We start from the raw sequence: 249227 nt of genomic DNA, 5'->3' as shown, positions 1-249227 counted from the left end.
GCAGAACTTCAATGTGCAACTAGACGAAACTGAAGTGGGACAAATATATATATATATTTAAAGCTGCTCAAGGCCAGTGGCCTTTGCCACCAGGACGTCATGACAGTGTGAATACCTGACAGGAAATGACACAGTTTTGCACAGATTTAAAGGCGGGGCCCTAAACTTTTGATCAGCCTATTTCAGTTTAATTGTTGCTTCCTTTAGTTCTTGTTGCATATTCAAGCTCTAGACTTGGAACCTTGTTACGATCAAACCATGCACAATGTGATTATGTTTATTGTTTTCCTTTCTCTTAAACTTTGGATTGGGACTGCACTAGTTGGACATCCCTATCATACACTGGGCTGGTCCCATAGTTCATGAAGTCGATCATTTTGTTAATGTGAGCAAATGCTTTCAATTTGAGTGTTTTGCATCAGCCAAGTATTAATAATGAATATAATGATTAAAGAAAAAATAACCATGATTAATCCCAGTTCAAAAGTGTGATTAATCTGATATAAAAACTGACACCGCTGGAAAAATATCTCAAATGGCCTGTTTAAAAGTAATCCAGTGTATCTAATACTTAATCCTCCTCTGTTGTTTCTCTTCTGTGGACATTCTGTATTTCTATATTTATTTTACAACACTTTTTGTTGTCTATGGCAACACGCTCCAGTCTCATCAGAAACGTGCCCCGCCTGCGTGGTCGATGGTCGTCATGGATACGGGGGTAAACTTTGCAGCTGGAGTCAAACATTACTGATATTAATACAGGAGTGAGTCAGACATTTCCTCTGTGAGCAGGAAGTGGATGCAGTGACTCAAATCTGCCGCAGACACTGCAAAGGAACGACTGCAGGGTGAAAATCAACCTGAAACGTGCACGCTTTACCTGAAACATGCACACTTTACTTGATAGCTAACTTTGAGGGGCATGTCAACCTACGGTGGCATGACAAAAAATACTTCTTTCTGCGTAGTTTTCATTTAGAGTATTTAATATATGCAATTTGGATAAACTCTATGAAATGCAACTAATTCTTTACAAAAAAGTAAGACTAATGCCATTAAACAAAAAGTAAAACTAATGTCATTTAATGTATCAATTGCACAAAGATATCAAAGTGATTAATGCTATTTCCAGTTGGATCATATCAGGAGGTGGCATTCATCATTGTAAAGAGTCTCTAGATTAATACTGAGGTGCTGGACACAGAATAGATTAAATTCTAGTTAAGATTATAGTAAAGCCTCGTCCGACAAGAACCACTGGAGAGTGAGTGGCTGAAGAAGCGGCGAGAATGAAGCAGAAGATTCCCATCACAGCCAGCGCCAATCGATCACATGAAAATGAACTGGCACTGATTAATCAACAGAAGACCTGCAGTTGTCATGTAGAGGGACTGGTTTGACTAGTTTTCTCCTTTTGAATTTGAATGTTTAGCCATTCCACTTTACATGACAGCGTGATGAGTGACTCGCCCACTAGCTCTCACTCTGCACACGTTTAGCATCTCTATGAGGATGTGATCAGACAGAAGTCCGAGGAGGAGGCGTGGATTTAGAGTGATCACCTTTGTTCAGATGACCATCAGGCAGCTGTTCATCAGAAAGTCAAATCCCAATGGGCCATTTCAGTGTCGTCCAGTCATTTCAAAGTGCATTTGTAACAATTAACAAACAACTAAATATCCTGTTCCAGATGGTCTTATCTTTTATGTAATAACACCTCCTGAAATCCTGGGGTCCGCGTGCAAATGTTTATGCCCGTGTGTTTACAATGTGCCATGTGGACTGAGTTTGAACATTACCTGAGATGTTCAATCTATTTGATTGGATTTTTTTAAGCGTCAAAATATGCTTTAGCCTGAGCTTTATGCAAACGACCTTTTGACAGAAATGGGATTTTCCCGTAAAGGCCTGAATGACAAACTTTAACTCCACGTGTTATTGTGCTTTTAAAGTTCAGCCATTTCAGGAGCTGAGACAGATTGTGATTGTGTGATTGTGCAATGTTAGAGAATTCACACTAAATTATACTGACGGTATATATATGTACATATACACATATATAAATCATTTTATGTCATTAACCATGCTATTAATTACTATTAATTAATAGTAATTAGCCTAAGACTGCAATCCGGTGTGGGTTGGTCTTTAACATGTGCTGTCCCGACCAAATAAACCAATAAACCAAACAAACTATCTATTGCTGTGTTACTTCTGTTGACTAAAAATATGTTGTCATCATTTTGGTGCTATTTCAACTCAGGTAAAAGTAGTATCAAATATCAAATAAAGGATGAGTAAAAAAAAAAAGAAATACAAATGAAAAGCAAGGACTAAAAAGATGTGAACGGAGCCTCATGTCATTTAAAGTTACTCCCAAAGTGTCGACTAAAACTACATTCAAACTCAACACAATTATTCTACACAATATTGACTGAACCTAAATTACTTTCTTGTTAAAAAACGAGTTAAAAAAGGTGGTCAAATTTAACATTGATACGCCGTTAATTCACCTGTTTTTTAAATTGATTTGACTCATTTTAATCTTTATATGTTGTTATCTAGTTTTCAACATGGTGGATTTTGAAAGCGTTTTCGGACAAAACACAACTCTGCAGAGAGATTATGTTGAAACGATCCCAGACTTGGGTAAACTCTGCTTTAGACTTTGCACGAACATTGAAAATAAAAAAAACTCCCATGAATCATTAAAATGAAAACTGTTGAGCTAATATGGCATGTATTTGTTAGTGCTACTGACAGATATTTGTAATGTAAGGTTTTACTACTGTGTGCGCTGCAGATTCACTAAATCTGGTTCAAGCATCTTTTCATAAGATTAATGTATTTTGTACATTGTCCCTGACAAATAAATGAATAAACTTGACACTTGAAAACTATAACAAATAATTTTAGCCATGAAACTGGAGGGTTTGGTAACATTACTTTAGCCTCACATTAACATCACTCTGCCCAGCTCCGATTGTGCAACAGCATTAGCATGTTTGCATTTTCTGAATAGCCGCTTGGCGTGCGCTCCTTCCCCCCTCATTCAAACTAGACTAAGGTGTGTAACTTTGTAGTCCCGCCCTTCACTCTCCCATTCATGCTATATAAGCCTCTCTCTTCGCAGCCAGAACTGCCACAAAAGCCAAACATCATGGCTGACAAGAAGACTGCTTTGAACTGGACCGTCTCAGAAGTGAAAGCTCTTCTGGAAGTCACCCTCAACTACAGGCGAGAGAAGGCCACGCAAAACCTCGACTGGAAGTCTTACCCCAGCACCTACGAAGACATCTGGAAGGCCTTCCGCAAAGTCTACCCCGTAAAGAAGGCCATGGAGGGGGATCTGGCTTTCCAGCAGGACGAGGACACGATCACCAAGGCCCGTGTGATCTTCAAGCTGAAGGACATGCAGAGGAGATACAACAAGGCCAAGGAGTCGTACGGAGGCGGGCGCTACATGGAGGACCTGTACGGCCTTTGTGAGATGATCTGGGAGGAGAACTCCTTGCTCTGTCTGGAAAGCAAAGCTCTACTGGAGGACTCAGCGGACAGCTTCACCGACTGGGCGTCTGAGGGCAGTTACTGGAGCTCTTCAGAGACAGAGTCAGCGGACGACCTGGAGGATTCAGCACCGCCCAGCAAAGTCAGGAGGAGACTGGAAGAAGACTTTAATGAGGTATGTGGCCAACAAAATGTTTCACTTATTGTCTTTGAGCGGGTTAACTTTTATTCCATAACTTCCCAGAATCTCTAAAGACAAAGACAGAATCAAAGTAATATAGTCTTTACAATCTAAACATACAGTATATAATATACTGTATGTTTAGATGTTTATAATAAACATCTAAACACAAAAGCCGAGGACATTTAATCAAACTAGGGCTGCTCGATTATTGAAAAAATAATAATCACGATTATTTTTTGTCATAATTAAAATCACGATTATTCAAACGATTATTTGTTGCCTTTAAAAAAATCCATCAAAAAAGTGACAAAAATCCATCAAAAAAGTGACAAAAATTCATCAAAAAAGTGACAAAAATCCATCAAAAAAGTGACAAAAATCCATCAAAAAAGTGACAAAAATCCAGCAAAAAAAAGACAAAAATCCAGCAAAAAAATGACAAAAATTCAGCAAAAAAGTGACAAAAATCCATCAAAAAAGTGACAAAAATCCTTCAAAAAAGTGACAAAAATCCTTCAAAAAAGTGACAAAAATCCAGCAAAAAAGTGACAAAAATCCATCAAAAAAGTGACAAAAATCCATCAAAAAAGTGACAAAAATCCATCAAAAAAGTGACAAAAATCCTTCAAAAAAGTGACAAAAATCCAGCAAAAAAACACAAAAATCCATCAAAAAAAGACAAAAATCCAGCAAAAAAGTGACAAAAATCCATCAAAAAAAAAGACAAAAATCCAGCAAAAAAAAGACAAAAATCCATTAAAAAAAAGACAAAAATCCATAAAAAAAAAAGACAAAAATCCCTTAAAAAAAAGACAAAAATCCATCAAAAAAGTGACAAAAATCCATCAAAAAAAGACAAAAATCCAGCAGAAGACAAAAATCCCAAAATTAAAACAAAAAAAAAAAAAGTGAAAAAAAAAGAAAAAACAAATATTTGAAGAAAAAAAAATATATTTGAGAAAATAAATTATTATCGATTTTTTGCGATTATGCTAATTTTGTAATCGTTTACTGTTGTAATCGAAATCGTAATCGAATTTCGATTAATTGCACAGCCCTAAATCAAACCACACCCATCAAGAATAAAGTAGCACGAAAATCTGATGAAAGTTTTTTCTTCTTTTTCTTGATTTCAGGTTAAGAGCACGGACAGCGAGCAGAAGGAAGAGTCTTCCCGTGAGGTTTGTATCCAAGTGCGATCGATATGAGCCTCAGCGTCTTTCTTTAAAAGCAAAAATAGATTTGAAGAATCCTGAGGTGTGTGTCCGATTCATTTGCTCCAAACAATGACTCTATTATGGTCCAATACAGTTACAGATATTAAAAATGACTAACTTAAACTTAGAAGTTCCATGGACTTTGTTATATTCAAGGCTGAGTGAGTTTGCATGAAAGAAAGGTGTCAATCTCAGCCAGATGGAAGATGATGATATTTGTTAAGCCCCTACTGGCTCATACACAAGTTAATCTACTTTTTTCTTCTTTGTTTTAGAATGCCCGCTTGCATGAGTTGAGGCTGGAGGAGATCAGAAAGAGCCATGAAGCAAACATGGAGAAGCTGGAGGAACATCTGAACCGGATCTGTCCTGCACTGTCAGGTCGTGGGTCGTCCTACGCACCAAACCCAAGCTCCTCCCCCGCGTCTTCCTCCCCAACCACAGCTGAAGGAACATGCAGCATCTAAAGACAAGCCTCTGCTGGAGGATGGACCGCTGTGAACTTTTTGACAAAGCCTACACAATAGGTGGAGAGAAACCACCAGGAAATCAAGAAGCTAATGGGGGATTACATGGAGTCCTCCAGACAGTTATTTATGAGATGCAGGGCCTCTTCAAACGGATCCAATTTCCATAGTTCCTCATCATTTGGGCCTCCATTAAGCTTCAACTTCCTGCTCCTTGGTCATCCTTTGCAAACTTCCATCAGAACATTTCTCCTCCAAGTGCACTCCTCCATCTGCACCTGGCCTCAAGGAACAGGCATCAAGACGAGCCTCTGAAAAAGGATGGACCACTGTCATCTTGCTTGAGGGAGCATTTTGAAACTTTGTTCACACTCTTGTTTTTATGCCAGCACTGTTGTGAATCTGTTCATCACTTTGAATAAAAGAGAAAAAGCAATGTGCCTTTCAATATTGTTAAAAAGTTGCTACTTATGGGCTACACCTTGTTTTAAAGAGACTAGATACAAGTTGGCCATTTTGTACCCACTACTGCCACCTCAGGCCACATGTGTAACTGCAGCTTCTATATTAAGCTCGTGTGTGACGGCACTTCGGACCCGAACAACACCTTTTTTCAGTGACAGTGCAGGATTTCAGAGGCAGTTGTGGTGAACAGGTCTGAGCTCATTCTACACCTGAGGACATGGAGGAACATGTAGGGGGGGGAAAACATTTTTAAACTTCCTATAGTCCCTTTAAGTTGAATGTTAGTGTTAGCGTGACTTTCACAGTGTTACACGTGGCATAAGACACAGCTCTCCACGAGTCTGTTTTGTGATCACCCGCTTCCACGAGCACGCCATGTTTATGTTCACCTGTTGCTCATCAGAAATCAGTCACATGATCGGTGTTTCCATGACAATCAACTCGTAAACAATAAATATGTAGCAGAACATAGCACAGATAGCAAATCATGACATAATGAGAGCCACTCTTAACACCCGCACTTGCTCAAATATAACTTCACATAACTTGGCTTCCGCACCAAACAAAGATTTCAAATGTCTATAGTTTTGGTTGAGTTGCTTAGTTAGTTACTTGTATGTTTCAAATACAGGTACTCTTGCCTGGTCGCAGCTAAAGCCATATACTGTATATACTATCTATACTGTACTGTATATACTGTACTGTATATACTGTACTGTATATACTGTACTGCGGCTGTCGTTGAGTTTTCCATGAGACTATCAGACCATTTTTGTTTAAACTGAAACTTTTACGATCACTACTCTCAGCTGCCCCATGTTCAGCATTGTTTTGGTGCCTTTCAAATACCTTAAATCGTGCTTTACAGTCGTCCAGTGTTCAGCAGTCGGTTTGGTGCAACACTGAGGCAGTTTGTTCAGTACGAAGCTTGAGACTGGAAAAGAAACGGAGGCTTCATTTCTTTAAAGGATCAATCTAAACCAAAATAAGACAAGCAATGTGTATTTTTATTATCAAAGCGATACAAAATCAGGAAAATATCACTGAACTTTTGCACATAAGTCTTTTAGTGTCTTTGTTTTAGGCAGCGTTAAGAAAACATGATCAACTCTCAGTCAATTGTGATTTTACGATATATCATGGACTTGGATGATGGAAGTCGTTTTGTTGTTGTTTTTATCAAGTAAGTTTCATTTACACTGCCCATTCAAAAGAAATAAAATAAGACGGCCCACAGCCATGAACAACACTCACACAGCAGAATAAGAATTCATCTATAAACAATGGTAAAATACAAGCTGCTGCGGAATTTCTGACATGGCGTTGCTTTTTCCACCCCTGCATGTTGTCATGTTGATCTGAGTATCTAACGTCAGTGATAATCCTATTGTCTTGCTACAGGTTTTGTTTTAATCATGCGTGTGCAACAGGCCATAAAGGCACTGACCAAGAGGTGTGAAAACCTGCAATGCAAATGTGTCTGTTTGGAACAGAAGGATGTGTTTGGCCAGAATGCAAACGAGCTGACACAAAATACAACCAGGAGTAAAACTGTTTAATGTGACTGTTTTGCTGAGAAATGCCAGGTGCATTATGGGAAATGCTTTGGTGTTTAAATTACTTGAATTGAAAAACTAATTATGTCTGAACAAAATGTGCAGAAATAAGAAACTCTCAGGAAGCGGACCTTCATTTACCTGAATAAAGACCAGATGGAGGCTGTATTCCTCTGTATTCCTTTTCTGGTTTATTTCAAACGCCGACACATTTGCACTGTCCTGATCTGAAGCCAGTACATCCTGGCCCTCAGATCTCGATCATCTCCTTGCTTAAAGAGGGGATCTAGCGAGCGTTCACAACTTCTTTCATTGACCAGAATTTGAATTTCTATTTACAATAATAAGAGAATGTTAAACCAAACCCCAAACCTGCCTTATTAACCTATTAGTTATTGTCCTTTAAACCTAGTAAAATGTTAATGAACATTATCAGTGCTTTTGGTTGCCACAATGAGAAAATATGCTGATGCTAGTTCTTCTGTGCTGGCAGAGAGGACTCTGAACTTTGTGTCAGACTTTGTGTCGTGTGAATAAGCCCAGTAATGACAGAGGTAGATAAAGCGTCATACTGGGGGGCGTGGCCTAGCAAGTGGTGAGGACGTCTGTTATGGACATCTTTTTCTAGATGTCAGTGGAAATGAGGTCCTTATGAATGTTTTGACACACTCTTAGCTGTTAGCATGTAGCATGAACATATGAAGTGAGCACACATACGTAGGCCTGGTTACTTAACTGTACTTTAATGTCCCTCCTTCAAACAGGGCCGTGTTGTGCCGGTCGTGTCCTGCCTTTGAGACACAGTATTTGACAGAATGTTTTCTGTGGGGTAGTGCTAGCATTGGTTTTGCGTTACTACAAAGCTGTATAACTTTCTAGCAGGGTAGATCACCATGGAAACACGCCCTTAAAAACCTGCTCTGGACATGGTTTAGTTCCAGCTTTCCTGCGGCACGACAAACTTGTCATTCGCCCTCGGAGCAGTACACCGATTCACCATTAGGATTGTTGCACAATTCTGGTATGTTGAAGCACTTCATTTCAAATGGCCTCTAACACATCTAGCATAGGAAGTTCCGATTTAGATCATTCAATAAGGAGAATTACAGAAGCATTCGAACTGGACTTTAAATACCCGCAATATGAACTACAGAACACTGAGAATGACATCGACCCTGAAAACAACTTTTTCACCAGAACTGTTAATGACTGTCAGTATTACACAGAGGATCTTCACAATCGTAAATTCCAAAACATTAATGCATTCTTTATTATCCACTTCAATAGTCGTAGCCTTCTAGCAAATTTTGATCACATTAAGAACTATTTAAATCAATTTTCTAAGCCATTCAACGTAATTTTAATATCAGAAACGTGGATTCAAATTGACAGAGAAAATGAGTTTTCAATTGAAGGGTATGAGTTTATAAGTATGAATAGAAGAAACAAGCATGGTGGGGGTGTAGCTATGTTTGTAGACTCTAATTATAGTTTCAAAGTGATTGAAAATAAGACTATGGTGGTGGATGATGTTCTTGAATGTCTTACTGTTGAAATTACAAGGGAAAAAGAGAAAAATATTATTGTAAGTTGTATTTATAGAGCTCCTAGCTCTGATATAGATGTCTTTTCTAATTGGATGGAGGAGCACTTTTCAAGCACAAATCAAAAAGTCATGTTTGTAGGGGGAGATCTTAACATCGATCTGTTAAATCCAAACAATCATAAAAAGACGGACGAATTTATTAATACTTTATTCAGTATAGGTTTGTTTCCTCTAATAACTAAACCGAGTAGAATTACATCCCACAGTGCCACTTTCATTGATAACGTTCTTTCTAATGAAATAGAAAATAATACTATCAGCGGTTTAATGATAAATGATATCAGTGATCACCTGCCGGTTTTTGTATTGTACAAAAATAATCACCAAAAAAATGAACCAGGAAACATGCATTGGTTCAGAAGGGTAAAAACAAAGAAAACTATTGATGCCCTTAAAAAGGAGCTATCAAAGCAGGAATGGAGTCATATATACAGAGAGAATGACACTAATAAAGCTTACGAGGAGTTTGCGCGAATATTTCAAAAAGTGTATGATAAAAACTGCCCAATGAGGAAATACTGTAAAAACAGGAAGTGTAAGGATAATCCATGGATGTCTAAGGGTTTGCTAAATGCATGCAAGAAAAAAAATTCTCTTTACAAAAACTTTATAAAAAACAGAACAAAAGAAGCTGAGGATAAATATAAGAAATATAAAAATAAATTGATAAGTATTGTTAGAAAATGTAAACAAGAGTATTATAATAAGTTATTAGATAACAATAAGAATAATATGAAAGGCTTATGGAATATCTTAAATTGTATAATTACAAACAAACCAAGAATGATTAATTATCCACAACATTTCAAAGATGAGGATAGAACTATAAATAATATGAATGAAGTAGTCGATACATTTAATAAATTCTTCGTCAATGTTGGACCGAACCTTGCTGCAAAAATTGCAAACGTTGAGAAGTACAACTGTGAACTGATAGACAGAAATCCTATGTCCCTGTTCCTAAATCCTGTGAAGGAAAATGAAATATTGGATATTGTTAGAGGGTGTAAAAATAAAACTTCAACAGATTACTATGATATGGATATGAAGACCTTAAAATCTGTCATTGAAAGTATCTCTAAGCCGTTAACACACATCTGTAACTTATCGTTACAAACTGGACAATTTCCTGACAGTATGAAAGTAGCAAAAGTGATTCCTCTGTTCAAAGCTGGAGATAAACATCTCTTTACAAACTACAGGCCTGTTTCCCTTTTACCGCAATTCTCAAAAATCTTAGAGAAGGTTTTTAATTCTAGACTCGACAGCTTTATTGAAAGAAATAACTTGCTCTCTGAGAATCAGTTTGGTTTTAGGAATAATCATTCAACTTCGCACGCACTCTTTGATACAATTGATGAAATAACTAATGCTATAGATAACAAGAAATATGCAATAGGGTTATTTATTGACCTAAGTAAAGCATTTGATACAATAAACTATGATATATTAATTGATAAACTAGAACATTATGGGATTAGGGGGGTAGCTCTACAGTGGGTCACCAGTTACTTGAAAAATAGAAAACAGTGTGTGAAAATAGGTGAATACCAGTCGAGTTGTCGAGAAATTGTGTGTGGTTTACCTCAAGGTTCCATTCTGGGCCCAAAACTGTTTAACATGTACATAAACGAAATTTGTAAAACATCTCAAATTCTTAGATTTATCTTGTTTGCAGACGATACAAATATTTTTGCTTCAGGAGACGACTTAAAGCAACTGTGTCAGATTGTTAACTTGGAACTCAAGAGTGTCAATAAGTGGTTCAAACAAAACAAATTGTCACTAAATCTGAGTAAAAGCAAAATGATGATATTTGGCAACTGTGATTCTAATGCTCAGGAGGCAATTCAGATAGAGGGTGTTGTTATAGAGCGGGTGCACGAAATCAAATTTCTTGGAGTCATTATAGATGACAGAATCACTTGGAAATCACACATTAAATATATATCTACTAAAATATCAAGAAGCATTGCAGTAATAGCAAAAGCAAAGCACATTTTAAACGTCAAAGCTCTACATACCCTATACTCTTCACTGATTTTGCCCTATTTATACTATTGTACTGTGGTTTGGGGTAGTACCTATAAAAACACAGTTAAACCAATAGTATTGCTGCAAAAAAGAGCTGTCAGATTAATTCATAAAGTTGGGTTTTTAGACCACACAAATCCACTATTTTTCAAATCAAAGATCATGAAGTTCTGCGACATTGTCGAGTTCCAAACGGTACAGATGTTATACAAAGCAAGATATAAACTGTTACCAAACCAAATACAAAGAAGGTTCCAAGAACGTACTGGTCGTTATGAATTACGGGATGAATTAAACTTTAGGACTCAGAGTCATAGCTCCACTTTGAAAAGTTTCAGCCTGACAGTTAATGGTGTACAATTGTGGAATAAATTGGAGATGGAGATGAAACGATGTCCAAACCTCAACCTGTTCAAATACAAATACAAACAAAAGATTTTTGAAAAGTACAGAGAAGAAGAAACATGTTGACACTAGGGGGAGCAGTAGGATCAATTTGCTGCTCTGAACGGTTGTCATTCTATTGTTTATAATTGCAAATAGAGAAGTAGGGCAGGCGAGCTACAAATCTGCTGAGAGGCCCCTCCCAACGGGCTCATGAACCTCGTCTTTTAATGCACCTCACAGTACAGGAACATCTTCTTAAAAAAAAAAAAAAAAAAAACAGATGTTAGGGCAGCTGGGTGGGGGTTTGTTGATGGGGAGCTAACGCCCTCTTCAACTAGCCCGCTCGACACCCTGGCTTTTTAACGCACTACACTATGCAGGGCTTAAATACTTACTACATATTACATAATTCATTGGTATTGATTGATGACATTGATAACCATTCGACTGACAATCGTTCGCCGTTTGTAACTTGCTTTGTACCAAACATTGTATATGTAACGAGACTGTTGTTGTAGTTGTGCTGCGCTTCTCTTCTGCTAAATTCTGTTTATTACATGAACATTCCCTTAAGTGCTTTGTAAGGGTGGTCCGCTTTGAAATGTAACATGTTCCTTGCTAAGGAGGCAAGTCCAATTATGATGTTGCTTAATGTATCATTGTATTATAATGTGTTAAATCACAGACGGGTACATTGTGTTCATGTGTGTGCATGCTGTGTTCCAAGGCTCTAGTACCTTGTAATATGTTCTTTGGTACTATTGTTGTGATATACACTTTTATTGTAATGATTTCGGGGTGGGCGTCTATAAGCTTTTGCTTCGGCCCACTCCTTTTGAGCAGAATTTTAACTGCTCAAATGAACAAATAAACTAAAATAAACTAAACTAAAACTAAACTAAAAGATAAGAAGACGACTCTTTGACCAACCAAACTGTATGTGGGGAGCGAGGAGCAGATGGAGGAGGAGGAAGTACTTTGTTTGAGAGCACACATGGATGTTATAAAGTAGCAACACTGCGTTGTAACCTTTTCTACACATGTGGCTGACGCAGAACGAGATGAAAAAGGTAAATCTCGTTACATTTAAGTTAATTGTAACAAATGGGAATGTTCTCCTTCTGTTTCACATGAACGCGCTCACAAAGCCTGAGAGAAACCCAGGGTTAACTAAACCAGCTGTGCTTCATAGTAACATTTATCCAGAAGCTCCAGGGTTAGCTCAACCTGCTTCGTAGTAGAGCACTTGTCTCTTTGAGCCAGGAAGACTCACGTATGTGTGGCCAAAGAGATGCAAAAGCCAGGCACAAGTACAGCCGAGTTCATTAAAGCAACTGGGAAAGCTGCAGGAGGGCATTGTCTCAAAAGAATCACCTGATCGTAATTACTCTTAAGGATATTTACAAAATAAACTGGAAAATACTTGTCCCAGCATCACCTGCAGAGCCTGGTTGGGCCCGAACGCTCTCATTGTAATTAAACACATGGAGGAGTTCTGAGAGACGGGCTGTGGCGCCTTGAGAGCATCTTATTCTGAAACCCCCCAGCGCTTAAACTGTGACTCAAAACTGCCTTCCCAGGAGCTAGAAAAAATCACATCACCTCTATACACTATACACATCCTAAAATCCTAATTTGGGACTGATATGCAAACACAGCTTTACATGGGGATTTTCAAACATTGTTCATTTTCCCATACTCCACCTGCTTTTTAAGTGGCTCTAATATGAGATAAACAGCTGAGTATGTGAGTTTCACTGACAGCTGTTAACAGGGGAGTGATTCATGAAGTACCATTGTCCACGGAGAACAGATGTGAGGCGACTTTCCTACCCCATGGAACACATAACTCCATATCTAGTCTGGTGAAACCAACCTATACATAGAAAAAAAAACTGATAATAGACTCAAAAGGAGTCGATAAAACCTGCACAAAGCCTAATATAAAAGACAGTTTTGCTGGACGCCGCGGCTGCTCCAATCTGACCACAATCGGCCAAGGCAGGTCGACGATTGGCTCAAGGGAAGAGCCAGACCACGCCCCCACCAAATGAATTTCCAGGGTTTGGGCAATCCTGTTCTAGCCCAAAGAGACGAGAGCTTTGACTTTGTCTTCGTTCATCAGGAAAATTCCAGACGATGAGTTCTGGAGATGTCAGCGCAGTGCGGCCTCTGTGATGCTAAGCTGCTGCTAGTGCTACAAAACAAACTGTGTAGCTCGGAGGCTCCAGATAAACCTTTCAGCGGAAGAAAAACGCTTCTGTTCATGATGTAAAAAACAAAAACAAAGCTCCACATCAAAGATTAGAGCTCCAAAAGCGGCCCAGTTCTTCCCTGTCAAATAGCGATGGTGGGGTGGTGGTACTTATAGAAACATCCAGAGTTTGTGAGTGGCCAGGGCAGAAGATCCACACCACTTTGGACTGCAACTAAATATTCCACTTTAACCTCTTAAACTGTTAGCGTGTCTTTAGTTTTTGGAAAGTAGGTCAAGACTAACTAGTGGATTCCATAAAAGGGAACAGCTGCAGAACTGCTTTGTATAAAATGTAATCCAGAACGGAGGCGCCTCTTTCAGCCTTCCTTTTAAACAGGCGAGTAGCAAACAGTCTGACTCCACTGTCAACTCCACTGGGCCTTTTTAACTTTGACTGAAAATCTAAACAGTTTCTGAATGAAAGCAGTGTTCCCTGAAAGGCCAACTTAGAGCAGTCCAAACACATCACTTCAGTTACTCCTTATGAACCACAGACTGGCACCAGCTCTACACAATGCACAACTGATTTATCATAAAAGCATGTTTCTGATACTGCTGATGTGCAAAAAATACATCAAGCAGAAGAATGAGGGAACGTTTTATTATTTAAAAGAAATTTTGATATAACGGGCAACTTTTGGGCAACAAATTGTGTACAATTTCAACTGCAGATGAATGAACCGAATACAGAAAGTATTTTCTTCTGTAATGAAGCTAAACCCCACTCCAGGTATGTTTTTGATGAGGATGTAACTTTATCACATGGTCAACAGCACAAAAGGTCGACGGTGATATTCATTTGGTGACATTTACATTTCTGTACTTTTATTGAACACAAACAAAGAGGTACTATAGCAGCCTCTCATTCATTTCCTTGTGTTCTTCCTTAGGCATTATAGGTTCTCACAGGCCAAACTAAAACCTTTATTTATCGTGAATTTAACAACATCCGTCCCGATGTGGCCGGGTCGACTCTCGCTCGTCCGTTATTTTGTTACCGCGACCCGACCAAAAGCAGCGCACCATAACCCCTGTCCCTCGACAGTGCAGGAGGAGAACAGCAGCTACAGGCCACAGATACAGATGCATCTCGTCATAGAAGGGGGCGTGGCTTCGCCGAGGGGGAAAATAGAATCTTTAGAGAAACACAATTTTTCCCTCTTTTTTGCCATTTTCTGGTGGAATATCAACTTATTTATCACATAAATAAAGTCAAGTGTAAATCGGGCTCATATGGATATTTTCTCACAGCAGATTGTTCAGTAGAAGTGAAAAAAACGGCAGTCGTAGCTTGCGCTAGCTAACCGTTAGCATTAGCCTGATGCTAACATGTAGCATGAAGTTAGCATTCTCCGTTATTCATGTGTTTATGGGCTGTTAAACCACTTTGCTCCTCCCCATGTCTTTGTATCATTATTTAGTAGAAAACTATATTTCCTAATTCAACATTTGTTACAGTCGTTTTTGAATAATTTTCAATTTTTTTCAAAATTGTTTTCCCCCTTAACTGTTTTCAAAAATGACCATATATGGGCGATTCCAGAGATGCCGTGTATCCATGGGTGTTTCCCAACCCCACGTACTTCCCACCTAAGTCTGGAGTGGCAGGATATCAAAGTACTCCCACTCGGTGCTAAAAGTGTATTTATTTATTTATTTGATAGGGACATGTGTGAACAATAAACACGTACCACACTACAACATTTATAGCCAAGGCTAATTTGCAATGTCCGTCCCTAAGTTATGCTATTGTCTGCGTTTAGAAACACATGATCAGGCCCATAAAGTCAGCGGCACGTTGTGCAGAGAAAACCTGATCCATGTTCATGTTTATTGCAAAATGTTGCCAAAGGAAGAGTTGCCGGTGTGTTTGTTATGTTGTTGTAAAAACCAAAGTGAAGCTGTACGAATACATGGTCATCTGATTCATTTGGTTCATTTGTTTAGGAACTCTTTCGTAATTATAGTGAATTCATTCAACATTCCTTTGGGCTAATAATGTTCTATTATTATTCTCCAAAGTCATTATTTCATTTTATTTCTGTTTTAGGTGAGGGTATAATCATAAGGATAATACAGGTTCAAACAAACACATAATATAAAATAGTGGGTTTTGGTTCAGCGCAGTCCTGCAGGCCAGTTTTCCACAAGAACTTTACTCATCTCTCACTTCCAAACTTTCCCACTGGAGAGCCAAAACTGGAGCAACAATCGAGCGTTCTCCGAGCAGCAGTCTACCCACAAGCACGTCAGGAATCTGGGGAGGGCAACTGGGGTAAAAAGAGAAAAAAGCCCCCCTGCACTGGGCTGGGCTTGTGCAACAGCCGGGCTGAACCACAACATGCCAAGAAGAAGAGGAAAAGTCTTTGGTTAAACCATTGACCAAAGACTTTTCAAATATACCGTCAATGGATTAAACATCAGATTATTTGCATTGGGAAAGGTCAACAGATATTTGATATTAGCATATGAGGAAGCTAACAAAGTCTGGGACTAAAATAATGTCCAAACACCATTGTTTCACTCATGTCTAAACCAGAAAAAGACCTCATCTAAATGCTGTAGCTCAGACCTTTACAAACTGAAATGCATGTGATCTTTTTTTAAACAACTACATGATCCATAGTTTAATGATTGGCATTTGTTTTCATGTGCATTGTTTCTCTTTTTGTTAAGTAACTCCGTTCTGAAAATGAGGCAATCTTGTGTCCATGAACCACAACTACTATATGTGCTATTGTTTGCTCCAAGTGCTGCTCTCGACTATCCTGACTGTATTCTTGACCATTATACACTGTAGGTTCCACGTGGCTCTGCTAGTTCAGCTGACCTGAAGTTGAATTAACTAGATAGATGACCTTAATAAATCCTTTCCGTAGTCCCTCTGGGGATAATGCAAGTGTTAATGGGATGATTGGAGGGTCTTTCATCTCTCCCTGGTGTCTCTAGCCAGAAAACCACAATTGCAACTTGACTGCCTACGGACCGGAGCACCAGTACACAGAAAATAGAATCACGAAGAAGAAGCTAACAGGCTAACGGGCAAGGCTAACTTCTGACTAGCTTCACTTTACACAGTATTTACAGCCTATTTTGAATGAAAAAATATATATTTCCATTGTGTACTTGGATGTACAATATCCCTCTCACGGACAATTAATACGTTAAAAATTGCATCTTGCTACGACACCTGCAGTTGCGCTTATGGCCTCTAGGGGCATGAGTCACTTAGACTTGCTTTAAAGGCCTGTCTCACCAGAGAGAGTTGCAGAGATGTTGCGGAGACGGGCGTGACTGGCCTATTGCACCAGACTGGAGACTAGTTGGAGACTCAAATTGCTGCTGGTCATGGAGATGTCACGGAGACGTCCCCTGGAGATGAGGCGAGTCTCCAGGTATAGTCCCAGGTATAGTCTCAGTAAAAAATGAACAGATTTGATGCAGAGACATGTCCATTTTCCCCAAGACTACCTGGAGACTCACCTTATCCAGGGGACGTCTCGGAGACATTGTCGTGACCAGCAGCAACTCGAGTCTCCAACTAGTCTCCAGGCCGATGACTCACCCTCTTAAGTTCTTGCCAAGCTTAAAGTGCAAATGACACATTAGACTACATTTTCACAGATACGTAGTTAACACAATTGCATTCAAGATTCAAACACTTCCGCATTGGCCATGGAGACCGGAAGTGACGTAGAACAAAACTGAAAATTGTTAAGTGTCGCTGAAAGCCATGTAAGTCAATGGGATAATTTGACCAAATAAAGTTTAAACTGTGTCTCTCCCACAAACATACAGTGAACCACAAGTATATCATCATGAACCTGGGACTAAATGTGACAGACTGAGGCACAACGATAAGAACAAATGTTGATGCATCCGCACAGTAAAGTGAAGATTACTGTGCGGATTTCGAACTACTCCTGGTATTATTACGCCTTACAATATAGTTCCCCCTTTTATCCGCTTAGAAAATCCACATTGTTTAATTGTGTGTAATTATACTTTGTAGTGTAACACTTCACGTAACCATATTTAAATAGGGAAAACGCGGAAGAGCTTGGTAGCTTCTATCTTGACCTGTTTTGGAGCTATAGAGGAGAGAGGGAGAGGCTAAATGCTAACGCCGTCTGCGCTGTGTTTACGTGACTGAAGATCAGACAGGTCCTAAAGAACTCGTCACAGCTCAGGTAAGAACATATCTCAGTATGGAAAAACACTGGCCTGTTCCTTTAAAGCTTGGGTGGAGATGGATCATCCAAATGAACAATGCTGGTTACAAAGTGGCATAAGGAAAACAAAGTCAATGTTTGAATGTGGTCATCACAAAGTGATGGGCAGAGCAAGGTGGCCAATGAATGTGGCTCAGCTACACCAGCTCTGTTTGGAGGAAGGAGGAGGTTTTGGAGAATGGACCAAAACGCCTACTGACTATTGTGAGAAGCTTGTGGAAGGAAATCCAAAACGTTTGACCCAAGTTACACAGTTTAAAGATAATTCTACCAAATATTAATGAAATATATGTAAACTTTTGATTTTGTAAAATGTAACAAAAGCATTTCTAAAAAAATGTATCTGTCAATTTTCTGGAATTTAGCAAATTCTAAATATTTTTTTTTATTCTACTTGACCAAAAAAAAAGAATGGTTATTTCTGGTTCCAGACAGTAAGACAATAATGTAAATGTGTCTTTTTCTAAAGTGTATGTAAACACTTGGTTCCCACCGCAGCTGAAAAAGGTGCTTCTTCTGAACTGTTGGTGATATAATGGCGTGGTCTGTGTGGGGCTCGCTGTGGCCATGACATGTGTTGTTAGTGTCACTGTTATGACAGAGAAATGAAAAGGGAGGTAGGTACTGTGTTTTTTGTGTGTATTGTACTCTGGGGGTCATTTCCTAAGCCTGGAGCTGAATTGCGAGTAGTACTTACATTAGCGAGTGTGTCGCTCCTGATTTACTGTTAGAATCTGTGCGTTTTATAGCTGCTGCAAATGTGACATGCAAATGACTTAACTGCACGAGCACAGTCTGTGCCAAACTGCTGTGGCTCTGACTCCTGAGCACCTTTGAGGGAACTCGCAGGAACAGCTTGTGCAGCTCGGATAAATGCTGTATGACACTGGTTAACTTAGTCTAAGTAGTTATCTGGTTAAACCCACATCCTCCAGAGACTTCCTGAACATCGTCTGTATGCAGAAGATATAAGATAATGCTCATGTACCAACATGGGGGTTTGGAGATGAAATATCAGAGAATATCAGAAGTCATTTTAAATCACATTCTAGTTAATACACAAAACCGTTCAACCGTATGAATATGTCAGTATATGTCTTTCACATGTGGATCCCACGCCCCTGCCAGCTGTTTACGGGGGATTCCTGGTGACTCAGTCTCTCCAGTGCTGCCCAGAGCTCTCTCACTCCTCATGTAGCTTTTACAGCCCCAGACTTCCCCACAGTCTGTTTGCACAACTCACAACTCACACAAAATCACCACAACAGCTGCCTTTAGCCCTGTGCACAACGGTGTCCAGATATGACCGCTTCATAAAGCTACTTTTGGATTGTACCAACACTTCAGCTCTGCCTGGAAGAGGAACCAAGGTGCACAAATGAAGACTAATAAGAGATGCACCAAATACGGAACAGGTCATTCAATGTTGCTTTTCTCTTTAATGCAAAGCTAAACTCCAAAACTGACTCAAGGCTGCTACAGCTAGTTCTCCTCTGAGATGATCACAGTCTTATGTCATCCCCCCAGCCCGAGGACCCTGAGGGTTTCCATTTCTATTCAAAATGCTGGAGTGGGGAGCATGTGACACCTTTTTGCCCTGGGCCCCAAGGCTTCCAATCATTTGCTTCACAAGAAGAATTACTTATGGGATGTTTTGTTTTGTTATTTTGATAATAACATTGTTGATCAACACACATTATGTATATTATATTTAAATCCTGCATGGCAAATAGTACATTCACTGCAGCAAATGGTCAAAAGGTAAAGCCAATATATTGAACTCACATGACTTTCATCATTTTAGCGTTTAGCATCTTTCACACTGAGCTTGTCGTCCGTGTTTTCACTCTTGTTTGAGAGTGAACTGATGCTTGTTAACTGTACTGTTACAGTGTCATCTCCCCAGAGAGCCACTCATAAAGCCTCTCTTATCTACAATAGTACTTCCAGAGGTAGTGGTGCTGATGACTAATGCAGTCATTTCTTATTTCATTAATGGGAAAACCAAGCAGTTTACTGAAGTGAATGAACAGCACATGTTATCCAGTCTTCAGTAAAATGCATATCATTGTGCTGTAAAACTTTCAACCAAACTAGCTTTTTATCAAGCAGGGCTAATAATGTAAAAGGGTGGTGTGTAGGTCCACTAGTGTGCTCGAGCAGAGTCTGTAGGTCGGACCACGCCCTGTGCTGAGGCTGCCCCTGCCCCCCCCCCAGTCTGAGCAGAGACAGAATGACTCACCAAAGTCTCCTCTATTGGGCCTCATGCCAGTCCCTTCACTACATGCCCTGCAACAGCCACAGTGCCAGTGATACTAGCACTGAGAACCAGCCGGGATCGCTCCAGCTTCAATTGTTTGGAAAAAAACAAACCATTAAAAATGTAGTTTTGAGAAACGTTGTGTTTGTAAGTGTGATTTATTTTGACCTTTAATTCAAATCTTGAATTGAAACCTTCTGTGCCAGCGTAACGAAAGCTGAAACCCACTAAACTGAAGACTTTTCCTCGGGTGGTTTTTCACTTCACGTTTTGTCATATTTTTGTTGTTTTTTGTTGTGTTTTTGTCGCTCTTTTGACGCTTTTCTTTGGTGCGTTTTCATCCTCATTTATCTCGTTTTCGTCGAAATGGAGAAAAAGTGCTCTGTTAAGGCAGGGCTTAAGTCGGAATAATTCATTTGATTCATTCATGCTTTTAGAAACAGACCATGTGAAAAATGGTGAAATGGTAAAATGGCCTCCGTCCCTCACATGCCCCCTCACATGCCCCCTCCATGCCCCCCCTTTAGAAGCGTGTCAGAACTGTTTTGGGAAATGGGGTGTGATCCTCTGCCTTCTCTCCCTCTCTCCATAGATATGTTTCAATCACAGCAGAGCTCATGAGGATGATGAAACTTAAAAACAGTAGGCCTAATTATGTTTATTACAAAAAGTGTTGGCAACTTATTACATGTTTAAAAGACCAAGTTCATAACAACAAACACGGTCTTCATTTTGCTAATATGATAAACACATGTTATAGGCCGTGTGCCCTGTTTAGAGGCTCATCCCGAATGCGTCTGTTGCCAAGGTGATGTTTGCTCAGCTTCTTGTGCGTCCCATAATAACAGGCTTAACATGGCACTTCCTGACTGGCTGTGTACTTCTTTAAACAGACTACAGCTTCCTCAGCTGAGAGAGGAAGTTCTGACTAACCACAGCGTGAGGGCAAACACTGTGTCGTTTCTAAGGCAACCAATGACTCATAATCACTATATAGACTTATCGTTCAATAAATAACCGTTACGTTAGTTTCATTGGTCCTCAATAACATCGTTTACACTGAGCTCATTTGCATCCATTGTCCCACACGTGCGCTCTAAACATACACTCATCCATCCGGGCCTATTGTGCATGTTTTTAGTGGTGGGGAAACCGGAGTAACCGATGTATAACCTGAGAATGTTCCGCAATGTGGCTTTAAAGGGGGGTGTTCTGCAAATTGGACTTTTCCAAGCTTTCCATCATGTTTTTCTGTCACTCCCTCATTAAAAACATGGCTGAAGTGTTGCCTTGGCACATTCACGTATTTCTGAGTAATCTGTAAAAACTCTGATGGCGGCCATTTTAGGGATAGGTTTGCCTGAGTCCTCCTAGGAACGCCCCCACCTCCTGGAGACGCCTCCGAGCTTTGGTCACCAGCCGAGTAACCAACCACTGCTCCTCAGCAGAACCCCCTCCCCGCTGATGCCACAGACAGCGTGTGGAGGGGGCGTGTCTAAAGGCTCAGAGGTTCTTAAAGAGACAGAGGCCTATTTTGTCACTTTTTTGTCATATTTTTTTTGTCATTTTTTTTTAATCATATTTTTGTCACATTTAAGTCATTTTTTGTCATTTTTTGTCATTTTTTTGTCATTTTTTTTTGTCATATTTTTGTCACATTTTTGTCACATTTTTGTGACATTTTTGTCATTTTTTTGTCATTTTTTTGTTATTTTTTGTCATTTTTTTGTCACATTTTTGTCACATTTTTGTGACATTTTTGTCATTTTTTTGTCATTTTTTTGTTATTTTTTGTCATTTTTTTGTCACATTTTTGTCATATTTTTGTCACATTTTTGTCATTTTTTTGTCATTTTTTTGTCATTTTTTTGTCATTTTTTTGTCACATTTTTGTCACTTTTTTGTCATTTTTTTGTCATTTTTTTGTCATTTTTTTGACACATTTTTGTCATTTTTTTGTCATTTTTTTGACACATTTTTGTCATTTTTTTGTCATTTTTTTGACACATTTTTGTCATTTTTTTGTCATTTTTTTGTCATTTTTTTGTCATTTTTTGGTCATTTTTTGTCATTTTTTTGTCATTTTTTGGGTCACATTTTTGCCATATTTTCGTCAATATTTTCTCACTTTTTTGTCACATTTCCATAATTTTTTTCCATTTTCAAGACATTCACTACAGCCATTTTGAGAGAGACATTTTATACAAGGCAGTTATTCTAATTGACTGCATTTACAGACCGACAGAAGGTTTGCCATCATTGTAGTGTGATATACACTGGTGCTATGGGACTGACAAAAGCAGAACACCCCCTCTTTAAAACATGAAATCACACTGTAACATGCAGCAGGTGAGCTTAAAGTAGATCTTTCTCTCTTAATAATCTCATGATCACATTTACTGCCTGCTTACATGCTTTGTACTGCAGTAATAACCGCCTGTGACACTGTGACTATTCTTAGAAACTCATGATTTCCCTGTTGCTCCTCTTTCTCTCCTTATCCGCCTCAACACTTGTACCTCGCATTCTCCAGAGCAGCATCAGCGCAAACTGCCTGCGCTGTGTGTGAAGGAGAATCCATGAAATCACAATAAAGACACACATAAGAGCTCAGGCTTTGCTTTGGAGACACTGCGTTTTCCTAGTGTGTCCATATATGGTGAAGACGGGACTTTCTGCGCATCACAATCAAAAGTAGAGCGTTTTTCTGGAGTGGTTTTGCCCCTGCGCGTCATGCCCAGACTCCAGCCATGGCCCCTGCATTCCGCTAACTCTGTAATAACTGACCCACATTTCAATCCGTGCTAAGCTAGCGGAGCCCGCACGCGCACACCCTACCTGGACTGGAGGCCGGTCTGGTCTGGTCGGGTTCGGAGTTTGGAGACGGTCTGGCAGAGGCTGGTCAGCGGCGGGGACTCGGAGCTGCAGCCGGAGCAGAGAAGCGTCGAGTCGGTGGAGCAGTGTGGAGAAGAGGCGCAGTTTAAAGCCCAGGAAGACACTCCCCGTTACGACACTCCCCCCGGACACAGCAGACACAGCCCCTCCAGAGCTGACGGAGCACACATGGATCTGCAGTGAGTGACTGGGGAGAGGCTCTGCAGAGAGGCCGGGGCAGAGCGCACTGGGGCAGAGCGCACTGGGCCTGGGGAGGTGCGCACTCTGGTGGCGCAGAGTGAGAGAGCGGATTCTTAAAGTGCAGGACCGGCCCTGGGCATAGGTGACCTGGGCGGCTGCCATAGAGATCCATCTGCTGGAGGGGTGACACATGGTCATTTTCTTTTTTAATGCTGCTCCCGCCATCTACAACATCGACAGCTTTTGAAAAACATGATAAAACAGTCACTTCTCTCTCAATTATAATAATGATGATTAAACCAGGCTTTTCACATCCAAAGTGTGTCTAAGAGGACTCGTATGGCAAAAAAATGAAATCTATGAAAATTATGCCTTTTGGCTCAAGATATTTCAGAAAAGGCTTGAATAATACATGAAAACTACTACTTTTAATGTATATATTTTTTCTTTACATCTGTCTTTATGTGTTTTGTTTTTGCAACTGGTTTCGATAATGTCTATTTTTTTCAATAAAGTTCTATTTTCATACTAATTATCCACCTGTGTTTCCAAGTCCATTAAAGGAATGGTGAGCCTTACAGTTGTTTCAAGTCGGCATAGCATCTCTAGATCATTTAGAGCAGGGGTCACCAACGTGGTGCCCGCGGGCACCCAGGGGCCCTTTGGGACTTTTTCTAAAGTGTAAAACACTTCATTTTCTTGAATCTGATTCTTAAAATTACAGTTATTTCGGTTCTTGTGACACACTATGAGTTTAAGATAAAGCTATTTTAACATAATATTGAGGTCAATATCCTATAAGTGAACATTTAAGTCTTTAGGATTTATTTTTTACTGGTAGCCCTCGGACAACTGGATGCTCTTAAAGTAGCCCTCAGCTGAAATAAGGTTGGTGACCCCTGATCTAGAGTATAAATAATCCATGGTGTACATTTTAGACCACATAGTTTCATTTTTTAACACAAAGTACGGCCAAAGCACATTGTACTGCAGGAGTGTTTGTCCCTTTTACACAATTATTTTGCCCAATTTGTTGAATATCCAAATGTTACTCCATCCCTCGACTTAATCTAATGTGTTTTGAAATGATAAATGGTAAATGACTTGTCCCACTTTCACTGTATAGTGTCGTTCACATGAAAACAAGGGGGACTTTTTATTTTATATCTTAAAGGAATTGACAACATGTTCACTATAGTTGATTATAAATGTTTCAATCCGCTCAGCCTGAGGGGAACAGTCGTCTTTGGGTGTTGCCTAACCCGGAAACAAACCAAAATATAGTTAGATATTTGTTCATTTGAAAGAGGACGATGTCATTTCATAAAACACATATACAGCTGTATCTGTAGTCCCCCGGCCATCATGTAAAAAAGCATTTATTTATGGCATAAGATAAAAGTCCTAATGAAGACATACGTATACAGGGGGAGGATAATGTATGTGAACGCGTTTCCTCACATTTCTGCCTAAATTGGTCATAAAATGTGTAAATCGTGTCTGCTTAAACTAATGCCACCCAAACATTTACATGTCGTCATATTTGTTATTGGCCATGACACGTATAACATTCAATAACATTCCCAGGACAGTGAGGAATAACTGAACCCAGGAATCTCACTGAACTGAACTGTTTTTTAGAGGGAATGGTCCAAGATTCATCCTGGTCGTGGTGAGCGTCTGATCTGCAACTACAGGAAATGTCTGGAGGAAGTTATTTAATACAAGAGTTCACTTACTTATTCCACACTGTTGTGAATGTCTCTGCAGAACATCACCAGGATTCTTCACAGTTTTGGTGCTGGTGTGCTCTTCCATTTCTCTTCCACTCTTGACATCGTGTGTTCCTCCCAAACTATTCCACTGGACAAATATTCTATGGACGGCTGTTTTGCTGCTGTAAATAGTTTCTTAGTTTATGCCACAATTATTTTGGTTAAGTTATTCATTTTCATAATAATCGTTTTGGTATGTGTCATATTTTCTTCTATATTACGACGCTGCACACCGTGGTGCATTATGGGGAGTGCAGTTCACAGAATGGACCGTTTTTGGACCTTTCTATAATCACCTGTATGTCTTGTAATGTCTGTTTTTACTCACTTAAGAGATTGTAATGGCACATTTTGGTCTGCGTGGATTTTATTATTGGCATTGTTTCGGATCACTATTTTTGGAAATAAAAAGGGGAACAAAAAGGGGGGGAAATAGTTGTATCCATAATGACCATCATCACATTTGGTGGAAAAAGGGGGAATCTTGCAAGCCTGAGAACTCCATCCTAACTTTGGAATACGGGGGTGGCAGCATCATGCTGTTGTTTTGCTGCATTAGGGACTGGTGCGCTTCACAAAATAGATGTACATCATGAAGAAACAACACTGTGTGGAAATATTGGAGCAACATCTCAAGAGATCAGACAGGAAGTTCAAGCTCTTCCAAATGGACAATTCCCCAAGCAAACTGTCGTGTCGTAGCAAGTTATGATTTTTTTAACGTATTAATTGTCTTGGAGAGTAAATACTACGCCGAAAGGAAAGGCAAAGGGACAGAGGGATATTGTACATCCAATTATACAATGGGAAAAAAAAAAATCACTCAAACTTGGGTTTACATACTGTTTAAAGTGGCGCTAGCCCACAGTTAGCTTTGCCCGTTAGCCTGTTAGCTTCTTCTTCGTGATTCCATTAGTGTGTATTGGTGGCTCCGGTCCGGTGGCAGTCAAGTTGCAAACATGGTTTTCTGTCCTGAGACACCAGGGGGCGATGAAAGACCCTCCAATCATCCCATAACACTTGTATTTCCCCCACAGGGACTACGGAAAGGATTTATTAAGGTAAACACGTTACTTAGTGCTGCTTTGAGGAAAACAAAGTCAATGTTTTGATGTGGTCATCACAAAGTCCTGATCTCAATCCAGTTCAAATGTCTGGACAGAGATGAGAATCTGAAAAGCTGAAAGTGTGCATGCAGGACAGCCTCATGTGTCTCAGTTACACCAGTTCTGTTTAGAATGATGGACCAAAATTCCTCCCAACTATTGAGAAGCTTGTGGAAGGGTTTTCAAAACGTAGTTTTAAAGCACTGCTACCAAATATTATTGAAATGTTTCTTTTGGTTTTGTAAAAAGTAATAAAAAATTGTACAGAAAAATCTATCTCTCACTCTTCTGGAATTTGACAAATAGAAATAATGTTTAAATTTCTGATTGATCTAAAAAATAATAATGCAAATGTGTGTTTTTTTGTAAACATATGGTTCCCATTGTAGATACAGTGCAGTTGTCGGGCTCTCCCTGTAAAGTAAGGTATATATCAGTATATTAAGGTATATATCCGCTTGTAAGGAGCAGTGGGCCACGCCCGGGAACCCATCTCCACATGTGAAGCCAGGCTGACGGTCACAACCTCCTGGCTTAAGGATTCCTCTATTGTACATGTTTTAGTGGTACAGAAACCAGAGCACACAGAAAGGCCTCGTCTGATAGAGAGATAGATAGATAGATAGATAGATAGATAGATAGATAGATAGATAGATAGATAGATAGATAGATAGATAGATAGATAGATAGATAGATAGATAGATAGATAGATATGGAGTCAATATTTATTGACTAGGTTCGGGAGCAGGACTACGCCTCAACCTATCACACTTTGCACACCAACCACTCTTGCTTTCACCTAACCACGCCTCTAATTACTCACGAGCCAATATATGCCAAGCAAAGCCTCGTCATCTCAGTTTGTTTGAAACTGACGACTGTCAGACGCGGTCCGAGGGCGCAACACACCAGGAAACAATATACGCGTAAAATGCGAAAGCATTCCACTCACCATCCGTGTAGGCAATTCCTACTGCATCCTCCGTGCAACAATGGCGCCTTGAGCGGCGCCGCTCCAGGCCCGTTCTCCTTCCGGCTCCACGAGCCCTCTCTTCTCGCCAACACGCACCGGCAGCCCGCTCTTCCAGCTACTCAACGTCCGCACCGCTACGGTCTTCGTCCAGGCCGCCCTGCACCCTCGTCACGCCGTCTACAGGAGCTGCTCTTCCCACTACCCGGCCTCGCGCGCAGCGCGTGTACATCGTGTTCGAGAGTTTTTTCCCTTCGCGGATTCACCGGTCTCCTTCCTGCTCGTGGTCAGGCCACCGCACGCCAGCAAGGCTTCATCCGGAATTCACCCGCTACAGTCTAGGTCGGTTATTCCAGCGCTTCTTCGCCCCCCGCCCCCCGCTAAACCCCCCAACCCCCCCACCACCACCTGCAAATGCGCATATTTACAACCAATTTTCCTGCTCAAGCATTCAGCCTCTGTTTACACTGATATGCTATGGATGTTCATTCCATTTCGGCATTTCGGTGCAAAATCAATTATGCTTTGCTAACTCTGGTATCTCTGCTCCTGCTAGCTCATGTTGTAACACCTGTAAGGTCATGATACCTCAGCTCTTGCTAGCTTATGTTATCAGCTCGTGTTAGCTCATGGTTACCTCAGCTCATGCTAGTTCTGCTTCTGTTAGCTCATGCTATGTCAGCACCCGTTCGCTCATGCTATGTCAGCACCCGTTCGCTCATGCTATGTCAGCACCCGTTCGCTCATGCTATGTCAGCACCCGTTCGCTCATGCTATCTCAGTACCCGTTAGCTCATGCTATCACAGCTTCTGTTAGCTCATGCTATCTCAGCTCCCGCTTACTCAGCTCTGCTATCTCAGGCTGTACCGGCTGTGCTAACTCATGTTATCTTGGCTTCTGCTAACTCAGCCCCGCTGTCTCACATTAGCAGTTATCTGCTAACTTGGTCATTCCTGCCATCACATGCAGAGATTACGACTCCGGACGGGAGTCGTCACACCGCGCACGTCTCCATGTGCTTCTTCACACCCTCTCTCCACCTGAGCAGCAGCGCGCTCAGGAGTCGACGCGCTCGCGTCTCTCCTCGCGTTGCCCCGCCTCTTCCTTCCCAACCCTCTCCCCACAGCCCCTCTCTCCACCTGAGCAGCAGCGCGCTCGGCAGTCGACGCGCTCGCGTCTCTCCTCGCGTTGCCCCACCTCCTCCCTTCCCCGACCCTCACCCCACAGCCCCTCTCTCCGCTGGAGCAGCAGCGCGCTCAGGAGTCGACGCGCTCGCGTCTCTCCTCGCCCCCCCTCCTCCTTCCCAACCCTCTTCTGCCGGCGCAGCAGCGCGCTCAGGAGTCGACGCGCTCGCGTCTCTCCTCGCCCCACCTCCTCCTTCCCAACCCTCTTCTGCCGGCGCAGCAGCGCGCTCAGGAGTCAACACGCTCACGTCTCTCCTCGCGTTGCCTCGCCTCCCCCTTCCAAACCCTCTCCCCACGGCCCCCCTCTCTGCCGCAGCACATCCAGTAAGTGTCTCTCCAGGATGTGACATCGTAGACTAGACGGCCGCGGGCACTGCTTTCAAAAGCATCGGATCTTCTTCACCTGGTTAGCTTTGGTCGAGTGGAGCGCTCCCCCAAGCCCTCAGCAGCACGTGTTCGGCCTTCACTCACCCATCCATCCAGTTAGTCCCCGCCCTTCCCAGTTGGCCCCCGTCCATCCAGGTAGCCCCCGCCCTCCCAAGTCAGGCCCCGCTGCCTCCCCCTCCGTCCATCCAGTTAGTCCTCGCCCTCCCCAGTCAGCTCCCCCCCCCCACACTTCCTCCACCCCCTCGCTCCCTCAACCCTCTCGGTAGCTAGCACATCCTAGCTTCCCTCATCCCCTTCGCTTCCTACGTCAGTGTGCATAGGATTCGTCGCGCAGCTCGCTTCTTTCCTAGCACTTTCTGGTCTTCTTCTTCCCCCTCCCCACAGCCTCCCCCAGGCCGGAGCCACACCACGGCGTGGAGTCAACGCGCAGTCTTTCTGGCCAATCTCAGTGCCACTCTCCGCTGCCTGGAGCCAGTGCCCACGGACCGTCGCTTCACCGCCCGATGCCAGTGCCTGCGGCCTGCTGATTCACCGCCTGGCGCCAGTGCCCGTGGTCCACCGATCCGCTGTCTGGTGCCAGTGCCCGTGGTCCACTGATCCGCTGTCTGGTGCCAGTGCCCGTGGTCCACCGATCCGCTGTCTGGTGCCAGTGCCCGTGGTCCACCGATCCGCCGTCTGGTGCCAGTGCCCGTGGTCCACTGATCTGCCGTCAGGCGCCAGTGCCCGTGGTCCACCGATCCGCCGTCTGATGCCGGCTTCCGGACCATCTGGCCTTCCGAGATGATCGACCTCAAATGTATCTGCTCGTCTTCTGCTGCGTACGAGATTTTCCCCATTGTCATACCCGCTCTTCTTTGGGGGTTGAGTGGTTAGGCAGATGCATCCTATTCATTCCGACAACTCTGCAGCCGCTGACATAGGACATTCTCGCTGCCCCGTCATTTTGCAATTCCTGCTAGGCTCGCCTCCGTCTCCGTCATTGATATGTTTAAGCGCAGATGTTTGGCGCTAAACTCCGACATTCACCCTACGCCAGTTCCTCCATTGTAAGCCATAGTTACCCTTAGATCTTTCCCTCTCTCATCTGACTGTTGTCCACAAGGGCCATTCCCTAGCGCTGGCTTTAGTCTCGCTGTCTTCGTACCTCATTGGATGGAACAGCTTCGAGTCACGTCTTTATATTCATCGCATTCCTCCCGGCGCTGATCGCCCCGCAATGTCTCACTCTCACAACCCTATGCTGCTCAAGGATGACTGAGATTGAACCTCGCACTCTACCAACGTGTTCTCCACTCATCTTCTTGCCTGCTGCATAAGCATTCTGTTCCAGGTACATCACCCCCGCAGTCTACCATTCTTCGGAACGCATGTTCCTTTGGGCTTTCGGGTTCTGCGATATTCCGGCTAGGCGCAGTAATTCAGCGTCTATGACTTGTCCAATCGTCCGAGGTTATCAGACCCTACTATTCATGCTTCTGACTCGCTAATTCCACTTGAGTGCTGGAGCTCAGGAGTTAAACTGATCTGCCTGGGCCTTCTTTCCCTATCCGTCTAACCATTCCGCCTTGATTCTTCCATCAGCCCTACAAACATCCGCTTAAGTGCATTTTGCTACTTTTGTATCAATCTCATCTTTGCACAATCCTCCGTTCCCTACCAAAGCCCGGGAGGATGGCATCAAGAATCCGTAAGCATTTCCGCAAGATTCTACGCCCATCTGGTATATCCTACCCACTGACCTGTCAACTCGTTTGGTATCGGGGTGGCTTCCGCTGCACCCAGAGCAGGCTTTCTTACCATATCATTTAGACCCTTAGTCGTCGGTCCTCTAGGACATTTCTCTCTCATCCACCATCACGCTGCGATCTACGTCAAGCACATTCATTCTGTGTTCTTAATTCCTTCATTTTGGGGGTCCCGAATAGCTGGGTTCATCCGAGACGGAGCCCCCACCCACAGTCTCGCCCAGTTTCACTCTACACTATAACCTTGTGAATAAAATCTTAATTGCACTTGGTTGTGGCGTGGTCCTTGCTAGTGAAATGGAGTCAATATTTATTGACTAGGTTCGGGAGCAGGACTACGCCTCAACCTATCACACTTTGCACACCAACCACTCTTGCTTTCACCTAACCACGCCTCTAATTACTCACGAGCCAATATATGCCAAGCAAAGCCTCGTCATCTCAGTTTGTTTGAAACTGTCGACCCCACCCTCCCTCCCTTCATGTCTGATCCATTTCAGCAATGATTCTCCTGCTTAGAAGGGGGGTCCCGAATAGCTGGGTTCATCCGAGACGGAGCCCCCACCCACAGTCTCGCCCAGTTTCACTCTACACTATAACCTTGTGAATAAAATCTTAATTGCACTTGGTTGTGGCGTGGTCCTTGCTAGTGAAAGATAGATAGATAGATAGATAGATGATACTTTATTGATCTCACAGATGGAGATTCGATGAGAGAGCATCCGGCAGCAGCACCCGTTCAGTGCGCACCACGCTGGGGTTCAAGGCTGTGGCCCAGCGGTGAAGCACGAGCACTAACCCAGGATGCCATCGAGCACTGACGTCCGGTGCAGTGGGTGAGAGGTGTTTCTCCTTCACCTCCTGCTTGCACCATCTGGCCTCTGTCAGGAGTTCTACACTATTTCAGAGCCCACATTATTTCACATACGGGAAAAGAAGCTGCTTATCATCGGGCTGCTGTGTGGTCAGAACCTGCTCTGATGCCCACTGAACGTTTTCTATTCCCATATTCTGCAGACCACAAGAGTAGCAGAGCACCACAGTCTGCTCCACACCTGGAGCTTTCACATCTCCACTAATGGACCACACTTTGAATGACAGTGTTCAGAGTTGTTGTTGCTTCTCATGGTTAATGGATTTGTAAGAAGATGTTTTTCTTCGCCAGTGTCCAGGCCCGAGCACATGAGCCCCGACCCCAGGCCTGGCTCCAGGGGGGGGCCCCGACCCCAGGCCTGGCTCCAGGGTGGGGCCCTGGCTGTCCACGCTTGTGTTCACGTTCTAGAATGTGATGAAATCAAAATCTCAGATGGACGGCAGGGGCCAAAGCAATTCTGGTAGAGAAACGAATGTTATACTTATAAGATAACAAATGTTATACTTATTATAATAATGAAAATAATAATACTTATTATAATAATAATAATAAAAATAATAATAATAATAATAATAATATATTATATTACACCTTTACGAGGAAATAATTTCACTTTAGTTCATACAACAGTCCCGATCAAAAGTTTAAGACCAAGTAGAACTTCAATATGGAAGAAGAAATAAATGTTTTATTGAAAACAATTAAAGGGATATATTTAATGATTTTGTTTTCAGTGCATGTCACAAAAACATCCTGGGGTTGTGTTTGAAGCCATTGGCGCATGAAGGACTCCTCTGAGTAGGTCAGGGTTCCTCTGAGTGGGTCAGGGTTCCTCTGAGTGGGTCAGGGTTCCTCCATGCTGAAGTTACTGAAGTTACCAGGACATGCTCACCATGTCTTGCAAAGGTCCTCCTTCTATTGTAAGTGCGAGACGTGAAGTGCAGCCACTAAAGATTTCCCCTTATTTTTCTGGGAAGGGCTTAGGACCAGACACAGGTAAACGACGGTAACATTTTGTAAGCCACTATTGCATTTTCTAACCAACAAAGAGTGTTGAGGTTATAACCAAATATCTGCAAAAAGCATAACATGACTTTAAATGTGTGCCACATCTTCTATCTGCCTGACAGAAGATCTATGCCGTCATTGTGCTGTTCGATGGCAGCAGGTGTGTCATTGCTGTGGGTATTTTGCCACTTTCAACATTTGACAAAGAAAAGGTGAGGCTATGATTTATGATGTGATCCATCAAACTTACCCAAATGCATGGCCATCTGCTGTGTGTCATTCAGACTGAAGTGCTTCATTCATGAACCTAACACTATATACACTATACATGACACATACACTATATCGTCTGACAGGAAGGCCCCGGCACAAAAACATGCATTCATTGTAAAGTGATTTTGTAGATTTCAGAGATTATTCATAGTTCATCAGTGAAAGCTGATGAAAAACCCACAAAATAATGGCTCATCCAACACCGTGGAGGAAATTCACTAAGTCAACTCATTCATTAAGTGCTTTACAGCAACTTCCCATTCTTCCAAATACACACACACACACACACACACACACACACACACACACACACACACACACACACACACACACACACACACACACACACACACACACACACACACACACACATATAAATAGATATCAGCCAAAGGCTAAGCTAAAAATGTGGCTCTTGAGCTGCTCTTAAAAACATGAACGTTCTGCAGTCCTGAGCTCCTCCGTTCCAGAGGAGCGAAGGGGCCGTGAAGGTTCATAAGGTAAAAGCAGTTCTGAAAGATAAGAAGGACCAAGACCATTAAGACATTTAAAAACCATTAAAAGAAGTTTAAAATCGATCCTGAAACACACGGGGCCAATGCAGCGATTCTAAAACCGGTGTAATGTGGTCCCGCCTCCTGGTCTTCGTCAGGTGTAATGTGGCCCCGCCTCCTGGTCTTCGTCAGGTGTAATGTGGTCCCGCCTCCTGGTCTTCGTCAGGTGTAATGTGGTCCCGCCTCCTGGTCTTCGTCAGGTGTAATGTGGTCCCGCCTCCTGGTCTTCGTCAGGTGTAATGTGGTCCCGGCCTCCTGGTCTTCGTCAGGTGTAATGTGGTCCCGCCTCCTGCTCTTCGTCAGGTGTAATGTGGTCCCGCCTCCTGGTCTTCGTCAGGTGTAATGTGGTCCCGGCCTCCTGGTCTTCGTCAGGTGTAATGTGGTCCCGCCTCCTGGTCTTCGTCAGGTGTCATGTGGTCCCGCCTCCTGGTCTTCGTCAGGAGCTGCTGTAAACCTGAGATCCTCTTTTTGGCAAGAGCAGAAAGCAGGGCATTACAGTAGTGGAGACGACTGGTGATAAAAGCATGCACTAGTGTCTCCGTGTTGGCCCGAGAGAGAATGGGGCGACTCATGTTCTTTAGATCTTTGTGATATTCTTAATGTGTGGAATAAACGCCAGCTCAGAGTCAAAGATCACGCCCAGGTTCTTCACCTGTGAGGAAAGTTTTCTGCCATCCAGGATTTGATTCTAAAATGCAGTTAAAAAGTGCATCTATTGGCCTGGTGTCATCAGGAGACATGGAGATGTATAACTGTGTATCATCAGCAGAACTGTGAACGTGACCCCGTGTCTCCTCATGACATCACCGAGAGGAGCATATACAGGTTAAAAAGCACTGGGCCTAAGATCAAACCCTGGGGCACACCACATGTGATTTTATGGACCTTAGAGGAGCAGGTATCCAGTGGGCCCCACCCACACTCTTTGAAAATAAACTAGTCCTGGGGCTTTAGGGACTGCTCTTATGTCATAACACATCACATCTTGAAAACACCAGAGCAGAGGAAAGACAAACTGGAGGGTGTTTACTGATCTGTGCTGTCTTTGCAAGACTTCTACACTCAAAGATGTTACTGTTTAACAAAAGACCAGGTTCTTCTTCACCTCAGGCAGGAGATACAGAACACGCTGCCTCACACAAAGCTTCTTTGCATCTGTAATAAGGTTGTTGAACAGCATTAACATGGACAGACATTATGTGACATTTACCATTGTGTCTATTAGTCGCACTTGTTTGTACCTTTGCATTATATAAGTATGTAATTATGTTGTGTATTCATTGATTCATCTTGGTTTTCTAACAAACCAGAAGGTTTGGAACAGCATTGTTCAATGTTCATAAAAATGACTTGAAATTGAATCTTGAATTTCAGTTGCTCGTCTTTTCAACAACATTCTACTCTGTTTGTGCAGATGTTTACATGATTTGATCAGAGAAGCTGAAGTTGAAGTTTAGTGTTGAAATAAACAGATGATGAATAGAAGAGCATCCACCACACGGGACGTCTACAGTGTGATGTGACACGTACCTTCATGAACCCCATGTGTGTGTGAACATGCACTCTTCCAAAAAAACAAATATATAAAAAGTATCCCAGGAGGCCTCATTCTTAGAATAATAAAATAATAATTAAAAACAATTCTGAAACTTCAACATAAGTATGACTACAGTGGGAGGAAACGCTTTGGAATTTCTCACATTTATGCCTAAATTGGTCATAAATTCAATATAATATATAAACTGATCTTTATCAAAATCATAAGAATGAATAAACCGTGTCTGCTTAAACTAATACCACCCAAACATTTACATTTTATCTGATTTTTATTGACCATAACATGTAAACATTCACAACACAGCGTGGAAAAAGTAAGTGAATGCCCAGAAATCTCACTGAACTGCAGCAGGTTTGTGAGAGGAATGGAAGAGTCAGATATTTAATACAAGGGATTCCACGCTGTGAATGTCTCATGTTCTTCTGCAAAAGATCTTCATAAACTTGTGAATAAATTCTTATAGCATAGTGTAAAGATGTTGATGTGCTGTTCCATGTTTTCTCTTCACATGACGTCATGTGTTCCTCCCAACACTTCAGCTTTGGTTTAAGAGCACTTGATGCTCCACAGCTCCTGGACAAATGTTCAGTGGACTGTTGGACTCAGAGTTGAATGTTTGGGAGGAACACACAACGTCATGTGAGGAGGAAGAACAGAACAGCACATCATCATCGTTACACTGTGCTCACTGTGAAGCATGGTGCAGGAGGTGCAGGAGGTGCAGGAGGTGCAGGAGGTGCAGGAGGTGCAGGAGGTGCAGGAGGTGCAGGAGGTGCAGGAGGTGCAGGAGGTGCAGGGGAAGCCTGGTGTGGGGCTGCTTTGTTGCCTCAGGGCCTGGACAACATCCTATCATCAATAGAAGAATTTACTCACACGTTTATAAAGATATTTTACAGAAAAACCTGAGACATTCACAACAGCGTGGAATCCCTTGTATTAAGTAGCTGGCGTACTCTTCATTTGCAGCAATAACTGCTTTCCTTGCAGATTAGGCGCTCACAATGATCAGGATGAATCTTGGTCCATTCCTCTTTACAAATCTGCTGCAGATTTCTGGGCATTCCTTTGCTTTTTCCACGCTATCGTGTGAATGTTTACATGTTATGGCCAATAAAAATCAGATCAAATGTAAATGTTTGGGTGGTATTAGTTTAAGCAGACACTGCACACATTTAGTAACCAATTTAGGCAGAAATGTGAGAAATTCCAAAGCGTTCACAGACTTTTTCGTCTGTACTTCTTGAACGTACTTTATATAATCAGTTGCACATGAGAAAATCATCTGGATCCATAACCAGTGGACACTGCAGCGTGTGTCTTGGTGAGCCGTGCTGCAGCTGACAGGAAGTCCAGTAACCTTTAACATCTCACATCGCTCAGACACATTTCCACTTACACACTGAGTGCACTTCAACAGATGATGAGGTTTCAATGCCAGGAACAGGCTTCGCTGTGTATAAGCCTGAATTGGAAATTATTAATTGCCCAAAACACAGGCCATTGGAAGGTGTTCTTCAAAACATACATTAGATGGCATTTGAAGACCATATTTTGCTTGGAGAAAAAAGAAAAAGTAATAGCAGTAGGACGGACACTTCATCTATCAGGCCACATGTGTGAGTTTGTGATTGAGGTCAGACATATTGGATGTGAATGAACAGGCCTTTGAGTTCACACAGATAACCTCTCCCTGGGTGACAGAGCCTCTCACACTATAGTGTCAAGAGCAGGGCTGTGCAATTAATCGAAATTCGATTACGATTTTGTTACAACAGTAAACGATTACAAAATTAGCATAATCGCAAAAAATCGATTATATATATATAATTTTTTTTTTCTTTTTTTTTTTTTTTAAATTTTTGGATTTTTGTCACTTTTTTGCTGGATTTTTTTCTTTTTTCCTGCTGGATTTTTGTCTTTTTTTGCTGGATTTTTGTCTTTTTTTCTGCTGGATTTTTTGTCTTTTTTTGCTGGATTTTTGTCACTTTTTTAATGGATTTTTGTCATTTTTTTGCTGGATTTTTGTCACTTTTTTAATGGATTTTTGTCATTTTTTTGCTGGATTTTTGTCACTTTTTTAATGGATTTTTGTCACTTTTTTTGCTGGATTTTTGTCACTTTTTGCTGGATTTTTGTCATTTTTTTGATGGATTTTTGTCTTTTTTTTTGATGGATTTTTGTCACTTTTTTGATGGATTTTTGTCATTTTTTTGATGGATTTTTGTCACTTTTTGATGGATTTTTGTCATTTTTTTGATGGATTTTTGTCACTTTTTTGATGGATTTTTGTCACTTTTTTGATGGATTTTTGTCACTTTTTTGATGTTGATGTTTGTTTTAAAGGCAACAAATAATCGTTTGAATAATCGTGATTTCAATTATGACAAAAATAATCGTGATTATTATTTTTTCAATAATCGAGCAGCCCTAGTCAAGAGTTTCCCATCATCAAGGTCACACGCCAAGACATAATGGAGGGACAGAGTCTTGCAGTTGGCCTGAGGATGTGTTGGTGGAGGAGCTGTCTGGGGTGAGGGAAGTCTATAGGCCCTGCTCGTTGACCCAGTGCCCTGGTCCCGGATAAGCTGTAGCTATAGTGGGAATACTTCACATTTGTCACGAGCTTGTGTGTGGTCTTGATGTTTGTCCACAAGTGCCTGAAGCTTCTGAGATGTCAACAAAGCCAAGTGGACAGTAGCCTATTTGAAGACCACGACACATACACACCACATAGTTCCTGATGATGTTGTTACAGTCTCTCTGGGCAGCACAAATACCTATGGATAGAATATGGATAGAATGTGGCTGAAGTGTATTTTTGTTCCTATTTTGTTACATCAGGCCGGGCTGAGGTCCTATTTTTGGCCCGTATCCCTCCATCCCCGGAGCTGCAGTGAGACAGTGGAGTCTGATGCTATTTTCGTCCTGTCTCCTCTCGTGCACGCGCATATCAGAGCATCTGCCCAGCTGTGCGCGCGCATAACAAAACCCCTCCGCCTCAGGTGCGCGCACGGAGCCCGAGGGCGCGCGGGGGAGAGGTGGCTTATGGGATGCGAACTGCTCCAAGTCGCCGGCGGCAACAGCTCCACACACAACCGCAGCGAGCGAGGGACCTCAGCGGGGACAGACGCACAGCAGCGGGGGCAGACGACCGGCGCCGCGGTGTTCCTCCCACCCCCGGCACAGGATTTTAGCGCAGGCAGCGGGGAGATTGGAGAATCGGCGGAAGGCAGGCAGCAGGAAGGGAGGAAAAGTTGCGATCCCACGAAGCAGCGCGTGGGAGTGGGGACGCGGATCGTGACTGACTGAGGCAAGCCCCACTGTCTGTCTCGTCATGGCAGGTAAGTCAGTGAGAAGGTGTCTGTTAGCAGCGCCCGCAGCTCCTGACCGCTCTGTGTGTGTTTGTGCGGCCGTAAGAGGAGCTAACGCCAGCTAGCATCTAAAGTTAGCCCATGCTAACGTTAGCCGAGTGTCAGCGCCCATTGGCCTGTCCATGGGTGTTGTGCCATGCTAAGCACCCAATCACACTGGCTTCACTGGCGGCTACATGACAGCAGTGGTGCATTCTTACAGCCTGGTATTGTGCATTTGTACATCTGCTCTGGATTAGCATGCGTTAATGATGATGCACGTCTGTTCAAATGTATTGTACAAATGTGAAGCAAAAATAATACTATTACATTTAAATAGTCATTGACAAGTTATGTAACTTACTGTGGTGGCTGAACACTTGCTTGTCTAAATGTACTAATGCAATATAAACACGGAATAATTGTATGATACCGTTTAAGCACTTAATTGACCACACAGGAAATGCTTTTTCTCGGATGTGGGAACCGTTCTGTATGGGACGCAGAGATCGCCGCAACACCGGCTAATGCTAATGCTAGCGGTTAATGGCAAACGGTTGCTGTTTATTACAATCACCGCCCCGGCTAACATCTCTCTGCTAATATAGCGTTCTTCTACTGTAACACACAACTCTTAAGACGACACTTTGGTTCATGTACGCGTCAGAAATGGGCATAATCTTCCATTCATTCATTCATTCATTCAGATTTGTATGAGACTGACCGCTTCACGTCACAGTCCGCTGCACATGTTTCTTGAACATGCCATGACTGACTTGACAAGCAGCTGCTAATGTTCGCTCAACTGCAGGCTGGACCACTTCTTAGCTGCTTTTTAAGATCACCAGTGAATCAGCAGCATCCGTTCCAGAAATTAGAAGCTGAGTTGAGCCTGCCAATGAGCTCTTCAATGTGTCGCTTTAGAAGGTAAATCAGTGTTCAGATATCACAAATATCAGTTCTATTTGTTAGTTTCAGAATGGGAGACTCTGCTGGACGGTGGTGGCTCAGTGGTTGAGCTCTGACCCCTGTCATTGTGTCTTCAAGCAAGACACTTGACACACCTTGCCTGTGTGAATCTGGTGTAGTTGTTGCTGGCGGCTGGAGGATTGACTGCAGATGAATAGTACAATGTTCAGGGCTGTGCAATTAATCGAAATTCGATTACGATTTCGATTACAACAGTAAACGATTACAGAATTAGCATAATCGCAAAAAATCGCTTATTATTAAATTTATTTTTTTCCAATTTTTTTTTTCTAATTTTTAATTTTTGACTTTTTTTGCTGGATTTTTGTCTTTTTTTTAATGGATTTTTGTCTTTTTTTTGATGGATTTTTGTCACTTTTTAGCTGGATTTTTGTCACTTTTTAGCTGGATTTTTGTCACTTTTTAGCTGGATTTTTGTCATTTTTTAGCTGGATTTTTGTCACTTTTTTGCTGGATTTTTGTCATTTTTTTGATGGATTTTTGTCATTTTTTCTGCTGGATTTTTGTCACTTTTTTGATGGATTTTTGTCTTTTTTTTGATGGATTTTTGTCTTTTTTTTGATGGATTTTTGTCATTTTTTTTGATGGATTTTTTTTAAAGGCAACAAATAATCGTTTGAATAATCGTGATTTCAATTATGACAAAAATAATCGTGATTATTATTTTTTCAATAATCGAGCAGCCCTATGTTCAGGGATGTTTTATTATTTTCAGTAAGTGTAGGTGTGTGCATTGTTCTGAGCCTCTACAGCTGCTGCTTTCTTTAGCTAAACCCTGAACTATTAGTCATTCATTCATTCATTCATTCATTCAGCAGATCATGGCTGGGCCGTGTTCAGCTCTTTGCCTTGCTGCTCCGCTCAGAAGCGTGATTCATAAAACTGTGCTCGATGACTCAGTTTTGTCCTTGATGTTTCTGCAGCTGTGCCACTCAGCCCTGGACACTCCATCCGCCACAGTCTCCATACTGTATGTGAACGAGCCAAAGTCATGTTCAAAAATGTGCGTGTAGATGTCTTAGTTTTGCAGTGATGTAACGTTTCAACAGATCTGGGTTGTGGAAAAGGGGCGAGTCACACAAATGCGTTTCCAGTCTTCCCGATACCTAAAGCTGATTCATTAGGATCATTGTGTCGTGATGCCGGTTTCAGTGATGACTAAAATTTGTGGACCTCAAGCAGGTTAAGTTGGTGTTGCGTATTTTCTTCACCATCACACATTTGTAACTACCATTTAATCTTGGATTTATTTTTTTTATCCATTGAATTTCCCGGCTCAGACGTTCTCAATTTGGGCAGAGCTAATTAGAGCTTGTTTAATTCAGAAAAGGAGCATCGGGCAAATGATAGACATGTTATCGTCATGGCTCTTCATAATCGTCAGGTTCGCAGCCATACGAGCGGTCACTGTTATTGTTTACTTCCGCAATTTTGGCCGGATGTTTTGGTGAATGGTCGGCAACAGCTGACGCATCCAGGCCATATCAAATATGAAAACGTAAAATGCCTACCACGGCCAACGGATGTGACGACATCGAAATACAAGCTCAGAAACCACAGCTGAAACAACTAATCGATTAGTCATCAAGTATTTTAGGAATCGATTCATCGTTTTCTAGGAAACACAGTCTTAAATAGGTTTTTTATTTTTGAAGTAAACCCACTTTGTGTTTAAACGTTCACTGTTTTTCCACACTCAGAGGTTCTTACCTAAGCTTAGACGAGTTGATATGTACCTGTCGAGTCTTTGTGCCCGTGGAAGTGCTTGGTCGCTTCTAGCTTCACCCTGTTTGGAGCTATAGGAATATACTGTGAGAGGCCAATGCCAAAAACATCTTTGGTCTTTTTGCAGGACTGAGGGCCCACAGTTCTTCCATCCTGCGATATGTTCTTACCTAAGCTTAGACGAGTTGATTCGTACCGGTCTGGTCTTTGTGTGACTGTTAGCGTTGGAGCAGCGCGAAGTACACGTCACGCTAGGACCGGGTCTACAGTGAAGACCCCGCCCTTGGGCCCTGTTTGGCACGTGCTTGGTCAGAGCTGGGGAGGGGGAGTCTGTAACCCTGCCATGATCTCCTGCTCGAGCGTGGTCATTGTGGCAAACGGGGAGGAGTGAGCAGGAGGCGTCTTATTTATGCAGTCTATGGTTTGGACGAGTCAATGGAAGATTTTTGTTCAATTAAATTGGGGGAAAGCATTTGTTTTTATTTGAGCCCAGGTTTATCAATATTAGGGGAAGAAAATCGTTACCAATTTTTTTTTTTGCATATCGTCCAGCCCTAAAGGGGCATTTTCTCTTGGTGTACATTTTTTTGTACTGAATGTAGTTAGAGTTTGTAGAGGCTGATTTGCTTAATGCCCAAGTATGCACTTGTTGATGGGCCGCGGTGTAGGACCTGTTGGCGGCGTGTTTGCTCTTGTCTACGTTTACGGCAGATTGATGCTGCTCACTGATAACCGCTGCAGATGTGGGAACATTAATTGTATGCATAGTCCAAACAGCAGCAAGTCTTCTCAGGCATTTCTGCTTCCATGTTTGTACCGGTTTTGAGTTCAGTGAGTGATCATGGGATCATTCAGTAATGAACGAAAATACTTTTTAAACATAGGTCTAAAATTTAAGGATTAATATAAGGAGACGAAATATTTAGCAGTTTTCGGAGGATATTCCAGAACCTAAATAATTCACTCTGTGCCTAACGTTAGAATCAAGCTAACGGTAGCACCACAACCAGCGCAGTGATTTACTTAGTCTACTATTGGAGGCCATTTAATTCCACTTTAAGTTTTGCATATATGCGCTGAAATGCAGGCTGTTTGGCAAACCTACTCAATACCATTATCAAAATGATATTAAAAATATGTCGACCATTTGTGCTTTGTTGTTTCGTTAAAATAATGTGTTTGTGCCGTTATAGTTTGAGATATTGAGCTGTTTTGTGTTGCAAATCTTTCCGTTTGTGCTTGCTCTGTTTTTAAACTATTACAAATGTCAGTGGCGCGGCAACACACACTGCATGCAAAAAAGAATCGTCAATATCTAAAAAATGACAACGGCACAAACGATTGCCGTTATTTGTGTGTGAACGTGCGCTTAACGGTGAGCCAGCTTCACTCAGGTGTCTGGCCAGACTCGCCCTGAATATCTTTTAGTTTGGGCATGGGTCATACCAATGAAGACCACAGTACATGTAGTCTGTCTTTACAAGACGAGCAGGGAGGGGAACATGTTTGCTTTCTAAAGGCAGCAGCAGCTTGTGCCTCTGTAGAACTTTGCCTGAAGTCTTTCCCGTGCTCTTCAGGGGGGTGTTTGTCGTGCACTGGTACCACTCACACGGCGGCAGAGAGAGCAGCACAGTGGAGATCCAGCGTCACAGGGATAAACCCATCATATGTAGGGAAGGATCGCGCGGCATCAGTGCGACTCCAATACCGATAGGGGACAGTTAAGACTGGAGCTTATCTGTTCAAGTGGACCGGCAGATGTGGCCCTGGGGCCGTTATGATGCATGGTTTCAGGAACTCATCCCTATTCTTCCTGTAAAGTAGCAAGTGTTGCTGGACTTCAACTGGAAATGACTCTGCGGGTTGTGGGGCTACCGCTAGCTTGATTCTAACATTATGCACAGTCCATTTTGCTTTCACTGTTTGCTTATTGCCGTCATTCAAACGCCTGCTGTAAGAATTGCAATCCTAGGCTCGGTGCTTCTGCTGTTGAAAGCTTGCGCTAAATAAATCATGGTTTGTGATTTAAGTTTTTATGGCTCAATCTAAAAGCTGCAAAAACTGAAACCCAAGCTCTGACAGGTGTGGATTTCACTCTGTCAGCCCCATTGCCCGACACGACTGAGCCTGAGGCGTCCACGTGTGCCCTGATTTCTGATCCTGATTCTGTGCTTGGTGTTTGCAGGACCTGGAGGCGACATGCAGTGGTGCTTCTCTCAGGTGAAAGGGGCCATTGATGATGATGTTGCAGAGGGTAAGTGCAGCTCCACTTCTGCCCATGTAATAAATACAAAAAGTCATATTTGATCTAACATGATGTTTGTTTTAATTGTTATTTTTGCTGAAAATGTGGATATACAGTGGTGTGCAAAAGTTTGGCCACCCCTTTAACATTTCCACATTTTGCCACACTATGGACCATAAACATAAATATATTTAACTGAAATTTTATGTGAAAGACACACAATCGTGAAGTGAAATGAAATTTATACATGATTTAGATTTTTTTTTATAAATAAAAAACTGAAAAGTGTGGTGTGCAAAAGTATAGGCCCCCTTTCCTTTTAGTGAAACAATTGCCTTCAGAAGTTGCCTGATGATTTGTGAATGATCACATGTTGACCTACCTGTGTGTGAGCTAATGTCAGTTCAGATACAGCTGCTCTGTGATGGTCTCAGCTCTGTTATTAGTTACTATTGGGGCGCAGAAGCATCACTAAAAGGAAAGGGTGCCTATACTTTTGCACATCCCACTTTTCAGTTTTTTATTTATTTAAAAAAAAAAATCAAAATCATGTATAAATTTCACTTCACGATCGTGTGTCACTTAATGTGTGTCTTTCACATAGAATTTCAGTTAAATATATTAATGTTTAGGGTCCATAGTGTGGCAAAATGTCAAAGTTAAAGGGGGGCCCAAACTTTGGCACACCACTGTAGATCTTGAAGCATGTGTTCTTGGGCCGCATATGTGCAAAGTCAGAATTTTTGCTTTAACCTTGACTTATTCTTTATTCTTTATTCTTTATTCGGATCCCCATTAGCGCCCACAAGTGGTTGCTTGTCTTCCTGGGGTCCTGACACAATATAAAATTACAAAACAGTTCAAATAGAATCCATGAAGGTTACACATTACATATAATCATACAACCTTATAGGACACGTATAACACACGGTGACTATGCTCACATGTACTGACCTCATTGACCTTTTACTTTCAGCTTAAAGTGTGGTTTACTCTTAGTATTTCTGATGTTAAAAGGAAACGCGTTCCAGGCGTTTGCTCCTCTGGACAGAACAGTTCTTTTCATTTAGTTACTTTTGGGTCTGGGAACAACCACAGAGTTTGTCGTCACTTGAGGAGTCACAGATCTGTGACCAAACCCGCTGAAGAAGTGTGGGCTGTTTGTCCATCACATCATTGTGCATGACCATGAGGAGCCCGGCCTGTAGTTTGGTCTCCTGAGCATCTCACAGACATTATTGTGGAAAGGACAGTGAAGCACAACTGGAGCTGCTCTGTTCTCTGATCTGAAGTCTCTGAAGATGCTTTTGTGGAGCATTGGACCACACTATAGGGCAGTGATGTAGGTGAGACAATACTTTCAGAGCAAGAGTTGGGCAGTTTTAAGCAGAACATTTCTTTGCCATAGCTTTACCTTTGCCCATCATACCAACAATATGATTAATCTGATCTGACCAAGACAATGACTGATCCAGTCTGACACCCATAGCTTTACTGTTGAGACCTGCTCCACTAGTGCTCCCCCTAGTGACCGATGAAGAGCATTGGCGTCTGATGGAACACACTTTTTGTTAAATACATTTAGTTTTAGACGTGTTTAGTATATTTGTTTTGAGCCACTTCAGTGCCAGGTTGAGCTCATGCTGTAAGTTCTGTTCAGCTCAGATATTGTGGGTGACAAGGAAAACAGAGTCATCAGCGTACATTATAATACTGGCCTTATTAACTGTAAATGGAAAGTCATTTATGAATATAGAAAATAACAGTGGGCCCATACAGCTCCCTTGAGGTACGCCGCATGATGTCATTGTGGAATCTGACAAACTACCATTAAAAAACACCTGGTTCAGTTATTTTGAAGTCACAATTTGATGATAAAACAGAGTGCCTATTTTTTTTTCTTTCAATGCAATGGAATGAACTGTGTTGAAATGTTTAAAGGAACAGGCCACCCTTTTTCCGTACTGAGATATGTTCTCACCTGAGCTTAGATGAGTCGATGTCTGGTCTTTGTCACACAGAAAGACCTAAGATGTTGTTGGTTTGAGCAAAGCATTGGAACCGTACGTCAACTTCATTTCTGATCCCTCTTATCGATGGCCTCGCTCTGTAGCGCCAGATGAAGCAGAACTCGATCTGAAGGGTTTGGGCTGAGACAGAGTCCTGTTGTTTAGGTGTTACAAAGCAGCATCAGTCTGTTCCAAGTTACTGATGAACTGGCCGTGCTTTTGACCGACTACGAACAAGAAGTTTGTCTGAATCTCTGGAGGCCAGCTGCAGCAGCACCGTAACCTCCGCTCAACAGGATCAAACTAACGTAGTAACTTTGAGCGCTATATTTCAGACGTATGTACAAACTAAAACTAACAATGTGTCTTTTTGATAATAGTTAATTCAAATGCACATTCATTCCTTGCTTTTCCTCAACACACAGACAAGTCAGGCATGGCTAAAGAATCGAATCGATAGGTAAAATTATTGATGGCATTGATATCCATAAAATCGTATCAATTCCCATCCCTAGCTGTCATTAGCCTCTCGTCCTCCCCTCTATGGATCCAAACGGGGGTGAAGTAAGAAGCGACCAAATGTTTAAATACGGTTACATGAGCAGCTACATCGAAGTATAGTCTCACACAAAATGAAACATGAGGATAAAAAGGGGAACTATATTGCAAGGCGCACTAACACCTTCGGAGCACTTCGACGTCTGGGCAGTAATATTGAAGTGCTCCTACAGTGATACTACACCTTGCAACATAGTGCCCCTTTTTATCCACTTAGAAAGTCCACATGTTTAATTCTGTGTGACTATCTGTATTTAAATATGGGAACGTAGAAGAGCTTGGTGGCTTCTAACTTCATGCCTGTTTGGGTCCATAGAGGAAAGGAAAGGCTAAATGCTAACTACAGCTTTGGTCTTTTTGCCTGACTGAGTGCCCACGTAAAGACCAGACATGTACGCATTAACTCATCTAAGCTCAGGTAAGAACATATCTCAGGATGGAAAAAAACGGTGGCCTGTTCCTTTAAGTTAAAGTGGGGGTTCACAATCTTACACTTTGTTGGTTAGAAAATGCAGTCGCCGTGAAACTAAGAATAGCCACTGGAGAATAGGGTTGGGCGATGTCCCCTTAATTGGCCGTTGACGATGTTTACAGTGAACAATCGTGATGGACGATGATATTGCCCATTTCTCATTATAAGTATTTTTTAAAGACATTTACACAGCCTATATATATGCTGCATATTACTATGTATGTTAGGAACATGTGAGATTGCAGATAAATGGATCTAAACTAAACATGATCTGAACACAGTCATGGAACACGACTTTTGCAAAAGAAATGTGTTAAAACTCGTGTGTAAAGTCTGAGAGGAGAACGACTTAAGAGCGTCAACTCCTCAATACCAAGGCTCTTATCACACCAATACGAATGTAAATCAGAGCTTGTTATTTGCATTTGCTCAATTTTAACGTAATGTTTAAGAAACAGTGGGTGAACGGGACCATATGTACACGTTTGCGTAGCTACGTTTTTTGAAGCCGCGCCACCCGGTCCGTGAGCTCGTAACCTCGTACCTCCTGCACCGCCTCTTTCTCTCCTCTCTTGGTCCTTCGTGAGAATAATCTAAACCCATGCGTGCTCAGCGAGCTCCGATGTGAGAGCCATCTCGTCATTTTAAAACGGTTTAAGTTTCCGTACGCAGCAAAGCAAAGCAAAACCACGCGCTGTTAAACTCCGAGCTGCAGAGAGAGAGAGAGAGAGAGAGAGCTCCGCGCGTCAGAAACAGAGCAGTGCTGTGTCTTTACGTTAATAATTACAGCTAACACATCGTGGCTTCTGGCAGGTACTGACACTAGCGTGCATATTAGTTATATTCGTGATTGAATTTACAGTGCAATCCCTGCAAAGTTTGAAGGTTTACAAGGCCTACAGAAGATCTGTGCCTGTTTCTGACAGGAGGGGGCGTGGCATCACAATGGTGGCTCTCCATCGTGATGTTGCCCGTCCATCACGATGGAGAGCCACCATCGTGATGGACGATGATATCATCCATCGGCACAACCCTACTGGAGAAGATTCAAAGGTTACTGAAAGAAACGCAGCTTGATACACAACTCTACTGTAGGTTTGTTTTGGATGAGAGAACAACATTGAAACATGGTAAAAAGAAAGTTGTTTTTGTATAATTCCCCCCGCCCTTTTAAATATCACACTTATATAGTCATTGCATTATTTAACCCTCGTGTGGCCTTCGCGGGTCATTTTGACCCGCTGTCATGTTCCGGACATTTGGATGCAGGGTAACACAAGGGGGCGCCCTTCCAACCTTCTCAGTGTAAATGTGAGTTGACTTTCTTCAGAGTGAGACTTTAGGTCAGACATGAGTGACAGTAACATGAGGCTAAATACAGTGAGCTCTTTGTTTGCAGTAAAAAGGCTGAGGCCTCATTGCTCTTCAGTCACAGACTGAGAAGTGAAGAAGGAAGTCATGGAGCTTCTGCTTTAGACAGAACTTTAGTCTTCTGCAGCATGTAAGAGTCATATCATTTTCTGAAAGTCAAATATGGAGTAAAAACATAATAAATGGAAAATTATTATTACAATTACAAAAAGAAAAATAATTAAATCCTGTATCTAATATAAAAAATAGTTTTTTATTTTATTTACTCTCATTCTAAAGAAGAAAACCCAAACAAACCCTAGCCATTTGTATCTGCTGTAAAGTCATGTTTGTCCCAGTTCCTCTGAGTCGTGGTGGGTCATGGTGGACCATGACAGATGTGGACAGGACTGTGGTAGATCTACTTTTACTTTGGAGAAAATAGTTACTATAGAAACTGTTGAACCTCATGAGCTTCTTCTGTAACATCTGTCCACATCAGTCCTGCTGCACCACGACTCAGAGGAACTGGGTCAAACATGACTTTACAGCAGATACAAATGACCTGGCTTGTTTTTGTTTTTTTTGAATGAGGGTAAATAAATAAAAATATTAGATCGATTGATTAGAACTGATTAGATATCAAATATTTTTCTTTTTGTAATTGTAATAATAATTTTCCATTTATTATGTTTTTACTCCATATTTGACTTTCCGAAAATGATATGACTCTTGCATGATACATGACATGCTGCAGAAGACTGAAGTTCTGTCTAAAGCAGAAGCTCCGTGACTTCTTTCTTCACTTCTCAGTCTGTGACTGAAGAGCAATGAGGCCTCAGCCTTTTTACTGCAAACAAAGAGCTCACTGTATTTAGCCTCATGTTACTGTCACTCATGTCTGACCTAAAGTCTCACTCTGAAGAAAGTCAACTCACATTTACACTGAGAAGGTTGGAAGGGCGCCCCCTTGTGTCACCTTGCATCCAAATGCCCGGAACATGACAGCGGGTCAAAATGACCCGCGAAGGCCACACGAGGGTTAAGGCAGAAATCAAATATAGCTGTAGCTTTTCCACTAATTGAAAGCACTTTATATGATGACCAGCCCTCAAAAAGTGTGCAAAGTGAGGCTGACATTATTAAAGGATCTATATCATGCTATTTTAGCCATTCCAAAGTTAAGTATAGGCATTTATATGATATATTGTACCTCTACCACTATGGAGCACTCATTTTTGTGATAAATATAAGTGTTTTCTGGAGGTATTTTTCGAACCCGGAAGACACAACGCTTCGATACAGTTAACTCCGCCCCCTCTCCCCGCGCATACAACTTTACCGTAATATAAATAAACAACAATAAGTGAAATTGCTTCACGATGCAGTTATACGGAGTTGACATCTGCAACACAGCTTCATAAATGGCTAACACACATGCTAATATGCTAACACACAAGCTAATATGCTAACACACAAGCTAACCCGCGTTTGGATTGACTCACCGCTCTGGTCCATCGCTGTTTACATTGTGGGACTCGCGTTGGTTATAAAAGTTAATCCACTTTGATTCTGGCGAAGGTTCACCAAACATCCATCAGAGACAGTCACAGAAAAACAATATTTTGGTGATAGTCGCTGAATCCAGGAGAAAAAAACAGCTGAGTGGCCTCTTCCTGAAAAAGGTTGAATAAACTCCGTAGCCAAACGCGCTTCTTTTTCTCCGTGACATTATCGTTAGTTAAGAATAAAGAACAGGTGTGTCCAGAGTAGGTAACGAGCTCCAACTTCAGCTGCAGCGCAAACATGACTGATCTGTTCAGACGCTCAGGGGATGTGTTTGTTTTGGCCACAGCTGACCTGGAAGCACCTCGGGCACATCCTTTTTTATTTTTTTATTTTTATTTTTTTATTTTTTTTTCTCTTTGTTTCTCTCTTACGACAGAAATAATGAAAACGCTGTTTTACAAATTAAAATCCGTCCGTAAGCATAGAATTAAGACATTACATTACAGACGTGAAGCACTTCCGTTCCGCTGTTACGACACAACTGAACACTCAGTCGTTCACCAGGAGAGGGCGGAGCAGCTGCTCAGAGAGCAGGATTCAGGAGGATTACTGAGAGCTGCGTGAATGAAGCCACAAACCACTCTGGGGGTGTTTTTGATAAGGAAATAGCATAACAACATGGCTAAAAGCTCCAAAAAGTCGATTTTGCATGATATAGGACCTTTAAGAGTTGGATCCTGTCCACACTGCAACTAGCTGAAAACACATTCTGAACTGTACTTTCACATTACATGTAAATTATTCCAAATTGAGGCCATGGAATCTTTTACGAGTTCATTACCAAAGTGCCCACTGCCTTATCTGACCTCGACTGGACTGTGCCAATGCGCCACTCTGCCGCCTGTATCAGATGTCCTGCAATAACACAACGCTACACACACATACTATAAGGCATGTTGGACTATGCACAGTATGTGATGTCAAAACAATGATCTTATTTTTTAAAATGCAGATACTTGCGTGTGCTGGCCCTGTTAGTCAAAGCTTGCATGACATGGCTAATGAAAGTGAACTGTGCGTGAAAGCGGAGCCACTTGTGATAAAGCGTTTTCTGCACCCGGAGCCTCTTGTGATCACGTCTCTGAAGGTGAGAACAGACCGGCTCCATGTGCAACACTTTTAAAAGATGCATTTAAGATTGACCTCCTTCCACTGTGCAGTCCACTCAATGATTGGTCCAAATGAAACCAACATTAGGAATGATCCATGAAACTAATTGTTTTATGCACCAAGTCATGCAGATGGTCATAAGTGGCCAGTAGGGTTGTTCCCATGGACGATGCCACGCCCTCTTCTGTTAGAAACGCACACTTATCTTCTGTAGGCCTAGTAAACCTCTAAACTTTGTAAGGATTGCACTGTAAATGAAATCCTGAATATAACTAATATGCATGCTAGTTTAAGTAGCCTGACATTGACATGACGAGTTAGCTGTAATTCAAATACAGACACAGCGCTGCTCTACAGGTGAAACTCAGACAAACATGATAGACTTATTGCATGCAAAATGAAATAGGTCAAGCCTTTATTTGTTGCAATTTTGATGATTTGGCTCACAGTTTGTAAAAAAAAATGTCAGAAGATTAGAATATTACATGAAATGACAGAGAAATCCTGTTTCTATGGCAACATACTGCGCACAAGTCAACGGGCGTCATCCACAAGTTTTCCAAAAGTAGCTGGAGACCGGCCACATGGAGCTGAAGCGAGTGGGCAACTGCCTGCTTTTGCCATTTTCTCTCTGATTAGCATAAGTAACTTCTGATCTCTGACTTTCCGGACGAGTATTAACCCACCGCCAGGGTTGCCAGGTCTTGGCAGCCAAACCCGCCCCAAAATCTCTGAAAAGTTGCCCACGATCCGCAGACCTACGGCGCGGCTGGAGTTTCCAACGTTTTGAACCTGTTCACAGAGCCATGTGCTCCTGCGACTGTTTTCCCTCTTACTAAAGAAGCAGCTCTGAGCCTTGGCTTTGAGATTGTCATTTGAAATTACAACAACATGAACAAGTGACTTAAGTTTACTCAGGCGGAATCCGAATCAAGCAAGTTGATAAGGGATCTTTTTTTTCACCAACGGCAAGGTTCAAAAGGACGCTCAATTTCTTCTTCTTCTTCTTATCACAACATTAGATCACGCAGCACAAAGCCACAATGCTCTTCGGAATCACTCACAGTTTTGCACATCTTTTCAGTTCCCCCCCTAAAGTAATACAACATTGTGTCGTAAAATTGTGCTGAAGTTTAATATTTGTCACAATTTTCCAAACTTAGTTATGCTTTTAGCTTTGCCTGGTTTTGATTCCTTTTTCTTCTTCTAGTTTTGACACATGAAAAAAACAAGTTGCTTACATTTTATATTCCTAATAAAATGGTTTACAAAGTATTTTGTGCAATATTCAAGATAGAAGATGCAATATTTTGTTAAAATTGATTCAGTTCCATCACAATAATTCAATGGGGCTGTACAATTAAAGGAGGAGTACAGGAGGTTCAGTTAGACCTTTTCTTTTTGTCAGACACTTTGGCCGGCTGGGTCGTAAAAGTGTTGGCCATTCACAAGAGTGACCGGCCCTTAAAAATATACATAATGAACGATGGTTTATTATCAGTAACGATGTTCATTTAGACCAGGGGGTGCCCAAAGAGGGGCCCGCGGACCAAATTTAGCCTGCCGACACAATTCTGTTGGTCCGCCAGAGAGTGACGTACTCTCTCCCATTCATTCTCAAAGGTAAATATGGATGCAGTACACTTTTTGACCACCAGCGTCAAATTGGGGGCGCTGTTTCACTCTTTTCACAGAGTTAAGGAAACACTGTTGTGGAGTCTTGGTATTTATTAATCACAGAGCGTTGGAGCGTCAACTTTCACAGTTTTCCAACTTTTATTGCAAAGGTTGTTACATCAATAACAGTATATGTTAAAAATTGACTTATAAAAGAATTGATGCTGAACTGACACTTTCAAAATAATCGAATGTGTCTAATTTTCTTTGAGTGAACGAAGGAGGTAAAGTTACTGTAGGTTCTGTAGATACAGGTGTTTTTTTTTTTGCACTAAATACAATTGATTTTGTTTTACTAAAATTAGGCTTTTGCCATAGTTACCATTTCTTTCAATATAGCATGTTATTTGCTTAGACAGAATCCAATGCAATCTATGCAAAGGCTATCGAAAAAATAAAAAGTTAATAAAATAAAGTAACTTTATAATTTGCAGTTAAATATGTTTTTTGTGCTTGACATCGCCTCGGCTCACAGGCACTTTTTCATTTTGGCCCTCGGAGACAAAAAGTTTGGGCACCCCTGATTTAGACAGAGCTACACGAGTGCTGTTGTGGGTTCAAAAACACGGCGCTTTGTAAAATGGCCTAGGGCGTAAATCGAAACTTTTTTGATAGAAATATTGAACCTTTTTTAATAATCAGGGCTGTCTCAAAAACACGTTGTTAGTCAGTGAATTAGGTCAAATGTATTTAATATATTTTTCTATATTCTCTCCATATTTTCTACTGTTGGCCAATTTGGCAAATGTAAATAATTTTTACCGGCCATTTGCTTTTCAAACCGTCCAAAAGCCGGCTAACGGAAACCCTGGAGGAGTATTTGTTGATCTGTGGCCTGAAGTAGTACTGCCGTAAGTGAAAGCAGGGCTGCGTTACATTAGCTAACTGCTGTGTCTGCAGGGCTTTTCCTCACAAGCGTCTCAGAAAGGCCTGGCCTACTGTCCTACTTCACCACACACTGACTTCAGCTCAGTCCAAGTCTCTTCAAGTGTATTTTTAGCCTGCAGAGTGTGGACTCGTGCCGTCTGCGCACCGACCCGCTGTGCCCGTTTTCCCGCCTTACAGTAAGATCCAGTACATTAAAGGCTGCCCGTTCAGCCTGTTCAATCTTCATGTTCCTGGACGTGTTTAAAACGTGCACTGAGCCCCAAGTCTCGCTTAGCAAATATAAGTTACAAATGTACAAATGCTTGTGTGAAAAGTGGAAGCTGTTTGGGGTTGGATGGTTATTTTGAAATGTCTCACCGTTACAATCAATACCACCTTTATACAACTATAAAGAACACAATTTTAAAGGCACACTGCGGAAAATTCCAGGTTTATGTTGCTACAAATGTTATGTTTGGTTACCCTTATGCAAACCAAAGCAGGAGCATATGTATGACAATAACCTGGTGATGCCTTGCTCCCCGTAAAGTAACAAGTTGGGTCAGAGTTGGAGTGCATCTCAGTAAAGATGCATCAAATAAAATAAAAAGTGAAATAAAAATGATCATAAACTATTGCATGTATTATTAACTGTTGACTGTTATGCGATATGGCTTTAGAGATAGAGCAGAGCCAATATACAGTCTGGGGGGATTTTATTTTATTTTTTTCACCCTCTTGAGACGTTTTTAGCGGGCTATAAGTAGTACAATATAGTGTACACATTTGGGCTGTTACTTTGTTCCTCTCACTGTCTCTGTATCATTTATTTGGTAAAGTAAAAATCCTTGTCACAGTTAACTTTGCACGTTAGCCTGTTAGCTTCTTCTTCCTGATTCCGTTAGTGTGTATTGGGGCCTCCGACCCGGTGCAGGAAAGCCCCCCCCAATCAGAGTGACAATGGAAAGATTTTAAGGTAAACAAGTTACTTAGTACTGCTTTAACTGACCTCAATATTCTGTAGTGTCTCTCCATCTGAACAGTTTTGGTCAAACATCTGCGGCTGACCCCTTCTTGGGCCCTCGGGCATTGCTTCCCTCATAACTGTTAGTGACTTTGTCCTTCTGCTCCGCTGGACGTCAAAGGGTTAATTGTGAGCGTGCATGAGCCTGGTGTGCACATCCAGCTGCTGTGGACAAGTCTCTAAGAGGGGGCAGAGAGGGGGAAAGTAGGTTACCCAGCGCTGTCCGTCTGTTGGACATTCTTCTGCAGACACGTCCAGGTCCAGCAGATTGGGATTAACTCATGAGAGCCCATTGTCTCTGGTAATCTGCGGTGAATGGCTCTGACGGCGTATGGTTGTGTGTTTACAGCGGACATCATATCCACGGTGGAGTTTAACCACACGGGCGAGCTGCTAGCCACCGGGGACAAGGGCGGACGAGTGGTCATCTTCCAGCAAGAAACCGAGGTAACTGCAGCGGGCGACGCACTGCCAGGGAACGCTCTGGGTATGCTGCAAAAAGTGTATGAAGGTTTACTTGTCCCCTACCTCTGTAAAGAATGGAGTCTTTGGAAGTTTACAGTATAGACATGGAATGGAAATTGCACTACAATAACTAATAAGATGGCAAATGTGGTGATAGCATAGAACCACGACACAGACCCAATATATTTGTGTTATGACTAATTATTGTCCTAACAGCAAAGCTCCAAAAAGTAAATTGAGCCAATATGATTAGTATTTTCTGTTTGATAATGGGGAAATTGGACTGCAAAAATTCATCTTAATGAGCAATTTTACTGATAATGTAGACCACAAGCATTTGTCCTGACATTCAGACTAAACTGAATCAGAATACTTCATTCATCCACATGGGGACTTCTTCAGTTGCTGCAGCTTTAATAAATATTAACCATCAAAAATTAAGCAATAATATGTCGGTGGAGTAAATTGTGAACAAAAAAGGAGAGCGGACGGTACCATGAGGAGCCCCAGTGCTGCTGAGTATTGTTTCAGGCACACAGTTCTACTGTGGTCTCCGTAACAGATAGTCCACTATTCAGGACACAAGTGGGTGCTCTGCTTTCACCTGGGTCAGCTCTTCACCAGCAGGACCGGCCGGATGGTGTTGAAAGCACATGTTAAGTCAAATAACTAGAGGTCGACCACCATCTGCCGGCTGATATCCGGGGATTTTACAATATCAGCTATCAGCCAATCTAGTGCCGACAAAACTCGATATCTCCGAGACCAACTGTTTTTTGCATCGGAAAGAGCCAAGTCAGGGCTTTAAAATGAGTCCCACCACAACGCCGCTGGCCTCAGGCGAACAGAGAACAGAGAAAAAATTGGATAGCTCGGCCTACAAGTTGAATATAAGTTTGACTAAACCTCAGTAAATATGGACATGCGACGTGTCATTTTAAACTAGAAAACCTGGAGAATGTAGTCGCATAATTAGTTTTAACCTCCACAATTGTATTTTTATTGCTTATGCACTAGCAGGTAGTGCTAACGGCAGGATGCTAATGCTAGCGGGAAATTATCAAAGCTGGGAAACTATGACTGGGTCACCGAAAGTAATAAAGTATTTATGCTTTTACAGCAGAGCTGCCCAACCAGTCTGCGGTCTGCTGGTAGCCCATGCACCCCGCCGGGTCAAGTGCTTTTAGTAAATGTTGTCATTTGAGAATGTAATTAATTAATGTAGGCTACCAATATTTAATTTTCCCATGGGTGTTTGGATTTTCCTCATATTCAATTATATTTTTTATCAGTGAGTTCCACAGTTTAATAGGACACATGTAACAGATCCGTGATCTGCATAAAACAAGACCAGCCAAAATCAGCTTAAGGCTAAATTCAAAAGGACTTCACCTAAAAACACAACTGTTCCATCTAATCGCTCTAGTTGTAGCTGAAGCTGCAGCTCCTGTCTCTGCACCGTTTCTCCAAATAAACAAGACCGTGGCCTCGGTCTGCCGCACGTTAAAGCACAAAACACGGCCTGGGTCCGTAAAAAAACACTGACTGACTGTAAAATATCATCAAACAAAACATAATGGATTAACCAAACAGATTTTCTTAAAGACGCTTGTTTAACGATCGCCGATTAGCACTAAAAGGCGATCGTCCTACCAGGGCGGGGGGAGCTGATGGTGGGGGAGACACTGCACAGTGCATCAATTCAATCAGTCAAGCGCTATGTCCTGTCTGTGTGTTTTGGCAGAATAAAAACCCGCCGCAGTTCCGGAGCGAGTACAATGTTTACAGCACTTTCCAGAGCCACGAGCCCGAGTTCGACTACTTGAAGAGTTTAGAGATCGAAGAGAAGATCAACAAAATCCGCTGGCTCCCACAGAAGAACGCTGCGCAGTTCCTCCTGTCCACTAATGGTACACTCAAGGATGTTTCAAACGTTAAAATATATATATATATACATATATGTGTGTGTGTGTGTATACGATGTCTCCTTGCACTCCGCTCCTCTTTTGAATGTTCTAAATGAAGTCTGTGTTCTATTTGCAGATAAGACTATTAAATTGTGGAAGATCAGTGAGCGGGACAGGCGACCAGAGGGCTATAACCTGAAGGAGGAGGATGGTCGGTACAAAGACCCCAACTCCCTCACATCACTCAGGGTAAGGGCTGCAGCAGATGGCATTACACAACAGCTACAGGCCCACAGATCAATTGGCTTATATTTAGACTGAACACTTCACTCCTATTGATAGGAATTGCACAATGTGTTGCAGAGGAATGTTGTATGGGAGCTTATTTGTGGTTAAAACAAGTTTGCACAGGTGCTGGGTGTCTTTGTCTTTGATGCATCATCTGTGTGTGCTACACACAAGCCAAGTTTAATTGAAAACATCTTATTCCGATACATTGGTGCTAGGGTATCGCGATGGAGAGCCACCATCGTGATGCCACGCCCCTTCCTGTCAGAAACACGCACTGCTGTTTGAGGAAGTGAACAGAAAAAGACGCAGCAGATGTGGCAATGTAAAAGTTTTGGAAGCTAACGGAGCAAGTACATCAATAACTGAATCAAGGAAGAGAGACCGTTTTTGGACAATGGACTTTTGTGGAGCAGAGGCAGAAAAGAAAAGACAGAGATAAACACACGACTAGTCGACTCTGTAAAAATGAGGTTGACTCTTACGCAGAAGTCGACTAGTCTGTTCATGCCGTATTTGATGGCAGCTTCAAAATGATTAAATCCATTAAACTTTAGAGTTTTTGGAGAGTTTCTGCTTGGATTTGTTTGCAGGATGTTAGAATAACCTCCCAGAGCTGCTGTTTGGATGAAAACTGCCTCCCCCCCTCATACATGTTTTTCTTGTTGAGGCTCCAAAGGTTCTCAATTGGGTTGAGGTCAGGGGAGGAGGGGGTCCACATCATGAGTTTCTCTCCTTTTATGCCCATAGTAGCCAGTGATGCAGAGGTTTTCTTTACAGCAGGACATGGGGCGTTGTCATGATGAAGATGATTTTGTTCGGGAAAGCACAGCTCTTCTTCAGAGATCCTAAAGGTGCCGACCAGCTCTCTCCTCATGATTCTGGCCTAAAACATGACTCCGCCCCCTCCTTACTGACGTCACAGCCTTGCTGGGACATTGTGACCATTCACCTCCATCCACTACTCCATTGATTTGACCATCCAGGGCTACACGGCCTCATCAGTGAACAAGACTGTTTCTGAGCCACTGCAGCCGTTTCTGTTCATCAGCTTCAATTAACAGTTTAGGGGAGGCCGGATAGAAGGTTTATGCACAACTGCAGCCTCTGGAGGGTCCTACAACTTGATGTTCGGGAGACTCCAGAGGCACCAGCAGCTTCAAATACCTGTTTGCTGCTTTGTAGCAGCTGTTCTCTTAATCTGATATATTTGTCTGGCAGAAACCGTCCTCATTGTGCCTTTATCAGCACAAACCGGAGTGTGCTCTGAATCAGCCACAAATCTCTTACCAGTACCATGATTACGCTTAATCTTTCATGAAATATCGAAGGTTTTTTATACCTAGACCAAGGCCATCCATCCATCCATCCATTTTCTTCCGCTTTATCCGGGGCCGGGTCGCGGGGGCAGCAGTCTCAGCAGAGATGCCCAGACTTCCCGATCCACACACACCTCCTCCAGCTGTTCTGGGGGGACCCAGAACAGCTGGAGGAGGTGTTCTGGGGGGACCCGGAGGCGACACCAGGCCAGCTCGGAGACATAGTCCCACCACCGTGTTCTGGGTCTTCCACGAGGCCTTGTCCCACTAGGACATGCCTGGAACACCTCCCGTGGGAGGCGACCAAGGCATTCATCTATTTCATGCTTATCATCAGCAGAGAGACCCTTTTTCTTTCCCATGTTGCTTGAAAATGATGGTCTGCTTAATAATGCGGAACGTCCTTTTTCAGTAGTTTTTTCCTTAACTGGGCTTACCTGAAAACTACTTATCCCAGGTCTCTGAGATTAATGTTAGTGATTCAAGGAGCCCTGAGACACGATACCATCCATGAGTTTCTTTGAAAACCCTTTTTACCTTTTTGACACTGAGATGCAATTTGCATAATAATTTGGAATGCGGTGTATTAATATTAATGGTGAAAATACCGTTAATTGTGATTTAGGGCTGTGAGGTCTATCCAGAGACGTTTTATCCTACACGCAAACTACGCATGGTGCGAAGGGCCCCACATCTGTCGAACTACGGTGTTGTTTCACTGCTTAATCAACACGTTGTTCCTGGGACAGGCTCTCTGACACAGCGCGCTCTCACTCTCCGCCTACTTGGCCACATATAAAACCCAATGGAGCAGGAGAGACCGACCGCCTTCCCCTTGTCACTTCCAAAGCGCAAGTGCGTCTCCGCTCGTGTCCCGCTCGGCCGTCTGTCTCCCGGGGCTTGTTTCACCTCTTCACATTCACCTGTTCTCATCTTGACTCTGTGGACTCGGGGCTGCATCATCCACACACTCATTTAAACTCTCTTCTTGTTGTTGCTAGCGGAGCACCAGGACAGTAGTTTGCCGAATAGACGAGAGTAAAGCCGTGTCCGTGGTTTAAACCTCACGGTTCTCATGGGCACAGTTACTTACAGTAACTCTGGTTCTCTGAATGTGCACAATCTATAACAAACAGGGCGACTCACAGGCTAATTCTCTGTGGCAAGACAACCGTCAGGTGCAGGTTTCAGTTGGTTTTAAATCAGCGGTTCCCAATCTGTGGGTCAGGGACCAGAGGTGAGAGAATGGGACCATTTGCTATTTACATTTTCAAAAGTGGGGGAAATGGACGAGTAGTTGTCCTAAATCCCAGTCTCACAGTGGCTTAGTGGTTAGTGGTTCTCACACAGAGGGGAGGGGCCTGAATTGAGCTCATTATGTTCCACTTCTGCCCTGCATTACTGCGCAGTGGAACTGTGTTTGACTGTAAATGGATTAGCTCTTTGTCGAATAGCCATGGGATGCTACTGTAGGGCAATACTGTTGGGTGTGGAGTTTTGCTTAGGCACTGGCTCTGGATATATATGGATATTTAAGATATACAAGTATGTTTGTAAATGAGATATGGAAACATATCAGTATAGTTCAAGTTTGCGCTGTAATGCTTGCTTCAGGGCAGTGGCAGCATCGTGACCTCCCAGAGCATCTCTGAAGCCGGATGCCGTCGACAGGCTGGTGTTTCTTGCACAAAGTTTTGATGGTCTTTTTCTTGTACAACTGGTTGAGACTGTTCAGATAAGTTAAAAGAAACCGGTGATCTTAAGCTGATGTTTAAAAATGTTTATCTTAAACTGAGCACTTTATTTTGTTTTCTCTTTATATATAAATGCTGCCCTCAGAAAGAGATTGACCTTTATTTTATCGGCTATTTTTATTTAAGACATTTTTATATTTAAATGTTTTTATACCGTGTTTTTGTTTACGTTTTTATAGTGAGTTTTCAATAAAAATACTCGTATATATCGTCCATATCGCCCAGCCCTACGATGATTCACCGTAAACATCGTCAAGATCGTGAAGAAATATAAATTATTAACGTTTGAAAAGTTTATTTTGTTTTCAAGTGTCAGTTTAGTGTATCATTCTTGATGATTTGGCCCCACAGCCCCTGAGAGTGAAGTCTTGTGACGAGGCAGGACGTAGAACAACGCGAGCTCCTCCAGGGGAGACTGTTCTGTGAACTTTAGATCATCTACTTTTGGACAGGATTGTTTCTCTGTAAAAGCTGCAGGATGTGGAACTCGTTGCCATTAACTACACCTTGAAACAGTTCAAACTTAACCTGAAGAAGTTTGAAAGACGGTCAGATTATTAGCACGGGGGTAGTGTTCAAAATATAAGGTACAAGTAAAAAAAAAAAAAACTACATAATTGTAATTGCATGTGTGAATACTGTAAATGTTGCATCTGAGTGTTGATGTGATCCCTTTGCCAGTGCTTTATATGTGTTTTATATTGTGAACGGACTCTCATTGTCCACTGTGTAAACCTGCTGTCACTTTGCCTCTGCTCAGGGACCACAGATGTAAATGAGCTTGTAGCATCTCTGGTCTGTGCAATGTCCCTGTCAAATAGATAAATAAATACATTTAAAAAACTCACTTCTGTGTTAAATTAAACAAGGTTAGAATTAAATGTATATTAAATGTATGGATTCAGGTAATACAGTACATTAATGCAAATAGAGTACTCAATGTCTTTTGTTTTCTTTTCAAAATAACCTGCCCGCATGGCTGTCGGAGTGAAGCAGCTTTTCTGTTTTTTGGGAACGTGTTGCCTGGTTGTTGCTGCGTTTCTCTGGCTTTTGAACGGTGTGGAACAGTGAGATGTAGGCCGAAGTACTCTTGTCTTTGGGTTCAAGTAGCTAAAGCGGTCGCGCTCCTCTTGCTAACAGCAGCTTGATTGGCTCTGACACACAGACTGGGCGGCTTGTTTCATTTCGTTATGACAGTTCTCTCTCATGTTGGACATACCTGCAGTGTGCGTTAATGTTATTCTCTCCGTTCATTTAACTCCAAGTGTTTTCACACGAGTCCCTCTTGCTCTGCCATAAAGTTGACAGAAAGTGTAGGCGTTGGCAAAGCTCTGTAGTGCAGTGTTTTGTTTACACCCCGCCTCTCTCCTAGAGCAGTGCTGGTCTGGATACTTGTGCGATGTGGCCGATGTGTTACGCACAGGCAGGCAGAGGCTTCTCCGCTCTCTTAGCGCTGTGATGTCGGACATTCTTCTGTATTTACAGAGAATGTCCTTGTCATTGTATTTTACTTACCGAGTGATAAGCCGATATAGCAATTATTGCGTCAGGAAGATAATGTCAATAAACAATACATTTTCAGGTTCAATATTTATCATTGTATGTTCACAATTTTGGTTTAATTTTGTACCCAAAGTGTTTTGTTTTCATTGTGATAATATTGTGTATCGCGATATTTTCCCACCCCCGATATATCGATCTTTGGATTTTGTTATCATGACAGGCCTACCTGTTGCTTTACTTTTTGGAAGAATAGTATACTTACATTGACGTTTAGTGCCCATATTTTAATGAATCATTTCAAATCTAAATTGAAGTTTGACTCACTCTAGTTTGAGTAATCCTGAGCTGGGACATCCCATGTTCGAGTCTGTACAGCTTTACTGGACTCTTTTGATATTTAGGTGCTCAAATTGCGTTCCCTGTGGCTCTGACCAACTTTCTACTCTGGTCACATGTCTGACTTCTTGTTTTCAGTGTACAAGTATTTTCATGTGCTCTTTTTTGTGTAACTGTGAAACGGCGTGTTGTCTGTCCTGTAGGTCCCTGTGCTGATCCCCATGGACCTGATGGTGGAGGCCAGCCCTCGCAGAGTGTTTGCCAACGCTCACACCTACCACATCAACTCCATCTCTGTCAACAGCGACAACGAGACCTACCTGTCTGCAGACGACCTGCGCGTCAACCTGTGGCACTTGGAGATCACCGACCGCAGCTTCAGTATCCTAACACACTCAGAGGGCTCAGCGTACTAGATGATACAACTGTTTATAGTTCATCAATCTGATCTCAGCTTATTCTTTGGGAAAGTCAGTCCATCTGACTCTTATTTATAGAAGTTGGGTAAATAAAGTTCTTTGATAATGTGGCTGAAAGATCTTCCTCATCAAAACCCTTTTATGTTCACCCTTTATAACTAATCTCTTGCCCCCACAGCCCGCCTTACGGTTCAGCTTTACCTTAATCTTAAAGGTATAGGCCAGTTTTTTCTTGTTGCATTTTTGTCGCTTTTTCGTCACTTTTCAGTTGCTCTTTTGTGGCTTTTGTCCACTTTTTCATCTATTTAATTATTATTTTTTGTCGCTCTTTTGTTGCTATTTTGACACATTTTTCAAGAAGCTCTCAGATTTGGGCAAAGCCAAACTGGAGAGAATCTGTTCAGTTTTGGCGTTGGTGAAGAGGTTAAGAGTGAGCGGTTTAGACGAGCGACTATAGAGAAAAACACGCTGTAAACAAAGCTCTCTCAGCCCCCCCAGGGCACAGGGATTACATGTCTACCTTGAGCACGTTTTCAAACCTTTCTAAGCTATGTGGAGGTGTTGTCATTTATAGCTGAGTTCATAATATTTGGACTGCAACAGCAATTCTTTCTCATCAGTGTGGCATGATGCAGAAAGTCTCTCCCAGAAATTACAATAATGGAGAATTCCGCTCTGTCTGAGAAAAAGATAAATGAATTTAAGTGTGGGAGACCCCAGTAGTTTCAACACTGACTGTAATGTTTGCATGCTGTGTATCTGTTGAAGCTGCTCCGTGCTGCTTGTTCTCTAACTCCTCCCCTCAGACATCGTTGACATCAAACCTGCCAACATGGAGGAGCTGACGGAGGTGATCACGGCCGCCGAGTTCCACCCGCATCAGTGCAACACGTTTGTGTACAGCAGCAGCAAAGGCACCATCCGCCTGTGCGACATGAGGGCGTCTGCGCTCTGCGACAAGCACTCCAAATGTAACATGCACTATTAACACTATGCCTGTCTATGATCTAATCTCCAGCAAAAGCTTCAAATATCTCTGTTTCCCCCCACATGTGCTTCCAAAGAAACTACTTTCCACTGTGTTTTGCAGTGTTCGAAGAGCCAGAGGACCCCAGTAACCGCTCGTTCTTCTCTGAGATCATCTCGTCCATCTCAGACGTGAAGTTCAGTCATAACGGTCGCTACATGATGACCCGGGACTACCTGTCGGTCAAGATCTGGGACCTGAACATGGAGAACAGGCCTGTGGAGACGTACCAGGTCTGTAGCAGAACATACGCACAGGATGCAGCTGTTTGTGCATCACGATAGCACAACTTATCGCAGTTACGTCCAGTGTTTTAGTGGTTACAACTTAACTGACTTATTTGGGTCATATTTTGTTGTGAAAATAACTCTATAATTTGTCTGTATTGATATTTATTTGGTATAGGATATGCTAACCCAGTAGTATTGGGATGATGTGAATCTTATTTGTCTAGTTCAGGCTCCTTCACTTCCAGGCTGGCTAAAGAAGCACACTTAAGCACGCTTAGTTAATGTCTCCTTTTGTGTGGCTGGTGTGATCAGCTATTTCTATGTTGCATCGTCAAAACGGACAATTCTCTCTGAAGTCGACTGCTTTCTCTTTTGGCTAAAATAAGTCCTGTGTAAAAACAAACTAAAGCAGTGTCGAGGCTTAATAACTATTTTACAATAGCTTTTTAAATGCTTTGTCTGAGGAAGTTTATGTTGAAAGATGGCAGTTTATTTGCCCTGTTTAATTAAAAACTACCAGATGCAGGCACATATTATATGGTCCATTTTATTTCTATAACAGAATCGATAAAGAACCGGATCAATAAGAGAAATTATGAATGACGTTGGTAAAAACCTGTCCCATCCGTAGTCCCAGGGCTGGTGACTGACATTAGTGCTGTCTGTGAGTGACCTGTGCGGCCACTAGAGGGCGTCCTTCACACTTGGTTCATGCTGCGTGTTAGTGCTGAGTACATGTATGTGAGTGCCCTGTGTGGCCACTAGAGGGCATCCTTCACACTTGGTTCAGCAGCTTCCATGGCGTGTTAGTGCTGAGTACATGTATGTGAGTGTGTGGCCACTAGAGGGCGTCCTTCACACTTGGTTCAGCAGCTTCCATGGCGTGTTAGTGCTGAGTACATGTATGTGAGTGTGTGGCCACTAGAGGGCGTCCTTCACACTTGGTTCAGCAGCTTCCATGGCGTGTTAGTGCTGAGTACATGTATGTGAGTGTGTGGCCACTAGAGGGCATCCTTCACACTTGGTTCAGCAGCTTCCATGGCGTGTTAGTGCTGAGTACATGTATGTGAGTGCCCTGTGTGGCCACTAGAGGGCGTCCTTCACACTTGGTTCAGCAGCTTCCATGGCGTGTTAGTGCTGAGTACATGTATGTGAGTGTGTGGCCACTAGAGGGCGTCCTTCACACTTGGTTCAGCAGCTTCCATGGCGTGTTAGTGCTGAGTACATGTATGTGAGTGTGTGGCCACTAGAGGGCGTCCTTCACACTTGGTTCAGCAGCTTCCATGGCGTGTTAGTGCTGAGTACATGTATGTGAGTGTGTGGCCACTAGAGGGCGTCCTTCACACTTGGTTCAGCAGCTTCCATGGCGTGTTAGTGCTGAGTACATGTATGTGAGTGTGTGGCCACTAGAGGGCGTCCTTCACACTTGGTTCAGCAGCTTCCATGGCGTGTTAGTGCTGAGTACATGTATGTGAGTGTGTGGCCACTAGAGGCCGTCCTTCACACTTGGTTCAGCAGCTTCCATGGCGTGTTAGTGCTGAGTACATGTATGTGAGTGTGTGGCCACTAGAGGGCGTCCTTCACACTTGGTTCAGCAGCTTCCATGGCGTGTTAGTGCTGAGTACATGTATGTGAGTGTGTGGCCACTAGAGGGCGTCCTTCACACTTGGTTCAGCAGCTTCCATGGCGTGTTAGTGCTGAGTACATGTATGTGAGTGTGTGGCCACTAGAGGCCGTCCTTCACACTTGGTTCAGCAGCTTCCATGGCGTGTTAGTGCTGAGTACATGTATGTGAGTGTGTGGCCACTAGAGGGCATCCTTCACACTTGGTTCAGCAGCTTCCATGGCGTGTTAGTGCTGAGTACATGTATGTGAGTGACCTGTGTGGCCACTAGAGGGCGTCCTTCACACTTGGTTCAGCAGCTTCCATGGCGTGTTAGTGCTGAGTACATGTATGTGAGTGTGTGGCCACTAGAGGGCGTCCTTCACACTTGGTTCAGCAGCTTCCATGGCGTGTTAGTGCTGAGTACATGTATGTGAGTGTGTGGCCACTAGAGGCCGTCCTTCACACTTGGTGTTAGTGGTGAGTACATGTATGTGAGTGACCTGTGTGGCCACTAGAGGGCGTCCTTCACACTCGGTGTTAGTGGTGAGTACATGTATGTGAGTGACCTGTGTGGCCACTAGAGGGCGTCCTTCACACTCGGTGTTAGTGCTGAGTACATGTAGTTAACAGTGTGTATAAATGTGTGCTCTCAGGTTCACGAGTATCTGAGGAGCAAACTCTGCTCACTCTACGAGAACGACTGCATCTTCGACAAGTTCGAGTGCTGCTGGAACGGCGACGACAGGTGAGGGCGCCTCCAACAGCTGTCAAACATCTGCACGTATTATTATGCTATTATTATGCTGTTGGTCAGTTATCTTTGTTCCTCCTACGTAAGTCTGTGTAATTGATTCAATATATTTTATGAAGATGAAAAAACAACACCATCTCTTGAGGCACAGTAGCGCCTCCGCTTCACAGCTAGAAGGTCCTGGGTTCGTTTCCCGCCAGGACGGGGCCTTTCTGTGTGGAGTTTGCATGTTCTCCCCGTGTCTGCGTAGGTTTACTCCGGGTACTCCGGTTTCCCCTACCACTAAAAACATGTGCAATAGGTGAATCCTCCAGCCGGGTGATTCTGACCATCAGCCTGGCTCCACATCATGGAGACGGGTCCCTGCTCCTGCTCCTTACGGGTCGCCCCAGCGGCATCGAAGGATGGGTTAAATGCAGAGACACATTTCCCTACGGGGACAATAAAGTAAACAAACAAAAACCTTTCCAACAAGTGTCTTCACTGGGTGAGGTCAGCTGAGTTGCTGAAGCGTCCTCAACATGTGAATTTAGGAGCTACAGATCTGTTCCCTTTCAAATTTAAACTAAATTGCAAGAACTTAGTTTTTTCCTGGAATAGTGTGAAAGACAAAGATGTATTTAACTGCAGAGAAAGATCAGGTCCATGCACTCGTGTTGTGCAGAAGTAGAAAGGCTTTATTAATGGGCCAGAAACATTAAAAAGCACACGTGTCGGCTTCATCAGGGTGTGTGCGGAGACAGAGGAGCATTTACTTGTATTTATTACATTTTTCTAGGTTATTTGACAGGATACATTAATGAACATGTCTGTAAATGTGTCAGCATTGGCATTATCCACCAGGGACAACAGTTGAAAACTAGCTCTGCAGCTAATGACGATTATGACACTGGATTTTAAAAACAAGAAATGAGGCTAAAATGGAGCTAAATTTGGTCAATCTTGACTAAAACTAAATACATGTCTTCAGGTTGCAAAAAAAGACACATTATTGTCAGTGGAAAACCTCAGTAAATTTGCTTCATATTGTCTTTTTGTGATGTGGATTTATATAATATATAAATATATTGCATTAACAAGTTGGTGATGCTTTGTGCAGCTCTAGGCCAAAATATACTTCTTTATATTGTTAAAATATCTCCCCCAGCCTTTTCTCTTACCATCTTATTGCTCCAATGAAATGGTGAATATCAAGGTTTTTTCTGATTGTAGAGAAGAGGAGCAGGTCCCTGGACCAGCAGTACGTACTTAGAACCCGGCGCTCTTCGGGATGTCAGAACTATAACAATCACTTGTATTGCACTTTACAAGCCTGTGTTACCGAGTTTCTCAAAGCTCCACTATAGTCATGCCCCATCAAACAGTCTCTCCTTTCCATGTCTTCTGAAGCCTGTGAACACCTCTCACACATGTTCTCCCATGTTCTGTTGTCAGTGTGGTGATGACCGGCTCGTACAACAACTTCTTCCGGATGTTCGAGCGCGGCCACCGGCGGGACGTCACCCTGGAGGCGTCCCGGGAGAACAGCAAGCCCCTGCAGGTGCTCAAGCCCCGCAAGGTGTGTGCGGGCGGCAAGCGCAAGAAGGACGAGATCAGCGTGGACAGTTTAGACTTCAACAAGAAGATCCTCCACACCGCCTGGCACCCCCAAGACAACATCATCGCCGTGGCAACCACCAACAACCTTTACATATTCCAGGACAAGGTCATTTAATGGCAGAGCCCAGTTTGAGCGGCTCCTTAGGTGCGGCGGGGGCCGAGGCGGGATCTCTGGGGGACCTCGCCCGGGCCGCTCGGTCTCCGCGGGATAAGAAACGCCATGTCTGTTGCCAGCGGCGACCAAGACTTTGCCACTTTGAACCTTGTGTGGACAGAGGCGGCCGTCGCCCCGGTGCAGCAGACGTGCAGCGGGGGGGGCTCTCCCGCCGCCTTGTTTAAAGTGTCCGTGTGGGTTCTTTCCAAGTTGTGTCGTGTGTTGTTGAAACCGGCTGGGCTAAATGGATAAAGACACAGCTTTCCTTTCACATTTATCGATCTCAGTTTCATTTCTCATTCAATATTTGGCTTTTACTGATATGGTTCACTCCATTGAAGACTGAAAGTTTCCATTTTATTCCTCCAAATCGAAAGGTGTCGAGACCTGACGACAGTGGATCACTTTTCAAAATCTCAATGCGTTTACAAGTCAGAGGAAACCCAATCAGCTAATAGCCTCTGTTTGAGAACTATTTTTAACACCATTGTCTTCTGTGTTTTGTCTAAAGCACTTAAAGCCCCAGCAGAAGAACCTTGGTGTGATGGAACTCAAACAGGACCTCAGTATGACCTCACATTTGTACATTGAAGAGGGTTTTTGATAATGATCTCCTGTGTGCTGATCTAAAATGTGAAAACAGTGCTTCTCAAACAGTGGGTTGATGCACTTTTTGGATTTTATTTATTTTAATCAGAGAGCTTTTCACGTATGCTTCAGCCTCATGATTTACTCCCAGTATCGGCTTCATTTTGCCCAATCCAGGACTATTTGAATCTTTTCCGACCTGCGTTAATCCTTGGTCTGGTCGAGTAAGGCAGGTTAAAGTCAAGACTAAATATTTCTTCTCAAACTTTTCACGCCAGCTCGAAATATTCCTCCTTCCAACCACCGCCAGACCTAGATCAAGATCAAATCAGGACTAAACCGGGTCTAAAGACGACCTAAACCGGGAAGAACACCTCGGTTAAATGCACGACTAAAGCATAAATGTGATGATATAGAATTAAAATGGCGTCCAGAACCACAGATGTCCTGAGTTTGAGAATCAATGTGTGAAGAGTTGACTAAAACAAAAGCCAAAATCAGATCAGACTCTTAGACTTTCATGCAATAACCGCAGCTCGTGCTTTCTAAGTGCACACGGCGCAGCTTGGAAAAACCCCCATTGTTACGCTTTCTATGTGCCAATTTGTGTTCTCTTCCGTTGCCAGCCCACGTTTCCCCTCTTCATCAACAAGAAACACTTATTTTTCTAACACCCAGCCGCGTGGTGGTCGTGTTGTTCCCCCTCGTGCCATTGTAGTGTTTTGTTTCTCTTTTTGTTTGTAGGACTTTTCTTCATTCAGCCGTTCATCCCGTCACAGTCGTTTTGGTTAAAGGATGAAAAACACACTCCTCTCCTCCACCGCTCTGACGTCGTGCCTCAGGTTTACCCAGTTTATTAATAAAACACGTTCAAGAAATATTTATGTGTGAATAAATATTATCATTGTCATATTTATATTTGGAGTCGCCAAATCTGTGGCGAATAAGAGCCGTTCGTGTCGTTTTGAACGTAATAAGCCGTTCACGCAGGCTTTGAAACATCTTTAAGCTGCACCTGTTCACGAATTCAATTAATTAAGTAATGAATTCCTGAATATTTAATTGGAGAACAGTTTTATGTTAATAGTAGTTGTGCCTGACCTGAAGCATGAGGCAAACGATTAAACCTGGAGGAGAAATAAACGACAGGATAACACACGTTGTTAAAGGCCCAGTGCTGAATTTTGAATTGTGTCTTGGCCTCTCATGACTAAAATTGGAAGTTTGATATTTTGAAGCAGGAAAATACGGCAATAAACCTATTGTGGGCCACTTGATGCCACTGAAACTAACTTTAAAAATACATTGAAATCTCAGTAATCCCCTGTTCTAAAGGTTTGTAATAACATATGCTTTATAAAACATATACAATGATATTGTTCAAGCATTAACAGAAATAAGAGAAAGGAAATTGTAAATATATTTTTTATAAATCGATAATCATTGTCACAGGCTTATTGTGTACAAGGTCTGTGACAATAATCGATTTATTGTCCAATACGTGACAGAATAATATGTTTCAAATCCATGCTTGCATTTCTAGCGTCTCAGTTCTTCACAGGGATGTGTTTGGATCAATAATATTAAACCTTGTAGTTGAAACACTGACTTTTTCACAAATGTCTGCTGTTACAGATGGGCAGCACGGTGGCACAGTGGTTAGCGCTCGTGCTTCACAGCTGGAAGGTCCCGGGTTCGAGTCCCACTTGAACAGGGCCTTTCTGAGGGGAGTTTGCATGTTCTCCCCGCGTCTGCGTAGGTTTCCCCTCCCACAAAAATACAATAGGTTCACCTCTGGGGCCGGGACCTCCTGTAAAAGAGATTCTCAATCTCAGAGGGACTTCCCAGGTTCAATAAAGGTAAAACTTTGTCTTTTTAATAATATAGTTTACTGAATGAGAAAAAAAGTCTGGTACAGAGCCTTTAACATCCCAGTGTATTCCCTCATTGAAAGACAATAGTGTGTATTTGCAGCGTTTGATTCAAAGAGAACTGGCACTCACATACTTCCATGATTGTATCAATACTGTCACACAGTGTTGGTACTTTGCATTTGTGCCATCTGGTGGTTTGAAAAGTGCATTACAGCAGCTGACCTGAGATTAAAGGAATAGGCCACCGTTTTTACATACTGAGACATGTTCTTACCTCACCTTAGCCGAGTTAATATATCCCCGTCTGGTCTTTGTCCGTGCGCTCACACATACGCAGCCTCTCCCACATGTCACATAGCTACAAAAAAGCTCACGATAGACGGAAGTGAACGGGGGAGTCTTTAGGAGTTACTGCGCGGACACTGTGCTCCTCTATCATTACGCCTCAAAATATAGTTCCCCTTTTTATCTGCTTATAAAATCGACATGCTGCATTTCTGTGTAAATATACTTCGCTTGAAAACACTTCACGTAACTTTATTTAAATAGGGAACACGTGGAAGAGCTTGGTAGCTTCTGTCGTGAGCTTTTTTGGAGCTATGTGACATGTGGGAGAGGCTGCGTATGTGTGAGCGCACGGACAAAGACCAGACGGGGATATATTAACTCGACTAAGGCTAGGTAAGAACATATCTCAGTATGTAAAAACGGTGGCCTATTCCTTTAACGGTCATGAATGAGCCTATTTAACCAGCTGGTGATGAAGGGAGGGTTGCGTAAGATTGCACTCTGAATTGTGAGAAAAGATGATCAAACATCAGCGATATCAAAAAGTCACACACGCTGACACTGAGGCGATCTATGCCTTGTTTACCCCATTTCTACCTCATACTCCGTGGAAAGGCTGCATTACACAGGATGGGGAATAAACATTTGATCATATATAGATGTCAGACTTGCAACAGAAGCCAAACGAGTGGAAGTTTTTAGACTGAACTACAAAGTGACGCTGCTGTTTTGGCCTGTTGTGTTCTCGGCTTATTACATTTAAAACTGACCAAAAAATAAATCCATTATATTTTTGCTCAATATCATATTGGTGACCATTATCCCGGCGGTTTTTACTGTTACATTAAATAAGACGGGACTTTTTTTTTCTTGTCTTGTCGAGAACTGTTTTCATTTAACACTGGACACGAACCACTCCTTCTAACTAACGAACGTCTATGTTGAAATCAAAATATGAACAAAAAAACGACACTATTGCAGGACTCGACTGCCACTGATGTGATGTGATGGTACAATACACGGCTGCAGGCGGAGAGTTTGCAGCCGTGTGGCGACTCCGTGGTGGAGCCTCTAATGTACGAGTTTGAGTCTATGACGGTGAAGATAATAAAGGAAGTACTTTTTGGATGTGTGTGGTTGACTGATGGGAGTGGGACCGTTATTTAGGGCTGCTCGATTATTGAAAAAATAATGATCACGATTATTTTTGTCATAATTGAAATCACGATTATTCAAACGATTATTTGTTGCCTTTAAAAAAATCCATCAAAAAAGTGACAAAAATCCAGCAAAAAAGTGACAAAAATCCAGCAAAAAAGTGACAAAAATCCAGCTAAAAAGTGACAGAAATCCATTAAAAAAGTGACAAAAATCCATCAAAAAAGTGACAAAAATCCATTAAAAAAATGACAAAAATCCATCAAAAAAGTGACAGAAATCCATCAAAAAAGTGACAAAAATCCATCAAAAAAGTGACAGAAATCCATCAAAAAAGTGACAAAAATCCATCAAAAAAGTGACAGAAATCCATCAAAAAAGTGACAAAAATCCATCAAAAAAGTGACAGAAATCCATTAAAAAAGTGACAAAAATCCATCAAAAAAGTGACAGAAATCCATTAAAAAAATGACAAAAATCCATCAAAAAAGTGACAAAAATCCATCAAAAAAGTGACAAAAATCCATCAAAAAAGTGACAAAAATCCATCAAAAAAGTGACAAAAATCCATCAAAAAAAGTGACAGAAATCCATCAAAAAAAGTGACAGAAATCCATCAAAAAAAGTGACAGAAATCCATCAAAAAAGTGACAGAAATCCATCAAAAAAGTGACAAAAATCCATCAAAAAAGTGACAAAAATCCATCAAAAAAGTGACAAAAATCCATCAAAAAAGTGACAGAAATCCATTAAAAAAGTGACAAAAATCCATCAAAAAAAGTGACAGAAATCCATCAAAAAAGTGACAAAAATCCATCAAAAAATGACAAAAATCCATCAAAAAAGTGACAAAAATCCATCAAAAAAGTGACAAAAATCCATCAGAAAAAAGACAAAAATCCATCAAAAAAGTGACAAAAATCCAGCAAAAAAGTGACAAAAATCCAGCAAAAAAGTGACAAAAATCCAGCTAAAAAGTGACAGAAATCCATTAAAAAAGTGACAAAAATCCATTAAAAAAGTGACAAAAATCCATCAAAAAAGTGACAGAAATCCATTAAAAAAATGACAAAAATCCATCAAAAAAGTGACAAAAATCCAGCTAAAAAGTGACAGAAATCCATTAAAAAAGTGACAAAAATCCATCAAAAAAGTGACAAAAATCCATTAAAAAAATGACAAAAATCCATCAAAAAAGTGACAGAAATCCATCAAAAAAGTGACAAAAATCCATCAAAAAAGTGACAAAAATCCATCAAAAAAGTGACAAAAATCCATCAAAAAAGTGACAAAAATCCAGCAAAAAAGTGACAAAAATCCATCAAAAAAAGACAAAAATCCAGCAAAAAAAAAGACAAAAATCCATCAGAAAAGTGACAAAAATCCAAAAATTAAAAATTTGGAGAAAAAAAAATTGAAAAAAAAAAATATATATATAATAGATTTTTTGCGATTATGCTAATTTTGTAATCGTTTACTGTTGTAATCGAAATCGTAATCGAATTTCGATTAATTGCACAGCCCTACCGTTATTTATATTATTATTTACACATCTTTGAACTTTTCACCATGCTTTTAACGGTTTCTCATTTTCACACTTGTGCATCTTTGAGTGATCTAATGTGCTCTCTCAAAGCCCATCCTCCACTGCCCCCTCTCCGCCTCGTGCTCATGCGCTCCCGTCTTGTGCCACACTGGAGCGTGTGCGTACGTGAGCTCGTGCACGTCGTCTTCATACGAACGTGTCAGAAATAACCGCTTGGCCCACTAATCAGCATGTACAGTATGTCGCAGCGGGAGGGGGGCACATCGCTCTGTTGTTATGTAATCCGGTCGCTCCTGCCTGGCTTTTGCGTCGTGACGTCACCGTCAGACCACGCAGCGCTGGGGAAGGTGTAACGCAGATATAAAACTAGATGGGACGTTGCCACAGTAACCTCTCCCGACTCTGGCGGCCATGTTTTGATTGTACATTTTAGAAGAACAGCTCTTATTCTGGTGGTTTTCTGTTTTCTTTGATGTTAAATTTACTTTTGTGCGTCCGGATAAAACATCCACGTTTGACGATACAAATGTGAAAATGTCTTGATAGAATCATGATGAATGTTAACGTCAGCATAGATACAGACGGCATCTTCATAGAAGGGGGCGTGGCTTCGCCGAGGGGGAAAAGAATCTTTAGAGAAACACATTTTTTCACTCATTTAAGCCATTTTCTGATGGAATATGAATTATTTATCACAAAAATAAAGTCCGGTGTAAATCGGGCCCATATGGATATTTTCTCACAGCAGATTGTTCAGAAGTGAAAAAACCGCAGTTGTAGCCTGCGCTAGCTAACCGTTAGCATTAGCCCGATGCTAACATGTAGCATCAAGTTAGCATTCTCTGGTTTTTATGTATTTATGGGCTGTTGAACCACTTTGCTCCTCCCCATATTGTTATTTCTTTCTTTAGTAGAAAACTATATTTATAATTCAGCATTTGTTAAAGTAGTTTTTGAATAATTAGAGAAAGTTTAGATTTTTCTCCGTTAACTGTTATCCAACATGACCATATATGGGCGACTCCAGAGATGCCGTCTGTAGCTATTGTCATGTCTTTCCTCACAGCAAGAAGTTCCTGGATTTCAATCCCAGGATTGTGGGTCTTTTTGTGTGGAGTTTGCGTCTCTGCATAGGTTTCGCCTGTCACCCCAAAACATGCACAATAGGTGATTTTGACCATGGCTTGACATTAGGAGATGGGTGCCAATGGCATTGAAGGATGGGCCAAAAGCAGAGGACGGTTATATACTGATAAATAAGGTGCCTTACCCTAACCTTAATTACTTTAGTGTTTGGCTAACATGGCAATTGCAAGATGGCCGCCGCATTTGCCAGGGCAACGGCTGCCATGTCTGTCTCTGTTTTCTTATAGAGGTGTGGAAGGCGTGTGGCTGCTCTGCTTTACGGCCGAAGCGAGCGCACCCAGCGAGCAGAGCAGACGGTGGAGCCTCTGCCTGAAGAGCTTCACCCCCCCGGGAAACACGGCGATAGCGCACGCCTGAATGTGTCCAGATAAGGGCCACTGACTCGAACCTGTTATATATGCAACCCGCCCCCCCCGCGCGCCAGCCACGACTATGTCCGCCGCTGCTAACGCTGCCTCCACCGACAACAACGGGGAGCTGAACGGTAAGCCACGTTTTAACACATGCTCCGCTCTGAAACCGTGTCAGTCGATGTGCAAACCATCGAGAAGAGTCACAGTCCTCATTACGGGGTCTTTATTGTGTTTTCTCAGCGCCATCTTTCCGTAAACATCTGCTTTTGCGGTGGAAACTACATTTGGGGAGAACGCTATGTTCTGGGTGGTTATTGACATTGTCTGAGCCAATGGGATCGCTACAAGCAGCGTCGTTGTTTAATGGACAAGCGAGTAAGCCAATCAGCAGCTTGGATAAGATGAAGGGGCGGGTCTAAGTTTTGTCAACAAGGCGAGATGAAGAACTAGCAAAAATGGAGGAAAAACTACATTTGATCCTTTCGCGTTTTCTAAAACAGTTTACTTCACTTTGAGCTTGTGTCTAATACTTAATGAACCTTTGTTAAACGACTTTTAATAAGTGGTCATCTGATATACAACACGAAAGTTTAGCAATGTTTACACGCTCCGTGGTTAGGAAACGCATACATATAGCTGTGTGTGTAATTTTAAAACTATTTTAAAACAATTTGAACTGGTGTTAATGTGAACAAACCCATGTTAAGAGCGGCATTAGTTTTTTCTTTAATCAGAAACGCATTCATCTTTTTTATATAGTGTGACAAAACATACATGAATTTAAAAGTATGAAATGAATGTAAACTCTTTGAACTCTATTGTACTAGAATGACATTTAGGGGGATTTCTCTTTCCTTTGAAGCATAATGCTGAGTTAGACTCCGACTCTAGGCTGTGGGTGACCAAATAAAGCATTTGCAAGAGGATTTATTAAGTACCCTTAAGTTTGGTTACCTTAAATCAAAACCAAACTACAAAGTTATGGGTCAGGTCAGAGAAGGGACGAGCCGCTCCCTGTACAGACTCGTGGTTTTTCAGGTGTTTTTGCCAATAAAAACACCCATAATTAAATAAATGTTTTATATTTGTTGTAAATGTTACTGTGACTCTTACACGGTCAGATAGTTGTGATGTAAATGCTCTCGTCCTCTCATGCCCTGGCTCTGTCCGCCCCACTCAGGCTAAACAAAGCTTGTTTATGGCATCTGAGGGCACACTGGCTTAAGTTTTACCTCACCGTGGGGGTTATGAGGCTGAAGGGGGTTTAAGGCCCAGGTCACAAGGGGACAGATGTTCTGGACATGCGGGAGGTGGGACAGTATGACAGTGAGCTGGCTACAGGAGGGTGGGTCTACAAGAGATGACTTTTCATGGCGTTTTCCTATGGATGGTCTTCAATGAAGGAATAAGAAGGCCTCCTGCATTCATTATTGTTAACTTCATATGTTTAATGTATGAAGAAGATATTCTATTGCTCTTTTGTGTCGCCTCCTTCAGGCAAATGGAAGCACATGCTTTACATTGTAAGCACCAGAATAAGAAACCCCAATTTGAAGCAATCGAATAGTGAAGAGATCTGTGGTTGATGAAAATGAATGTGGGTAAAATTAGCCTTACATTGTACTTTTGCAGAGATTACAAAAGTAACCACACAAATAGTTGCAAACTTACATATGGTTTTGGTAAACATTAGGTGAGTGAGTCGTGAGTACCTTCATTATTAATAGCTCTGTCATGTCCTGACCTCGTAAACAAAGCTGCATTTACTACAGTCTGGAAAAGCTTTTGTTATGCAACAGTTTTGTTTATCAGTGAGTAGAATATTTTTAAGGTTAAGGGGCTAGACGCAAGTTGGCCATTTTATACCCACTACTGCCCCCTCAGGTCATACGTGTAACTGCAGCTTCTATATTAAGCTCGTGCATGACGGCTTTTCGGACCCGAAGTAACACCGTTTTTAGTGCAGGATTTTAGAGGCAGTTGTGGTGAACAGGTCTGAGCTCATTCTACACATTAGGACATGGTGGAACATGCAGGGAGGAAAATACTTAATTGTAACATTTTTAAACTCTGTATAGTCCCTTTAAGGTTAAGGTGCTTTATGGGCTATATACCCAGTGCCCCCATGTGGTTTCCGGCAGGACAGTTAGATCAGGGCTGTTCTTCTAGCCTGACACGAGTCAGACTGATCCTCCATGTTCAGAGATACATGAGGACACAGTCTGTAGTTGTGCCGTTTGAATCTCGCCGACTCCGGCAAAACCAGGCAGAGCCAATCATAGCGCGGGAGGCGGGACTTAATGGAGCGTCACCTTCCGCGCTCGGATTTCCCATAAACCAGTGCTCCTCCTGTAACCAACAGTGAAGATGGCGGCCGCGACACAACGATCTTTTACCAGTGCCCTTTCTTCTGATTTAAATGAGCCGGACATGTCGTTAAAGCCACAGAAGCTGCTCTGAGGACTTTCACCGGAACATTTACTCGACGGCACGTGTGGACCACAAACAATCATGGCGGAGGACGTGAGCGCAAAGCGGAAGTCGCTTTGTGTTTGATTGGCTCGCTCTCGTTCAAACTGCGATCGTTAGCTCCGCCTCCAGTCTCGATTTGGAAACCGCGTCCTCTTACCACAATTCCAGACTGTCTTTATATGTTTTTATAAATACATAAATAAAGTCAGTCTGGCTTTATGCAAGGCCACTGTTCTTCTTCTCCTATCATTTACATTGACGATTACCAGGGTCCCACACAAATGAAGAGCTCAGGATGTGGTACAGGATGGTGAGTTACTGATGGACAGTCATTGCAACGTGTTACAGACATCATATTGGATTTGCATCCTGCCCCGGAGGAAACGCCAGTGGTTGTCAGAGATTTTTATCTTGTGAGCTAAAGGCAAGCGTTTACTTACAGGGTGATCCTTTTTTGCACAGGCTCATTCAAACATTTGCACTAGTTTTTTATTTTGTGTAAGTGAAGACAAAAACAGCCACCATTACGAACATGGAGGTTTATCCAGTGAAGTCGTTCCATGTTTTTAACCTGCTCCAGTCACATCCTAACGTTTACTTGTCCTTTACTAAATCTGGAACTATCTCTTCATGCGTGTGGAATCATGAATGTAAAAGATAATGTAGAGGAAGGGCAGTGCCGATCTTATTGTCCAGGCGGAAACCACCATGCATATAGCTCATTTGTTTAACAACAACTGTATAACGAAATGTGTCTTCTGCATTTGACCCATCCTCTGATGCTGGGACGGCCCGTGAGGAGCTGTGGGCGACCGCAGTGCAGCGCCCGGGGACCATCTCCAGATGTGATGCTTGGCTGATGGTCAGAATCACCTGGCTGGAGAATTCACCTATTGTACATGTTTTTATTGGTGGGGGAAACCTATGTGCAGACACGGGGAGAACATGTAAACTCAACACAGAAAGGCCAGGTGAACCCGAACCCGAGACCTTCTAGCTGTGAACTACGCGCCAACCACTGTGCCACCGTACTGCCCATAGTAAAGACACTATCATGACATTACTAGGGCTGGTTAAATGATACCAGTATGGGATGGAGAAAAAACAGTTTAGGCACTACTGGTATTGAAAAAACAGCATCGAAACTAAAGCAGGTACTAAAAAAGTCTGACATCTTTAGAGACTAAGTTTTGATGCCTGTTGGTCCAGAGACGGCATTAAAGGACTTGGTTGGTCAAATAAATGGTACAAATGTAAAAGAAATCTTTCATGGAATAAATTAACATTATTAAATTTAAAAAATGGGACCGAGGCACACGAATCAAAGTGGAGAGTTTATGAATGCCTTACGCCAACGCCAGGGCACATGTCCCGATGAAAACTCGTTAAAGCTGAAACAAGTGCCTCGGTCCCAGTTTTTTTATTTGATATATTTTTGACCCACGCTGGAACCTTGATGAGCACCGGTCTGTGTTGACTCATTGAGATCCCGGTGAGCGCTTCCTCAATCTTTTTTTTAATGCAAAGGACTCGTTGACTGCCAGTGACGTATATAGACGTCAATTAGGTTTTTCAATGGGAACAGCTGCAGCAAAGCCTTGAGCGTGTCTGGTGTTAAAATGTTAGTTGTGCTGTCTCATGCGGCCACCTAGTGACTCAATAAAAGAACTACAAGTCTTTTATTGAGGTGGCAGCATTGCTTTTTCGCTTTCTCAGCTTTTTGGTTGATTTCACTTATTTTCTACAGACGATTGCTAAAGAATAGAAAGAGGTACAAACAAACTTTCTTTATTAGATGAAAGAAGAGAGTGAAATCTTTCTTTTGGTGGGTTTCGTGTTGACATAGACCTACATTTTCTGTGGGGCTTGTAAAAACAGTAAAAATCCTGAAAAACCTCTCTGATTTGAAAATGGCTGGCAGTCAATGAGTTAACATTATTGTCCTGTTTTATATTACAAATATTTTAGTATGGGATAGGAAAAAGTAAAGAAAAAAGTATAGTTGAGGTATTGGTATAAAAAAAAAAGATAACCCAATCCTAGACCCATAAGAAGACAAACCGTAAACCAAAAATGAGCAGATCGCTAAGACTGCATTGATTTGGCGGCACAGTTTTTAGCGTTCTGCTTCACAGAAAGAAGGTCAGTTTGTTGGTATGAAAATTCTATCTTGATCTAAAACGGCTAAAACTAAATATCCAGTTGTTTCACTACCTGATTATTCAAGCAAACTAATTCCAAACTTGCAAAGCCCCCGCCCCCCCTAACCTTCCGCTTCTCAGCTGTTTCAACAAAGAGGAGAAAAAGAAGAAATGAGAGAGAAAAAGAGCAGGTGCCCCGTGTGGCTGTCGTGAAGCTTTGGCCAGTGTTTTTCACCCTCACTGAGACTCACTTTTGATCCTGGTCAGCTATGTCACACCCGTGCCACACAAACATGAGTCAGCAGCACAATCCCAAAATAACCCAACAAGAAACATCATTACATTTTTTGTTTTTGTTTTAGTGATAAAAACAATAAATGTGTGTGATTTTTATCCAGAATGCGACAGGCTTCACCAATTATCTGTTCGATTAAAATGCACCAGGTGATTATTGAGACTTTTATTAAAATTGGATTCATTGCCCAGCCGTATTTCTGACTCAAACCAGAGCCGTGGGAAGATGTTTTAGTTAGGGGGCGCTGAGGGACAAAATGTACCCCCAAAATACTTTTCCTGTGCATAAATCCTATTTATTAACCTCTTAACTCCCGCCTGAACCGAGAGCATTTTCTCCAGTTCAGCTTTACCCAAATCCTGTAGGCCAGTGTAACGCCTCATTTGAAAGACCTACAAAACTAAATGGATCTTTTTCCTCACGTTAGATTTTTTTTCATCACTTTTTTTGTTGGGCATCTCATTTTTGTCAAATTTTCGTGACTTTTTTGTCTCTTTTTCGTCAATTTTTTCTCAATTTTTTCTCAAATTTTTCTCACTTTTTTGTCTTATTTTGTACATTTTTTGTCACTTTTTTCGTCAAATTTTTCTCACTTTTTTGTCACTTCTTCGGCCATTTTTTCCTCAATTTTTCGTCAAATTTTTCTCTTTTTGTCAATTTTTTTTTACATTTTTTTTACATTTTTTTTACATTTTTTATCACTTTTTTGTCAATTTTTTCTCACTTTTTCGTCACTTTTTCGTCAAATTTTTCTCATTTTTTTGTCAAATTTTTCTCACTTTTTTGTCGAATTTTTGTACATTTTTGTAATTTTTTGTCACTTTTTCGTCAAATTTTTCTCACTTTTTTGTCACTTTTTCGGCCATTTTTTCCTCAATTTTCCGTCAATTTTTTCTCTTTTTGTCAAATTTTTGTACATTTTTTGTCACTTTTTCGTCAATGTTTTCTCACTTTTTTCACATTTCCATCTTTGTTTTCGTCTCAGTTTTGTTGCTATTTTCACACCTTTTTTCCTGAAGCTTTTGGACTGGGGTAGTAAATCTGGAGAAAATGTGCTCGGTTCAGGTGGGAGTTAAGGGGTTCATATTGCCTGCAGTTCACACACTATCCACCAGGGGGTGCTGCAGCGCCCTCAGCACCTTGGGTTCCCACGGCCTTGACTCAAACAAACGATTTCATCAGTGGATCAGCTCCATGTCCGCCTAAGCCAACATACTGTTCTTCTCTTTAGCATGTAGATCATGAAGGCAGCCGTGCAAATGTATAACGTCACATGAATAAAGCAGAACTCACCCATCGTCAATGACACTGCAGTCATAAATCCTGCCCTATGCTTTGTTTTACTGCAGGGCATTTGTCTGAGGAGTTATTTTAGGCCCAGCACACACTCTCTGCTATCAGACCCAGTGTTGGAGCTTGTTACGTTCTCCTTTCATCTCTTTTCCTGGACCCTCTGGCCATCAACATTCTAACACAAGTCCTGGGATGTTCGGCAACAGCCCCTCCCCCATCGATCCTCTCTGCAGTCGGTCTGGGTTATCGTGAGGCTGATGTCCTGTCTGCACCCTCTTTAAACCCCCTCCGACAGCTAGGGCTGCTCGATTATATTAATTTTTGAATGATTAGAGAAATATTACATTTTTTCAAAATTGTTTTCCCCCTTAACTGTTTTCAAACATGACCATATATGGGCGATTTCCAGAGATGCCGTCTGTATCTATACAGTATTAACGCTAGTGGCAACTAATTACCGCTAATTACTAACAACAAATTGTATTAATCAGATCACTTTATAAACAGAATGTCGCAAACTCACTAAGGTCTTCCACCAACGTGCACATATATTTGCACATTTATCGCTAACGTGCATTTTAGTCATGATGTTTCTCATGGGTTCATTATCAACCCAGAGCAGTGCGTTAGAACAAATATTTGCCGTATTTGAGGAACAATCTGGAAGAGTGGGACAAGTAGCTGGTAAAGTAGGTATCGCTAGCTGAATTTTTGGAATTGTTTTGTCCTTTATAGTATTTTGTAAAGTCAAACATTTGTGGGAAGAACACTGTGTCTCTAATTATAAAGCATTTGTACCAATTTCATGAACTCACAGGCCAGTTCTCCAGTGTTTCTGTGAAAGTGACCATGACGAGTGACCCTGCAAGTTGTGAAATGTGGAGGACGGGGGAGGAGGGCCCCAAATTTCTAATTTGTCTAATTTTGTGATTCTTGTTACCGTCATTCCTGTTACCATTCTGAGGAAGAAAAATAGGAAAAATCCATTCCAAAAATAAGAAAGAGAGACTGACTTGGCCCCTATACATTTTGGTATATGTAAACATGTATGCTTTTGTTTTTTAAAGTTGGAAAGGCATTGATTTGGTGGAATGACATCACTCTCATATTGTTAAAAAGTGAGTCATATTTATGTTGATTATCTTTGGCTGAAAAAGGTTGGTGACCGCTGCTCTAGAATGAATATTACTGCACATTTGATAACAAGTAGCGATGTTCTAATTGCAGTACGATTAAAGTACTGCAATTAGAACAAACGTTTCAATTACTTTTGTTTCATAGAATACCCTGAGCAATCATTGAAACAGATTTCCGTTTGACCTTTTCTCTTGTACAGCACTTTGGGTAGGGCTGTGCAATTAATCGAAATTCCATTACGATTTCGATTACAACAGTAAGCGATTACAAAATTAGCATAATCGCCAAAAATCTATTAAATTTTTTTTTTTAATTTTTCTAATTTTTAATTTTTGTCACTTTTTTGCTGGATTTTTGTCCTTTTTTTGCTGGATTTTTGTCCTTTTTCTGCTGGATTTTTTTTTCTTTTTTTGTATTGAGTTTTGTCTTTTTTTCTGCTGGATTTTTGTCTTTTTTGGTGGATTTTTGTCACTTTTTTGATGGATTTTTGTCATTTTTTTGATGGATTTTTGTCACTTTTTTGATGGATTTTTGTCACTTTTTTGATGGATTTTTGTCATTTTTTTGATGGATTTTTGTCACTTTTTTGATGGATTTTTGTCACTTTTTTGATGGATTTTTGTCACTTTTTTGATGGTTTTTTTTTAAAGGCAACAAATAATCGTTTGAATAATCGTGATTTCAATTATGACAAAAATAATCGTGATTATTATTTTTTCAATAATCGCGCAGCCCTAACTTTGGGATTTACTTTATCTGTGAAAAGCGCTTTATGAATAAACTTGACTTGATTTGATTGCGGTTCAATTGCACAGCCTCAAACAAAGGAATATCATGTATAATATAACTCACTCACATTTAGAAGTGTTTTTGATGCAGTGAAGTCCTGGTGTGTTTTGGTAACTGTGAATCCAAACACACGGCCAGTAAACAAAAGTGGACAAAAATAGTCTTTGTTTTCCAGGAAGGCCACTGGGACCAAACCTGAAAAGCTGCTGGGACGACCCCGCGCTGTTGCTGACTAAATCATTTCTCGGTGTTCCATTGGCAGCGGACGGGGCTGGGTCGGGTCAGGCCGGGTTTGGCTGGGGGGATGTGGTTGTTTTTGGTCAGGGGGGGTGTGTGTGTGTACGTGTGTTTGTGAGTGTAGGGTTGAGCCGTGCTGAGAACGTGGTGTTGAAAGATCAGTGAATGCCTGAGTGGTTATGAAGCTCCTCTCTGACGCGTGACGCCTGCTCAGGGACATGACGGGAGAGGGAGGGGGGCAAAGTCTGAACTCCTCCTCTGTCTTAAACAAACTGACTGTACTGTTGAACTCTGGAAAAGGAAACGAGTCCTGGCTCCCAGTGGCTTCTGCGTGTGCTTTTGGGCAGGCAGGTTTAAAGTGTTTCTGCAGACCTGATCTGAGCCGCCTCCGTGCAGGATTGAGCACACGCTTACTGACTGTAGATTTGATCTTATCAGGTCTAGCTGTTCAACTAGGATGTGGTCTTTCACGTGTCGTTAGAAAACATTTCAACTGTGGTCTTGCCAAAAGGGGGGCAGAGTGGCACTCCCTCAAAGTCTGTACGACCTGTGTCTCTAAAAACACACGACTGAGGGGCTAAAGGCTCATTCATACTTCATAAGACGCAGTAACTTTGTTCTTACACCGAGAGCTGCAAGAATAAAATGAAGTCATTTTTGCCAGTGACTAAACAGTACACAAATCCAATCCAAATTAAAGCAGCACTAAGTAACGTGTTTACCTTAATAAATCCTTTCTGTAGTCCCTGTGGGGGTGATACAAGTGTTTATGGGATGATTGGAGGGTCTTTCATCTCCCCCTGGTGGCTAACATGCTAACGGGCAAAGCTAACTGCGGGCTAACGTCACTTTAAATAGTATTTACAGCCAAGTTTGAGTGAAAACAAATATTTCCGTTGTATAATTGAATGCACAGTAACCCCCTCTCCCTTCGCCTTTCCTGTCAGCGTAGGATTTACTCTCCAAGACAATTAATAAATTTAAAAATCGTAACTTGCTACTACACCTGCAGTTGCACTAATGGCCTCTAGGGGGAAGAGTTACTTAGTACTGCTTTAAAGAGATACAGCATGTTTATATTGAGCGAAAATGAGCTGCAGCAGAACGATCACAATGCTGTTGGCTACTCGCTAAGTTGCTATAAACACACGAGGAAATCTACACTGAGCTGTGGTAAAGGTGAAAAGAGACCCTTTAGAAGCAGTAGTAAGTAACCATCTCAATACTATTGTTCAATAGAAATACATAAATGAATAAAGCTCAGGCATTGAGGAGCTTTTGGACACGGGCTGTTCTGTTTATGATGGACAGTGCAATAAAAGTTAAACATTAGATTGAATGAAAAAAAAAAGACAATTTTGATAGAACTTCCTTTACAAGTGTAGCTACTTTACTTAAGGAAATGTAAACAAGTAAATGATCTAATTACTCACCAATCTGCTGTGATAAAGTAAGTATGTTGAAGAAAATGCCTTATACTCGTATCAGTATTCGGTATCAGCAAGTACTTAAATCAAAGTACTCGTACTCGTATCGGTTTTAGAAAAGGTGATATTGGCCTTGCTTGTTTTAACTGGGGTCAAAGATATAGAGCTTCCTTCTCCTAAAAACTCCTATAAACAAATGAAAAGCATGTTTCCTGTGTGATGTCTTTACAGAGGAGGCGGAGCTTAGGAAGAACTGCTTATGTTACGTTGACTTGTTTACATCATGCCATGTAGCACTAGCCATGTGCCCTCTGAGGCTTTGCATCTTTGTGTAGGCCTCAGTATACAGTTTAGAGACCAGTCCTATGCAAGTAAAGAGAGCTGAAGCCATGTTATACATCACTGTTCACAGGTGTTTGTGACAAGGCAAAGGAAGACTCACTTTATCTGCTGAGCACAATTCTTACACATGGCAATTCCAAGTGCTTCACAGTGGGGCTGGGCAATTAATCCAAATGTATCTGAAAGTGCAATCCCTTCTTGGGTCAATCTCAATAATGGTTATGGAACTGTATTATCGTCATGGAGATGTATTGTTTTGTCATATCGTCCAGTCCGCCCTACTTCACAGCTGCTTAAAATGACAGGATTTGAACACTGAGACACATTGACATCTTCAGGAAGACTGTCCCAGATTGTAGCTGCATGAAACTGAAACCCAGACTTCCTCTTCAGTCCTGACTGTGATCATATGGATCTAACATTACATGTCTGAGACGTTCTCTGGTGCGAGTCCATGGAGCGACTTGTGCACAAGCACAGTTTGAAAGTCTATTCTCTGGGGTTATATATGACTTGCAAAAGTTGGAGCACTGGCCTATAAACCTGGATAATGCATCAGTTGTAAGCTGTAGTCTTTCATTTAGTATTGATTAAATGCTTTCCATTCCCTCCGGCACAAAGCTGTTTACTGCAGCACAGCTTTATTAAACTCTGATCAGCTGACTCCTTTATAATAAACTCTGATCAGCTGACTCCTTTATAATAAACTCTGATCAGCTGACTCCTTTATAATAAACTCTGATCAGCTGACTCCTTTATAATAAACTCTGATCAGCTGACTCCTTTATAATAAACCATGTTTTGGCTTGGGGGAGGGAAAATGGCTTGATGAACTTCCTTTTATATTCATTTGTTTTTGACTTTCCTGCCCCTCCCTCTGAATGCTGCTTAGGCTCTTGGGTGGAGTTGGAAATGCACAGAGGCACGTCTGGAACCTCTGACCCCCCCCCCTCCTCCGGGACGCCCCTCCTGCCCTTGCCCCAGGTGGAAGAGGAGGAGGAGGCCATGGCAGGAGGCTTGGAGCACGTCCCGTCGTCCTCGTCCATCCACAACGGAGACATGGAGAAGATCCTCCTGGACGCGCAGCACGAGTCCAGCCGCAGCAACTCCTCGTGTGACAGGTACCACCATACTGTCAATGGGTACCACACAGAGCTTTCATGTACCACACAGAGCTTTCATGTACCACACAGAGCTTTCATGTACCACACAGAGCTTTCATGTACCACACAGAGCTTTCATGTACCACACAGAGCTTTCATGTACCACACGGAGCTTTCATGTATCACACAGAGCTTTCATGTACCACACGGGAGCTTTCATGTATCACACAGAGCTTTCATGTACCACACAGAGCTTTCATGTACCACACGGAGCTTTCATGTATCACACAGAGCTTTCATGTACCACACGGAGCTTTCATGTACCACACAGAGCTTTCATGTACCACACGGGGCTTTCATGTATCACACGGAGCTTTCATGTACCACACAGAGCTTTCATGTCCCACACAGAGCTTTCATGTATCACACAGAGCTTTCATGTACCACACAGAGCTTTCATGTCCCACACAGAGCTTTCATGTACCACACAGAGCTTTCATGTATCACACGGAGCTTTCATGTACCACACGGAGCTTTCATGTACCACACGGGGCTTTCATGTATCACACAGAGCTTTCATGTACCACACGGAGCTTTCATGTACCACACAGAGCTTTCATGTATCACACAGAGCTTTCATGTACCACACAGAGCTTTCATGTACCACACAGAGCTTTCATGTACCACACGGAGCTTTCATGTATCACACGGAGCTTTCATGTATCACACGGAGCTTTCATGTATCACACAGAGCTTTCATGTACCACACAGAGCTTTCATGTACCACACAGAGCTTTCATGTACCACACGGAGCTTTCATGTATCACACGGAGCTTTCATGTATCACACGGAGCTTTCATGTATCACACAGAGCTTTCATGTATCACACAGAGCTTTCATGTACCACACAGAGCTTTCATGTACCACACAGAGCTTTCATGTACCACACGGAGCTTTCATGTACCACACAGAGCTTTCATGTACCACACAGAGCTTTCATGTACCACACAGAGCTTTCATGTATCACACAGAGCTTTCATGTACCACACGGAGCTTTCATGTACCACACAGAGCTTTCATGTATCACACAGAGCTTTCATGTACCACACAGAGCTTTCATGTATCACACGGAGCTTTCATGTACCACACAGAGCTTTCATGTACCACACAGAGCTTTCATGTATCACACAGAGCTTTCATGTACCACACAGAGCTTTCATGTACCACACGGAGCTTTCATGTACCACACGGAGCTTTCATGTACCACACAGAGCTTTCATGTATCACACAGAGCTTTCATGTACCACACACAGAGCTTTCATGTACCACACAGAGCTTTCATGCACCACACAGAGCTTTCATGTACCACACAGGAGCTTTCATGTACCACACAGGAGCTTTCATGTATAACACAGAGCTTTCATGTACCACACGGGAGCTTTCATGTATCACACAGGAGCTTTCATGTACCACACACAGCTTTCATGTACCACACAGGAGCTTTCATGTATCACACGGGGGCTTTCATGTATAACACGGAGCTTTCATGTACCACACAGAGCTTTCATGTATCACACACAGAGCTTTCATGTACCACACGGAGCTTTCATGTACCACACAGAGCTTTCATGTATCACACACAGAGCTTTCATGTACCACACAGAGCTTTCATGTACCACACAGGAGCTTTCATGTATCACACGGGGGCTTTCATGTACTACACAGGGCTTTCATGTAACACACAGGAGCTTTCATGTACCACACGGGGCTTTCATGTACCACACGGAGCTTTCATGTAACACACAGGAGCTTTCATGTACCACACGGAGCTTTCATGTAACACACGGAGCTTTCATGTACCACACAGAGCTTTCATGTACCACACAGAGCTTTCATGTAACACACAGAGCTTTCATGTACTACACAGGGCTTTCATGTACCACACAGGAGCTTTCATGTATCACACGGGGGCTTTCATGTACTACACAGGGCTTTCATGTAACACACAGAGCTTTCATGTAACACACAGAGCTTTCATGTACCACACGGAGCTTTCATGTAACACACAGAGCTTTCATGTAACACACAGAGCTTTCATGTACCACACAGAGCTTTCATGTACCACACAGAGCTTTCATGTACCACACGGGAGCTTTCATGTATCACACAGAGCTTTCATGTATCACACAGAGCTTTCATGTACCACACAGAGCTTTCATGTAACACACAGAGCTTTCATGTACCACACAGAGCTTTCATGTACCACACGGAGCTTTCATGTACCACACAGAGCTTTCATGTACCACACAGAGCTTTCATGTATCACACGGAGCTTTCATGTATCACACAGAGCTTTCATGTATCACACAGAGCTTTCATGTACCACACAGAGCTTTCATGTACCACACAGAGCTTTCATGTACCACACGGAGCTTTCATGTACCACACAGAGCTTTCATGTACCACACAGAGCTTTCATGTACCACACAGAGCTTTCATGTAACACACAGAGCTTTCATGTACCACACAGAGCTTTCATGTACCACACGGAGCTTTCATGTACCACACAGAGCTTTCATGTATCACACGGAGCTTTCATGTATCACACAGAGCTTTCATGTATCACACAGAGCTTTCATGTACCACACGGAGCTTTCATGTATAACACAGAGCTTTCATGTACCACACGGAGCTTTCATGTCCCACACAGAGCTTTCATGTACCACACAGAGCTTTCATGTACCACACGGAGCTTTCATGTACCACACGGAGCTTTCATGTACCACACAGAGCTTTCATGTACCACACGGGAGCTTTCATGTACCACACAGAGCTTTCATGTACCACACAGGAGCTTTCATGTACCACACAGAGCTTTCATGTACCACACAGAGCTTTCATGTACCACACGGAGCTTTCATGTACCACACGGGGCTTTCATGTATCACACGGAGCTTTCATGTATAACACAGAGCTTTCATGTACCACACAGGAGCTTTCATGTATCACACGGGGGCTTTCATGTACCACACGGGGCTTTCATGTACCACACGGAGCTTTCATGTATCACACAGGAGCTTTCATGTATCACACGGGGGCTTTCATGTACCACACGGAGCTTTCATGTACCACACGGGGCTTTCATGTATCACACGGAGCTTTCATGTACCACACAGAGCTTTCATGTACCACACAGAGCTTTCATGTACCACACGGAGCTTTCATGTACCACACGGAGCTTTCATGTACCACACAGAGCTTTCATGTACCACACAGAGCTTTCATGTACCACACAGAGCTTTCATGTACCACACGGAGCTTTCATGTACCACACGGAGCTTTCATGTACCACACAGAGCTTTCATGTACCACACAGAGCTTTCATGTACCACACGGAGCTTTCATGTACCACACGGAGCTTTCATGTACCACACGGAGCTTTCATGTACCACACAGAGCTTTCATGTACCACACAGAGCTTTCATGTACCACACAGAGCTTTCATGTACCACACAGAGCTTTCATGTACCACACAGAGCTTTCATGTACCACACGGGAGCTTTCATGTATCACACAGGAGCTTTCATGTACCACACGGGGCTTTCATGTATCACACAGAGCTTTCATGTACCACACAGAGCTTTCATGTACCACACAGAGCTTTCATGTACCACACAGAGCTTTCATGTACCACACAGAGCTTTCATGTACCACACGGGGCTTTCATGTACCACACAGAGCTTTCATGTACCACACAGAGCTTTCATGTATCACACAGGAGCTTTCATGTACCACACGGGGCTTTCATGTATCACACAGAGCTTTCATGTACCACACGGGGCTTTCATGTACCACACAGAGCTTTCATGTATCACACAGAGCTTTCATGTACCACACGGAGCTTTCATGTACCACACAGAGCTTTCATGTACCACACAGAGCTTTCATGTACCACACGGGAGCTTTCATGTACCACACAGGAGCTTTCATGTACCACACAGAGCTTTCATGTACCACACAGAGCTTTCATGTACCACACGGGAGCTTTCATGTATCACACAGGAGCTTTCATGTACCACACAGAGCTTTCATGTACCACACGGAGCTTTCATGTATCACACAGAGCTTTCATGTACCACACGGAGCTTTCATGTACCACACAGAGCTTTCATGTACCACACAGAGCTTTCATGTACCACACAGAGCTTTCATGTACCACACAGAGCTTTCATGTCCCACACAGAGCTTTCATGTACCACACAGAGCTTTCATGTATCACACGGAGCTTTCATGTACCACACGGAGCTTTCATGTACCACACAGAGCTTTCATGTATCACACAGAGCTTTCATGTACCACACAGAGCTTTCATGTATCACACAGAGCTTTCATGTACCACACGGAGCTTTCATGTACCACACGGAGCTTTCATGTATCACACGGAGCTTTCATGTATCACACAGAGCTTTCATGTATCACACAGAGCTTTCATGTACCACACGGAGCTTTCATGTATAACACAGAGCTTTCATGTACCACACAGAGCTTTCATGTACCACACAGAGCTTTCATGTACCACACGGAGCTTTCATGTACCACACAGAGCTTTCATGTACCACACAGAGCTTTCATGTACCACACAGAGCTTTCATGTACCACACAGAGCTTTCATGTACCACACAGAGCTTTCATGTCCCACACAGAGCTTTCATGTATCACACGGAGCTTTCATGTACCACACGGAGCTTTCATGTACCACACAGAGCTTTCATGTATCACACAGAGCTTTCATGTACCACACGGAGCTTTCATGTACCACACAGAGCTTTCATGTATCACACAGAGCTTTCATGTACCACACAGAGCTTTCATGTATCACACAGAGCTTTCATGTCCCACACAGAGCTTTCATGTACCACACAGAGCTTTCATGTATCACACGGAGCTTTCATGTACCACACGGAGCTTTCATGTACCACACAGAGCTTTCATGTACCACACAGAGCTTTCATGTACCACACGGAGCTTTCATGTACCACACAGAGCTTTCATGTACCACACAGAGCTTTCATGTACCACACGGAGCTTTCATGTACCACACGGAGCTTTCATGTACCACACAGAGCTTTCATGTACCACACAGAGCTTTCATGCACCACACAGAGCTTTCATGTACCACACAGGAGCTTTCATGTACCACACAGGAGCTTTCATGTATAACACAGAGCTTTCATGTACCACACGGAGCTTTCATGTACCACACGGGAGCTTTCATGTATCACACAGGAGCTTTCATGTACCACACACAGCTTTCATGTACCACACAGGAGCTTTCATGTATCACACGGGGGCTTTCATGTATAACACGGAGCTTTCATGTACCACACACAGCTTTCATGTACCACACAGGAGCTTTCATGTATCACACGGGGGCTTTCATGTATAACACGGAGCTTTCATGTACCACACAGAGCTTTCATGTATCACACACAGAGCTTTCATGTACCACACAGAGCTTTCATGTATCACACACAGAGCTTTCATGTACCACACAGAGCTTTCATGTACCACACAGGAGCTTTCATGTATCACACGGGGGCTTTCATGTACTACACAGGGCTTTCATGTAACACACAGGAGCTTTCATGTACCACACGGGGCTTTCATGTACCACACGGAGCTTTCATGTAACACACGGAGCTTTCATGTACCACACAGAGCTTTCATGTACCACACAGAGCTTTCATGTAACACACAGAGCTTTCATGTACTACACAGGGCTTTCATGTACCACACAGGAGCTTTCATGTATCACACGGGGGCTTTCATGTACTACACAGGGCTTTCATGTAACACACAGAGCTTTCATGTAACACACAGAGCTTTCATGTACCACACGGAGCTTTCATGTAACACACAGAGCTTTCATGTAACACACAGAGCTTTCATGTACCACACAGAGCTTTCATGTACCACACAGAGCTTTCATGTACCACACGGGAGCTTTCATGTATCACACAGAGCTTTCATGTATCACACAGAGCTTTCATGTACCACACAGAGCTTTCATGTAACACACAGAGCTTTCATGTACCACACAGAGCTTTCATGTACCACACGGAGCTTTCATGTACCACACAGAGCTTTCATGTACCACACAGAGCTTTCATGTATCACACGGAGCTTTCATGTATCACACAGAGCTTTCATGTATCACACAGAGCTTTCATGTACCACACGGAGCTTTCATGTATAACACAGAGCTTTCATGTACCACACGGAGCTTTCATGTACCACACGGAGCTTTCATGTACCACACGGAGCTTTCATGTACCACACAGAGCTTTCATGTACCACACGGGAGCTTTCATGTACCACACAGAGCTTTCATGTACCACACAGGAGCTTTCATGTACCACACAGAGCTTTCATGTACCACACGGGAGCTTTCATGTACCACACAGAGCTTTCATGTACCACACAGGAGCTTTCATGTACCACACAGAGCTTTCATGTACCACACGGAGCTTTCATGTACCACACGGGGCTTTCATGTATCACACGGAGCTTTCATGTATAACACAGAGCTTTCATGTACCACACAGGAGCTTTCATGTATCACACGGGGGCTTTCATGTACCACACGGGGCTTTCATGTACCACACGGAGCTTTCATGTACCACACGGGGCTTTCATGTATCACACGGAGCTTTCATGTACTACACAGGGCTTTCATGTAACACACAGAGCTTTCATGTAACACACAGAGCTTTCATGTACCACACGGGGCTTTCATGTACCACACAGAGCTTTCATGTACCACACGGGGCTTTCATGTATCACACGGAGCTTTCATGTACCACACAGAGCTTTCATGTACCACACGGAGCTTTCATGTACCACACAGAGCTTTCATGTACCACACAGAGCTTTCATGTACCACACGGAGCTTTCATGTACCACACGGGGCTTTCATGTATCACACGGAGCTTTCATGTACCACACAGGAGCTTTCATGTACCACACAGGAGCTTTCATGTACCACACAGAGCTTTCATGTACCACACAGGAGCTTTCATGTACCACACAGGAGCTTTCATGTACCACACAGAGCTTTCATGTACCACACGGAGCTTTCATGTACCACACGGGGCTTTCATGTATCACACGGAGCTTTCATGTACCACACAGAGCTTTCATGTATAACACAGAGCTTTCATGTACCACACGGAGCTTTCATGTACCACACAGGAGCTTTCATGTACCACACGGAGCTTTCATGTACCACACGGGGCTTTCATGTATCACACGGAGCTTTCATGTACCACACAGAGCTTTCATGTATCACACAGAGCTTTCATGTACCACACAGGAGCTTTCATGTACCACACAGGAGCTTTCATGTACCACACGGAGCTTTCATGTACCACACAGAGCTTTCATGTATAACACAGAGCTTTCATGTACCACACAGGAGCTTTCATGTATCACACGGGGGCTTTCATGTACCACACGGAGCTTTCATGTATCACACAGAGCTTTCATGTAACACACAGAGCTTTCATGTACCACACGGGAGCTTTCATGTACCACACAGAGCTTTCATGTACCACACAGAGCTTTCATGTACCACACGGGGCTTTCATGTATCACACGGAGCTTTCATGTACCACACAGAGCTTTCATGTACCACACGGAGCTTTCATGTACCACACAGAGCTTTCATGTACCACACAGAGCTTTCATGTACCACACGGAGCTTTCATGTACCACACGGGGCTTTCATGTATCACACGGAGCTTTCATGTACCACACAGGAGCTTTCATGTACCACACAGGAGCTTTCATGTACCACACAGAGCTTTCATGTACCACACAGGAGCTTTCATGTACCACACAGGAGCTTTCATGTACCACACAGAGCTTTCATGTACCACACGGAGCTTTCATGTACCACACGGGGCTTTCATGTATCACACGGAGCTTTCATGTACCACACAGAGCTTTCATGTATAACACAGAGCTTTCATGTACCACACGGAGCTTTCATGTACCACACAGGAGCTTTCATGTACCACACGGAGCTTTCATGTACCACACGGGGCTTTCATGTATCACACGGAGCTTTCATGTACCACACAGAGCTTTCATGTATCACACAGAGCTTTCATGTACCACACAGGAGCTTTCATGTACCACACAGGAGCTTTCATGTACCACACGGAGCTTTCATGTACCACACAGAGCTTTCATGTATAACACAGAGCTTTCATGTACCACACAGGAGCTTTCATGTATCACACGGGGGCTTTCATGTACCACACGGAGCTTTCATGTATCACACAGAGCTTTCATGTAACACACAGAGCTTTCATGTACCACACGGGAGCTTTCATGTACCACACAGGAGCTTTCATGTACCACACGGAGCTTTCATGTACCACACGGAGCTTTCATGTACCACACGGGAGCTTTCATGTACCACACAGGAGCTTTCATGTACCACACAGAGCTTTCATGTACCACACGGAGCTTTCATGTACCACACGGAGCTTTCATGTACCACACAGAGCTTTCATGTACCACACGGAGCTTTCATGTACCACACGGAGCTTTCATGTACCACACGGAGCTTTCATGTACCACACGGAGCTTTCATGTACCACACGGAGCTTTCATGTACCACACGGAGCTTTCATGTATCACACAGAGCTTTCATGTACCACACGGAGCTTTCATGTACCACACGGAGCTTTCATGTACCACACAGAGCTTTCATGTACCACACAGAGCTTTCATGTATCACACAGAGCTTTCATGTACCACACAGAGCTTTCATGTACCACACAGGAGCTTTCATGTATCACACAGAGCTTTCATGTACCACACAGAGCTTTCATGTACCACACGGAGCTTTCATGTACCACACGGAGCTTTCATGTACCACACGGAGCTTTCATGTACCACACAGAGCTTTCATGTACCACACAGAGCTTTCATGTACCACACAGAGCTTTCATGTACCACACAGAGCTTTCATGTACCACACGGAGCTTTCATGTACCACACAGGAGCTTTCATGTATCACACAGAGCTTTCATGTACCACACGGGAGCTTTCATGTAACACACAGAGCTTTCATGTACCACACGGGAGCTTTCATGTATCACACAGAGCTTTCATGTATAACACAGAGCTTTCATGTATAACACAGAGCTTTCATGTACCACACGGGAGCTTTCATGTACCACACAGAGCTTTCATGTATAACACAGAGCTTTCATGTCCCACACAGAGCTTTCATGTACCACACGGGGCTTTCATGTACCACACAGGAGCTTTCATGTACCACACAGAGCTTTCATGTCCCACACGGAGCTTTCATGTACCACACGGGGCTTTCATGCACCACACAGAGCTTTCATGTCCCACACAGAGCTTTCATGTACCACACGGGGCTTTCATGTACCACACAGAGCTTTCATGTCCCACACAGAGCTTTCATGTACCACACGGGGCTTTCATGTACCACACAGGAGCTTTCATGTACCACACAGAGCTTTCATGTACCACACAGGGCTTTCATGTATCACACAGAGCTTTCATGTACCACACAGAGCTTTCATGTACCACACGGAGCTTTCATGTACCACACGGAGCTTTCATGTACCACACAGAGCTTTCATGTACCACACAGAGCTTTCATGACTCGATTCAATCACATATTTTGACATAAACGTCCTCAAAGCATTTTTATAAAGGCTTATTTAAAATGGATATTAAATTAAAACAGGATTTAGAGCTGTTTCAGTGGCAGACACATGTGCGCAATAGCACATGTTTCTGCACGTGCGCTTTGTTTTGGTCCTTAATAACGTAGCAGCTGCACGTGTAAGCATGTATAGAGAGGACAGAGTCAGACGGGCTTATTACAACGTGTAGCGCGGATCCTAAAACAGTGCGGACGTTTGGGAATTTGCGAGTGGTGCGTGTATCTGCAGGCGTGTATCTGCAGCGGCTCCGCGCCTGCAGGTTTACAGTATAAAGAGGTTGCGGCGCAAAGCTGCATCAATAAGAGGCGCTATACTCTTGATATACTCGTTGCTGCTCCAGTGGGACAAAAGAGCCACAACAAGGGAAATGTCTGTGGAAATGTATTGGCCAAAACTTTACAAGAAAGTAAAGGAGTGCTGAGCCTCATGAGTAATGACGTGATGATACGTCCATTTTAAAAGAGTGGTTCTGAGTCGTTTTGCTCCCTCATCAAAAGTACACCTGGAGTACTTTTTTCCTTCAATCTTGCAGCTTTGATTAACAAAATTTCTCAACGCTTTGAACCTTGCGGCCTATACAACGATGCAGCTAGCCTAACGTTGGGTAACATTACTTTTAAATGTAACTTGTTGTAACATGTTAGCTCGTTTCTCCTCAGGAAAAGTAGCTTGTTACGTTACTACACTACTTTATTATGAAGTGTTACCCATCTGTTACCAATACTAAGCATATATAGCCTTCACTTGTAGATCACTTTTTCCGATGCTCCATTCCACAAACGGAGTCGCCAAAAAAGCTTGCTCACCCCCAGCCCGATACCAGTAAATGTATTCAATAATAGAACAGTTATTTTGCTTCTGGGTTTTATTACAAATAACAGCTAAAGGCAACAACACTGTAATGATCATGAACTGTCTACGTATAAAAGCGTATCTATATATATATATGTATCACTGTATTTAAAAAGTTTGGCCTTCAGCAAAAAGAACGTGCGTAAAGATACTCTTATAAGCATACGCATTACAAAGTGCATTGAATTAGTAATAATAAACATACAACATACTCAACTTGATTTGGATTTAGGGATGCACCGATACCAGTATTGGGTATCGGGCCGATACCACATGCCTGTACTCATACTTGTACTCATTAATGAGGTGTAGAATTGTTTAGTGTAAATACAAACACATAGAGCTGACTTTATTACAGACTGCGCTCTCTAAACCAGAGTCTGAGCTGGATTTAACCAGAGCTTAATGTTGTTAGAGCTGCAGCGTCTGCAGTGTTTACAACATACAGGCCAACGATGCTAATGCTGCAACAGTTTTGGTGATTCTTACGCCGTTTTAAGCCCAGGGGTTTATTCATCTGAAAAACTAACCCAGCGACTAAAAAGTCCTCAGAAAATCCAACTTAAAGACATACAGCATGTTTATATTGAGCCAAAATGAGCTGCAGCAGAACAATGAAAAGTAAGTAAGTAACTTAGCTACTCGCTAAGTTACTACAAACACGAGAAAATCCACAAGGAGCTGTAGCTGTAACCATCTCAACACTATTGTTCAATAAAAATACATAAATGAATAAAGCACAGGCATTGAGGAGCTTTTGGACGTGGGCTGTTCTGTCCATGATGGACAGTGCAATAAAATTAAAAATGATATTGAATGAAAAAAAAGAAAAATGGCATCTGAACAATTTGATATAACTTCTCTTAAATGTGTCGCCTACTTTACTCAAGGAAATATAAACGAGTAAATTTACTAATTGCTAACCAATCTGCTGTAAAAAACGTAAGTATGTTGAAGAAAATGCCTTGTACTCGTATCGGTATTCGGTATCGGCAAGTACTTAAATCAAAGTACTCGTATCGGTTTTAGAAAAAGTGGTATCGGCACACCCCGATTTCGATTAACTGTACTATGTGTCGTCGTTTGGGAGGCGAGGGCGAGCTTCATGGTGGTTTTCCTCTTCAGCTTCGCTGTATTGTCCTTTTCTCCAGTAAGTTCAAAATAATGTAAGTACTTCCATCATGTGATGGCGCTCTCTGTGAAACTCTGCCATGTTGCTGACGTTTGGGAGGACACAGAGCGCATGTGCGAGTGAGACCAGGGAGAGATCAGGACCAAACTAGCGATTACTTGCAAATGCAAAACTACCTCGTTACTTTACTCCTTTCTCTGAAAACTAATCTGAGTACACTAACGTGTTACAAAGTTGTGCGTTGCCCCCAACACTGGCGGTTAATCGATAGACTTTCACGCTCCGACTGAATAACATCAGCATCTGGGTCCAAAAATACTGTGCGGTTTGTAATGAAAGAACTCCGACGTGAGAAAGACTCAATAACAGCTCCAAATCCAAACCTAAAGGTGTGGCATGGAGACGACAGAGGAGAGCTGGCCTTGTTTCTTTGGGGTCATCGATGTTTGCTGCACAGGATGCTCTCCCGCGCCTGTAGTGTGGCCCTGAACTCGGACACCCTCCCTGGAGGAGCCGCTCTGAGGCAGCGCTTCAGACCGGACACATACGGGTTTAAAGAATCTGATCAAAATATGAACTTTAAGTTCTTAAGTCACTTTTATAAAAGTAAAAGGGCCAATGTTCTCTTGGAGTATTTGACGGCACACGGAGGGAAAGGTCCTGTATTTCCATTGCGCTGATGGCGTGTTTAACTGCACTTTGTAGCAGCGTAGACACATGTGGCTTATGCTGCGTCGACACCGCACACTTTTCCAGCGTCAAAAACGTGCCTAAAGCCCGTAGTTGGGCGCTTGTGCTTACTGAAGTCAGGCGCTTGTGCTTACTGAAGTCAGACGCTTGTGCTTACTGAAGTCAGACGCTTGTGCTTACTGAAGTCAGGCGCTTGTGCTTACTGAAGTCAGACGCTTGTGCTTACTGAAGTCAGGCGCTTGTGCTTACTGAAGTCAGACGCTTGTGCTTACTGAAGTCAGACACTTGTGCTTACTGAAGTCAGACGCTTGTGCTTACTGAAGTCAGACGCTTGTGCTTACTGAAGTCAGACGCTTGTGCTTACTGAAGTCAGACGCTTGTGCTTACTGAAGTCAGACGCTTGTGCTTACTGAAGTCAGACGCTTGTGCTTACTGAAGTCAGGCGCTTGTGCTTACTGAAGTCAGACGCTTGTGCTTACTGAAGTCAGGCGCTTGTGCTTACTGAAGTCAGACGCTTGTGCTTACTGAAGTCAGGCGCTTGTGCTTACTGAAGTCAGACGCTTGTGCTTACTGAAGTCAGGCGCTTGTGCTTACTGAAGTCAGACGCTTGTGCTTACTGAGGTCAGACGCTTGTGCTTACTGAAGTCAGACGCTTGTGCTTACTGAAGTCAGACGCTTGTGCTTACTGAAGTCAGACGCTTGTGCTTACTGAAGTCAGACGCTTGTGCTTACTGAGGTCAGACGCTTGTGCTTACTGAAGTCAGACGCTTGTGCTTACTGAAGTCAGACGCTTGTGCTTACTGAAGTCAGACACTTGTGCTTACTGAAGTCAGACGCTTGTGCTTACTGAAGTCAGACGCTTGTGCTTACTGAAGTCAGACGCTTGTGCTTACTGAAGTCAGACGCTTGTGCTTACTGAAGTCAGACGCTTGTGCTTACTGAAGTCAGACGCTTGTGCTTACTGAAGTCAGACGCTTGTGCTTACTGAAGTCAGACGCTTGTGCTTACTGAAGTCAGACACTTGTGCTTACTGAAGTCAGACGCTTGTGCTTACTGAAGTCAGACGCTTGTGCTTACTGAAGTCAGACGCTTGTGCTTACTGAAGTCAGACGCTTGTGCTTACTGAAGTCAGACGCTTGTGCTTACTGAAGTCAGACGCTTGTGCTTACTGAAGTCAGACGCTTGTGCTTACTGAAGTCAGACGCTTGTGCTTACTGAAGTCAGACGCTTGTGCTTACTGAAGTCAGACGCTTGTGCTTACTGAAGTCAGACGCTTGTGCTTACTGAAGTCAGACGCTTGTGCTTACTGAAGTCAGACGCTTGTGCTTACTGAAGTCAGACGCTTGTGCTTACTGAGGTCAGACACTTGTGCTTACTGAAGTCAGACACTTGTGCTTACTGAAGTCAGACGCTTGTGCTTACTGAAGTCAGACGCTTGTGCTTACTGAAGTCAGACGCTTGTACTTACTGAAGTCAGACGCTTGTGCTTACTGAAGTCAGGCGCTTGTGCTTACTGAAGTCAGACGCTTGTGCTTACTGAGGTCAGACGCTTGTGCTTACTGAAGTCAGACGCTTGTGCTTACTGAAGTCAGACGCTTGTGCTTACTGAAGTCAGACGCTTGTGCTTACTGAAGTCAGACGCTTGTGCTTACTGAAGTCAGGCGCTTGTGCTTACTGAAGTCAGACGCTTGTGCTTACTGAAGTCAGACGCTTGTGCTTACTGAGGTCAGACGCTTGTGCTTACTGAGGTCAGACGCTTGTGCTTACTGAAGTCAGACGCTTGTGCTTACTGAAGTCAGACGCTTGTGCTTACTGAGGTCAGACGCTTGTGCTTACTGAAGTCAGACACTTGTGCTTACTGAAGTCAGACGCTTGTGCTTACTGAAGTCAGACGCTTGTGCTTACTGAAGTCAGACGCTTGTGCTTACTGAAGTCAGACGCTTGTGCTTACTGAAGTCAGACGCTTGTGCTTACTGAAGTCAGACGCTTGTGCTTACTGAGGTCAGACGCTTGTGCTTACTGAAGTCAGACGCTTGTGCTTACTGAAGTCAGACGCTTGTGCTTACTGAAGTCAGGCGCTTGTGCTTACTGAAGTCAGGCGCTTGTGCTTACTGAAGTCAGACGCTTGTGCTTACTGAAGTCAGACGCTTGTGCTTACTGAAGTCAGACGCTTGTGCTTACTGAAGTCAGACGCTTGTGCTTACTGAAGTCAGACGCTTGTACTTACTGAAGTCAGACGCTTGTGCTTACTGAAGTCAGACGCTTGTGCTTACTGAAGTCAGACGCTTGTGCTTACTGAAGTCAGACGCTTGTGCTTACTGAAGTCAGACGCTTGTGCTTACTGAAGTCAGACGCTTGTGCTTACTGAAGTCAGACGCTTGTGCTTACTGAAGTCAGACGCTTGTGCTTACTGAAGTCAGACACTTGTGCTTACTGAAGTCAGACGCTTGTGCTTACTGAAGTCAGACGCTTGTGCTTACTGAAGTCAGACGCTTGTGCTTACTGAAGTCAGACGCTTGTGCTTACTGAAGTCAGACACTTGTGCTTACTGAAGTCAGACACTTGTGCTTACTGAAGTCAGACGCTTGTGCTTACTGAAGTCAGACGCTTGTGCTTACTGAAGTCAGACGCTTGTGCTTACTGAAGTCAGACGCTTGTGCTTACTGAAGTCAGACGCTTGTGCTTACTGAAGTCAGACGCTTGTGCTTACTGAAGTCAGGCGCTTGTGCTTACTGAAGTCAGACGCTTGTGCTTACTGAAGTCAGACGCTTGTGCTTACTGAAGTCAGACACTTGTGCTTACTGAAGTCAGACGCTTGTGCTTACTGAAGTCAGACGCTTGTGCTTACTGAAGTCAGACGCTTGTGCTTACTGAAGTCAGACACTTGTGCTTACTGAAGTCAGACGCTTGTGCTTACTGAAGTCAGACGCTTGTGCTTACTGAAGTCAGACGCTTGTGCTTACTGAAGTCAGACACTTGTGCTTACTGAAGTCAGACGCTTGTGCTTACTGAAGTCAGACGCTTGTGCTTACTGAAGTCAGACGCTTGTGCTTACTGAAGTCAGACGCTTGTGCTTACTGAAGTCAGACACTTGTGCTTACTGAGGTCAGACGCTTGTGCTTACTGAAGTCAGACGCTTGTGCTTACTGAAGTCAGACGCTTGTGCTTACTGAAGTCAGGCGCTTGTGCTTACTGAAGTCAGACGCTTGTGCTTACTGAAGTCAGACGCTTGTGCTTACTGAAGTCAGGCGCTTGTGCTTACTGAAGTCAGACGCTTGTGCTTACTGAAGTCAGACGCTTGTGCTTACTGAAGTCAGACGCTTGTGCTTACTGAAGTCAGACGCTTGTGCTTACTGAAGTCAGACGCTTGTGCTTACTGAAGTCAGACGCTTGTGCTTACTGAAGTCAGACGCTTGTGCTTACTGAAGTCAGACGCTTGTGCTTACTGAAGTCAGACGCTTGTGCTTACTGAAGTCAGACGCTTGTGCTTACTGAAGTCAGACACTTGTGCTTACTGAAGTCAGACGCTTGTGCTTACTGAAGTCAGACGCTTGTGCTTACTGAAGTCAGACGCTTGTGCTTACTGAAGTCAGGCGCTTGTGCTTACTGAAGTCAGACGCTTGTGCTTACTGAAGTCAGACGCTTGTGCTTACTGAAGTCAGACGCTTGTGCTTACTGAAGTCAGACGCTTGTGCTTACTGAAGTCAGGCGCTTGTGCTTACTGAAGTCAGACGCTTGTGCTTACTGAAGTCAGACGCTTGTGCTTACTGAGGTCAGACGCTTGTGCTTACTGAAGTCAGACGCTTGTGCTTACTGAAGTCAGACGCTTGTGCTTACTAAGGTCAGACGCTTGTGCTTACTGAAGTCAGGCGCTTGTGCTTACTGAAGTCAGGCGCTTGTGCTTACTGAAGTCAGGCGCTTGTGCTTACTGAAGTCAGACGCTTGTGCTTACTGAAGTCAGACGCTTGTGCTTACTGAAGTCAGACGCTTGTGCTTACTGAAGTCAGACGCTTGTGCTTACTGAAGTCAGACGCTTGTGCTTACTGAAGTCAGACGCTTGTGCTTACTGAAGTCAGACGCTTGTGCTTACTGAAGTCAGACGCTTGTGCTTACTGAAGTCAGACGCTTGTGCTTACTGAAGTCAGACACTTGTGCTTACTGAAGTCAGACGCTTGTGCTTACTGAAGTCAGGCGCTTGTGCTTACTGAAGTCAGACGCTTGTGCTTACTGAAGTCAGACGCTTGTGCTTACTGAAGTCAGACGCTTGTGCTTACTGAAGTCAGACGCTTGTGCTTACTGAGGTCAGACGCTTGTGCTTACTGAAGTCAGACGCTTGTGCTTACTGAAGTCAGACGCTTGTGCTTACTGAAGTCAGACGCTTGTGCTTACTGAAGTCAGACGCTTGTGCTTACTGAAGTCAGACGCTTGTGCTTACTGAGGTCAGACGCTTGTACTTACTGAAGTCAGGCGCTTGTGCTTACTGAAGTCAGACGCTTGTGCTTACTGAAGTCAGACGCTTGTGCTTACTGAAGTCAGACACTTGTGCTTACTGAAGTCAGACGCTTGTGCTTACTGAAGTCAGACGCTTGTGCTTACTGAAGTCAGGCGCTTGTGCTTACTGAAGTCAGACGCTTGTGCTTACTGAGGTCAGACGCTTGTACTTACTGAAGTCAGGCGCTTGTGCTTACTGAAGTCAGACGCTTGTGCTTACTGAAGTCAGACGCTTGTGCTTACTGAAGTCAGGCGCTTGTGCTTACTGAAGTCAGACGCTTGTGCTTACTGAAGTCAGACGCTTGTGCTTACTGAGGTCAGACACTTGTGCTTACTGAAGTCAGACGCTTGTGCTTACTGAAGTCAGACGCTTGTGCTTACTGAAGTCAGACGCTTGTGCTTACTGAAGTCAGGCGCTTGTGCTTACTGAAGTCAGACGCTTGTGCTTACTGAAGTCAGACGCTTGTGCTTACTGAGGTCAGACACTTGTGCTTACTGAAGTCAGACACTTGTGCTTACTGAAGTCAGACACTTGTGCTTACTGAAGTCAGACGCTTGTGCTTACTGAAGTCAGACGCTTGTGCTTACTGAAGTCAGACGCTTGTGCTTACTGAAGTCAGACGCTTGTGCTTACTGAAGTCAGACGCTTGTACTTACTGAAGTCAGACGCTTGTGCTTACTGAAGTCAGACGCTTGTGCTTACTGAAGTCAGACGCTTGTCACAAATGTCACCAAGTATAAGACGCTCTGACCGCACGTCAGCTCAGTGTGTTCGTAGCATCTTGGAAGTCGCCCTGGTCTGAAAAACACCTGCTGTTTGGGACAAACTCGTGTCCCTCTTTGCTACTACCATGTCCTATGGATCTTTAACTATATCCCCATGGTCTACACCTGTATCCAGAAGAAGAAGAAGAGAAGAAGAAGAAGATCTTTATTTATATAGCGCCTTTCACAGACATAGTCACAAAGCGCTTTACATGAGACAATTGTACGTTCACTCCATACTCGGTGGTGGTAAACTATGTTTGTAGCTTCAGTTTCCCCTGGGGGAGACTGTCAGAGGCGCTTTTGCGACTACACACGTCTGCGCCAACGGACCCTCTGACACCACCATACATTCACTCACACACATCATTCATCCTGGTCTATTGTGCATGTTTTTAGTGGTAGGGGAAACCGGAGTACCCGGGCCTTCTAGCTGTGAAGCGAGAGCACTAACCGCTGCGCTACCGTGCCGCCCAGTATCCAGCCCATACGAGTGAATTTGGGACAGGTTTGGTGCCAATAGGAAGTGGCTAGGCTAGGTTAGCATGTTACAACCGCCAACACCTCATTATTGATTAAAAGTCTGCAATAACCACAAAGGCATGAAGCCCGGCTCAGTGTGTGATCATCAGAAAGGCTGCTCTATGTAGTTACGGCTTTATTGACGTTGTTAGTTTTAATACTTGTTTTCATGCTGCGGGACCTCGTGATGCTTCCCGAGGCACGTCCTTCATAAAAACCTGACGCTTTGGAGGCGTCGGCTGCGTACGGTATACACATATATATATACATATATATATGTGTATAATTTTTTTCTTTATACATTTTGTTGGTGCTGCTTATAATTTATTCAGGTGAGCTCCATAGTCAGACAATTATCTCTACTGGTTGTTTCTTCTCTTTCAGCTCAAATACATGATACAAATTTAAAATAAATAGTAGATTAACATTATTCGTCTGTTTTAATGGTTCTTAATGACAAATGTTTTAGTATAGGTATTGGAAAAAGTCATCATTCAGGTATCAGTATCGAAAACCAAACATGGTTAAAGGGACTATACGGAGTTTAAAAATGTTTAAATGAAGTATTTTCCCATGTGTCCCAGTGTGTAGAATGAGCCCAGACATGTTCACCACAACTGCCTCTAAAATCCTGCACTGTCACTCAAAACATTAATTCGGGTCTGAAGTGCCGTCATGCACGAGCTTAATATAGAAGGTGCAGTTACACATATGACCTGAGGTGGCAGTGGTGAGTATGACATGGCTACTTTGCATCTAGCCCCTTTAAATTACCGGTATTGTGATATGGATGTTGTGTCACGGTCACCTAATACTGTGATAATGACAATCACGTTGAAGTTTAAGCTTTCTGAAAACAGATGGTGAGGATTGCTTTGACCTGGAGACTTGTGGACATGGCCACTGCATACTTTGGCTTAATCTTGTTTTGAAGTAAAGTCATTAACATACCTCACATTCATACGTTCAGCACAGTGAGCGGGATCAGAGGCGCCAATCGCTTTAGCAAACAGCAGACAAAAGGAGAGGAGTCAGTCAGTAAGTCACAAGTTCAAAAATGCGATTGGAATGGAGCACATTATGAAACGGGGGGGGCAAAAAAAGTGACCAGGACATCCCTAGATCTAAGGTAAATCTCGCTTGAAATAAGAAATTAAAACTGCCAATGGGACAACAGCAATTTTCTAGCCCCATTGACAAAACAACCTGAAATAAAGACAAAATGTATTGAATCGGGTCAGAAACATCTCAGAACAAGTTAATCTAGATCAAATGCCCATCTAAATCTTAACCTGTAGGGATGCACCGATCCGATACTGGTATTGAATATCGGAGCCAATACTGGAAAAAGATGATATTGGACATTGGCTACAAATATCCGATACTGAAACAATACCACTTTTTGCTGTAAAAACACAACTACCACCAACTAAACCTTAGTGACTATGGACTTGCTGTAGGTTTTGAAGGGCAGATCCTGGAGAATTTAATCACTGAGTTAGTTTTAGCCTCCGCAAGTGTATTTTTGATCGCCACACAAAATGCAGCGGCTAGCAACAGCATGCTAAAGCTAGCGGCAGAATGCTAACGAGAAAAATGAAGGCTGGGTCAGAAACTAACATGGAAATGCCTAAAGAAGCCAATGAAATATAATAACCACTGCTGAAGTGGCCCAGTGTTTGTATTTGAGGCTGAGTAACAATATGTCCGATGAGTTGTAATGATGAGGTCACGTTATGTGAGTTGTTCATATCGGGGTCAACCCTGTGTTCCATCAAAGTGAAAGAATAAACAATAGACATGTCCCTGTCATGCAGCCAAGGATATAAAAGAGTCCAGTCATCCTTGTTAAATGTTTTTCCATGAGTTTATTAATAGATATAACTGATCTTGTAACATCATGACAAGAAAAGATGACTTTATTGATTAAAATGGAGAAAAGAGCATTTACTTAAAACGCACAGTTTTTTTTGGCCGCTTTGGTGGAGTTTTATGTTCACTGTTCTCGTTACTGGAGCTATGGACAGTTTTGATGAACATGAAGCAACAGTGTCATACCCATCGACGAGGAGACATCTCACTATGCCACGACTCGGCTGGCTAATATATTCACTCTTTCATCAACAAACAAAGTCTCTTTTTAAGAAAGTCTCTTGGCATTTGTTCATTTCGGATATCGGCAGATTCTCAAACCCCCAGAGTCAAAAAAGCTGGATCAGTGCATCTCAAAACAGCTCAAATGTTCAATATTTTTGCTCAATTTGAGACATTTAAAGTACTCTTGATATTTGTTTTGGAGTGATCATAGACATGGAAGTATTGAAATGCTCAGCTATTATTTATCTCTGGTTCGGTGTGTCTTTAGTGTTTTAGTAAATACATTTTATTAAAATTGCACTTTGCATTTCCAGGAAATCTCAAAGTGCAACAGCAGGTGACTAAAATCAGATCAAACAAATGAACATTAGCACAATACAACAAACACACAGGAGGGGGGCAAAAGAAGAACAATGATCTAATAGGCCTTGTTTTCTCATATCTGCAGCCTTATGTTTTGTTTGATTCTTTAAAAGCCAAATGTGTCTCATTGAAAACTTTACATGTCAATTTGCTGACACCAACTCCTCTGTTCGGGTCGTTGGCAATTACACAAGTTAGTAATTTGGCACAATACATCGCACAGTTACCAAAGATCACCAGTGCATTACTTTGTGCAGAAGCGGAGCGGGAAACCTCGCATCACATCCTCTGTCTTCCAGTTCCAGAGCTCTCACCGGACGTCTCGGGTTCATTGACAGAGCTGCAGGTGATTGTCGTAAATGTCTAACGGAGTGTTCTTGTGTCTGCAGCCCCCCGCGGCCCCACAGCCCCCAAGACGACGGACAGATTATCTTCGATGTGGACGCCCGGAGAGACAGCCTGGTAAGAGCTGCTGCTGCTGCCATGGCAACACGACTCGCACGTGTCACACAAAACAGAAGACTGCAAAAGACACGGCTTGTCCTTCAGTGGGATGTCCTAACAGAATATGAGTGTCTTCTTCCTGGCTGGACATCCACTCCTGCGTTTTGTATCTGTTCAAAAGCAGGACCGTCTGGACCATTTGCTGAGAGCCAATCAGATATCCAAAAGTTTAATATTGATCCAATCACAGAGCACGCTGTCACGACAAGAACCGAACTAACCACTTTGTATTGTACTTTTGCTGTCTATTGAAAGTATTTTAGTCCCGCTCCAAACGTACATTGATTGGAACAGCTGTCACGAGTTCGTGTTGAATTCTCCTGCTAGGGCTGCTCGATTATTGAAAAAATAATAATCACGATTATTTTTGTCATAATTGAAATCACGATTATTCAAACGATTATTTGTTGCCTTTAAAAAAATCCATCTAAAAAGTGACAAAAATCCATCAAAAAAAAAGACAAAAATCCAGCAAAAAAGTGACAAAAATCCAGCAAAAAAGTGACAAAAATCCATCAAAAAAGTGACAAAAATCCATCAAAAAAAAGACAAAAATCCAGCAAAAAAGTGACAAAAATCCATCAAAAAAAAGACAAAAATCCAGCAAAAAAGTGACAAAAATCCATCAAAAAAGTGACAAAAATCCATCAAAAAAATGACAAAAATCCAGCAAAAAAGTGACAAAAATCCAGCAAAAAAATGACAAAAATCCATCAAAAAAATGACAAAAATCCATCAAAAAAAAGACAAAAATCCAGCAAAAAAGTGACAAAAATCCATCAAAAAAGTGACAAAAATCCATCAAAAAAATGACAAAAATCCAGCAAAAAAGTGACAAAAATCCAGCAAAAAAGTGACAAAAATCCAGCAGAAAAAAGACAGAAATCAAAAAATTAAAAATTAGAAAAAAAAAATGTGAAAAAAATAAATAAATAAATAAAATAATTATATCGATTTTTTGCGATGATGCTAATTTTGTAATTGTTTACTGTTGTAATCGAAATCGTAATCGAATTTCGATTAATTGCACAGCCCTATCTCCTACGTTTAAAATCTGAACGGAGTTGCTTATGAGTCTTTTTATCCTTACGCAAAAACGATGTAGACATTCACATTTGTCTCCGCACTACTGGCTGATGCCATTCCTTGTTTACAAAATACTTTTCTCTGATTGGTTAATACGCTTGTCACTCACGCCCTTCGGGAATTCAAACCAGTCTTTGTAAAGAATGGAGGGCACACTTCCACACAGCCTTCCTCAGTGTTTCTCCTTTTTTAGTTTGTGTTCGACACAGTATTTGGGCCTTCCCCAACATGCCACCTTTATCTGTTGTGCTTCTTGCGTGGAATGTCATCCCTGTAACTTCTGTCTTGTGTCCATAGTCGGAGGAAGACAGCCTGGAGAAGGAGCGGGACATGGACATCCTGATGAAGGACGCAGACTGGGTGGCTGACTGGTCCAGTCGACCCGAAAACATTCCCCCCAAGTCAGTACCCTGACACCTCCGTAAACTCTGTAGTGTACACGCTGTTACTGAGGCAGCCATGTTTCCTTTTGAAGCTAATGAAGCACTAGCTCAGGTTCAGATTATTTATCATCCAAGAACATCAATAGGCTGTGCCAGAAATGAAATGATGAAAATAGGGACATTTTTCTAACTTGTTTCTTTTACAAAGGGAGATAAAAAAGGTCCAACGATTAGAGTTTGTTTTGTTCCTTTTCAGTGAAAGAGCCATAAAGAACATCGGATGCTTTGAACTAAATCATATGGTATTGTATTATTTGTTGTAATGGCGTGCATGTGTTTCCGTGCAGGGAGTTCCACTTCCGTCACCCCCGCCGCTCGGTCACGCTGAGCATGAGGAAGACTGGGGCCATGAAGAAAGGAGGCATCTTCTCTGCTGAGTTCCTCAAAGTGTTCATCCCATCTCTGCTGCTCTCACACATCCTCGCCCTGGGCCTGGGGTAAGGCGGAGTCACTGCAATCTTCAGTGGTGGTCAAAGACCGGAGGGTCGATGGTTCCAATCCCGTAGGTGCACATTGTTGTTGTGTCCTTGGGCAAGACACTTCACCTACCTGCCTAAAGCAGGTAGAAAGGCACTTTATCAATGTGACCATTTTACATGTTAAAACAGAAATAATAATAGAAATCCCATCCATCTTTACAAATCCACAAAGTAAGACCGAAGAAACAAATGACAACATTAAGCCATGGAAAACAATAGTGATAATGAGATGACAGGCTAATCACAAAGTGAACATGTGACATATTTTCGTTTGCTTTCTACACACTATATACTTGAAAAATAAAGAAAAGCCAAGACATAAAAGTGTGTCCAGACTTTGGGCCTGTACTGTACAATAGAGCAGAAAGAATCTGGTGGCCTCGCTTGTGTCCGTCTACCCCAAGGGCAGATGTGTAGTAGCATCACCATCACCGAGTGTGGAATAAATACTGATTACAGTGTGGTTTGAGAAACTTGGTCATACAGCACAAGTAAAGCACAAGCCATTATTGTTATTATTACCCAGCGGTGTGTCAGAACTGTCACCAGTTACAACAATGTCATAAATTACAGACAGTGTCAGTTTAAGTCACACTTGTCTGTCCATGAACACCAGATGGCGCCTCCCAGCATGAGTTCTTGAAGAAGGTGAATTGTCATGAGTTAGTTGGAGCTTTTTTAGAAATGTAGGGGGTTAGAAAGTGATATACTTAACTTTAAAATGTAGTGGAGTAAATGTACTAGCAAAACTTCTCTTAAGTAATGTGCTTAAGTAAAGACTTGACTGACCACCGCTGCCATTTTGTGACATTATTGCAATATTTAACTAAACCATTTTTACTCAATACAGTCTGTCCAACTTGAATAAAAGCAGAAAGGAATAAATCATAAGCAGAAATGAATTGCAGATAGCCCTGACTGTACCTGAACACGCCCACAGTCTGAGAGCCTCTGTTCTAAAACACGACTTCTCCCTCTCTCTCTCTTAGGGTGTACATTGGAAAGAGGTTGACCACGCCCCCCACCAGCTCCTTTTGAACGCTTCTGAAGACAAGTGCCTGTGAAGTGGCCATAGCGGAGTCGTCGAGAGAAGCCATGGAGACGAGCGCCCCCCCTGCCCTGCCTGCCCCTCGCACCCCCTCCCCAAACCGCCCTCTGTCTCTCCTGCACCTCCCTGAGATATGAAATGTCCTCAGGTCTGCCTCCCCCCTCCTGTCTGCCCTCTCTCCCCCCTTTTCACCCTTTTTCTTGACTGGCTGTTTGACTGTCTCTTTCACGCATTTGTAAATCTCTAAACGATACTTACATTTTGCTTCTTTTTTTCTCTCCGGGAGGGGGTTGTAAACGTTTTTAAGCGGGTGGGTTTTCAAGGGAGCGTCCTTAACCAAACTCTTTGCCCTTTTGGATGTGAAAACAAAGAAACAAGGAGTGTTTGACCACAGATTGTGCCAGCGACATCAGTAAAGCCCCCACTTCGTAACTCAAACGGAAAAAAAAACACCTCGGGCTACTTGAACTGATCATGCCTTTTTTTTGTAGCCGTTTTATCTTTAGATTATATCAACTTTTTTTAAACTTATTTTGCAACAGAAATACGCTGTAATCCGTTACCGTAGTGGCCATCCCAGAACCAGAAGTGTTTCATGATTTGCACTGAGGGGAGACGACAATAAGACAGTATTTTTACTTTATTTTTAAGTACTTGGTCCTCACAATTATAGTAGCTTGATTTGATTTGATCTGTCCGGCTCCGTTAGATGTCCGTTACATATCTTTTTGCTAGACTTCTTTGCTTTTTCTTTTTAAAGGCCGAATTTATTTTCATTTTTTCAGTTCAGTTTAAGCTACAGACTATATGAAAATGGACAAAGCCGCTATTGTTGCTTTTAGCATTAGCAGCCTCTCCTTTAGCTATTAGCTTTAGCATATTTATTTCTTTTGGATACACTTATTTATAACTAAAAAAATGATGGCACATAACAACTACAACTACACATGCTTAGAAGTGTATTGTTATTCAGCATCACGGAGTCCATTTTGTCCATTTATATATAAAGCATTGTGGTTTGAACTGTTTCTCATTTGTTTTAAGAGGAATCAAGCTACATTTGTTTTGTTTTTGTTTCTTTTTGCTGACACTCCTTGAATCTTTTGCCAAACCAGTCGTTCACCAGTAAAGCACACGTACGTCTCTAAGGCTGGACCCACAGAAAAACACCCAGACTTTCTTGACCTGCCCTGCATCTAGCAATATATATAAATTCTAAAACGCAAACATTTGTTCAGACAATGATGTGTTTGAGCCAGAGAATAAGCTAACTGACATTGAAGGGCAATATTTGACACGTTAGCTACTGATAATGTTGACCACGTGCGCTAATAACCTGTATTTATTTAACCAGGGAAGTCCCAGTGAGATGGTAAATGTAGATTTGTATTATTTTTACATTTTGATAAGGTAATGATAGTTTTGTTGCGTTGGGAAACACGTGTGTTTTTCTGACGGTTCAGCCTCAGAGACCCTGAGCGGCGGTAGCCTTGTTCTGCTCTTGTTTCTGTGTTTTTCATGGGTAATATTGCACAAAATGAAACGGGAAGATGGTGTTTTTGTTGATTTTGAGGAAAGCCAGGCCGGATGTACATGTGAACGGAGCGCTCCCCTCAGAATGCAATAATGAAACAGTTGAGTCATTGTACGAATATATTTGCTTTGAATTCTTTTTCCCACTACATTGGAGAAAACATTTTTGTCATTAAAGTTGACCTTAATGAAACTTCTTGTGTGGAGATGTTTTTTCCCCCTCACCTCGTACAAAAATGACAGATTTCTTCTATTTTAGCAACTCGACTAAATGAAGCAGCAGTGAGCAGCCAATGGGCCACATGCACACGAGCGTCACGTGACTCACGAGTGGATCCTCAGGAGGTGCTGCTCTTCCTGTCCCGTTATCTCCTTATAAGTTAGCAGCGGTGTCTTGTCCAAAACAAATAATAGCTGAAGATTACTTGGCAGGAAGTGAGTGACGGAAAGTCACAGCATCATGTTAAAAACATTGTGTCAGGAGCAAATAATTAACTGGAGGAAACTTCTGTGCTCAGTGTTTTTGTCTTGAGGCTATTGGCTAACTCTAAACTCTAAGTAAAAAAAGTAACGAGCCAAGCTTAAAATGATGGGCCTGTCTGTAGCATAAATTCTTTTTAGTTGTTTCATTTTGATGTTGTTTTTCACCCACAAATAGGCATCGCTTGCCATCCTAGGCAGTACTCTCAGGTGGGAGGGGAGCAATATGGAACTTTGCCACTATGTATTGCTGTGTCCGAATATCCACTACACTGCGTTCCAATATTATGCAAATGACGTAGATTCAAGATTTTCTAAATTGTCAACTCAAATGAGAGGCAGCATAATATAAGTCTTTAACTGGTCGAGGATCATTTAAATGTGGTTGAAAAAATCTCCCAGTGATAACAGTATTTTTTTCAAAAATAAATTTAGTAAAAACCTCAAAATCCACTGATCGTTTCAATACATTTTAAAGCTTGTAATTTACTGAAAATGGTCTTTTGTTGAATTTGCAGCATTAGGAGGTCATATTTACTGAAATCAAAAGCTATTTCAATCAAAAACATCTTAACAGGTCAAGTTATATTTTACCATAGCAGCCCTTCAGCAGCTTCAAAATTCTTAAATCCATTAAACTTGTGAGTTTTTGGACAGTTTCTGCTTGGATTTCTTTGCAGGATGTCAGAATAACCTAAAAGAACTGCTGTTTGGATGAAAACTGCCTCCCTCCCCAAGTTTTTTTGTTGAGGCTCCAAAGGTTCTCAATAGGGTTGAAGTCAGGGGAGGATGGGGTCCACATCATGAGTTTCTCTCCTTTTATGCCCAGAGCAGCCAGTGATACAGAGGTTTTCTTTACAGCAGGACATGGTGCGTTGTCATGATGAAGAGGATTTTGTTCGGGAAAGCACGGCTCTTCTTTTTGTAGCATAGAAGACAGTGGTCAGTCAAAGGTCATTTTCACACCTTCAGGGATCCTAAAAGGGCCTAAAGGGGCCGACCAGCTCTCTCACCAGGATTCTGGCCCAAAACCTTACCTTAGCCCGGGCCTTAAGGAGAGTGGAGTTAACAATCATGCTTATCAAATGAGAGTGTATATTATTAGCAGGTTTGGATCAGAAAACTGCAGATGAAAAGTTACAAGTTGTTGCTATTATAAGCTCTGAACATCCCAGCATTTTCTATTTAACATGGCCAGACCAAACAATACATATTGTAGTTGGCGGGGGGTAATCTGAAATCAAGGGGCTAATTTGAAATCGATTTAAAGTTACCCCCCGGAAATCTGCGATCAATATCAAGTTCCAGAGGGTGGGGTGAAGGGGGGGTAGTTTCATTGGAGCAGCTGTCCCTGTCCTCCCTCAACTCACTCAACTCAACACCGGAGCTCGACTGGGGCAAGTGAGGTAAATGAATGAATAAAGCATATATGTAGGAAGTTAAGATGTAATTCACACAATGTATTTAGAATCTGGCACCAAAATACAGAGTCAGGACTAAACACGGTGAGGCTGCGTTTCAGTTTCATGCAGCTAAAATCTGGAACCGTCTTCATGAGGATGTGCACATGACAACTGACAGTACTTCATCTGCCTTTGACTGTAATGAATGAATGTTGATGTTTTATGGAATGATTGTATTTGTTTTCTTGTATTTCTGCATCTGTAAAGCACTTTGACTTGCCTTCTATATGAATTGTGCTCTACAAATAAACTTGCCTTGCCTTACTTTCCCCATCTCCTCCACTATCACTATCACACTATTCTGAAGTAATTCTACATCTTGCACTTGCTCTTAAAGGCCCCTAGAGGTCAGTACTCTCCTGTATTACTCGCTCTGCAGTTTGACTCTTTCATTCTTGCCACACCTTGGAAATAATGGCTTTAAGTCTTGGCAGAGCAGATTGTTTTGTTGATGTAAAACCTACAGATTAACCCTGAAAATCTAAACAAACGTATGAACCGGTGCCGTGTTTCTAATATATATATAATCTACAATCATGAAAATCTAAAGTCATTTTCTTTCACCTTTCATTTGGCCGTGCGTTACACCAGACAAAGGCTGATTCTGCCGCTCGTGCTCAGTGCTGCAGAAACCAGAGAACAGGAAGTGGATCTGCAGCATCTATTCCAGTTATATTTAAAACCTCCCCTCCCATCATGCATCTGTGCTTGTCTTAGACCATCCAGGGTTGTAGACAGTGCTTCATTAAAAACGCATTCCCCGCCTTTCAGTTGTTCAGGGTGAAGGATCCGGGAAATATTTGATCTGATATAACAGTGTTTAATGAGATTGTTCCGGCAGATGTTTTGGCCTGTTCCTGAATCACATCACATCAGACCAAACGTGTTCCTGAAAATACTCATTACAAATGAAGCACTGGTTGTAGAGAATATTTAGTTTTTGTTTAAAGGTTTGTATTGGCTCCAAGGCTAATAGTCCCATTGAGTTACCGATTTGAAATAAATATGCAGGAGTTCATGAACTTATTGTCAATGAATTTGACGATGAATGGAGATGTTAATGATTTGAGGAAACTGTTGGCCTTCGATGTCCTCCTGGATAAAAGACGCATCATGTCTGTGTAGAGACGCCTCTGAGGAAGACGGAGGTCACATTTCAAACAAAATCAATCAAAACTTTATTTATAAAGCGCTTTTCATACACAAGTGCCTCACAAAGTGCTTTACATTTAAACATAGATTAAAAACATCCTCCCAGTGCAGGTAATGGTCTCAGACACACACACACATACTCGTTTTCTTCCAAAATGAGGACCTATGACATGAACATTGAATCAAAATCAAATACATAAGGCATAAACACTTATAAAAAATATATGCTTTTGTTTCTAATATCATCATTGTGTTCTTTGTTGTCCATTACTCAATGTCGGTTATAAATTTGAATTAATTGTAAAAAGATTTGACTCATTTATCGTTTCTTGACTCCTTTTGCAGAGGCTTTTGGCTTTGGTATAAAACAAGTGTATCTTTTTCTTGTGGAAACATAGAAGCTCTGATTGAAGGACCCATTTATTAACCGAGGGCTGGCCATAGTTAATAATATCCACGGCATAGAACATCTGACCATTTCCTTATATTGATAAGGAACATATGTTGATATTTTCCTTATCAAGGATGATATTGATATGGAAATATTTGGATTTTATTTTATTATTTCATACTAAAAACAAATCCTTTCCTCCAGTGTCCTTTAACATCTCATTTAAACTGTAAAACTCTGACAGAGAATAATGCTCTTTACCTAATGACTGTAAAGATGACTGGGATTGACCTGTATAAGATTGCGATAGCGATAACATTTAGATTATAGATTAGATTTAGAGCTGCCCAGCCTTAGGTAATCCCTTATTTGGGAAAATGGGATGTAATGTAGTTTTATTACTTATCTATTTTTTTAGTGCTTTTTCCCTTGTAGAATGATTAAATCAGGTTTCTCTGACCTTTTTCACCAGGCGACTTTCATATAACAAAACTATCAAGGAACCTTTTTTTTTTCAAAGACACTTGTGTAGCCAATGCCATGCGTTCACTCTGGAGAGGCTGTAGCCAAGATCATATACAAACATGATTGAAGAAAATGTATTGAATTCTCTCCTTGTGACTGATTTTAACAAACAATTGTTTTGCAGATTGTGTAGTAATGAAAATGCCTCTAAAATATGAGCTCTCAAATGCGTGTTGAGATGTAGAAAGTCTGGAGAGCTCCTGGTTGGAGATCACTGGTCTAAATAAAAACAGTCTTTTTATTTTTAGACTGAAACATCCTTTGGAGAGCGGCTTGACAAAAGCTGGAGGCTCCTGGTGTCTGCTACAGGTTGGAGATGCCTGTCCCGTGAAGGCCATTGTGCCGCTCACATGTCCCAGAGTATATGCCTAATAAAAGCTTGTGTCAGTCTTCCCACAGCTGGACGGGGCTTTGTCATGTTGATGAGGGTCTCTCCTCGTTCCGCCCACTCCGTCCTTGTACACATCGGCACACCTGTTCACAGCCAATCAGCTCTGGGTGTCGAGGCTTGGCCCCGCCCACTGCAGCTGACAGCATTGTCATGGTTACAGGGTGGTGGCTGCTCCATCACTGAGAGGCAGACCACGGCTGCAGCTGCTAGTAATGCGTTTAGGTACAAGCAAGAGGAAAACGAAGGAAACTGTTAATCTCAGAGGCTGTGAACACAACATGAAGACCAAAGCCAGACCTGTCCTTCAGTCAGCTAGACCTGAACCAGATAGAGACTCAGCAGTTATCTCACTGAGACAGGACTGAAGAGGCTGTGAATCTGCCTCTGAGACAACTCGAATAGGTTGGCCCTTCCAGATCATTGTTAGTTTACAGGGCTGTTTACTGCCCTACAGAACAGCTGTACACGCCGGTTCCTATCGTACTGACACTGGGGGCTCCACTAAACCCTCTGGAGGAGGTGGTTTCAGCCGTTCTCAGCAGCTCTGCCTCATGTCAACTCAAAGACTCAAGATGAAAGAAAACAGCACCGCCCATCGGCTCACTCGCAATGCAAAAGAGGTGGTTTTCAGGGACAGCCCTATTGCCCTTCAGCAAAACATGTCGTCATGAAACGTAAACACCTGTTTTATTGGAGGTGGAGCCTCAACATCTGATGTTTCATTTACACATTTTCACAGCTTGTTTCCAACACACAGGCTAGCTCTGAGACGTAGTCCCACCAGCGTGCCCTGGGCCTTCCACGAGGCCTTGTCCCACTAGGACATGCCTGGAACACCTCCCGCGGGAGGCGACCAGGAGAGCCAGAGCAGCTGGTCCTGATTCGTTGAAGCCATCAGAACAACATCATCCGCAAACTTCAGAGATGAGATCCTGAGGCTCCCAAACCGGACACCCTCCGGCCCCTGGCTGCGCCTAGAAATTCTGTCCATAAAGTAATGAACAGAACCGGTGACAAAGGGCAGCCCTGAGGAGACCAACACGCACCGGGAACAGGTCTGACTTACTGCCGGCAATGCGAACCAAACATATATATATATATATATATATATATATATATATATATATATATATATATATATATATATATATATATGTTTACACATATATATGTTTACACATATAAAACCAGCTTGGGATGAATCATTTGTGTAATGGCTTTGAAAATGTTTTAAAAGAAAAAGTGAATTAAGACACATTAGTGAGCATTTACTCTTTACAGGTTTGAATATAAAAACAACATTCAAGGATCTCCAGGCACTTTGAATAAAAAAATATTGATTCCTAAGTCAAAAATATTTCAGTCTTTTTTTAATAATCAGGCAAGGCAAGGCAACTTTATTTATACCGCGCATTTCGTACACAAGGCAACTCAATGCGCCTGTCAGTGTTATTGTGTCCTGAGCTGGTCCGGCCTACAGTCAGTGGACATTACTGACCCCAGCCCTTCCTTCCTCTGCTCCTCACTGTTTACTGCACAGAGAAGGCTGCCAACTTTCCCTGGTAGTATCACGCTCCCATACACTCATGTCTAAGCAACCATTTATTTCAAATGCTCATATCCCGAGCATTTGAAAGAAATGCTCGGGATATGAGTCGGAGATTTAAAGAGAGAGGATATTCCACACTGTGTCTCCGGCCTATAACAAAGCTCAAAGCTCTAATAGAGAAGACTTACTGATTCAAAAAACAAAACAAAAAGAGAACTCAAACCAAGTGTTTTTGTGACAGAATACAGTACAGAAGCTAATAAAATAAACAGATAATCAAACTAAATTGGAGCACTTTAAGAAGTGACAGCACACTGAGAGACGCTCTCCCAGAGACCCCCAGCATTAGCTTCAGGAAAGCCCCCACTCTTGGTCATCAGCTGGTTCACAGTCGTCTTTCACCAATAAAACATGGCTCAGCACTAAAGCTGGTGCTATCGATGTGCTAACTGTTCTTTTTGTGAAAATATACAAAGAACGAACATCTTCACGGACACAACATCAGGTCAGACTCACAACATTAAAACCATCATCAACTGCAGCGCCACCTCTGTTATAGACTTGAATGTCCCTGCGGTCGATTTTATGTTGGCAGAACAAAACGCAAACTGAAAAACAGACTAGCAGAACACAAACAAGCAATAAGAACTAGCAACCCCCTGTATGGCCATGCATTAAAGATGTTCACCATGGGAATCGCAAAAGCCTTAAAATGTGTGGCTTAGAACAAATACAAGAGACTATCAGACCCTCAAAGCTGTGGAGTACCCTGGCCTCATGGAGAATTAGATTTGTCAGTATTTGTGTCAAATGTATGAATTATTTGCATTTCTCTCTATGGTTTTGTAAAGAACAGTGTATTGTACATATTTTAATGTTTTGTATTCTACAAACCAGGTGACTATGAACACACCCACCTTGGACCAGCCCACTTGGGACATGTGACCAATGCTGTATAGCTGTACAGAGGCAGCATCTCGAGCTTGTCCTGAGGAAGGCCTAGAGCCGAAACAACATTATCCAGCCATGCTTAAATAAAGGCTTTTTATCATCTCTACTTTTGGAGTGCCTCAGTTTGTTTGATGTTTTGCTGAAACTGATCCCTGCACTGAAGAGCCAAGTTTATACAACATCCGAGTAGCACTCCAGCCTCACAATGTTTTCAACTGTTTGCAAAGGAAACCTTGGGATCATCTTAACTGGAGCGGCTCCATTCATTGAACGTACGAACATCAGCCTTTCACCATAAAAACTGATTGCTTTTCATACTGTAAAGAAGAAGGTGAGAGCATCATAGTCCCTGACACACTATTGATGAAAGTCTCACACAACCACATGATGCTAGAGCTTTTTTTTTTGGACCTAAAAAGAGTGTCCGAGAAGAATGCTAAGCTGCAGTTGCACATGGCAACCTCATCAGACTCCTGGAGAGAGAAAATGATGCCTCGAGGACTGAGAATAAGTAAATTCCCATCATTTGGAGCAGATGATATTGAATTCACAAAAAAATGGGAAGCTATTCTGAATAAATGTTCTGTAGACCTCATAAGAAGCAGCAAACCCTAATCCAGAATGAGATGACAACATTAAAGGACGAGCTCTCGGTCCAGTATAAAGAGCACAAACGACCTTTTGAGAAGGAAATAAAAGAAGGATTGGACAAACTGCAACGAGACTTAAAACAAGTTCAAAAGAGACCAGCTGGACTATAAAGAGAATAAGGTCTACAGATGGAGGACCAATATCGACAAGAAAAACCATCAAAGAGAAAGAAAAAGAAGTGTCTCATTTCAATTGCCGAACAGCCAAGATGACTTTTCTGGAGTTGAAGATCAGACCCTTTTTTAGACTCAAGACCAAAAAAGGACAACAGGACTCGAAGGCGCCAAGAGTACCAGAGTAAAACTAAGCAGTTCAAACCTAAGTCCACATTCACACCAAATGTATTTTATAAAAAAGTGACTCCTGACATAGATGCCCTCTTCACATCAAGAAGAAAACCCGCCTATAACTTATCGCAAGAAGAGAAGGAGGCATTAGATGGATCGTCTACTGATGAAAGAATATTATCAAACGAGCAGATGAAGGATGCAGTGGTTTGGGGGAGAGACCAGTATGTTACAGAAGTATTACATCCCTCTACACTCAAACCCACTAGAGGAACTTAAATCTGAGCTCACAACCCTACTCACACATGCTAAAGATGACTTTCTACAATGTAAAACCCCACGTATTCCAACGTTCTACATGCTTCCACAGGTCCAGAAGAACTCGAAAAACCCACCAGGGAGACCCATAATTAGTGGAAATGAATCCCTCACTGAGCTTCTATCTAAAAATATTGACTTCCACATCAAACCACTTGTCAGTTCCCTACCAACCTTCATCCAAGGAAGGAAGGGCGGGGGTTCGAATCCACTGTTTTTGTCTCCTTGGGCAAGACACGTTCACCCACCTTGCCCCAGTGTCTGCGTACATCGGTGTATGAATGAGAGTGTGCATGGGTGGTTCCTTAATGTAAAGCGCTTCATAAGGTCAGACCATTTTTTACCATGTTCCTGGTTTGACATTTGTTGTGCTGTTTATTAATGATCCATAGGCACAAGAAGTGACATACATCGAAGAAGAACCAGAATGCACTGGTTTATATGCGCTTTACATTGCATTATTCAGTCACTCCATACTTGGTGGTGCTACGCTATGCAGCATTATGTTTTAAAGATTTGAACACTCATCAGCCCAGCAAAATAAAGGCTTTTTAAATGTAAATAGAGAATTATAATGTGGAGGAATGCCTTGGTTTTTCATGCTAATGATATGTTTTCCCCATAAAACTGAACATTCAACAAATAACAGCCAACTTTTCATGGCATTTATGAATAAACATGCACTGTATGTTGTAAACCATGTAAGCCTGACCCACCTGCGCCCGAGGTTTGCTGTGTATTTGAGGTACCCGACCCGACCGAATCCACAGGTATGGGGTTGACCTGCGCGTCACTACTGTGCCATTGGTATAAAACTCTGGTTAATACTTACCATGGGCATGATCTTCTCTGTGAGACACAACTCAAACAGAAACCTCCTTCAGCTGTAGGATTTATTTCACTGTCCAACATTCTCTCACTCGTCCCCATAGAAACAGAGGCAGCCACGTCGGGACCGTCCAGCCTCCTCCAGACAATGGCTCTGGTCTGACCGTTAACAGCCCACAGCCTGCCACGTGGTCGTCATGGAAACAGGACTCGGCCGCTCCAATCCTTCCCATGGTGCTTTGTGCTCGGGTCGTTTTTCTGTTCAATGCGACTTAAACGGATTCAAACTGCCAGTCACTGCGCAACACTGTGCAAGTATTTACAAACTTCAGAAAGTATTTGGTTTTCCAAGTACAACAAGTACCAAGAGTAAACTCCAGAACTACTCTTGGACTAAGTGACATATAAGAAAGAAATAATAATAATCTGATTTAAAATCCGCTCTTTAAATGTATTTGGCAGAATAAGCCTCCAAGAATGAAACTTACAACCCTTACGTGTCCAAAAGAACTTAGAAAACTATTATTTTGCAGCTCAGCTGAGGTCAGTGAGTTTGAGGCATGAGTTTGCCAAGACAAAGAATCAATATGGTGCAGTTTAGAACCCAGATAAAGAAGGAAAAAAAGACTAAATGAATGAGTTAAAAGCACCCTGTCTTTATGGTCAAATATTTGAAAGGTTCTGAATCTCCCTCTTCCATATACGAGTTTCCTCCTGCTCATGGTTTTAAATATAAGGTCTGAAAAAGTCCTTCTAATGCTGGTTCAAATGGTTCTGACATCCTTTCAGCAGCGCCAACAAAAATATGATCCTCCAACCCAAGACTTGTACAAATATCTACAATTGTGGGAATGTGAAGCCTGTAAAGGTGGGCCGTCCTACTCAAAACCAGGACCAGAGGTGGGCCGTCCTACTCAAAACCAGGACCAGAGGTGGGCCGTCTTCCTCAAAACCAGGACCAGAGGTGGGCCGTCCTACTCAAAACCAGGACCAGAGGTGGGCCGTCCTACTCAAAACCAGGACCAGAGGTGGGCCGTCCTACTCAAAACCAGGACCAGAGGTGGGCCGTCCTACTCAAAACCAGGACCAGAGGTGGGCCGTCCTACTCAAAACCAGGACCAGAGGTGGGCCGTCCTACTCAAAACCAGGACCAGAGGTGGGCCGTCCTACTCAAACCAGGACCAGAGGTGGGCCGTCCTACTCAAAACCAGGACCAGAGGTGGGCCGTCCTACTCAAACCAGGACCAGAGGTGGGCCGTCCTACTCAAACCAGGACCAGAGGTGGGCCGTCCTACTCAAAACCAGGACCAGAGGTGGGCCGTCTTACTCAAACCAGGACCAGAGGTGGGCCGTCCTACTCAAAACCAGGACCAGAGGTGGGCCGTCCTACTCAAAACCAGGACCAGAGGTGGGCCGTCCTACTCAAAACCAGGACCAGAGGTGGGCCGTCCTACTCAAACCAGGACCAGAGGTGGGCCATCCTACTCAAAACCAGGACCAGAGGTGGGCCGTCCTACTCAAAACCAGGACCAGAGGTGGGCCGTCCTACTCAAACCAGGACCAGAGGTGGGCCATCCTACTCAAAACCAGGACCAGAGGTGGGCCGTCTTACTCAAAACCAGGACCAGAGGTGGGCCGTCTTACTCAAACCAGGACCAGAGGTGGGCCGTCCTACTCAAAACCAGGACCAGAGGTGGGCCGTCCTACTCAAAACCAGGACCAGAGGTGGGCCGTCCTACTCAAAACCAGGACCAGAGGTGGGCCGTCCTACTCAAAACCAGGACCAGAGGTGGGCCGTCCTACTCAAACCAGGACCAGAGGTGGGCCGTCCTACTCAAAACCAGGACCAGAGGTGGGCCGTCCTACTCAAAACCAGGACCAGAGGTGGGCCGTCCTACTCAAAACCAGGACCAGAGGTGGGCCATCCTACTCAAAACCAGGACCAGAGGTGGGCCGTCCTACTCAAAACCAGGACCAGAGGTGGGCCGTGATCATGGAACTAATGTCCATTTACCTGGACTCACAAATACATTTACAAGAGCAACTTCATACCACATCTTATATTAGTTTTAGGGTTAAGGTCTTTTTTTTTTTTTTTTTACAGAAGGATGTTTATTTTTAATTTGAATTATTCAGGTCTGACCCTAAATAAAACATGGTGTAACCGTTATTTACTGATCGTCTGCCTGGCGCAACAACAGCATTGATGAAGACGGAGCTGGCATCTTGTGTACAAATCATTCATTCATTCAGTTCTTTTTATTTGAGCAGCTGAGTTTTCAGCAGATGACATGACGGGAAAAAACAAATAACAGGTATGATGTCCAAAAGGAGTCCAAACTGACGAGTATAAAGAGGCCGAGGGGAAAAGTCTGGTGCCGTCTCCGACTCGCGGGTCGTCATGTACATGGGTGAGTAGATGAAAACCAACTGCTTTCTCATTCATTCGGAATGTATTTAACGTTGGATTGTTTAGTGTTGGACGTCGGCGTCAACGTGTGGCTCTGACCCGTCTGTTCGGCTCCATTTCTGCTTGTAAAATATATGTGTATATATATATGTATATATATATATATCAGCTTCAGTCTCCGGTAAGTGGTAATCTCATTCATTCAATCTTATCTTTCTGGCTGATGATGAGGCCTTAGGTTCTGTGTGTCCGTTGAGCCACACCGGACAGGAGGAGTGTGTTGTGCACGACCTTTGACCTCTGCCGTGCTACAGGGAGCTACAAGTGACTCTGCACTGTGGGCTCAAAATGATGTCTAATTAGGAACTACATTTGAATGATGGTACATAGAACTGGGTCTTTCTGGTCATCGTGTCCATCGACTGGAGCCTCTCCATTGGGGAGGGGTTCGCTTTAGCATGGTGTCCATCGACTGGAGCCTCTCCATTGGGGAGGGGTTCGCTTTAGCATGGCGTCCATCGACTGGAGCCTCTCCATTGGGGAGGGGGTTCACTTTAGCATGGCGTCCATCGACTGGAGCCTCTCCATTGGGGAGGGGTTCGCTTTAGCATGGCGTCCATCGACTGGAGCCTCTCCATGGGGAGGGGTTCGCTTTAGCATGGCGTCCATCGACTGGAGCCTCTCCATTGGGAGGGGTTCGCTTTAGCATCGCGTCCATCGACTGGAGCCTCTCCATTGGGGAGGGGTTCGCTTTAGCATGGCGTCCATCGACTGGAGCCTCTCCATTGGGGAGGGGTTCGCTTTAGCATCGCGTCCATCGACTGGAGCCTCTCCATTGGGGAGGGGTTCGCTTTAGCATCGCGTCCATCGACTGGAGCCTCTCCATTGGGGAGGGGTTCGCTTTAGCATCGCGTCCATCGACTGGAGCCTCTCCATTGGGAGGGGTTCGCTTTAGCATCGCGTCCATCGACTGGAGCCTCTCCATTGGGGAGGGGTTCGCTTTAGCATCGCGTCCATCGACTGGAGCCTCTCCATTGGGGAGGGGTTCGCTTTAGCATGGCGTCCATCGACTGGAGCCTCTCCATTGGGAGGGGTTCGCTTTAGCATGGCGTCCATCGACTGGAGCCTCTCCATTGGGGAGCGGTTCGCTTTAGCATCACGTCCATCGACTGGAGCCTCTCCATTGGGGAGGGGTTCGCTTTAGCATGGCGTCCATCGACTGGAGCCTCTCCATTGGGGAGGGGTTCGCTTTAGCATGGCGTCCATCGACTGGAGCCTCTCCATTGGGGAGGGGTTCGCTTTAGCATCGTGTCCATCGACTGGAGCCTCTCCATTGGGGAGGGGTTCGCTTTAGCATCGCGTCCATCGACTGGAGCCTCTCCATTGGGGAGGGGTTCGCTTTAGCATGGCGTCCATCGACTGGAGCCTCTCCATTGGGGAGGGGGTTCACTTTAGCATGGCGTCCATCGACTGGAGCCTCTCCATTGGGGAGGGGTTCGCTTTAGCATGGCGTCCATCGACTGGAGCCTCTCCATGGGGAGGGGTTCGCTTTAGCATGGCGTCCATCGACTGGAGCCTCTCCATTGGGAGGGGTTCGCTTTAGCATCGCGTCCATCGACTGGAGCCTCTCCATTGGGGAGGGGTTCGCTTTAGCATGGCGTCCATCGACTGGAGCCTCTCCATTGGGGAGGGGTTCGCTTTAGCATCACGTCCATCGACTGGAGCCTCTCCATTGGGGAGGGGTTCGCTTTAGCATGGCGTCCATCGACTGGAGCCTCTCCATTGGGAGGGGTTCGCTTTAGCATGGCGTCCATCGACTGGAGCCTCTCCATTGGGGAGGGGTTCGCTTTAGCATGGCGTCCATCGACTGGAGCCTCTCCATTGGGAGGGGTTCGCTTTAGCATCGCGTCCCTCGACTGGAGCCTCTCCATTGGGGAGGGGTTCGCTTTAGCATGGCGTCCCTCGACTGGAGCCTCTCCATTGGGGAGGGGTTCGCTTTAGCATCGCGTCCATCGACTGGAGCCTCTCCATTGGGAGGGGTTCGCTTTAGCATCACGTCCATCGACTGGAGCCTCTCCATTGGGGAGGGGTTCGCTTTAGCATGGCGTCCCTCGACTGGAGCCTCTCCATTGGGGAGGGGTTCGCTTTAGCATCGCGTCCCTCGACTGGAGCCTCTCCATTGGGGAGGGGTTCGCTTTAGCATGGCGTCCATCGACTGGAGCCTCTCCATTGGGGAGGGGTTCGCTTAAGCATCGTGTCCATCGACTGGAGCCTCTCCATTGGGGAGGGGGTTCGCTTAAGCATCGTGTCCCTCGACTGGAGCCTCTCCATTGGGGAGGGGGTTCGCTTTAGCATCGTGTCCATCGACTGGAGCCTCTCCATTGGGGAGGGGTTCGCTTTAGCCCTGCGTTGCTATTGGACTTAAACGTGTGGAGTCATGAGTGCCAAAAGCACAACCGTTTGAACAAGGTAACCAAGCTCCTGGTGCTCCCAAAGTACTGCACAAAATGAATTACAACACTGGTGTATTTGTACTTTTGATTTAGTTTTTAGCGAATGGTGTGACTGTGTGTGAGTGTGTTTAAAACAACTTAGAATTATTCAATCATTGTAGTATTTGTCTAGAGTCTGCATGTAGAAACACAAGCGGTAATTAACAATTGGTAATTAACAGCAAATTGATTTCTCTAAAGAAATATATTGTCCCTTTCATCTGCAGTGCACGTCAAACGCAGCTCAAATCTGCAGTGTGTGGATCGCGGTCAGCACAAACGCTCATCATGTGGCTCCTGAAAAACTCAACTCTGCACTTCTCCTTTTGGTACATGAAGTTGTGATGTACATTTGAAGTAAATCCACTGTAATACACTGGTGCACTCTTGTCTGTGGTGCTTGATAAACCGTGGGTCAGTTGGTCATGACTCAGCAGATTCTAAATGTGTCCTGCTGCTCAGAAACTGCTCGTTTCCCACATCAGATCAATACGAGGACCGAAGACATCGCTATGGCTAAACATGAGCTACACAAGAACATGGAGAATCCCATTCTCCAGTGTATAGCATTGTATAACTGACTCCTCTGACCATTTCCCATCCCCTCTGGGTTTCAGAATTGTCAAAGGCTTTTTGAAACTGTAGTAGTTTTAAAACTAGTGACCACAGCGTGTTTATATTAAAAAAAAACAAAAACAAAAAAACAATACTGAATCCTGGAATATACCAGTATAATCAGTCCTGTGTGTTTTATGGGTGTGAGTGACCACAGAGCTGCTGAGCTCCATCGTAAAGTAGAAATATTATCACAAAAAAGGTCAATTATAATTGTATTACATGTTAATGTAATGCTTTTACATATGACACGTTAGACACAATTTTTGCTAAAACATAGTTAACGCAATATATTTTTAGGATTTTGCCAAACATAGTACCCGGCTTTCCTTAGTTTGGCCATTTTTATGATGCTCATAGTTCCACTTCCTTATTGGACACAAACAGGAAGTGACATAGATGAAGATAAACCATTTTAAAGTGTTGCCGTGCCGACCGTGTTAAGTGAAATGAGTGAGTCAAACTGCTATAGATACAGACGCATCTCGTCATAGAAGAGGGCGTGGCTTCGCCGAGGGGGAAAATAGAATCTTTAGAGAAACACAATTTTCCCTCTTTTTAGCCATTTTCTGGTGGAATATCAACTTATTTATCACATATAAATAAAGTCAAGTGTAAATCAGGCCCATATGGATATTTTCTCACAGCAGATTGTTCAGTAGAAGTGAAAAAACGGCAGTTGTAGCTAGTGCTAGCTAACCGTTAGCATTAGCCCGATGCTAACATGTAGCATCAAGTTAGCATTCTCCGTTATTCATGTATTTATGGGCTGTTGAACCACTTTGCTCCGCCCCATGTCTTTGTATCTTTATTTAGTAGAAACTATTTTCATATTTTAGCATTTGTTACAGTAGTTTTTGAATAATTAGAGAAAATATACATTTAAAAAAATAAAAAAAATCCCCCTTAACTGTTTTCAAACATGACCATATATGGGCGATTCCAGAGATGCCGTCTGTATCTATGGAATTGTACCTTCCTCTATGTCACTTCCTGTTAGCAGCTTAAAAATTCAAATAAAAATAACTTTTCTGCTCAACATTTCCTTGTTAAAACTGCTGCTTCACTGAAATAAAGTCATTATGCAAATGAGGAACTTGTAACTGATGTTCTCTTTCTAAATAAGTGATGTTTTCATATGCACTGGTGAAGTGCTGGGTCGTCTCATGATGGGAAGGTTGGGGTTCGACTCCCGCCTCCTGAAGGTGCACACTGTCATTGTGTCATTGAGCAAGACACTTGACCCACCTGACCAAACAACAGTCTGACCTCAACACGACTGTCACTAATTGCATTGATATTTAGTTGAATATGTATTAGTTACACCATTGTTCCATAGCCTTGTATGTGTGATCTATATGAGCTGCTCTTTCTGATCACAAAGTAACGCTTCTTGGGAGGATCCTGCAGATGTGGCCATGGGGACATCACTGGGAGCACATCTGCACCTCATCTGCACCACACAGTGAGCAGTGGTGCTGAAGGACAGCGCCCCAGTGCCTCGCGCCCCAGAGCCTCGCGCCGCCTTCACTCCTGCCAAACTCCAAACTAAACGCCTGGACACGACCCGCTGCGCCCTGGTATCACCACATGATCTCATCACTTATTGCTTTGTGCCAAACTCCGTGCCATCTGACGCGCTCCAGCCCCCCTCCCTCCCTCCCTCCCTCCAGGTCCGGCTCTGATACGATTCACGGAAGAAAACCTGGAATAGAAGCGACACCAGTGCATAGAGACGGGCTACAGGTAATTTATCTCCTTTTCCAATCCGACATCCTCCCATACAGTCTGGTCTGGAACCGCATCTAAGACTGTGACTCGACACATCATCTGTGATCGACTCAAATGTTAAAACCCACTGCGGACTTTCTGGTTCTCCTCTCTGCAGTCGGATCTCGCGGACTTCCCCGTATCCAAACCAAACAAAGGCGGTGTCTGTCCATCCTCTGTCCGCGGAGAGACGCACGAGGCTCCATCTCCCAGCTCGCTCCACTCCCTGCGTCTGCGCCCACACTTCGCCTCCCACCCCCGCCTAGAAGAGGACATGTCTCGCTCCGGGGAAGTGGCCTCCTTGAGCCCCCCGATGACCAGACAGGGCCAGTTCTGCGGCGTGTTCTGCCCCGTGGACGGAGCCGAGGGCGCGGGACTGGGCTTGGACGCGTGCCGGGGCCGGGGGCGCAGCAGCGGCGGCGGGACCGACGACCGGCTCACGGAGACCTCCCAGCCCACGAGGAAGGTGCAGATCCGGGAGAGCAGAGGCAAGGAGGCGCTGCAGAACCTGGACCACAGGGTGAGCTTTATGCATGGATCATAGTGAGGTGCGTGCGCGTGAGGGCTGGGCAGGTGTCGGGGATGTACGAGTTGGAGAGAAGTTGCACTGCCTACATTTCCCATGATGCAGCGTGATGTAACAGGGTAGAGTGGCGGAGGCAGAGGGAGTGGCTGCCTGGGCTCATACTTGTCATAAAAAATCGCTGGTACTGTTTGGTATCCATGGTTACGGTCCAGGGTTTTTGGTGTGACTGCTGAAGTGTGATGTTTGTGCAGTCTATACAAGGCTATCGGACTTATGGTGGACACTCAGGATCATCTGCAGTTTCACACATGTTTTACTTCACTCATGTTGATAATGAGGCTACAGGACAAATGTTTAGGCCGTAAGATGCTTTTCATGGTTTACATCAACTACAAAACAGTTTAGGTTTGTATGAAAAGGGATTTATAAATAGTCTTTGCTTTGATTTTTACACGTTTGTGAACTTTTTCCCCGACAATGGCGACTAAAACATGGTTGATCCTGATAACGGGCCTGTGCATGAGCAGCACAGCCTTCATTCACTATGGGTCTGGTTCAGTGTCTCTCAACTGGCGGATCAGCAGTGGCTTGGGCCAATCATGTCGCAGTATTGGAATGAGTGGGCGGGTGTAACAATGCAACTTAAAACACGAGGTGCTACTACATTATAGAATTACAAGCGCACACGACATTTTTCAAATTACAATCATTTTAATTGTGTTTTTTAAGACTTCGCTGTGATTGGCTAAAACGAGGGATGCTGTGCCCACTTCTCATCAGAGTTGAGCGATGTCAGCTTAATGTTAATGACGATGTTTACAGTGAATCATCATGATGGATAATATCGTCTATCGCATTTCTAAAGACATTTACATGGCCTGTATTTAGGCTGCATGTCATATACGTTTGGAAAATGTGAGATTGCAAGATAAATGGATCTAAACTAAACATGAGCTGAACAGAGTCATGGACTTTTGCAACAGAAATGTGTTAAAGCTCCGGTGTAAAAGAGGAGGACGACTTATTCAGACTTGTCATCTGCTCCTCAAGATCAAGGCTCTTACTCTTATACAAGTGTAAATTGGAGCTTATTATTAGCACTTTTCTCAATTTGTACGTAATGTTTAAGAGACAGTGGGTGAAAGGGACGATATTTAGCAGTTTGATCGTTTGTGAAGCTGCTCCACGTGTCGCCTGATCCATGTGGCCTCGTACCTCCTGCACCGCCTCTTTCTATCCTCACTCCTCCCCCTCAGTCCTTCATGAGAACATCCAAATCCACGCGCTCTCAGCTAGCTCTGATGTGAGAGCCATCGCGGCACTAAGCTGTTTAGTTGCCGACCGAAAAGCAAAGCAGAACCATGCGGTGTTAAACAGTGAAGCTGCTGGTAGAGAGAGCGCCCCGTGTGGTCAGAAGCAGCGCTGCGGAACACGTCTCTGGCTACTTGAACTAGCGTGAATATTAGTTCTATTCATGATTTAATACAGTGCAATCCCTGCAAAGTCTTTAGGTTTACAAGGCCAACAGGAGATCAGTGTGTGTTTTTGACAGAAGGGGGCGTGGCATCACGATGGTTGCTGGTATCAATGGTATCGTCCATCGGAAAAAACCCTAATTGATGCCTCATTTCAATCAGTCTAGACCAGCTGTGTCTGAAAGGTAGCCTACCACCACCATCACCAAGTCTGGATTGAATAAACTGTAACTAGTGTTGCACTGGGCGTGGCCAAAGAAAGTGGGACCAAAGTGTTTGAATAGTTAATGAGTGGTAAATATTAGATGAAAGCTCTGGCCTAGTGAACTACACTCAGTCAAGGAACACAAACCATTCTGCCTCTGAGTGGAGCAAGTGAAAAGAAATGTTTCCTGCAGATTTTGGGGAATCCTATGGTCGCCCACTGTCGCCTGTTCTTTGTTCAACTCTACTTTTTCATGATGGAGCTTCCCATTAGCCCTCTAACAAATCACACCTCAATGAAAGATCAATACGGGCCTCAGTGTGGGACATGCACTGGCACAGATGGAGTGTGCCTTCATCTTACTGCAGCGATGCGTTTAATGCTCCACGTGTGTGGTAAAGCCTAGCGCTGGGTGGAGCCGGGCTGGGAGAATGACTTGCATCTTGAGAATGGGCTGTCAGTCAGACTGTGGGAAGGACAAAAGAGCTGAGTGGAGGGGATTGGAAAGCTATTGCTGAGATCATGATTCAAGTTGAACATTTATGACTGATTTCAGTTGTTAGGTAGAGTGCAGCAAAAACAGGCAGTTTACACAAGTAAGTGTCCAGGGGTTGCATTATTGGGTCTGACCTGGATTGGTGGAAGTGCAGCCTGGATGTTAACACTGAGTGGTTAGTTGGATCCTGTTAAGGATGGTGTAATGGTGGTGTGAGCTTCAGTCTCATGTTTCATATTGATCTACAGAATCAGCAACACAATCCACTCTGTCTCTTCAACCACACCCCTCAAATCTCTCTCACATTCTCTGCTACGCCCCAGCGCCGCCGCCTTTAAATCAGACCCCATCATCTCGTCAAGGATTTAGACAAACATTCTGATGCCGATTAGAAACAATTTATTAATTATTGTATATTTTGTCAGGACTGCACATGGGAATGAACACACATGATCTAAACACGCCATGGGCCACCACTCGCAATCTCAAGCATGCTCTCATTCGTCCTGGTCTATTGCACATGTTTTTAGTTGTCGGGAAGCCTGGGGGAAACCTTCGCAGACATGAGGAGAACATACAAACTCCACGCAGAAAGGCCCCGCCCTGTTTGGGAATTGAACCCCCGAACCTTCTTGAGAAGTACGAGAGCTAGCTTCTGCACCACCGCACTACACTATTGTTCAGGTGTCGTGAAGTATATGATCACTGAACTGAAACCATAACAGCGGCTTGTCATTCTGACCTCCATATGTTTGTCTTAACATCATCCTACTTTGATCCTTTTACTGTTTCTATTCTTATTTTCAGTCAAATTGCTAGAATGAACGAGCTTCAGATTAAAAAAAGGGCTCAGCATATTTGAACAAGCTTGTTTTAATCTTTACTCACAGTCTGTGGCATTGGAAAAGTATCAGCAGTTTTTTTTGTTTAGCCACAGGCTGGTTATACATCCCGCTCTTTATCTTCTCTCACAAACTCATTACATACACAAGACTAAAACGAACTAGTACATCGGCCCCCCTTTAACTTTTCCACATTTTGCCACACTATGGACCCTAAACAATTTTTTTTTTATAAATATAAAACTGAAAAGTGAGATATGCATAAGTACCGGCCCCCCTTTCCTTCTAGTGCAACCAGTTGCCTTCAGACGTTGCCTGATGATTTCTGAATGATCACATGTTGACCCAATGATTGAATCGAGTCTACCTGTGTGTGATCTAGTTTCAAGTTTCAAGTTTCAAGTTTAATGGTTTTGTAAAGCCCAATATCACAACAGAAGTCGCCTCAAAGGGCTGCAACAAACATCAAGGCAATAAAACACAGCAATAAATATGACAATTAAAAGTTCAGGTGAATCCAGGCAAATATAATGTCCAAAGGCAGCGACGAGCGGCGTGGGCGTCCCCCGTCCTTAGACTCTCCAGTACGGCAAGGAAAAACTCAAAAACCCGGCAGGAGAAAAGAGAAACCTTGGGGAGAACCACAGAAGGAGAGATCCACTCCCATGGACGGACAGGCTATAGAGACCCAGGGCCGAAGGATCCCTCAGCAGACGGGCCAAGATCACAGACCGTCCAGTCCTCAGATTCCAGAATGCCAGTTCCTCCGTTCACCCAGGTTCCTCCATTTGATCTAGACAGGCATCTGTCTAGATCCAAAGTCAGTTCAAGTTTATACTTGTCAATAACGTCATCCTGGACCTGTGTGTTCGTGGACTTCATGATGCTTCTGCTCCACAATAGTTAACAGACCTGAGACCATCACAGAGCAGCTGTATCTGAACTGACATTAGATCACACACAGGTAGACTCGATTTAGTCACATGTGATCATTCAGAAATCATCAGGGAACGTCTGAAGGCAATTGGTTTCACTAAATCATGTATAAATTTCATTTCACTTCACAATCGTGTGTCAAACTTGACACATTTTTAACAAAATAAAAAAAAAAGAAACAAAAGTTAAATGGTATGATAAGAGGCAGATGATGTTATTTTTGGCTCTTGGCTGCAATGGATTCCATTTTTGGCTGCCAACAAATAATCATTGGGCAACAGGCTATTTGGAATATTTTGTTGCATTTGGCCACTTTCAACCTGCTACTTCAACCAGCCTTGTTTTCTCTAATCTAGGCCATACCGAGACAAATCCATAGTAAAACAAGAGACAATAGTAAAACAATAGTTAGGAGGGTTGCATACCATTCCTTTTTTCTCAGATAGATCCATCTAAGCCAAGGCTAGTCTGATCTCTTTAGTCATGCTGTTTTCTGTGAATGAGGCGCTCTCTGGGAGTTGTAGCAGGGCGAGGTTCTGCACTCAGTATGATGAATCTGCAAACCGGAGTCCAGCACAGTCAGGACAGCAGATATAAGACCAGTAACTGTGCCGTCTCTGCTCATGCTTTCTTCATGTTTGATATAACTTCCTTGTTATGATTTATAGAATAAAATGATTGTATTATTTATTTCGATTGTAGTTATACAATGTATATACAGTATATATATATATGTATATATCTTTAGGTATTCCCAGGCAAAGCGAGAGACTAGTCCCTCATGTGCGTAGTTCCTGTGGGGAATTCACATGTTCTAGCTGTGTGTGAGTTTCCTCTGAGTGCTCCAGTTTCCCATCACTGAAACAAACATGCAGACTTCCTTCTCGTGCCAGGTAAAGCCTGGCTCAATGTACAGTAGGTGGGCCCCCATGCACTGCCCTGCAGTCGCTCACTGCTCCTCACAGATTGCCTTGGCATCGACGGATGCATCAAATGCAGTGGACACATTTCCCAAAGGGGACAACAATGCACAGCTTAAACTAACTCTTACTGGTTCCCTAGAAAGAAGAATCTCCCCCGTTTACCTGAGCTCCTCACCAGTGCTTCATTTGTAAATGAGTAGTTTCAAGAACAGGCCAAAACAATTACCGGGACACTCTCATTAAACACCATCATATCATCTCCTCAAAAAGAGTTCCTGGATCCTTCACCCTGAAAAACTGAAAGATGAGGGAATGCACGGCCGAAACCAGACGCCGTCGGAACCGCTGAGTCCAGATATGCAATGTGTGTAACTGCCCAGCTTTCGGCCTTAATAACTTACGTGTGACCATAGAAAACGTTTGCAAATTGAGAGCAGTTAAATGAGCGTGATTAAGGAGAGAGCTTCTTCCCACAGACTATTTGCTTCAGGAACACCCTGTAATATTTTTGTACAAACAATATTTTTTCATTTCAGATTTCCTATGTTGAACCCTAAGTTTCTGTGCTTTGTTTTTTGCAACATGAAATAAAGACCCCTGTGTGTGCATTTGGGCTAAAACAGCTGATGAAACTGTTCCTGTCCCTCCACGTCCCCCACATTACACAAACACTTTTACTACTATTTCAGTGGGTCACCCTACTTCACTTTCAACAGGCACAATGATACAAATTTAAAATAAATGGAATAAATGAACACTATTGTTCATCATACTAACCGTGACAATCCAATACAAAGCCATAAACCGCTTGTAGCAAAGAGAGTCTGACCGCGGTCCTGAATGTGCAGTGAGCTCCGGTCTGCAGCTTCGTGTGAACCCCCCGCGCATGCGCTGTTCGCCTGTTATCTGAGCGCGCCCCAGCCGGAGCCCCTCCTCCTGCGCCCCCCCCGCCTCCTGCCTCTCCTCTCCCGTTGTGTCTCTGACTCCTTGTCGGCTCTTTGCTGCATCGGACCCGGGGAGGCTGCCTGCCGCCACTGCCGCTTCACAACCCGCCCCAGAGCTCACACATCCTCAGACTGACCTGTTCCCCGGGACCGGTTTCATCTGTTTTTAAAGGATATCCCCGTGACCGGCTGATAATCCCCGCTCCATCCGCCGACATGTCTGGATACCAGGGCAAGAAGAACATACCGCGCATTACCGTGAGTTACAGTAACGGTCACCGGTGTATTACACGGTTATCTCTTCCTTTGCGGTCCGTTTTCAGCACGTGTGTTTGGAATAATCGTGTATCGGTTGTAAAATCACACAAAACGTTGGTCTTAAATTGAGCACGCGCGCGACTGTTGACGTCGTTTTTCACGCCGTTCGTAAAATCTACCGCGAAACCACGACCTGTTTCTTTTTCTTTCTGCACATTTGACTTGACCACGTCCAGCTCGGGGTCCCGTGGCGGCAGGCCGGTGTGAGGCCGGTGTGAGGCCGGTGTGAGGCCGGTGTGAGGCCGGTGTGAGGCTGCTTCCTCCGGGGGTGTTGCCTGTCACTTGTCGGCTCCTCAAACCCAGTGGAAACATGGATGCTAATCTGTCGGCTAGCTGTAATTTAGCATTATTATTTAGCAGCTATTTCTTTGTTCATTGTGCATTAGGTGCTCCATTAGCCACACTAGCTACCAGCTTTACTATTAAGACATGTACTATTGTTCTGTTATTCTCATGCATTGTCTCATCACTGGAGCTAAATCTGCTGCTCTTTGTTAACATATTGTATCTATTGCACCTTTTGCTACACACATAATAACCTCTGTTTTTTTTGTGTTGTATCTTCAGTAAGCGGTTTTAATCCAGGATGTTTGTTCATCCAGGGAGAGGCAGAGGCAGAGATGAAATGGAAAGTGCAGCTGAAACAGGGAGGGGAGCTGGAAAAGGGAGGGGACTCTCTCTGGATCTGCTGCTGCTGTTCCTCTAAGCTGAGGGGAGTGAATGAGGCCGCCTGGCTGCATGGATGGGATGGATGGGATGTGTGCATGCCGCAGAAGGAATAAGGAGGTCACTGCCTTGAAGTCTGCGGATAAGTGGGTTTGCGTGGATTAAATTGGAGCGAATCGGGCTGACAAACTGAAAAGAGAGATCAGTGATCGTGTCATCGGTAGATTCAGAGGCAGTGAAAGACAAAGCCCAGCGCAACATCTGCATGGTTTAATGGAGATGTGGGGGAGAAATTATTAATATTATTGTTGTTATTATTTTGATTATTTCCTCTGAATACATTTACTCGCTTACTGTGTTTAAACTAGACTTTTTGAAGATTGCTTTTTGGTGAGAACTTATACCACATTTGGAAGAAGAATACGTCACGTTCTACATTTCTAATAGGGCTGCTCGATTATTGAAAAAATAATCATCACGTTTATTTTTGTCATAATTGAAATCACGATTATTCAAACGATTATTTGTTGCCTTTAAAAAAATCCATCAAAAAAAGACAAAAATCCATCAGAAAAGTGACAAAAATCCATAAAAAAATGACAAAAATCCATAAAAAAATGACAAAAATCCATCAAAAAAAAGACAAAAATCCAGCAAAAAAAAGACAAAAATCCATCAAAAAAAGACAAAAATCCAGCAAAAAAAAAGACAAAAATCCATAAAAAAATGACAAAAATCCATCAAAAAAGTGACAAAAATCCAGCAAAAAATGACAAAAATCCATAAAAAAAAAGACAAAAATCCAGCAAAAAATGACAAAAATCCATTAAAAAAAATGACAAAAATCCATAAAAAAAATGACAAAAATCCAGCAAAAAAAGACAAAAAATCCAGCAGAAAAATGACAAAAATCCATCAAAAAAGACAAAAATCCCAAAATTAAAAATTTGAATTTTTTTTTTGAAAAAAATAAAAATTATAATCGATTTTTTGCGATTATGCTAATTTTGTAATCGTTTACTGTTGTAATCGAAATCGTAATCGAATTTCGATTAATTGCACAGCCCTAATTTCTAAAAAGGCTCCAAATGGTGAATCATGAGAGTGAGTACATGTTGTATCATGTTGTATCGTTGTGGCATGAATGATCCACCCCTGAAACTGTGGACGTTACTGTTGTGCAGCCTTCATGCTAACTGCAGCCGGTGCCCTGTAGATGGTGAGGAATAGGCGGGGCTTTGGAGGTGCGGTTGTGGGAGCACGTCATCCTCATTTTCCAGCCTTTGACATAACCGGAGATGAACTGTCTGTCAGTCCTGGTTAATCAGAGCTCGGTGAACGTCTCTTTAGGTTTATAGATGTGTAATACAGTATATCGCTCCCTGTGACCGTCTTTCTGGCTTTGTCCATCAATGAGATTCTTTCATTTAAAGAGTCAAAAGAGCCTCATTAAGTGGCAAATCAGATGAATCTAAGTGGACAGTTTGGGCTAGTGTTGATGGAAGAAAGGTCTATGAATCGGTCTGCCAGTAAAGTATCTTTTCTGCAGGGGGTTCATTATAGGGCTGCTCGATTATTGAAAAAATAATAATCACGATTATTTTTGTCATAATTGAAATCACGATTATACAAACGATTATTTGTTGCCTTTAAAAAAATCCATCAAAAAAGTGACAAAAATCCAACAAAAAAGTGACAAAAATCCATCAAAAAAGTGACAAAAATCCATCAAAAAAGTGACAAAAATCCATCAAAAAAGTGACAAAAATCCATCAAAAAAAGACAAAAATCCAGCAAAAAAAGACAAAAATCCAGCAAAAAAGTGACAAAAATCCATCAAAAAAAGACAAAAAATCCAGCAGAAAAAAAGACAAAAATCCAGCTAAAAAGTGACAAAAATCCAGCAGAAAAAAGACAAAAAATCCAGCTAAAAAAGTGACAAAAATCCAAAATAAAAAAAATAAAATAAAAAAATATATATATATAATCGATTTTTGGCGATTATGCTAATTTTGTAATCGTTTACTGTTGTAATCGAAATCGTAATCGAATTTCGATTAATTGCACAGCCCTAGTTCATTATGTATAAAGCTTGGTAACTCTGTAGTTTACACCTCTCCAAACAACCATGCATGCGATCCTGTTCTTATGTCAGTCTTACACCGCCGTCTGCTCCGGGGATCGGAATCTTTATTTTAAAACAAACACAAAATTGCAAACCTAATTACATTCGCTATCAGATATTCTCCAAAGCCGCGCTGCCCTAATTGGTTGAGTGTGAGAGTTGTGCTTGTTGAAAGCAGTTGGAGCGCAGCAGTTGGCCCCGAGTTGAGAGGATTAGAGGGAGTAGTAGTCCACACAGCGATTATGTCACACCTAAAAGGATCGACGTCCTATTCCTGACCTGTGATGCACTCTGCAGGAAGGGACCACGGATCTGTTTACTACGCTTGTTCATGCACAAAGGCACTCGTTAAAATAGCATTGGATTGAGCTGGATTGCACTCGTTTGATTGAAAGGGGATTGAAGGAACCTCAGGGTAGCTCAACATTCAAGACACCACACATGGCTCCTGGTAATGATGACCTCACGCTACATCGATGCTGCGAGGATTGTACCATCTCTGGCATCACTTCACAACATTAAATACACAAGAAACCACAGTCCTGTTTCTAAAAGGAATGAATTAATGGTATGTATAATTATAAAAGATTTCACTAAAGTAATGTGTGTGACAGCCAGGTGTGGTGCTGCCCTCTACTGTCCTGACACATTTCATGACATCACATTAATACTATGTTGACTTATTGTTCAATAAATAACAGAAAAACATTTTAGGTCAGTATTTATTGGCCTTTCTCCCGTTTTTCTAAAGTAATAAAACATCACACAACAGTTGTTTTTTTCATGATATAAATGTTTATTTTAGGATATTTTTAAGATTAAACAAAGCTTTAATTTTGAAGCTTTTGAGTTAGTTGTAGGGCTGCTCGATTATAGAAAAAATAATAATCACGATTATTTTTGTCATAATTGAAATCACGATTATTCAAACGATTATTTGTTGACTTTAAAAAAAACATAAAAAAAGTGACAAAAATCTATAAAAAAAGACAAAAATCCAGCAAAAAAGTGACAAAAATTAAAAAAAGACAAAAATCCAGCAAAAAAAGACAAAAATCCATCAAAAAAGTGACAAAAATCCATTAAAAAAAAGACAAAAATCCAGCAAAAAAAAGACAAAAATCCAGCAAAAAAAAGACAAAAATCCATCAAAAAGTGACAAAAATTAAAAATAAAAAAAAACATAAAAAAAAAAAATAATAAAAAAAAACATAAAAAAATAAAAATAAAAAATAATCGATTTTTTGCGATGATGCTAATTTTGTAATCGTTTACTGTTGTAATCGAAATCGTAATCGAATTCCGATTAATAGCACAGCCCTAGTTAGTTGTGACATTAAAAGTCTTCAATGATATTGTTTATTGCAGCAGTATATTGGGTATACTGTTTTGAGTAATCCTCCTTGCATTGGTCGTTTCTTCTTCTACTACTGAATGGCTCCAATCTGTTCCCTCTGGTTTGTATTGTGTCAAAGGTTAAGAACAAAAACGACCCTTTAAAGCCCATAATTACTCCATGATCACCCGAGATAGAAGCTTTGTATTGGGTTGTTAGTGTGGTTAAGAAAAGGGATAGTTTAAAGAGATGCTCTGATTATAGGGAACGGGTTTGAACCAATCCTTCTGCACGTTTGTACGTTATTGTGATGTAAGGTGTTAACATCCACATTTGAACACATGATTGTTATGGAGAAAGTCCTCCCGTTAGTTTCTCTCAGTATCACCCTGATCCCTCACTGTAATCACAGTCAGCCTCCGGGCCCAGCCGTGCTCTTGAACCAGAGCATTCATATTTAATGGGAGCAGCCTCTCGGTCCATCTGCCGTGAGCTGGACATGAGCGAGCGCCACGCCCTGAGATTCCTGGCAGGACAAACCAGAATGTATAATCATCACTGTAATGGGGCGACCAATTAGTTTATATGAGTCAGGAAGCAGGAAGACATTGGATTATGTCACAGGAATTTACATTTAGAATCTCATTCATCATTTATCTGCTCAGAGCGATTTAGTTCAATAACAGTCGGTATAAAATGGCAATAATGCAAGTAACTTATGCTTTTCTACCGACAACAATTGTGCTCCGGTTTCAGTAGTTTTGGTTTGCATCTTTAACACTATAAAACTAAACGAATACAGAACACAGATAGACAGGAGAATGGATGTGTGACACCAGAGAGGATTAAAATAGTCCTACGGTTTATTCTTAGTCCGCCCTGGATAACAATGAGTCCAGTCCTCTGCTCATGTGTTCTACTGTCGGAGGGTCATTCCCAACACCGTTCAAATGATATTTTAGGAATTGAGTGATATCCTACTTTGTGTTATTGTATAGACACAGACGGCATCTCTGGAATCGCCCATATATGGTCATTTTTGAAAACAGTTAAGGGGGAAAACAATTTTGAAAAAATCTAAACTTTGTCTAATTATTCAAAAACTACTTTAACAAATGCTGAATTATGAACATAGTTTCTACTAAATAAAGACATGGGGAGGAGCAAAGTGGTTCAACAGCCCATAAATACATGAATAACGGAGAATGCTAACTTGATGCTACATGTTAGCATCGTGCTAATGCTAACGGTTAGCTAGCACTAGCTATAGGGCTGAAACAACTAATCGATTACTAAAAGAGTTGTCAACTCTTCCAGTAATCGATTAATCGTTTTCTAGTAAACACAGACTAAAATTGAGCAAAAAAGACATGAAAATTATGTATTTTGGATGAAAACCTACTTTGTTTTTAAAGTGAGGGTCTGCAGTGTTTTGTACATCATAAATTTCATGAATATCTGTCTTTGTCTCGTCCAATCAAAGCAGAATTAGCACAAAGAGCCTCCTACAAACGTTTACTTTAAGTTGACTCCATCCACGTGTCCTCAAGCGGCGCCACTTCAGCTCTATGTGATAAAAAAATTGAAAAAAATACAATTTCCATGCACCTTTCACAGCCAGGCGATGAATCGATTAATCGTAAAAATAATCGGTTGATTAATCGATTACCAAAATAATCGTCAGTTGCAGCCCTAACTTGCTACAACTGCGGTTTTTTCACTTCTACTGAACAATCTGCTGTGAGAAAATATCCATATGGGCCCGATTTACACTGGACTTTATTTATGTGATAAATAAGTTGATATTCCACCAGAAAATGGCTAAAAAGAGGGAAAATTGTGTTTCTGTAAAGATTCTATTTTCCCCCTCAGCGAAGCCACGCCCCCTTCTATGACGAGATGCCGTCTGTATCTATGGACTCTGAGAGTCACAACAAAAACGAAATGTGTCTAAAATCCCCTATTATTGTTCTAGTAAAAGCACTCGTAGTATTTTGGTTGGATACGCTGAACGGTTTAACACGGGATAACGTTCAAGTGTGCAGTAGGGGTGGGCCGTATCGTTATCGCAATATCATATCATACTCAGCTCCATCAGAGCAGCATACACACACTGACTGTTGCTGCTTAAAAAACAAAATGAAATGAAGGATGTCAACTGCTTGAGTAGATCATGATTGCAAGGAAATCAGTATGCCGTAAAAAAAAAGAAAAAATGAATACAATATCACTGAATTTATCTTCCCAATAGGCCTAAGGCTGAGATTTTGAAGTAATTTGTCCATTGTGAATTATATCGTGGAATATATTGTTATCGTGATATTTCTTTTTTATATCGTGATATAGATGAATGGCCCTGGTTTGTAGCTCTCCTGCGTCTGACTGCTGCATGATTTAATTCCAGTTTTATTGCTTGCAGCAGTGTGGTTTCACCCACAGTACGGCTTTTGTTTTGGATTCAATTCATCTGAAGTTCAGCAGTTCAAACTAACACTAGCTTGTAGGTCTTGTAAGGGCATTTTAAGAAGTTCTCCTGTGCGTCACAATGCAAGGTGATCAGGAGCAGTTTCTAGAAATCGAAATCGTCCCGTGACCAAGCAAACCTGACTCCTCCTGTGTTAAGGTTAAGGTTTCTCTTTATGTAATTATGATCATATGTTTTTTATTACATCTGCCTTGCTGTGCAGCACGTAGTGATTTTTATCTGTGAAAAGTGCTTCAGACATAAACTTGATGTACCTTCCGTCATTGCAGCTGGGGCTGAATGTCAGGTGAAGCGAGGACCACAGTGCTGCGCCTGCATGATTCTGTTCATCTGTGAGCCTGATGCAGCAATAAAACCAAAGCATGAAACCGTAAGGTGACTGAGCTTCTGGAAAAGTGCAATAATGAGGCTTGTGATGATAGGGTTCCATACTATTCATCAACTTTATCTTCATCGTGAGTTTCTCCTTCACTAAACCTTTGGCTCTGTGGTCTGATGTGTCTCTCCATCCTCGTCTGGAATCCTGTTGTTTTTCCTCATCTCTCGGGACTGTTTAAGATGAAACAAACACAGATGTTTAGACAATGTTGATTCATTGATGTATCATATATCAATACAGCCTTGATGTAGACGGCTGACGTTCTCCATTTGTCCTTGGTTAATCTTGAAGTGTTGGTCGTCTACGTCAAGGCATGTCCAGTCTTGTGGTTATTTGTTAATGAATATCTAGAACAGTTCTAGTCTCCTCTACACTTTATTCCAGCCTTTTATATCTTAAGCACTTTGATGTCACTTACAAAACTTCACATTATATCATGTAATATGTGTAATGTAGGTGATTTAACCTGTCTGACTCACCTCTGCTTCTGCTTAATCACTGATGTCAGCCCGTGTTTAACTCTAACCCGCGTGGGATGGACATGCACCAATTTGGAGTGACCCAATGAGGACTGTCCACTTCCTGTTTGCGTGCTATTCCCATGGCGCAGGGGTCAGTGTCATGTGTGGGCTCTGCTCTAGTTAAATCAGACGGACTATCCGGTCTAGAACACAACTTCAGTTACACAAGGCCGTGTGCAGTGGATAGGGAACTGGACACACCATGGCCCCTTTCAGCAGGAGCCACAGCACAAAGGCAGCACCGGAAAGAGATCATTTCTCCTGACAGGTTGCCCAACTGAAGGAGCGACAGTGATGCTGGTGTAAAACCACATGAAATATGCTGCCGTTCATCACTTGTGTCTCCTAAGCTGTCCTTGCGCGAGTTCACCTTTGCGTCATTACGTCACACGACCATGTGACCTAACGTGACAAGCATCATACCTGGTAGTTACCGGTAAGAGCGACAGGAACATTCTTGTTTACAGCATTGCTCCAGGGGCCAACCAGTGGGTCATCACGAGGACGTTTTTAGCATGATTAATCTGCGGAACTGGCCTGGTTGAATGGCAAAAAGACTGAAGTTTTTGCCTGGATCTGAACAGAGAGAACTGATCTTGACCCAACTGAACTCCGATTCTCCCTTTACCCTCACAACTCGTCCATCGCAGTCCTCTCCATTCATTCATTCACTCACGGGGCTGTGGAACTTGTGTCATTGCGGGCAAAAACACACTCGTTCTCTACACGGATATGCATGGAATTTATTCTAAGAGGATATTGTGAATTGAATTATATACGCATTTGAATGGCCATTCGATTTAAACATGTTAAATGTTTGCGTGTTTTTTCTACCACTTAAAACTAACAACCAGTGTTCCAGTCTCCTTTACCCTCCACCTAGAGCCGAGCTGATGTCTCTTGATACTAGCCCAGATCTTGCACTTCGAGTCCAGTACTACACTGGACTTGGGTTTACTCTCAAATCTTTAGCCCAGTTTAGCAAAGTAAAACTACAACTGAGTGGAGAGTGAATGTCTAAGGTGAATGAATTAGGTGTTTTTAGGGGCTGGGCATGAAATCAAATTCATTTGAATAAATGAATTGAAAATAGTAGGCCTATTATTGGAGCACATTAAATGGTAAAAATCATAGCATATGACTGATCCACGCACAAGTAGGGCTTCAAGAAAACTAAATGGGAACGTCTGATATGAATGAGTATCTCTATAAAGATTTGTAAGATGATTCTCTTAGATCAGTCCTTGCTGCTCTTTGAGGTTTACTTTGGACTAATTGTGTCTGAAGGGTAATGGTTTCTCTCTGACCCTTGCAGAAGTGTTGGCGTGCGACTGTGGTAATGCGATAAAGACACTCTTGTCAGGAGGGCAGTTGTCGGATGAGTATGAGGCCAACTTTTGGACTGGGGCTTGGCCAGACCCCTCCGTAACCTCCAGATGACAACTGCCAAGCATTTCCAAAGCCGCCCCGCCAGCACTGTGGCTAATGTAACGTGTGTGTGAGCCCATCATACTTTTGAAAATAGGTCATTACAAAAGGCCGCACAGGAAATGGCTGGCTGTGGTATGTCAGGGTTTTGTTATTGCCTGGAGTTGTCAGCGGACCTGGACTGAAAAACTACTTTTCATGACGCGCTGTGTAGCTGCAAACCCATAAAAGGCCGGGATGGATCTCATCCACCTTCTTTCTTTTTGTACACGGAGGCTTCAAAAAGGTATTGAGCGGTAACAGAGAAACAAAGCCTTTACAAAATATCCACCTAGAGACGCCTAAGCAGACTGGAGTTGGTGGGAATAGTTATATTTATAAAGCACATTTATGGGAAGGGGGTTAGGTGAATCAAGACACTCACAGACCTAGGCTACAAAGCGCTTCACAAGGGACATTGTTCATTCATTCACCCTCCATTCTGATGGTGGCGAACTCAGCGTAGTCAGAGCTCTCCCGAGGGCAGACTGACGGAAGCATGTTTTTCAATCTGAGTCAGGGATCGCCGGTAACTGGGGAACCACCAGTAGCTCTCCTGCTCTTTCTACATTTCTCCATGCACTTGATAGTCATATTTTATTTGTTCTGAACAGTCAAACAGAATCGGCAAACCAGTTAGGTAAATAAGGTAAAGTAAAAGTACAGAATTTGAATCATTTCTTTAATTATTTTTTTTAATATCTTAAAGCTCGCCAAATCCTCCGAAGTTGAAAAGTAAAACAAGCATAACTCGCTCTCTGACGTTTTTGCAAAAGTAACTCACTGGATAAGAAAGATTGGAGACCCCTGATCTGCGCCTTTGGCCTCTCCATTGGCCGGCTGGGTGGGGCTAAAGAGAAGTGGAGAGAGACATTACAAACATAGTACTAGGATGGCACTAGCACTGTAGCTATAGGGGTAACAGAGGGTAATACACACCAGATGGAACACAGAGGCTGAATCAGGTTCTATGAATGTTATCCTGAACCAGCAGTGCATGTCTGTGTGGTGTGTGTCTGTGTGGTGTGTGTCTGAGTGTGTCTGATGGTCTCGCTGGGCCCTGGTGACAGCCGCGGACTCCGTTTTGGCCTAAAGCAGTCTCAACAGAGCAGCCTTTGTTTGTGGGGGACGCCTGGGCCTTGTGACCAGACCTGCCACTCCCTCCCTCCCACTCTTTGGGACCCGGGTCTGTCCCGACTGAGAGGAAGGGGCACTGGGGAAGAGAGGGACACCCACTCCCCCTTCCTGGCTAACTGTGAATGATTGATTACACACAGTCTGAGCTCTGATTGGAGCCTGGTGCTGTCTGTCTGAGGGGATGTGAGGTGAAGGAGGAGGGTGCTGGCATTGTTCTCTAATTGAATTCAAGAAAGGCTTGCACTGGCGTCTAATGTTTCAGCTGCTCTGCTTATCTATCCCAAACATGGCTATAGTGGTGGAAAATCTGAAGCATTTCCTATGGCACATATTTTCCCATTATAGATTTATTTGCTGTAGACCTTTTGTTTTGTATGTGTGCGCCACAATATTCCATGTACCAGAATCTATTTGTTTTTGAAACGTCCCCAAATCCAATTGCAATCACGACCTTTGAGAGACGTGTGTGTTTTTGTGTCTTCCAGAGCGATCGTCTTCTGATCAAAGGGGCCAAGATTGTGAATGATGACCAGTCGTTCTGCGCTGATGTCTACATGGAGGATGGACTCATCAAGTGAGTGCTTTAGTAGAATCACTCTGACTGCCTTTTTTTTAAAGTGTTTGAATCCATAAATGAATGAAATAAAACCTGTCTCACTCAATGAAAATGGACCGACTGATCCACTGGTGTCAGCGGCGTCACTTTTTTTTATATACACATTTCTATGTATTTAAATACACACAGTGTTTGGGAGAGTACTTTGTAATTGTATTTAGTTACAGAAGACTTAGGGCTGTTCAATTAATCGAAATTCCATTTACGATTTCGATTATTACACTAGACGATCACAAAAATAGCATAATCGAGGAAAAAACGATTATTAAGGATTAGGCCTGAAACAACTTATCGATTAATCGACAACTAATCGATTACTAAAATAGTTGTCAACTATTTCAGTAATCGAATAATCGTTTTCTAGTAATCACAGAATAAAATTGAGCAAAAAAGACATGACAATTATGTATTATGGATGAAAACCTACTTTGTTTTCAAAGTGAGGGTCTGCAGTGTTTTGTACATTGTAAATTTCATAAATATCTGTCTTTGTCTCATCCAATCACAAAGCAGCATCAGCACTAAGAGCCCCCGACAAACGTTTACTTTAAGTTTACTCCATCAACATGTCCTCAAGTGGCGCCACTTTAGCTCTATGTGATAAAAAAAATACAATTTCCATGCACCTTTCATAGCCAAGCGATTAATTGATTAATCGCAAAAATAATCGGTATATTAATCGATTACCGAAATAATCGTAAGGATGCCCTCCTGCTCGTCCATCCAAAGCGCAAAAAGTCCGTCTGATCAGCTGAAACACCAGCGTAGTGACAGAACTGTGAATAATATCGTACTAATATTTTTTATACCTAACTCTTGATAACGCCACTAGGGATGGCCGATATATCGGCGCCGCCGATATTATCGGCCGATATTTGTCCTTTTTTTCACATATCGGTATCGGTCCGATATGGGAAAATATCGGCCGATATTTTTTTTTCCTTTGAATTATTTACTACACCGTAATGTCATAGCGCACCTGAATGCAGCAGCAGTGTAGACGGGGCAACAATTTATTCAAATTATCTCAAATAAACAGTGGCTCTTAAAAAATAAAGAACCTCCAGCATAAATTCACACGTCTCCAAAAGAAAGTCTGTTTTTACTAAGTTTAAACAAAGTGGAGCGGACACTTGGACACCACAGAGATACAGAGCCACAAGTTACTGATGTAACAAAGTGGACTAAAACTGCCTCATTGACATTATTCTGAGTCAGGATTAACAGGAATCATTTTCTGATGGATTATTTGTCGCTACATCTGAGGTGAGTTTTGCAAAAGTTTCTCCGTCCTGACGCCAGATTTATAACTTTGTTTTGTTAACCGTTCCTGCGTTTGTCCCCTAACCTTAGTTGGGAGACACAGGGGAGATCCGTTTTCTCCAGGGCCGGGTAGTTCTCCCGGGGTTAACTCCCTAAACTTCACGCTGTTAATTTGATGTGGGCAACTGAGCATTCAAAGACACAGGCCGTCTTGCCGAAGAGTTTGGGTGCTTTTATTATGCTGCCTGGCTAAAATACACTGTACCATACCATCATGCCTAGCTACCTGCACCGGTCGCCGTCTCTGTCCGCACATCATCATCTCACTCGCACAGACAGTCATACGTGGAGGGGGGGGCGCGCCTCGGTCACGAGCGCGCACTCACTCACTCACTCACTCCGTTCACACACACTGAGCTGTCCTAAACTAAACACATATAAATGACACATCCCACAACACTACCCCCACCATGGACTGGCAATTAACACTAATTCCATTCCATACCTGTAGTTAGCACACAATCTCTATATTTGTAGGCCTAAAAAAATGTGAAGAGATAGCTGTGTCCAAAAATACTACAAAAAATTAGGTAGGTTATACTGTGTCTAAACAGTGCTAATTGTTTAAAGCTCATTTAGCGGTGACATTAGAGTAAAAACAGAAAAAACTGCAATAGTCTCTATTTAAACATAAGAGTACATTACATTATTATAAATTCTATTCTTTGGCGACCGGAGATAATACTGTCTGACTAATCTTAATCAAACATACATTCAAATACAATATAGCGCAAATATGTAAAAGCATGGTCTCTTCGGCTTTTTCTTTTCTCTTTTTTTTTTTTTTTGTGAAAGGTGCTTTTTGTAGCAAAAATATTGAACAACTACACTAGAGTCCAAAAATGTAAACTGTAAAGTCTCTAGTGCAAATACGAACTGTCATAAGTGACTCACTCAGTGACCCAGTCCCCATACCGGACCGGTCCTCGGCGCTTACGTTGGGGCCGAGGTTCACGTGGAGACTGAATGTGTGGTTCTCCCACCGCACCCCCACCATGGTCAAGTATCACATGGGAAGGAGTGGATGGAAGAGACCCGATCGTGGTAGCATCGGTAGCAGGTGGAGTGGGCGGCCGGGAGTCGTTGGGGCCGTCACTTGAGGCAGTAGAGTAGAGGCTGTGCAGGCCAAGGTCCTCCTGGTCTGCTGGGTGCCCGTCCACCGCTGGTGGCAGGATCTCACAAGGTGTCCAGTTCTGGGATTGGTCCAGGACCCAGGCGTTGTCCAGGGGCTCACGGCTGCGGTAGTGTTTGAGTTGATCATGGTGGACGACTTTGACTTTAGCTCTGGGGCTCTTTTGGATCCGGTAGACAAGATCGTCCAAATGTCCCATAACAAAGTAAGGTCCTTCGTAGGCGGGGAGGAACTTTTTGACTTTGTTTTTGACATACCGTGTTCCTTTGATGAGATACCACACCGCATCGCCGACTTTGTACTGTGTGTGGCAAGCGTTTTTGTCGTATTGTCTTTTTGCACGTGTGACTGACTCACCAAGGGCTTCTCGGGTGATGCTGTGAGCCAGTTCCAGCCGCTCACGCATTTGTTGCACATACTCGGGGGCTGAAGGTGCGTGGTCAGAGTCCGGGGGCAAACCAGCTACAAGGTCCACTGGCTCACTTATCTCACGGCTGAACATCATGAAGTTGGGGGTGAAACCAGTAGCGCTGTGCTTGGTCGATCTGTAGGCCATAACTGCATATGGGATCATCAAGTCCCAATCCCAGTGACAGCGTTCGGCAGTCGAGGCCAGGATCTTTTGGAGTGTGGCATTGAAACGTTCAACTTGACCGTCGGACTGAGGTCTGAATGGTGTTGTGTGGGTTTTGTCGATGCCAAACAGACGGCACATTTCTTGGAATACCTCTGATTCAAAATTGCGTCCTTGGTCGCTGTGCAGAGAGTGAGGCATTCCAAAGCGACACACCCATTCCGTTGCAACAACGTTTGCCACTGTCACAGCCTTTTCATCAGGGATTGCAAATGCTTCAGTCCATTTTGTAAAATACTCCTGTATTACGAGTATGTAGCTGTTTTTGCGTTCTGTCTCGTTGAGTGGGCCCATAATATCCAGTGCTATGCGCTCCATGGGGGCTCCAACTCTGACAGTTCCCATGGGCGCTTGTGGAGTCTTGTGAGGTCTGGCTCTGCATGCACAGTTTGTACAAGTCCGGCACCAGAGGGCCACATCTTCTCTCATGTGGTACCAGTAGTATCTGGTTTGAATTCTGGCCACAGTCCTTTCAACACCAAAATGTCCACCTACTGGCCCCTCATGCATTTGGCGCATAACATCGGGTTGCATTTTGCGTGGGAGAACAATTTGAGGATAGAACTGTGTGTCGTCTAAACAATAAAAGCGACGGACCAGTACTCCATCTCTGAAATACAGTCTTTTCCATTGACTCCAATACGTTTTAGTGGTTGGGCTGCATGGGGAGACTGCGGTCCAAGGGGGGCGCTCACTGCTGGCCTCTAACCAAGCTCTGATTGGTGCAATGTCTGTATCAGCAGCTTGAGCCTGGCGCAGCTCCTCCACAGTCCAGCCAGGGAACAGTACGGTTTCGTTTGTGTTTGTCACATAGATAGTCTCTGTTAGTTTTAATTTGTCTGTGTTGGTAACATTTACAGCGCTTACCCCCACCGGACTCACAGCTGTATTCGAAGGGCATGTCTCTACCCCCACCGGACTCAGCAACAGGGGGCTGGTGTCAGAGTCCAAATCACACTGAATTGCTTGGTGACTTGTGGTTCTCGGCTGTGAGGCAGGGTCCTGCAGATTACAAGGGCAGGATTGGCGGCAGGGCCTGCGGGAGAGACTGTCAGCATTAGTGTGTAAGCGACCTGGGCGATGAAGGATTTCAAACTCGTACTCCGCTAGCTTCTCAAGCCAGCGGGCTAACTGACCTTCCGGCTCTTTCATTTGCGTGAGCCAACGCAGGCTGCTGTGGTCAGTACGAACCCTGAAAGGCCGCCCAAGTAGATACTGTCTGAAATGAGATGTGAAATCGACAATGGCTAGCAGCTCTCGTCTCGTAGTGCAGTAGTTCTGTTCAGCTTTGGCTAGTTTACGGCTGCCGTATGCCAACACACGTTCTGTCCCACCCTGCATTTGTGACAGAACAGCGCCGATACCTGTGTCGCTGGCGTCGGTGTCCAGGATCATTTCACCATGGTCCAGTGGATAGCCTAAGACAGGGGCTGTGGTGAGGCGGTGCTTGAGCGTGTCGAAGGCGGCTTGGTGTTCAGCGTGCCAATGGAAGTGTGCATTTTTCTTTGTCAGGTTGTGTAGCGGTTCAGCGATGGAGGCAAAGTCTTTCACAAACCTGCGATAGTAGGAGGCGAGGCCAATGAAACGTCTGACTTCTTGGACTGATGTGGGAGTGGGCCAAGCTTGGACTTTGTTAACTTTATTAGGGTCAGTAGCCACACCGTGCTCGGACACAATGTGACCTAGATAGGCAACTTGGCGGCGGAACAGGCAGCATTTGGCTGGTTTCAGTTTGAGGTTAGCCTGTTTGAGTCTCTGGAACACTTGGCTCAGCCGCTGCAGCATCTCGGGCACGTCCTTGGCCAGCACGATGATGTCGTCCAGGTAGACGAGGCAGGTCTCCCACTGCATGCCGGCGAGGACACGGTCCATAAGGCGTTGGAACGTCGCCGGCGCGTTGCATAAGCCGAACGGCATAACGTTCCATTCAAATAGTCCGTTACGGGTGCAAAAGGCAGCTGCACGGCGGGCTCTTGGCGTTAGCTCGACTTGCCAATAGCCTGAAGCGAGATCCAGGGTGCTGAACCATTTGGCGGTGGAGAGAGTGTCCAGTGTGTCTTGGATGCGGGGCAGCGGATACGCGTCGGTGATGGTGCGGCTGTTGAGTGCACGGTAGTCTATACAAAGGCGGTAGGTCCCGTCCTTTTTACGCACCATAACGATCGGTGAGGCCCAACTGCTGTGGCTGCGGCTGGCGACGCCGCTTTGGAGGCCCTCACAGATCTGCTGGTCCGCGCTTTGCTGCTTTTCCCCAGCCATACGACGAGGATGCTGCTTCACCGGAGGTCCAGGCCGGGTTATGATGTCGTGCTGCACAAGACTGGTCCGGCCCAGATCACCAGGTCCCCTGGAAAAGACACTTTCATAGGCACACAACAGGTTAGACAGTTCAAGTTTTTCATTGTCATTAAAGTCAGTGGAACTCTGGGCATAGAGCTCCTGGAGGTGCTCAGGGACTGCAGGGGGGCTGGTGTGAAAGTCTGCCGCTGTGGGGACACTGGACGAGGGCAGAGCTTCAGCTGGCTGGAGGAGGCCTGCAATGGCACCTTCTTTAATGGTGACAGCTTTGTTCCCAGGATTAAATAGGCGTAATGGGACGATGTTGGTGGGCTGAGCGTGGACTAGGGCTCTGGCAATGAGTACTTTGTGCTTTTCAACAAAGCCTTTTGTGGGGCTAAGCATCATGTCCCCCTGAGCTTCTTTGCTAAAATGAACATTGCCCTTGACTAGATACTCATGTCCCGGTTCAACTACTACAGTTCTGGCTACTCTCACAGCGTGTGACTTAGGAACAGTCTCTGGGTGAAAGTAGGGCACTTCTTCTCCAAACAGAACTATGCGGTGCTTACCGAAATCAAGACGGGCCTCAGCTTGAGTGAGGAAAGGGTGGCCAAGCAGTACTTCATTGCCCTCTATGTCTGCTACAAGGAAGTCCACTTCTACTTGACGTTTGTTGATACTGACAGGTACTTTGGCCTCACCAAGAACTGGCACGTCTCCTGGTCCCACCCCAAGCAAGGTCTCTACGATGGATGACTGAAGCGGAGGTCTCATGTCTTGGTGAATGGCGTTGTATTGGTGAAGGGGCAGCACGCTCCTCCGTGCTCCACTGTCCAGGACTGCGCACACCTCCAGCTCAAATATGCGCATGTGAATGTTCATTTCACGATTCTGGCCTTTAAGGTGGAGCACAGTGGTCTGCGGGCTTTCTTTGCCGGTGCTTGGAGAGAAAGTCTTTGCATTTCTTTGAGGGGACGAGCACTGGCTCTGTTTGTGACCCCAACCATGACAGTTATGGCAGCGAATGTCACCCTTTTTAAAGTTCTTGTGTTGCTTTGGTGTTCTTCCAGTAAGTGGGACAAAGCAATTGGGTGATGGGCTAGCGGCAGGTGTAGTGGTAGCTACAGTCTCATCTTTGTCTCTTTCCCTGACAACAGCAGCCCGGGGCCTGCGTTCAGTAAGGGTGCTTGCTCCCGGTCGCATGATGCTGGTGACATAGGAAGCAGCCCTCTTGGTGGTGTCATGACGGTGGGCTATCTCGTAAGCTTTGGCTAGTGTAGCTGGACGTTTTTCTAACAGTCTTTGGACTAGCTCTGCATCGCCCAGGCCGTTTGTGAAAACTTCAACAGCTATAGCGTCTTGCTCCGTCTCTGACCAATCACCATAAGCTACAGCTACTTTCCCATAAATGTCATCTCTGAACACATGGAGCGCCTCACCAGATTTACGCACTCTTTGCCTCAGCTCCACTGCTACAGCTGCTGCATGATCTGAAGAAGGGCCATAAGCAGTCTCGAGTTCCTCCAGCAGGCGGCGGTAATCCCACCTGGATGAACGAGGGTTTCGGTGGACAATGGCGCCTGCAGCTCCGGTGAGGCAGAATTTCAGCTGAATGGACATTGTCTTGGCTGACCAGTGATTTGCCTCTGCGCAGCTCTCGAACCTGTGTAGAAACTCTCTCCAAGGTGTACTGCCGTCGTACTGACCGGGGCGTAGTGTGGGGACTCTCTCTTTGGGGTTGTAGTCCTCATCACTGTCCGAGGTAGAGCGGGGCGCACAGCGGCTCTTACGTGTTAGAGATGAGGGACAGGGCTGGTGCACTGGGAAATGTCCATGTTTAACAGTCAAGTCCGGATCAGTAAAGTCATAGAGCATGGGAAGCGTTCTGGCTTCAGGTTTGGATGCAGCTGGTGTGCTATGTACAAAACTTCCCATGTGAGCAGTTGCAAAGGGGTTTGTGACTTCATAATGCCCCTTTAATGGCATGTCTGGAGTGGAATATGGGAAAATGTTCATGTCTGGCCTTCCCACGGAGTCGTGGCTTTGACTATTGTCCCCGAAAAAGGGATTTGTGGGCGCAAAACGAGGGGGGCTGTCGAACGGCGCGAACAAATCTTCTCCATTAGCAAGTGTGTTAGCGCAGCTTTCATCACACACAAATGGGTTATAATGTTCGCATTTTCTCTCAGCCTTACGTTCATGAGCTTTCACAGTGCCTTGTCTGATGTCCTCAATATTGGTCAGCGACATGAACGGGTTTGAGTAGTTGGTTTCTTGTCCGTACACATCGGCGGGATAGCGAGCGGCCGCCATGTTGTATTAGCTTAGCTCCGCCGCTATTACAGTTGTTATTACTTTTTTTTTTATTGTCCTTTTATTTTCGATGCTCACCAGTCTTTAACAACGTGAGGGTCCCTTCGTGGTCGCCAGTGTTAACCGTTCCTGCGTTTGTCCCCTAACCTTAGTTGGGAGACACAGGGGAGATCCGTTTTCTCCAGGGCCGGGTAGTTCTCCCGGGGTTAACTCCCTAAACTTCACGCTGTTAATTTGATGTGGGCAACTGAGCATTCAAAGACACAGGCCGTCTTGCCGAAGAGTTTGGGTGCTTTTATTATGCTGCCTGGCTAAAATACACTGTACCATACCATCATGCCTAGCTACCTGCACCGGTCGCCGTCTCTGTCCGCACATCATCATCTCACTCGCACAGACAGTCATACGTGGAGGGGGGGGCGCGCCTCGGTCACGAGCGCGCACTCACTCACTCACTCACTCCGTTCACACACACTGAGCTGTCCTAAACTAAACACATATAAATGACACATCCCACAACAGTTTGTTAGCGCTAGCATAGCTTCTAACAGGCTAAAGGCTACGACACGTAAACATGACCTTTCTGTCATCATGTAGATCTAACTACAGTGATGATAATGTCTGTATTCACGTTTACTCTGCCCACCTTTGTCATGTTAATGACCCTGAAAACGAGGCATTATGTCATATCGCATTTTCGCGCATATTTAATTAGACGCATTTGCGATCGTTCGCGCATTTATCATTGAAAACAAAGCAGATCAAAGCTCATGCTAATCTTGTAAATCTACTGTTTGCTTTTTGCCAGCTCTAAACCAACTCTAAATATTCAGTCTGGCCTCATAAGTTCATATAAGGTGCTGTTAAAGTGACATTATGATATTTCCAACTCCAAAGCTTCATACAGAGCTGTGTGTCCTTTATCAAATGTGTTTAAAGTTAAAACATGTAGCTTAAATAACATGGTAGGCTACATATTTTAATAAAAAATACAATAAATAGTAGCCTCGCATACTCCCAGTGTCAGTGTTTACCATTAATAGAGGACATGGGTGAAAGTATAATAATAAGTAGGTCTGAGTAAATATTTAGCCAAAAACAAAATTACATTTCACTCCAACATTACATTTGGTCTTTTTAATATTTTTCTAATAAAAAGGATTGTTTCATCCTGGTGTGAGATGTGTCCCAGGCATAAGACATTCCAATAATGGAACAATTTACAAACTTTACCACATTTGAGTAAGCCTTTTTATTGATTTTTAACGTTGAAATAAATATCGGCAAATATCGGATATCGGCCACACCAGTGAGGCAAATATCGGATATCGGTATCGGCAGAAAATTTTCATATCGGACCATCCCTAAACGCCACTGTTCAGAGCTCACCTTGTGCTGAAGGAGAACAGCTGTTCAGAAGCCTCCACATCCTTTGCTCAGACACTGGTTTTGTTTAGTAGAAAAGTCTAAAACTCTACTTCAGGAGCAGATCAACGGAGCTCAAACAAACTCTTATTATTTCACACTGCTGAGATGATTATTTCTAGAGGCTCAGGCTTTGGTCCGACATAAAAACATTAGCGCTGTGTGACGATGTCATCAGGTCTCTGTTGGACAGGTGTGAGGGCCGGCCAGCAGGGGGCAGGTGTCTCTTACACCTTGATTTTCCTCCTTAGTATCTGACAGTGATTGGATGCACAAACCCACCACATTATTTGTATGTCTGAGAGTCCTTTCTATTGGCCAACATCACACTCATGCTTTCGAACATCGTCACCACTTTTGGACATTAGTTTATATGTGCTGACAGAGGAGACAATGAACTTTGAGACACTTTTGTTCCATGTAGATTCTCCCAGTGATGACTGAGATGTTAACCAAAAACTAAGACAAAGAAATCTGCAATTCGCCAAAGTTACCGGCATAGAATATTCAGTTGGCCTCCACCTCAATGTTAAACTATGGGCTCTTTGGAAAGTTGTGATGTCACGTGAACGCAACCTCTGCCCAACACTGAATACACAATAAGCAACGATCCTGTTTCCAAAAGGAATAACTCAACCACATCAGTCTTATTTATAGCATTGTAAGTCATTTATGTATTTATTTATATTTCATCACCTATTTCATTCAAAGTCATTTAACAGTATTTGTTCATCAAAGTGCTTGGAATTGTAGCGCTGCCCTCTACTGTCCTGACTGTATTATTGACAGTTATTGGCCTGGACTGCTGCCTCATTCATTCAATTAACTTCCAAAAACTTTATTCATCTCCACGGGACAACTCAAAAAACATGACGTCATACTTTTAGGCACAGCAGGTGAATAGGGGAAACAAATGAATTTATAGATATCAGTTTGAAACCTTTGCTATAGATTACTGAAATAAATATGAGGAAAGAATGCTTCAATGTTTCAATACAGGATTCATTACTGCTTCACAACAAAAAACATCCAAAAGACACTGCTTTAAAAGTAAGATGTTAAGGGAGGAAGCTGCGTAAAAAGTTGAAGCGTTCACCTGTATCAAAAGTATCGACTTCGCCGTAGATATATTGCATTCGATATCTCAACACGTGCCTCATTTGTCAGTAACAACATTCTTCTTCTATCCTCTCAGACAAATCGGGGAGAACCTGATAGTGCCCGGCGGAGTGAAGACCATCGACGCGCACGGCCGGACGCTGATGCCCGGCGGAATCGACGTGCACACGCGCTTCCAGATGCCAGACCGCGGCATGACCTCCGCCGACGACTTCTACCACGGCACCAAGGCGGCGCTGGCAGGAGGCACCACCATGATCAGTGAGTACCAGTGTGTTTACTGTCACCTGGCCAAAGAAAGATGGCGCCCAGAGCTTTCAATTCGGTTATTTGGTACGATATCGACCCCTGCAGAATGGAAAAACTACATAATAAAGCAGACTTTTAGTGTTTACAGAGCTGTGCAATTAATCAAATGACAATTATTACTCTTAAATAATCAAGAAAAACACTATGACAGTTTTCTGCAGCCCTCTTAGTTTTAGTCTTTTGGATGAAGATGCTTTTAGTTTTCGTCAGTATCGTTATAAGTAATAAATAATTTCGATAAGTATTGGAAATTGGGATTAATAATAATAAGCTTTTAACAGACAAATGACACCACACTGGCGCTGGCAGAAGTGTCATTTTGCTTTCGCAACAATAAAAAAAAACAACAACTTTAGTTTGACAAAAAAAATCCTTTCAATAACCATGATTGCAAACAAAAAAATCATTCATTCTTACATTTCCTTTTAACGGAGCAGCACTAATTGTCTATTGATTTAGTCCTGGAGGCGGATTCCTGAATTCTACTTGAAAAAAACGAGGCTTAAATCAGCGTGTCTCACCTCAGTCAGGGTTTCTGCAGCACCGAGTTCAAGAGCATTAAGATTCATTAAATGAGTTGTGCCAAAATCAAGGCCTTAAATGTCAGTAAAAGCATTAAATTAGATTCAGACTGGCATATTAACTGGAAAATTAAGTGTAAGTTCATCGAAAATACCAAAATGATGGTCTAAGAAGTAAGCAGTTGTAAGCAGTAAATTGACCACATATTTTTGCTATAAAGTCGCCTCTTTTTTCCAATTCTCTTTCTTCTGTTTGATGTTGGCAAATCTTAAGAAATGAAATATGCATGGATTTTATTTCTTTGTTTCTTTGCATTAAAATATAGTATTTGTTCTAAGGTCGATTTCTATAATCCTGTGTCTGAATGAAAATGTGTCAGTATTGAACTGTGACAGCAGAGGGGGCTTCATTAGGGACTTTATCCAGGACATTCATGTTCAGTAGGTACTTCAGAGGAAGCTCCTTTGAAAAACAAAAACAACAAAACGGTGAGTCTGTATCTCTTACGGTTCCAAAATTAAAAGCAAAAGTCGACAGCATAAAATATATCTGCCTTTATCGGCGTTAGATCGGCCGATAGCGAAATACACAAATATCACCCCAATATATGAGTCAACCTCTAGTATAATTTGGGCATTAGAATTCAAAAGCATTGATTGATTTGACTTACTTGTGGCTGTTTAAACCCTGAAGTCTTGTTCTGCTGCTCAGGCTGAGACAGGAGTGAGTCCAGAGGGGCCGACACCAGTCACACGCTGCCAGGCTATACGGAGCAGCTTCCATGTACAATGTCAGTGAATTAAAAGCACATGTTGTGTTCAAATGATGTCAGTGACACAAAGGTTAGGTAATGTTTGAGTCAGCAGAGCCAGAGTGAGGCCTCTCCCTGCAGAGCGCTGGCTGTGTGAGGGCTGAGTCAGCACCTCCTTCCTCACTCGCTTCACTGCTCTCAGGCCTGAATGCTCAGACCAGGACACACACCTCACGCTGAGGCTGTGACCTACAAGTTTAACACCATTTGTGTAGCAAGTGATAATAACCTAATTACATTTCTTTTTTCAGACAGATTTTTGTTCGCGATTTTAATATTTTTAACACAGCCTATGTTTTATTTTTGATCAGTTAGCTGCATAGTCTTCTAACACTGCTGTAAAACATCATGGTACTCAGTCATTACAGTTCAACTTCAGGCAGCAACAAGATACAGATCTGCAAGAGGCAGCGACGAAGCATTTCATGGAGTAAAAAAAAACATCCTTAGTTTGAATCTTCAAATCCGCCCCGTCATAAAGATGTAACAATTAGACGTGCCTTAATGACACAAGCGTAGGGCCATAATTCTGTGATCTAATCCGTAGGTTGCAAGACACTCGTTATTTGTTATTAGCGGTAAAAATAGTGAGCGGTTTGTGCTGCGCGAGACACATGGAGTTTGTTTATCGTGCACTCTGGAGCACAAGAGCATTATTCTCCTGCAGTGACTTTTGACTGACCATGGCCAGCACCATGTTGGCGAACATGCTCATCATTCAAGCAGAGGCGCCAGCCAGGGGGGAAAGACAAAACAAATGAATGACTTAAAATGCTGTACATTTAGTCGACTTTGCATTTATAATATTTATTACAATTATGTTTAATCAATGTCCTCTGCTTCATGGAGCTTCTCCCACATGAACAAAGCTCAGACCTTTTCCTTTGGCAGAGAATTTAAATGATCTGAGGCTGTTTCAAACTGTCATTTTAAGTTTCTAAATGACTTATATTAATGTAAAGAATAATTAATAGTGTAGTTGAAAGAAATATGAAGCACAACAAAAACGCAAGTTACTTTATCGGAAAATATTTCATATTTAAATGGACTATACATAGTTTAAAAATGTAAAAAATAAGTATTTTTTCTCCCCCTACATGTTCCCCAGACCAATTCATGACAACTGCCTCAAAAAAACTGCCTGCACTGTCACTCAAAAGTCTGAAGTGCCGTCATGCACAAGCTTAATCTAGAACCTGCAGTTACGGGTAAGACCTGAGGTGGCAGCAGTGAGTATAAAAATGACCAACTTGCATCTACAAGAAAAACAAATACAAATAACTTCCCCATTATTTGGTTCTGGATACATTAGTGGTTACATGTTTATGAATGTAGTTTGTAAAGTCCTGTACTTGGTTCATTGCAAACCAAATGTCCCCTGATGGTGGATGTGGTCTTGTTTGTGCCTCTCCACAGTCGACCACGTGGTCCCGGAGCCGGGGGCCTCGCTGCTCTCCTCCTTTGAGCAGTGGAGGGAGTGGGCTGACAGCAAGTCCTGCTGCGACTACTCCCTGCACATGGACATCACCGAGTGGCACCGCGGCCTGCAGGACGAGATGGAGACTCTGGTCAAGGATCACGGTACGGGACAGAACAGGGACTGGACCTTTGACCAAAACAAACTGCTCTTGTTGGTCAGTGTGAACTTTCAGAAGCGATTTTAGTTACTGCTTAAAGGCGATAAAGGCGATTGGAGCTCAGGCTGCAGAGTGGAGCTGGTCCAAATGTCGTCAGTTTTGACATTTGACGACAGAAGTGGGTGTGGTTTATCAGGCTAACTGGCACAATGGAACTATGGGAAAGTATTGTTATTTTGTGGTGAAAAAGCAAAACTACAACAAAAACCTGAGTAAATGAGTCACAAACTTGAGAGTACTTGGATAAATCACTACATAGATGAATAATCTTTGTCAACATCTGAATGGTCCTCACTTTCTTCCAGGCGTGAACTCCTTCCTGGTGTACCTGGTTTATAAGGACCTCTTCCAGCTCACAGACTCTCAGGTGAGGCCTTGCTTGTTCTGACAGACTGTTTGATATGTTTTTACACTTTGGAAACCTTCTTTGTGTAGGTGTACGAGGTGTTCAGTGTGATCCGGGATCTGGGAGCCGTCGCCCAGGTCCATGCAGAAAACGGGGACATTGTTGCAGAGGTACAACTTTTCCTCAGTTTTCTGTTCCAAACCAAGGGGTGGGACGCACTCATTTCCCATTGACTTAACATAGTAAGACTTGTGTTTGAAATGTATCCTCCTCTGTTTGATGGACTGTTTGCAAGTCTTATAAAATGAAAAATGCAAAGATATTTTTACATTTGTGGCATTGAAAATATACTATTTGGGCATTGACGACAATGATGAAAAATGCAAAGGTGCATTTAACTTATTTGCTTGACCAAATCTGCAAAAAATTCTCCCCTGAAAATCCATCGTGCAAACAATTTCACATGATTTCACTGAGCTAATGCTAAGCTACTGTAACAGCAGTGTGGCTCTTGGCAGGTTCATCCTCTGCGATGTGCTTTAATTCAAACTCGAAAAACGAGATGGGGTTATTCCTCTTCAATAAATACATGTCAAACTAAACAGGCATGACTGGAACACATTCATTTGGTTTATTTGAGTCACACTTTATAATATAGTTCCTATTAAACAAGTCACATAAGATGAAGCAAATACAGACTTTCCAAAGACTAATAAGCAGATACAAAATACACGTATACATCATGTGATTTTAGGAGCAGCGAAGGATCCTGTCCCAGGGCATCACTGGACCAGAGGGGCACGTCCTGAGCAGACCTGAGGAGGTGAGAAGCTTTACAACAACTTTGAGACGACAGTTTGTCCATTAGAGCAATGTTTCCCAAACAGAGGCACAGGGACCCCAGAATGACCTCGGATTTAACCTGTTACCTGCCAGCTTAGGGGTCGGGGTAGCAATTATGCATATCCAAATCTCACAGTTTATTGACAGGAGAGCTTACAACCAGTGTGATACCTAATTTGAAAGCCAAGACCTTCTAGTTTCTAAAAATATGTGCAAGATCTGTGTGAGTGAAACATCTAAACCCTAATCATAACCCCCACCCCTGATTCTAAATCTAACCCCAGCTCCCTGATCGGGGGGGCGGAAAGTAACAGGTTATAATCGATGAAACTGGGTGGAATTTCTAAATCACTTTCAATAAAGTTCATTTTGATGTAGTTTTTTTAGTTTTGAGAGTTTGAGAGTATTTTGGCTTTCGTTTTGAACACACTACACACTGAATAATAAAAAAATGAGTTTAATTGATCACTTTGTAAAAATACTGGCTGGATACCTGAGGTCGGGGTCCTCGGAGTGAGACAAAAGAGGTTGGGAACCACTTTAGAAACCACAAGCCTGCCGGTCAGCCTTCCATATGTTTTGGATGATGCCAAAATCACACTGAAAACAGAGCATGTACCTATTTGTTCTGACAGGCAGCTTCAGTAACCAAAGCATTGTGGGTTCCCAGGTGGAGGCGGAGGCCGTGAACCGCTCGGTGACTGTGGCCAATCAGACCAACTGCCCTCTGTACGTGACCAAAGTGATGAGCAAGAGCGCCGCAGACGTCATCGCCCAGGCCAGGAAAAGAGGTCAGATTCAGATGTGTTTCTCCGCGGTTTCCCATCGGGCCCATCTGAGTTCACACCCACGACTTAGTAAAAAGGCTCTGGCATGTCCTGCACCTCCATATTCGAAAGTTCATTTCACTGGGAAGAGAAGGAGACACACACTTAGATTTTGTATCTAAGAAGTCTGTGCCAGAAACTGAGGCTTTAAACATTAAACAGAGAGTGATTCTTAGTTCATCAAATGGCCCGCTGTAATCATCCCATTTGATTAAACCCTCATATTCTGTGTCTGCCTGGGCCCCCCCTCGCTGTCCGTATGGGCGTGTGTCACATCCGCTTTGTTTCACTCTTTACGTGCACAGTAGATGCGCCATTGAATATATATAGTAGTACACATTGTCTGAAAGTTTGAGTCCTATAAGCAGTCAACAGGAAGTAGGTCTATGTCTAAAGTGCAGCATATAGAAAAAAGAAGAAAAAAATATCCCAAGATTAATTTGATCTCGGCCTCTCCTTACTAGACTGTCACAGGAACACAAACTTTATAGCTACAGTTCTTCAGCTTCTCAGTCAAGGCGTCATAGTCATTTGTTCCATTCCATCTTCAGACTGCTTTAACAGCCCTGGTCTTGTTCTCAGGCACCGTGGTGTACGGGGAGCCCATCAGCGCCAGCCTGGGCACAGACGGGTCTCACTACTGGAGCAAGAACTGGGCCAAAGCCGCGGCCTTCGTCACCTCTCCGCCGCTGAGCCCGGACCCCACCACGCCGGACTATCTCAACTCTCTGCTCTCCTGGTACGGATATGTTAGGCCCAACACAAACCCCCTCTGTCTGAACGCATACTGATGCTTTCTGTTGTCCTGCAGCGGAGATCTGCAGGTGACCGGCTCTGCACACTGTCCCTTCAACACGGCCCAGCGCGCCGTGGGCAAAGACGACTTCACCCTGATCCCCGAAGGAGTCAATGGCACAGAGGAGCGACTGGCCCTGATCTGGGACAAGTGTGTGGTACGCACTACGCACCCATTTACCAGAACTGTGGGATTCCACTTTATCCACATGTTCGCTCAGACCACCACGAATGCCCTTCACAATCAACACCTACGGTCCACCTCGGTCCTCCTCAATTAAAGGGACAATACGGAGTTGCTGCTGCTACTACTACATCATCAAGTAAATTAACATCAACAATTAAAAATTGGGACCAAAAAAAGCCAAATTGGTATTAACTTTTTAGCCATGAGGGGGCAGTAAACACACGGTTTTAGACTACGTATAAGCAAAATACACTAGTTTACGCAAAAAAAAAAAAAAGCAGAACTGGGAACAGCCAACAATACTCTTTAATGACGAGGGTGTGTATTTGCACCCCTTTTATGTACTTCTATACACCCCTTATACTCTTTCCTGTGTGGCACAATCTGAAGTGTGGAGTTTGATGTGGTTGGACTCTGACACTGCAGAAAGTGGATTTCTGGAACAGAGCAGCAGACTGAGCAACAGAGGCCCTCACTTACAGGATGTGAATCGTTCTCATCAACTAAAACCAAAGACGATTTGGTGGAGTGAACGGGGCGAGAGTGGAGCATTATGTGTAGTGTGGTGGAAAACCACATGGGCATCTATCGAAGTTTGTTGTGGGCCTATGTCTGCACAATATACAAGTTGTTTTTTTAAACTTTATATTTAGTATACTAGTGTCAAATTGCAAAATGTTTGTATTAACTACATAATATACACTTAGTTTGTACTACATTCTGCAGCAAACCCACCAAGTGCCTTGGCTGTACTTTATGTGAAGCGTCTTTCCTCAGGTGACTGGTAAAATGGACGAGAACCAGTTTGTGGCTGTGACCAGCACCAACGCTGCCAAGATCTTTAACCTGTATCCTCGAAAAGGCCGCGTCGCTGTGGGCTCCGACGCCGACCTGGTGCTGTGGGACCCCGACCTCACACACATCATCTCCGCCAAGAGCCACAACTCGGTGAGAGGCTTTACACTCTGTGTCTGTGATAGTGGACTGTGCTTCAATAGAGGAGACCAGGGCTGAAAGATACATCGTTATATCAATATCGAGATATTCAACATATGAATATTGTAAAAGCTCAAAGATATAAACAAAATAGATTTTCATCAAGAAAACTGCACTCTTTTGTATTATGATTTTTGGTTTTCACCGAACCTGTAGTTATATTGCATCCATATGGAGATATCTGTCATAAATATGGAGATATGACATTTTGTCCATATGGTTCAGCCCTGTGCATGACAGTGCTCATTCATTACATCAGTGGCATGGGGAGAGGATTAGGTAAGTTAAGACAAGATAAAAGAATGATGTTTCTGTGCTTTCCCTTGGTCAAATGAAGGCTGCTTGTTGTAGCCGTGAGCTAGCGTAAGTTGCCATGGCTACAGGTTGTAGTTTGTCCAAGTTTCACCAACTTTCCTTTCAGTGCGAGCCCTGGTTCAAGCTGAATGGGCCACGGCACAACCACAGAATTTCAATATGATGCCCTTTAATTCCACAGAGCTTTTCTCAACCCAAAATATGTCCAAATCATAAGAACTTGCCTTTGACACCTGAGGGGCAGCGGTTTAGAGGGTTAGCAGAGTGGAGCATTATCCCTACTACAAACCTGAATAACTTTCTAGCTGGGTAGATCTCCATGGAAACGTGCCCCTGACGTAAGAAATCAGGATAAACAACACATTGTGTGACTTACAAGTGGGAAATGGACAGTCTGTCCCTGGGCAGCTGTGGCTACAATAGTAGCTTACTACCACAGAGTGTGGAGTGAATGAATATTGACGACAATGCAGAGACTTGTGACACAGGCTTGTAAAGTGCAATAAAGTGTAAAGTCGTTTCTTTGAGGCCACAGTCCTGAGGCTCTTTATTGTTCATTTATTGTCGTCAATGCGTGACTTCAGGTTCATAAAGGTAAGTGTTTTTGACTTAAAGCTAAGGTCAATTTCATGCATAATCAATTTGAAAAATAATATGATCTGAACTAATCTGCTTATTAAACAATTGTTCCGTCCTTAATTAGATTGAGTGTATATATAGTATATATTGTTTTGTGTGTGAAGTTCACATGTTCTTCTGTGTCTGCGTAGGTTTCCTCCGGGTCCTCAAGGCTACAGTCTGGTGTGGCCTGTTCATTAACATGCACTGTCCTAATAAACCCATAAACTAAGAGTAGAAATCTGCATTTGACAGTTACCATGGTTACTGCTCCATCTCAGTATTAAACTATAGGCTCTTTAGAACGTTGTGATGTGACCTATTGTATTGTGTAGCTAGTTTACTAAGCATGTTCCTGAAACTTGATACTTCATCTACTGTGGTGATGTCGCTCAGAAATGGGATACAGAACAAAAGCGTGTATAATGTGTATACTTGTTTATTCACAGTATATCAGGGGTGTCCAAACCATTTTCCATCAAAGGCACATTTTAATGGTGGTCAGTGCAATGAAACAGCAGTCCCTTCATCTGATGTCCATCTCTGTGTCGACAACAAACAAACGGCCTCTGATGCTAAATGTACTGGCCTTTATAGTGTTTTCATATTCGGAAGAAAGTGAGTTCCCGACAGAGCCATGTTCTTCTGATTTGGTCTGTACCTGTCCGTCATTTTACAGCTGCTGTGAGTGAGTTAAAAAACTGCTACTGTTTAAATTGAATCAATTGTCTTAAACTTTTTCACAACTCCTCAGACACTTTGATGCGGTGAACCCTGAAGTGAGTGATTCGCTGTGTGTTCCCTCACTGCAAATAACAGCTTCCTGTAAAAGCAGTGACGCCGTGATCAGCGCGAGAAGGTCCGTTTGCCAGTTCATACTTGCATCATGTGACTCTGGTCTTGTTCTCCTGTGCAGACCGTGGAGTACAACATCTTTGAGGGCACAGAGGTGCGTGGGGGGCCCCTGGTGGTCATCAGTCAGGGGAAGATTGTCCTGGAGGAGGGGACCCTTCATGTGACGGAGGGCACCGGGCGATACATCCCACGGAAACCCTTCCCTGACTACGTTTACAAGAGGATAAAGGCCCGCAGCAGGGTACGCTCCCACACTCGTCTGTAGACCCACAGTTCACTTTGATCATGGGGTGTATGTTGTTAGCAGGGTACGCTCCCACACTCGTCTGTAGACCCACAGTTCACTTTGATCATGGGGTGTATGTTGTTAGCAGGGTACGCTCACACTGGTCTGTAGACACAGGTCACTTTGATCATGGGGTGTATGTTGTTAGCAGGGTACGCTCTCACACTGGTCACTTTGATCATGGGGTGTGTGTTGTTAGCAGGGTACGCTCTCACACTGGTCACTTTGATCATGGGGTGTGTGTTGTTAGCAGGGTACGCTCTCACACTGGTCACTTTGATCATGGGGTGTGTGTTGTTAGCAGGGTACGCTCTCACACTGGTCACTTTGATCATGGGGTGTGTGTTGTTAGCAGGGTACGCTCTCACACTGGTCACTTTGATCATGGGGTGTGTGTTGTTAGCAGGGTACGCTCTCACACTGGTCACTTTGATCATGGGGTGTATGTTGTTAGCAGGGTACGCTCTCACACTGGTCACTTTGATCATGGGGTGTATGTTGTTAGCAGGGTACGCTCTCACACTGGTCACTTTGATCATGGGGTGTGTGTTGTTAGCAGGGTACGCTCTCACACTGGTCACTTTGATCATGGGGTGTATGTTGTTAGCAGGGTACGCTCTCACACTGGTCACTTTGATCATGGGGTGTGTGTTGTTAGCAGGGTACGCTCACACTGGTCACTTTGATCATGGGGTGTATGTTGTTAGCAGGGTACGCGCTCACACTGGTCTGTAGACACACAGGTCACTTTGATCATGGGGTGTGTGTTGTTAGCAGGGTACGCTCACACTGGTCACTTTGATCATGGGGTGTGTGTTGTTAGCAGGGTACGCGCTCACACTGGTCACTTTGATCATGGGGTGTGTGTTGTTAGCAGGGTACGCGCTCACACTGGTCACTTTGATCATGGGGTGTATGTTGTTAGCAGGGTACGCGCTCACACTGGTCTGTAGACACACAGGTCACTTTGATCATGGGGTGTATGTTGTTAGCAGGGTACGCTCACACAGGTCACTTTGATCATGGGGTGTGTGTTGTTAGCAGGGTACGCTCACACTGGTCACTTTGATCATGGGGTGTGTGTTGTTAGCAGGGTACGCTCTCACTGGTCTGTAGACACACAGGTCACTTTGATCATGGGGTGTGTGTTGTTAGCAGGGTACGCGCTCACACTGGTCACTTTGATCATGGGGTGTGTGTTGTTAGCAGGGTACGCTCACACACTGGTCTGTAGACTCACAGGTCACTTTGATCATGGGGTGTATGTTGTTAGCAGGGTACGCGCTCACACTGGTCACTTTGATCATGGGGTGTGTGTTGTTAGCAGGGTACGCTCACACTGGTCACTTTGATCATGGGGTGTGTGTTGTTAGCAGGGTACGCTCACACTGGTCTGTAGACACACAGGTCACTTTGATCATGGGGGGTATGTTGTTAGCAGGGTACGCTCTCACTGGTCTGTAGACACACAGGTCACTTTGATCATGGGGTGTGTGTTGTTAGCAGGGTACGCGCTCACACTGGTCACTTTGATCATGGGGTGTGTGTTGTTAGCAGGGTACGCTCACACTGGTCACTTTGATCATGGGGTGTGTGTTGTTAGCAGGGTACGCTCACACACTGGTCTGTAGACACACAGGTCACTTTGATCATGGGGTGTGTGTTGTTAGCAGGGTACGCGCTCACACTGGTCACTTTGATCATGGGGTGTGTGTTGTTAGCAGGGTACGCTCACACTGGTCACTTTGATCATGGGGTGTGTGTTGTTAGCAGGGTACGCTCACACTGGTCACTTTGATCATGGGGTGTATGTTGTTAGCAGGGTACGCTCTCACTGGTCACTTTGATCATGGGGTGTATGTTGTTAGCAGGGTACGCTCTCACACAGGTCACTTTGATCATGGGGTGTATGTTGTTAGCAGGGTACGCTCACACACTGGTCTGTAGACTCACAGGTCACTTTGATCATGGGGTGTATGTTGTTAGCAGGGTACGCTCACACACTGGTCTGTAGACTCACAGGTCACTTTGATCATGGGGTGTATGTTGTTAGCAGGGTACGCTCTCACACAGGTCACTTTGATCATGGGGTGTATGTTGTTGCTCTCTGCAGCTGGCGGAGCTCAGGGGTGTGCCCAGAGGACTATACGACGGCCCAGTGTGTGACGTCACAGTGACTCCAAAGGTCATGACCCCTGTGTCCTCCACCAAGACGTCACCGGCCAAACAGGCCAACCAGGCCAACCAGCCGTCCCGCAACCTGCACCAGTCTGGCTTCAGTCTGTCGGGTGAGTCCCAGAGCACGAGAGGCATCAAGACTGAAGGTTTCACACATCCAAGTGCCCATCGTACATATATATATATACTTCAAAAACACACACGCATTGTCTTTAATCAGTTTTATTTGAAAAAAATGTCTGCTACATTCATTATTTTCTTATATACTTTTTTTTAAATATAATATTTAGCTTAGAAGCAGCATATCTTCATTTCCAAGGTAAGGTGAACAGTGAAACTGAACAGAAGTGGATCCACCATGTAAACAAAGGCTACAAAGTTTAGTTTAAAGAAAAGCACTTGATGTCTAGATTTATTGAACTCAACTTTCCAAGTCTTATGTTCGCGTGAGCAACTTGAGCCTTTCAACCACTTGAACTCTGACCTGTGATGTTGCCACAGGCGCCCAGGTGGACGACAACATCCCGCGCCGCAACACGTCCCGCGTGGTGGCGCCACCAGGGGGCAGGGCCAACATCACTACGCTGGGTTAGACCCCGCCCTTCAGTGCCGAGGTGGGAACGCAGCTCTGGTGATGGCGGAGATTCACGGGACTAACCTGTGGAGGGGATTGGAACCGGCCACCCACGGGTCAGCCTCTCACTTGAATCCTGCGCCGTCTTTACGTGTTCCCGCTCTCCACAGACCAACCTCCATCTAAAAGGACGGAAAAAAACAAAAGGAAAAAAAAATCGTTTCACTCTGACAAAGAGAACGTGTTTTATTTGAGCACTTTTGATTTTTTTATACAGTTTTCCATGTATTTGTTCTGACAGCAGGATCAGAATGTTTAGAAAAGACATCACCATTTGTTTCTTTCAATGTTTTATTTTGGGAGTAGCATTTGTACATAAAGAGCAATTTTATACATTTCTTTCCTGGGTAAAGCAAAAACCAAGTACCTCCTCACGTATTTAACTCAAATGTACTTTTTCTTTACTTACTGGACAGTCTTATGTGATAAACTGAGCAACAAAGCAATCATTTGGTTTCTTTATTGTACAAAACAGTGTACAAGCTTCAACTTACAATCCCCAATTTAATGACAACTACATTCAGGGGAGGAAATGTACACAATGATTGGTCTGCTTATGCTTTTGGAAGGTCAACGGGTGAACAACGTCTTGCAAGAGTGACTAAAAAAGAAAAGTAACATACTTCACCTGGTTTGGAAACTAAAGAATGGCAAATGATTTATCTGGAATTAAGATGATTCTTTTTATCAAGCCGTGAAAACTCGTGTACTATAGTTCATGAAGTAGTTAACACGTTGATATTCCATTTGCCTTTTGGTTTTTACCATTTTTATAATTAAATATCCTCCAACCAAATTGTGAAGAGAGAGAAAACAAGATGGCACTTGTGACTGAAAATGATCAACAGTGAAAGACATGTCCGCTACTTTTGTAAAAATGTAACTTCTTGCCTTACACCACTGTAGACTCTCACACTTCTGCTCTAGTTCTGTAGGTGCCAAACTCACATTTCTCTTCATTTTTTTCTGTCAGTTCCAGAATGTTTCAACTCAAGGGGATCCTGTTCCTTTCTGCTCTTTACGTGCCTGAACCTGCAGAAGTTGTACTTATAGTTTGTTAGTTGTTTTCTTATTCTAATTATTGAGGTGGACTGAAGGGTGTACAATAAAAAAAAAAAAAGTTGTGAAATAGCCAGGATTAACCGATTCAAAGGTGCCAGATTTTGCGTTTGGAACGGGTTCTGTCGCTGGAGCCTCGTTATACTGAGATGTACTTTTTACCTTGTTGTCGACCTGCTTTAGTGTGTATTAGGCGCCTCTGAAGGCTGAGCACTATTCATATTTTCGCTTTAGAGTACTGTAGACAGGAGCTGATGCGTCTCAGTAGTGGGCAGTGTAGATGTGTTGGGAAAGGGATGGGTACATGACATAGTACATGACAGAGGTGGCAGCCAAAGTATTTCACTTTACTTTGAAAGGATTTTTAAGTACAAAGTAGTGGCCCAAATGTTTACTGAACTTAAGTTTGAGTGAATAAAAACTGAGTCATTTTCAAGAGCAAACATGAATCTCTGGTCACTTATACTGCATTTATTTACACACAGTGGAAACCAAGTAAAAGTAATGATATTTCAATTATTTATAATCAAATAATAAGTAAAAAGTACTGCAAAAAGCTACTCCAAGGTACAGCTAGTTACAAAAGTTACAAAGTGTATAACTTGAGTAAATACGACGGAGTACTGCCTGCCTCTGGCCAAAAATATTAGTATTACACAAAGTCAACTTACTATTAACTTACTATTAACTTACTACCTGTCCAGTTATGTAACTGCCCCACACAAAACAGTCCCAAAGACTATGATTCTCCTGCTGCACAGGTCTATAGGAGGAACCATTTTAGCTCTGACGCAATGGAGTTTCAGCCAAGCAGCAAGTCAGACGTCCATATTCATCAGTTTTTATTTACTTTTAGTGATGTATTTTGAAGATGACGATAGAATTGACCATCAAGGCCAAGATTTCAAGAGTCCACAGGCGAAAAATGGGGACCTTGAACATTTGAATTGCATGAGACCAATTTAGAAAATTCTGCAAATAGACAAATTAATGAAATGTATGGTTTTCAACACATTTACCAACAACATAATGCGTTGAAAGTACCACTCATTTAATTAAAAATGTGACCAATGCTGTTCCTCCACGTTCTACACTGCTCCCATGCTTTGAATGCTTTTCTACGCTGTAATGCTAATGATACACGAGTGAAATCTATGTACGCTACTGACTGCAGACTGAAAGGAGCTTTATCTATACTCTGTGTGATGGTCTTGTCCTGATGGCTTTGGGGTTTTCCGGGGGGTATGTTTGCTCACTATGGTATAAATGTCAGAACAGTTGAATGACAATGTAAAGAAGAAACACAGACTACAAATAATAAAAAAAAGGAAAAAAAAATTAACCACATTCTTTGAGTCCATCATCATTTATCGCACTGTCTGGTTGAACTAAGAGCATAACCATTAGTATGTGAAATGAGATAATAAACATATGTGGTGAGTTACAAAAACACAGCAGCAAGTTCAATTCCATGCTTTTTAATGCAAACAAATGCTAAAAAATTTGCCTTATTTAAGATTTGCAAACATTCCATCAAACCGGAATGAAGGGGAACTTTTGAGCAAAAGGTGATACAATTTTAGCCAGAACAGTTGTGTTTTGGACCAACATTGTTGCATTTTTTTTTTTTTACTGAACCTGATCCTGGGGTAAAGTAACCACAGCAGATTCAAACAGATAAAAAAGTTTACAACCAGATTCAATTGAGCAAATGTAGGTTTATTTTGTACTCATGGCTCAAAATGGTTGAGATATTTCCCTTCAACTCTTCCATCCGGTCATGAATCGACTGTTACATATAAAATCTGTGAAAGCTTGTATTACAGATTTAGGTAATTTTAATAAAATGTTCATTCAAAGCTAGAAGTGTAAATCTACATAAGTCAAAAGAAATAAAGAGGCATTTACCATTCTTTTTTTTAATCACTTTTCTTTAGTAGTTTATGGCATGGCACTTGGTAGGACCACTTACATAATACTTACTTTTCTTGATCCGCCCAGCATCAAATGAATGAACTGTCCTCTCAACCGACTTCACCCTGACAAGATCTTGATCATAGGTGAACACCATTCCATTCCGGCTCGTTGGTAACACTGTTTCGGGCTTTTTTCCTTCTCCATTTAGCATTAGAAGTATAGGAGTTTCTGCCTCATTTTGGACAAAACAGCTAATTGTAGATCATATGCAGACACATGATTAATATCCCTTTTAATTGTTCTTGAAAATACTTTAGTCTCTTTTTCCTCTTGATTCAAAGCACAAATGATTTTATATTCTAAACAATTCCAAGCTTGTGAGACAAATAAAGCCCCATGAATGGCTGAGTTTGGCCTTGAAGCCCTAATTTAAACACCCCATGACCCAGACAAAAGCATTGTTTTCTATTAATAAACACACTGAAACTGTATTTCATTTTCTTTATTAAAAGTAATGAATGACTTACAGCCACTGCGAAACAAGACAATTTGGAAAAGCGCCAAATCCGGTTATAAATTTACCTTAATTGACTTCCAAACATAAATCATTAATGAATAAAAAAATAAAAACAGTGAATAAAGTGAATTGTTTGCTATCAGTTAATTACCACATTAGCTAAAAGTGACAAAAGTAGCAACGGCACAATCCAAAGATGTTCTGCTTTAACGCATGGTTCTGTCCGGACAAGAGGAAGCTACATACGTATCCTTAAGCATCAATGAGCCTTAATGTGCTAGAATGGACTGGCTGCAGGTGAACTGTCTGATCTTTACACAGCGCTGAGAACAACTTCATAACATCATTTTACATAAACTGAATCTTAATCTTGCTAATATTAGTTCAAAATGATAATGATCTGAGCTTCTTTCACACACCGCCTTATATTCTACTATAAGCAAGACCCTAGACTGACTCAGAGCAGCTCAGAACATCTCCAGCAACTTCATTCTAGCATCTCGATAAAGAACAGAAAAGCCTACTGGTTCTTGTTCACTTCCTGTTCCCACTTCTCGAGGAGGTCCTGCAGGTTGAGGTTGAACACGTCGATGCCTTTGGGACTCAGGTGAACGCCGTCAGATCGGTACAGCCCCGTGTTCGCGCCACACCGGATGTTATCATGTGCGAGCGACACGCCGCCGAGCTCTATGAGCACACTGTGGATACGCCGGTTCACCGTGGTGCGCACCAGGTCCACCTCGTGGCTGTCATTCGAGTGTCTCCAAGCGCGACGCGGTAATATGTGGGACCAGACCAGGAGGCAGCGCGGAAAGATGCTCCTGACTGAAGCTAAATCTCTGCGCACGGCGGTTAGGAGGTCGGTGGGACTGTCATTCAGGTCATTGCCCCCGAGGTGAATGATGAGCATGTCCGGATTGGGCCACAGGACCTTGAGCTGGTGCAGCTGTGGGAGCAGCTGGGACCAGGTCATCCCCTGGGTGCCCCTCCACCAGAGGTTGACACGGCTGGGGTCCATGCCCAGCTGCATACCCACTTCTGGAGACTTAGCCCGGGACTCAGCCCAGTAAATCAGTGAGTGCCCGACAATCCACACGTTCCTCTGCTCCACATTCCCAGGTTTAGCTGAATGAACACACAGAAGAAACAAAAGGTAAACAAATGCACTATATTCACACACTGCACATTCATACAGAAACATGTCCAATATTACAGTCATTTTAGTATTGAATACTATCCAAATGTACATTTACAAATCATTTGATACTATGGTGATATCCGCTATAACCTGTGCACTCACCAAACTCACCAAACTGTGCTCAAGTTAAACAAGTATGGCAAAAAAACCTGCTTTAGTATTAGCTTTACATCAAATAGATCCTTAAGTGCAGATGCTAAAATCATGAGACACATTAGAGAAAACATACCCTCTGTCAGGACCAGCACTTAGTTTTCAACAGCGGCACGACAGGCGACGCGACGCAACAGTTTGATTCGACCATTCTCGACAAATAAAGGCAATGTCTAAACGATCCGAGCGTCTCGTTACAAACGTATTGACATACTCGACAAACGAGCACTAACTAAACTAGCTTATTACAGGTTCGTGTGTGAAAATAGCCTAACTGAAACACAGCGGCTTCTCCGTTAATACAATGACGTCAGTCACAGTATTTCAGTTATTACCTTTTCACAAAGCTACACTGCTATCGATCTCTCGTTTTCAATCCGTTAAAGGCGGAAGCAGAATAGAAATGATTAACTGCAGCCCAAAAGGGTTTCTAGCTTTCCCAAACCCCCAGTTCTTCAAGTTAAATAACTGTGCACGCGTGTAGTGTGTGGCCGGGTTAGCAATGGGGGAAAACACTGACATTGCTTTACTCTTCCAAGAAAGTACCACAGCCTTAAGTTGGAGCAGATAAGCAAACAAACATTTTACAGGATTTTTAACATCACCTACCTTTTCCAGCAACTGGACTTTTTTTTTACATTTCACAAAGTACAAACATTTAGGCCAAACAATAAGAAATCGGCTCTTTTTAGATTACTTAAGAACACACCTGAACCTTTCAATGTTAAAAATGTATTCAATATTCTGATACAATACTAGTAAATGTACAGTTTATATAAGCCGAAAGTAAGACTCAATCCAAACAATAACAAAAAGCAACTGCACTGCACAAATACAACTATCAGTGACAGTTTAGCCCTTTCCTTCTGCATGGGCTGCTAAATAAAGCTGAGCTCATCACAGGTAAGGCTGCTGGAGGAAATGCTCTGAACTAACCTGCAGAATAAGTCCACTTCAAAGTTTCTGGATATGTGAGCGCAGAGCGATAAAATCAGGAACATCGTGTTTAAAACCAAACTGACAGTTGCTCCAAAAAGTATTTCCTGTAAACCTTATAAATGATAACTCTGATTATAACAACGGCAAATACACAATAGTATACATAGTATAATAAACTATAATGAGAATCCTGCTTTAGCTTTATGTGTGGTTTCAGCTTCACTTTTTAATTGGGGTTGCCCAAAGATGTCATAATAGACCCCCCTCCCCCCCGTAAGGTGACCAGATGCCCTGAGAAATACAGGACAGTCCCAAAATCCAAGCATTTGTTCTGAATTCTGTCCCAAAAATGTGTCCGTCCCCCCCCCCCCCCCATCTCTCCTTCTGCCTACGATGTCCAGATGAAGCACTGACACGGCGTCACAAGCGCCCATTGGATGATGTCATGTCTGAATCTCACATCTGATCACCCACGGGTGCCATTGCAATACAGCATTTAATCACATGACGCCAGATACACGGCAGCAATTTGATCGTTAGCAAGATGGTGGGGCTGGACGGCCAAGCTACTCACACATTTAATTTAGGTAATTCATGTATTAAGTTTGTATTAGCATGACTTTACAATGAATGACTTTGATTAACTAGCTGTACTAAGGCAAAATCCTATCGGGAGAACTAAAACAAGGTGAAAATGAAAAGAGTTACGAGTGAGATGCACTTCTTTTCCTGCTGTGACGAGATTGATGATTTTGCTTTTTCTGACTGAATGAGATTTGTGAAGCACAGACGGGCACAAGAGAAAAGCTCTCATGAGCTTGAGGTGTTATTATAACAGCAGCAAATCATTTCAAACCCAACACTGAAGCTAGCTACAGTAACGGCTGTCTATTTGCAGAGGTTTAAACATAGAGACAGTAGATACTAGCTTGGTTTAATGTAAGCAACTGCATTACAATGTGAATGTAATGAGGCATCTTAGATGAAGAGAAAGCACAGCTAACTGTCTGGTTTCTTCACCCTTTTAACTGAACAATATTCTGTGACTACTGTCTAGACTCAGTCAGTACAGCTGCTATTCTAAACTCAACAGTTTAGTAGCTCGTGCATGCACAGCATTTGTAGCGTTGCAACATGGACATTCTAAGCAGGATCTGAAGGATAAAGTTCTGGCTAAAGCTGCTAAACACTCATGTACCTGGACTACACATGTTCAACATTTTATTCCTACCTAAAGTAGGACTGGGTACTGAATGTTCTGAAGCAGGGCTCTAGACTAACATGATGCACAAATACACATTTAGATGCAGTAACATTGAGAATAAGTAGGTAGTTTACTCAAGACATTGCTGTAAAAAGCCTTGAATGATGAAAACACATTCGAAGCAACAGGACATGCTTTGAATTCTAGTTGACTCGCACAAGTGTGGCCATGTAAAAATGTAAGTCGCGAACTTAAAAATATAACTCATAAAAATATTCACCAAGATGATGCAAGATGGTACTTTTAGGCGTTGCAGTGTTTTTCGTGCTACACTGCAAAGCCTGGGCCTTACTCCAACCTGTCAAACCCTGTGACCCTGTGCTAACTGGCCTTCATTTATACTCAACTAAAACAAGACAACTAATCTTCAACACAGAAATAATATCAAGTAGACCTACAATTATTTGAGGTTAGAGGAATCTAGCATGAAAGGATTTAGAAAACATATCAATACCCAGCCCTACAAACACACTTGTGTAGAATAAAAAAGTTAAAGATTTACTGTGATGGAGAGATTCAACCGGCCTCTTGTGATCTTTACTCAACCAAATGTGTCGCTGAGACTTGCATTTTGTAAGCAGCGATTGAGAAAAGACAAAAAAAGAAAGAAACCTGGCTAACTTTTTACATAATTAGTCTGCCGAAAATACTGTACACTAGAAATGATCAACCCCAGATTCAGGTTTTAAGCAAATGAAGGTTAAAAAACAATGGTCGTTTTTCATCACAACACAAAGCAGTCCTAAACCCTAGCTACTGCTTTCTCAGTTAACGCTGACTGAACTTTCCTACCAAACTTAAAACTAATAGTAACATTTTACTCAAGTTTCAGGCTTACACCGAACCTAACAATATACAGTATGATATTACACCTGACTATATATAAACCTGGCTATATATGATGTTAAACCTGACTATATATAAACCTGACTATATATGATGTTGAACCTGACTATATATGAGCGAGCTTAGAGAATCAGAAGAGGAGTCCTTACAGAGCTGTGAGTCCTCGAGGGCCTGTGAAACAGAGAGTGCGTTAGACTAGAATGAAGTAAACATGAGTGCTTTATACCTGGGACCACCACAGAGCCATCTTTGTTTCTGTTTTCCGGCGCTTTTCGAGCCTCCATGAACTTAATCTTCTCCAACTCCCTCTTCTCCAGGATCCGCTGATTATACAGATCCAACTGGAGAAACACCACACATTTTTTAAATTACACAAAAAACAATATTATTTAACCCCTACAACAATACTTTAACACATCTTTATCATTTCCACTTTGTTGGTTAGAAATGACAGTATTGGTCTAGAACAGCTAACACAAACATACTCAGTAGCTTCACTTCCTCACTATAACATCATGAATAACAAAAGCAAGTCTAGAATTGTAAACATGACATTGTAGATAGTCTGACCTACAACCAACATTTTAGGGGATTTTTGCAAAGTTGCTTCATAGCAGTCTTTGTGTTAAGTGTTGTTATTGATTTAGTCATTTCCATTAAAAAAAAGCTCATTATTCCATGGCAGGTGGTGAGTTACTGGTGGACAGTCACTAGCATAATGTTAAAAACATCACATCAGGAGCAAAGAACTCACCGGACTAATTAAAACTTCTAATAGCACCAAGACTATGAACGAGCCTGCTCAAAAGATAATCGGTCTTTTGTATAAATACTTTTTAGTTGTTTAATTTTTGTGGTGAAACTAGCCACTAGCCCGAGTTAAAAAGTTAAGTCAAAGTCAAAAAACACAGACGTTTCCTGTAGTCAAGAATTTCCATCCAACGTAATGTTTTTAACACATAGCAAGTGACTTCGGATCAGTATCTCACTGTCAGTCATGTTTTCTTCTATTCATTGATTTGAGCAAGTCATCGCTAATCCTTCATTGGAAAAAAGCGAGAGAGGAAAGACCAGGGCGTCCGGGATCGCACTCGTAACGTCAGTCACGTGTCATTGGCATGAACACAGCTTATTACCCCATTGAGGTTTCTTACCAACTAGTGGAGAGTTCCTCGTCTGAACTGTTTTACACCATGCTGAACCGAAGAAGTTCAGAAGCCACTGTAGTGATGGGCAAAGACTGGAGCTCAGGAGCTTGTTTATCTCTACCAGAAGCAGTGTGCCAATTGCTTGTTTCACCAACAGCTTGTCACGTAAAAACAGCTTCACTCTGCGAGTCGTGGTTCAGTGCCTCAAAGCGCTTCATTGTCTCAGAGTTTAACTGGCTCAGATGGTTTCAGTGGGATGAACTGAAGCTCCGATTCTTTTGGGAGACTTTTGGGAAGTGTCACACGGCTTCACTCGCCCATCACTATTGTCATCTGTTGTTGGTATTTTAAGGGTTAGGGTCACATTCACACCTGAGACTGTTTGGGGAACAAAATTACAACATTGTTTCATTTTTCCAACCTTTTTTGTCTATCGGACAATTGTTTTAGATGGAGAACACCTCTGCACGCCTGTGGTGGGGCTGTATCAAAACGCTCCACAGATGTGATGAAAAACTCACAATGGAGAAATTCACTCGTTACATTCGACACTCAAGAAAAACACTCAGATTGGTCGACTAAACTCCACTTCCTTTTCCGTCTTGTGTTTACAAAATGTAGTGTTATCACATTGAGGCCGTGTTGGCACTTTTTCATACCTGGCAGACACACACAGTAGCTGACGAGGCAGCGGACCACGGAGGTATTTCCCTTCACGAGACAAGTGCGAAGGCGACGTGCTTGGTGTAGAGACGTCGTAAACTACATACAACCACCGTCCAAGGAAACAGACGTGGATCTAATCAGGGCTCGACACGGTTCTGCTCTCTGGGCTCGACACTGTTCTGCTCTCTGGCCCCTGTTGCAGCTCATTTCAGAGGTTTCTACACATGCGCTCTTTTACATTTAAATAGAATTTGTATAGAAAATAGAAGAGCTCTCTTCTGTCGTAGCGCTACTCATTTGCCGCTCTCTGGCTGAGGTGCATTCACAAATCAAATGATCCGATTCAGGGTTAACTTAACTGGACCGAGGGTTCTCTTCTTTGGCCTGGATCAGAGTCCGTTAGCGCATTCACGTACTATCCGACCAAACAGGCTTGGATTCAAAACTCTTCTACTGAATCAATATTCATTCATTCGTTGTTGACAAAGCTTCATGGCTGCGAGACTACCACGTACAGATGACAGCTTAAGAACATTTGTATATGATTAAAACAAACAAACGAACAAAAACTAGTATTGAAAGACTTGGGCCTCCTCATCAGCCTTCCACCCACCTTCTCCTTCTGCATGTTCTTGATGTCTTCCTCGCTCTGGATGGAGGAGCTCTGGGGGCTGGACTCGGTGGGTAAATTGAACTGCACAGATTTGGCTGGCTTGGCGGGCGGCTGAGCCAAGGTCCGCACCGTCTCGATGACCTGCAGGCAGCGGGCCACAGTGGTGGAGATGGCTGGGTCGCTGGAGGTCGGTGCCTGAGGGTGGTAGTGGTGGGTTGTAGTAACTCAGAGACTGATGTACCATTTACTTGGGGAACATTGTCAAACTTATTTAATAAAAATATGAACCTGTAGAGCTTTGCAACCACATTTACAATATGGAAAATCAAACTCAATGTCTGCTCTGGAAAGACATGTGATATTTGAAACCACAACAAAGCCGGCTTTCGTTTATAAAACATTTATATACCTAAATATTGAGCCTTTTACTGCTTTGAAATGTCCTCACAGTTTTACAGGCTTCTATTTGATCTATGTGGTTCTTCTTTGATTATAAGGTCATTCCGTGACTTCCGACACATGACACATGATTCGGATTTCCCAAATCAATTCGATTCCATTCGATTCTCTTCACAAGGGCATTTGGATTAACAGGCTGCTAAAAATGGCATTTTTTGAATTTCAGAATCTTTTTACCAAAATGTCAAGGGCTCAACAAAAGAAGTGTGTTAAGTGATCGTCTTCATATTCTAGATTTTATTTGATCTTATTTATTTACGTGGATATAACATTGCTGCAGTAGAAGCAGGATGTCTGTCTCATGAAGGGCCCTTGAGTTACAACTTCACAGAGATGGGTCCAACTTGGAAAATCTCAAAAATGGCCCCAGGATTTGACCACGTAATCCACTACGGAGGTGCTTCAAATGTTTTTTATAGATAGACGGCAAATCAGTCAGTCTTTAGCCAGAAATGCTTTTTCTAGCTCAAATGACTGCATGGGTAAAAGATATTTTGAATGCTTATAATGATTTATTTTTTTAAAGGAGGGTCAGAAATAGTGCATTTATAACCATATATCTACTGTTAAAATAAAAAAGACCAGGTTTATAACAATGAAAAAATATTTATATGTACATATTTATGAAAATACATGCGCGCTAGCTTCATTATACTATCTAAGAGGAATATCAATACTTGAGATTACACATTTTTTAACAGTTTAGTTTTTTTTCTCTTCCTTCTGTAGCCTGTACTGTCTTTTTTCCCTCTGGCCCCCAGAAAACAATCTCATGTTTCATGAAGTTTACAAATCCTTTTCTTCATCATTTCTTTGGATTATGTTGTACCAGTGAGCATCACAAACAGCATGTTTTCCAGGCTGGTACTGATCATGGTCAGCGTCAGCTTCTGCTTGAGGAAGTGCATGCACACTAGTACTCTCCAAGTACTCTCCAAGTACTCTCCAAGTACTCTCCAAGTACTCTCCAAGTACTCTCCAAGCCAAAGGAAAGGTGATTCTGTTGAATATTGTCCTTGGTGAGATATGAGTAATGTACTCCTTCGATATTTGCACTTGCCCATTTGTCCCAATAGGACATGCCTGGAACACCTCCCGCAAAAATGTGTAATCTCAATAAATATGTATGCATTGAATATTCCTCTTAGATAGTATAGTGAAGCTAGCGTAAACACAAACAAACACAAGTGTATACACATGCTAAACTGTGTACAGAAATGTGCATTTTTCTGTCATTATAATCCTAGTCTTTTTTTTTATTTTAACAATAGATATATGGTTATAAATGCACAATTTCTGAACCTCATTTTTTGCAAAAAAAACAAGCATTCAAAATATTTTTAACCATGCAAGTCATTTGAGCTACATAAAAAAAAATGTTGGCTACAGACTGACTGAAATACCTTCTGTCTGGGGACAATAAGTAAGTGACTACGTAGTCAAATCCTGCATAGACCAGAGGGCCAAATATGAGACTTTCCAAGTAGGGCCCATCTCTGAGTAGTTATAACTCAAAGACTCTTTATCAGATGGACATCCTGCTTCGACTGCAGCAGTGTTCTATCCCTATAGAATATGAAGATGATCACTTAATACACTACTTTTGTAGATTCCCTGACATTTTGGGAAATTTTTAGCAGCCTGTAAATCCAAACGTTTTACAATCAAGCACACTTTTGATGATTGTTCCTGCAAACCCGATAGCTGAGCTACAGCACTTTAAAAGTACACACAAATGCTAAAAGGTGGGGTAAAGGTTTGAGTTTGTATATATCTTAGGGGGGATGGTAGGGTGTGCCAGGCGTATCGCTTTAAATGCTGTAATTTAGCACCTGTGATACCTTTCAATATGAAAAGTGTGTTAGAAATAAAGTTAGATTTGATTTGAAAAGGTGGTTACAACACATGGTGTATAAATTGTTTAAAATATATATATATATATATATATATATATATATATATATATATATATATATATATATATATATATTTGGAGTTAGAGCAAATAACATTGCGTAGGTGTTTGAAACAAAACAAAAAAAGCATCTGAGAGGGTGACCTGGGAAGATCCTGAGAACTTGGTTGATTTGGGATGGAATGACCCTATAGTTTCTTCTGGCTTGATCACATCACATATACATAAAGTAGGGCAGCAAAATGAGATGCAACAGTTCTGAATGTTTTCAAAACTTAAAAAAATAAATACAAAAATACAAAATCAGAACCACAAGGCTAAAATGGAAACAGGAAAACTGTGCCTCGAACTGAGATCCGTTTGTCAGATGGTGATGTCAGAAGTGATTTTGCGATATTATATATTGTAGCTTCATGTGATATTAGAATTGCATCAAATATTGCAACGACAAATCAATTATAATTTGGCGATATCGTGTGCAGCCCGACACCAAACTGGATGTGACTTTAAAGCAGAAGGTGAAATTAAAAAACAGATGAAGTTGGTTTCTGTTGTTGTGATCTGCCCTGAAGAACTGCTTGTTATGTTTTTACATACCTTTCCAGCTGCTTGAGCAATGAGTGTACTGAGGAGAGGGGGTTGACCTGGGAGCCGCCTGGGAGGGGGCCCAGGCGGCGGCCCCGGCGGGGTGTGGGATGAAGCACGTTTGGGTGGGGGTCCTGGGGGTGGTCCCGGGGGAGTTTTAGAGGCACTGTCCATAGGCAGGCCCTGGTTGTTGCGTGGTAGCATTGAAGGAGGAATCTGGACTTCCCAGCTGTCCGGGACTGGAGGCCGCTGGTACTGTGCAGGTGGGGGACCCGGGGGTGGTTTGGGAGGTGGAGTGCCCCCACCGATGGAGCGACTGGTCAGACTCTGCATTTGCTGAGCTTTCTTCAGGGCCTCCAACTCCTGTTGGTCCAGGAAGCTCTCGTATTCATTGACAGGCTTTTGGGCGAGTGGTTCTAGACTTGCAGATCGAGCCGGTGATGGGGAGTGAAGACGGTCAACAGAGCCGGTTCTGCTGCCGGAGCCTTCTCGCTGGATGTCCCGCTCCAAAGAGGCTGACTTAGGGGTAGTTATTCCAGCTTGGTTTCTGAGTTTGGCCATGTCATCAGTGGTGAATTTTAGCCCAATGGTTTGTAGAAGACTCTGAATCTTGTCGTATGGCTCGGCCTTCTTTACCTCTTCAGGTGGTTTTGGACTGGGTGGTTTGGGGCTTGGTGGTCTGAGGATTTTTGGTTGAAAAGTAGTGCTGGTGGGTTGTTCTTGGGGTAAGCCGACGATCCGAGAGAAGCCGCTCGTGCCCTCTTGCAGCGCTCGTTCATGTGGAAGCAGATCATCTTTGGGGGGGCTCCTGGGTCTCTCTGGAGCAGCCTTCTTCTTGTTAAGCATGTCAAGGAAACGATCTAAGGGGGGCTTTTCAACTGGAGGCGACTGTTCCTTTGGGGGAGACTCTTCTGGAGATGGGGGTCTAAACGGAGGCCCTGATGATGTAGGATTGTATTGAGGTGGGTTATCTCGTTCCATGGACGGAGCGCGGTAAGGATCGTCAGCATAAGTCCGGGGCGGTGAGTATTTGGGATCCTGGTAGCGTGGTGGCGGTTGGTCGTAAACATCGTAGCGGTCAGTGTATGGTTGGGAAGGCCCAGCGTAGGGAGGCTCAGGGTGTGGTCTGGTTTCATATTCATAAGGACGGCGGTCGTAGTATGGATCCCGATACCTCTCAGCATAAGGATCTGCATAGGGCCTCTCTCTGTATGGGTCGTAGTCCCGTTTGTAGTATGGGTCATCGTAAGGTCTTGGTGGAGGGTATTCAGGATGCGCGGGTTTGAACTCTTTCATAGGCACAGCGATTCTGCCGTGGTTGTAGTCGATGCAGGTCCTCTGTCCAGGCTCCATGACTCTGGGCTCCACCATGGCCTTCTTGTACGCAATCATTTCATTGAGCTCCTCCAGTTCACGCTTTTTTCGAGCTAATTCATCATCCACACGATTCGGTCTGGGACTGAACTCCCGCAGCCGTTTCTCCTGCTCCCTGCGTCTGTCGTCCTCCCTCCGCCGGACTTCTTGCTTGTACTTGTCCTCCTCGCGGTTGTGAGTGCTCCGTTTGGGGCGCTCTTTGCTTCTCTCTCTGCTGCGGCTCCGGCTGCGACTCTTGCTGGAGCTGGAGCTTCTGGAGCGTTTCCTGGACCTGTCCCTACTCCTGCTCCGCGAGTGCTTTTTTGGTGGCGGCTCCTGGCTGGGCCGCTTTCGGTCTTTGCAGAGTCTGATCACTCGCCCGTACCGATCTCTTTCCAGACTCTTGGAACGTGACCTGGAGCGACGCCGGTGGCTATCTTTACGGCTCTTACTGTCCTGTGCTCTTAAGTTCTTTACTACAGCTTTGAGCTTTTCTGATTCAGCCTTTTGCCTCCTAAAAAAAACACAAAAGACAAACTATGAACAAAGTCTGAGGTGGATTATGAGGCAATCAAGCTAAGAATACACTTATGAACTTACTCTTCTTTTGATGGCATCGCCAGTTTGATGGTCATGGTTTGCTAAAATAGAAAATCAAAGTTGAAAAATTGCACGGCCATTTTAACATTGATACGTTAGCGGAGAGAGAGTTGGGCGATAAGAGTTATTACAATGTGTATAAAACAGAAAATACCTGCCAATTAGATTTCACCATGTTAATCAATAGGAGCAGGAAAAAAACAAAAAGTATATGCAAAAGCCAGCAACGTAAAACACATTAAAAAAAGGCGCAATTTCAAAACAATGCTTCTCAGTTCCCCTGAGGCCTAGAAAGTTGTGGGAGAGCTCATTTTAAAGCTCTCTGACTGAGCTCCAATGCAAAACAGTCTGTCGCTTTCGGTTCAGGATATATAAGTTGATATTTGAGTATTTTACAATTTTTACAAAAATCCAGCAAAAAAGTGACAAAAATCCAGCAAAAAAGTGACAAAAAAGTGACAAAATTCCATCAAAAAGTGACAAAAATAGTGACAAAAATCCATCAAAAAAAGACAAAAATCCATCAAAAAAGTGACAAAAAAGTGACAAAAATCCAGCAGAAAAAAGATTTAAAAAGATTAAAGATTAAAAAAAATTAAAAATCTGAAAAAAAAATGTGAAAAAAATGTGAAGAAAAAATGTAAAAAAAAAATTGAAACAAAACAATTATAATCGATTTTTTGCGATTATGCTAATTTTGTAATCGTTTACTGTTGTAATCGAAATCGTAATCGAATTCTGATTAATTGCACAGCCCTAATACGGGTATAATTTGGGAATGATAAAAAACATGAAAAAGCGGACATCATATCACCCATCTCTAGCTCCAGCTGACAAACAACTGAATCGTTCATTGAGCCTAACCTTGCTCTTGCCAGCATTGACTCCGGCCAGTTTCTTCCCAGGTAGAAACATGCTTTCGGTGAAACGTTTAATCCGGATTGCCTGATGTTCCCCTTCAAATGTTTCATGCTAGAAAGAGAACATGTGCAGTATTTACCATTTCATCTTCAGAAGCCAGACTTGAGGAAATGAATGCTGGGTTTGAACAGGACAGAAACCTTACCGGGACAATGCTGAACTCCACCTTCTCATTGAGCTCCAGTCTCTTCTTCTCGATGACCTCAGACATGTGGAAGTAAAGCTGTGGGTTTCGGCTGCATTTAATCAACCCGTATTCGTCAAAGAACTCGATGACAATGCCCTGGGTCGAACACATCAACATCACATCAGATTTCTACGGCTTCATTGATATCATGATAGATTTCTTCTTAGTTAATTATTTTTCCGAAATCGCACACTGGCACAAAATGTAATTTGCAAATAGTACAGATACTTGCGTTTAAAGAGCAAAGAGTAAAACGCAACTTACATTATGTCGCTCCTCTGTGGACTCTTCAAATGAGTCACTGAGGATCTCGACGTAGGTGGCTCGTTCCTTCTTGGTTTCTCGGTGTGTTGCTATGTTAAAGCGAACCTTGGCAAAAACACAAACATTGCAATAAACAAATAACCTTGATACAATAAACAATATATATTGTTATTAGGGCCAACATTTGGGTATGTTCAATCAGTGTTTCCCACAGATTTCAAGGAGACTTTGGTGGGAGAGAGCATCCCACTAGGGGTCCGGGATTTTTTTTAATTTAGATTTGTTTTTTTTTGGCTATTATGCTTCTGTTAAAAGAATAATTTCTGGTTAATTTACATAGGGTAGAGCTTTTTTTTAAATATAATGTTATGGATCAGTTTTCTTTCAGGGGGGGGCAGGCCCTTGATTCTTCTCTCAGCTCCGCCCCTGCAGCACTCAGACTCTGACCCTCAGCCTGAGGCTGCAGAGAGAAAACACTGAGCAACAGCTCTCACCTCGTGTAGGGAAAGAGCGAGAGAGAGCGAGGGGAGAGAACTAAAGTTTATACAGGGCTCCTGCATTTAATTTCACTGCAATCCAAAAAAATACAAAAAATCATGCAAAGGTCTGGAGCATAATAAAATAAATTAATATGCTTTGACAACAACGGAACAATTGATTATAGTTTTGTTTTTACTCTAAAATTACATTTTGGGTTTCTAAATAACAGAATATGTGCTACACAATGTGCCAATGCAGTGCTGTGTTTCTCCTCTTTGCTCAGCTCAACAATGAGCCGTGTTTAGTCCAAGTTGAATCCAAGTTGAATCCTGGTTTTGTCCTGGTTTTGTCCTGGTTTGGTCCTGGTTTTGTCCTGGTTTGGTCCTGGTTTTGTCCTGGTTTAGTGCAGGTCTTGCTCCTGCTCTTTTTTTAAAAACGATGAGAAACAGTCACACTGTTTGCGCGTAACGATCGCGCGTGCCTATTTAATTAGATAATTAGCGTCTTCTCAGTTTTAAATCTTTAGCCATATTTCAATCATTCTGCAAACGTTTCTAAAAGTTTAAACCGTGTTACGGAGCTCAGAGGCTGCAGTTTCTCTTTCTGTTCAGCTGGGTTAGCGCGTAGCATGAGGGGGAGAGAGAGGGGGAGACTGCAGGACTGAGGGAGTCACGTCGGGTCCAAAGTTTGGATCCAAGTTTCGGGTTTGGACAGGTTGGCGTGTGGGTCCGGATCCAGACCGAAGTCCGCCATTTCGTGACCTATGGTTTAGTTCATTATAGCTACAGCTGCATTAGCAGCGCAGTAAAGAGGTTTACAATGCAAATTAGCCATGTGGTCTAGCCAAAACAAAACTAAGCTAACCTTCATTTTTTGTGAAATAGTTGAATGGCTTGGTCTAGGTATGAAAACCTTCGATATTTCATGAAAGATTAAGTGTAATCAACAAACTGATAAGAGATTTGTGGCTGATTCAGACACACTCGGGTTTGTGCAGATAAAGTCATGTGGACCCCCTCCTCCCCTGACCTCAACCCTATTGAGAATCTTTGGAGCATCAACAAGCAAAACATCTATGAGGGAGGGAGGCAGTTTTCATCCAAACAGCAGCTCTTTGAGGTTATTCTGACATCCTGCAAAGAAATCCAAGCAGAAACTGTCCACAAACTCACAAGTTTAATGGATTTAAGAATTTTGAAGCTGCTATCACACAAGGGCTCCTATGGTAAAATATAACTTCACCTGTTACGATTTTTTTGATTGAAATAGCTTTTGATTTCAGTAAATATGACCTCCTAACGCTGCAAATAAATGGCCATTTTCAGTTAATTACAAGCTTTAAAATGTAAAAAACTTAAAAATGATTTTGCAACTCATCAATTCAATACTTTATTTATTTAAAAAACAATGTTATCACTGGGAGGATTTTTCAACCACATTTAAATGGAACCGCCACCTTAACGTGGTGGAGGGTTTGAGAGCCCGAATGATTCTGGAGCTCTGTTGTCGGGGCTTCGTGCCCCTGGTAGGGTCTCCCAGGGCAGACAGGTCCTAGGTGACGGGTCAGACAAAGAGCGGTTCAGAAGCTCCTTATGAGAGACCAACAGGTCCTTCTGTGGACCCACCACCTGCAGGAGGAGCCATGAGGGGCTGGTGCAGTGTGACATGGGCAGCTCCAACAACTGCCCCCACGACCCGGAAACGGACAAGTGGAAGAAGATGGATGGATGGATTTAAATGAGCCTCTAACAGTTAAAGACTTGAAAATTATACTGACTCTGTTTTCAGTTGACATCAGAGAAAAATGTCATTTACATAATAATTTGGAACGCAGTGTAAAATGAGTTTCCTAGGCCTAAGGGGAGCGGAGAAACCCCTTGGTCACCACTTTGTTCACCTATTTTACATACTGGCTGTTCAATTGGACATTATATTTGTTTTTGATTGTTTTTGTTTTGTTTGGTTTATGTTTCACTGACTGAACTGCTCTAGTTGGTAAATCTGTAATATAGGTACAACAACCTGCTGTTGGGCTACACAAAAAACATTTTATTTTGAAATAACACTTAAAGAGATTACCTTGTCTCCAAACAACATGGTGGCCCGTGTGAGTAGGTCTTTACGACGGAAGTATAGTTTCTTCTGTTCTCCCTCCACAGTCATCACCAGCAGCCCAGAGTCCGGGTCCAGTTTCACATCCTCTTTCTTTCCCTCAGTCTCCTTTTTGATTTCCTCCTCTGTTTTCACGCCATCTTTTGTCTCCTCTTTGACAGGGGCCCCCAGAGGCTCCTCTTCTTCTTTCTCCACCTTGATTTTTACCTGTAGAATGCACATCACATTTTCTTCAAATAGAATTTTCACTTTATCTCAGACTTCTTGGTAAAATAGTTGATGCTGGAGCTGCTGCAAGCTGTAGCTCTTAACAGTAAAAAAAAAAAAGTATTAAAGAGGGGGTACTATAAAATGGTAAGAGTTTCTGTATAGTAACTGCTAGGAGTTTATAAAGGTTAAAGTTTCACCTCGGGGAGCTGCAATGTTCCATTTTGCCCTGGCTCTGTCTCAGGATCCTCTGGTTCCTTCTTGATCTCCTTTGGAAGGTGTTTGCCGATGGCTTTTAGAACAGTACCATCGAAGCGGTCTTTACTGAGGTCCTCGTCGGGGTCAGTTCCACGGGTCATGAAGCCAAACGGAGTCAACTTCAAGAACGACAAGAGAAGTGTAAGCAACGGTATGAACATTTATTTCACTAGAGATTGATTGATTAAAGATGAAAATAATCAAGGGTGAAGCTGCGCAATATTAGGTGATACAATGCACATATTCAAGGAAGCTTTAACTCTCTTTAACTTGTTTTTTTGGCTTGAGTTAAAATTAGGCAGAACAACTTTAACTGTTGGAGTAATATTTGACCAGTAGTTAGAGCAAAGAAAGTCGATTTTTCATAATATAAACCCCTTACCCGCCACTTAAACCAAGTGCATTTTCTGCATTTCTCCAGTTCAGCTTTACCAAAATCTAAAAGCCTCTTGAATGGAGAATTTACAGCCTACAGTATAGGCCAGTGTAAGTTCTCATTTGAAAGCTAAGATCTACAAAACTGATCTTTTTCCTTTCATTTTTGCCGCGTTGTCGTCACTTTTTTGAAGTTCTTTTTCATTGCATTTCTGCCACTTTTTTGTGGCTTTTTATTACGTTTTCTTCACAATTTTGTCCCTTTTTCATCTAGCTATTTTGATGCGTTTTTCAAGAAGCATTTATATTTGGGTTATGCCAAAACTGGGGAAAATGCACTTGGTTCGGGTGGAGGTTCGACGTTAACAGGAGAAATAAGTCTTTCTTGTAAAGAGTGATGGGCTTTGACCAGAGTAATGTTTTGTACCTTGTCTCGAGCTGCAGCCAGCGCCGCAGACACCTCTTCCTTTTTCTTCCTCTCGGCTTCTAAGCGACTCTCCTCTTCTTCCCGCCTCTTTTTCGCCAGTGCTTCCATCTTAACCCTGCGCTGCTCCTCTTGCTCTTCACGCCGCTTCTGCTCTTGCAAGAGCTGCTCCGAAATTCGACAAGTTCTGCGCAGACGAACAGCGCGTTTCTTCGACTTTACCTGTGAATATTATTACTTTATGAGGGATTTCACAACCAGAATCAGAGAACGGGAGGCAGATAGAGTCATATTCTTCAATGAGATTATACAGAATGTCCCTGACCTGTGCCAATGTAAACTCCATCTCTTTGTTGAGGTCACTGGAGCTGAACTCTGTGTCGCTGAAGTTCTCTCTCTTATCAAAGGGGATTTCTCCATGTTCCTCGGACTTTAGAACACCCTCTATTGCGCTCAGTTTTATGAGGACACCCTAAAACACACAATTAAAACACAACGATCAAAAGGCAGCCAATGACAACATGGGCTTATTATCATATAGGGCTGCAACTAACGATTATTTTGGTAATCGATTAATCGACCGATTATTTTTACGATTAATCGATTAATCGCTTGGCTGAAAGGTGCAGGGAAATTGTATTTTTTTCAATTTTTTTATTACATAAAGCTAAAGTGGCGCCGCTTGAGGACATGTGGATGGACTAAACTTAAAGTAAACATTCGTAGGAGGCTCTTTATGCTAATTCTGCTTTGATTGGACGAGGCAAAGACAGATATTTATGAAATTTACGATGTACAAAACACTGCAGACCCGAACTTTAAAAAACAAAGTAGATTTTCATCCAAAATTCATAATTGTCATGTCTTTTTTGCTCAATTTTAGTCCGTGTTCACTGGAAAACGATTAATCGATTACTGGAATAGTTGACAACTATTTTAGTAATCGATTAGTTGTCGATTAATCGATTAGTTGTTTCAGCCCTATTATCATACAATCCAACATCTGTACAGCCACATCATGAACCCCTGGATGAGGAGAGTGTCAATACCATCTCTCTCTTCTCCCCGGTGTAATTGAAGGTGAATGGGATTTTGGGCTTGATGTTAGCAGCTCTTTTCTTCTTCGTCATTTTGTCGATGAGCAGGTTGATCAGCACTTGGTCGTTTTTCAGCAGGGTCACTCCTGTGTCTCGGTGGTCAAACGTTACATTCGTCCTCGCTGGACCAATGTTTGCATGAATCTGGCCAGGATATCCAGGCAGAGTAGCCTGCAAAACAGAGCACACAAGTAAATATAATATCAACCAATCTTTGTGAAATAAGATCTCTATAAGGCCAAATTCAATCATTTCTGTTTCTGTCTGTGAACTATAGAAGGCTACATATTCTAATCTGACTTTTTGTTCTTTTAGTCATGTTATGTTGTTTTTCCCTCATGAAATGGACTTAAGTGTGCTAATGGTGTTTATTTCCATGGAAACGTGAACAAGAAATGCAAACACTGTCCTATTTATTGCAAAGCACTGTTGCTTTCGGCCCTTGTGGCGCGCAGCCGCTGGTACAGTATTTCTGTTGGCGGGGCACCAGTTGAGAGGAGACTGAAGGCAGCCTGCCAGGCTTCCTCCAGGTGTTACGATTTCCCCTATCTCCAAAAACATGGTGGACAGGTTGGCCCACAATGGTGGCGCGGCTCAGTCGGAGCGGCTGACTCAGCAGCTAATGGAGTTGTTATACGGCTTTTTTCTCCGCTTTTTATATTGTTTAAGCTAATGTTAGTCTATGGCAAATATTTGCTAGCCCCCGCTAACATGACAGACTGTGTGCCAAACTACTCCTGGTATTATTACTCTTACAATATAGTTCCCCCTTTTATCTGCTTAGAAAATCCACATTGTTTAATTTTGTGTAATTATACTTTGTAGTGGAACACTTCACGTAACCATATTTAAATAGGGAAAACGTGGAAGAGCTTGGTAGCTTCTATCTTGACCTGTTTTGGAGCTATAGAGGAGAGAGGGAGAGGCTAAATGCTAACGCCGTCTGCGCTGTGTTTACGTGACTGAAGATCAGACAGGTCCTAAAGAACTCGTCACAGCTCAGGTAAGAACATATCTCAGTATGTAAAAACACTGGCCTGTTCCTTTAAACACCCCATACATGAACACCAGGAACTCACGGTCCACCACAAAATCTTAGTGAATATTAGTGCTGTCCAACAATTGAAACATTTAATCGTGATTCATCTCATGAATGTCATAGTTAACTAGCGATTAATCGCACATTAATCACACATTTGTATCTATTCCAGATGTCGCTAGAATCATGATTTTAATACTCCTATCGGGTTCCTCAACTATACAGAAAACTTGAGGGGGTGCAGGTCAGTTTATAGAGTGCTCTTATTTCATTTTATTTTTCCTTACATTGTTGTCTTGCAATAAAGTGCATTCTTATCCATACGTGTGATGAACATAATGCAGCAGCACGAAGAAAGGCTAAAATAATGAAGCGACAGCTTCTTAGTAACCTGAGAGCAGCAGGTTGATAGCCTGCTCCCCTAGCAGTGTTTCCCCAGCCCTACCATTATTTTCGGCACTTCGGAAATACGTAAATCCAAGCCAAATTAAAGGCAGCAGTTGTGGTTTTAGGTGAAAACATTAGCATTTTTTATTCACTTAAGAGAGCTCTGCTGGGGTTTTGTTTTATTAAATTAAAGCCTATGTATCATATAGAAATTCAAATTATAAATTGTTGGAATAAATAACACTTCTAAAAACACTTATTTTCCCTGGCAGCGTGCACGGACCACGTGCGTGTGGACAGAGAGGGTAAAGGATTAATGCATAATGTAACATTTCAGGTTCTGTACACCAGAAGATACTGTCTTCTATTTGAATTATATTAAAAAAGGATACAAATATTATTACATTTAGATACAGATTTTAAAGTTTTACTGACTTAAAAAAATATAGCCTAAACTGCAGAATATGCCACCTTATACCATACAAAATAAAACGGCATCAGTTTTTTCTTTTGGCTACACTAGGCTACTAAAAGCTTCCAAATGGTTTGGCATATTGAATAGTTGCAAGTCTCTTTGGACAGGTTCGGTTTAGTAAACTTGCCAACGTTAACACCTCTGATAAGCAGAAACCACGTCAGAACTGCTCAAGACCACATGGTCCACATGAAGAGGTCAGCCCTCTCCTCGCTGACCGCAATCACAGTACGAGGAGCGCGCACGGAGCCACAGGCACCTGCTCGGTCCATTCAGCTGTACAGTAATGATTGCTATCCCTTAGCTTTGTAGGTTAGCTTGTAGATGCTCTCACGTTTCACGCAGCTACAATCGCAAAACTTAGATTAGTTTGGTGTTCTGTCTCATAAGGTCTCATCCCCTCAGTGGTCTGTCTGTTAGAGCAGGGTTAGCGAGTAGACAGACAGCGCTGCCCAGGTGAAGTGAGCGAGCGCGGGCAGCGGGGCTCACTCAGCCTGGAGCTGGAGGCTCCTATGGCTGCAGCCACGGGGAAATGGCATATTTGGCATAACAGCACCAGTGAACTTTTATAAGCCTCAGCTAGAGAGTAGTTTATTTACACCTTACACGCCGTTAAAATTGATTTGTGTTAATAACGCAATATTTTGGACAGCACTAGAAAATATATGATTTTTGGAAAGGATCCAAAGAATGAGGACAGGAAGTACTGGTGCCCGTAACGTAAGGTTAGCAAAACTAACGTAGCAACACACAATAGCTCTGCCATCTTTGTTTGTTCGTCTCATCTGTAAAGCGTCTTTGTGTCCCCAAAAAGCGCTATCTAAGACTTATGTATGTTATTAACATCGAGCCACTTTTGACATGGAGTGCGGTGTTGCGTTCACTGACCGAGGGCTCAATGATGGGCTGGCTCACGACGCCTTCATACAGCTCTGGGTCCAGGTCGAAGTTGGACAGAGGGACGTCTGCCCTGAGCTGCAGCGGCTTGTCGCTCAAATCTGGAAACTCGTTTATCGTCTCTTCTTCTGACTCTTCTTCTGACTCTTCCTCCTCCTCCTCCTCCTCCTCCTCCTCTTCCTGTTTTTCAGAGCTCATTGAACGCAGAGTGAAGAGGAGAGGCTCTTTGACTCGCTGGATCCGGATGGCGCGCTTGCCCGCTATGAGCTGCAGAAAGAATATTACAAATAAACAAGTAAATTGAGGCACCAAGAACTACGCAGCAAATGTAAAGTCAAGTAATAAATCAACAAACTGCATAAGAGACACAAACCATTTCAAAATAAAAAGCAAAGGCTTCAATAATTTGGTGTTTCACAAACCTTTGTAAAAGGTACCTTTGTATTTCTGGCGGTACCTGGGCCAGTTTAGATACTCAGGGTCACATGTAATCATTGTGTGGTATCTCCATGCGGTCCTATGTATGAAACCAGCTAACCCTATTGTTTAGAGCTCTACAAACATGTTCTGAAATGCAAGTGATCCTTGTTGAGTAACTCATATTTCAGTCTCCTGCCAGATGTCAACGTGCAATTCAAACAGGTGTTGTGTAACATCTTAGTTTTAGTTATAGTCACTCTAGACATGTCTAGTATTAGGGTAACAAACCTCAATGACTGTGAACTCCACTTCTTCATTTATGTCTTCTTCTGTGAATTCCACATCACTGAAGTTTTCTTTTATGTCAAATGGAAGCTCTCCGTGAGCCTCGGATTTTATCACTCCTTCAGTTGCACTTTTGAAACTTAAGACGACACCCTGGAGAAAAAACAAAATACAATACTTCTTTAAGTTTCACCACCAGCAATACATTGGAGTTACAAAGAGTTCTCATCCCTACATTCTGTAGATCAGGGGTGTCCAAGGGCCACATACTACCAGAAATTATACAAACAACTGGGCTGCATTTATAACCTCTATTGTATTAAAGTTAGCAAAATCAATAGAATGTGCTATGTTTCCCACAGATTTCAAGGGGACTGTGGTGAGAGAGAGCACCCCTGGACCACCCCCCATCCCCCCATATTTAGATGAGTTTTCCTGTATTCTGGTGCATTTCACGCAATAAATAAGAACTATTTTTGGCTATTATGCTGCTGTGAAAAGAATAATTTCTGGTGCCTTTCAGGGGGCGCAGGCCCTTGATTCTTGTCTCAGCTCCGCCCCTGCAGCACTCAGATACAAACTCTGAACCTCAGCCTGATGCTGCAGAGAGAAAACACTGACCAACAGCTCTCACCTCGTGTAGGGAAAGAGCGAGAGAGCGAGGGGAGAGAACTAAAGTTTAGAACAGGGGTCCTGGATTTAATTTCACTGCAATCCAAAAAAGTAAACAATAATAATTATCATGCAAAGGTCTGGAACAAGATTTACAGTAATAATAATGAATGTGCTTTGACAATGCAACAATTCATCAGAATATGTTAGTCCAGGTCCTGCTCGCTGCTCTTTTGTTTTAAACTATCGAGAAGCAACGATCGCGCGTGCATATTTAACTGGATAATTAGCTAACTAGTTTTAAATCTTGAGCGAGCCGTATTTCATTCTGCAGCCGTTTCTAAAAGTTTACAACGTGTAAAGGAGCTCAGAGGCTGCAGTTTCTCTTTCTGTTCAGCTGGGTTCGAGTACCGTGAGGGGGAGAGAGAGGGAGCGAGGGGGAGACGGGGTAGATGCAGCTGCAGTCCTGAGGAAGTCACGTCGGGTCCAAAGTTTGGATCCAAGTTTTGGGTTCGGACAGGTTGGCGTGTGGGTCCGGATCCAGACCCGAGGCCCGCTATTTCATGACCTCTGGTTTAGTTCATTATAGCTACAGCTGCATTAGTGGCGCAGTAAAGAGGTTTACTATGCATATTAACCATGTGGTCTTTTTGTTTATAAGCCAAAAACAGAACTCCGCGAAGCTGCCTTCATTTTTTGTTATAATAATTTTTATAGAGTGAGACATTGTTCACTGCTCCTTATCTGTCCTGTTAAACCTGCGCCTCTGCTGCAGATGTTGTTGGGTGAGACAGAGAAAGAGACGGGAGATCGGGACTGTGGCTGATAAAAATAGACTATGGCGGGCCACAAACTACTGCAGTAGTGGGAAACCCTGATGATTTTAGTTAGAAAACAGCCTTCATCACAGCTTTCTATTAATTGATTTTCATGTATTTCATATATATTCAATTAAAACAAACAAAAAAATGTTTCATTATTTTTAGAATTTGCAGGGGCCGTAGTTTGGACACCCTTGCTGTAGATGAATACTTTAAATGTCATTCAATACAGTTTTAATTGTCTTTCCTTACATTGTGAGAGCTAAGAGTTGAGTGCCCCTCACCCCTCCATCGACCCGTCTCATCCGCAAAGCTCCCTGTGGGGTGTATATTTTCTTAAACCTTGATCTGATCACTGTAGATCATTTGAAATATAATTGTATTGCTTAATAAAATCTAGCTGATTTATGTCACCTACAACACCCGCCTCCCCCGCTGGCTGAACGGCAGGTTGAAATTCAACCGATGTAACACTGAGATCAGACCCAGAAGTACATATATATATTATAACTGACCGGAGTTTACGGGTGGTTAAGCCCAGGCTAGTTTTAGCTGCCCCGTGTGTGGAAAGCAAAGCGGAAACTTCTCACTTAACAAGCACATGTACATGCACAGTAAATGTAAAATTGAACAACACAAACCTCCTCTCCCTTCCTAAAACTAATCTGCGGAAAATGGGAGAGAAACTGTGATCACAACCTCCCGTCACAACCATAAACCCTTGAGTCTTATAAGAATGTGCACCAGATTGCAATTTTTCCTCACAAAAATTGTGAAGTATATTTTTGGGGTAGGGGGGAAAAAATGTAATCAATTGTCGATATTTCTGTGAAAAAACATGGAGTTTACTTTTACCCCATCGCCAAGCAACACTTTAAAGCTAAACCAGAACTTGCCTTTTCTCTGGTCTCTCCCGTGTGGCTGAAGGTGTCCGGGATCATGGGCCGGATGTTGGTGGCTCTGCGTTTGTTGGTGACGATGTCTGTGAGGAGGTTCATGAGGATGCGGTCGTCCTTCAGCAGGGTGACGTTGGTGTCGTTCTTCTCGTAAATGACATTGGTCAGAAGCTGGCAGATGGTCACGTTGACTTGCCCTGGGTACTGCCGCTGCCCCGGCTCTGGCTCTTTGATGGGCTGGCTCACCACCGCCTCCAGGATCTCTGGGTCAACGTTCTCTGTCCCACCCGGGGCCACTTTGATGTCAGTTGCTATTTGCTTGTTCTGCAACAATAAAGGTTTGGTAAAAAAAACAAATACATTTAACTAGTGGCTTTTCTACGGTTGTGGGTATTCCAACAATTGCGACTTTGATATTAGCAAAAACTACCATAAGGGGCTCAAAGACCATGACAATATGTACAAAACAATAAGTCAAACTGAACAAGGGCAGCACATTTTACAATAATCAAATTAACATTACTCTTGCAAGGGTTACAATACAATAAACAACCTTTGTAAACAACATAAACATCTTCTTGGGGGCTTCTGTACAAATCCTGCTAACCCTGCAGTGTTGAATGTTCGCTTCATAACCTGGATATTTTTATATAGTAAGTCGCTGTGACCCAACCTATGGCCGGGCCTCCACTAGTCTCAGCGAGTTATTGTCCACCCTAGTCCCTGGCGATCTAGACCCGCATCCAAACTTTTTTTGGGGTTTTGTCACTCATAGTTAGTGGTTGTGCAAAGCCATTCATGGTCAAACAATAAAGTAATAATAAGAACAAAAAAGGGCATAAAACTAGCGCTTTGAAAGATTCCCAATGCTTAGATAAACTCAATGAAATAACCTCTGAGGCAAGTGCTGTTGTGATATTGGGCAATACAAAAACAATTTGATTGAAATGGATGAAAAAGGGAGGAGACTTACATTTTCATTAACAGCTGTGAAGTGGACTCGAACTCCTGTGATCATGGCTTTAGGATTACCAAAAAAGGAAGTAAAGGTGAAGGTGAACTTCTCCTTGTCATCTCTGTCAATGTGCCCAAAGGATGGCTTAAATTTAAAAAGCACAGACACACATGCAAAAACAATTAGAAAACAGTCTTAAAATGTTCTTATTGAGAGCAATGCCATGTTCTAAAACCATGATTCTTACCCCAATGAAGGAAATTGTTCCAATGGACCGGCCTGGTAGAGCTCTGAAAACAAAACAGTTAAAACTGTCAAACTGTCCTACATCATATTTAGGTCATATGTAGGTTTCCTCCTACCACTAAAAACATGTACAATAGGCCAGGATGAATGATGTGAGTGAGTGTATGGTGGTGTCAGAGGGTCCGTTGGCGCAGATGTGTGGAGTCGCGACAGCGCTTCTGTCAGTCTCCCCCAGGGGAAACTGAAGCTACAAACGTAGTTTACACCACCAAGTATGGAGTGAACGTACTCATGTAAAGCGCTTTGTGACTATGTCTGTGATAAAAATCTACTTTTACTTCTACTGTTTAACACATGCTGTTGAAAACAACAGAGACACTATTTATTTTACTTTATAACGACTACTCTTATGCAGTGTACTTTAGAAGTCGGAGAAGTAAGTAGTAATGAGGACTCACTTATCAACAGGACGCTTTCCCAGCAGGCCCACAAGTTTGGAGGCCTTCGTTGGTTTGGGCTTCTTGGCTTTCGGGGTTTTGGGTTTGCGAGTTTTGGTTGGTGGTTCAGTTCCAGGGGGAGGAGGGACAGTGGTAGGTTGTCCAGCTTTTATTTCAGAGACAGAAGAACCAGGGGGAGCAGAGATCAAGGCCTGGAGCTACAGCAGGAAAGAAGTGGTTCAATGAGAAATGTCAAGCCAACATCAAATGAAACACAAGAAATGTATTAGACTGACCCACGCTGGCTTTTCTGCTGCCGTGTCAGAGCTCTGTGTGGACACACATTATCAAACACATTGTTTCATGAAATATCATAACATGCAATACAAAAAAACAACATAAAAATGGGAATATTTTGTAACATATTAACAAGGGCCTCACCGCGCCTGTCCAGCCACCAGGGGTGTAGCCCGGATAGCCAAAAGGTGGGGGACAGTCTGGAGGAGGGATGCCTGGAGGAGGGATGCCTGGTGGCGGGAGACCAGGAGGAGGGATGCCCGGAGGGAGTACCCCTGGAAGAGGTACCCCTGAAGGAGGCACCACTGGAGGCACCACAGGAGGAGGCACCACCGGAGGAGGTACTACTGGTGGAGGTAGGCCAGGAGGGGGGCCCATTGGCGGAGGCTCTGGGCCCCATGGGGCTGGAAGTCCATCCCAGGGTGGTGGAGGTCCTGGTGGACCTGTAGGACCAGGTGGACCCCAGCCCTCTTGCCCCCTGCACTCATCGGGCCAATGTCGCCAATCTGTATCTGCCCTCCAGGTATCAGGACTCCAATGGCGTGGGGGGCAGTCACTAGGGTGAGGACCCCACCCTGGGGGCCCCCTGGGGGCCCAGTCAGGTGGAGGCCCACGTGGTCCCCAGAAATCAGGTGATGGTCCACCTGGCCCCCAGAAATCATTTGACGGCGGTCCACAGGGTCCCCAGCCTCCGGGAGGAGGGCACCAATCCCCACCAGGACCCCAGTCTGGAGGAGGGGGGCCCCAGTCCGGGTGTGGACCCCTAGGCCCCATGTAAGGCCGCCCTCGACCTGGATCCATCACTGGGTTGTGCTGCTTGAGTGTGAGATTTAAGCTGTTGAGAAAAAAACACACCAAAAAATGACTCTGTTATTGTTTTTGTATGAAAATCAGTTTAAATGATTTAGATTGAAGTCAAATGCATTGACACATACAAAAGGGAGCACCACAACAATGCACACAAGTAATAATAACAAGGCATTCATCAACTCACCGAACAAAATAAAAGATAAACAATCGGATAAACACACAGGCCCACCTTAATGTACCCATAGGCCCCGGGGCTTAAATCAATGTTAATACCATTGATAGTTTCTTTCTTGACACAGTTCTTTATTGTTTTGCTTATAATACATTAAAAAATAGGCTACAAATTATAATATGTGCTTCTTTTTTGAATTATCCGGATTTAATGCCATTTCAGTGGCGCAGACACAGGATAATCTCAGCCCTTCAGCCTCGTAGTTTTTGAATAGTACGACCGAGCTGCAAAAGCTCGTTTCAGCTCGTGCGCTTTGTTTTGGTTCTTACTAACGTAGCAGCTGCACGTGTAGGCTAAGTGTATACAGAGGACAGAGTCAGACGGCTCTTTACAACGTGTAGCGGTGCGGTCCTGGTGCGAGTGGTGCGTGTATCTGCAGGGTTACAGTATAAAGAGGCATCAATAATAAGACTGAGGCGTCGTTAATGAAGGAGTCACAGTTCTGACGGATTACTCATCAGAGCCGGTTCTTCTTGTAGACAGACTCGTTGCTGCTCCAGTGGGACAAAAGAGCCACAACAAGGAGGCTGAAGAGCCGCATGTGGAAGTACAAAAACAAACAGAGCGGGCTGTCCTGTAGGGCTGTCCTGTAGGGCTGTCCTGTAGGGCTGTGTGCGCGCTGTAGGGCTGTCCTCCTGTAGGACTGTCCTGTAGGGCTGTCCTGTAGGGCTGTCCTCCTGTAGGGCTGTCCTGTAGGGCTGTCCTGTAGGGCTGTCCTCCTGTAGGGCTGTCCTGTAGGGCTGTCCTGTAGGGCTGTCCTGTAGGGCTGTCCTGTAGGGCTGTCCTGTAGGGCTGTCCTCCTGTAGGGCTGTCCTGTAGGGCTGTCCTGTAGGGCTGTGCTGTAGGGCTGTCCTGTAGGGCTGTGTGTGCGCTGTAGGTCTGTCCTGTAGGGCTGTCCTGTAGGGCTGTCCTGTAGGTCTGTCCTGTAGGGCTGTCCTGTAGGGCTGTCCTGTAGGGCTGTGCTGTAGGGCTGTGCTGTAGGGCTGTCCTGTAGGGCTGTCCTGTAGGGCTGTGCTGTAGGGCTGTCCTGTAGGGCTGTCCTGTAGGGCTGTCCTGTAGGGCTGTCCTGTAGGGCTGTCCTGTAGGGCTGTGCTGTAGGGCTGTCCTGTAGAGCTGTGTGTGTCCTGTAGGGCTGTGCTGTAGGGCTGTGGATGGTGCCTCCCACAGCGTCGGTGGCGAGTCTGGAATAGCTACGCAATCAGCACCGAGTAGACTCTAACGCGCTGACAGAGGCAAAGAAGTGATTCTTCTGAAGGACAAGGCTGCAAGATCATGCAAATATATCCTTCACAATCTCACTTGTTTCCTTCACTGTAAAAACGGGAGAGTTGGCCAGTATGCACTTATATGTGACGCAAGCAGCGCTCTGAGCTGCAGACCCGGTGTGGACGAGGTCATTCTAAAGCCCATTTGCAACATTTTCTTTCACACAATCGACGGACAGAACTCAACCATGTAGTGTTTGAGTTTCAGTGAGTTTCAGGTATGGTTCAAACTAGCACCACTGTCCAGACACACAGAAGCACACTAAGCTAACCCAGGCTAACGCAATGGATTCCTAACGCTCCCGAACAATAATGACCACACATTCCATGTTGATAATGGTGCATTACCTGATTCTGCTCTCGTGTCCAGAACCACAATAAATGTACTTCAGGAAGTAATACCTACTTGACTCTGGAGGAAAACAGCCAAAACGAATCACTCAACGAGCGGCCGCCATTTTGGTTTCTTCTTTTAGTGTGATGTAAACACAGCAGGAAGCAGCTACAGAGCGCCACCTACTGGCTACTCGGTCAACTATGGTCCAACCATAACATTAATGTAATTTTACAGGGTCTAACGAGGACCTTATGGGACTTCTAGTGACAGACTGCTCCAATAATGTTTAGCTGCAGACCCGGAGCCCAGACAGATCTACCGTGAAGCGAATCCACCGTGATAGTGCGCCCTCTGCTGGTAAAGACGGACATACGACGGTATTAAAGAGGGGGTATTATGCTTTTTTCAGCCACATAGCACCAGTCTATAGGACACTACAATGATGACGAAACCTTCTGTTGGTCTGTCAATGCAGTAAATTAGAATAACTGCCTTGTATAAAATTGCTCTCTCAAAATGGCGTTAGCAAATGACTTGAAATAGGCCCCTGTCTCTTTAAGAACCTCTGACCCTTTCTGACACGCCCCCTCCACACGCTGTCTGTGGCATCACAACAACACTCCGCTCGTTGTCTCAAGTATTGAAACTACGATCGGTGCATTTTAATTTTTATTGTTGGAAAGGACCTACTGTTTATCACTTTGTGAACAATGGCCACACAGGATATTATTTGGAAACAAACCTTCCACACCGGACGCTTGGAAGGGGCTCTTGCCTGAAAAATAACTGCTGTTTGGAGGCTATCTCTTTGCATCTGCCATGCCCTATGGATCTCTAAATATACCCCCATGGACGACACCAGGATCTGCAGGAGCCCATACGATTCAAAGACGGACATTATCTGTGCAAGTGGACAATGGTTTTTCGAGGTTACCCGTTAGCTTGTTATAATCGACTACAGCTCATTGTTGATGAAAAGTCTGTAATAAACCACAAATGTGTAAAGCCAGGCTCATTGTGTGATCATCGTAAAGGCTGCTTCGAGTAGTTGCTGCTTTATTGACGTTATTTGTGCATAATATGCTGCCTGTTTTCAATGAATGTTGTGAAGGTGAAGGTTGTTAGCTTGTCGCGGCTAATAGTGCCTTAGCTCCGAGAGAAACCACTCGGCTACGACTCACTGTAGATGAAATGTGAGCAATAAACTACACAATCAACAAGCCAGGCTCCGTGTGTGATCATCATAAAGGCTGCTTCAAGCAGTTGCCTGTTTTAGTGACGTTTTCAATGCATAATATGCTGCTTGTATTCAGTGAATTTTCCCGTTAGCTTGTCGCGGCTAGCTTGTTAGCTCCGGGAGAAAACCACTCGGCTATGACCCATTGTAGATGAAATGTGAGCAATAAACTTCCAAATCAACAAGCCTGGCTCCGTGTGTGATCATTGTTAAACGGTTCTTTATGTGTGTGGTGGTTTTATTGACTTTATTTGTGCATATTTCTCGTTTTCACGTGATGACTCGAGGTTTAGCTTAGCGTTAGCTTTCTCCGGAGGCTCTGTGCATCATCAAGGCCCAGCGCAGAACCAGACACTGAAATAAGTGTTCTTGTCACCGGTTTTAATCCTGGGTGTTTCGGTAACAGAAACACTGATGTGTGTCTTTGTAAAAGTCTGCTGTGGCTCCGGTTCACAACACATGAAGCTAATCATCCATGATGACTCTGTTTACATCTTAGGGCTAGACACTGCGGGGAGGGGGTTCTGCTGAGGAGCAGTGGTTGGTTACTCGGCTGGTGACGAAAGGTCGGAGGCGTATCCTGGAGGTCGAGGGCGTTTCCTGAAGGAATCAGGCGTTTTATCCCTAAAATGGCTGCCATCAGAGTTTCTACAGATTACTCGAAAATACGTGAATGTGCCAAGGCAACACTTCAGGCATGGTTTTAATGAGGGAATGACTTAATAACATGATGTAAAGCTTGAAAAAGTCGATTTTGCATAATAGGCCCCCTTTAAACTCATGTTTTACAGTTGTATTGTTGGGATTATTTTGTGTAATTTAGAATGTGTTGACATGTACCTTAGTTAAGGCTACACATACTATTATTTGGGTTATTTTATGAAATTAAAACTGTATGTTTTACTCCTTTCATTGTATTTTGTAGGACAGAGCCTTCATTTGTTCATTTGTTCAACAAGGGACAGAGACAATATTTTGGAACAAAATCACATTTTTATTGCGGTAACGGCCATTGCTGTAATCAGTAAAGAAAGGAAAGAAATCATAGGGTCAAAGCGCCTTTGCTCTGCCTAATCCCCTCAGACCTTGGAAGCTCAGCAGGGAAGGGCCTGGTCGGTACTTGGATGGGAGACCGTTTAGTCACACCAGAAAGCCTAGCGAATGTAGTGAGTGAGTGAGTGGTTGGTGGTGGTCGGAGGGGCCGATGGCGCAGACTGGTTGCCTCGCTTCCGTCAGTCTACCCCAGGGCAGCTGTGGCTACGATAGTAGCTTACCACCACCGGGTATGGAGTGAATGAATAGTGCAATGTAAAGCGTCTTTGAGTGTCCAGAAAAGCGCTATATAAAACCAATGCATTATTATTATTATTATAATAATGTTAGCTTGCAGATGCAAAAAAACAAAAAAACAAAAACACATTTGTACCGTAATTTGTACCGTCAGAGTCTTCCCTGTTTCCTAAATTCAGCAGCATCTTTCTGTCAACTTCACTAAAACAAAAGATCAACCCTGATGTCAATAATGTGTAATTCTGGGCTAATAATGATAATAATAAATTAATAATAATAATACGATCAAAACTAGTCTGGAACGACATATACATACAACAATGTGCCATTAATTATTATTGCCTTTATTTATCCAGGATAAAACTCGTTGAGATAAAAAATCTCAAGAGTGTCCAGGCCAAGATTCTTTAAAATGTCTTTAATATTAATATGCAATAATTTGCCACAGAAAGTAAAAGGTACCTGTAATACATAATTATGAATAAATTATATATTTACTTTACAGCCTGCAATTGCATTTTTTAAGTGGCATGTAATTTGGATTATTTATTGTTTTTACTCATTTACAACTAGCATAAGCTATCTTAAGCAGAACATTATTGTGTCATGTTATCTTTATCAAACAACATTAATGTGTCATGTTATCTTTATCAAACAACAGAAGCATCTACGATTTCAAAATTGGTTCATAAGAAATCAAAAAATGAAATAACTCGGTTAAAGTCTCAGGTTCGTTGAGTTGATCAAATCAATCTTCCCAAGACCTAATACCGTCGTATTTCCGTCTTTACCCGGAGAGGGCGCACTATCACGGTGGATTCACTTCACGGTGTTTCTGTCTCGGCTCCGGGTCTGCAGCTTCCCCCTACTCACACTGCCCCGGTGCTCGTGCTGAACTGAACCGCATGGGGAGGCTCCGCCTTTATTATTATGACACTGCGCGTGACCCTGCGCTGAACAAAGTAGTGGCCACAAAATGACATTGGCAAAACATCCCACTCTTAACCTGGCTAACGCCATGCTTCTGTGTGCGCACGAATCATTTGGAACTGCACAACAGCCTGGGGACCATGGCCGAAATGTTCGCATGGATTTGGGAACCAATCACAGAACGACAAGGGACGGCAAGATGATGACGCGCTATTCGATATACGGAAACTTGTAGTTTATTTACGGATCAAACATGACAGCAGCAGACGCAACGCTATTTTTCGATCAAGTTTTAGGCCGTGTTCTAAATAGTTTAGCGCGAAAGTTTACAGCGGGTACGTCATACGTCATCGGATACGATGATACGATTGGCTGTGCTACGTGCAAACGCATGACATTCGTAGCGTCCCGTAAACCACACCTCTCCTACGAGGAAATGAATTGGTGTCCCCAGACTAAATATCACTTGTGATTTTAGTCTGACGTTAGCCAGGCTATCCCACTCTGACAATACGTTTGGAATGAACACGGCTTCTCCTTTTTAAATAGGGCCTACAGTCTGATCCTAGAGGCCACCGTTATGGAAAACAAATGTAAGCTACCATGTGAAACATCCATACTCCATATATCCATACTCAAAGGGCAAATATGCACTTGCATCAACGCTTTCTCCACATAGAAAGACACATAATGCACTTTTGAATATTACAGGTCAAAGGTAAAGTAGCTTTTCACACAGTTGTGCAATCTTTTTTCTCAGAAGAAAAACCGTCACTACCACACATCAGGGATAAACCAGGAAACCAAGGAAATGTATAGAATCAGAAGCCATTGTGGTTCCCTCTTGTGTCCAGAAGGTGGCGATGATGCACTTTGTGTGATGAAGTCAGGTATTATATAAAACCTGTGATTCTTGAAGGTTTTAGTGTTTATTCTAAATAATTCCAATCCGCCTATATTGTCACCAGAGTGCTAATCTAGAGTGCTAATCTTTTCCAGCATATTCCTAACCATCAGTCTGTTTTTCAATTCATGACATACATTAGCACAGAGGGTTATTCACTGATCTCTGTCCTCTCTGCTGTTGGTCTTCTGGCTTGAAGTTTTGTCTTGAGAAACATTAGTTTCTTTTGGCCATCGTTTCCATATTGAAACCATCTATGCAGGTTGTGAAAACATCCCAGAGGTGCATTTATTTTAATAATAAGGACCGCTTATTGGTCCCCTCGCCATTTAATGCTGGAGCCAGCACTGAAACACCAATGGAAAAAGTACTGTAATATATAGAGCAATGTCTGCTTAGAACATTTTGTCAATGACATCAATGTAAACACCAGTTTAAAGTCATTTGAAATGTGGAACCATCCAAGGTGCTATTTTGTTGGGTGCCCTGTGCTCCTAGGCGAGGATCACATGGAAAACATGTTGTTGGTGACAGGTCAGATAAATATCAGAAGCTCCTCATGATGAGAAACCAGCAAGGCCAGTTGGTCGGCCAGATTGTGCTGAAAAATAACTGATCATGGAAATACAAAAACACACCTTCCTGCCTCTGACAAGTTAGCCACACTTGCTATAAACCCTTTTGAATGTTGTGATGTCCCATGTGTGTCGCTTATGTGCAGGTCAAGGTTCAGCATGGCGTGTTTACATACACGTGTGTCGTCTATGTGCAGGTCAAGGTTCAGCATGGCGTGTTTACATACACGTGTGTCGTCTATGTGCAGGTGGAGGTTCAGCATGGCGTGTTTACATGCATGTGTCTCATGTGAGCTCATTACAGGAACATAAATGTCAAATTCTAAAAGACTTAATCACAATGGTTAACAGTGGACTCAGCTCCAGGATTAAAGTAAAACAAAGATCTCTTTTAGAGGGTCAGAGTTAGCGCTACATTTTGGATTAAAAAAAACAAACAATACTTGACTTAAAACGTCTTCCTCACATAAGCAACGTTTATGAAGAAAAAAAAACCTTACATATGCACACTTATTTCAAACTGAAATGTTCCTAAATGGAAGCCAACTAGAAGGGCAGGTAAGCATATCTCAGGTACAGATGGCCCAAACATCTTTTCAGAGCAGAGCTTGAATATCTCTTCTTGATAAACTTTCTTGCTTGAAAGATCGGAGGGAATGCATGCTGCATATAGCAACATGATACTAACTTCTTCTGGTAAGAACTGTTTCCTGTCCTTGTTTTATCAGTCAGCTGTGTCTCTCAAAAACACTTCTCCACATCCTGCGTCCCAGCCAATGGCCGCTGGTTGCGCTGCTTTACGACTACGACGCAAGAGGCCAACATTGCTGCAGTGCCTCCAGATAAGGGCGGCAGAACAAGCTCGCCTTCCATAAGCTACCATTGCACTTTAGACACGTTAAAAACAACTTTAAATCCCGTTGCCTATTTTTCCTAAAGCTTCTACAGTAGATATTCCTTCTGTGACATCACTGGGTCAGGCACAATTACAGGGACCAGGCGGGCTTTCGTAAGGAACATTTTAGAAATCTTGTATACTAATGAAGGCCGGACTTTGATTGACAGGCCGTTAGCATTAGAGCTAATGGCGCGGACGTGGCTGGAACTGAACTACACGTCACGCAAGGGCCGAGTCTACAGTGAAGATCCCGCCCTTATGCCCTTTCTAGGAATTATGTGTCGGAGCTGGGTAAGAGGAGGCTCAATCCGCCATGATTTCCCCCTCGAACTTACTTATTATGGCAAACGGGGAGGAGTGAGGAGGAGACAGAGTCTATGGCTGAATCCGAAACCCTTCAGTTGGTAAGAGGTCTAACGCCAAACCGGATGTGCGTCAGCGTCTGCCATGATAAGACGCCTGTCAGTTAGGAAGGAGTTAGGGAAAGGAGCCTCAATGCTAACTATCATAGCCACTTTAGCATAGGGACCTCTGATGCTAACTCACCGGCGATTAGGAGCCATATGTGCCATCCCATAAGCCACTGCGCTGCCAATCCCCCAATCCCACCCTCGAGCGATTCTTCATGAGCATGAGCCAAACTTACAAGGGACCACATATAGTCAAATACTATGGGTGATGCTTTATAAAACAGCTGTGGAGAAAAAATAACACTAAAGGGAAACGTGATGGAACATTTTTCCCTCCTTAATGTCTTGGACACTATGTTGGCCTGCAGTCCGCCAATAACCTTAAAGAAGAAGAAGTAAAGAAACAGCTGTTGGTGATTTCACGTACCCTGTGTTTTCCGCCCTGGGTAAGGACGGTCGAATTGGGCAATTGCTGCTGAAGCTCAAGTTCTGCTGAGAGAACAGTTGACTCCATGAAAGGTAAGGATCAGGAGCTAAGATCAGGACATAGAAGCTACTTTTTCGAGCTTTTAGATGCAGCCTATTAATATTTTGTCTATGGTCTTTGGCAGCTGTGTCTGGTAGAGGAAAGGAACACTGAACGATGCGGACCATCGGGGGGGCTATGGACCGTGGTGCCATGGATGTTATCAACAACTATTAGGCTAGTTTTATAGCATTTCTGTGACAATGACCCGGAAAAGTGTGAAAGTTATGAAATGTGCTTATAAACTCGTCCCTGTAAAGAATTGGGATATTACACATTTGTTACGAAAAGTTAGTAATGAGTTTGGACCACAGCTAACATATTCATTTGGTGGCTTCCTCTTTCATTGTTTCTAATCTTTAAGGATGATTTGACTTTTAATAAATGTTCAAATAGATCCATAATCAGAATTAATTTTCTTGAATAACAATCCGTTATTAGTTTTACGTTTGCACAGATTTAGTTTTCCTGACCATATTTCTGACCATGCTGGTTTCTGTTACATGGAATAAAAAAGTTTAAGATTGGAGCTTTGATTGACAGGTCACATGGGCTCGTTATCATGAATGGTTACCGTCTCTTTCGTGTATAAGTTATCTTTGGTTATAGGACGTGACGAGAACAAGCTGATGTAGCAGTAGAGTAGACAGTAGACAGAGTTTGTGTCTTGCGATTGAAAAAACCAATAGAGAGAACAGTGAACACAAGACTTTATTTGACAAGAAGTTTCTTTCATGCTGAAAAAGGTCAAGATTTTGTTCCAAGCAGCTCTGTCCATATCCATTTGACCTTCCTTTTGACTATATGGCTTTTATTTAAATTAATTATCATTGTAAACAGTCCAACCAGCAGTTCAAATCTTGCTTGAAGAACATACTGTCATTGTGTCCAGCTAAGACACTTTAAAACACATTGCCCATCCAGTCACAGCTATGAGGCTGTGAAACTAGTGCAGTTGCAACCACAGACAAAAAGGGAACAGCAGCATGAAAATACCATTGTGTATTCAAAATGTTCGGAATTTGTGACTTTGAAACTCTGGTTCTTTAAAAGTTTTTTCATTTATATCAGTCAGAAAAAAATAGCTATTTATCTGTGATTCACACAGTACATGGCATATCTGCATTTTCACATTATGCTTTATGCTCTGCTGGCACTCCATGCATGACGGGGGAAAATCTATATTTTAAGAGGACACACTGCAGGCAAAACTCTTGTGCAGTAAAGCAGAACACCAGAAATTCTGGACTGCCTCCAACATTCAGACCAATGCATACTAAGCTCGTGTGCAGGAGCAACATCAGGCCCAACAGTGAATCAGAGCAGAAAGCTAAACGGAAAGTAGTGCACTGATTTGGACTCTGACTCCATGTTAACGATCAATTAAAAATGTGCTATGTTTAGCATGAGCACATTGTTTATTTCACAAAATGCTGCTTATACAATGTAGAAATGGTGGCAATAGAAAATAAACAGGAAAATAAATTGGTTGAACCTCTTTTAGATGCACCTGTGGGGAGGCTCAAACCCTTCTTTTGACCAGGCAAAAAAAAGAAAAAAGGCCTTTATACCAAGAAAACTTGCCTAGCCCTGCCTTCAAAACAGCACTGGTCAAAAATAAAACCGCACCAATATTTGTCTGATTTGGAAGAGTTTATATCCAGCCAGTCTTCTTGTCAGACGGCCTCCCCAGCCATCCCAGTGGAAAGCTTTAGAACCTTGGCTGACCCAGCTCTCTCCCGTGTCACTGGGCTCTGTCTTCTGGAGAAGCACCACGCCTTTAATAGAACTTTGCTCCGTGACTGTGTGCTGGACGTCCTGCCACCTCCACAGCAGCAGCAGCAACAGGACAGGGGAGACGGAGCCCCAGAGTGGCCCAGTGTCTGAGCAGGAGGAGGGACGGACAGGGCCAGAGTGGTGGAGGTGGTGGGTGCGGAGGTCTGAGGGACCGTGCGAAGGCAGCGACCCCTCAGGACATGTTGGAAGGCGCGGCTGAACTCCCGGCTGAAGCAGGGGTAGATGATGGGGTTGATGCAACTGTTGAAGTAGCCCAGCCAGAATGTGATCTTGAAGACGGTCTCGGAGGGTTTGCAGGAAGGGAAAATGGAGCCTGCAGGAACATGAAGGGACAAGGAATTAGAAAGCAACAGGGGGGTGATAAAAACGACATGATTTGTGGAGACACACAACTGAGCAATGAATAATTATAAGACTTGTTTTTCGATACTGGAGGGGCCTTGAAGTTTTCATCACCAACAAATGCTTTTGCAGCACGCACTATTTTCACTAAAGTTATGCAATACTTTTTCCGGGTCATTTACATTAGTACAAAAAATAACATCATGGTGTTGGAGTTTTACAAGCATCTGGTAAAATGTTCAACAGATAATTACACCTTTAGAAGTATTTAATTACCACCACCAAGTATGGAGTGAATGAATAGTGCAATGTAAAGCGTCTTTGAGTGACCAGAAAAGCGCTATATAAAACCGATGCATTATTATTATTATTATTAATTAGATAAAATATGAACTATTGGGCTCTATGCACAGTGTCCCCACGTCATTTCTTCCAGTGCAATAAGATCGCCGTGGAACTTCCTGTCCCCTATCTTTTACATTCACGATTAGCAGGGTCCCAAATAAATGAAAAGATCTGAAGATTTTGTAAAGGACAACGTGTTACTGATGGACAGTCACTACCATGTGTTACAAACATCATGTGTGCTGTGAGTAAAGGAAACGCCAGTGGTCGTAAAGTAGAAGCTTTTATCTTGCAAGCTAAAGGCTAGTGTAAAATAATTACAATAATATCGCCACAAACGGCAATTATCGGCCCTCGCCAACCGCCCTGCCCAAAGCAACTTTTGTCTCCCTCAATCTAACATTACGGTGTTGCTACTGCCATTTTGTTTGTTTCTTAATTTTTTTCTCTAGAAGGATCTTAGTTTTAGGATTTTTGGAATGCGTTAATGTGCCCTCTCGGTGTCTGACTAAGTTTTTGTCAGAAAAAAATAAATATTTTTTTGGACAATGCTGAGTGTTCCCCACTTAATTTTGGTTGACATTATACAGACATTTTTTTTTTTTTTTTTTTTTTTTTTTGTATCACACTATATCTGCAAACTGAAGCATTTTCCTCACTTCTCTAGATCTTCTTCACCACGTTTTCATCGGAGGAGATTGAATGAGTGCATGTCGCTGGATTATGGAGTTTAACATTTTTCCATCAGAATAAAATGGGACGTTCTGGTCATCGTTATGGCAACACCATGAAAAATACGGCATAGGTATGATTGACTTTTCTGATCGGAACGACCAAATAGAATTTTGTGCCAAATTATTTTAATTTTCATAAAACTAACATTTTTACTCACCACATAATTCCTAAAGGGGGCGCTATCACGCCCAATTTGAAATTTGCCTACTGAGAGTGTTAAGGACTGTGACTTTAACAACTGATGACAAAATGATCAAAATCGGGCTTCGTATGTGCGAATGGGAGCCATTTTTATGATTCTACAACTAACCTCATTTTTGCCCGCGTCCTATCTCACAATGTTAAAAAAAAAACTATTGTGCCATTATTTTGAAATTCAAAGTTTGGAAATAGTTCAAAGTTGTGTCGGATCAGGTTTGAATTTTGAAAATGCAAGAACGATTACAAGAACCCCTTGGCCAGGCCTGATGGCGCTCAGGCCTAATAACATGTAAACATCTCAATACTATTTAAACTATACACAGGCCGCAGGTTCATTCAAAACCTTTATGTTGTGTTAGCCGTTAACCTCAAGACAAAAACCCACCGTTATGATCACGGTGGTTTCCTCCAGTTAAGTATTTACATCTCACATAATACTACAACCCGCAAATCGGCGCAAATGCTTGACGTCACCTACAAGCCCCGCCTCCCCCGCTCGCTGAATGGCAGAAAGTCAACTGATGTAACGCAGCCACTGAGATCAAGCCCAGACGAACATGCAGGGAAATGATAACTGACCGGAGTTTACGGATGGCTAAGGCCAGGCTAGTGTCGGCATATTGATTAAATAATTAAGATCAACACAATTTGTACAAATGTGGGACAAAGGATAATATCTGTCATTACTTTATTGTGATTTTATTTTAATATTGCTATAAAAAAGAAGAGAAACAGCGTCCCAAGGGAACAAAGGACCACAGGTGATTTTATGATGGTGGGTCCCGACATACCAGTTGAGAACCACTGGTTTAGAGAATCCTCTAGAAATGCTCAAATAAACCTCTATGGGAAACGAAAACTCACCACTGCTGGAAATCAATGCCTCAGCGCGACTTCGCTGAGTTGTGCCCATAATTGCCCCAAGAATAAGGTGGATAAAGGAATGTAGAAGAATGTGGGGAAAAAATCTAAATCAAAACAACCTCCCTCTTGTAATAATAATGTGGTGGCCTCCAATTCCTCATTCTAAAACCGCCGAGCATTTAGAACCGCCTCCGTAAACGGTCTGAGCAGTGTGCGTTTGATGGAGGATGACCTTCTCACTTCTCTATGACTGAACTGCAGACACATATCTCTCTGGCACAGGCTGTTTTTATGCTTAGTAAGCAGGTGTAGCTTTCCATCCTCAAAGGGGAAAAAAAATCCAATCATACTTCAGCCCTTCCATATTCAAGCTCTTAATGTCCATCATAATTGAAATGCACGGAGCACCCATGGGCGTCCAGAGAGCACCCTTGGGTAAGAGCAGTGGCAGGAACATCACAGGCCATTAGACTCCGCACTTGTTATCTGTAATAGCTTTTCATATAGCACCACCAGTGGCACTGACCCATTCCGTCGCTCAGAGGAAGCCAATTTGACCCAATGTGGGCTCTTTTATTTGTCCGGTTTGGCCGCATGTAATTGAATTTCTCTCTGTGCCTCTGTCCGATTGTGCCGGGGAACAGTTTGCGGAGCAGCGGGGGCCGAGGGACGACGCTGGTTTGAAAAGGAGGAAAAGTTTGGAAATTGGCAGCACTGAAAACAAAGGAAACATGTTGATATTGCTCCCCACATGTGACCCAAGAGCATACATTTTTATTTGAGTTATTGTGATGGCATAAAATACACTCACACAACAGTTTTTAAGGCCATACTATAAATAATTAAAAAAACAATACCGCAATTTCTTGTGATGGGATTTATGGCTCTTTATTGAGAGTTGAGTCTTTGGGATCAGTTCATTTCAAAGAGTTGTCCAAAAGACTGGCTATTTTCACAATATCTAAGACGCAAGCGGTAAAAGTCAGATTTATTACATTTTATATATCTAAAATGACATATTATTCACACTTTCAAAAACGTGTTTCTGACAACTTATAAAAAGATTCTGCAACTGTTTTTACTGCATTTAGCGTTGACTTTAGTGCAAAAAGTTTTGTTTTCCTGCTCCATTGTTTTCCTGCTCCTCTGTGTACTGGGTATAACTGACTGAAAGATCCGGTCGGTCGTGAACATCACATGTACTCGTAATTTCCGGAATATAAGCCGCTACTTTATTCACATATTTGAAACTCGTGGCTTATGCAACGATTTATAGATATTTTCATCCAGAATAATAATAATTAGGGATGCATTTTTGGTAGAGTTTATACATTATGGGCAGTTTCTCAAAGCGCTACTACCCTGTTGTCATTATTCATTCACCCCATACTCAGTGGTGGTAAGCTACTGTTGTAGCCACAGCTGCCCCTTGGGGCAAACTGTCGGAAGCAAGGCTGCCAATCTGAGCCATCGGGCTGCTCCAACCACCACTCACTCACTCTCTCACTCACTCACTACATTCATTCTGCCCTATTGTACATGTTTTAGTGGCAGGGGAAACTAGAGTACCTCCGCGGACACGGGGAGAACATGCAAACTCTGCACAGAAAGGCCGTTGTACCAGATTGTGCCATGTTATCAATAACAATGCACCCGGGTCTAAAAACACTCTTCCTATTTCCAAAAAAAGAACTCCAACGTGAGAAAGATGCAATAACGGCTCCAAATCTACACGTTGAGGAGACAATGGAGAGCTCACATGGTTCCTTTGGACGCCCCCACTCATCTGCACCATAACTGGGACAGGTGGCAAACCTTAAGTGCACTTTGTAACAACGTGGACATCGACGGCCTATATATGTAAAAAACACAATTCTTTTTAGATTGTGTTGGTGTGGCTTTTTATTCAGGTGCTTTTTCTATATTTCTATATAAAGACAGTGACTCTCAGACACAGGAGCCCGATGAGAAACTTGCCTGGAGCTCCCACCGCACAGTTGAAATGACTAAAAAACTAACTTTCAGTTTCAGTGAACAGCGTGGTTGGCATCTAGTGTTGCTGAACACGTTTAGCACAGAACTGCTCAGAATGGATCCAATATTATGGGTTTTAAAAATGTGGAGGTGATTTTTTTTTATTTTTTGCAATGACCTAATATAAGCCAGGAAGCACAGATCAGAGCACTTCAGCAGTTGAAGAAGAAATGACCATTTTGAACAGGATTACTAAAAACCTCATGAATTAAGTGGAAAAATGTTCTAACATGGTTCACGGCTCATAAAAGTCAACATTGCATGATACAGCACGTCTCTTTTAATTTAATTTCAGTTTTTTTCTTTTATATAGTGTGTGTACAAGTCTCTCCATGGTCCAGTCATGTTAGAGCCACAAGAACCAAATACAGCGAGTCTGCATGTCAGTGTTACACACACAGTCACCGGGTGTTTTTCCCACTGCAGAGTGTGGCTTCATGGCTGTAATTTCGGTTGATTGCAGTTATTAGATGATAAACAGAGTGCTAGGATTGAAGGTGCCACATAAGAGAACTACACTGCACTTTCTGCAAAAATGGCTGTCATTTGAGGTAATTTAAGTTAAAGCCCTGTGCTATTTCAGAGGCCTGTCCATTGGATTACTTTGAGTGTGCCTAAAATCAACAAATGACAGATAAAGATGTTGTAATTATTACAAATATTATTTTTGTTTTATTTTTTTGTTACATTTTTGTTGATACACAGGAGAGAAAAAAACAAGTCAAATATTGAATTCACCTGTGTTCACACCGTTAAATGTATCGGATCAAACTTCCACTCAGGTCAAAGTCAAAATCACAATCCAAATTCTCAGACTTGTCAAATACAATATCAAGAGTTTAAAGGCACACTAGCTCTAAGACATGAACATACAAATGAAAATGCTCTGTTTTATGTGTATGAGTCTCTACAAAGCAGATTACTTTCCTTTAGTTTTTCCCCCACAAAAAGGGAATTGTGATTTTTATTTGTTAGTTTAGTTTATTTGAGCAGCATAAAAAAACAGCAAATGTTTATGACAGGGAAAGGAGTGAATTTGCACACTCAAAAGGAGTAGGCTGAAGTTCACAGAACTTATGTAACACTGACTTCTCATCATAATATGAAGCTGCAGTATGTGATAGAGGAGAAAAAAAATCCATATATGTTTACAGTAAACTCTTGATAGGCACATCTGCTGGTACTCGTTTATGATTGTACAAGTTATAAAGACGGTGAAAGAAAGAGTATTTTCTTAGACCTTTGATGGGTCCATAATACCACCATAAAATAGGTATTATGATCGTGCAAATAACAAAAAAGGAGAAAAGAAATAAAACACTATACAAAGCCTTTTCTTGGTCCTTTGACAGGTCCTTTTGTTTATGTGGTAACCGCGGGCGGCCTATTGCGTCCCGACTGAGCCTTTAAAAGGTGAGTACCTCACCTGCGCGAGCTCTCTCTCGCCTCTGAGGCCCCCCCTGGAAGCTGGAGCAGCACGAGCCGGACTGGAGCCTTGCCAAGCAAACCTTGCCAATCGATTTGGGCTTAAAACCAAAAGCGTTATCGTTCTCCAGTGAGTATTTTGCATGTCAATCAGTCTTTCGTTCATTCCGCCGTACTAAAACAAATCTTATTTCTCCAGCTTCCTTTGACGCACAGCGTGTATGCCCCCCCAGCTTGGCTCAGTCACTGTGGAACAACTTTGTGGCTCGTGCTGCACGCATCTACATTAAAGAGGGGGTATTCTGCTTTTTTCAGTCCCATAGCACCAGTCTATATCACACTACAATGATGACAAACCTTCTGTTGGTCTGTAAATGCAGTAAATTAGAATAACTGCCTTGTATAAAATGTCTCTCTCAAAATGGCTGTAGTGAATGTCTTGAAATAGGCCTCTGTCTCTTTAAGAACCTCTGAGCCTTTAGACACGCCCCCTCCACACGCTGTCTGTGGCATCAGTGGGGAGGGGGTTCTGCTGAGGAGCAGTGGTTGGTTACTCGTCTGGTGACCAAAGCTCGGAGGCGTCTCCAGGAGGTGGGGGCGTTCCTAGGAGGACTCAGGTGTGGCGCCAAAGAGGAGCGTGAGCACCAAGACGGAGTGTTGGCACTTGGGACCTCGGAACACTGTAGCCTCCCACACAGACTGGAGTGAGGAGAGGTCAGTGTCCGGGTGGAGTGAGGAGAGGTCAGTGTCCGGGTGGAGTGAGGAGAGGTCAGTGTCCGGGTGGAGTGAGTGAGGAGAGGTCAGTGGCCGGGTGGAGTGAGTGAGGAGAGGTCAGTGTCCGGGTGGAGTGAGTGAGGAGAGGTCAGTGTCCGGGTGGTGTGAGTGAGGAGAGGTCAGTGTCCGGGTGGAGTGAGTGAGGAGAGGTCAGTGTCCGGGTGGAGTGAGTGAGGAGAGGTCAGTGTCCGGGTGGTGTGAGTGAGGAGAGGTCAGTGTCCGGGTGGAGTGAGTGAGGAGAGGTCAGTGTCCGGGTGGAGTGAGGAGAGGTCAGTGTCCGGGTGGTGTGAGGAGAGGTCAGTGTCCGGGTGGAGTGAGTGAGGAGAGGTCAGTGTCCGGGTGGAGTGAGGAGAGGTCAGTGTCCGGGTGGTGTGAGGAGAGGTCAGTGTCCGGGTGGTGTGAGGAGAGGTCAGTGTCCGGGTGGAGTGAGTGAGGAGAGGTCAGTGTCCGGGTGGAGTGTGGAGAGGTCAGTGTCCGGGTGGTGTGAGTGAGGAGAGGTCAGTGTCCGGGTGGAGTGAGGAGAGGTCAGTGTCCGGGTGGTGTGAGTGAGGAGAGGTCAGTGTCCGGGTGGTGTGAGTGAGGAGAGGTCAGTGTCCGGGTGGAGTGAGTGAGGAGAGGTCAGTGTCCGGGTGGAGTGTGGAGAGGTCAGTGTCCGGGTGGAGTGAGTGAGGAGAGGTCAGTGTCCGGGTGGTGTGAGGAGAGGTCAGTGTCCGGGTGGAGTGAGGAGAGGTCAGTGTCCGGGTGGTGTGAGGAGAGGTCAGTGTCCGGGTGGTGTGAGGAGAGGTCAGTGTCCGGGTGGTGTGAGGAGAGGTCAGTGTCCGGGTGGAGTGAGTGAGGAGAGGTCAGTGTCCGGGTGGAGTGAGTGAGGTCAGTGTCCGGGTGGTGTGTGGAGAGGTCAGTGTCCGGGTGGAGTGTGGAGAGGTCAGTGTCCGGGTGGTGTGAGTGAGGAGAGGTCAGTGTCCGGGTGGAGTGAGGAGAGGTCAGTGTCCGGGTGGTGTGAGTGAGGAGAGGTCAGTGTCCGGGTGGAGTGAGTGAGGAGAGGTCAGTGTCCAGGTGGAGTGAGTGAGGAGAGGTCAGTGTCCGGGTGGTGTGAGTGAGGAGAGGTCAGTGTCCGGGTGGTGTGAGTGAGGAGAGGTCAGTGTCCGGGTGGTGTGAGTGAGGAGAGGTCAGTGTCCGGGTGGTGTGAGTGAGGAGAGGTCAGTGTCCGGGTGGTGTGGGTGAGGAGAGGTCAGTGTCCGGGTGGAGTGAGTGAGGAGAGGTCAGTGTCCGGGTGGAGTGAGTGAGGAGAGGTCAGTGTCCGGGTGGAGTGAGTGAGGAGAGGTCAGTGTCCGGGTGGAGTGAGTGTGGAGAGGTCAGTGTCCGGGTGGAGTGAGTGAGGAGAGGTCAGTGTCCGGGTGGAGTGAGTGAGGAGAGGTCAGTGTCCGGGTGGAGTGAGGAGAGGTCAGTGTCCGGGTGGAGTGAGTGAGGAGAGGTCAGTGTCCGGGTGGAGTGAGTGAGGAGAGGTCAGTGTCCGGGTGGTGTGGGTGAGGAGAGGTCAGTGTCCGGGTGGAGTGAGGAGAGGTCAGTGTCCGGGTGGAGTGAGTGAGGAGAGGTCAGTGTCCAGGTGGAGTGAGTGAGGAGAGGTCAGTGTCCGGGTGGAGTGAGTGAGGAGAGGTCAGTGTCCGGGTGGTGTGAGTGAGGAGAGGTCAGTGTCCGGGTGGAGTGAGTGTGGAGAGGTCAGTGTCCGGGTGGAGTGAGTGAGGAGAGGTCAGTGTCCGGGTGGAGTGAGTGAGGAGAGGTCAGTGTCCGGGTGGAGTGAGGAGAGGTCAGTGTCCGGGTGGAGTGAGTGAGGAGAGGTCAGTGTCCGGGTGGAGTGAGTGAGGAGAGGTCAGTGTCCGGGTGGTGTGGGTGAGGAGAGGTCAGTGTCCGGGTGGAGTGAGGAGAGGTCAGTGTCCGGGTGGAGTGAGTGAGGAGAGGTCAGTGTCCAGGTGGAGTGAGTGAGGAGAGGTCAGTGTCCGGGTGGAGTGAGTGAGGAGAGGTCAGTGTCCGGGTGGAGTGAGTGAGGAGAGGTCAGTGTCCGGGTGGAGTGAGTGAGGAGAGGTCAGTGTCCGGGTGGTGTGAGTGAGGAGAGGTCAGTGTCCGGGTGGAGTGAGTGAGGAGAGGTCAGTGTCCGGGTGGTGTGAGTGAGGAGAGGTCAGTGTCCGGGTGGAGTGAGTGAGGAGAGGTCAGTGTCCAGGTGGAGTGAGTGAGGAGAGGTCAGTGTCCGGGTGGAGTGAGTGAGGAGAGGTCAGTGTCCGGGTGGTGTGAGTGAGGAGAGGTCAGTGTCCGGGGGGAGTGAGGAGAGGTCAGTGTCCGGGTGGTGTGAGTGAGGAGAGGTCAGTGTCCGGGGGGAGTGAGTGAGGAGAGGTCAGTGTCCGGGTGGTGTGAGTGAGGAGAGGTCAGTGTCCGGGTGGAGTGAGTGAGGAGAGGTCAGTGTCCGGGTGGAGTGAGGAGAGGTCAGTGTCCGGGTGGTGTGAGTGAGGAGAGGTCAGTGTCCGGGGGGAGTGAGGAGAGGTCAGTGTCCGGGTGGTGTGAGTGAGGAGAGGTCAGTGTCCGGGGGGAGTGAGTGAGGAGAGGTCAGTGTCCGGGTGGTGTGAGTGAGGAGAGGTCAGTGTCCGGGGGGAGTGAGTGAGGAGAGGTCAGTGTCCGGGTGGTGTGAGTGAGGAGAGGTCAGTGTCCGGGTGGAGTGAGTGAGGAGAGGTCAGTGTCCGGGTGGAGTGAGGAGAGGTCAGTGTCCGGGTGGTGTGAGTGAGGAGAGGTCAGTGTCCGGGGGGAGTGAGGAGAGGTCAGTGTCCGGGTGGTGTGAGTGAGGAGAGGTCAGTGTCCGGGGGGAGTGAGTGAGGAGAGGTCAGTGTCCGGGTGGTGTGAGTGAGGAGAGGTCAGTGTCCGGGTGGAGTGAGTGAGGAGAGGTCAGTGTCCGGGCACTGCGTAAAGACGCCTCGTCTGAAGGTCATGTGACCCGAGCTTTGGACCTAAACCCAGTTGGTCAGACTTATGTCCAGAGATGACTCAAAGCTCAGGACAGCAGGGTCATTCCTGCTTCCCGTTTAAAAGGCTTTAGTGCCAGTGTGCATACGTGCACGGGTACGAGCGTGCACGGGTTCGAGCGTGCACGTATGTGCGCACCAATATTCACAAACATGGTGATAAGTTGCTTATTTCATTCTAATCTGTGTCATTGCTGAAGAAAGTAAATTCAAACCATTTCAAACCAAACCAAACCTCCTCAAACCAGTGGTGTCTCTGCTCTCCCGTCTCTCAGTGTTTCTGAAAAGTGCGGACCTCGTACGGCAGCTCTTTAGTTTGGGTGGAGCAGCGCAAAGTTTCACATTCAGTTTGTTTTCTATAAATACCAACTTTGGCGCAGAGGAGCGGCTACGCAAAGTTTTGGCCTCATTTTGTGCGCAGCAAGCTTGATAAATGAGGCCCCAGGGCCTTTGACCTGGCTTTTTCTATTTTTTCACTCTTTGTGTGGAGAGCAGTGTTGCCACAGATAACTTGAACAAGTAATCTGACTACTGAATACTGATTTCTTCTTTAAAAAGTAACTTAGTTACTTTCCTGATTACTTGGTTTTGAAAGTAACTGAGTTAGATGACTTGTTACTTTATTTTAGAAAGTTTAGAGTGGTCTTTGTATTCTATTATTTATAGAGATGAATCTACGGTATTTTGGGAATATATTTAACCACTAGAGGGCACTACATTACTGCTATTGATCGAGTCTGATTCAGTTAAAGCTAAACAACCCAATGCATTTCCATGAAAAGGGTCTTTCCACATGCAGGCACGTATCAGCCAAATACCTGCCCGGTTTGGGGAGCTTTTCCATAACAAAGGATTAACAGGGATTTTACCAATATTAACATTTAGCCGCGAGACTGTCCTCCAATAGAAAATGACACAAGTGCTCGTTTGTCTTATACCTGAATTACGACCATATAAGACGTTTGCTAAAACAGCGCCCCCAAGCTCCCATTGAGGGTATGTACATTACATTTAACCCGATTCAGAAACCACTTTATTTTACGTAATGTTTATGACCATCTTTGACGACGATTCCAAAAGTCAAACGCAAAGAAATAAATCACAAACTTGCAACATTAGTTAGTTAGGACAAATAGCAGTCCCAGATGTTCAGCCCCGCCCACACCTGTGGAGGAACTGAACGTCCAGCTGTGCCAAAGGCTCTCCAAGCGCGCTCTGCGCCTTTACGCATCACACCTCCCCAACCGCAGCAGCGGCGACTATTCACCACTCTCATTATATTACATTATATGTGTAGGCTATAGGTTATCGCCATTTTACTCACAACAACAGCGACACCAAAGCATTTACTTACCATTGATGTGTTCGTGAGTCCTTCTTCTCCTCCAGATGAGTCTCCAGCTCCATGTCTCTCCTGTTCACGTCCATCTCTGTCCTCAAACGTCCTCGTGTCTCAGACTCCGTGTCTCCCGTACGTCCGGTTGTTCGGTGACCGCGGCGAGCCTCGGATCCGCCCCGGGTTCCAGTGCGTATGATGGGGGTAAACACCTCTGTCACCCCGGTAAAGTCTGGCCTCGGCTCCGCTGCTGTTCTCCACAAAGTCCTGCGTCTCTGTCAGAGTTCCTCTGGAGAACGAGCTCCAAATGTCCTGATCAAACTGAGCTCGTTCATTTCTCCGCAGTTTCGTCATTTAAGGATAAAAATATAAAACATCACAGCTGTGTTTAGCTCGCGGGTTTTTGAACTAGATTTGACGGAAACTCGCTCCGTCCAATGAAAACACGTGAATCAGCTCGAGGGCGTTTGGGCAGGTTAGCCTGCGCTCTGATTGGCTGAAGGCTCTGCTACGTCATAATGTCATATCCAGTAGTTTGTCTGATCATCACTATATCATAAATAAACTGAAATAAACGGTTTTTGAATTTCCTCTGATGCCGTGAGTTATATGGACAATATTACATATTTTATAATTTTTCGATTCAAACTAAATGTCTTGGTCATAATAATCATTCTGCCCATATGTGTTTCTATGACATAATGGGCTAAACACATAATAATAATAATAATAATAATAATAATAATAATAATAATAATAATAAATTTTATTTGTATTGCACTTTACATATGAAAAACACATCTCAAAGTGCTACAATTGACACAAAAACAAGCAAAACAGAAACAGACAGAACATATCAATAGTAAAAACACGAGGAATATTATCAGTTTAAAAACACAAAATAACACACTAAGAATAAGCCGCACAAAATAAGTGGGTCTTAAGTTTATTTTTAAAAAATGAGTACAGATTAAAAGTTAAGATCATTTATGTGTCATTACAAAATGTGTCTCTGCATGTGGCCCCTCCTTCGACTGAGGCGACCCGTCAGGAGCAGTGGGCAGGAGCGTGTAGCATCTGGGGACCATCTCCAGATGTGGAGCCAGGCTGATGGTCAGAATCACCTGCTGGAGGATTCACCTAATGCACATGTTTTATGTTTAAAACAAATGTAATAGAGACACTGCAGATGTGGCACTTTGTGTTCAGTGTCTGATTTTATGAACTGTCTGTGTGTGTGTGTGTGTGTGTGTGTGTGTGTGTGTGTGTGTGTGTGTGTGTGTGTGTGTGTGTGTGTGTGTGTGTGTGTGTGCAGATGAGCGGCACTGTAGCACAAGACTAATCCCCTCTGGAGCTAATTACGTTTATCTTATCTTATGTAGGGGTGCAGGTGAACTCCACACTGAAAGGGAATTGAACCCAGGACCCTCTTGCTGTGAGGCCAGAGCACTAACCACTCAGCCACATGAGCCGCCATCATGTAAGTCATACAGGCGACTGTCACGTGTATTTTAATAGAAATGTAAACATGACTATATCAAATAGTAACATGTGAGGAGGTTTCATTATGTCTGATCTGTTTTGTGCAGAGGAACATCATCATCATCATCATCATCATCATCATCATCATCATCATCATCATCATTGTTCCCTATATTGTAAACATCTAATGAACATCTGCAGGACAGATGTGCTTCATGGAGTTCTGGACAGTCCAGTTGTGTCCAGTTCTTTGGGTTCCTTTGTGAGCCAGTGTACGACACTGAGATGGTCTGTTTTAATGGTCAAATGTCCACAGTAGCTTTTATGTTACATTGACGGAGCTCCATTGACGTCACATTTACATGATAAACCGACCCCCACATGTATGTCCCACATGTATGTCCAAACCCTCACGGTCCAGATGACATGTGAGGGTTCACGTCTCATGAATACTATGAGAATTAGCTAAGCTTTTATTTATTTGTTTTATTATTGTTGAAAATTCCACTGAGCCCCTGAGTAAATGTTTGTATGATTAAGGTTTAATGTTGATAAAGCAGAGACAAAACATAAAACAAAAATTCTGATATGTGTAAAAAATACCCCAGAAAAAAACAGCATAATTCTTATGAAAAGACAAAAGAAAATTAATACAGGTTTAGACTAATTGTGCTATAATTCATTTTTTTTAATTCATTTTTCCGCTTGCAGATTTACTCAGTAAGAGAACTATACACTCAAGAGTACAGATACTTCAAAATAATATCACTGCTCATCTCGAGTAACAGTAAAATTACATTATGCACAATTAATAAATGGATCCCAGGAAGAATAATTATTGCTGCGGTAAATACATACATAAATAAAAAATAGATAATAAAGCATTTATAATTGAATCAATAGAATCAAATACATAAACCTTTTTCTTTTTTCCTCTTTTTTCTTTCCATCATTAAACTCTACCATTTACACCTTTCGCTATATTTTATTATTTTTTCCTACAAGAATTCTGCTTAAGTCTATACATCACAGGCATCAGAGGAAATGCTCTACAGCAGTTTATTTCAGATTGTTTATAATATAATGATGATAATTATTAACAAATACTACTGGATATGACGTAGCTGACCCTTCAGCCAATCAGAGCGCAGGCTCACCTGCCCAAACGCCCTCGAGCTGATTCACGTGTTTTCATTGGACGGAGCGAGTTTCCGTCAAATCTAGTTCAAAAACCCGCGAGCTAAACACAGCTGTGATGTTTTATATGTTTTATCTTTAAATTAAGGAAAAATGAAGGAGCTCAGTTTGATCAGGACGTTTGGAGCTCGTTCTCCAGAGGAACTCTGACAGAGACGCAGGACTTTGTGGAGAACAGCAGCGGAGCCGAGGCCAGACTTTACCGGGATGACGGGAGGTGTTTCCCGCATCAGACGCACTGGAACCCGGGGTGGATCCGAGGCTCGCCGCGGTCACCGGACAACCGGACGTACGGAGGACACGGAGTCTGAGACACGAGGACGTTTGAGGACAGAGATGGACGTGAACAGGAGAGATATGGAGCTGGCAGTGACTCATGGAGGAGAAGAAGGACTCACGAACACATCAATGGTGAGTAAATGCTTTGGTATCGCTGTTGTTGTGAGTAAAATGGCGATAACCTATAGCCACACATATAATGTAATATAATGAGAGCGGTGAACTGTAGCCGCTGCTGTGGTTGGCGAGATATGATGCGTAATAGCGCAGAGCGCGCTTGGAGAGCTTTTGGCACCGCTGGACGTTCAGTTCCTCCACAGGTGTGGGCGGGGCTGAACATCTGGGACTGCTATTTGTCCTAACTAGCTAATTTTGCAAGTTTGTGATTTATTTCTTTGCGTTTGACTTTTGGAATCGTCGTCAAAGATGGTCATAACATTACGTAAAATAAAGTCGTTTCTGAATTGGGTTAAATGTAATACCCTCAATGGGAGCTTGGGGGCGCTGTTTTAGCAAACATCTTATATGGTCGTAATTCAGGAATAAGACAAACGACCACTTGTGTCGTATGGATTTGGAGGACTTGTTGTTAGCCGCTGTTAGCACAGCTTTAGCTGATGTTAGCATAACATTTGCATGTAGCTTACCTTCATAGTTGTATTTAGCGGTTTCTTTTCTGTTTTAATACAGCTTGACTCCTCTGAATGATTCCATAACTCCCACCAGAGGGCAGCATTTGTTCTCATCACAAAACTTTAATCTGTACAGTGTGCTCCTCTGTGCGGGTGCCTGCCACAACAAATGCAGGTGTGTGTGGTGGAAACAGAAAAGTGTATACAAAAAAAACGACTTATATTATGGACAATGCTACTATTTGTATATAAGTTTGGGAGGCTCAGACTGAATCTAAACGGAAAAATGTCCTTGCGATTAAACAAAACGTGGGTACCCCTCACTATAAACATATGACACTGTGACACTGTGATCCCTGAAACTTGTGATTTTTTTTCTAGATCCGCGCCTGGTGTGCGGGATAGAGTCAGTACGTGCACGCAGATCGTGGTGTGCACGGTTGGGTCATCTCTCTCCTCCTGTTGTTCACGTATGTGCCGTGGTCTGAAAACAGGACTTGTCACGTGTGTTATGTCACTCTTTGCGACGCAAGTAGAAAGCAAACATCTTTTTACAAAGGAAAATCACAAAGTAAGAAGTGCGACTTGGAAAAGTAACTTTAATCTGATTACTGGTTAGGAAATAGTAATGCGTAAGATTACTCCTGAATGAAAAAAGTAGTTTGATTAAAGTACTGTTACCGGCATCACTGGGGGAGAGTCTAGCACAGGGGGGCCCAAACCTTTTGTCTCCGAGGGCTAAAATTAAAAAGTGCCTGTGGGTCGCAGGCCAAACATGGCGATATCAAGCGTGAAACACATAGAACTGCAAATAATAACAATTACTTCATTTTATTTTTCGGTAGCCTATACATTTGCATTTGAATAACATGCTTAATTAAAACAAATGTTAACTATGGCAAAAGCCTAGTTTCAGTAGAACAAAATCAACTATTGTAGCAATATAGTGCAAGATATAAACAACAACACCTGTATCTGCAGCTCCTTCAGTGACTTTACCTCATTCATTTGTTAACTCAAAGAAAATGCAACATTAGATCATTTTGAAAGTGTCAGATCAGCATCAATTCTTTTATAAGTCCATTTTTAACATGAACCTTTGTTGATGTCAACAACCTTTGCAATAGAAGTTGGAAAACTGGGAGAGTTGATGCTACAACAATCTGTGATAAACACCAAGAGATCACAACAGTGTTTCCTTAAATATGCGAAAGGAATGAAACAGCGCCCCCAATTTGATGATGGTGGCCAAAAGGTGCACTGCATCCATATTTATCATTGAGAATGAATGGGAGAGAGTTAGTATTAATCATATGCGGTGCAAAAGTAGGTCATTCTCTGGCGGGCCAACAGAATTGTTTCGGCGGGCCAAATTTGGCCCGCGGGCCCCACTTTGGGCACCCCTGGTCTAGCATCTTTTTTTCTTTCTAAAATTTCTACATTTCTACAAGAAAATATTTCTGTATAACTTGAAATATCTCAAGTATAAGCAGATGCATCCTGGCTTCGATATCATCAATACTTCTGTATCCTTGCTCAGCTTCACTTTCAAAAGAGTAGATTGAACTAGGGCTGAAACAACTAATCGATTAATCGACAACTAATCGATTATTGAAATAGTTGTCAACTATTTTAGTAATCGATTAATCGTTTTCTAGTAAACACAGACTTAAAAAGAGCAAAAATTACATGAACATTTTTTATTTTTGATGGAAACCTACCTACCTGTTTTTCAAGTTAGGGTCTGTAGAGTTTTGTACATTGAAAATTTCATAGATATTTGTCTGTGTCTCATCCAATTAATAAAGCAGAACTGGCACTACAAAAACACTTTACAACACAGTTTAAGTTTACTCCATCAACATGTCCTCAAGAGATGCCACTTTAGCTTTATGTGATTAAAAATAAATGAAAAAATACAATTTTCATACACCATTCACAGCCAAGCGATTAATCGATTAATCGTAAAAAGAATTGGTAGATTCATCGATTACCAAAATAATCGTTTGTTGCAGCCCTAGATTGAACAACGGATCGCACTTTTTTTGTGTGAAGCCTATAGTTTTCATTTCCCATAAAGCCTTTTGTGCCCTGTCTTCTTCAGTCCCGGACTCTGACATTTCAAAGTGCCTCGTGAAATCACTCGAGAAAGACGGGACAGACTTCACCGAGCTCAGGTCATGTTGGGGTCGGCCACCTTGAAAATCCCAGGAATGTGACATTTATTTTGGCTCCTGAATGCCTTGCTGCTTATCGCCTGCTGCTATGCGCCGAGAAAACCTAAAGGACTATACCATCTCACGCATGCTCCATGTAACTCAAGACAGTTCTTTTATGAAATGTACAAAACAGTGACTTGTAGGAGCCAGACAGGGGCAATGAAGTCTGAAACGGGGATTACAGCGATGGTGACCTGGGGATAGCTGGAGAGGATAAGAAAGTTTTAAAAATGGCAAAACAACTTCTATGAATGGCTTTAATTATCTGCTTGTTTAAATCCTCCCGCTGCTTTAGCCCAGTGTGGCCACTGATTTGTGAAAGCTGACCATATGTGGAAGTCACAGGAATGAACCATGCACTGTATACCTGTCCAGGGTCTTAAAGCAACACTGCAGCTGCTATAACCTAGAATGACGGGTCATATGTTGGTGATGATGCCTCACCCTCAGAAAAGTCCTCACTATTGACATGCAGGTTATACAGATTTAATATTTCACATCATACCGCTGTTCTAAAACGGGATTTTGCCGATATTAGCACTTCGCTGCTATAAGCGCAACCTTAGCTGGTGTTGCTTATGCCTTCATAGTTTGTCTTTTAGCTGCTTAATTCCTGTAGTATTTGCCGTGGCACCTCTGAATGATTCCATGACCCCCACCAGAAGGCAGCATTTGCCCACATTTGTTCTCATCGCGGCCTGCAAAACTTTTCATGACGCTCTGTACAGGGTAGAGTCGACACAGAGATGCGAGTACATAGATGGTGGCGTGTGTGGTAAAACCTTGTTCAGTGGAAAGACGGCAAATGGGATTTGAGCAGAGAGTCGTCGAATGGCTCATTTAACAAGTCACCAATCAAAATCTCAGCTATATTCGGCTGAAATTTAAACTATAGGCCTATTCATAAAAGAAAGAAGAGCCATTTGGGAGCCAAAAGACCTTGATCCAAATGATCTGGTTCACCAAAATAAGCTGAAAATCCGATAATGTCACGGAGAAAAGCGCGTTTGGTACAAGAGGACAGGACTTTATTCACCCTTCCTAAAGAAGAAGAAGAAGAAGAAGAAGAAGAAGAAGAAGAAGGAGGAGGAGTAGAAGAAGAAGAAGAAGAAGAAGAAGAAGAAGAAGAAGAAGAAGAAGAAGAAGAAGAAGAAGAAGAAGGAGAAGGAGAAGGAGGAGAAGAAGGAGGAGAAGAGTCTCTCTGGAATTCGGCGACTCTCAGCCAAAATAGTGTTTTTCTGTGACTGGTGAATATTCACCAGACTCTCTATATCATTTATATGATATACAAGCTCAGCCAGTTCATATCATATAAATGCCTATAGTTTGCTTTGGGGAGACTAAATTAGCATGATGCAGATCCTTTAAAGGTTTTTAAAGTTATTTTACTGAACACAATTTCCCTTGAGGATCAATAAGTTTGTAAGTCATACCCAGAAAGTGCATATTTAGGCTACACGTTATATACTGACTACACATACAAGTTTATTTATTTCTGTTATTCAACTTAACATGTGAAACTAATATGATAAACTCATGACATGCAAAGTGACATATGTAGCCTTTATTTTACTGTCCATTTTCAAAATATTCTAATTTTATGAGTTTTTTAATTTGGGGTTTTACGAGCTGAGCCATAATAATCACAATTATAACAAATAAAGGCTACTCACTTAGCATGTAATGAGTCTATCATATATTAGTTTCACAGTGTAACTTGAAAGGAATGCACTTTTTAAGGATATTCTAATTTTCCGAGTTTCACCTGGACTCACTATTAAGCATTTGTAACCAAGCATTAGTTCCAAATAATTTAGAAACACAAAAGTAATGGTGAAAGCCATGAATATGTTTTAGACTCTATCCAGCCCCAACCCTTTTTCTGACCTGAACACATTTAATAGATTGCGTATAACTGACCGCCTGGGCCTGCAATTTGACATTATGGCCAATTCAAAGAGCCGTTTTAAATGAGACGTTTTAAAAATATTTTTTAGTAAACTTCCTTTATAAATATACAGTATACATTTTTTAAGTATAACTTTCTGGGCCATAAGCAGCACCTACAGACGCCAGATTTTCCAGTCTTGTATATATATTAATATAATATATATAAATATATATTTTGACGGTTTCCATATGTATTTCCACATTTGGCAGCAGCTAAGATTTTTCACTCCACTATCTCCGACTTCAGGATCATTGAGGTAGAGGAGCTGTAATTCATCCGGATGACCTGCGACCTGCTTTGTGATACCATTTAAACTGTATAAAGCCACTACTGTTGGGGTTCTTCTAAACGGATAGAAAATACTTTTTAGTTGCAATTTGGGATTTCTTTTCAAAGGCTCTTTATCCCTAAACGGTTATCAACAATCTCTACTATAGACCTTAGTGATCTTTAAGGTTCCTTCATGTCTGCCACTTAATTCTATCAATATCCTGCACTTTCTAGATCCTATCTGCGCCGCTGTATACATTTCATTTCCTAAGACTAGGGGACAGGATGGAGAGTTAAGTGTAGGCTTCAAGGTGGTTACGTAACCGCAAAAGTGTGTTTGGTTTTAATTAAGTGGCACTTGCAAAGTATTTTTGACATTTCCTATCAGGAATAACATTTGTCTCATGCACATATGAAGAAGAAAACACCTTTGAGGACAGCCAAAATGACAAAACTGAAACGACAATGGATATTGAACAGAAGCTTTTAAGAGCAACAATATCTACAGCTCTGTTATTGGCAGACACTCAAACACAAAAACAAACTGTGACTGGACGGCCGGCATAACAGCTGTTTTAATGGTGATTTAATGAGTTCATATTTAACAGCATTGACAACACTGGTGTGGAAGATATGGAAAGTCTGAGGCAACGTCATAATGTCTGAGATGAACTCTAGAACAGAGCGGCGCGGTCGCACTCGTGCTTCACAGCAAGAAGGTCCTGGGATTGAAGATTCTAGTGGTGGTTTTTTTAAACAAATGTCCACATTATATTGCTTTTAATTTGTAACATTTGAACAAATCATTTCTCACTAGCTAAGTTCTGGCTCAAATGTATCCCAGTAAAATGTGTCTATAATCTCATAATTCAATCAGGACAAGCAGCAGTGCTAGCTGGATAACAGGCTCTATGCACCCGAGTGGCATGTGACTTCTGGATGTGATCTCCTCTTCCTCTCTCACTATTTTCCCAATAAAGATTAACGATGTATTGCCCAAATCAACAAATAGTTCAAGAAAACATCACAGACTGTGAGATACTGATGGAAGTCACTGGTTATGTGTTAAAAACATTACGCTGGCTGTAAACACTTCACTGCAGGATCAGGACTTTTAACTAAAAAGTATTACACTAAAGACAGGGCCATTATTTTTTGAGCGGCTTGTTCAAAATCTTTACGCAATTTAAAGGAATAGGCCACCTTTTTATGTCCTCACCTGAGCTTAGATGAGTTGATGCGTACCTGTCTGGTCTTAACACGTGTGCTCAGTCACGCATAAACACGTTGTTAGCATTTAGCCTCTCCTCCTCTCCTCATGGACCCAAACAGGGGTGAAGTTTGAAGCCAATTCCATGTTTTCCCTGTTTAAATACGGCCGTGTGAGTGAACCAAGTATAGTCACAGAAAATTAAACATGTGGATTTTCTAAGCGGATAAAAAGGGGTCCTATTGTAAGGCTTAATAATACCTAAGGAGCAGTAAAGTCGAAGTGCTCCTTTGTGTAAAAACCCAACGGGTACCATCAATTCATATAAAACTTATCTCAGTATGCAAAAGCATATTCCTTTAAAGCGAGATTGATCCCCACCATTCAGTCACGCAGACATCCATCCACATTGTACATGATCTTTATGGAAGGGTAAAAGTTCATTCTGGTTTCATGTCAGACAGCGAGAACAAAAATGCATGTGCCTGTTTTTGTTGTGTAAACATCTGGTTCCCACTGTGTAAAATGCAAAATCATACATATATATGTATTTAAACATTTTTGCTTGATTAAACAGGTGCAAAAACTACAAATCATTACAAAACAATATGTTTAAGGAGAAATTTAAAGTTTAGAAGAGAAGGGGTTAGTGACGGTGAGACAAGGTGCCTTTGTGAGAGTGTGCATTTGTACTTGTACTGCCAGCCTATACCCAAGGCCAGCTGTGACAACAAACTAGCTAACCAGCTCTATGGATTTCATTAAAATTGGCCCAACCTGTAAAGCGCTTTGGGAGACTTTGGTCACAGAAAGTACATTCACATAAGATTCCCTTCCCCCTTCGATAACCAGTAATTTAAGAAATTAATTAAGTGCATAATTTGGCCACACCATTTTTTTTAAATGCAACGTTTGTTAGATCCGTGACATTGCAATTGACTGTTTTATTGATTGCCGTTTCATGATGTGGTTTTGAAAAAGCTGTAATTTATTCCATGCATTTATTTCTCTAATTGTCTGTGTGAGTGAGCATTGTGAGTGCACCTCACTGCCCAGGAGCCAGCTGCTCAAGTCAGATTACAGGCAAGTGGTAGAAACTAACTCAAGCTACTATTGCATAAAAAAAAAAACCTCAGAACTTTATTTCAAATGTCTAATACAGTAATACAGTAATTGCTATTCTCTGTTCAGAAAGTCAAAGAAAGTTGACTAAAGCCGACCCCAGCGAGAGTAGACATGGTGTAATTTGTCTCTGATCAAAAATAAAAGTTCTAAGCAAACAATAGCAGATCCTTCAGAACATTTTTCATCTGTTTATGGCCTCACCTCAACTTGCCAGTAAACGGCACTCCCGTGTCTCCAAGGTTGATGTGGCATCTACAGTTTGATTGCATTCCTGTGTGAACCTGCTAGACTATAGAAATGAGGCACTTCTAGCACACTGCAATTTCCAAGTTAAATACATTTCATTAGCCTCTGTATTGTCATTGTCAGACAAAAAGATTAGCATACTTTTTTCATCAATGGTCACCCCAATCAAAATGTTCCCATTGTACAAAGCTCCTAGCCGTCACAAACTGCCCTGTCAGAAACTTTATTGCTTGCCTCTTTGTTTGCACCCGTTGAACTAACATGGGGTCTACAGAGATTTGCATTGTGTCCATTTCACAAATCAGAAATTGATCTGTTTTCTTCATTTCACTATTCCCCTGGTCAGTTTTCTATCTGATTACTGTCTCCATCTACAAAAAATATCCAACTCTTTTACATCAATTTAATTTCTAAACTTAATTGGTCTGCCAAAGGAGCATCAATACGAGCAATCATTAACAAAGTATGGAAACGGTCCTCAGTTCCCGTCTTTAGTGAGTGGCTTCACAACAAACCTCCATTGCCTGCCCGGGTGTCGGGATATATCCAGACCATAGTTTCAGATCAGGCTGCAGTATGTTGCTTTGTAGTGAAGCTTCGGGAGGTGTTTTGCCTGTCTATGCTCTAGGAAATAGAGAAGTAAGGAAAGTGCTTCCATTTTAAGTAGGAAGGATTGTATGTGCCGCCGCCCATGCACAAAGAAAAGCTGTCAATGGCACAGGGATGGTGATTGTGTGGTTAAGTTGAGTTTTATCTTTTGCATGCTCTTAATCATTAATATTATTACAGACAACCCAGAGTGACTATACACCATATCATTTAGAGATAGATGATTACCTATTCAGCCCCATTGAACATGGCGGCTCAAACTCCTCCTACGATGCCTGTGCCTTAAAATGGTAAGAAGGCGGGAGCTCTGTGGAGTCAAAGCACTGAAAAGGCTTCCACTATTTCATGCTGATATACAAAACCCAGCCCAGCGTGGTCATATGGGTCATAGCAATTTTTAGAAAAAGAAAAACTCTTTGGAGCCAGGCTTTTAATTGGTCATTGAAACGCTGTCTATCAAGTGTCTTTTGGATCCGCCCCCCCAGCTCCCCCCCATGAGGACCATAGAGAGGTGTGTTCTTCGCCCTTTGCTATACACCAACACCTATGTGAGTAATGAGATAGCTTGGACAGAGGAAGAGAGAGAGCTTGGACAGAGACACAAGCCACTGCTGCAGGCTGAAGAAGAGGGTGCAGTGGAGGCATAGATAGAACCAGGGGCAGCTGGGCTAAAGCTGTGCCCGTTGCCAATGCGACAATGGACTGGGTGCAGCAGGACAGAGCTGGAAGGTGGAGAAGAGTGAACGGACAGGGCATATAAAAGTCATGTCCAAGACTGGACAATGAGCAGCTGGACTGAGAAGACCAGAGGAGGACGCTGAGGATGAGTTTTTACCCTTTTAGCTTTATAACCATTGTTTTATTGTTGGGTTTTTATTGTCATAAATTGTAAATGTTTTCCATGGTTACATTCTTGTTTTTACTGGTTACACAACCTTAAGCTGTCACATTCATCATAAGTCTATAGCTTTATCCTGGCCACTTTGAGTGTTCAATTTTGTACAGAAGTCATATTGTGGCATATTCATTGGAGAAGATTCAAAGATTACTCAAACATAACTCCATGATTTTGATGAGGGACCAGACATGTATGTTCAGAAGTGTTACGTACCTATTGGCAGCACCAGGAAGAACGGCAGCCAGCAGAGAACGAAGCACCCCACGACAATCCCCAGAGTCTTTGCCGCTTTCTCCTCACTGGAAAACTTCAGCATCTTCAGCAGAGCAAAGGAGGCACGTTTATGCTTTACACCAGCCTGCTTGTCCGGATGCCCGGCGGTGTTGCCTCGATGAATCCTTAGCGTGACTCCTTCCGAATTCTCGCCTTTGCTTCCTTTCCTCAAACTTTTGGTCTCTCTGGTTGCAACGGTGTAGACTCTGCAGTACATGAACAGGATTATGGCGAGAGGTATGTAGAATGAACCAAGAGCCGAGAACAGCGCATATGCGGGCTCCTCCGTGATTTGACAAACCGTTTCGTCCTCCGGTTGCGGTTGCTTCCACCCAAAAAGCGGGCCGACGGATATAGCCGCGGAGAGTCCCCAGAGGCAGGCGACTGCGGCCAAGCATCGCCTCCCGGTGGCCATGGAGGGATAGCGCAAAGGGTAGCTGACGGCAAGGTAGCGGTCGATGGAGATGACGCACAAGCTAAGTATCGACGCAGTGCAGCACAGAACGTCCAGAGCCGCCCATACGCTGCAAAACGTGCGGCCGAAAACCCAGCGGCCCAAAGCTTCGGAGGCGGCGGAAAAGGGCATGACTGCAGAGCTGAGGAGCAGGTCCGCAGCGGCGAGGTTGACGATGAAGTAGTGCGTGACGGAGCGCCAGTGGTGGTGGAACAAAACCGACAAGATGACCAGCATGTTCCCCAGGACGCCAAAGATGAAAAATACCACCATTACAATCCCCATGATGACAGTTTTACGGACGTCGACCTCCGGGTAAAAAGACACAGTGAAGTTTGAATAAAGGGTGCTCATGTTGGGCTCATTAGCAACCATCTTGTAATGTTGGCATTTTGGACCTACGCTTTCATCTTTGTTTTTGGTCTAGAGGTTTATATTCAGTCATTAAAGGGTAATCAAATTTGTTTATATGTTTAAAAAGTGGCATGACTCAACATTATTTCCTCCTTAACAGTGTTAATTTAAACACTTTTGTAAAGATCTACAAGCTTAAAACATCAACTAAGATTGTCTATGACTTGAATAGTAGCCTAAATTTTCGTTTTTTAGTCCGATATTTGGAAAGTGCTCAACACTTTTGTCTACATAGCTAGCATGCGACTTGTATCACACGATATTTCAGCATCCAGTTGAAATAATTTGCGACGTAGTATTTCAATCCGTCGTTGCTTTAGACTAAAATATTCCATGTTTGCCATGTCATGGAGTGGGAAAAAGATGTTGCGCTGTCCCTCGGTGAGCCAGGTTTTCTTTTTAAGCTGCTTGTGATAAATGTACTTTTAACTCTTGGCCAGTGTCCTTCCTTTCACAAAATATCCCACTGAGGGCGATTTAGTTGCTTTGTATTACAGACCGTCCACAGTTTTCATTTATCAAACATTACTCCTCGGGATTGCTTCCAGTCTCGTCTTATTTCGAAGTACAAACTCTTGCCATCCGTTCAGCGCTCTGCTTGCCAACGGATCAGATGGGATTTCTTGGCTAAATGTCACAGCGGCCAAAAGAAACCATGTTTGTCAGATTGTGCCCAGGATGGGTCCTTCGAGGCAACAGTTTTTGTGGTGCGGAGACATTCCCGGTGGATTTGGCAAAGTTCATCCATGATTTAGTTTACTCCATTGTAACCTGAAAAGACAAGAGGAGGGAAATCAATTCAAGCACCGGTTCACATTACAAGGTGTCACTCTAATTGGGCTCATTAGCACTAAAATGTGGTTGTTCTTGACAATCCCCAGACGAAGTAGCGTTGTCAGTCAGTAATAGAGTCCAATTTAGGAAGATGGAATGTTATAGGTTGCACATTTCACAAACTCTGTCTTATTATGCATAACTCTTAATGAGCATAGTCCCTTTCAATTACACATTGACATTTTTGGCACAAATGACAATGTCTAAGGGAAGATATCATTCAATGCCATTACACAGTTTAATCTATCGCTAAATCTGCATTTGTGCCACCAAGTCTCATGCTTGAATCCCCTCTGAGGCCAGTTGAAGTTACAGACACCGAATGCGGGTAATCATGGTGCCATGCCATTGGTCTGACAAGCCATTAGTCCGACATCTCTAACCCAGTATATTGTAATATATTGTATACAGAGTTTGAGACTTTGCACATCATTGTGTAGAGACAGGTGCATCAAATAGGAGAGAGCAGTCCAGTGAACTTTGTCGTGGACATATCATGCGTAATTGTGGTTTATAAACCTGCTTTTGGACATCTCCAGGGCGGAAGAGTTTTAGTCTTTTCCTGTGTTACCAGTTGACAATCTAAAAGTCTTTGAGCGGCATTTGAGGCCAACAAAATTCACAGATTTCTTCTTCAGAAACACTGAAGAGGCACCAGGAGCCCCCCACACTTGCAGCACAGTGGTGGATTCACAAGAGGCACTACCGGAAACAAATTGGGGTAAATGAGGAGGTATCCGGACAAGTCAAACAAGCTTTCTATCCCTAGTATAGTTCTGGCTAACACTGTAAAATATTTATCGTAGATTTTACAATAACCTACTGGCAACAAGGTTCCAGTAAGTTACTGTACTGCCAATTACATTAGTGACACTTTATATGAATATTACACTGTAAAGATGTTCTACAGTAGAGATAGTGTAGCCTGGCATCCAGACTAATCTCCGATGTTTATTAATTAATAAACAGGAGACTAGTCTGGCGACCCTGTCGTAGAAAAGCTACTGCTGGAGGCGGGACTAATGTGGGACAACCGAAGCGCAGCAGCCAATGAGAACATAGCGGATGTGACGACAGAAACAGCGACAAGAAAGTTGTGTCATTCGGACATTAACAATGGCGCTCCTGCCACACGGAGTTCATTAAATTACTTCTGTCGTTTATGTCAGAAACACTTAAGAATACAAGCATACCGGAGCATTACGTGAAGTGGTTGCTTGTGTTGAAAAACTACAAAACAAAGGCGCAACAACATGACGCCCGTTCAGGGAGCTGCTCTGATTGGTCGGTAGGCTCCAAATCGCTGCGTCACTTCCTTTGAAAGCGCGCAATGGAGTGTTGCCAGAGCCTCTTCTGTAAAGAAGTGGAGTCTGGTTGGCGAGACTAGAGATGGTGTACTAAGATACATTAAAGGAATTATCACTGTAATATGAACAACTGTATTTTTGTACAGTAAGTTTCTGTACCCAGAAGGAGCACAAAGATGAAGATGAGACGGAGCGAGAGGAGGCGGGTGGGAGCAGAGGGAGCTGTGCAGGAGGAAGAGGAAGGAGGAGATGGAGGAGCTGACAGTGCGTGACACCACACTCTGAAGCAGGGACAAACCCAGGGGGCGCTGCACCGTTTCAAAGGAGCATTGAAGGCAGCCGGCTGGGTTTCCTCTAGGTGCTATTGTTTCCCCGAGCTCCACAAACATGCTGGTTAGCCCACAGAGAAACACAGCAGCTCGGGACTAAGCCTCCATCTGATCTACGCAATTTCATTGTACAATTGAACAATAACAAATAAAGTACTTAAATATAACTTAATAATTCTGCATGTAGATAGGAGACTGTATTGCCAAGTATATTGGGTTGATTTGTTTCTCATAGTTCTGGTGGAAGTGGCAGCAGGAGGAATCAAAGATGCTAACTCATTGTTTGAGACACTTTAAAAATGGTCACAAAACATATAATTCCGATACTAAAAACATTTTGAAGATAAACATTGATTTTAGCAGGCATCAATAATTTCTTTTTTTTTCTGCTTGTTTTTTTTTTATACATAGAGCAGTCCATATCAGAGTCAGTGCTGCCACAGCCTGTAAAAGAATAAAACCTTTACAATATATACATATGTTATTGCAACGAAGCTTGAGATGTAATATGCCATAATTGTTGAAAATCAAGTGAGCATGCGATGAGTTACTCTGTACCTGATCGTGCTTCCTTTAAATGATACTCAGTGGAAGCAGTAACATACTGTCAAAGTCTGTAGATACATGGCAATAAAAAACGTTTTCTCTTTCCCTTCAATTACCATTGCATTAGAGAAAACACAGCTTATGCTTCACTGAACAAAAAGGCATTTTACAATTTCCTTTCTTCACAAAACCATTACTGCATTTGCATTTTGTGCTTTTACAACAAACAACCACAAACACCTCATTATTAATGTCCCATTAGAGTTTCCATTTTACCCGATCCACAATTAAGGGGAATTAACGGCAAAGGAAGAAAACAAACAAGTCAGGATTATTACAAATTGAAGAACTTGCAGCAAAATGACAGTTTTAAAAAGGGCCTCTATTGTGCCCTGGTAGCGCAGCTTCACAGCGCTCGTGCTTCACAGCTCGAAGGTTTGATTCCCACCTGGACGCGGCCTTTCTGTGTGGAGTTTGCATGTTCTCCCCGTGTCTGTGTTTAGGTTTCCGTCAGGTACTCCAGTTTTCCGTACCAACATGTGCAATAGGTGAATCCTCCAGCCAGGTGTTTCTGACCACCAGCCTCGCTCCACATCTGGAGATGGGTCAAATGCAGAGGACACATTTTGTTTTACAGTTGATGTATGATGACAAATAAAGCACCTTTACCAATATCAAGGTCAACTACAGCACAACTACGGGGGGCTTAAAAGAAAAGAGGTTGGGAACCCCTGACGAAGAGAACAGTCAACACTGTCTATAACACGTCTGTGTCCTCTAGATTAGGTTTCTGCACTTCAAACCAGAGACAAACTATTGACAAACTTCTAGTGTGCATGATCATAGTACTGCGCCGGGGGAAAGTGACGCCTATAGATACAGACAGCAACGCGTCATACAAGGGTGTGTGGCCAGCGAGGGGGTAGGAAGTCACTCATAGAAATCATTATTATTATTTGTACACGAATAATTGGAAATGTTTGTTTAATGTTTAAATGAATGAATAGACTACAGCTGCTACTACTACTACTACTACTATTACTACTACTACTACTACTACTACTATATGAAGTTTGATCAGTATGGCACAAGAATCAAAATAATACCAGTATATACATTATATCAGTGATTAGGTCTTGGAAATGGTTTGAATCGGTCTGAAAACTCTCAGACGCACAGATCAGTTTATTTGCTGTGCTCCGATTGGAAGTCTGTAGTGTGCCGGTATTCTCAGATGTGTTGTCGGTAAGTATGATACCGATTGGAAGTCTGTGTGTGCCGGTATTCTCAGATGTGTTGTCGGTAAGTATGATACCGATTGGAAGTCTGCAGTGTGCCGGTGTTCTCAGATGTGTTGTCGGTAAGTATGATACCGATTGGAAGTCTGCAGTGTGCCGGTGTTCTCAGATGTGTTGTCGGTAAGTATGATAGCGTTTGGATGAGGAGGAAGGGAGAGTAGACGGATGTGTTTAGGCAGAAGTCATTGGGATGCGGTGCGCTCTGGTGAGTAAGTGGTTTAGTGTCTCCGGCTGCGGTGGTTCTAGATCAGCGCGCCGTGACAGAGCTCCGGGAGGATAGTTTATTAAAGACTGACAGCTGCTTCTATCTGCCAAAGGACCTGATGAATGCAGAGCCCAAATCAAATGTACTCTCTGGAGAGGCGGAATGTGCACCGAAGTGGAGTTCCAGGAAAGAATTTGAAAAAGAATAAAAATAGTTTTTTAGATTTATGTTATAAACTTCCCTTGTCAAAAAAAATAGAATATATATATATATGGAGTTGCACTTTGCCTCAATTCATACCTAGTTTGCAGAGAGAGAGAACTTTAACTTATTTCCTTGATTTTGATGCATAATAATCCAGAGGTGTCCTCTCTATTTTTAAATGTATAAAGTTTAAGCCATGCATCACGCGAACCATTTGGAGCAGTTCTGCACTCAAACTGCGTTTGTTGTAGTGATGTCACGTTCATGATGGAATAAACTCTTTTGAGTGGCTCCTTAAAGGGGCTAGATGCAAGTTAGTCATTTTAGGCTCACTACTGCCACCTCAGGTCTTATGCGTAACTGCAGCTTCTATATTGAACTCATGCACGACGGCACTTCTGACCCGAATTAACACCTTTTTGAGTGACAGTGCAGGATTTTAGAGGCAGTTGTGGTGAACAGGTCTGAGCTCATTCTACACTTTAGGACATGGCTGGAACATGTAGGGAGGGAGATACCTAGTTTTAACATTTTTAAACGTTGTTAAACAACGCACGTTGTCATAGAGGTGTGGCTACTGCCTTGCGACAGGTCATGTCTATATGTTTGCCAGCTAGAATTTATGGAGCCTCGCATTCTTTGGCTGCTGGCCAATCAAAAGTGTCTGCAGGAGAGTCATGTTTGTCTGCTCTGTAGTGCTTTAAAACCAACTCCACGTGTGTCTCAGGTAGTGCAAACTGCAAACTATTCTCATTCTCAAACAAGTGCCTCAGGACCGGTGGTCGGGTTGGATCCATAGATATTATATAGAGACAGTAGCCATTCAGCTCAATTAATGTGGCCATGTGGTTTGTGAAATTAACAAGGCGCAACTTTCTCCTCCAACAGAGCATGTTTGTAAGGGCTAAAAGTCGGGCTATGTGTCTCCACAGTCAGTCAAAGCCTTGGGCTTAAACCTTTTAAATCCACACATCAAAAACCAGCTTGGTTAAAAATATGACACCCTTCTCAATGTTGTCACATGGGTCACAGTGATCTTTGGAAAAACACAAACTTGTTGAGCCAGGCTTTTAAGCTGTTTTTGGGAGGTGCAAAGTCTCCATTGCTTTCCCTTTAAACAGTTTCTTTTGGCAGTAGTATTGCCGTCAGTATTGCAGTCAACATGAAAAATAATAAATGAGTAACCTGATGTTTTAGAGTCATAAACGCAATGCGCATGTAACCCGCATTTAGTAAAGCCTTTTATTTTTGCGGGTCCACTTCCTGCGCCACCTCAAACTTCCAACTTCCTAAAAGTTACGGGTCACGCGGGTTCACTGTGGCTGTGGCATGATCTTTCCCCAAACAAATGAACGAAACGCTCCAATCTTAGTGATTCAAGTTCTGAATCCTCGGTAAGTCTTTTTCCATCCGCTACTCAACTATATCATGTCACGTTCTGCGTGTGATTCTCACTGAGCGTTACTTTGACTATAGCTGGTGCCGTTCCCCAGCCAGAGCCCCTGTCTGGTTCCACTTCGTTTAGACGTCGGGCCGCGCCTGGAGACTCTGCGATAAACATTCCAAACTCAAAGGTCAATTGTTTTACCGTTCTATCGTACAAGCCGAATTGTAGGCATTGATTTAAACTATTAGCTTGTTCGCTAATCTAGAGAATTATTGCTGTTTTGAGCGTTTTTTGTCACTTCCGTGACTACCGCTGAAATGGTTACATGTTTGGTGGCCATTGAAGCCCATTGATTTTAACGTAGCTACGTAGATCCCTTCATGAATATTGCGCAATACTATTTCGAATACCAACCTCTGCATTAGAGTTTTGGGTTATTTGACCACTGAATTTAAAGGTGCACTTTGTATTATTATTTCTCTCAATGTTGACTTGAGTTATGTTTTGATTCTGAACACATCTTTCAGATACAATTCAAACTATGGTGTAACATCATAACACATGATGAGTGTTATATGCATTCACATTCAGCGTGTATATTATTTATGCATATGGAATTACTTTATTGTGTTGGTTACTTTAGTAACTAGGTTACTTAACATGTGTCTTTGGCCTTGTAGGTCAGGTTTTTTGTATGGGACCAACTAAGCCATCCCTACCCTCATGAACTCTTGAACTCTCGATGGTCCTAACTCCAGGACTCCTAACGACATGGCGAGCTACGAACCCTCGGACCTAGACGTGGTAAGCAAAACACACATCCATGCATCACGTCTGCACTTTTCCCTAACTGGATTATTATCGCTCAACTCGAACTCTATTCTGGCCGTGGGACATATCGGGACGGGTTTTTTTCCCTTCCCATTCGTTGGCAGCGCGTTGCTCCGCCATCGAACAGTACTAAGTATTTTTTGTTCCTGTACTCGAGTGGTTTTGTCATATGTGCTTGATGACTACAGACACTAAAACTGAAATCTATGACTCCGGTATCTTCATTCACAACCCAGGCTCTGTGACGAACCATCTACTGTGCATCTTAGCTTCCGCAGCCAACCGCCTAGCCCTTACATGTTACACGCAGTTGCATGAAAAATCAAACACAGGCTATAGCCTATTATAAAAAATATTAAAATTGCAAATTGAATCGCAATCACTGTCAGAAAAATCGCAATCGCAATTTTTTAGTCATAATTGTGCAGCCGTCGGAACAAAATCAAGAAACAGAACAACAACAGAGCAACCAGCATGTGGTTGTTATAAATTAGATCAGAGTCAATTAAAAGCACAAGACTTGTGACTTCTTTTTCTGTCACGTCTCTTCAAAAAGAGTCTTTAAGCTTCCAGTCGCTTATCTCTTCAATGCAATCATAAACCATTTCTAACGGACTGTTTTTGTTGGGCGAGAGGCAGCACAGCGTCATTATGTGTGTCCATGTAGTTAAAGTAGATTTTATCCTCCAAATAAGATTTTAACCATTTTAAAACTACTGCAAACCAATCAAGAATTCAAGTCTATCAAGTAGGAGTATTTTGTGATTGACCGTATCAAATGCCTCTGGTTTGTAAGCCGCAATTTGCATATGTTTACTTTAAAAACAAAAAAAGTCTGTTGTTCAACTTAGAATTGTTTAAGTTTCGCAAAACCAAAGCCCAAACAATTCGACTTTGATTTGAGTAAGAGCAGTTGGATGCGCCGCTGCACTACTGGCAAAATGGACTGATTGATCCAAAGTTGAATAGTTTGGAAGGAACACACAATGTCATATGTGGAGGAAAAATGGAACAGCAAACAGACATCAAACCCCTATGTTCACTTTGAGGTATGGAGCAGGAGAATCATGGTGTGGGGCTGGACAACGTGATTTCATCAATGGAAAAATTAATTCAGAAGTTTCTAAAGATATTGTTTGCAGAAAAACCTGAGACATACACAACAGCGTGGAATAAATAAGTGAACCATTGTATTAAAAAGCTGTCTGTCTCTTCTTTTGCAGCAATAACTGCTGCACAATGATCAGGATAAATCTTGGACCATTCCTCTTTATAAAACTGCTGCTTAGTTTTTCCTCCCTCTCCTGTGAATGTTTTTTACACCAATAAAAATGTGATCACATGTGGTATTAGTTTAAGCAGACACTGTTTACTCATTCTTATGATTTTGATGAAGATCAGAACACATTTTATGAGCGATTAGGGCAGAAATTCCAAAGTGTTCACATACATTTTCCTCCCACTAAAGGTCCTCATTCAAATCCATTCTTTGAAGACTCACTGCAGTCATAACATTTTCTGTGTTGAGATGGTCATTAAGAGCATGTTTTGTATTGACAGTATAGTCCAAATGTTACACAGTGTGCCTTTAGATAAAGGTCAACTACTTCATATTGACCCAAGATGTTGCATGTCCCACCTTTGTAATTAGAATTGATTGCAAAAATGAAGCTATGGAAAAAGCAATTCAGGGAGTCATTAATATCTGAGTTATCAGGGCATGCACAGTCGGAGGGTAAAAATAACATCGCCTCTGGATTTGACCCGAATGTCTTGAGGATAACATTGCATTTTGGCTAAGCCGTGGTCCACACAATCTCAAGCACAAAACACGGCTCTAAATGACTTATGTCTCTATGTCTCAGCTCCATTGTCCACAGTTTTCTCTCTTCTCTTCCCTGCTAGCCCCGTAAATCTTCTTAAACATAAATAACTTCACAGAGCTAAGAAGCAATTGCACCTCCAGTTTTCCCTGCAACAGATGCGATTGGAAGTTCATTCATCACTGCAGGCATTGTTTTTCCACAACCTCCAAAAGATACAGCCATAAGAACGGTGAAAGGGGTACAGGTTGGTGGAATAGATCATAAGTTCATGTTATATGCTGATGACATTATATTGTATGTCTCAGAACCTGATTGATCCTTGCCTACGCTGTTTAAAATTATAATGTCATTCTCAATTATATCTGGATATAGGGTCAACTGGTCCATTGCCTTTAACGGCCCAGTGTCCAGCTAATCTTTTTTAAACCAGGGGACTTTCAGTGGCCAAAACAAGTAATCAAATATTTTGATATTTTATTCCCCCATTGTCTAAAAGACTTGATAAAAGTCAACTATAATGCAAATGCAATGATGCAAAAGATTTCTTGTGATATTAATAGATTGGGTGCACTGAATCTAACTATGGTTGGCAAGCGTTTCAACAATAGCAGCATCACCACCTGCATCTCCGGGGAAAAGCTCAGCTTCAGCACCACCTGCACCTATATTAAACGATTCAGCCGAAGGAGCACTTTCTCTTACTCCACCACAGGCCTTGAGCCCGACTACTACATCTACACCCTCCAGAGACTTTTCTGAATCGTTCCCATCCCCAGAGTCACCTATGGGATTTTCCAACCATCTTGAAAACTTGATCAAACATGGGACTAAAATGACTCCCCTCATTCCAGTTGCGTCAAGACCAAGGCTTCCATCCCCAAAGAAGCATCATGCCCCTCTCCCACCTCCGCCTTTTTCACAAACCAAGGTCTCCCCAGCTCGGCCCCCACCACCGGCGCCCACAGCTGTTATCTCCAGCAGCTTCACTGCTGCTGTCTAGGACATTAGGGGCCTCTGCGTTGCTACCATACACAGCAAACTCAAAACCAACCAGAGGTCCATAGAGGGCGTGTGTTCTTACAAGACAATTAGTACTGTCAAACAACATAGATTAGATAAGAGAAGGACAGTCAGACCGTCCAATCAAAGAAATCTAATCCATGTCCCCTGCAAAAAGATTCCACCCACTCAAACACAGATAAATCTCAAACATGCTGTACTCAATGTCAGATCGCTAAAAAACAAGTCCTTTTGAATAAATAGTTTTATTTCCTCTTATAATCTAGATTTTATGTTTTTAACTGAACATGGCTAGACAAAAACACTGGTAATGCAGTTTTGATTGAGTGTAGTCCATCTCACTTCAATTTTGTGTCTGAAACTCGCCAAAAACAGAGGAGCGGGGGTGTTTGTGCAATATTCAGGATACTATTGCTCCTGTCAAGGTTAAAATGGTTAACAATAGGCAAAAGGCACCTTGGAGAAGTGAAGATTCGGTCAGGGCACAGAAAAGGGAGTGCCGAAAAGCCGAACGGAAATGGCGCAAGTCAAAGCTCCAGGTTCATTTTGAGGTTTACAAAGAAGTACTTTGTGTGTTTAACCAGATTTTGCGTGGAGCAAGGGAGAAGTACTTCTCTACAATCATCTCAAACTGCAGAAACAATTCTCGTGTTCTGTTTTCCACAGTAAACAGATTAACTAACCCTCCAGTTTCACTGCCCCTAGAACTAATCTCGACATCTAAGTGTAATGAGTTTGCAAAATGTTTCTATGACAAAGTCCAAAGCATTAAAAATGCCATAATTTCCACAACACAAAAAGAAACTCTGCCACCAGATAAACACCTTGAGCTGACACATTTCACACCTGTTACTGACAAAACAATCGAAGAGGTTATCTCTGGTCTGAGTTCATGTACATGCTGCCTTGATGAATTACCCACTAGATTTCTGAAGTCTGTGCTGACCAGCTTGTTACCACAACTTGCTCAGTTAGTTAACATCTCACTCCAGACTGGAGCATTTCCAAAGGCCTTGAAAACAGCAGTCATTAAGCCTCTTCTAAAAAAGAGCAGCCTTGATGCCAAGGTAATGAACAACTACCGGCCCATATCAAACCTATAAACTTCGTAGCGTTCATTGTGTCTACTTGTGTTCTAGTATCACTTTTTAGGTTCGTTTTGCCAGACACTAAGGTTAGGGATGTTAAAGATCTTTTACCTTTACATGTTTCAGCGCCATCTGCAGGCCGTCATCAGAAGTATCACCGGCGTGCGGTGACGTGTCACTTATCAGCTGTTCTTACTTCCGAGGCGTGACCAGTCTGACGGTCCTAACATGTCCGACAGACAGGTCACGCCCCCTGCCGCCCGGTGGATTCAGGGCGACAGGGGGCGTAATCATGTTCTGCCTTTTCTTTGTATTTCATTGGGGTATAGTTAGAGATCCATACGAGCGATCGCGATGTCGTCACATCCGTTGGCCGTGGTAGGCATTTTACATTTTCATATTTGATAAACATTTTATTAAAATCCTATAATCAGCAAAAACAATGTCCATAAACAGGGCATTGCTTCTCTTGCGCTGTAACAGATCTATCATTTTATAAAACCGAGTTAGAGACCTGGTGCATCAGCTGCCTACCAAACATCCGGCGAAAATTGCGGAAGTAAACAATAACAGCGATCGCTCGTATAGGGCATGGCAGTAGCAAAGAGGGACTAGAGCCTCCGAACAGCAGTTATTTTTCAGGCAAAAGCTCCTTAGCGTCAGGTGTGGAAAGTTCGTCTCCAAAGTCACTTTCCGGGTCAGACGCTGGATCAAATCATATCCTGTGTGGCCATTGTTCACATAGTGATAACGCGCAGCTCCTTACCAACAATAAACATCAAAATGCACCGAATATCGATCGTAGTTTTAATACGTGTGGAGAAAACGAGTGTTGTGATGATGCCACAGACAGTGTGTGGAGGGGGCGACAGGCAACATTATAAAATGGCTAAAACTTCCTCGGCAAATGATTTTTCTGACACTTTTTTCTTTACAATTGCCTCTAAAAGTTCTGCCTGAACCTCCATGACAGCTGGTATTGCTTTTGTTACACTGTGCTCAAGTCCCCGATCCACCTGAAAATATCAGAGATTGTTTTTGTGCGCTCGCTTGTTTTGTGAAATGGCCTTTGCTCGCCTCATATCCGTGTGCCGCTGGAGACAATATCCAAATGGCAGCACACAGTGGATGCCTGGACCACCGTGGAGAGATTGAAATCGAATGGATATGCATGGAAATGGGAGGCATACCTGGTTTTGTCAGAGTAGAAAAAAACAAACTCGTTTTTGGAGTTGTGGATAATCAGTTTTCCCAGCGTGTTGGATGAGATTAAAGCCACCATGTTGTTTTGTTTCTACCGGTCCACCCCTCACGGGCAGGAAATAGAGAGAGACAGGCACCACACTGAAGTGATCAGGCCTGACAATCACATCAACTAATCATCTGAGCTGAAAGCATTGGAAAATCAATGGTACGATGGAGCCCTGAAATCAGTCACAGACAGGGGCCAAATTGATCGATGCAGACCCTCGATACGGAAGGAGTCTTGAAGCTTTCACAATCAACAAGTGCTTTTGACAAAAATACATGAATTTTGTTGCCTGTACTAGGGTTGTTCTGATGTCATCGTGGATGTCCAACATCACGATGGAGAGCCACTATCGTGATGCCACGCCCCCTCCTGTCAGATGTCCTGTCATCTTTAGGCCTAGTAAACCTAACAACTTTGCAGGGCTTAATACTCAATTCCGATTTTTTTGTAAGGTTGTTCATTTTACTCTCAAAGGTGAGCTGTCTGAGTTCTCGGTCTGTAGGGGACGTGGCTCAAATGTGTCGTGCATGTGCAGTAGATGGCGCAGCACTCTGCTGTTTGAGGGAGTAAACAGGGAAAGGCGCTGCGGTTCAGGCAATGTAAACCTTTTAGAAGCTAACGGAGCGAGTACATCAATAACCAAATCATTTTAAGAAGGAAGGGAGTTTTTTGGACTACGGACTTTTATGGAGCAGAGGCAGCGATGTCTTTACTGAGAAACATGGCGCTTTGAGAGAGAGGTGAACGGCGTCACTCACACTAACTTCATTACTTCAAAACAAGTGCATGGGCCCAATCTTGTGTGTCAAAACGCAGCAAAACATTTTGCACTAAGGAGGAGCGCACTTTGTCATCTGCCACTCCAGACTTAGCGCATTTAAGGGAGAAGTACTGGGGTGGAGACACGCTTTATCCTCCAACCAGATCGACTCCGCAGTTGGGAGAGGGGTTGGGGGGAGTGGGGGGGGACGTGTGCATTCGTTTAGTTTCCCGTTCATGCCAAGCGGGACGATCCGCACCACACTGTAGCTCTTTCTCTCTCTACACATGCTCACAATGGGGTAAATACAGTTCTTATTTTGACCTGAGACAGCCTATCATGCTAAAGGTAGGACATAAGGCAGCACAATGTAAACGAGGAAATGAATGTCAGTGGTGCTCCCATCAGAGCAGTCCCCTCCTCTCGTGACGCCCCCTCACAAGTGGTGAAGGCACAAAGCACATAGACACAAGATCTGGCCCCATGTGTTGTTTCTCTGTCCCGTCCCGTCCACTTTAATCCAGAATGAATGGCATTTGTAGCGCATTGATGGCGTGCAGGTCGGCTAAATGCGACCTGGCTGTTCAGACTGTCAGACAAGTCATTTGAAAAGATCGGATCTGTGTTGTTCAGACTGTGATGAAAAGAGTTGGGTCGTTTCAGCCTGCAGTCTGCGCGTATGCATGCTAGTTTAAGTAGCCTGCCAGAGACACAACGTGTTAGTCTGTGAAAATACCATTAATTCTCAGCAAGCACGCCCCAAACCCCCCACCCCCGATATCATCGCCCATCATTATAATTCATTGTTAACATCAACTGCCAATTAAGGGGACATCGCCCAACCCTAGTGTGTACAACAACATGGATGTACATCTATTTTGTCCCCATCTTCCCGGTGCCACTATTGTGACTCTAATTATTAGGAGCACATGTGATGTTGCTGGCATGTTTGCTTATTTATCAGTTGTTAATGTGTCAAAGCAACAAATAACATGGAGTCGTCCGCAATGTTGCTTTAAGTTTACATTTTTAATGTCTTTTGACAAGAGAAAAAGAAGAGATTCAATCATGCAACTGAACATAGAGCGTCAAAATGTTTTAATAAAACAAAGATTTTAAACCGGTGATATCCACCGTAGTTCCTCTCTTGTCTTGCAGCCCTACTATACGTTTGAAGAATGGCATTGCATGGCTAGTGGTGACTTGCACATATTTACACAGACGAATAGCCCAATCGCCCGTGTGCACACAGGGGCGAGCTTCATGTTTCATTCATGGTCTTGCGCCGCCATTTGGAGAAACTACATCCCACTGAACAATCGTAAATATGCCCAATGCACACTTCATCGTTCACTGCTCTTTCTGTTTATGTGCGCACGATTTACTCTGCAAATCACACCTGGGTTTTGCTTGATGTTGTTTTGCCTATAGCCTTCGTGGAGGGAGTAAGGGCTTCAGCAGCATGCATAAACAGACAAGTTTCCATCTGGTTGCCTTCCATGAATAAAGTCAACGATGCTCATGCAGTGTCTGTGTGTAGCCTATTCGTGAGTATATTCAACAGTAACAAACGGTTATAATGCAGACATCTGGGCTGGGTCATTTAGTTGAAAACTTGAGAACACATGAGGTCGAGCATTGTAGGATGCTATCGCAATCTCTACTTAAGTCAGTCTCAATAATCATCATGGGACTTTATAATTGTCAGGTTTATAGCAAATTCTTTGGCAGAAACAGCACCTAGTTTTGGAGTTTGGACGAGACAATGGAAGATTTTTGTGTTATGTGAAACTGGAGGAAAGGATTTGTTGTTGTGTGAGCTATTGTTTGTATAAAAGGTTTCTGTAAGTCAAGAGTCTGCAACCGTCAGTATGAGCCATTTAGCTCCCTCTTCCACCAGAGAAAAATAGTTTGGAGCCATAAAATAAAAAACAGCCGATAAACTTTTTCAGAGGGATGCACCGATACCAGTATCGGGCCGATACCACATGCTTGTACTCAAACTCGTGCTCATTCATGAGGTCCCGATACCAGAAACCGATACTATTTGATGTGCGGCCAGCGCAGCTACGAGGCGCAGCTCTCAGCTGAGGAGAGAAAATAGCAACAAACTGGAGAATTGTTTAGTGTAAATACAATAATCCACATAGAGCTGACTTTACTACAGACTGCGCTCTCTAAATCAGAGTCTGAGCTGGATTTAACCAGAGCTTAATGTTGTTAGTGCTGCAGCGTCTGCAGTGTTTACAACATACAGGCTAACGTTGCTAACGCGCGGCTAGCAGTTTTGGCCATTCTGACACTGTTTTATGCCCAGGGGTTTATTCATCTGAAAAACTAACCCAGCGACTAAAAAGTCCTCAGAAAATCCAACTTAAAGACATACAGCATGTTTATATTGAGCGAAAATGAGCTGCAGCAGAACAATGAAAACGCTGTAGCTTCTCGCTAAGTTACTACAAACACACGAGAAAATCTACAGGAGCTGAAGTAAAGACGAAAAGAGACCATTTAAGTGACATCTTAATACTATCGTTAAATAAAAACACATAAATGAATAAAGCTCAGGCATTGGACATGGGCTTTTCTGTCTATGATGGACAGTGCAATAAAAATGTAAAATTATATTGAATGAAAATAAAATAAATAAATAAATGGCATCAGCACAATTCTAATATAACTGCACTTAAATGTGTCGCCTACTTTACTTAAGGAAATGTAACTGAGTAAATTTACTAATTACAAACCAATCTGCTGTGAAAAAAGTAAGTATGTTGAAGAAAATGCCTTGTACTCGTATCGGTATTCGGTATCGGCGAGTCCTTAAATACAAGTACTCGTACTCGTATCGGTTTTATAAAAAAGTGGTATCTGTGCATCCCTAGTCGGGACTCAAGAGTGGGTCCGATAACCATTTTCACTGGGTTTGCGAGACGGTATAGAATCACTACTTGAGTCTGCGAAAATGACTGTTACCGGGTCGTTTTGATCATAATTTCAACTTTTTTGGCTCATTTGATTCAATTTTTTAAAGACAATATTTGAGGTTTTTACACAGAGGTTCATATAACAGAGCAAATCGGCACATATCAGCACACGTATCAGCACACGTGTCAGCACATGTGTCAGACACAGCTTTTCCACAGTGAACATCAGCACGACTAAGGGCAAGTTGTTGTGAGTGGTTCTTCACTATATCCAAACCTCCACCTATGCGCTTGCATTTTGAAGTGTTTAAATACTTTGGGTAGTTCAAAAATGTCACCAAAATAAATCCAAGGAGAGGTCCGCCACTTCAGCGTCTGTGTGAAACATATAAAAAAAGGGTTCTGCTGCACTTAAACCTGCGCTGCTAAATAAATGCACCAAAAATGGACCAAAACGGTTCACAAGGGCCAAACCCCCATTTCTAACCCAGTACAAGTTACTATTTTACTGGCTGTGTCGAGTCGAGTTTCCGCTGGACCAGATTGGTTGTACTGTGAGAGTGGCTGGTGTTGATGCATGGGGCTAATACCAGGGCTTATGCAAACACGTTTTCAAGCTTTCGGGATGAGCTGGTGAGCGAGACGTCACTGGGACACGGATCGGAATTTATCCTGACAGTGTAAGCCCTTAAGTAAACTGGCTTATATGGCATTAGGTATTGGCTACATATACTGTACATACATTTTATGTTATTTTCACACTGTATATATATGTATTATATAAATGTATATTAAAGCACTTACCCTACGCAAATAATTCTTCCATTTACTTGGCTCTATTTCAAATGCCTTAAGATTCTAAGCCAGGGGGATTAACCTTTTGCAATGTCAAAACGCCGGTATTGTGGTGAAAAGATGAGACTATAGCGATCTGAAAGATTGGCACGTTGATCCTTACAATAGAGATGGAGTTGAATCTTGAACATTCGTTAATTTATAAGACGAGCTCAATTGTATATATTAATAAAAGATCTCTTTCACAAATGAGATCCGCTTTGAGTGACCGTTTTTTTACGTTACATTACTGCCGTTCTGCTCTGCCATCTTGCTCTTGTATGGTATTTTACACCTGCGGTGGAAAAGTTGTTTTACTGAAATAGGAATAATAATAGTCATGCATTAGACCAGGGCTGTGGTCATATATCATGAGGAACGGGAATTGAGTAAGAGGCACAAACGATGACTTGAACAGAACTGAAGTTTCCAAAGGGGCCGATATAAGATTGCTCTTTTTTCAGCTCCTTTTCTTTTAAACTGCATTGACTTGGCAGTCTTGTATATTTTTAATGTCACTTTGAAATGAAATAAAATGAATAAAATTCTAAATATAGAGCTACTTGAGCCCAGTCTGGGAGGGGAGGGTCATGATGTCACTGCAATTTGGCGTGGAAAATCCTGACTAAATTACGTAAATTAAGAGAGTCGAGGGCCGGACAAAAATGACTTCAGGGGCTGGATCTGGCCCATGGGCCGCAGTTTTCCCACCTCTG

The 249227-nt window shown here is 43.0% G+C and overlaps 5 protein-coding genes across 6 annotated transcripts; 3 read left to right on the top strand and 2 right to left on the bottom strand.

Moving 5' to 3' along the window:
- Positions 1-37681: 37681 nt before the first annotated feature.
- LOC306981649 (serine/threonine-protein phosphatase 2A 55 kDa regulatory subunit B alpha isoform) lies at positions 37682-67034 on the top strand. Its single transcript, XM_079581277.1, has 10 exons — positions 37682-38023; positions 42933-43001; positions 53978-54075; positions 55838-56003; positions 56137-56249; positions 61404-61581; positions 62426-62590; positions 62710-62879; positions 65136-65227; positions 66668-67034. The coding sequence occupies exons 1-10, from the start codon at positions 38017-38019 to the stop codon at positions 66945-66947; spliced, it is 1338 nt and encodes a 445-aa protein (XP_079437403.1). The 5' UTR covers positions 37682-38016; the 3' UTR covers positions 66948-67034.
- A 6814-nt stretch (positions 67035-73848) lies between these two features.
- On the top strand, positions 73849-110053 carry bnip3lb (BCL2 interacting protein 3 like b). Its single transcript, XM_079581293.1, has 6 exons — positions 73849-74070; positions 84965-85193; positions 106250-106322; positions 107748-107851; positions 108181-108330; positions 109362-110053. Exons 1-6 carry the CDS (start codon positions 74019-74021, stop codon positions 109408-109410), a joined length of 657 nt encoding a protein of 218 aa, XP_079437419.1. The 5' UTR covers positions 73849-74018; the 3' UTR covers positions 109411-110053.
- Positions 110054-127429: 17376 nt separating this feature from the next.
- LOC306981637 (dihydropyrimidinase-related protein 2) lies at positions 127430-167199 on the top strand. Of its 2 annotated transcripts, none has more exons than XM_079581264.1 (14): positions 127430-127746; positions 144493-144581; positions 154926-155110; positions 157908-158072; positions 158434-158495; positions 158564-158644; positions 159229-159297; positions 159988-160108; positions 160727-160883; positions 160956-161097; positions 161904-162074; positions 163972-164151; positions 166310-166484; positions 166876-167199. In XM_079581264.1, exons 1-14 carry the CDS (start codon positions 127501-127503, stop codon positions 166965-166967), a joined length of 1935 nt encoding a protein of 644 aa, XP_079437390.1. In that variant the 5' UTR covers positions 127430-127500; the 3' UTR covers positions 166968-167199. The 2 variants fall into 2 exon arrangements, with proteins under 2 accessions (XP_079437390.1, XP_079437391.1); XM_079581265.1 differs by lacking the exon at positions 127430-127746 and adding an exon at positions 133773-133831.
- A 3671-nt stretch (positions 167200-170870) lies between these two features.
- LOC306981337 (uncharacterized protein) lies at positions 170871-195415 on the bottom strand (the record flags this gene model as incomplete). Its single annotated transcript, XM_079580918.1, has 17 exons — positions 170871-171626; positions 175128-175242; positions 177329-177523; positions 180300-182154; positions 182241-182281; positions 183105-183212; positions 183307-183444; positions 183613-183717; positions 186172-186411; positions 186612-186788; positions 187472-187690; positions 187794-187940; positions 188518-188736; positions 191355-191630; positions 192072-192221; positions 194398-194721; positions 195371-195415. The coding sequence occupies 17 exons, from the start codon at positions 195413-195415 to the stop codon at positions 171022-171024; spliced, it is 4959 nt and encodes a 1652-aa protein (XP_079437044.1). The 3' UTR covers positions 170871-171021.
- Positions 195416-207262: 11847 nt separating this feature from the next.
- Positions 207263-231893, bottom strand: LOC306981650 (alpha-1A adrenergic receptor-like). The gene is made up of 2 exons (XM_079581278.1): positions 230936-231893; positions 207263-207856 (listed from the first exon to the last, which is right to left on the bottom strand). The coding sequence occupies exons 1-2, from the start codon at positions 231822-231824 to the stop codon at positions 207423-207425; spliced, it is 1323 nt and encodes a 440-aa protein (XP_079437404.1). The 5' UTR covers positions 231825-231893; the 3' UTR covers positions 207263-207422.
- Between the last annotated feature and the right edge of the window lie 17334 nt (positions 231894-249227).

This window comes from Gobius niger, assembly GCF_951799975.1.
Source record: "Gobius niger genome assembly, chromosome: 22".
In the NCBI taxonomy this organism is placed as follows: Eukaryota; Metazoa; Chordata; class Actinopteri; order Gobiiformes; family Gobiidae; genus Gobius; species Gobius niger.
The sequence above is the reverse complement of the archived record's forward strand: the minus strand, read 5'-3'. Positions and strand labels throughout refer to the sequence as shown.

Excerpts from the sequence above, each read along its gene's own strand:
- LOC306981649 (XM_079581277.1), top strand. Across the intron at positions 43,002-53,977 it reads TGATGATGATGTTGCAGAGG|CGGACATCATATCCACGGTG; the intron begins GTAAGTGCAGCT and ends GTGTGTTTACAG. Across the intron at positions 56,250-61,403 it reads ACTCCCTCACATCACTCAGG|GTCCCTGTGCTGATCCCCAT; the intron begins GTAAGGGCTGCA and ends TCTGTCCTGTAG.
- bnip3lb (XM_079581293.1), top strand. The coding sequence starts at position 74,019 with ATGTCCGCCGCTGCTAACGCTGCCTCCACCGACAACAACGGGGAGCTG. Across the intron at positions 85,194-106,249 it reads AGCAACTCCTCGTGTGACAG|CCCCCCGCGGCCCCACAGCC; the intron begins GTACCACCATAC and ends TTGTGTCTGCAG. Across the intron at positions 106,323-107,747 it reads ACGCCCGGAGAGACAGCCTG|TCGGAGGAAGACAGCCTGGA; the intron begins GTAAGAGCTGCT and ends TTGTGTCCATAG.
- LOC306981637 (XM_079581264.1), top strand. The coding sequence starts at position 127,501 with ATGTCTCGCTCCGGGGAAGTGGCCTCCTTGAGCCCCCCGATGACCAGA. Across the intron at positions 155,111-157,907 it reads AGGAGGCACCACCATGATCA|TCGACCACGTGGTCCCGGAG; the intron begins GTGAGTACCAGT and ends GCCTCTCCACAG. Across the intron at positions 161,098-161,903 it reads TGATCTGGGACAAGTGTGTG|GTGACTGGTAAAATGGACGA; the intron begins GTACGCACTACG and ends GTCTTTCCTCAG.
- LOC306981650 (XM_079581278.1), bottom strand. The coding sequence starts at position 231,824 with ATGGTTGCTAATGAGCCCAACATGAGCACCCTTTATTCAAACTTCACT. Across the intron at positions 207,857-230,935 it reads CTTCCTGGTGCTGCCAATAG|GCTCCATTTTCCCTTCCTGC; the intron begins GTACGTAACACT and ends ATGTTCCTGCAG.